Raw genomic sequence first — 288358 nt, 5'->3', positions numbered from 1 at the left:
GTCTGACTGCATGTTGTGGATTTGCCCTTAAATTGCACAGAACTCTGGTGAAGTCAAATAGCTTCTCAGATTGTGGTTTGAGGATCCGATCCCCGCATAGTGGAATGAAAACACACGGACACATTATATAAGGTTAATGGGCAAGAAAAGGCCACAAGTTTATTGATTACAGCAAGTGAAAAGGTATTGGCTTAGGCATTGGATTACGTCAGTTGACTCCACCCACTCAGAGAGGGGTGAGTCTAGAGAAGGGGGTTTATTCACTAGTAGGTGGAGCCTGTTGATGCTAATCCAACTATAAGCTCTCCCCTGATGTCACCGAGGGTCGTGCCATGGCCTCCCGCCACGCAGGCATTGGACAGAATACACGACCGCCGGATTCATTTAACGGAATACCCAAAAATTGAAAGCGTAGGCGATGGCCACACCTAGCCCTTCCACACACCACAACACATTATTCCAATGCCTAACCTACCCACCAATACCACAAAAGTTGTGATGATTGCTACGAGGTAGGCAAAAAACCCACAAAGCCTAACACCAAATGCAAAAATTCCTACCAGGCCCCCTGGACAACCAGGGCGACCAACCTAAGGTCCATAGCAAGGCCAAAAGAAACTGAGACCCTGATCTCTAAGGGAGTGGAGGGTGGGTGACTCGCGACGGGACAACGAAGGGTGAGGGCCGCCCACAACCACTCCCCTCTTTTGCAGAAGGAGAGTCTTTGTCAGAACTGTATGAGTGTTGAGTTAGGGTACCTGAGGACAGCGGTGGAGTGTATGCTTGTACTGCCCAGGGTGCGTGCATAGGACATGCCCCCCCAGGAAAAAGTGAGCACCCACAAAGGGGAAAGGGTCTGGAGGGTGCCCTCCCGGGTGCCACCGTCCAGGGAGAGAGAGGGCTGGGGAATTTGCTGCCCTCTCTCTCCCTGCTCTCCGGCCCTGGATTAGGCCTGACCCTGGGGCGGAGCTGCAGCCAGGCATGAGTGCTCCAGCCTAGGAGCAGCTCCTTCCCACATGGAACCAGGTTCCAATGAAGGAGCTTGCTGTGGGGGCACCTGTTTGTGTCCCCTCACAAAATTGCACCCGGGGCCACGGCCCCCATGCCCACCATGCTACGCCTCTGCCTGAGCACAGCCATCATCATATTTCCTGTACCATATGAGAAAGCAGCTGAGGAAGATAAAATGAAGGGGCAGGGAAAAGCAGAAATGGAGGTGTATTCATATTCATTCCCTTTTCTAAATTCTACAGAGCAATGAAACTCACAAGACCTAAAATTCTATGGTGTGCTTTCCAGAGTTAGAATCCAATATCAGACACAGGATTTTAATACTGAGATCAACAATAATAGTTCCTTATAGTAATTAATTTTCAATTCCTTCTTCAAGTTTAACACTGCTGGTTTTGATGGACACAGTGTCTGAGTAATCTTGCTATATTAATACGGTTCTGTACTCGGTGACACCATTTTCTCTTAGCCCACCCCGTTTTTAAAAACACACTTTGAAATAGCTACAAATGGATTTGTCCTGGGATTCTGTCATGCAGAATTTGGCCCCATAAATCTTTCTATTTCCCAGGTGTTAATTAATCTTTCTCTAAGAAGTGCCTCATTAATTTCACATGGCCAGGAATAGAATTGCAAAACACTAGCTGCCTTACACGTGTGTCTTCCTTCTAGGCTGGTGACTATATGTTTATCTTCCGTCCCACTATACTGTGCCTTTAAATTGTTGGCACCGGCTTCTATAACACTGGCAGCTGGAGTCAGTTTTCTTCAATAACGTTAACAAAGGGAGCAAGGAAGAAGGAGCTGGCTGAATATAAATAAGCATCTGTATGAACAACATTGTACTGACTTCATGGAGCAGCACTGACAATTCATTTGTTATTTGCACCTAGGCTGATTCTGCTTCAGAAGCATTCCACGGTGCTGTGTAATCACCAAACCTTTGCCAAAAAACCCCTTCCTCTATTAGTTCTATTGAGCCCCAGCATACAGGAGAGAAAAAAACTAATCACAAGACCCAAACAAGATTGTCAAGGTGTTCTTGGCTGAAGCACAATCGAAGCTGTGCTGCAACAGCGCAAACAGTTCTGCTGCCATTGCGAAGATTGTGTCAGCATTTCTGCTGTGAGCTCTTATTTCCAGGCATAATGGATTAACTTGGTGATAGAAATTCACTTGTGGCTGAAACTTGGCAATTGGGCTTCCAATTTTTTTTAAAAAATGCTAGTTAGTTAGTTTGTAATACATAAAACCCTGCAAAACATCAGTCTTGTGATAATACGTTGGTTTTTCTCAGTACCAGCTTATGTTGCACCTTTTTGTAGAATAATGCAAAAAAATAAAATAACTGTGTGTAAGTTGCTCATTTTACCCCTTCCCTATGGATCTCCTAGTCTTCAGGCTGATTCATGCATGTCTGTGGGATTTCCCCCAGGGAGTAGGGGAAGACACTGAAGGATAGAGTTGACTACAGTGGTACCTTGAGTTACAGACGCTTCAGGTTACATATGCTTCAGGTTACAGACTCAGCTAACCCAGAAATATTACCTCGGGTTAAGAACTTTGCTTCAGGATGAGAACAGAAATCATGCTCCGGCGGTGTGGCAGCAGCGGGAGGCCCCATTAGCTAAAGTGGTGCTTCAAGCTAAGAACAGTTTCAGTTTAAGAACGGACCTCCAGAACGAATTAAGTACGTAACCCGAGGTACCACTGTAGTTGCTCACTAACTAAAGGGAAGAATAATGCCTGCACATTTTGTATCATATTTCAGGTTCTATAAATGCTCGAAACTTATACTAGTATGGTTCACTAGAGTGGGGGGCTGCTCCCCCACCCAGTGAGCACCCACAGGGCTGATTGTTAGGTCAATCTTTCACTTCCTGCTGTCATCAAAGCTCTTCAGGTTTTGAACTTGAGAAAAGTTGTATTCACAGAAAAAGGGAGGTGAGGGTCTAACAATATGGAAATGAAGCATTCTCCAGGTCTAAATGAGCCACTGTTGTGATGAAGACACAATTTCCATAATAAATTGTTCCCAAATCTGCATTTTGCATGAGAGGTCAGGCTTCTGAACAGCCGGTAGAGTGTCAGCAATTCAGAGAAGATTACCGGTACCTCATCCTCTCAGCCAAGTTTCCTCAACTCTGCCTGGCAACAGACTTCCACTTTTACGCAGGATAGGCTAGGAAAGGATAGAACGTTTACCTGACAACTGCTGAGTAAAATCCTAATTTAACATTTCATCCATTTAATTCCAGAGAGAAAGCTGACAGATGAACATGCCACAGCTTTCCCTCTCTAAGACAGATATAATTCAGAAAAATAAATGGAGCATAGTTGCACACAAACTAGCTGGAATTATCTGTTTTGCTTGCATGTTAGCTTTGGTAATAAAGTTTGGGGATTTTCCCAAATGGGAGCAGGCCAGACCATAGCAATTGTGGCATAAAGGTCTGCTTCAAAGAGCTCCGTCTTGTGGCAGCCTCAGCACACCACGCAGCTATTGTGCAGGATTTCAGGCCAGGAGAGACAATTAAAAACGAGTTCTACATGGCAGCTGTTTTATATGAATCAGTTTAAAACACCCAAATAAGTTTTAATGAATTTAATGACAGTAATCTTTGCATATGTATTTGAGATTGTCATGGGGGGGAGTGTGTGTGTGTGTGTATTTGGAATAAGGCCCAGATAAGCCCTGGGGTATGTGTTTCTGAACTCAAGAAGAAAATTGCCAAAGAATCAATGGTTGCAACCAGTATGCATGCAGCAAGTGAAAGCATTGACTTCAGCGCAACTATTTCATATTGAGTAGTTTTTAAAAAAAAATGCTGTCTAGAATAAATATAAACAAAATTTTAAAAATGACAAAAATTGCATTTTGAATTATTATTATTTTGACAGCACAAAAAAGGTAATGCTGGAAGGACAATTTGGAAAAGTTGAAAAACACTCCTAAAGCTATTCTCCTTCCTCATAAATAAAAATGCTTCACTTTAACTTGTGTGTGTTTAGAAACATGGTGTAAAAGAAATACTAAATTAGTAGGTTGCTATACATCTTTCTAATGATTAAAGCTAATAAAGAAATAAAATGTTCTAGCATTTTTGTCTTAGAATAGTCCCATTGTTTAGATCTCAGTGAAGCACTGTGAGTATGGCATTTCCTTGGGTAAATCATCTGCAAGATTGCGCCTTGTGTTTGAAAAATATTTGACAGTCTATTCCCAGAGTAGGATGACACAATCACTTTGATGTGGTTAATTTTCTAAAACTGCACAATATATTATACTTAGTTTATAATGAGCGAAATTATTGGAAATGTTCAGTAATTTCCCCCCTGCAATATTAGGGATGTAGAAGGTTCACTATATGTTCCAGAATTATTCCCAAGGATAGAAACCCACCTTTGTTTTGCAGACATTAATTCTTCTTATTAAAATGGCCAAAAAAATCCACATATACCTTCTGTGTGTTTACATAAGGCTGTGGTGCTGTATTCCAGGTTCAGACTTATTTGAAGGCTTGACTGATGCAATGTGTTCACTATTGGACTTCCCATGAAGATGCTTCAGCCAGTACTTCATCACGAGCAGATTTTATCACAAGCCTGGCCAGAAGAATGGCTTCCTCTAACCTTCTGGACACCACCTTTGAGAGGGTCCTGAGAAAAGCAACCTGCGGGAGGCTTCTCCTCCATTGGTGGGCCCCGGTGGGCTTACCTGAAAGTGAGCAACAATACTTCAGGGGGCACTGAGCTCTTGGTCTTGCTGCCACTTTAATTTCTCACAGAGATGCAGTCATCTGGTGGGGTTTGGGGCACCAGGAAAGGTTCTGCAGGAGTCCTAGGCATTTGTAGCATCTTTTGGGGAGCTAGGTACCCAGAAGCTGACTGAGGATGCCAGGTGCTGACATCGTATTCCAGATGGTGGCTTCAAATCAAATTCAAGAAGTTAGCTTTAGCTTAAGCCCAAGCTCATCTTCTTCCTTCACACCCCTTCCACAGGGCCATTCATTCTGCTGTGAAGGTAGTGAAATACTGGCAACTTGTGGTAAAAACGAACTTCCCTTTGAAGAAAAGTCCCAGCCAACCTCCACTTTTAACTGAAAAAAGAAGAAGCTTCAATACCACGTCATCCCGACTGAACATAAATTTGCCCCATGTGTGAAAATGACACAGCCATCAATCCACCCCCAGAATGGCCCAAGAATGATGCTGTACCAGAGCACTGTGTTCAAATGCTGGCAGTTGCTAAGGGCCATCTTGAAATGCCACTTGAAATGGTGGCAAAGCTCTCCCCCTCCTGCTGTGGAAACGTTAAAAAGCAAAGCAAAAAACCCCTCCTGCCATCTTGTTTTTGGAGGTAAGATTACCTGACACCTGAAAGTTGTGGGTTTTCTAATTTAAGCATGTAAAGCAAACGCTATTGTAAAGGAAGAGTCTGGAACATTTTTTGAACACTCATCTGAGCAGCACTAGAGCTGTTGGGCACCACCAGAAATGGACACCAAGCCTAGAATAACGATGTAAACTTGGGCATATTTACTGTGAAGTAAATCCCATTAGACTCAGTGGTGCCTCCTCCCTGGTAAGTATATTTAAGAACGCAGACTTAACCTAAATGGACCCATGTCCCATACTGACACAGTCACAGACAATTCTCTACTTTTGTAATTTCTATCATGGAATCAAGACATGGGTTACAGATGTAGATTTATGGCTGGTCTTCTGCAATCCCTGCAAAGTCAGAAAGCGATGTAAGAATTAGTGGTGCCAGCAAAGATTTTGGGGCTTGTAATTCCAAACCTTAAAGACTACACAAGAGGTATATGAGACCCCTATCACGCATCGATGAAGAAGAGGAGCCCTAAGTTATGAGAGGTTCCGCACAGCTGCCATACAGGGAGGGGTCATGTCTGTGAGTCTCTGTTCCATCTGGATATTTTAGAGGGAAAGAAAAGAAAACTAAAACAGAGTCACCATTCTACTTTTGGATAATCTTTCTAGAGTAGTGTCTGAGCAATTAGTGCTCTGAGCTGAAGGACAAAACGACTTTGACAAAGTCAGGCCCATGGGCTAGTGAGTGACAAGTGCAGTGTTGGGGATTTTCAGTGTATGCCTGAAACTGACAGTGATTCAATATAGAAGGATGCATAGTTTCAGATTGGCATGTGTGATTATCTTCACTTTGTTGGCACTGTAATAGGCTGTCTTTTAAACTAATTTAAAGAGCTGTCCACACCAAGATGAAGTCCCCACCATTTTGAATATCAAGTTAGGACCAAGATTGTAGTGACAGGCGAAGGCCAGCTTATCCAAACTGGATTCTACCTGCTTTGTAATATTTATCCAGTTTTCAAGTGTAATATTTAAAGATGTAGCTGATACACGTTGCACAGAGTTGCTGAAATCTAACAGTTTCAGTTCTTCCCCTTTACTTTTGGTCTGGCAATAGGATAAAATGTTCAAAAGACAGTCTAATGCACTATGAGTGGGAATTGTGCTCCAGATTCCACTGCAGAGTTTTGAAACAGATTCAAAAGCCAATGGACTCACAGCTCACGATAAGCTTCAAATCAGCTTCCCCTCTTCATTATACAACATTGTATAATACACATTGTATAACACTGATCAGCTTTCCAAGCAGGATGAATAGGTCTCTGCCTTGCATGTCCAGTTCATTTTATTTATTTATTTTAATCTTATTTTTGATGTTGTTTTCAATATTTTCTTATTTAATTAAACTATGAGTTAGATGCAAAGGCAGCTTTAATGTAATTGTGGCCTTGTTTATGGAAAACCAGCCTTGGCAATGGATAAAGTGGAGAGGGAAGGAGATGAGAAGGAGAAGGAGTACTGGATACAGCTTAAGTGTGATGCCCTTAGGCCACACACATTCCACCCTGACTGTACCCACCCATTTGAGCCCTCCTGCCATCCTTTCTTCACCAGTGGAACAGCTCTCCTGATGAAGTGCTCCGCTGGTATTTTGGTATGTTCCATCAATATAATGGGGTTGTTCTGCTGGAGCACCTTTTATATTGGCAGTATATCTCTTCAGTTCTGCCCACACAGCATGGCTTCCTGGATGTGTACGATTTCAGACTCAACTGTGAATCCAGCCAAAATATATTTCATTATTGTTGAAGGACGCAATGGTCTTGGCCCCTACTCTTTCCAATCCCTACCCATAGTCCCTTGGTCCTTTTATCTATCCCATCAACTGACATTCAGTGTTAACTGAGCCAAAGTTTCTCAGAATAGGATTTTCTTTTCCAAAGGAGCATTAACTCCCAAAACTAATCAGCTCCCTCTTCCTTTTTTTATGCCCACAGATAGGGTCGAGAGTTTCAGGAGGCCATTTCCACTTGAACCAGATAAGTGGTGCTTTTTGTTAAATTTTGGGGCCAGAATGTATTGTCAAAATTTGGGTTTCAATCTGGCAAATCTAGGGCCTTGAAGACAAATTACCACAAGACCGCCTTTTGAAACCACCTCAACTGCTTATGTTAATGCTGACTATACCCACAAGCAGACAACTGCACTGTGGTGAATTTTCCTGAACGCTACGGATTTCTGCATACCTAACCCAGGGTTCTCATATTAACTAGACACCATGTACAAAACAGGCACGTCTGATGTTCCTTCCCTTTCCTCCATTGCACCTGCAATGATAGCTATTATTAGAGCATCTTCAATGGATTTACTTCAAATAGAAGCCAATGCTACATGTCCTGGCAGCTCTTGACTTGTGATAAGTCTTGGTTTCTGTCCCTGGCCCTTTGATATACACTGCCATCTTCTAACATTCAGTGGCTACTCTGATGCTTCTACTGGTTTCCTCATTCATTCATTCATTCATTCATTCATTCATTCATATTTCTGCATTCCTCCAAAGCTCACATTAGTTGAGTGAGAACAGAGATGTACAATGTCTCAGAAAGAAATAACTTTTAGGTAGTGATGTGCATTTGTCCAGCAGTTAACAGAAAGCATACTTCCTTTCAGGAAAGGAGATTATGCTTCCCTTTATGCTCTTGTGCTGTTCTTTGGGGAGCAAAGTTAAAACTCTTGGCCGCCAATACTCTATAACATGTGTCATACAGCATATGGTCTCTTGTCCGTTTTCAGTGCCAGCAAACAGAATTGCAGCCAGTGTAAATGAAACAATGCATCAGCCAGACCATTAACCTTTGCTCGTACATACTCAGCTCTGAAGTGGATATTATTTATCAAGCGGTGTGCAGGAAGGCATCCTTAGCAGACCTGATTAATATGTCCAATGGCACTACACTAAATAGGTGTGCAGCACCCAGAGTAACACACGAAAGGCTAAGGCACTAATGCCTGTTTGCTTGAAATCTCTTTACAAAAATGATCACTATAACAGCAAGAGCAAGTCCAGATTCACTTTGCAAAACTGCATTCCAAATAATGTCAGAGGGGGAGCCCACACTTAACCCCCCCCCCTGCAAAAGCACACATATACAGTGTAAATTGTTGTATGTGTTTGCATATACAGGCATCTTTTTGAAAAGCATCTAAATTAGCATTGTTTTTTAATCCCAACCATTATTGGCATACTGTGGAAGAAGGGCCATAAATGATTAACAGTCCATGACTCAAAAGTGCTCCACTGGCACCATCGGGGCTCTGTAATCTGCTAACATTTGTCATGTTAAACCAATGAAAGTACTTTCCCATGATGCCGAGTTATACTTGGAGCTTGTTTGACCTGTCATGACACCTAAGCAGAAGCTGCTGCAAGCAGTACGTCCCTGAGTACAATGGCTGTAATGTGTAGCACAGCTTGCTATGAAGATCCTAGTACCGTAGCTGGTAGAGAGGCTTTGCTTGCTATGCAGCAGCTCCATATGGTAAGGTTCAGCCAAGGATCTGGATTGTTCACTTGTGTGGAGGAGCTGCGGACACATCCATCTGTGCCCACAAAGGGCCAATTTATGTGGCCGCTGAATGCACATCCACCAGAAAGAGTACCCAGCCTGTATGTGGCAGCATAGAGCTACGCCACAGGCCTCTGGGATCCCCTCATGTATTCTCTGATAGGCTTCAAACAGTCCATGAATAAAATGCACACTCCATAATAATTACAACGGGAAAGGAATAATTAAAAATTGCTCTTGCAACTTATTCTCCCACTTCCCTCTCCCACTTCTTTTCATGCTCAAAGGGAATGCGTGATGAAAGGAAGTGTTGGCATCCTCTTTCTATGTGCGTTTGGAACTTCTCCATCTTGCTACAGAGAACCAAAATAAGCTCTGCAGTTACATCAAACCAGCTAGTAGTGTACAGCACATGCACCCCTGCTTTTCACCACTTTTCATAACACACCAAACAACTCTCATTCGTTCATTTTTAGGTTGTAGGTTTTTTGTTTGCAGGATCCAGATCATTACGTTTGAACAGTTATAAAAGGCAACACTGGCAAAGATTCAAACCAGTTCTTTATTTAGCCCAACTCATTTGTAGTCTTCTTGTGCCCCGTGTGGAATCTGGATATAACTACAGAAACATCTGAATCACAGTGCAGGCTGGCAGAGGTACCGTGATCTATATGAATGGCGGCACTCATTAGCCATTAGATATGAAATAATATTATTTGACCCTATACAGATGACATAGCTCTGAAGGACATCTGAGTGCTTGCATACAGTAAAAACTATAACTGAGACCAGCATTATTAAATATTTTGATGATCATGTCCATGTCCCCCCTCTAATTCCTTATGTATTTAGCTGTCATGTGCTGAGTTAGCTCCATTTATCCCCATACCAGCCTTTCCCAACCTCGTGCTCTCCATATATTTTGGAATGCAACTCCCACCAGCCTCAGTCAGCAAGACTGGTTTATACCAACAAGCAGCATTAACTTTCCAACATTTGAGGGAGAGGGCTTCTCTTTGACTTCCCTTCAGCGGTAGAAGATCTTGGGACCTTCTGTATGACTGACATGTGCTTTACCATTGAACTTCAGCTCTTTCCCTAACTACTGGAGTGCTCTGTGTGGTACTGTACAACTCATTTGGGATCTGAATATGATCATTGTTGAGGAAATGAGAGATGATGTATTTAAAGGAGCATTGATCCTTTCATTATTCTTAGCAGTCAGTACGAGCATTAGCCATTTGTTCTATACAGATAAATCAATGCAGCATAACAACAGAGGACAAGAGTGTATAGAAACAGTAAAAATAAGATAAACCCAATCTTTTTTTTAAAAAAAGAAAATATTAGCTTGATACGGTTTACCTATCCAGAAGTCTATTAATGTAAGATCCCTTCAATTTTTGAACATTTTCTTTGGGTTAGCTCTTGTTTCTTTTTCAGTTGCATGGTTGAATGTGTCATGAAACTTATGTTCAGTATTTTTCACACCTCCTTCCGACTCTTGGGTTTAATTAGTGTGGCTTTCTTTATTTTCAAACTAGCCTATTGGCTTATATCCAGATAGCACGCTTACTACTTTTAGAATATACTATGTGACTGAGAATGATAAACTGGGGGGAAATGGAAGAGACTAGATGAAGCTGAGTCTTGTTTATTATTCTGTGGAAACACTCATGTTTAACTCTCAGTCATATGAAAACTGGTTCACATACTGTCATGGGCTTGAATTTTGTCTACGTGAGCATAAATCTGTTGGTGGGAAAATTATGGTGCTCCCGATGTTGCTAGACTTCAACTCCCTTAATCCTTGATCATTAGCCATGGTAGTTGAACCTTAGTTCTGTGAAGTAGGCCACAATGTACTATGCCTTGCTATGTACTATAGCAAGGTCCTCTGGCCACATGATCGGCCAATTTGAAATCTCAGGGATGGCAGGCTATCCCACAATCCTTTGTGGCCGCTCAGGGGAATTCCCCAACTGCCATCCACACAGTGGGGAGGCCTTTTGCTCTGTGGAGTTGAGGGCCAGCCACAACCACCACCCACCTAGAGACTGGGTAAGCAGCCATTCCAAGATAGCTAACAACATGCAAATACCAATAAAAACAACACACAATGTCCAATTAAAACAATCACAAAGTTAAAAACCTAAAAACGGAAACAGCATAGCAGATCATAAAAACATCAGTTGGTTAAGGTTAATGAAAAGTCACCAGAACAATGTTGTTGTTGTTGTTGTTGTTGTTGTTGTTGTTGTTGTTGTTGTTGTTGTTGTTGTTGTTGTTGTTGTTGTTGTTATACTGCCCTTCATCCGAAGATTCCAGGGTGGTTCAAAACAAAAATACAAAATGAGAATACAAAGTTATCTTTATGCAGTGACAGAAGTTTAAAAGAAAGGAGGGGGGACACAAATAAACCTTCCACACGAGGTTGTTCCACAGTTGGGTTGTGGCTCCAAAAAATTCTCCTCTCATGCTTCCCAACTAAATTAGCACCCATTACCTCCATTATTATTACCTGTTGAGCCCAAGTGACTCCATTTGCATTATCCCCATCAAAATGATGGATTTTGTCCATCTGTATCTATTACATGCTGAACTGAGATCTCAAAGACAGATTTCTCCCACAACACTTTCCCATTTTAAAAACATAATAATCACATTATGTAAATAGCATTAAAAATGACACAAAACTGCTGGATCAAAAGTCAATGGTGATAACTGCTGAAACATCTTTGAAGGAATTCCATTTCTAGCGACAACAGCATCCCAGAGTTTCACATTTGCACCCTGGGTCCCCCATATGCTGCGATTCCTCTGCACAAGTCCATAATGCTAATGGAAACCCGTGTCAGCAGGAGCCAGAGGGAGCATAGCACGAAAGTCTGATTTGTAAATATCACTGGATCACTCTGAAGTAGTCTCATTTCTGGCTTTGCCTCAAGCTCTGTTTGAAGGGCCAATTCTGTTTCATTTCTCTCTGTTTTCAGCTATTTAGCATAATTAATTTGACCAGTCCAGTGAGAAGAAGGCTTCTTTCTTTAATGCTGCAGCAGTTTGAATTCTTTGGCCCTTATTTCCTCATATATAAAGTGTGGTGCTGTGGTAGTGATGTCAATGGTGTCATACAAAAAGCCAAACGTTTTTGTGATACAGTGTGCTGGTATCCCTGCTGTTTTTCGTCCAGTCAATATCTTCACAGTATTATGTAACAATTAATATATGAAAATATGAACCAACCAGGCAGCACCTCCCACCATCCCACATCCTGTAGCATAGCAGTAACTAATATGATGTATCCCAGCTCTTGGTTGTAATACTACTTCCATCATCCCTGCCCATTGGGGTTGGTGAAAATTGCAGTGCATCTGGAGGGAACTACATTGGCTATTCCATTTTTGTTGTTGTTTAAGGATGCAAGGTCTTTCTCCTCTGGCTTTCCCCGTTTTTTCACCTTGGCAGTCCTGTTTTGTAAAGCCAATGTACTTCCAGTGGAGTTTGGCACCTGAAAATAGGTAGAGAGGGGTTGCTCATGTGCTAGTGATCATCTCTGCGTTCCTCAACCTGGGGCTGCCAAAAACATCTGTGATCCAATATTATTTAATGGGGTTTTGAAGTGTCTTACTGACAGCTGGCTTGGTGCTCCTGCGCTAAGCAGCCATTTGCTCTCCATTATATTTCCCCATCCCTCACATCTTGTGATGCCATAAGAAATATCTGAACCTATTGGCATATACTTGTAAACCTCACCTATCAGCAGTTTTCTTGGGCTGATGACCAAATCCCATCATTCACCAAGGCATGTTGCTAAAAGTCCAAAGCAAGTCTATTGCCATAATAATGTCTGACATTCTTTGATGAATCTTGACTTTACAGAAGCCTTCAACACATGTGGCAAATTGCACATTGTTCGAGGAAACCTGTGGTTTATTCTCTGGGAGGGGCAGAGGTGTATTTTCAGCTCACGCAGTGGATTTGGCCATAAGTAGGATAGTGTTAAATGCTGCGGTAAAAGAAAAGAAATGTTGTTTATTACCCCCAAGGTTAATGAAGCACTCAGTGGGGACCATTTAAATGAGAACGAATCCATTTAAGATTATATGTAACCAATGGTAACTGTGCAAGGCCCACAGGTTTCCTGGAAAGGTGCTAAAAGCGCTTTCTCTCTCGCACATACAAAATCTAATGCTACACAGCATAGTAAAATGCACTGTAATGCATTCAAGGGATAGGTACTATTTATTATCTAATCTAAGCACTTAGTACTGGCATCTGCTTACAAATCACCGCATTCCGCATTAGGCATCCTTCAAAATATCTGCCCAGATGAATACTGTAGGCATTAATGCAAATAGGCTTGGTGAACAGACATGGAACATAACCAAGCATTTTTGTCATGCAAGTTTCATTGACATGAGTGATGGTCTGTTCCCATAGTTCCTGCTAGCATGCAGCCTGGGTAGATAAAGAAATTTAATGTTTAGCTTCCCTATTATCTTTTGACAGGGTTTAGAAATAAGATCTAATAGCTTAAGGGGAACATGTAGATCTCCTCTCCCCATGCAAGTTTGCTTTGCAGGTTTAAATTCTTATTTTTATGTAGAGATTTCTACCCTGCTTTTTCAAATACACAAAAATCACTAAATTACTAAAACAGATTAAAACCATAAACAGAACAATAAAAAACCACTATAAGATAAAAGCAGGCTAAAACAACTTTAGAGACATCACACCACTGTAAAAAATCAGTGGGACAGAAAGGTCCTAGCAGCACTCCTGAAATTTGGACGGTAACGCAACATCTAAGAAAGAGGTGTTGACATGTCCCACCACCAAATCATTAATTCTAATCTAAATTTGGAGTTTAAGGCTGCATACATCCTAACTAGGGCTAGGCGATAACTGGTTTTCAATATCTTGACATATCACAATACAGTGGTAGCTCGGGTTACATACGCTTCAGGTTACTTACGTTTCAGGTTACAGACTCCGCTAACCCAGAAATAGAGCTTCAGGTTAAGAACTTTGCTTCAGTATGAGAACAGAAATCGTGCTCCGACTGCGCAGCAGCAGCAGGAGGCACCATTAGCTAAAGTGGTGCTTCAGGCTAAGAACAGTTTCAGGTTAAGTACAGACCTCCGGAACGAATTAAGTACTTAACCTGAGGTACCACTGTATCTGAAATAAAGAAGGAGCTACGCAGAGGCAAACTGGACAATGTCCTGGCAGCTGCTACTCCTTAAGGGTCTAAAACTGATAAACGATATTATCAATCACCTCACGGTGACTTTCAGCAGCTTTCTGCTTTAATTACAATTCTTTATTATTAGGAATAATAAAAAAGGATTATCAAGAAAACAGTGATGATGAAACAATTGTGTTTATGGGGGGGGGGAAGCTGGTGAGGAAATCGGAAGCTATTTCTCAACTTAAAAAAAGTTTGTATGATAGGTCAACTATTACACATTATATAGCATTGTTTTTAATGTTATACAATCCCCATTTTGTATTTATACATGTGATTAAATATAAATTTGATTTATGCATTGATACAGTGGAAATAAACAAGGTTAATACAAGCAAGGTGAGGTTAAAGAGGGGTGATATAAGCAATCATGGCCTCATATGTGCTTTCCAAATGCTGTATTAGAAATGTGGCCACATAAATTGAGTTGTCCCTGTTGGGCATCTCATGAAACAGTCATGCTTAAAAACTCCAGCTTGCGTTAGCCATATTGGTGCTCCTGAGGCTCTCGCTCTTCAGGATATGTTGCATTCATTGAACAAAGCTGCCTGATAGATTTTATAGTTATCTATGAGGACTCCCAGAGAAGGCCTGGAACCCTCCGCACATTGTAGAAAATACGCTATTTAAGACATGAGATTGTTAAAATGCTCTGAGGCTTCTGAGGTCTGCTGGTGGTACCTGCTCCCGGAGGAATTTATGTTTATACGAAATACAAAGCAAAATCGTGTTGGGAGGAGTAGGTGCTTTTATCAGACAAAGCAGATTGTTCTTTCAAAACCCAGCCTCCAAAAATTAAAATGCAGGTTTTATTCCGCTTCTACATATATGGGGAATACATTAGGTGCTCAGAACTACTTATATCTGTGATACGTAGCTGTGAGCTGACAGAAAAGTGATAGCAGTTGAATCTGCAAAGAAAGAGGGGAAGGGAGTTTTAATGAAGCCAGAAATCAAGGACACCTTCCATGTGCTAATTACCGGAAGAAATTATAATGGTCTGCAGTGCTGCACTGCTGGCCCTGCCCGTGAAGCACCACTGACTGTGCCTCTGGTGTCCACACAGCGAGGGTGGACATCTGCGAGTGGGAAGCCACTGCACTTACAGGTCTATGGTTGAGAGCAGTTTTGGGCACCAGCATTTTTTAAAGGTAGATTTTACAACTGCCCAAATTACTCAGACATTAAAACCCCCAAAACAATAACTAACAAATGCAAAGGGTGCTTGATGCTTCAGTGTATGCTTCTCCACAGCAATCAGTAGTTCTTATCTACTGTATAGTGACAACTGTATTTACAGAATAATTTACCACAATTTGCCCTCCCAGGTTACTGCACCTCCCCGCTCTGTGGCTAGCTGACATCATAGCCATTCAGCAAGAGGCTCCAGCACTCTGGTGGAATTCTGAGGGGCTGCAGCACTAGACTCTGGTCTGACTCTGCTCACAGCAATAGAATAATAATAATAATAATAATAATAATAATAATAATAATAATAATAATAATAAAAAACTTATTACATATTTATACCCCGCCCATCTGGCTGGGTTTCCCCAGCAACTCTGGGCAGCTTCCAACTGAATATTAAAAGCACAATACAGCATTAAACATTAAAAATCTCCCTAAGTTTAGGTTCTATACTAGGGATATTTTAAGGGTACTTATAAGGCTGTGATAAAGTATTACCTGCCTGAAGATGAAGGTGAAGAAGAGGAGGTTCCAACCAAAGAAAATAAGGTGTTTTTACCATGCTTTGGGAGGTTTACGTATGGAAACTGAGCACATCCTACATTTATACAACTGGCGTACCTGCTGTTCCTTACATTGCCTGTCTTTAAGTGCTTAATAACACATATGCCTAACAAGCCTAACACCCTCCCTCCATTTTTCAAACTTCACATTATCAGCTTTCCAATGAACCACTTACTCTAGTCCTTCCATCTTGTCTGGATTCAGCTGCAGTTTACTTGCATTCATCCAGTCTATTGTTGCAGCAAGGCTCTGGTTTAGCACTTCCACTTTAATGCTTCATTTGAATTTGATGAAAAGCAGGAATAGATCTGGGTGTCATCTGCATACTGAGGGCACTTCATCACAAACCTCTGGATGATCTCAGTAGTTTTATGTAGATCTTCATTAACATGGGGGACAAAAATAGACCCCATGGGATTCATAGCATAACTGCCAAGTAGCAGTCTCCCAGAGCATGCTTCTGGAACTGGCCACCCATGTAGGAACACAACAACTTGAACACAGTCCCCCAGTTCCCACTGTAGTCAGCCCATCCAGAGGGATAACGTGGTTGGAGGTCCTGAAACTCCTTGAGATGATAGAAGCATCAACATGGTCATACTGTCTCTGCCTTTCTTCTGCCAAAGGTGACCAAAGCAATCTAGGGTGCCCAACACAGCCTGAATCCCAACTGAAATAGATATACAAACACACTCATCCAAAAAACATCCACGATTGAATAGCAGACATGAGCTCCAGCATCCAGTGAAACAAGGAATTATTAGCAACTGGCCAACAATCATTGAAATCTGCTGGGTGCAGAGTAGGTTTTTTCAGGAGCAGTTAAAAAACTACCGATACCTATTTTATAACAGATGGGACCACTGTTGGTACAGATGGGTACATTTATCATCTCCTAAACCCAACCAGTCAATCCCTTCCTGTTTGATGTAATGAGTCATGAGGGAAAAGGGCTATCATACACTAAATGGGCCACACTACTCCAAGCGGTTTCAAGTACACATGGAATGGAAAGCCGTTATCCAAGAAGTCTTCAGGCCTCAAAAACGGATATCCATCAACAATATAGGACAAAATGGTGCTCTGGACACTTCCATAGACTGATCTAATTCAGTTCCTGCGCCTGAATTACTTAATTTTATCCTCAGATGCTTTGTGAACATGTCACAGCAGAATTCTGAGAGCTGTCTGAACATCAGCAGAAGATGCAGATTGCAGAAGTCCCAAACCCCTTGGGAAAGCTCTGCTGGAGACCACAGTGAAGATGTGATGGTATCAGACAAAAACATGCTTCTTTGTCAATAATGAGAGTGCTAAATAGGTGTGAGGATAAGGAGTTTGAATGTCCCATATGGCTTTTGACTTTTACTTGTTAAAAGGTCTTCATTGGACCTGACAATGTACCCAATCTAGTATTACTGTTTTTAAAATCCCTAAAAGGGTAGACCACAGCTCATTAGTACAACATGTAAGAATGCCAGTTGTCCACATTTTTAACCTGTGGTTTCATGCACTAATTAATAAATCATGCATATGAATTGCTTAATAGTTATCCTAATTGAGGTACATGGCTGAAATTACAGAAATGTTAGAAAACGTTCTGGGTGGCCCAGCTAAGTGCAGGGTATCAGGAGGAATAGGAAAAGCACAAAAGACCATGGATTCTTGAAATTGAAATACAGATTCCACATCAAACGTACGTTTGTCATTTTCCAGGCTAAGTTGTCAGGTTATATAGTCAGCTTTGATGTGGATTCTGTATTTCAATTGCAAAAACATAAAGCCTATGGCTTCTTCACAGAGTGGTTTCACATAGCAAATCTGCCCCATTCCAGTCTCTTTTTCTTTTTAGTGCTAATTGAAATAAACAAAGCCTTCTCAACAAAATACCAGCACAGAGAATGTGGCATTAAATTTATAGAGGAAGGAAAGAAATGGTTTAGTTGCCCTAAAGGGAATGTGAGGCTGACAGTAGGAACTGAGCAGCGTGTTCAAATTATGGCAATTAAATATAATTGTAGATTTGGTTAATCTGTATCAGGATGGCATCATTCCACTATGTTCATAGGAGCTTCTTCTATAATTCTTTGAGCTATATGAATTGAGCGAAGTCTCCTGAAGAAGTTCAGTTCCAGGTCTTAATATCTACTCTAATTCTGCATGTCAATTATGCTGCAGCCAAGAGTTCAAATAAAGGTCTGGGGATCTAGAGGACGCAGCTATCTCTATTAAAGCGCCTCTACTGTAAGCATATAGATAGGTCAGTAGACGGTTGATGGTTTGGTCTTATTATTTTTTATGAGCCTGCTGCTCTTAGACAAGACCCCTGTGTATCATGATTTAGATGTGCAATGGAATCCTCTTTGGAAAGGGAATTGCAAAGTACTTTAGCAAAAACATTTGTCTCTCCCTCTTTTTGGCTGAACCCTTTTGACCTCTATAATGCATATACACACACATGCCTTTAACAATAGTGCGCTATATCTCATCTATGGCTCCTCAGTGTTAAGTTTCCATGCCCGTTTTTGGAAGCCACACAATCTGACATGGAATCCTATTTTACTTAGGGATAAACTGGACAATTGTTATGTATTTTGCCCTTGTATTGTGGATCATATTTCTTTTCTTTTAAAGAAATATCCAGCTTTGTGGAGTGGGATAATTTTGATCAGGAAAATGGTGTGGGGTGTGGGGTGGGGCAAGGGGAGAGAAGCTTTAGCTTGGCCCCACCATGGTATTGAACAGCACTGCCCCACTCCTGTAGAGTTTGCAGTGGGAGGAAAGCTCCCAGTGGTGCTAATTCTTCCCCTGTGCTTGCATTTTTTAATTAAAAAAATAGCAACTATGAAAGGGCAACCTACATGGCAATCATCAGATCTAGTTCAGCCCTAATTCCAGGAACATTCTGCACAGGCTCAGTTGCACTCTTTTTTATTGCCTCCTTTCCCCCTTGGATCACTTTCCCCTGCCTCCTGCTAATCCCGTATTCCTTGTTTTACAGAATCCTGGCCCAGAATATGGCAAGAATGCAGAATGAGATCAAAGTCCTGTCATGCCCTCCTATCAACAGGATATTTCTTTCTACAGACAGCACATGCTCTTTATTTTAGTGCTATACCTGTGACTGTCTATGTGTCCACAGAATCTGGGTCTTTGGGTGAAGAATACTTGTTACAAGCCCTAATGACATAAGAAGTAATTACTTGGACCCAAAACAGGCTGTTCCAGGAAGTGGCTTGGATCCACTGGTCATGCTGTTGAGGATGTGTCTCATTGTTTTCAACAGGAAGGGTAATTTTTAAAACAAGTTTTTTTAAAAAATCAAACCCCAGAAATGAATGGAAGAATACAGGGCTTTCCTCTGCTCACATTTCTGCCCTGCCGTTGAGCAGTTAAACTCCCTTTGTAATTATCCCCCTATCAGTGATAGGACAGCACCCCAAAATCCAGCCTAGACATTCTCCCTTAAATATGGTGATATTTGTCTTTCACAATCAAAAGTGATTTTCAGTACTCTTATTAATTTCTGTCTAACCATGTGCACAGTAACCTAATCATCTCAGTGCATCACTTTATAGGATATAGTAGAGATGACTATAGTTTTGCAATACATCTCAGAGCCATTTCCCCTCTCTAAACTTTACCAGACATTGTCTGGTTTAATTTATTTTTATGGCTGGTTCCTTAGCTTCTGGCAAAGCAAGTATTTAAAAAATGAACATATGTTGCATAAAACGACAATGCATTTAAATTAGGCAAAAGTTACTTAGTTTTGACATGTGTTGCCAGCATAACCCTGTTTGTGCAGAATAAAACTATGGGTTTTTTTGTTTTTTAAAAACCACATTATTTTATTAGGTTTGAGTTCTTCCAGCACTCTGTGTTATGTTTAAAGTTACATACTGGAGAAAAAGAAGAAGGGGGGAATCTACAAATCAATCATATATAAGTTCCAAGGCACATTTTTCCTCCTTGCATGTAGAACTCATATATGTTTAGGGATAAGTGCAATAATTTGTACAACGCATACATTTTTGCTTTGTACAAGAGAACAGTAATAAGAAACTGGCCTTTTACCTGCAGACTTAACATCTGAAAAGGGACGAGAAGGGAAAAAAGACACAGAAGAGGAAAGAAGAGGAAAAGTCTTGGCAAAAAGATAATTCTTTCAAATGTTGTTTAAACATAATAATACTTGATCTGAGCTTAAACTGAGTGAAAGTTATTGGACCATTTAGCTCAGAAGCATCTACACACACTGGCAGCAACTTGCCAGGGTTCCAGGCAGGAGTCTTTCCTTCAGAATTCTGGCGGTGCCAGAACTCAGCCTGGGACCTTCTGCATGTAAATCATGCCTTTTGTCACTGGTCAAAGGAATGGCTCTGGTGAGCTGTGGCGGCAAGTTAAGTGCTGGTAGCTGGTTAGAGTAGATAGTGGTTGTGGGTTACACAGAGACACTCTGATTTTAGGCTAGACTGTGATGTAGTTTTTAGTACTGACAATGACTTTTATTTTACTTTATTGGTTCTGCAGTGTCCCTGACTCTGCAGTTGCATACCAAGCCAAATCACTGTTTTCTTTCATGCTGAAATCATTTACAGGAGATCTTGGACTCTTTGGTGTTGTTCACATTGAGCTGTAGTACTGGGGAGCAAAGTATGACTTCATTATTTTATGCTTAACTGCATTCATTTAAGCAGAAAGGTATTTTTTTAAAAATTGGCAAAATCAAGAAACCTAGGTCCCTTCACAACTTACGGTAACATACAGTGGTACCTCTGGTTGCGTACTTAATTTGTTCTGGAGGTCCGTTCTTAACCTGAAACTGTTCTTAACCTGAAGCACCACTTTAGCCAATGGGGCCTCCCGCTGCCGCCATGCCCCCGCCACGCAATTTCTGTTCTCATCCTGAAGCAAAGTTCTCAACCCGAGGTACTATTTCTGGGTTAGCTGAGTCTGTAACCTGAAGCGTATGTAACCTGAACTGTATGTAACCCGAGGTACCCCTGTACTCACACAGAGATCTTATCTGGATATAACAGTTTACAGAGAGGTAGCTGTAGTTGTCTGTTGGAGGAAACAAAGAACAACAGAGGGTAAGATTCAGACTTCACATCTGGCAGTGGAAGCATCTCTGCAGGAGAGTCTTCTGGAGATGCTGCTTCTGATGGACGGGGGAAGTGACTTTTGTTGATTCATCTTCCTCCCTGCGGCTCTTGGTGGCATTGTCTACCCTTCAGTTGAGGGACCTTTCAGGACAATGAAGGAAAGTGGCACTGAAGGGGGAAGGCAAACAGGCAAATGTTGTCTCCTCCATCCACCATCATGATCCCTCTTGCTGGATCTTTCCATCCATGGACGACGGAGTAAGTAGCTGAAAGTGAACGAGGGAAAACAAGCTGCTTGAAAGAAGAGGAGCACGTCTTGGAGATCTGACAGATGGATGTAACAAAATGGAGTAGTGTGTGGAAGTACTGAAATGAGCCTGAGCAGCATGTTAGTCGAGAACAATCAGATTCAAATTTGTATTGTTGAAGCTTCCATGCTGGTAGTTAAACCTTACAACTCTGTGATTTGGTGGATGAGTCAGATGGCAGATGAGAGCCAGAAAGTAGAGCGTAAACCACAGATGCAGCATAAGGGAAAGTGAAACAACTCACAATGATGGTTTCACTTGTGATGTGACTGGGGAAATGATTGTGACATTAACCAATACTCCAAAATATGTAAGAGAAACCATAAATAGCACCAGAAGAATCACAGAGTATTTCATTACTCATCATTGAACATAATTAAATTCTAATGAGATCAAGAAATCTCATGTATGATAAACATTAATTATAATTGTACTTGAAGTCCTAGAGTCCAGAGTGAATCTGATGTAAAATGTAGCAGCTCTGTGAGGGGAGGAGAGAATGAATGGATGTCCACTTTTTCTCTATGCCAGTAGAATAATCTACGTCTTGCCACTGAATCACATTTCCAGCATCATGGCATTTAGGGAAAACTTGAGCTTGATAAGCATATAATGTACTAATCTTTCTTACCATTATATAGTAAGAGAGATGAGGATGGTCTTGGGTTCAGATTCCACTGAAGTTATTATTTATTAACTTCTTTTTAATGACAATGATCTTGAAAACCGTTTACAATGATAACAAATAAGTTATTATTTATTAAATTTCTATACTGCCATTTAGTTTAGGATTGCAGGGCAGTTTACAGCATAAAAAACAAAAATAGATTACACAGTAGAAAACAAAAACATTACCTACCCACCCACCCACACCCAACAGTTTTAAAGGTCATAGATTGTTTAATTAATCAAAGGCCTTGGATAAGAGCAATGTTTTTGCCTGGTGCCTAAAAATATGTAATGAAGGTGCCAGGCGAGCCTCACTAGGGAGAGCATTCCAAGCAGAAAAGGCCCATTCTTGTGTTGCCACCCTCTGGACTTCTCATGGAGAAAGTACACGAAGAAGGGCCTCAGATGAAGAAGAAGAAGAAGAAGAAGAAGAAGAAGAAGAAGAAGAAGAAGAAGAAGAAGAAGAGGAAGAGGAGGAGGAGGAGTTTGGATTTGATATCCGGCTTTATCGCTCTCCTTAAGGAGTCTCAAAGCGGCTAACATTCTCCTTTCCCTTCCTCCCCCACAACAAACACTCTGTGAGGTGAGTGAGGCTGAGAGACTTCAGAGAAGTGTGACTGGCCCAAGGTCACCCAGCAGCTGCATGTGGAGGACTGGGGAAGCAAACCCGGTTCATCAGGTTACGAGTCCACCGTTCTAAACCACTTAACCACTACACCACGCTTAACCACTACAATTTAAAGCTGCAGGCATCAGTTGTCTTGGGATGGGGCACTTATCCTGCAGAATCATTGCTGGATGAGCAATATTGTAAGCTAGAGTCTAGCTAGACCTGATGAGAATGTTTGACTAGAAGTGTTTTCTCTGGCTATGGTCTGAAGATATACTTTCATTTATTCCATAGCTATGGCCTGTATCCAGTGCTCTAGCTCTGCTCAAGCAACAGACTTCAGTGCACACACCTGAACTTCTGGCTCCTCTCTTGGCACTTCTAGCCCAATGTGTGTCCTTAAAATCAGCTCCAGAGAATTGGCGAAGTGCTTTTCCATGAGCAACCCAACATAAGAGCAGCAGGTACAACCAGATGCCTGTTACCCTCTGCTTTTCAAAGCCACCTTAAGACTGGACTTGCACTCTCTTCTGTTTTATTAAGAGACAGTGCAAAGGAAAAAGTGGTCCGTACTTAGTATTTATTTTTCTTTCAGTGGAATGTAAGAAAACACACTGCCAGTTTCATAATCAGCAACTTTGTAGAAAACTAACTGGATTGGATCCTGACAGTCATACTTAGAGTCGATCCATTGATATCAGTGGTACTTCCTCTATATTCATGGGACTAAGGCTGGATCCAACTCACCCTCCTCAATGCTTGCAAAATATTTTGAGTAACCGAGGCAGGCATGGCTCACCGGAAAATTATAATAATAGCTCCATTCAGCACAGAACACCCAGGAGAAATGCTGAGCTCTGCTGAAATGCTCCAGTTGCATTGCATAGTGTCTGGAATACACTAGGTTAAGCTGTTCCCTCTGATGTTATGTGGCCAACCATAGTCTTATGGCCTATAAAATAGCTTGTGAAACAAGCTTGCTTTAACCTAGGAATGCAGGTTGCTCAGTTAGGACTCGTTCCAGTCATTACAGGTCTCCTGCTAAGATAGCAGTGCAAGATGGCAGGGTGTATGGGAAGCATTTAAAAAGATCTTTTGGTAGTCTTACCACAGGCTGGCTACAAAAGAAACCATAAAATAATAACAGCCCATGCAGAACAGGCTGTATTATACTGATTGCTGAGCCAACAGGCTGTATTATACTGATTGCCAACATTTCTAAGCATTAAAAAAGGCAAAGAACTATGCATGTATCATTTACAATCTGTTAGTACCTCCCCCCACCCCACTACCTCACCCCGCAAAGCACATATGTATACAGTGTTCTTCCATATGAAATACGTGTTCTCCTTCATGGAGAGCACGTGTTGCGGTGGGGGCCGCCAGGACACTCCAAAGTTGGGTGGTGGGCTAATTGATCGTTGGCCAGTGATGCGATTGGGGCTTCCCTTGTTGTTGGGAAGAAGTTAATGTTGCCATTTATTGATTGACAGCCAGAAATGCTAAAACTCCTTGCACGAGGCTAGGGCTTCCTCTTTTCGCCCGTGCATCGGATTGCCCGTCCCTCCCTCCCTAGAATAGGGTTGTTCGCTTTGACCTTGCTATGCCTGTCATGGGGTCGTCTGCTTTGGTGCGGGGGCCTGGTAGGAATTTTGTTCATCTTGCTGATTGGCTGGGGCCATTTGGTTTTTGCCTACTGCGTAGCAAATCGTCACAACTTGTAAGGTACGTGGTTAGGCATTGGTTTATGGTTTGGTTGGTTGAGGGGCATGGATTGGCTGTGCCTGCCCCTCTAATGCTGCTGCTGCAAGGAATTCCGTTAAAGGAATTGGGAACTAACTATTGCTTGTCCACTCTGTCAAGGGGGCTCGGGCCATAGCAATGAGCTCCTGGTTGCATTTGGGGTGAGGGCAGGTTCCCTGCTCCGCGTAACCCCCAAGTGTATTCCCCTATTCTGACTTTCGCATCGTGCAGAATGTCAGTCTGTCCCCCATGGTGGGGGCAGATAGTCGCAACCAATGCCTACGCAACCACTCACAAATTTGTATTTCAATAAAGTTGTGGCCAAAATTATGCCAAAAATCTTAAACAAAACATTTTGTGTGATGTGTGAGTTATTGGGGTGGACCTGGGGTCCTCGACACGCAAAGCGTACACAGCCAGAGATGACGCAGTTTTTCATTCTACCTGGGGATTGCTAATTTGTGTACCAAAAAAGAGTAACATTTGAGATTTATGCAAAATTTGAGATTTGATGGGGGGGGGAATAGAAAGGGGGGAGGAACTAATACAGATGAAAGCTTTGCTTAATTAACTGATTCAATATATTTATAGCACTATTCTTAAAAAGTTTTGCACTATGGTGCTGTAATTAACGCTGTGCAGGACACAAACTTTAGCCTTCATACTCCTTAAGAGAAATCTACTGGACTACTGGCTGCAGACATTCCAGTTCCCTTTGCAAACCTGGCTAGAACCAATAGCCAGGCTATAAATCAAAAGCAGATATTGCTTATTAATATCTGGAGGCTATCCTGTGTAATTCCAAGTGATGTGTTATAATTAATGAAAAGAGTAGTCTAAATTCAAATGTGTATCTGCTACCTATTGGAGTAATATACCCATAGTTTTTTATGGCCTATTAGATTATCAGAAGGCCTCTGTAAAAGATCTAATCCACTGGTAACGATATAAATCTTGAAGGTTAGACTAAAACTTACACCATTGAAATTTATGTCTTTATTACTATTGATATTAAATATTCTTGTAATATGTGTTACTTTCCAAGGATGGCTTGTTTTATCTTACTCCCACTTTTTATTTGCAGGTGCCTTCTTGAATTTCACCTTGGGGCAAATGTATTCTATAGTGGAACACATGAGTAAGTTCCAGTGAGTTCCACTGAACTTTCTAACTAACTAACTAACTAACTAACTAACTAACTAACTAACTAACTAACTAGTAAGCATGCTTAAGGATTGCAGCCTTACAGAGCAGTCCAGGCCTCAAGTTATGACCACTGGAATAGACTTGCTACTAGAATTCTGACATTAGTCTAACACCAATCCAGCACACTTAGGACTGTATCTAACAACATCATCCCATTCCTACAAGGACGTCTGCTTGTACAGGAGAACCCTTCCCTCTTCTCTTGCTGTGCCTCCTCTCACCTGTTTGGGTGATGCACAGAGGCAGGGAAGGGAAGTTCTGTTGTGCAAGTGGAGGTCCTTTGAATAGGTGGGGCAACTCTGTTGGATACAACCCTTTTGGACGTTACCCCAGAAAGACAGAAGAAGCATAATGTACTTGCTGACTCTTCCACAGCTTTGCCCCCAAGGGTGAAGCCACTCTTTAGATCTCTGATTTTTTTAATGAAGCAGTGAAGGCAAATTGTCTCTTTTGGTTCTTCTCCAGTTTGTTGGGTCAAACCTGTCTTGTGGCCTGCCAGGTTTGTAAGATATGACTCTTGAGAATGCTACATTTAATCCAGGGAATAACTTCATTCTCTATAGATGTTTGAACACTGAATAAAATATCACTTGTTTTTCTTTTGCTGATCTAGGTATTTCTGAGCATTAAAAGGGACAACTAACTAGGTATGTATATGTCATTTACAACACATTAGTTCCGCCCCCTTACAAATAAAAGAGAATCTCGTTCAGACAGTAGTCAGAACTAATAGTAAGATTCCTTGTTCAAATGAGGCTACGTACACCCTCCTGTTTACTCTGCACCCAGTGTGCTACCACCACTGGTGTGGAACAGGGTGTATACATGATGCTGGCCATAATCTGTACCTATCCTGTTTCTTTCCTGTTCTTTCTTATGAAATTTTGTGTTTTGATGCATGTCTCCTTAAACGATCTCCAATCCAAATTGAAACTGGCTGTGTTTTCAGCCAGTGATGTGTACACAGTATGAGATGCTGCAATTTGGTATTCTACCCAGGAATTGTTAATTCTTGTACTGTATACAATTTGTTGAAGAAGAAAAAAAGACAGAGAAGGGGGGAAATTAGTCTAAATAAAAGCTTTGCTTAATTAACTCACTAGATATAATTCTAGCATTTTTTCTCTGCTACCTGCTTACACTTTCTTAAAACACACACACACAAAACCCCACTACAAAAATATCCTGACCTCTGTTTGCAATGATAGCACTCATCCTACGTTAAAACAATCCCAACACCTGTTCCTTTGTCAGGTTCTACAAAGCTATCTGACTAATAACGTGATGGGGCTGATGGTAAAATAATCCCTTTTGCTATGTGAATGTTTTTTGATTGAGTAGGATGCACCATGGGACATGCTGCAGTTTTTGTGACAGCATGAAATGAAGGGGGAAATGTTGGATAGAAAAAGAATAGAAATGTGTGTTGGGTGCCAGCAACACAACCAAAGCAAGAGTGAAAAATAAATTATATGTTTTCAGGTTGGGATTCTGTTGGAATAGGTTTATACAGTTGCACCTTCCACAAATTTAGTTTCTACTACATTATGTGCTTAGGTTGCTGTGATTGATATGCTGCCCCCCTTTATTTTAATCTTATACATAAGAGGTTGTTCATCTTTTGTAAGAACTGGTATCAACTCTCTGATCAGAAAGCTGTAAAGTGCTATGCAATCTGGAACACCTTAGATCTGGGTCAAACCATGTCACAACTTTCCCCAACCCCAGATCACTGGCAAGGGTGACCATTGGAACTGGGAGCACTTTGCTCTGAACCTCCTGCTCAACATCAATATCAGTAGAAAATCAAACAAAACTAGAACTTGGAAGTAGAACTAAGAAACCTCTTCTTTTGCATATACCAGGACATACACCTTCAGATCTTCCAGTCTGAACTCAGCCCAGCTCAGCTATGTAGTGTGTCCTGCCATTTGGACAATTCTGAAAGAGAATGGATTAAAGGACCTAGTAATAATGATATTGCTAGCAAAAACTGAGAACTCTTGTCTATCTCAGAGCCATATGTACAATAAGATCCATATCTTATGAAGACAGTGAGTCTTCCCAATCAATTTCTTTTCTTTTTGCAAATTGTGACACAAATGTGCAACCTCAGTCTATTCCTGAGTGTTCTTTTTTGATTTGGCCTTTGAAGTGCTTCCGTTTACTTTTTCTCCCTTCCAGAACAAGAAACACAAGGAATTAGATTGCTTATAGCAGCAATCCCACGATGAATCTGTTGAGCTCTTCCAATTTTGAGAGACTGGTAATAGGTGTTGAGATGATAAATGTGGTGGAAATGTTTGCCCATAAGGGGGGGGCCCCACAAGGTATTGCTTGCTGACTCATTAGTTCAATCAGTATCTAGCAATGAGTAGTTTCTTCCGCATCATAAAAGAGCTGAAATGGTGACTTGCAAGTTTCTTATGACATGGCAATCCACTTTTTAAAGTAACAGGGCCTCTTCTAATTGAGGTTAATAACATTCCATTCTGTCCTCCTCCACCTACTCAAAGGCAAAAAAGAAAATGAAAAGAAAAGAAAGCTGCAGGAGAATGTCTTCCTCTGTCCTGAAACATAGTGAAAAGTGGTAGGAAGAAAGGAATGCTTGTTGGGATAGAAAATGGCATGGTTCAGAATTTTCAATTATGGCAACAGAGGACAGATAAGAGCACTGTGTTCATAAGTAGTGTTCAAACAGCTTCTCTGAAGAATGGCAATGCCTCAGGTAGGCCCTCAAAAGCAAGACCTCACAAAATTATTACTGCTATATTCCTAGAAGAGCCCTGGCAATCACGGCAAAGAAAGAATGATTGCAGCTTGGTTGTAGCCAGAACAAAATCGTTTGTAAGTGATTCCATTAGCCTGCAGCTTCTTCAATGCAAGGTTCTTCCTTCAGAATCATGGTATGGGACAGAAAAGTGTTGAGCACCGTGTACTGTTGGAGGATATCCAGAAAGTGGCTGAAGGGATGTGCCAGTGACGCTCTGGTGAGGTCAGAGTGTATGTGTATGAAATGCTAGTTCTTTATAATGTGAGATGCTCAAGGCCAAAGCAAAAAGTAACGTGGCCTGCCTGGAAATTTGATAAACAACTACGAAGTATGTTCCATTGTATTCTTCTTGCAAACTTTTATAGCGAAGCATTTCTAATTACTGGAAGGCACTCTAGGGCTCGGATAATCAAATAATTTACACCTAGATGCTTTGACAGCACTCGGCCTTTGGCCTTGTGCCTAACACCACAATAAAGCGTAAATCATTACAGGGTGATTCACACACTGTCATGTCTTATTGCTTAATTAATTTGTCTGAAATCACTTTCTCTAAGAAGTCAAGGCAAATGGGATGTGTTGTATGCATTTCTTTAACAAAAGGATCAACACATAGCCCCCACACTGTCATGTTAAATGAAAGACTCTTATTTCAGTCCTTCATTATTAATTTTGGAATAAAGAATCTGCATAGCTGAGTTGAAACACAGTTACAAGCACCCATCATGTATATTACTCATGATACGATTACAGTTTTTTTAGCAGTATTTTATTATTTGCTGAGATGTAAGATCCACCTTCTTCAGTGGGACTGCCTTCTGTGCAGGTGCTATTAGGACCAAAGCTTTAAATTCATCCTGCAGCCACTCAGTCCTCCCCACTGGCCAACCTACTCATCTTTCCCCACTTTCCCATGTGTGGGGTGGTCATGTACGCCTTGTCAAATAATGAGAAAAGGTATCACCAAAAACATGATACAGGAGGATGCAGATTTGCACAAATTTTGTTTAGTCTGGACACTGAGGTCCAGCTTTGAGGGCCTTCTGGTAGTTCTCTCACTGCCTACCCTGTGGAAAGTCCTCCCATCAGATGTCAAGGAGATAAAAATCTATACGATATTTGAAGTCAGTCCTGTACCAGGATTTTTAATGTTTGATATTTTATTATGTGTGTTGGAAGCCATTCAGTGTAACTGGGGCAACCAAGCCAGCTGAGCAGGGTATCATCATCATCATCATCATCATCATCATCGATGTAAACTGTGGATGGACAACTTCAAGGTTCCTGATCTCCTTCCACATGGTTCTTTATCTTTCAACTTGACTGGATAGGTGTTGAAATAGAGGACTGTCCTCTATTAGACCTTCAGATAGTGACCTCAGTAAAGTAAGACACATGACCCTACTCATGCGCTTGAATGCTGCACAAGCTGCTTTGTAGGTCACTGTGACTATTGTGGATCTATAATATTGAGGTATCTGGAAATAAGACCAAGTGCAAGTACATCCACTTGAATTATTTGAGGGTTGTCCTCATGAGATGCAAACTGTACACTACACTCATCGTTCACAGTCCAGGATAAAGGCTATATAGGGTATGGTCCAGAAAAATCCATAGATAAAGGAAAGAGAGGAGAAACAAAGGAACACTGGAAGCTTCCTTATACTGAGTGACACCACTGGTCCATCTAGAATAACATTGTCTGATCAAGTGCTGGTTCTCTGGGGTTTCAGGCAGAGAACCATTCCTAGCCCTACCTGCAGATGCTGGGGGTTGAACTGAGCACCTTCTGCATGCAAAGCAGATGCTCTTAGCTATGCACACTCTCCATGCAAAAGTTCTGACAAAGGATGAAGTGGCCAGCAGTAAAAAGGAAGTAAGAAGTGACTGATCTTAAAAGCCTTTCAAAGTGAAACAGTTTATGGAGGCGCTTACAGTTCAGCTGTGCTTCAGGTCTAAGGAAGGGAAGACCCATTGAAATCAATGGGCTGAAGTCCATTTATTAGACCCCCTATTATGCTGGGAGATCTGTGCAGACTTTGTTTTACTTTTACTACATTGAACAACCAGAGGGTGAGGATCAAAAAGTGGCATAGAGATGGGGGCATTTATTCCTTTCTCCCTGTGCCAGTTTCTCTAAGCGAGCCAGATACTAAAGTGTTACCCTTGCTGAAGAAAACAAGGTGTTATTTTGGGCTAATTCTTTTTTTTTTTACTGTACCATTTGCAAATATTAGCATCTCCAATCTCCAACCACTGCATTTAGTAAAAGCAAAAAAACCAAAATGACATATTTCTCTACATAGTGTACAGTTTGGCCCTTAGGAATTAGGTTTTTAAGACAGCGTTTACATAACAGTTGTGATTATATAGTTAAGGCCATTAACAGGAAGGCGGGAGGAATGTCTCATGTGAGAGTCCACTGTCAGAATAACAAGCTGATGTCATACAGAACTCCAAATAAACATCAGATGTGAACATCCTTCAGTGATTATCTCCCTGGGATAAATCTAAACCAGAGACCTAGAATTTGGAAGCTTTTTATCGCGCAATCAGCCCTTCAATTGCCCAGGCCTCTTGATATTTTTTATTAACAGCATTATGAATGCAAACAACATTTTGGAGTCAGTAATAAAAAGACACAAATGTGCTCTAAGCTTGCAAGAGTCTCATTTCTTTTTTTTTTAACTATATAGGTCAGAGGTACTGAGCTTATATTTAAAAATAAACACCTGCAAAATGTAGATGTTGGCCTCTGTTTTCCCTCTGTTTCACATGTCAGCTAAAAATTGGACATCTGGTAATAGTAACCCAGAACATGCTAGTTGGAAGCTTGATTATTTTTATAACTGAATATAATTTTTTTCTTTAAAGACTGTTCCAAAGTATAACAAAATGTATAAAAGCTACTTTTTAGAGAAAATCTCTCTCTCTCTCTCTCTCTCTCTCTCTCTCTCTCTCTCTCTCTCACACACACACACACACACACACACACACACACACACGTCTTAAAAATTAACTCATTGTTAAGACTTGTTTTCTTTATCTGGAATAACATACCATGGTACTAACTATGGTGTGGCTATAACCAAAAGATCTAGGCCACAGGACATTCTCCTGCCAAGTTTAACAGTACAGTGGTACCTTGGTTCTCAAACGCCTTGGTACTCAAACGCCTTGGTTCCCAGTACAACAGGAAGGTCTTCACCTGCCAGCAGCAGGACGACAAGGAGGGAGCCAGTTTAGTTTCTCCAGGGAGGGAATTCCAAAGTCTGGGAGCAGCCACCAATAAGGCCTTCTCCTGCATCCCCACTAACTGTGCCTGTGAGCGTCGTGGGACCAAGAGAAGGGCCTCTCCCGGAGATCTCAAAACTTGGGCAGCTTCTTATGAGGGAATACGGCCTTTCAGATAGCGTGGAGCTTAGCTGTGTAGGGCTTTAGAGATCATAACAATCACCTTGAATTCTGCCCGGAAACAGACCGGTAGCCAGCAGAGCTGTTCTAGCAAGGGACCCTAGGGCTGGCTATGTCTGCTTGCAGTATCTTTCTGTGGACCCCACCCCCGTCCCAGTGCATTATAATGTACATTACAATATTTTCAACAAGAGGTTAAGCCTCTTTTTTGTTTTGTTTTCTGGAGCATTTTAAAGAAGTTACATTTGTGATTTGTTTTTAGCTTTTTTATTCTTTTAGGATACAATATAATGTTTTGCTTTTATTGTGTTTTATTGTTGTTGTATCCTGCACTTACATATGTCTGGATGATGGGTGGTTTAAATCTTTTTATATAAAATAAAAATACATACACATAAATAAAACTACATTTCCAGGGAAAGATGCATGGGAAAATGTAAGAACATGACCCTAGAGATATTAAAATGTAACAATTGTAAAACAGTTAATAAAGTGCTGTTGCAATTAGACAAATTACTGTTGATTATGCCTATATACTGTGCTGTTCAGTTACATTTAACCTGCAGAGATAGACTGGAGTATACAAAGAGTACAGAATTTTTTTTTAAGGAGCTAAATTTTTGCTTGGATTTATTATATCATTTTGATGTTGTTGTTGTTTTAATTATGGATTGTAGTGTTCCCCAAAGTGTGCTACTTTTGTAGTAAACATTTGCCTACTAAATATATTTACCTTCCTCATAGCTGTCCTTAACTGTCTTTATCCATCATTCCTCAATAGCTCATTTAGTGTTACAAGAATAGAGTTCAGGATCAAACCAGCCTCTAACAGAAACAGTTTATATTCTCTATTGCTATAAACTATTGAGGGCAAGGAGTGTTCAGCTGATGATAGGCACATTATATTCTGCAATAACTGTCGCTGTGGTTATGGTTCATCTGTAAAAATAAAAAACAAAGGTACTACCAAAAGAACTTTATAATACCATAAGAAGCACCAAGAAAGGGGAAAAGAATAGATTTAAACCAGTGCTATAGCAATGGCTACAAAGATCAGTTTCTCCACACAGCTAATGCTTACAAATTTCAGTGCTTGCTTATATTTGATTTCAGTCCTGAATTTCTTGAAAGACGACACCAACTGTATGTTAAGCCTCATGCTTTCTTTTCTTTTCCCCTGTAGAACTGGGAACCATATGGGTGCAGGCCTGGGTGCAGTGAGCCCTAGGGTGCCTTTAGCCAGTTCAGTTGAAATTTAGAGTCTGTCCCATCCTATCACCCAGCAGCAACAGAACATTTGTTCCCTGAAGGCCTGGCACGCTGCCAGCAGCAGGTGTTAGGCTGTCCTCTGGGAAGGAGGCAGCAGGCACAGGCATTGATGTGTGCCTGCGACAAGATGTTGCGAATCTGCTCTGGTAGCGGCGGTGACAGCATCTGGGACAGGGTGCTGTGAGTCACTATTCTGTAACCATTAAAAACCAGTTGCCGTCTCCTTTCCAAGAAAGAAATTAAAACCACACTCCAAAACAGCGCTAGCTGAACACAAACGTGTGTGTGTGTGCGCGCACATGCACTCAGATAAGAAAAAAGTTACTTTATGCTGTAAATCTGCAGTCTGAGAAAAGAAAGCCACTGGACCACGTGGTATCAGAGAGAGGTTGTTCATAGGAGCAGGAGAGTTGTTGCAGGAAATTGCTGAAAAGCTTTATGGCTGCATGTTAAGGCAGAGCATTGAATGCATGTTTTGGGTAGAAGACTCTGCATAGAAAAGAGTGGCTGAAATAAAAGAATACAGACCTTGGCTGCAATTCTAGACAGCCAAGGAAAAGAATGGAAGAGGGGTGTGCATAGCTTGGGGCATATTGAAAATCTTTTATGGCAGCCAAGCACCTAGCTGAACAGGCAAGCTTGTTCAGTCTGGTAGGTGGCTGGTTGCAGCAAAAACCTTTTCAAACACTCTGGCTCCCTTGTCCACATTTAATGGTCTAGGATCATGGTGCAGGAAGCAATCACAAAGATTTTTTAAAATACAGAATCTTTTTTATATATGACCAATACCTACTCATTCAAGCAGCTTGAGCTGATTTTTTCCCTTTATGCCATAGCAGTTCATGTTCCAGTTATGTTCCATCCAGACTGGACTACTACAATGCACTCTATGGGTGTCTGCCTTTGGAGGCAGTGTGGAAGTTGCACCTGTTTGGTTGCTTGTGAAGACCAAGCAACCTGAGCAGGTAACAGTGATTCTGAACCTGTTGCCAGTGTGCTTCTAGGCCCCATTTGAAATGCTGGTTGTTGTCACAATTGAGTTTGTTTTAGATCTCTCACATGGATGCCACCCGAACTCAGTAATTTGTCAGTTTTTATTTAGTGTATTAGGCCCAGAACTTCATCTCTCATCCTCAGACTCACTTCCTGCAAAAGTTAGTTCAGACACTGGGATCTACTCTATAAATTCTGCTGTGAAGACAGGTGCAAAAAGTAGTAATTAAGTTTCTCTGCAATCTCCTTATCCTCCTTTAGCATGCCTTTGACTCCCTTGTCATCTAAGGGTCCAGCCTCACTCCTAGGTGGTGCTCTGCTACTGATGTGTATAAAGAGCTTCTTGTGGATGCTGTGCCAGATTTACCTATAAGCTAAACAAGTTATAGCCAGTGGCGTAGCGTGGGTTGTCAGCACCCGGGGCAAGGCAAGTAATTTGCACCCCGTAACCCGTGGATTTGCGCCCCCTAACCCTAACCCCCAGATGTTGCGCCCGGTGCGGCCGGCCCCCCCCTGCACCCCCACGCTACACCACTGGCTATAGCTTAGGGTCCCACTCTCTTGGGGGGGGGGCAAAAAAATTAAAGAAAAAAAACCCTGGATGTACATTTCCAAAATGTAAGATAAAAAAAACAAAACAAAACAAAACCTACATACAGCAACAGTGTTTTGTGTTATGTAGGCTCCTATTTTGTTATGTGCAAAAGGCTTTAGATACCTATTAGGTCCATAAATTACCATTTAGCATATATTCAACACAAAAAACAATGACAATTTGTTGTTGACAATGGACAGCTGGACATATAAAGGACCCCATTACCTTCAGTAGCTTAGGGCCTCTTCAAACGTAAATCCAGCCCTGTGTGGATGGTCTGCATGGTGACTCAAGTGACCTACATTGTGTGCTGGAGGAAACTCTGCATGTGCTGCCTAGTGATTTCTCTAGCAGCCATTATAGTTCAACTCTGAAAACACATTAAGTTGTCTTTCTGTAGATATATCTCTAGCTCTCTTTTCGCATATGGGCTTTGAATACCAACTAAGCTTGGGGTGGGTGGGGGAATAGATTGGAAAGAAATTAGATTGTACCTTTTCAATTTAGTTGCACAGACAACTTGGCAATCTAGTTTGTATTTCAGCAACCCACTTTTATGTATCTTAGTTTAAATGCTTTACATCTTGTTGAAAGGCTTTGTTACTTTCCTCCAAGATGGGTGTGTAGTCTGATCTGTGCAGCAAAACCAAATGGTTTTTAATCTAATGCACATAATATCTGTTTAAAACCACCTTTGTTTTAGAAAGCAGGGCATTTTGCTGGGATAGTGGCAGGCTGGATGTATAACATATTTTGCTTGCTTTCTTTCTAACAGCAGCTCTGAAGAAGACTTCTATGTAATCCAACTGTTTGCTATGATCATTTTCTGGTTGTCCTGCTCCAGACTCTAGATTAAACACAAACCTCAAGGCATTTGGCACAGGTCATTGAGCCAGTCCACACATTCAGACATGCTCCTGAATTGCCTACATACAGACATCAAGTGGTTCTCACTTGCTCATATTCCTGTATATTATTGCTTTTATTGCTGTCATGTAACAACCCATTTTTATTCATTTCTATGTTATTCATGTAATTTCTTTAGTGTCTCTGTGTTCAAAGAATACACAAAGTGGTGTTCAACTACTTTTTGGATCTACCATAATCACAAGCAATCACAGTAATTGCCTGTAAATGTAGATCTGTGTTCTTCTGTTTCACATGTTATTTCATTCAAGGTCCAGGGCCTTTTACATGTATGAAACTGAAGACCCCCTCCCACAAAAAGTCCCATTTGCTTTAAATGGGGATGATAATTTCTTCAGGCAAGGCCATTTTCCATTTAGAAACACAGCTTTCAAAAGCTGCAAATACCCAGAGGGGATTGATAGGCTGAGGGCAGAGAGATTTACTATAGCAAGCCACTAGAATGCCTGTTTAATGTAGCAGCCATAGTACTACCCTTTAAAAACAATCTTTGCTGTAAATCTCGAAGCTCTGGAATGGGAAAGAGTAAACGAATTAAACAAAAATATTATTCAAAACGTAAGCAGGACTCTGTGGGATCCTTGTCAAAATATCCACACTACACCGTAATACTGTCATATTACAAAGTATTGCAGGGTTTTAATAAAATAAATAAATTGGGGGCAACATGCTTGAAGGAGTCTTCCCACAGATATACCAATGGTTATGTGAACTTCATATATCATGGTATGATTCATGTTAAATTGGTAGCTACTCTCTGTGTATTATAACTGTAGCTGCTACACTTGGATAGAATTCAGCAAACAGTTCTATCCCTCTCCTTAAGTGAGGACCAAGAGACACCAGTGGAGAATGACAATGTTCTTCTCACCACTCATTTTCTCCTTTCAAGGTACAGTCCTGTGCAGGTTTACTGAGAAGCAGCGGCAGAGCAAGCCGATCAGACCCCTGGGGCGCGCGTGCATGCCCTGTGCCCAGGGGCGGGGCCAGACGGGGCAGGATGTTTCGTGGGGCCTCCGTGGAGTCAGCCTGCCTCCTCCCATTCAGCTGCCCTACAGCTGAGGGGGAGGCGGTGGGTGGACCGTTTGGGGCAGCGCAAAGCCTGCGGGTGGTCAAGTCACTGCATCACTCCCAGGAATGCACTGCAGGCCCCGTGGTGTGTGCTGCCCGCCATTTTGACACCCCCTCAGTGGTGACACGTGGGGTGGACCACCCCCACCGTACCCCCTTCCTTTCAGCCCCTGCTGAAAAGTAGGTGTTCATGTGTTTAGGGTTACAGACTCAGTGGGCTCGTGGGCTTCAGCCAGGAACCAAATGATATTTATTTATTTTTAAGATTTATAAGGTTTCTTACCCATCCTTCACTGCCACATCCAAGGCCAGATTACAATCATAAAACATACAATAATAAAGACAGATAAAATCATTTCTAAAATGCAAAAGTTATTCCAAATGGAACAGAACAATAATGGTTCATCAAAACAAGTGACATGTGACATGTGATGAAATAATGGGAAATGTCTACTTGCGCAATGGGATTCCCCTCTCCCCATGCATGTCCTGCACCCTCCCTAAAATAGCTCTAGATGGTTGGGAGAACCTCTGTAACAGATGTGGGGGTGTGGAAAAGAGAGGGGAGGGGAGAATGCTGAGCATGCAGAAATCCTTGCACTGATAGGGTGTATCCAGCTTAGCTCTGAATGAACATTCCTCTGTGATATGTGTTGCAGACTGTGGAGCCCACTTCTGGTACAGAAGGAATCTTCAGCATCTGTGCCTACAATGAGCAAGAAGTATGAAGCTTATGGAATAACCATGCCTGCAATACCTTACCTTCTTGTTTTGCTTATTCAGCAGATCTGACTACTGATTCATCTGAAGACTTATGAATGGATATCACAAGAATGTGTTCCCCTGTGGTGGGAATGTTTACATCAGAAATCTAGGATGCCTTGGAATCAACTTTTATCCAGTACCACCTAACCTCAGCTGAAACCACATTCTGAAATGGGTTCTTAAGTGGTCCTGGCCCTGACAGCAACTTTCAGTGAGAGACAACATGCATACCACCATCTCTCAACAGAACATGAAAAACAGTTTGGAAAAGAGGGTGTAATATTGGCTACCTTTGGCCAATATTGAAAGCAAATTCATTAATATCCCATGAAACAGGTTCTGGAGTTGAGCTCTGAAAGGTTGTAAATTCTTCCAAAAGCCAGAGTGAAAGGCCAAAGGTAGCCTGGAATGGATTGCCCAAGAGTGCTCCCTGCTGCATGAAGGAAGCTGCCTTGACTCAAAGCCAAGGGCTGTGTTTATTTTGCTGCTCTGTGGAAAACTGCAGAGGTTGTGTTTCTGGCAATGAAAACTGGAAGACTACAGGGGTGGAAAAAGAAACCCCCAAAGAAGGTGAAGAGATGAAAATGTAAATAAACAACAGAAGCTACTATTAGCTTATTGCCCATGTTGTATGTTTTTCAAAGCTCTTTCTCCTTTAAAAAAAACCCTCTTTAAGATCAATAAAAGCTACAATTTTCCAAAAGGCACCTATACATTTGACAGGCTAAAATTGCCTCTGGCTAATCTGGCAATGATTCTAATAAGCTCTAGTGAAAGAAACCTCTTCCCACTGTTTTAAAGTAGATAAACTGCAGTGATACCTAATATGACCCCATGTTCATACCAGAGGAAAGCAACTTTAATGGTTTAAAAACCTCTATCCACAATCAAATTTGAAGTCATATGAAATCTGAGGAAGGGAATTAATTTGTCATTTGGAGTATCAGATGTAGTGATTTTGTTGTTTGTTTGTAGACTAGTTTAAACATTTAAAATATTCTGTGAAAGATCACATGAAATACTAGCTTTGTGCCTAAATGTCCAATATTTGCAAATAAAGGGGAGGCGGTTGTGACTGAAGGATTTGATATTCAATCTTTTATCAACCCCTTCTCCCTTTGCTTTATAATCTGCTAGTTAGGCCCTACTCAGGGTGACATCTTTAGTAGATGTGAGTGTAGCTTTCACAAAGTGCAGAACCTTTTCAGTGGCTGCCTTCATACTGTGGCATTTCTTCTACTAGGAGATTGCTTTGGGCCTGATGTAGTCTTCCTTTCTGGAGACAGGTCAAAAGAAGACTTGAAGCCCCTGTTTGCTGATAGATACTTGATCTTGTCCCTAGTTTTAATTCCATCAGGGTTGTTTTTTTTTAAAAAAAATGGATTTCAGTTTGTTTTTAATGATGTAAACTGTTTGGCAATTGCACATTGATGATAAAAGTTAAAGCACTGGCTTTATGTATATAGCTCCCTTTAATTTAACTACCCTTCCCTTCTACAAATGCCAAGATAAGAATGATGTGTTGAAGAAAAGGTTAAAGCTGTTTTTCTCAAGTTGTATTTTAATGCCTTCTCACTTAAGCTACAAGAACACTTATTTATCAAGCAGTGTCAACTACAGTTCCAGTTTCTCACTCAGATGTACCCCTTGTTCCTTTAACATCAGGGCAGTGAGGCACACAGGGGTCTCACTTGCAAGAACTCAAGTCCTGCTTTATATGGGGAAGGTAGGAAAACATACCATTTATAGCAGGAACAATGTGTCATGGGTTGTGTTAAAGCAACAAACTATGTCTCCAGGCCTGGATTCCAACATCAATCATATTCTTTGGTTAAGTAGCAACATAGGAAATTGCCACACGCTGAATCAGACCATTGGTCCATCTTTCTCCTCACTGACTACATTACCCGGTAGTGGTTCTAAAGACAGGAGTCTTTGTCAGCCCCGCCTGGAGTGATATTGTACTAGACATATAGTATATTCTATTTTTGTTTAGCTGCAATAGGTGGGGGAACTAAACCAAGACAGTGTGGCCTAAAATGCGCAGGAACTTAGTTCATTATTTTTGTCACCGATGGCACATGAAGTGAACCTGACAGAAATATTTAAATAGATGAAGAACATCAGCGTATATCTAAATACACACAGGTACACACAGTGACAAGCGTTATCTGTAAAACCTCACAGTAGCACACAAACCACATGCAAATACACAAACAGATGTCCCCCCATCTACAAATATGCATACAGATGGTCCACACTCTTACAAATGCAGACCACCGCAGCCTGCTTATTTCAGCGGCAGCCATTTTCCTTTGGGGAAGCAGGAAGCTATCTGCTTTTAAAATTGTATTCTGGTTTAGGCGCGTGTGAAGACGATTGAGTGAATAGACAAATGGTGGTTCAAGGAGGCTGTAACAGTAGAGGGAAATGAGGAGCAGATGGGGCTTGTCAACCTGAGAAGGTAGCCCATCTAGGAGATGGAAAACTCTGATCCTAAACCTCCGCTGCCTTGAGTCTATACTCATTTGTGAGAAAGGCTTTGGGAGTAAACCCTGAGGAAAAAATCTGTACTTGTAACCTTGTGGGAGTACAGACTTTTTCTTCAGGAGAAGACTACGAAGTAAACCCTATCCAAATCCGGCATGGAGTGCCTAAGACAACTTGTATGCCTCCTTCTGGCAACTCCAGCAACCAAGCTAGTGCCAAATGTATTCTTCAGCAAGGCTGAAGGGTTCATTTCAGTGCTGCTAACACAGCAAAAACAATGCGGGAGACAGCAGTTATGAGTTACCAGTTTCTGCACCCACAGCAGGTGCTGTGATTCTTCAGTGGCTTGTCTTCACTCCCAGAGGTGCACTTCATTGCATGGACAGGCCAAGTGCCCCAGATCCCGGGCGCCCCCCCCCCCGTCATGTGGAACTCAAGACAACGTGCTATGGGATTAAATTGGCCACATCTTTATTGTCTTTCAGATGTGGTTAGACCTGGAGCCAAGTGAGGATTCCCAAGTAAGATCCTCTATTGTGTGGGCAGGTAGTCCCTCCCCTACCTGGCCTGGTCTCCTTGGCAACGCTTCCCCCAGGCGGGATTGGACAACTGACTGAGGTAGGCGGAGACCTCCAGATATCCCACCTGGGGGAAGGCGAAGCCAAGCCTGTGTTGATGGAGCCCCTCCAGATCCAGGGGCTGCGTGCGTCCATGCAAAGGGCGGCCCCAGTTTTATGCGGGGAGTGGTCATTGTCTCCCAAGACAGATTGATGCCAACAACACTGTTCTAAACCCCTTTATGCAACTTTTTGCCTGAAAAGCAACCAACATGTTTTCAAAGAATAAATAAATGAGAACCTACTGAACAGATCTGAGTTTCACCACTTGCCCTTAGTAAAACGAGTGGTTTAAAATGGGAACTTTAAAATGTTTAAAATGTTAGGAATACATAATTGATTATTATTTTTTGGATTTTAAAATAGATGGCATCACAATAAGAAGTGCAGCAGTTGTCTTCAAGTTAATAAAGTTATTTCCTTAATGCTTTATGGTAATGACTTTCTGCAACTGATTACCATTTCACAATCCAGAATAGGTGCTCTGCTTGTTGTTTTAAAGTTTTTAGATCCCCAGACCCTTTAGTAATTCAGGACCAGTTTACTGAAAAGGCATACAGTACTTATATGCATAAATTTGCTTTACTGAGAGATATCCCTGCATTAATTGTTATTGAATAAGGACATGATTGTAGCCATAAATCATGTTTAAAAGGATAAAGTCAAGCCAAAGTAAATGGCTATGTCATTTGCTTGTGATAAAGTACATAATAATGCATATATCTACTGTAAAGAGCTTAATCTATATGTTGCTGAGGAGTTTAAACATAGATCCAATGGTTTAGTGGAACTGGAGCTCAGTTTAACATATTATAAAGCATCCTGCACACTACACCTTAAGAGCAATGCAAAGCCAGGGATGATTCCAGGTAAGCATTCTGCTCCAACATTTGGATTTATTTGTATTTTCAATGCCCATTTCTATAGCAACTCCAGCTATATGACCTTATTTCTTTAGAGTTTAAAAGCCCAAAAGTCTTCTCAGTATTCGTATGAAAGCCCTCATGAACATAGGAAAACCAGAACTCTGGGCAGACTGGTATATGGGGCCAGAGTGAACAATAGATGCAGGAAGACTTAAACTAATTTCATATTTCTGAAGCTTAGCCTGCTTGGATTCCTCAGGAAGCTTTTTATAAAACAGGACTGGGCACTGGATTTGGGTTAAGCCTGAATGCCAAACAACACTGGGAAAATTTGTGACAATCTGGGCTTTGGCCAAGTAGAGGTAAGTAGCAGGGGAAAGTTCCATTCTCACAATACAGAAGACAGAGTTAAGGCGATATACTCAGTTGTGCCTTACATATCTGAAAATTACTTTTAATATTCTGTAAGTATACACTACATAATGCATCCTTATGTTCTGCTGATAGGATAAATAGCAATTAAAAATGAGTGCTCCTTCGATGAATAGGCCAGACGCATGTCAACATAAAGTCCTTTTCAGCTGCCAAACATTTGTAATCCTTATAGACTTCATTATGAAAAATTCATAGCTTGAGTGGCTATAAAACTTGTCCAAATACAGGACAGTTAAATCCCCTTTAGTTTCTTTGAGCCCAATACAGACATTTGAGGAAATGAAGAAGTTGTAGGGTCCCTTGAGTTTGGGTTGGGCCTCATGGAGAATCAGGGCCCAAGACTGGGTTGAAGGCAGAGCAGTGCACAGTCCTACTCTATAATCAGAGGACACAACCAGGCTGCAAGAAACAATAAGTGGAACTGAAGAAACTGGAAGTCTCTGAGGTCCACAGCCATAAATATGAAGGACTCAGATCCAATGGCATATCCATTGTTCAAAACACAGGAAGTCACCTTCTTGCCTCCTTTCCTATTGTAATGACACAACTCTGTTTATAGATTTGGTAACACTCTGTTTCAGAAAATCCTGGTTGGAACAGACCTAAGTGATACTTGAGGAAGACAGCATGAAAGCAGGCAAACAGCATTATAACAGTAGGCATATGTGTGTGTTGCATGTGTGTGTTTTATGGAACATAACAAATGAATGGCAAAACAACAACAACACACTAGACTATAGTTTTGATTTCAGTAATTTTTCTCCCTGCATCTTATACACAGGTGCACAAGCTACTTTTCTTGGAAAAAAATAAATAGAAAGACCATGACATTACGGAGAATGTAGCAAAATTTCTGAGATATGCCATGAAACTACATCACTATAAGATTTGAGAGAGACTTTTTAACCTTATTGTTTCTGTTTTCTCTGAAAGCATCTTCTTTTATGAACAGATACCAACTTTATGTTTTGATTTATATACTTTTGTACCCTCTGTATACCAATAAAGGAGGCTGAATGATGATGGTCGCCCAGTTGACCATTGCATAAGAATTCAGAAAAGCCCTGCTGCATCAGACCCATCTCCTTGAGCATCCTCTTCTCACAGCTAGGTGCCCCTGGGTAGCCTGCAAGCACACTCCATCACTTATGATTACCAACCACTGGAGCACTCACTGATAGCCTTCTCCTCCATCATTCTGATGTTACTCTGTGCGAGAGATATTTTGCTACAGTCATTTGCCGTTCTCAATTGCAGACAGCATGTTTATTTGTCAGGTATCTGAAAAATAAGCAAAAGCACTTCGGATGAAGCACAAGAGACCAGTAGCTAATGAGGATGCAAGAGAAATGAAAATATTTATCTTTATTTTGCTTCATTGTTGGTGAAATGACAAATTCCCAGTGATCTATGGTTAAAATGCTACAGTCAGATTTACCTAAAATGGCAATTATACGTCCTGGTTTTTGTTTTGTCATGTAGCAGTCTGTTGTTACTTCATGCTGTCAAGGATTAACAGGCTAATAAAATCAATTATGGAGCTTACTTGTTTACTGTGTAGACAGTGTGTTTAGATAAAACTACTAATTCTTGTTCTGTGATGTGATTTTTTTTTAATGAATGCCTTTCTCAAAATAAGAAGTGGTTGACATTACTCATTAGCTTGTGATGATGAGGAAAGTTATTTTGGCAAAGATGCCCCCCCCCACTATTTTTATGCAGTCACTTACTGTAATTCATTTAAAAAAGAGATTCAAAGGAGTATAACTAATTAGAAAAAATAAGCTATTGATGTAGTTTTCCATTATTATATTATTTTGTTAAATAGGCGAAAAAATGCTGCTCCTTTGATGTAATTGTTATGGTTTTAAAACAAACAAAATCCATTTGTCTGCCTTACACATCATTGTCTAACAGGATGCAAAATTGGGAGAGAACTATATTGACCATGAATTGAAATAACAGAAGTAAATGCCTTTCATTAGTGAAAATATATTGTATATTAGGAGTGGGGGACCAATTGGTTATTTTTCTTTTTAAAAATCCTCATTAAAATTCTTCAATGCTTAAGTGCAAATTTTACTGAATAAACACAATTTGCATGCAGTTTTGACTAATGTAAACCTTTTCGCAAGAAATTTACCCTAATTGAATTTATGTTCACTTATATATTTATTTTATGTGGCATTTCCCTTTATATGCATTTTTGTAAACATTGAGTGGAGAACTGCATTGCAAAATTCTAGGGGTGTCTGTCATAAGCCACACACAAACCTTTTGGCTAGTGGGGGAGGAGGAATGTGACAAGAGTGGGCAACCTAATCTTGGGGTGAGACCCAGTGGTAGGGGAGGTCCTGATCTGGAACTGGGGAATGGACCAAGTAGGTTGTTGGGGAATATTTCCACCTCACTGACTGCAGATATCCCAAGTGCAGAGGAGGGAGTGTCTGATATGGCCCCGGTCTGAGCTCCTGATGGTGAGGGACTTCCTACCCCTGGGGAGGTGCCTGAGACTAGGTCAGACAGTGTCAACCCTTCTTTCATCACCAAGGATGCAATTTCAGCTGACCTGGCATGACCAGATCCAGCCTAACCATAGAAGTGTATGATTGCTTGCCTAGTCCCCAGTATGGAAGTGTTGTGACTGACTGTACCCACCTTGCTCTTCAAAAGGAGAGGTCAGGAAGTGGATCAAGTGTTGGGACAACATCTTAGCTTGTTCCTAGCCATGGACCTCACAGCTTTGGTTTAACCATTAACTTTTGCACCTGCTCCATGTTTGTGTCATGAGTCCCTGAGACAGGACAAAGTGCAAATTTGATAGATTTGGTTTTAAACTAAATTGAATTCCCTCCATCCCTAACTTAAAATGGCTTGGTTCACACACCACAGTAAGTCAAACTGTGGTGTACTGGGACCATGACAACAAACCTTGACTACAGATTGTGGTTTTATGAAGGACAGAGCGTAACTATGATCCTGAGTTCAGACCCACTAATCCAAGCCTTGGCATATAACTGCTATGTTACCTTGATATGGAGAGGAGCCAAGTGACTGTGATTTCCCTGGGAGTCAGCACATTTGTGCAGTATGTTGTTGCAACCCTTTCCCATCACACGTCAGTACTTTAAAGCCAATTAAAGATCCAATTAAATGGAGAACCTCTGCTTCTTAATGGCAGTGTAGGAGGATATTCGCCAGGTGAAGTGCTTTTGCACTCAGCACCTCCCTGCCTCCCATAATCCATGCTGGAGTGAGAGCCAGGTACGAAGATGAACTGCATGTGAAGCCCATTCTCCCCATCCCTGGGGGGAATTTGCAAGGGTGTTTTACCCTCTCTCATTCTTGCTTTTCATTCGCTGACAATCCTCTGCTGTTGTGGGGGCTGCCTCCATTAAGGCATGTGGAACCAGAAACCCAGATGAGCAGATCTTTAAATCCAGTGTCTGATCTTCAGATATGGCAACCACGAACTTGAAAGAAGAGATAAAATCATAGAGTTGGAAAAGACCCAAAGGGTCATCTAGTCCCAGCTCCTGCAGTTCAGGATGTGGAAGTATTCTTGAAATAAAGCAACCTGATTTATGCGTATAAACTCACTCATTCATCCTTAGTAACACATGCCTTGAATGTATGTCCATAGTACAGTATAAATTAATATCAGGGCTGCTTTTCATGTTACAAAAAAGGTGTGCTTTTGTGGCTGTTCCTTTTTTTGCCTCCGGGCCGGTGCAAGAGAAGCATGGATAAGACCTGGCACTGGTAGTTGGACCAGTTTAGGATCCAGCATATCTTTAGCTAATCCAGTCCCCCCCAGCCCCAGAAACACTTGATTTAAGGGGGTTCCAGTGGCTACCACTGGCAGGGATACTGTCAACATTATCTTCCACAAGACTGTACAACAGAGACCTTCACAGTGATGAAGCCCACCACTGGCAGAGACGGGTAGAGGCACATATCCATGAAATTCAAGCACTGCCCAGCATGGGGTTTACGGTTGTAAATCTGTGAACAAAATACTGTTGGCTATGTACTTAGTCCAGAAACTTCATTGCTGCCAACATTTTCTCTTTTAAAGTTGCTGCAACTTTTTCATAGTTAATATATATATATTTTTGCAGATTGAGTAATTAAATATACCCAGACTTCATTTTAACCCAGCAGTAGTTTTTTGCTATAAATTAAGCAGCCTTATATTCAACAGCTGGCATTCCCTTCATGCCAAATACAGGATCTCAACAGATTACAACATTAATTTTGTTGTTGTTGTTGCTTTACACAGAGCAAGGGCGGTTAATTTACAGCCTGCAAGCTGCACATGTCTCCACTCCACAGGCACTTTCGCGCAATGAGTGGGCTCTTGTTAGGATGATAACTGCTTTGCCACTTTATTGCTTTCAGGCTGATCTATACAATCATTACATTTCACATGAAAGCATTAACATTAAATGTAAGTAACATTTGGTGAATGGTCCAACAAATGTCTACATCATAATTCATTATATATCACTCTGTTCCCCCTTCTGCCCATTTTATGGTTTGATACTTTGATGACTTGTGGCTTTTCTTATGCTTACCCTCTCATGTTTTGTTTTATATTGTGATGAATTAAGGGAAGTGCAGGTGATTCAGCTATTAGTTGACTATCCAACAGTAATTTGTGTTGGTTTGTAAAGAAAGGAGGCTTTTTCAAGATGGTGCTAATTAGTGGGAATCAGTGAAAGGATGGTACTCAGGACCAGCTATCCTTAATTTGAAGAATGCTTCCATGTGTCCATGAGAAAAGGAATACAGTGTTCCTTACTAAAATCTTCATTTTTGTGAGGCAATATGGATTTCTGAATTTGAGAGCCACCCCAGGGGATGTTATAATGGCTGATTATACACACTGAAGTGCTCTTAATCTTCATGAATTCTTTTGAGATATTTTTTCACTGACGTGGATATATTTAATTCCAAGCCCATGAGTTCTAGTGTTATGAAACATGGAGCAAAACTTTTCTGTATGCATTTTCTCAATGCCATGAGTAATCTTATAAGCATCTATCATGTTACCTCTTACTTGCCCTGTCTCTAAAGTAAAATGCCCCCAATGCTGTAACTGTTCTTCACAAAGGATTCGTTCTTTTCCTTTGATCATTTTTCTGAACCTTTTCCAACTCTACAATGTCCTTTTTGAGATGAGGTGAGACAGAACACCCCTGCCTCTCACAGTTCTGGGGTACAATTTCTGTGAACACTTTTTTCAAAAACAACAACTTTATAAAAATTTGATGGTGCTTGAAGGGTCTGTGTAAAAGCCTGAAGTAAATGCTCTGAGTTCCAGTATTTGCCTTTTCTGGAGCTAGCTGAATAACTATCTGATCCGCTATAATGTCCTCAGGCATATAAGTCAGCCCTTTATTTTACCTGTTGGCTTCTGTACCAAGGAACAACTGCTGCTTTTACCCATACACAGCTGTTGGCTGCAATGCATTCAGAAGCACTTACTTCTGAGCAAAACATAGTTAGGTTGGTGTTGTCCGTAGCAGTATTTGATTAAGGTAGCAAAAGTGAAAACATGACTCTGCAAAATTTACAGGCTATCAAAAGCACCAACAATACAATTGCCCTGATCCAGTGGATCTTTGTATTCACAGGAGCTAGGATACACACACCTGAATTTTCACCATGGATACAGACCTCCATTTTCACATTGTGGAGGAAGCATGTCTGTGTTCTGATCTTGTTGTACATGTTGAAATGGAATATAAATCTTCCTCAAGTGAAAGATGCATAGACTGGGGCCCTGAGGATTACAAGAGCTGGATTTACTCCAATCCCTTCTCCTGGTTCGGTTGTACAATGTTCCTCCTCCCCCCCACTTCATTATTTCTAATCCCACTGTGATTTTAAACCTAGATGTGAATTGCACATTATCATGTTCAAATGCATTGCTTTCCACAAAGCAACCTCAGTCACAGTTGGATTGTTGTTGTTGCTGTTTAACTGCTACTGCAATACAAACATGGACTAATAACAGTCATTGGGAAATTGGTGCAAACAGAAATAGGAGGGATGTTTTCCTTCATTCCCTCGGTGTTGTCCCATTTCCTTTTTCTCAGAAAGCATACAGTCCCGATTAATGAAAAATTTTCTGGCTTCCTTTCAGTGTCTGGCTTTGGAACATTTGCTATTTGATATCTGAGATACGTACAACATGTTCACAGTGAATTCTCCGACTGAAAACAGCAGAGTTCAAACCAAGTCAATTAATTCACAGAGTGAATGGATTCGAGCCCAGAATCTCATGCCTTGTGGAGGCCTCTTTGATACTCCTGCCAAAAGATATCTGTTTATAAATGCAGTAAATGTAACTATTTGATACTTATAGCTCTTGCAGTCTTATGTGTCCCCCCCCCCCTTGTTATGGCTGATCTCCGATAATTGAGTTACATTTTGCAGACATTTCAGGCATTTTTCTCTCCCTCTGTAGTCTGCTCCCCCCCCTTTCTCTCTCCCTGCCTCCCTCTCTCTGGCACTATAACTCAGCCAGTACCTTCAATGGTCTCACATTTCCTCCCCCTGCCCCCGCCCTCGTTGCCTTGGATATTCTGCTGAAGTCAGGCATAATAAAGTCCCATCCAGTATCCATACACCCAGCCAGGCTCCTTCTTGAACCTGTTTTTGTTGCTTTGGAATCTGAGAGAGCCTGGCTTATCTGGGAAAGCAGAACCATTTAGGCACATGACCTTGATGAAAGCTACCACGATAAATGCTCTAAAGCACCCATAAACTCATTCATTTACATGGTACACATTTATTCAATTTCTAGGATGCAGAGGAGCTGCCACTGAAATTCTGCCGCCTCTTGGGCAAGACAAATCAGATGCTTGGAAATGGCAATTTATTCCTGAAACCTGACATAGGCAGATGTTCGGGTGGGGGAGAGGTAGGAATTAGTTAGGGAGTGGGTGGCGCTGCGGACTAAACCACTGAGATTTTTGGGCTTGCTGACTGGAAGGTCAGAGGTTCGAATGTGTGCAATAGGGTGAGCTCCCATTGCTCTGTCCCAGCTTCTGCCAACCTAGGAGTTTGAAAGCATACCAGTGCAAGTAGATAAATAGGTAGCGCTGCTGCGGGAAGGTACATGGTGTTTCCGTGTGCTCTGGCTTCCGTCATGGTATTCTGTTGCACCAGAAGTGGTTTAGTCATGCTGGCCACATGACCCGAAAAGTTATCTGTGGACAAATGCCAGCTCCCTTGGTCTGAAGTGAGATGAGTGCCGCACACCATGGTCACCTTTGACTGGACTTACCTTTTTTTCTACCTTTAGGGATTAATCAAAGTCCAAATTAAGAGGAAATATTACCCTGCCCAAGTGCAATGGAAAAGAAAGCAACCATGTGCCCCAATGGCAGGGGAACTAGAAGACTTGAACACTAGAAGATATGCTGTGGTGCACTTTGAGGTCCCAAGGAAGCATCTCAAAAGAAGCAGAAAACTATGGAGCGTGCTACAAGTATGGTCAATGGCATGCAAGTGGTGCTATGGTGACTGGAAAGATGATCTTTAGAGCTAATCTGCCTCCCAAGGGCAGCACGGGAGGAAGCAGCCCAAATGTTGCTCTTAAGAGTGCAGTTAAAAGCAGTGACCCCCTCAATTGTGTTTTCTTATCCTAAAATAAGACAGACTTAAGTTCCCTCGTAAGACGCCATGTTTGCTTTTGATGGAACATCTGAGTCTCTTTGACCACAAGATAGCAGATCTCACACAAATTACATGGGAAAGGGGATGGCCATGTTTCACTACTTGAAGGTGGGCATTTTGAGTTCTTGTTCCCATGCTGTGAAAGAGAAGAAGGAAAAAGTTGAAAGTAGGGATTTGAGCCTCTTCCTGCCCTTCTATTATTTAAATCCAATGTACATGGGTCTCTAAAAAGCTGGAAACAGTGGCATCAGGAGACGTTGGCTGCTAAGAAAATTGCTGTGAATCAGTGGCGTAGCGTGGGGGGTGCAGGGGGGCCCGGCCGCACCGGGCGCAACATCTGGGGGTTAGGGTGTGCAAATCCACGGGTTAGGGGGCGCAAATTACTTGCCTTGCCCCGGGTGCTGACAACCCACGCTACGCCACTGCTGTGAATGCCTAGGTCTTGTAAAATTCCACAATAAGGTGAAGTTGACTTAGTCTGTACTAAGGCTATGTATACACTAGTGGCTTAAAATGCAGTGAGGTTGTGTTCTGCTGCTACACTTCAAGTCACATTTGCACACTCTTGAAGCTACCCAAGAGGAGGCAGAGATGTTTTGACCTGATGCACATTCCCTGTTTTATTTGCCTGTCTCTGCAACCTCCTCAACTCTCATTCAAGATACTGTCATCTGTGCTTGCACTGTCAGCTGTCCTTTCAGGTGGCAACTGGTTAGAGTGAAAATGCATCGTACAGCAGCATTTCTCAAGAAACCACCGGATAGCTGTGCATTGTGGCCAGTGATGGGAGCGCACTGGAGCCAGAGTAAATGGCAATTGGTATACAGCCTAGCAGAGGTATCTTTCCCCTGCCTGCTTAAAGGTAGAGGAAAGCCTATTAGAATTCCTCTAGCATTCAGACACAGACAATGGGTGGTAGATACCCAAGGAAGATCCTTGCCTGCAGCTTAATGCCTGGGAAGTCATGGTCACAGTTCTCTTAGGACGCTCTATTGAACTGATCTCCACAACAACAAATTAGGAATCCATATTGTTTTAATTACAACAGAAAGGTTACTGTTTAAATAGATGGGGAAAATACACTGGGGAATTTGTCTTATTTAGATGAACTCAATGCATCCAAGTCAGTCCATCTACATTCCAGGCCCTTTGACTGTAAATATTTGCTGGCTTGTGGCCATTCACTTTTGCATTTGGCCCAATAACTAAGCCCATTCAGCTCCTCATCATGATTGCATGCCTGGGTGTAATGCGACTATAATGGCAATTGCAACACACTCTGATTATGATGATCCTTCATTAAACACCAAGGATTTATTTCTGGGAAAGATCTGAAAGACTATAACATTCAGCAAGTTGTCATCTCTTAGGCAGAAGGTCTAGGAATCTGACTGGCTAAAATCGCACAGCAGCTAACATGAATTTCTAATGCAAAACTGGGCATCCTGCAAAGAATCATGAGTCAGATTCATTTAGAACATGAAGTGAAGCTTCTAGTCTTTGTGATTGCCAAGTAAAGCCTGAAAACTTGTGGAAACTTTCTGCATATGCAATTGTGTTTTTTTGTAGAGAACGCCCTTCAATGTGGATGTGATAGCATTGGATGGAAAGAAGAAAAGAGCCATTCAATTTTCAAATTGAATGGACGAGTTGCCAATGCAGGCTCTTCATTTTGCTTTGAGATACAGAAAATGCAAAACCAAGGTAACTTTCATGTATAAAAAGAGCCACGCGCTCCATCTTCTTTCTTGATATAAAAGTATGATAACAGGGACTCCATAAAACATGACATAACTTTGACCTGACGGCATTTACACATAAAGCTTTTAGAAGCCAGTGGTCATCTTAGCCGATATCTAATTGCACAGCCAAGTCCCAATGTTCTATATAGCATTGTCTCTAGCCCAACAATCCAGTTGCTTTTTCTACAAATTTTCTTGAGTTGCAAACCATCCCCCACCCAGTCCCTAATAAACTGGAAGAGAGGCTGTCCAAATGAGCATAAATCTCAAATAAATGCAGTGTAAGACTTTGTCATATGACAAATGAGTCTGCAGCATTCAAGAATTGAAAATGGTAATCTGATGGAGGCACAGGTACAGTGGTACCTTGGGTTACAGACCTCTCAGGTTACAGACACTTCAGGTTACAGATTCCGCTAACCCAGAAATAGTACCTCAGGTTAAGAACTTTGCTTCAGGATGAGAACAGAAATCGTGCAGCGGCAGCGGGAGGCCCCATTAGCTAAAGTGGTACCTCAGGTTAAGAACAGTTTCAGGTTAAGAACGGACCTCCAGAAGGAATGAAGTTCTTAACCCGAGGTACCACTGTATAATGTTCCAAATTAGTTATACAATTGGGAGCAGGCCACAAAACTGCACTAGCCTTCATCCCCCGCCCCACAAGTCCATTAGGAGGTGTTGTGGTTAATGTTGTTAGCTTGGATCCCGACAAAGTTAACTGAATCTTGGCCAATGGGATTGAAGTTGAACTAATTCTGTCGGGGTCCAACCCAAAATGAATAACCACAATTAGACTCAATGACATGGGAAATGGAAGGAATTGGAGAAGTAATAGGGGGGGCAGCACCCACTCACAGTTGCTTACCCATGATTAAGCAATCAAGAATGTTTTATCTGCATCAGCCCTGTAGACACCACATTTCTTGAAATGCCTAATGGAATACAAGGCTCATAAACAGGATGCATTTCAAACAATGCCACAGATTGTATCATGGTAGCTGTGGAAGTCCCAGGATCTCAGTACCAAGTTAAAGGGTTCACTTTGAGGAAATAAAAGCTTAATTTCATTATCATAAGGATGATTATATGCAGCTTTGAACTACACTGTTTCCTGTTTATCTTACTCACGGCCTTGATCTAAGCTGCATTTACTATTTAGAGATAATTACTTATTTTTATTTTTATTTTTTTTCACAGTTAAGTGGAGCATTTTAGCACAGCTGAATTGCTGTGAGCCTTGGTGGAACAAATCTATTAGCGGTATGGCTTGAAACAATACACAAAAGAGCCCTGTGTGTGGTCTGCTCAACATGCTTTTCACTTCCTTATGTTAAACAATAAATCTCTGAGTCAGCTAGAAGTTGGGAGCCCAGCATCCAAGGAGAGCTGCATTTTATCTTTTATTCATTGGCAGGAGCATAGCTGTAGGAGGTATTCAAATCACACTTTTATTTAAACAAACACAGCTGGATCACATCCTCTTAATATGGCAATTCTCTAATGAAAAATAACAACATAGTAGTTATCTCCTTTCTTTTGTGCAGCTCTCAATTTGCTAAAATTAGGCAGGCTTCAATCCCATATAAAAATTGGCATGTTTTCATGACCAGAGCTCATAGCAACTAACTGCAAAATTATAATGGGGATGCAATTATAATGAAGCATGTGAAATGCATGTCCTTGTGCTGCTGTATGCTATGCAAGGTTATATGATTATGTTGTAATAATAACCCTTCCTATAAGACTTCTTTGTCAGACAGCTCATTCCATTTACTTAATGCTGAGTTCTCCAGTTATATGCGAAATTGATTTAATATTAACTATGAGCATGATGTAATCCAGTGCTAGAAATCTGGAGCTGCCTTAGTTGAAACACTCCTATATGCTACAAAAGCTGTACACTCTGCTGGCTAAATCTTTGAGCAGCATTTGATTAGCACAGTTATTAAGTAATTGCAGATTACTGTGTGTAGTTGGAGACTTGGACTCAGTGAGCTCATTCAGTGCATCAACTCCCTGGAAGGCTGCCTTTCCCACACCAGGGATGAGGAATGTATGGCTTCCAGATGTTGTTAGACTCCAAGTCTCATCAGCCAATGGTCAGGGATTGTGGACATTGTAGTCCAGATATATCAGCATGGCCACAGACTCCCCATCCCCGCTAAGAGGTTGACACTGGTTCTCTGCCTTCATGACAAAAATGGATTAGCTTGTGTGGTGTGCATTTTTCCCAGCAATCCAGTGTGTGGTGTATAGAAATTTAATAAATAATAATAATAACACAAAAATACATAACATAGTTAGAAACAAAAACAACACCCCCCACAGTTCAAAAGACCATAGATTGTATTATTATAGAAGACATAGATATAGATATCTATGGTAAGATAAAGGACCCCTGGGCAGTTAAGTCCAGTCAAAGGTGACTATGGGGTTGTGGTGCTCATCTCACTTTCAGGCTGAAGGAGCCGGTGTTTGTCCACAGACAGCTTTCTGGGTCATGTGGCCAGCATGACTAAACTGCTTCTGGTGCAACAGAACGCCATGACAGAAGCCAGAGCACACAGAAACACAGTTTACCTTCCTCCCACAGTGATACCTATTTATCTACTTGCACTGGTGTGTTTTTGAACTGCTAGGTTGGCAGGAGCTGGGGCAGAGCAACAGGAGTTCACTCCTCCATGGGGATTTGAACTGCTGACCTTCTGATCGGCAAGCCCAAGAGGCTCAGTGGTTTAGACCACAGAGCCACCAGCGTCCCTGTTATTATAGAAGGTATATTGTTATGCCAACCACACTTTCCTGAACTGTGAGAAGTCCTCGGGAACAGCTTTAGGGTTCGTATGATAGAAGGAGAAACCAAGAGGCTTTATGTTAGAAGCAAAACATATTGGAAGCAAGGAAACTCCTAAAAACAAGTAGCAGATCTGCCAGTCCCACTTCACATTCCGAAAAAAGGAACTACGCCCAAGAATGCTTCAGATTTTAGACAACTCCAGCTAAAAACTCTCAGTTCTGTCTCAATTTGTGTCCAAATCCAACTTGCTTTAGCTGCTTCTCTGTCTCGCCTGCTAGCTGAAGGGTGTCCTCTCCAAATAAGGGGAGAGAGTTTGCCATCCATCAATGAGCATTAATATTATTTTACTCAATCCATGACCATCAATTAGTTGTCCACTGATATGCATGTTCACAGTAATCAATACAGTCAAATTTATAGCAGCAATACCAAAACCTATCAAAGCAAGATGAATCATTGTGAGAACCATATTCAATCACTTTGTATCCTATTCAATACCTTTTGTGCCCTGTGGAGATATAATGTCTATGTAAATGCAGAATTTGAATAACAGCAATTTTGGATAGCAAACACATATAAGGGTTACTTTGATTGGTTGTTTTAAACAATGTACACACTATTTAAGAATTTATATACTACTTAACTATATTAGTCTCTTGCAAGGATAAAACACAAAAATAAAAATCAATTAAGCCTTAAAAAACCAAACATCAGTTAAAATGCCTGCTAGAAGTTAAGTGCCATATTTTTTCGCTCTGTAGGACACACCAGACCATAAGATGCACCTAGTTTTTGGAGGAGGAAAACAAGAAAAAAATATTCTGAATCTCAGAAGCCAGAACAGCAAGAGGGATCGTTGCGCAGTGAAAGCAGCAATGCCTCTTGCTGTTCTGGTTTCTGTGATAGTTGTGCAGCCTGCATTCGCTCCATAAGACGCACACACATTTCCCCTTACTTTTTAGGAGGGAAAAAGTGAGTCTTATAGAGCAACAAGTACGGTACTTCAGTAGGTATTGGAAGTTCAGTAGGAAGGAGGGCCTATCAGACCTCAAGTGGAAGAGAGTCTAGAATACTAAACACATGGCTCCTAGTGGATGCAAGCCACTGGAGAAAACTATTACTAACAGTGACTCCCCCAAAGTGATCAGGCAGGAGTATAATACATTTGGGTTCAACCTCAGTTTATTAGATCTCATTCAGTCTACCGCTGCACCCAGACAACAGTCCAGCTCATGCACAGTCTTTCCTGACTCAGGTATTATGGGTAAGTAGAGCTGTGGTCAGACATGGTCTCAACCCGCAGGAACAGATGTCCTAGAATTACCACCTCCTTTGCAATTGGGTACAATTTGGAAAGTTTGCTTTTCTTTGGAAGCTATCTGTACCCCATCCATGGATTTTAGTCTGAAGAACCACAGTGTCCAGGACTGAGACACTGATGCAAATTGGCAAGACACAGAGAGGGGCATAAGAAAAAGAGTTAGAACTTAGCAAGGTTCTTCGAAAGAATGGACAGACTCTATGTGGCTCAGAGGCCACCCATTGAAGAATAGGAATGTGCAGGATGGCACCATGCAGAAGATATTTGGCAAAGAAGACAAGTCTTCCAGCAATTGTCCACCCACGACTGATGGCGTAAAAACAAATAAGTAACCTTGGCATTGACCTTCAGGAATACAGCCCAGTCAAAATAATTTCCTTACAATGACAAGTAAAAAGTCTGGGCACAGTGACAACTTGTAGATTTTGCCTATTGATGTGCATCTTCTTTGGAGACAACACTCATGTCTGCCAGTATAGCCTGTCAGTAAGATCTGTGTCTAAAATTATCATGATTCTCGCCAATGGTATGCAAACAAAGAGGAAGCGATTTAAACAAAGATTAGCACCCAACAATTGTCATCTTTAAGCTAAAAAATCTTTTAAATTAACAATTCCACCGTTTAATTTTTTTACAGAATTTTTGTGAGCTCTATATTCTTGCTTAACTTCACAGGAATTGTGTGATGTGGGTTAGTAAGATTTTTATTTTACAGGTAAGCATAAAAGCCAAGAAATAATGACCACCCCAAGCTTACACAATGAGGCTGCTACAGAGCTGTGACATCAATTCATCTTTTCAGTAATTGAGCCACACTATTTAGTTAACCCCATAGCATTGGCCATGTTAACTTGATCCTTGGAAAATCCCCAAGATTCTCATAAACTCATGCGGTATTCCAACATAATCTAATGTTGTAGGGCTTGATGGAGGGGCACCATAATTGGACTTTGTGCGTGCTATTGGTGGCCAAAATGCTGGTGTTCTCGATATGGAAGGAATATACTCCTTAGTACATACTCACAGTAGGCTCTGCTGGAGCCTATTCTTCTCCTTTCCTCTCTCCCTCCCTCACCAAATGCCTTCCCCACTTTAGTTTTGTTCTTTCATTGAACTGTATTAAACTGCTAATTTCCCCTTTTCCCTTTATTATTCTGATTCATTGATTGTATAGCCGATGGAAAACCAAATATAAAAAGCATGTAAAAAATGCATTGCAGGAACTGATTTTTCATGTAATCTAAGTTCATGAGCAGCTTTTCACATGGTAATCTGCCGCTTTGAAATTCCCAAACAGGAACCTCGCAAGAAGGCCACTGACTTGCAAGCTGTGCAAGAGATCAGCCCTTTAAAAACCTTACATGTGAAAATGTGCAACTTTTGGCCAATAGATAGGACCAAGCAGTATATCTGGCATGGAAATGGTGTCCTTTAGATGGGGCTATGTAGCAAATACTTTGGAACCATTCCATTGGATCAGAATTATTTTTTTAAAGAGGAATGATATTATTAGGCAGGAAAGTGAAAATGTTGTAATGGACTCCCGAAGTGTGGATGACCACGGCAATTCTTGAGAAAGTCACCTAAGGTCTGTGTTTATGTGAGGGAGGCCAAACACCAGTGACACCAGCGACTTGTTAAACTCACTGGCAGGCCAATGTTGTCTTGGCTGATCTGCTTTCCGATGTCAGACAAAGAGGAAAAGCAATTGGCATCGCTTCTGCTGCAGTAAACACTCAGTGGAGCTTTGCCTGTAGATTTAGGTCATGCTTGACCAGCTTCAAAACCGCTGGAAGAATTTCTGATGTTGTTTTGCTACATGGATCTGAGAACTTAGATGTAGGCAAAAAGCCCTGCCGTGTGTGTTCCCGGTTTTCAATGTTAACCTACCTTACTGCTAAGGCACAGAGGTGGATACAGTCATTCAGAAATGGTTCACTGACGGAAGAGTTTATTTTGTATGGATTGTTGAAACTCCACAAGGAAAAGAGCATAGAAGAACCCCTAGACAGAAAAACAACAACCTTAAGAGTGTGTAAGTGAAAGTGTGCAGCTGAAACCTTCTTCCATTCCCCATTGACTCAGACAAAGCTGGCTTCACTTCATCCTCTTTGTATACAGAACTCTCTGTTCTCTTGCACCTTTGGAAAAATATGTAGCTGTGTTACATTTTAAAATTATGAAGTCATCATGCACGTCCTCCTCTATGGTTTTGGCATGTTGACCAATTTTGCACTAGCTTCAAATGTCCTAAAATCCACTGGAAAAAATGCCCGTGGATACGAAGAGCGAATATGAAGTATTCTTAAGGCAAATTCAACACACCTAATCCCACAGCCTTGTGAATTTATGGCTGCTTAACAGATACTGCACCCAGTTGCATCTATTTTTTCAGATTGCATGCCAAAAAGCAACGAGTACAAAGAATAAGAAAGAAATGCTTTTTTAATATTGGGCCTCAACAAGGCTAAGGGGGTCAGCTTTGGCCAACTCACCATTATGTTTTATATTTCAAGGGCATACTTCAAAACATGGTGCCGTACATTAAAAAAAGAGCATCAAAATTTATTGCAGAGCCCAGTGTAAAAATAAGGTTCAGTTCTGACCTGGAGGATTGTGCCCAGACTCTGGAATGGTATGGGAGGTGGTACTGGGGGCTGCAGGGGGAAGGAGAAATTGGCCAAAATCACATCCTTCCCTTTCTACTTCTGGCAGCATGCTGAGCTGAGCTGCATTCAGAGCATTCTACCACAGGCAGGAGCAAATTCTGGATCCAGTTCTATATAAGTCAATACTTTGGGTAGAAGTAGCTTAATTTTTGTCGCCTGCTCCTATCAAGACTGGGCATACATAGACCATTGAAACGAATATCCATGAAATCTGCATTATGCTCTGTAGGTGTTTCCAAAGACTTCTATAGGGCTACAACCCATGTGATATCGACTATTCATTATTGAAATTCTTTTAAATAAATCTTTATAGCAGGAGAAAGGGACTCCCAATTTGATCAGACTGGTGATATTAGGGGAGGGGTGTTCAACCATTTCAGAGCTATCTGGATATATTTTGATCAGTAAAATGGAAATGAAATGAACAGTCCCTCTGCTACCACTATTGATCCAGTTAAATTCCCCTATACTTGCTTAGCACTTAAAACACACACACACACACACACATGCCTACCGAGAGATTTAATAATAGTTCTCTTGGATCTTATGTGGTTTGGCCCTCAGTCAGGCTTCCATTCTTGATCTACATCATTCAAGCATTCCCTTCTGTTTCAGGGTTGCATGTGGCACAGTGATATATCAGGTTTTTGAGACTGCCAATCTAATATTTTGTCATAATTGAATAATACTTGCAATTTTGTTAAACACTCAGTTCATTCTGTTTCTGTTATGCTTTCAGAATTAATAGCCAATTCAGTTTGGGACATGATAAATGACCACGTCAAACACTAATCACTTCTAGTTTTTGTTCCAACATATTCTGGGGGCAGGTGGGGGAGCATTCTCACAGTCTACACATTTTTCAAAATTCAGTAATGAAAATAGCACTTACCCAGTCCATAGAATGATATTTGTTTTTTAAAAAATGTTTTTTAAATAATCACCAGTACTGTTGGTTCTTATATTACTCCACAGTTCCCATTGTTCCTCTTCATGATAAAAATGGAGACACTGGCCTCAGTTAATGAAAGTTAGTCATACTTCAGTCCCATTGAGAGGTGGTAAATAACTTGCTTTAGCTGGGTTGGTACATTAGAATGATTCCAGCCATTTCAATTTAGACATAATGGGCTGCATCCAAAGTTCTTTGCCCATCAACTCTAGAGCCTTTGGTGAGTTTTAATGTTGCACAGCAAAAGGGTTCCAATGTAACAGTTGTAATAGCAGAAACTTATAATAAGCAACAGATTGCACAGTCTAGAGTCTAGACTCTATTGTTTAACAAAGTTACCAGCAGAACAAGCATACCCTGAAGTTACTTTAACATAGTGTTACATTGAATACAGCCATATATCTCTATATATACACTTTCTTCCTAATTCAGGAACTTCATAAAATGTGGAACTGAATGCCTGTGTTATCTCTGGAGGATTAAAAGTGTACATTTCACACCATCTTACACAAGCATGAATAGATCCTTTTAATTTCCCCTTCTTGACTATGGCCTATAACTATTCAAATAATCAATTATCTACAAATTCTAGTGCAAAATAAACGGATCCACATTTTCTGGACTACTGGGTTAATGGGAACTTCATTAGCCACTAGCTCTCACATTTTCTGCATCTTCCAGTGCAGAACTTGGTAAAAAAAAAAAAGTATCAAAAGGCATCTACTTCAAATGCATCCACTTCAAAGTACGGAATCGGGGGTGTGCTCCTGGTTCTTCCCTTTCTTCCTTTGCAGTTGTAGATTGGAATGAGCTGTGTCCTCAAAGGAAGAGTACAAGACCCGCTTATGGAAGGGATCAGCTCCACTTAGCAGCTCCAGTTGGGAGCTCCCAAATGGAGTCAACCCTGTTTGGCTTGCAATCAATTCTGAATTTAAATCCCATGCTGAATGCAAGGCCCAGATGCAGCAGGGATTGGGAGTTATGGTTGAGAGCTCCCGAGTGGAGCTGAGCCAAGCTAAATTTAAAAGGTGCTTAATGCAAGCCCTGCTTGCAGAGGAACAATATTTTTGATTGCACTTTTGCAGCCATTACTTTACCTGTCCCATAGCTGAAATCAGTTGTGGAGCAGGTGAACATGGCTGAAGTAAAAGATCCCTGACCCAATTAGGACCCCTGGATGGCCTAATGGCCCATGAATCAGAGGTTCCCCATGCCTGATCTATTATGTGACTGCCAATTGATCCTAATTAATGGCTTATTATGCAACAAACTTCTACTATTCGGTGGCGGTGGGGCATCACAATGCGTGCCTGCACTTCAGAATGTACTGCTGCACTGCTGACTACATGAAGATTAGTTTATCAGTTTGTTTTCATGTATAGCCATGGATATAATTCAGTGGAAGTCAACTAAGCATAATTCTCAGATAATGCAAAGATTAATTCAGTTAAAAACAGGTTGAAGAAGTTGCTTTACAACCTACCAGGTACTAACTGTTTGGGTTGGTGATGTTATATTTTCTGTACTTTGGTTATAGAAAATAGAACCAAACTCTATACTTATTTGGTCATTGAAACACTTATATAACGACAATATAGGTGTAACTTTTACAAACAACAACAGCCAGGTACTGGTATATTCTAGCATTCTAACTCTATACATCTCCCAGCATTCTAACCCTATACTTTAGTTACTACTGACAGGTAGAGGGCAAATTTGCATAATGAACTGTTTAAATATTCAGTTTTATCAGGGCTTCAAGGCACTATTTGTCCTCAGCCTCTTCAATAGCTAGTGACCCTAATGAAATCAACATCATTGTCAAATCAAATTAGTCTTCTTGTTAATTTCAGACAGTGATGTTCATCTTTTTGATGCTTTCAAACAACTCTTTGGTAAATTCTTGCGACATCATGCTACTTAAATATGCTAAATGAGTCACTTGTTCAACGCTGCAATTGTCAGAAAAATATGAAACTTTGCTCTAAGGTAAATATTGTTGGGTCACTTGAAATATATGCAAATTTGACATTTCTTAACTGATTAGCATATCCACACATCAAAGATTCCTATATATCACATCAGATATGTTTGATTCAGGAGAGTTAAGGTCAGTGACACTTGGCATACTCTTTCTTTTCCATCAGGCAAGATAGAAGGTGAAAGGCATTTTGAAGGAAATGTGAGGAATGAAATTGTTTTGCTTAGGAGGAGAACATTTTGTTGCAAGAGGATGAAAATATGGTATGTAGCAGAGGAAGGCTCAACCATGGTTTACAGCACTTAGTCATAAAGAAGGAAAAGGAACATTGTCCACTGGGCTTTGAAAATGTTCACACACATAAAGGGAGAAATTCCCAGTGAATGCAGGCAGAGCAATCCTTTCGTCCCGTTACGCTAGAGCAAATGGTGATGGAATCGAGTCACAATCTGATGAACGTCAGCATCGCAACAATAACTATAGAAACAAAATAGAACAAGCACACCAACATCATCTTTAAAAACTGCCACACATACCAGTCTTGATAGCAAGGTGAAGTTTCCATCTTGGCCCCAAAGAGAAGGGACTAATCAGCATGCAGCACCATGAGGACCTCATTGCCCTACCCATTCTACACCTTCTCACACAATACATACAAGAGAAGACATGCAGAGCTCTTCATGCAAAGGAACATAGGAAGCTGCTTTCTACTAAGTAAGATCATTGGTCAGTTTCATCTGCTGTTGACACTGGTTGCAAACTCAGGGCTCCACTCAGGTAGGATTCAGCTAGTGTGCAAGCCAACTCTTTCCTGCTCAGCCAGTGGTTTACTTCCAGTGTTTTCCTCTCTCTTCCTGAGCCATGACCTTCACAGAAAGGAGTGAAGAAAAAGCCACCTGTGCCCCAAGGCCCTTCAGCTTCCTATCCAGAGTATCATAAAGTAAAGGTAAAGGCACCCCTGCCCGTACGGGCCAGTCTTGACAGACTCTGGGGTTGTGCGCCCATCTCACTTAAGAGGCCAGGGGCCAGCGCTGTCCGAAGACACTTCCGGGTCACGTGGCCAGCGTGACAAAGCTGCATCTGGCGAGCCAGAGCTGCACACGGAAATGCTGTTTACCTTCCCGCTGGTAAGCGGTCCCTATTTATCTACTTGCACCCGGAGGTGCTTTCGAACTGCTAGGTTGGCAGGCGCTGGGACCGAGCAGCGGGAGCGCACCCCGCCGCAGGGATTCGAACCGCCGACCTTTCGATCGGCAAGTCCTAGGCGCTGAGGCTTTAACCCACAGCGCCACCTGTGTCCCCCAGAGTATCATAGTCCCTCACTATATGTTGAAAGCTGTGTGTGGCAGTATTATTTGTACCCACATGTATAAGAAGGAAGGGGTTGTGGTCAGTGGGTTTTGGCAACTTCTCTGTCACATCTTGAATCTTTGCACCTGGAAGACAACAAACCTCCTGTTTTCTCTGCATACTACTGCGGGACAGAGTTCAAGCAGCTGTCCCTCTCCTGCTGGGATGTCCAGCACTGTTGGGGCAGGGCTGTTTTCTGTCAGATTACTCAACCCTTTCCCTAATGTCAAGTTCAACTTTCTCATCCCCTCTCCCTCCCTTTCTCTGACCAACCCTGCCAAGAGGTCTCCATGTGCTCATGGTACCCATGTGTCATACTCATGACCCCTGGCTTGTCCTATCCCCATGCATGGGATAATTCAAGAACTGCAACATGGTCAAATATAAATTTTCTAAGAAATGCTTTAGATATTTAAGAGAGTAACTAACTCCAAGGCTGTGGCTATGGAAGAAGCAAGACCTTCTTGGGGTGTTAATGCTGTGAGCCCCTCTATCGTAGGCTCAGGTTGTATTTATATGCAAATAAACCATATATCATGAAGACACCACAGTCTCTGCTGCCCCTCATTCTGAGGAAACTGAACTGGAATCCATGTAATCTTGCATTGCTCAGAGACTGAAGTGGTGGAAGAGGGGAAAGCAGGAGCAAACCATTGATTGTTTTGGAATTGATCTGATTGCTTGAAGCACAGTAGTTACACGTACCCAACACTTCTGTACCCAAAAATGCTCCATTCGGTGGGGATGAATCCAATCAAAATGAAACTCAAAACAATGGATTTTAATCAGGTGTGAATATATTAAGGAAATTAAAGAATACAATAAATGATCTATTTAATTATCAATACTTTCAAATCCGAATTTTTATTATGGTGAAATAACTGCCGCAGTAGCCATTTTAGTTTGAAAGTCAGGGTGTGCGTGGACTTTACAAGATGTTCCAAATGAAAATAACATTTTTTTTTGTTTAAATGAAAAACATACATTTTTAGAAATTATTGGAGCAGAAAGAGTGTCAGACACCACTAACATATGTTTATTTTCCCTCTTGTAACTGAAATATAGGCAAACATTTCTCTACACGCTCTGCTCTCTTCCTGCTCCCCACAATCTACATTTTGTATAGATATATTTACACACACCCTGTGACCTCGCATACTAAGTTCTAAGGTGAATTGAATGGTTGACTTACTAGACCCCAGAAAATTAAGGACAAGAATGCTGATGGATCCATTTTTACTGCAGGGCAAACAGAACCACTATAATAAATTAGTTGTTGATGTTTGACAATAAATCAATAACCACTTTTATCTTCCAAGTAAAATATATTTTATTTTTGCCTCCTCTCTCCCCAGACTTGGGGCACTGTATAAAATAAAGATACTGAATGCATATTCTTAAGGCAAGATTTCCAAATGGCATCGGTGCAAGATTCACATTTGCAAGCTGCCCATGCTTCCCCCATATTGGCAATGAGTTTGACAAATGAAAAAAGTCACTAATATTTTGACACCTTCACTGCCCAAGCATGATACCAGCTGGCTGCGAATTCGGGTGCTCATTGTTCTGCTGTATTTTAAAGACTGGTCTACAGCCAATGTACTGGACCAGCTCCATTCATTCATTTTGAAGAGTGGGGTTTCAGTAATGGCCATTTAAAAAAAAAAAGGTTTGGAAACTGCTTCAAATTTAACAGCATCCTACAGATTACTGGAACTCAAGTGTGTTTTCCGACTCAAAGCCACTTCCTCCAATGCGAAATATTATTTTTCCATCCAATATATCACTAGCTGAAGGATTTATGAATTCAGAGTTATTTAGGTTGTTTTTTTGGTTGCTTTGAAACATTCTGCTCAATAAGCACAAGAAATAAATAGTTCTTTATGTTGATTAGTTGCCTGTCATGTGAATTCAGTCCGGGGTTTTTTTGTTTTGTTTTGTTTTACTTTAAAGATGGTTGGGGTGGGTTATGCAAATAAACTAAACATATATTGCACATGTGGCTTCGGGAAAGAAACTAAGTTTGAATGGAAGAGTTGAATTACCATCAATCCATATTGCAGTTCAGTTGGAACAAATTCTTTTTCAGAACTGTGTTTTTCTGCTTACCATGTACTGGAGAAAGGTGAAAGCGCCTTACAGAAGGAACATTTTTTTCTTTTTTTTTTGAATCGCTTTCCAGAATTTAAAAGAAAATGATGCTTACCTTGCAAAGTCTTCCTTTACTGTGCCTGCAAAGAGTTTTATATAACCCCCCCCCCAAGTCAATAACCATATTTAAACCCTCTGGCTTGCAAACTCGCTGATTAAAAAACAGATTGCCAGCAGTCATCTGCTATTGTCTGTCTTCTTAAATTCTGTTTCTGGTTTAATTTACTTGATTGTCCCATACACTATTCATGAGTTCTATAATATTCCAAACTTTAATTTCAACAGATTAATTCTTGCTAATTATTCAACATATGAACCTGCACACGAGAATTCTACTGTATGTACCATCCTGAGGCACAGGCTGCAATGTCGAATCGTTTTCTGATTTCAAGTGGAAAACAAACTAATTATGTGGAAATATGATAATATATTGTGCTGCAGGGACCAGCCCTTTGTCTGTTTAGAAATGTTTGCTTATGATCTGCTCCCTGTGTTATTTCTTCCAGGAGGAGATGCCCTTTCTTAATGCATAAACATTATTGACTGGTCCATGATTCTTTACTTCATGTAAAGCTGATTTACATAATTTTATATTACTTCCATCTGATGGAAGCAAGCAAGACATCTAAGAAATCTAATAGTTGAGCTAGCCCCAAGGACTGAAGTGCACAGATAAGGGTGAAGCCAGTCCTCTTCTAAATCCGGTATATTTTCTCTCTTGTTTCATGTCTTTTCCCTCCTTTTACGTCAATTTGCTAAGTAGCAAATTCTAGCACCTCATCACAATACTCTGCTAAATCAAAATCAGCTATCAAAAATGAAGTAATTTGTCCCACAATGATAGCAATCACTCTAGTGAAATAAAATGCTGAGTTTGAGTCAGAGGGCCAAGGATTCCAATGTCAATTAGACTAGAAAGCTGATCTTTGATGGTTTATACCATCTGAAGGTCTGAGACATTATGAGTACCTACTTTGGTGCTGTAGTTTACAGATATATAATGAACTAGTTTTAGAAAGGCAGTCAATTCAGAAAAAAACAACAACAATACTACAGTGGTACCCTGGATTACATACGCTTCAGGTTACATACGCTTCAGGTTACAGACTCCGCTAACCCAGAAATAGTGCTTCAGGTTAAGAACTTTGCTTCAGGATAAGAACAGAAATCGTGCTCTGGTGGTGCGGTGGCAGTGGGAGGCCCCAGTAGCTAAAGTGGAGCTTCAGGTTAAGAATGGGCCTCCAGAACGAATTAAGTACTTAACCCCAGGTACCACTGTATATTGAAGTTCAGCAAAGCAGAAGAAAGCAGAATTCAGTATACAAATGTTTTAGACCATACGTACCACAGGAGGTGCTAAATCTTAAAATGGAAAGAGTAAAGGGCTTCCTGATACAAAAAAGTTCTTAAAAATGGGTGATTAGATGATATATTATTATTATTATTATTATTATTATTATTATTATTATTATTATTATTATTATTATTATTATCCTGCCTTTTTCTTAGACCCAGGACTCAAGTTGGCTCACAAAAATTAAAACACAAACAAAACACATATAACTAAAACCAATAGTTTATTGTTAAAAAGTAACTATCCATAAACAATGTAAAAAATGAATCTATTAAATTAGTACAGCACACTATTAAGAGCTCTTTCCTTAAAAGCAGTTTGTTCCCCCAAAACTACAGAAATTAAAAAAAGTCTTCAAATGCCAGCAAAAAGACAAGGAGGGAGACTTTAACCCACTGAAATTGCAGACATTTTTCTAATTAAAAATGAATTTCATTATGGATTAATTTCTCTCTTCTGTGTCCATGCAGTCTAAGCAGTTGGCATGATGAACTCAGACAACTCAGGGAAACTGGGGCAATGTTGCTGCTGCTACCATCTCTGACTGGGTTCTTCATGCTGATCTACTCAGTTTGTAAATAAAGCCTATCTGATAACTACATGAAGTGCAGGGATAGAAAAAGAGCATCACACCAAGCACACCACATTCCCCATATGCATTTTGGTAATTTTATCTTCAAGGAACTGGCCTTACTCATTATATTTGAATGTTACAGATGTGTGCTTGTTTTTAGTTGTAAATACACGTTTTAAGAGTTGTATCAACCAATTACTGTGCCCTTTGCTTTAGAAAACTAGTGGTTTAATTTGGTGTTTTCCCTTGCTGATTTACAACAGTGATTTATATGGCCCTAATTTAAAACCAATCAAGCTTGCTGCGAGGAAAGAAAAATATGGTTGTGCTGCATTGAGGCCCACAAACAGCAAACCACCTCATTTAATGCTAAGGAATATTACCTCCTCTCTTGAGAAGAGAAAGCTTGGTCAACCATCTTCAATCCACATTCTTCTTCTTCTTCTTCTTCTTCTTCTTCTTCTTCTTCTTCTTCTTCTTCTTCTTCTTCTTCTTCTTCAAGCTAGCAGAGGAAAATCACAGAAATAACTTGCTTTTCCTTACAGATCTTGATTCACTATTGTAGATATAAAGGCCCAGGTCAGATGTAATAAAAAATGATGGTTCCTTGCTACAAGCATGGATTGGGACACTCCCCCTCCCCTTCATGCATGAGGGAGATCTGATTGGGGTTCAATAACTTGGTTTGTTATCTTTGGCACAGACCAATGTTTCCTCAGCTTGGACAAAACTGGAAACTTTGATTTAAAACAAACAAGGTGTTTCCCTCAAGAGAGGGTGAAATGGGGTATAGCTTAATAAGGTGGCTTGGCCTGCTAAAAGTCCTGGTGACCTGATAAATGTCTTGGAGGGCTACATTCAGCCTTCACGCCTGATGTTCCTGACATGTTTTAGATGTGTGCGGTCTTTTTAAATGTAATTGTTCAGAAGCCAAACACATAATGGCTGTTCCAGTGATGCTTTTCATAGCATTTAAATAATTGAAGTTTATATATCACTTCAACTTGAAAAAAACCTGTGTTTTCCCCCTCTCTCTGCATCAATGGTTAGCATGTTTAGAAATGCACTAAAAACACAGAGAAAGGAAACCATGTTTGTGGTCCCAGGACACTCCACTGATTCTGCTATGGCCTAAAGCCATACTGTTCATGGCATACTGAGATGTCTGCTGATTTTAATCCATGTGTTGCTAAATTAGATTGCAATCTGAATATGAGATTTCCAAGGAAAATGTGGGTGTTGCTGAAAGTGGTATTGGAAAGTGTAAGCAATGCTGTCCACTCATCTCTGGAGGAGCCCCCGATAACAGCCCTGGTGACCCCCTGCAGCTGCGTAACACTAGTGTCTATGATTCTGGTTGTTCTAAGTCCCAGAAATAATCTCAAAGGCCCAGGTGTACTGGGTAAAGTTTTTATCCAAAGCCTTGTGAAGACTCCTATTAGATTGGCCAGATATCAGAACTTGACCCAGACAATTTAGACTCTTAACACATTGCGTGTCGAGGTCCCCAAGCCATCCCCTAAATAGATCACGTTGTTTTTTGTTTGAGGTTTTTGGCATAATTTTGGCCACAACTTTATTAAAATACATAATGTGAGTGGTTGCCGAGGGACAGAACTGACTACCGGATTCCAGTGAAAGCCAGTAAGAGGAAACAATATTGGGGAGAGAATGGGGCTGGGCACCATACCCCCCCTCTCCGAATGCTTGCGTGGCCCAAGCCCCTTGTCAGGGATTCTGACAAAAGCATGGCAAACCCCTGGATTCTTTTAATGGAATTCCCTTGCAGCAGCAGCAGCATTGGAGGGGCAGGCACAGCCAACCCTTAACCCTCCACCAACCAAATTTTAACCAATGCTTAACTGCAACCTTACAAGTTGTGACGATTTGCTATGCAGTAGGCAAAAACCAAATGGCACCAGCCAATCTGCCAAATGGACAAAATTCCTACCAGGCCCCTGCCCCAAAATCAGATGACCCCATGACAGGCATAGCAATGTCCAACACAACAGCCCTAAAATTAGGGAGGGTGGGCGGGCGATGTGATGCACACAGCAAAAGAGACTGCACCAAGCTGCGTGCCAAGAATATATAGCCTTCGGGCCAACCCTCTAAATTGTAACATCAAAATCTCCCCAGCAACCCAAATTAGCCCAGTCACAGTCATGGCCATCCAAATGGTCCCACCCAGCAACCATGAGGGGGTGTCCTGCTGGACCCCACCGCAACACATGCGCTCCATGAAGGAGAACACGTTTTCCCAGATCATGTGAACTAAAAACTACTGTCCTGATTTGTGTCTAGTGGCACCTAGTGAGTCTATTCTCCATTGTGATTTGCAACAAGCCATTTAGTTGTTGTTTGCACAGAACACAGCAAGGCAACGTCCAGTGTTGGGGTTTGGAAAGGGAGGGGGCATAGAGCACAAATACATTATCCACATGCTGAAAGAATCTGAAATGAAAATACATTAAAAATTTAACAGGCTGCTGAAAATGGTCTCGTGGCAGGGGAAAGAGGTAAGGGGGGAAAGTGTATTATTTTAATATGCACCAGACAAAGGCAGCCCAATGTCACATCAGCAAAGTATGCTGCGATCTTGGCTCAGAACCATGTTTGGTTGTTGTTTTTCTCCCTCTGAACAAATATCATGGCTTTAAGTAGGCCAAGGAAGCCAAAGGAGATCTGCTTAGAGTCAGTGGGCATGTGTAATGCCAGCATGCAGCGACTGTTCGTGACCTGAGTTTATGCAGCTGCTTGAAATAAGCAAGAATAACAAGTGAGAGACCACAAACATTGATGGAAAGGTTCATTCAAAATGCGGGCCTCTTCTCATTTCTTCCCACCTACAGATGCATGTGCTCCTGTAAGACTCTTCTACAGAATTAGAAGGCGCATGGGGGCTACCAGGGTGTGAAACGAAATTCGCTACAGTGACTACTGGGTGCAATTCAGGTATAACAACTAGTGTCCCCCAAGCATCTGGAATGCTATTGGAGATGATGCTGGGATGTGTATAAGGCAGGGGAACACCAAAAGTTGGAGCATCCCCTGATATAACCTGTATATTTGTGTGGTTCAAAAAGCTTTGAACTGTGCATTCATTTTGTATTTTCTTTAAAGGTTTTTCTTGTATTGCGTTGCCTTGCTTTTTCAATTCCCAGACCTCATACTCATCATATTCTCAGGAGCAATTTACAGAAGTCTCATCATCACAGTCTCTTAGCTCCTTCTACAACTGAGAATGGGTTCAGCCAGCTGACATTCTTAATATGGCTTTCCCTGTTAACACCTGTTATGCAATCAAGTGATGTGTAATGCTAATAGATAAAAGTTGCAAGTTGATATAAATATGAAATGCGTATTCAATGCTGGGATGAAAAAGCCTCTCTCACACGCACAACAAAGCCCAAGCTCATTTTCCTAATGGAAGGTATGCGAGGAAGAGAATCCCCAGTCCTTCAAAGACATCGATTTGCACAGGGTTTCATGCACCTGTTTTTAAGGCAACAGCAAATGCTTCCCACAGTGGAAGCTGCATCACACAGTACATATGCTACTCCTGACATTCATAACACCTCTTTAAGGAAACACATGGCCCCATATGTCCCAGGAACTTGTTTGCATTTTGTAATGCTGGAAAAGGAAATATGTTCCATGATAAATGTTTTCCTCCTTTTTGTATGTGCAGAGAAATTGAGCTGCTTTATCCATACAGTGGCACCTCAGTTTAAGAATGATTTGTGTGTGCGTGTCAATTCTTGTACAAATGTTTGCTTATTCATTCATTTTCATTTGCTCCAGTGACATCATTAAAATGTGATGAACTATACCAAACACTGATGTCATCCTTTTCTCCAAAAGGAGAAAGAAACAACCAGCACAGGAGAATGGGATTGTTACTAAAGTAGTAGCAACCACCAGGGAACCAATGATGCCAAACAAGGCAAATATTACTGTTGTTATTATTCTATTCTGGCCTTCCTCCCAAAGGAACCCAGTGCGTGTTATGGGTGTGTTGGTTCTCTAACTGAGTTCTGGTGTGAGAAGTTGGCTGTTGGCTTGTGAGATGTCAAAGGCAGAAAGGGAGGTGGGTTCAGGTACCCTAGCTGGATCCTGCCCAAAGATGGTGCAAAGAAAGAGGGAGGGAGCAGAGAGAAGGAAGGAGATGGGAGAGAAGCCAACCCTGTGGGGAATGTTTCCCATTCAGAGAAAATATGTCAAGTGGCAGAGGGAACTTGGTAGAGGGAAAAGGCATGTAGAAGACCCAGAGTCTGTTTTTTCAATAAATCATAGATGGAAGAGCCTAGAATCAGGAGAAGGACTGAACTAGGGAGCAAGAAAGAGAGAACATCTGGAGACTGAAGAACTGAGAAGCAGCTGTCAGGCACCTTCCTCCTTGGACTAATACTAGCCTGCCCTGCCATAAGTTGGTCTCTGATCTCCAGAATTGTCATATACCCACCCACCCACTTATTTCTAGTTACAGGTAGGTAGCAGTGTTGGTCTGCCATAGTTGAAACAAAATTTTAAAAATCCTTCTAGTAGCACCTTAGAGACCAACTAAGTTTGTTATTGCTATGAGCTTTTGTGTGCATGGTATCTGAAGAAGTGTGCATGCACATGAAAGCTCATACCAGTAACAAACTTAGGTGGTCTCTAAGGTGCTACTGGAATGATTTTTTTTTTATTTTGTTTCGACAGATTTATTTGTTACATTACAGTAGTACCTCGGGTTACAGATGCTTCAGGTTACATACACTTCAGGTTACAGACTCCGCTAACCCAGAAATAGTGCCTCAAGTTAAGAACTTTGCTTCATGATGAGAACAGAAATCATGCTCTGGTGGCGCGGTGGCAGCAGGTGGCCCCATTAGCTAAAGTGGTGCTTCTTTATGGTCCAGCTCTCGCTTCCATACATCACTACTGGGAAAACCATGGCTTTTACAATAGGGACCTTTGCTGGCAAGGTGATGTCTCTGTTTTTTAAGATGTTGTCTAGGTTTGCCATCGCCTTTCTCCCAAGGAGCAGGGGTCTTTTAATTTCGTGGCTGCTGTCACCATCTGCACTGCCTCTCACTGCCTCCATTTCTTCCCCTTCTATTTGCCAGGAGGTGATGGGCCCAGTGGCCATGATCTTCGTTTTTTTGATGTTGAGCTTCAGACCATATTTTGCGCTCTCCTCTTTCACCCTCATTAAAAGGTTCTTTAATTCCTCCTCACTTTCTGCCATCAAAGTTGTGTCATCTGCATATCTGAGGTTGTTGATATTTCTTCCAGCGATCTTAATTCCGGCTTGGGATTCATCCAGCCCAGCCTTTCGCATGATGAATTCTGCATACACGTTAAATAAGCAGGGAGACAATATACAGCCTTGCCGTACACCTTTCCCAATTTTGAACCAATCAGTTGTTCCATATCCAGTTCTAACTGTAGCTTCTTGTCCCACATAGAGATTTCTCAGGAGACTTCTCACAAGAGTAATATGTACATTTTCTAATAAATATTGGTTTGCAGAATTCTGGGATCCTCTCACCTTGGCAGTGTTGACATCATCCTCCCATGTTATCTAAACAATATCATTTTTAACATCATGAGATCATTTTCTTTGAGCAGAGAAAAACCATGAACATATTTCTTTTAATTAAATATCCTCTATGTTCATAAACTATCCTGATATAGGTTCTCCTTATCCCTGCCCCACCCCTATAATAGGTTTGCTTGTGTTGAAAAGACCTGGCCCTAGGGTACCATTTATTTTTAATTTTTTAAAAAGTATGAGAAAAACACAGTTCCCACATTTCATTTGGGATTGTGATTCATGAGCAGACATCTTTCAGTTTAACCGCACACTTGACATGATTGTATTATTCATTAAGGGTCCATGAATAGAGGCCTTTATGTCTTATTTTATTGTCAGTGGGACAAATATTTTATTACATAATAGGCTAGTGTATCTCATTTCCTTTGAAAACTGGGTGAAGTTTTCAGTGCCTTCAACTACAAAAGGAAAAGAAGGTGTGGGGGGTATTCCACCAGGTGCCATTTAAAATAGTATTTATCGTTACTACATCATGACTATTAAATGTGCTACTGAAAGTAAAATGAAGTCACATATTAATTTCTTCTGTGAACCATATAAACAGAACTAATGGCAAATTACTTAGTCTTTGCTTTGAACAGTGGGGTTTATGAGTGGGAGAATGGCATAATTTGAAAAGAAAAGAGCCCACCAAAACCAAGGTTTACTCTCTAAGGAAGAGGAACATTGCAACTTGGCCAGATGAGCATACATTGTTCCTTCATTCTGAAGCCAACTTTGCTTGATTTATGCTTTTCCTAAAGGGAAAAATCAAGAACAATATGGTAAACACTTATGGAGACCTGGCACGGTATGAAGATAATCGTTTGTCCAGCAACATCTGAACAGGTCATATAACACAAATCAAATGAAAGGATTAAAAATAAGAAGAAGAAAGACAGGAGTATTTTTGTCTTCATTTTCAGGTGCTGGAAGGGATTTCTGGGAAATATTGTTTCTTCGCTGCCTTGAAGTTCTTAATACCAAAGCCAAGTAAAAATTTCAAAAATTGTTTTTGTAATGTTTACTCAGTGAGATCATTTTTTTTTGTCCTGATGAAATACAGGTGCAAAGACTAAACACAATGGTCCCAGTAGTCCTATTTCTCAACCATTTCCCTTCCCAGCAGATTTAGCAGCAATAGCAAACTCAGCCAGACAAGCATTTAAAAAAGAAAAAAGAAAAAAAAGGAGGAGGGGAGAGCTGCAAAAATAGAGAAATCTTCCTGTTCTATATAATTTAAAACAAAACAAAAACAAAACTGGTCATATTTTATTTTCAAAGTCCACTTTCAGCCACCATGCAGGCATCGTCTGGGTCCTAAGTGAGGCAGCAGACTCAAAAAGCGATTGTCAGTGTATGTGCCTGTCAGCTTGCAGACCAGATGGTAAAAATGCCTGATTTTCATAGGGCTAGGAGGAGGTTCTCTTGTGCTCAAAAGAAAGGAGGCAGCACCCTCTAGCACTGAGACTTTGCTACCACTCTGGTGTCAGCAACTGCCAAGCACAAATCAAGAGCGGCAAAAGCCCTTGCTGAGGATTTTCAGACCCTACTTCTTCCCCCACCCCTCCAGCCCTGAAAAGGAAATCTTTCCCGGTTTCTTAATTCAATCACACATCCAACTGGCAACCTGACGTATCAAAATAGGAATCCAGGGAAGCTGCTCAAGGATGCAGATCAACAGAAGCTAATTAGCATTTAGTCACAGCCATCCTTAACTGATTGGCAGAACAGCTGTGGGGACCAAACAAAACATGCTGAGTTGCATATTTCTGAGGCCACCTGCCACTTGGCAGAAGCCAAAATAGGGTAAACTACCATTTCATAGTAGCTCAGCGCCGACCTTAGTTTTGAAGCAATTCTGAACAGACGTATTTGGCTAAGTGTATAATTAGTACTTGTTTCACCTGACACACAGTTCAACAATAGACCGTACAGCCTGCCGTACCTGTTAGTTTGACATGCTGATGTCTTAATTGAGATTGACAACTTGCTAAAGTGAGCATTTTTTTCTAGCCGTACAGGCAGGATCAGCCCCTTTTGAAATAAGGCACATTTATGCTGCATTCAAAATTAAGCAAGTATATGTTAACGGGTTCCTTTTGATGCAGAGTAAAAAAACTCGTTCTCAGAAAATACTGTTGGGGGCTCATGTGGATAAATTGGGTAGAAATCAAAAAATTTAAAAGTGTGAAGAAGCAAGGACTGAAAATAAAGAACAGAGATATGGGAGGATGTATTTGGGAAAGCAGCTATAGGGGAAAAAATGCCACCATTTTGGATACCGTAGGGATATGGTGGCATAGCAAAATTTAATAATCATGATTTACAGTTCAAGAGAGAGAAAATATGTCTGCGTTCCAAATTTCTAAACCAGGGATCTGGTTCACACATGTGCATAAATTATCAGGGTGCACACCAGCCACAAGATTTGATTAATATTTGCATCTGTAGCTTTGGGATTCAATTCAGTCTGTTTTGGAACCACTCTGTATTGTTCCAATTCAGCTCATTATGTCAGACCAAATCAGCTCTGTTAAAAACTTAGCACTGTTTTCTCCCCATTAACTATGAAGAGGGAACTAAAATTGATGTATTTACCCCCCTTTTTTACAGAAGTGAATGGAATTTGCAGACATAAGAGCTTCTTCAGAATGGATTAATCCTAGAAAATTGTAGGCAGATGCATTAAGGGGTTTTCATAAAGGGCATATTTAAAATCTGATGTCTTGGTCACTCCATCTGAGGGTTTGAAGCCTGTACAATTTCATAATGATAACTGTTGTGGCTCACCCACAAGGGCAGATGTTACTGTTTAGGTGTGGGTAGGAATCATAAGGGGGCAGGAAGTGGAGGTTGATGGGAGAGACACATGGAAAGACTGGGGTAGGGAGAAATGTCAACACCTAGCAACAATGCTGTTACACCAAGGGTCACTAATGGAGGGTGGGCTTCTTCTTCCCCCTTATATTTGGGGGGATATAATCTATACTCCCCAAGGAAGAAAGACTTGCATAGAGAAATGGTTGGTAGAGGAAAAATGGTTTAGATTCCAGGAAAGACTAGTGGTAGGAAATGGACTTCCACAGATCCATGTGAGAAACAATCATATTTCAACATTCCTCCCCCAGATCAGTGTGTTTGGAGTTCATTGTAATGCCTGAGTCAATTTGGAGTTACAGCTGATTGTCCATTAAACCTCTTTATTTATTCCAACATCTGTTTTGTTCCTATACCATGAAATCTGAAATGGTGCGCCTTGGACTGAGCTTTTGCATAAGTTTTATTTACTTTCTCACATTTATACCCCCCTTTAATCCAATCTGGAACCCAAGGCAGTATGCATGTGGCTCCCATATAGGCGCTGATGAAATCCAGACCTGCTTAGCTTCAGCAAGGCAATGGCTTCATATGCCATCAGATCATATCCCATGAGAAAGTTTCGTTTTTCGTTCAGAATGAATATAATGCATCATTTGGTTTTAAATATCATTGCATCGACACTCATGTTCGCTTCTGTCCATGTTACAAAGTATATGCAATTGTGAGATCACAAGATACTGAAATTTACAAAGGTATGGACTTTCAGGGTGGCATGCAATGTGCTTGTTCTGTTAGCGCAAGGATTTATGTTTGCTCAATGGAAGTTTTCCCTCCTCTCCTGCCCACTGGTGGAAGAAGAGGGGGGCGGGGGGAGCGCACCGCCCCTGGCAGCATGATCCCGATGGGGTTCCATCGGTGCTGCCCCCCGCCTGAGCTGGGCACCCCGCCCCCGCAGGTGGCATGCCCCACCCCCAGGACGTGACCACGCCCCTGTGGGCAGTGCACCCTGCACCCGGGATGCGCGCCAGCCCCGTCCTCACCTGCTCTCTGCCCCCAGTGCCAGAGCACGAAGCTCCGCCACTGCTCCTCCCCGAGTGTGTGCCCCTTGCCTGCTCCCAATCTGCTCTGGAGGTTGTGGGAGCCCCCAGATCAAATGTGAGGGAAGGGGAGGGGAAAGTCCCATTGCATAAGCAGAAATCCTTGCGCGGACGGAATGAGTCACTTAGCGCTACATTGGATGCAACCCATTTGGTTAACAATAGCTGTGGGCTTCTCTGGCCTTAAAGATGCTTAGTTCACAAAACCAAAACAGCTCACACAGGCAGTGGGTTTTCTGTTACTGGCACATATTTTCCTATTGTATAATACAGTTCAAATATGAATCCTATTATCAGCAGCTTCTTCATTATGATTCAGTCTGAGCTTTGTTGAGGCTGCGACTTGGCAGTGCAAGGGCTCCCTTGGAATGGATGGCACTCTAGCAATTAACCTAAGTGGGTCCACCATATAGAATTTTATTTAACCACTTAAAAAGCGTTGGTCTTATTATTGTAGCCTGCAAAATGAAAAGGCTAATCTTTGGAATGATCTTAATGAATGTAAACCTAGTTATTAGCAGCGGTAAACAAGAATCCATTTACTCATAACTTGTCATATCAGTGTAATAAATTAGCCAGGAACACATTACCAGTTGACAGTTTAAACAATGCAGGAGAACAGAAAGATCCAACCCTCTCAGGGCCCATGTGAAGCTTGCTGGCAGTTTAACAGACATTTGGAGATGGAAAGACATAGATCAACCTTCCTCAGTACAGTCTTGATAACTCTTTTTCCAGCATGCACCAAAACACGGCTTCCCGAAGGCTAATGAGTTCCAGATTTGTTTATCTTTGGTGGCTCAGGCAGATTCACAAGCCCCCCTGACCCCACTTTGCAGAGGTCATGTGATACCATTGTAAAACAGCAGAGGCAGGAATTTATCTCTTAAGTTGATGAATAAATATATGAGGTTATTTTAGAAAGTAACTAAAGGGTCTTCAACCAATATTTGCTCCTGCAAATTCCCTTTCCCCAACTACTGAATAAGTGTACTACAGGAAAGAATTTCTCTCCTTCCATGTTTGAAGTAGACGTCACCCATCTCTTCTTCTCCATTCCAGTTGCCATGGCTGTCACTGAGGATGCTGTGGTCCTGCCTTCATTCTGCTTCTACTTTGGTTTTGGCGTGTTTGCTTTCATATTTTTCCTAAGTAAGTATTGGATTACAGTGGTACCTCAGGTTAAGTACTTAATTCGTTCCGGAGGTCCGTACTTAACCTGAAACTGTTCTTAACCTGAAGCACCACTTTAGCTAATGGGGCCTCCTGCTGCTGCCGCACCGCCGGAGCACAATTTCTGTTCTCATCTGAAGCAAAGTTCTTAACCTGAAGCACTATTTCTGGGTTAGCGGAGTCTGTAACCTGAAGCGTATGTAACCCGAGGTACCACTGTACTCCCCTCTGCCTCAGTCATAAGACCTGGCATAGCGGCGGCCATTTTCCCTCAACCATAGAGTCAGTCAATAGATTAGAATGTCCTTCTTTCCCACTTCAGTTTTGCCGGAAAAGAATAGACACGGGGCTGTGTTTCGAAGCTGTTTAATTTTGGTTATATCTCTTCCGTATTCCTGTCCCACACAGCACTTTTGCACAGCAGTAAAAACAACTGCCACCACCATCTCCAATTACCACTACCCATAAACATTTAATTCCTAAACAGGGCCTTGTGTTTCTTTAACAGCCCTCACTGCATCCTATGCATTTGAATGTCTTTCCTTTGCTGCCCTGACTCAATGGAGATTGATGATTTATATTCAGCGTTGCCCCAGTTCCACTACAGTGTGCCTTTCCCTCCTCATTGCTTCAACAAAGCCCCCTTTATAAAAGTTAATCACTTTCTGTATAAGCAATTCCATACTAGTTTATATTCTGTTGTTAATGGGGAGTGATGCTCTGAAAGTTGGTATCCATTGCAACAGCAGGTGTTAAGACAGAGGAGCAGGAAACAAAAGCATTTACTGCATGAAAAAGCCTAATAATAGACAATTTATTCACCTGGCTCAGGCTGCATTTGCATTTGAGATGAGTTCATTGTTATTTGGCAATCAGCTTATTGTGGGTCCCAGAGGAAGTACATGGAAAAATCCAAGTTGAGGCAATAAGGTTTTGCTGATATTAGAGTTACATTATACGGAATAGAAACGAAAAGCTCTGTTCTGGATTAAATACTTGATTTGCTGGTAAAACTTTCAATGGTTTTGAAAGAGGCTTTAGGACTCACCCATTGCCTTTTGAAAAAAGTAGAAATATTCCAAGGTGGTAGTTAGGGGAGTAATCAGGGAAGACTGAATCATATCATCATTTCTTGCAAGAGTGCGCACAAAGTACATCTGAGATCTCACTTTAGAGTTTGGGAAGCTCTCCGGTGCAGTTCTGCAGTGTGCAGCAAAATATGAGTTGGTTAAGTGTGTGGTGATTAGACAAGTAAACTCCACACAAAAAAGCAAAAGAAATCAATGAATTCTAAATGGAATCATTAAGCATGGTGGTCCACACTCTTCTAAGCATCAGAACTACCAGATGAATGCAGGCATCATATTTATTTCATTTCATATTTTTATCCTTTCTTTCCAAAAGGAGAGCCAGTCTAGCTGATAAAAGCCATGAAATCAGCATACAGTTATCACAGATAACCAACATAAAGAGAGTCTGGATCAGGCCAATGACCCTCCCAAATCAGCATCCTGTTCTCATGGAGACCAACCAGATACCAGTGAGACACCCACAAGTGGGAGCCAAGCACAAGAGCACTTGTCAACCTCTCCTGCAGTTTACAGCAGCTGATATTCAGGAGCACTGTAGCCTCTGATTATGGAGACAGTGCAAAGCTAGGACCATGGATAGCCTTATCCTCCATGAATTTGTCCAATCCTCTTCCAAAGTTGGTGGCCATCACTGTCTCCAGTGGGAGGGAGTTCCATAGCTTAACTGTGCTAAGTGATACTCACCAGTATCAGAGCAACAAGTCATAGTCCTAGAACCATAAGTATCTGGGAATTTATTTATTTAATGTTTTTAATCAAGTAGGAGAGCCAACATTTATTGTTCATCATGTCTTCCATTCTGCTTTGACACCCGCACTTTGCTAACACCAACAGTGCTGCTGCCTGAATCATTGTGGTATTGAATTCAATTCAATATTTTAATACTGGAAGCTAGCTTTCTAGTCCTCTCCTGGCTATTTAATAGAGTCTCTAGCTGCATTATTCCTGCATGGCAGGGGGCTGGACTAGATGACCCTTGGGGTCATTTCCAGCTTCTACAATTCTATGTTTCTACCTCTAAACAAGTTCTAATATCAAAGAGTGCATTTTCTTTTTGCTTTTTTGCATATTTGTACTTTTGTTATGTTTATTGTTCTGATTTGTTTGATTTACTTTAATAAAAAAAACCCCACCCCTAGTGGATTAAATGTCTACCCTTCTCTTCATAGTTGCACAAAATGTGTTACATCTATGCAATTTGACCTGCTTTGGAAACATTAGTTTTATTAAACGATGCCTACCTACTTGAACATTGTCCTTATTCCATGGTTATTGCTATGATTTATGAGAGAAATTCAGCATTGCACTGTTATGATCCTTCTGTCAGTGCAAGCATTTCTGCCAGACAGAATAATCTCCCCTCCCCGCTGTGTTGTTCTGTTTCCCCCCCAAGCTGACTTGGGGGGGCATGGGGGGAGGAGAAAAGGGAAGGCTCTGTTGCACTAGCAGGACTTGTTGTTCTGGCTTCTGCTAGCACAACTGTTGGAGTTTAACCCAGCCCAGGAAGTATTGATCTGCCTTTAATTGCCAAGAAGTTCCATTTGCACCACTTAAAGAAACTTTTACAAAAGTATTTTCCAGCATATATATATATATATATATATATATATATATATATATATATATATATATATATATATATATATATATATATATATTCCTTCAATTCATTAAGGATCAGCCTCCAAACAATACATTCTTTAAGCCCTTTGGGTTCTTACCTTTGAAACTTGATATTGGAATTCGCACAATCCCTAACGCTTACGGCTTTCTCGCCATGTACAGAAATGCATTCCCATTAATCAAAAGAAAAGCTGAGTAAAGCGGTACAAGCGGTAGTCTCATTCAAGCAAATTAAAAGGCAGAATCATTATTAAATGGCAGTTCTGCTAAACATCTTCTGATGGAAGGAGTAATGGGGCACACTACACAGCACTGGGTGACTTTGCCAAAAATGTGACACCGAGCGACACAATAAATGAATGCATAAATAGTTATTGTTCAGAAGGGATAGTCATAAATCACCAAGCGAGCCACAGGACGTTTCCCCCCCACCCTTTTTTCGGTCAGGCTTCAAATGTGATCAACCTTCAGCTATAATATTAGTAAGAGCAACACCCGCCTTTCTTGTTGCATTAAAAATGAGGCAGCCATGGAGAACATGCCATCTCCCTACAGTAGTATATGGTATGTGAAACCTGAAGCTCAGCAGTAAACTTTAGACCAGCCAACAGAATCTGCAGACAGGAGAGAATTTTTGAGGAATACAAGCAAGTATTTGGTTGTTCTAAGAGGCTATTAATCATAAAATATTTAACAACCCGTGAGATGGCAGTGTCACCATTGTGAAATTAGCTGAGCGTTATGATAAATAGGTATGTATGGACAAGATAAGTTGATCAATATAACTTTTCTGCAAACCCTTCATATCTTCAGTACATGAGCTCCTCGCAGTTGATCCTACTGATTTATATTGAAATCCTGTTCATGTATACTCAGAAATAAGCCCCATTGAGTACGACTCCACCCCCCCCAGCCCAGTAATCATGTATAGGATTGTAGAATTAAAGAACATTCAGCCTGCATCCATTGTACCATACTTAGGAAAAGTGTTTGAGCATATTTTGGCAGCCCAACTCTAGGTATCTCTGGACAAACCTGATTGCTTGCATGCTTTCTACTTGGGTTTCTGTCCTGTTTTGGGGGCCAAGTGCCTCAGGTGTTGTGTTCATAGGTGCCAACTCTGAGGGGCCCTGGGTTCTTTGCCACCCACAAAATTTGCACTGTGGGTGCCCAAGCGTGTCCACAGCTGCAGTGGGGCCCAACAGAGGCCTCACACGGGGAGGGGGAGGCCCTGGTCCAGTTGCTGCTACCGGAGAGCCACTGGAGACAAGTTAGTGGGTGGGAGGCAGAACATGCATGCACATGATGGCGTGAATGACGTCATACATCGTGTGCGCACGCCATTGGGCACCCATAGTCTGGGGCCCAGGTCGGCGCCACTGGTCCTGTTGATGGCTACAAGGCTCCCACAGTGTTCATGTAACCCCCTATCATGGTCTGTTTAGGTCATGTTGGCTGGAGCAGATAGGAGTCCAATAAGTCTTGAAGGCCACAGGTTCCCCACTTTTGCATAAGCAGTATAGTGGGAGACGAACATGATACATTCGAGGACTGTTTGGAGCTAAAGCCGAGAAGTATGGAGAGATCACTCAGCAAAGCACATTTCACAATGCACCCTAAGCTCCCACCAATACAAAAAGAAATACTTGTTTTGTAATGGTCTTGCGTGTATATGATAGTGGCTGTGGGTCGTCCAGCTTGGCTTGCCTCAGTCTGACTCCTGAATTGTTCTTAACTAATAGGATTCACACCAATTATTTTGGCAGCTGTTGCTTACTCAGAAAGCAGAGTCCCTCCTTTGTGTAGTTCTTTCGGAGAGAGGCTGTTTTTAATCCTCCAGACATGGATCCACTCCACTGCATCAACAGATGAAAGTAGCGATTCAGCTTTCACAAGAATGCCACTGCCTTGGAGTTCAAGGGACCAAAGGTGACTGGCGGTCTTTGTTTGAGAGCAATGACAGGAAGCCACCTGAAAAAATAATGGCATAGTGCTCTTTGTTCTAAGAGAGATTTTAAGGAAATGACTTTTTTCTCTCAGGATAGCGTTTATATTTTCCCCAAGTGTATATTTATTCCTCAGTTGCTCTAAACTAAAATTTAGTTATGTAGAAATTATATATGCGCTCTGCTTCATAATTTAGAATAAAAATGGGTGGGGGAGGATGACCTATGGATTATGTGCATGATTCATTCAAAGTTGAGTACTTTATGTCCCCTTTGTTTTCAGTGGAAAGGTTAAGAGCATGCTTAACTTTGAGTTCAAAAAAGTTTCACTTTAACAGTGATGTGCATTCTGTCTGTTTTAGGATTTGCTTTCTTGCTGCTGAAAATTTGGTATGATGATGGAAGATTCTCCTGCTTTCACTGCTGTTATAAAGATCGGATAGCATGTTAAGGTACTCCCTGATGGAGGTTTTTCTTGTGGCACCCACTGCCTCAAATCTGCCTTTGAGATGCCCACCGCTCCTAGTTCAAATGGTAAACTTGGGACAAGCAGGTCAGTGAAGATAAGCTGGCTCAGGCCCTTAAAGCAAGTGGTACAAAACCCCCGGCTCCTTTATATCTTGCATGCAATTCTTTTTCTGGGAGGGCACTTGCGTTTTTAATAGCAGAACGACAAAAGACATTCTGCAAGTGACATTTCTATGCAATGTGGGTGCATTGATAGAAAAGCTGCCACCTGCCTGTACACATTAGAAATTGCCCAGGCTTGTGAAAGAGTTTTGTTTTTTTTAAGCATGCCCTGATAATTTCAAATGCATAAATTCATATTTAAATATGTATAGGCAAAAATTCAGAACTGGAAGGCTAGGGCAAAATGTCTTACTCATCTACTACATGGAACATTTGAAGCATGGAGTTTTAAAAAATTTGACTAAGAGTGCTTTGTTGTTTATTTCCATGTTTAATGGTTTTAAAAATGCACGTTAAGCTCAGTTACTAAGTTGCCGCTGCACTTCTTCAGGTAGTTAGCCTGAAACTAGGTAGTTTAGCTTGGATCATTCTCCGTGATACAGCTGGTCCCCCACCTCAGCTGCCTTGCGTGCTCCCTCAGGCAAAGTTAATTCTTTATCTGCCATGGGAATTGTCTGTGGCAGGGGGAGTGTCAGCCTTACTGAAGTTTTTTATGATGAGTCATGACATGCTGACACTCCAGTTCAGTACACAACAGTCAGAGAAGTGTATAAATTAGCTGTTGCCTTCTGGAGAGTAGCTTCTGGTACACTCTTCTTTGAAGACTGTTCACTTCATCCTTTAATATTAACTCTCTCTATGTAAGTATCATGATTAGCTCGCTGATGTATTATGTGTATCATGCCACCTATTTACACATTGGTTGGTAACTATTGTACATGTTTTTGGAGCGTCATTCAGTCACATGGGTTGTTCTGTTTTATCAAGTTCCACCACTTTGCTTCTGATAAGGTTTCTGATAAGGACTCATCCCATTGGTCCCTCTATGTCTATGACCTAGAGGTAGCTCTTTTTGACAAACTGGTTTTTTTAAAAAATGGACCAAGAAATTAACAGAATTGCACCTCGTGCAAGCTGGGTGCATTTTTAAAAACAGGTATAAAGTTCTAAAAATAAACAATCCTAGCGAAAATCCACATTTGTGTTTGGAGAGACACTGCATTGTACTACTGCCTGTGAAAATACTGGTTGTGTGCAAAGCCGCTATGTGTGAACAGGCACTTCATAAGTCAGCAGACAAGAATATTATTGGATGCTTTGTATAACTTGTTCTGAGCTCTTTATTGCACTGCAGTGTAACTTTCCGCACTCTTTCTGAACTAATTATTAAACACATATCCAGTGTGTTCCTAGTGAACGTTTTTCTCCAAATGTGAAATCCTATGTGACAAAAATGGCTACATCTACAAACAAGAGGGAGGGATCAACAGGCTTGGGGAAATCTCAAGTTTGATAAAGTAGGAAAAGTTTTTAGGGAGAGAAAACAACAACCACCACCACCACCAGAAGGGGGGAAAGTCATCTCTCCAAACATCCCAAGGAAGAGCGATCATACTCAAGAGTGTACAGAATGTCAACTGACCATGGTGGAGGGGAGAACATAAAACGTGGGGGGGGGGCAGTAGAATGGAATATTCTAAGAAAAGCTTTGGGTGGGTGGTTGGAGACCTGAACCAGAGCTCCTCACATTTTGTTGCAGATCTCCCTCCCTCCCCCTCATCTATAATAGCCTGGTGCTATTTGGACTGATAGTGACTAGTCCTCCTTGCAACAGTGCGGGATCAATTACAACGTTCAGCCCTTGAGGAAGTATGGAACCTGAATGAATTCTTACAGCTGTGATGGGGCAATCAGCTTGCTCAATTGTTTGGGCCACCAGAAGCACAATGGCTAAGTTGTGCTAGGCAGGGAACAAAGAGAGGCAGGAGTGCAGCGATAGAAACCACCTACCAAAATGTCAGCATGCAAGCAAACAAGCACTTATGACTTGTAGTGATGGTTAGGTGTTTTTGAATGGCTTTTCCAGAGTGAGGTGATTAAATGCTTTTAAAAGTACAGGATGGAATTCTGAAAACATCCTTGTCGAGTAGATGCTGTGAAAAACCTGTGCGTGAGAGCAGCACTGATTCTACAACAAGCTCCCACATGGAAGCAACCTTGCAGAATTAGGCTCTGATCCAGAGTGACTTCAGTGGACCCAGCAGTGCTTTCAGAAGTAGGCGCTCCTCTCATGACTTGACATTCTGCTTCCAAAAGGAACTTCAGAATTGGCTTCTAATACAGCTAAACCTGCTGCCAAAAGGGTAAAAATAAAAATAAAAATGCCATTAGTATTCTCAAACAGGGAGTGGACTTTGGATACATCAAGGTTCCTTAAATTGGGTCTCAATAAACTATCCTGGTAAGTTTAAGATCTGCTACAAAATTACAATGGAGGCAGGGGAAAGAGAACATGAAGGCAATTAAATAATATCACACTGTTTCCCTTCATGTTGGCCTTGTTTTCTTAATGGTTCAAGCCCCATTAAGCCCTCAAAAACATTCTGAAATACTTCTAACAAATACTAGGACTGAAGTTAGAATTTGTGCTGTGTGGCTCTTAAGCATATTTATCCAGAAGTTGCCCCCCCCCCCCCTGAGGTTAAGGTGGCTTCATGACTAGTAGGCAGGTTTTGGATTTCAGCCTTCACTTCTTGTATCTTTTCTGCAAAAGAGGTCAGCTAAATCCCTATTTGTCACAATTCCTTAATTATCATGGAGCCTCTAATCCAGGCCACAAATTCCTCACTGCCCATTCTCCCTGAGTCTGTCTCTCTCTCTTTTCCCCCCTTCAGAATGCGTATCTAATAGCAACCAATGACTTTTCCTATTTTCTCACTTGGAATCTGTTTTGGAGCTTGGAATTGCTATCTCACTTGAATCAGTAACATCTGTGAGTAGTGGGCCAGCTTGACTTAGACAGATTTCCTGCATTTTAAGGTTTTGTTTTTTTTCTTCCCCCTCTGAGGAGATTGCTCTGGGACAATTACATTTAATGCTTCTTATTTCTTTCCCTTGCTCTGGGTTAGCTTGACTTGAAGGATTTGAAAGTGACTTTGAGGAACATTACCACCATTTTGAAAAAAAGTTCCACTTTCAAAGCACTTGAAAAGAAAAAGTTTGAGGGGGATTCCTAAAGCTGTATTGCAGCTTGCAGGTATGGCTTTGATTTTTCCTTTTCTTGGCAGGCTTGCTAGCTTTCCATTCCCTTTCAGAAACATTATTGGGTGACTAGAGGACAGGCATTTAAAAAAGGAAGAAAGAAAAACTGTTATATTAGACAAGAGCAGACAGAAAAGGTGCTGCAATTTCACGCTCAGAATTAAGTAGGCACTTTGACTTAAAATGCCCGTTAGAAAATATGCTTTTCAGTACAAATAGCATGACTGTGTATTTTTAAAATATATACTGTATCTGGTGTTTACAAAAGACAGAAGAGCATTATTTTATTAAATTCAAAATATGTTGAGATGTCTCCTCTCTCTGCCATAGGAATATCCTCTAGCAAGGTACTGTTTTTTTCACCAAATTAAATGATTGTGCCTTGGCAGGCTAAAGAAGGATGTGTTTGCTGCTATCCAAACTGCAGCTTTTCTGTTTTGAAGACTTCTTTGTCGTGGCAAGTGATCTTCTTGTTGCTGGTTCAGCAGACAACAAAGGTGTCACTCTCCCTTTCTAGATGGCTGTTAATAAATTATTCATGCAACTAGCTAGGAATCTGGGTTTTCATGTGAATTGCAGTGGCATTTTTTTCTTCTCCTCCTGCAGACTCCCACCATTTAAATAGACTTTTTTTTTTTACACACCTGCATGCTTCAGGCAATCAGGTGTTTAAAATCACAGATGGGCTGTTCTGCTCTGTCTCTCTCCCCCTCCCCTCCAGTGAGTTGCTTATCAAAGGAGTCCTGTGGATACTTTTGTCTTTTTATCCATTCTTGTGTGGGAATTCTACCCACCCCCCTAAACTAATTAGCATGAGGGGAAAGGGGACTCTAACGGGACTCTGCTAATTAGCATTGGGGATCCCGTAACTTGGCTTATTAATTTTAAACTTAAAAGATGCAGGTGCATTTTCAGCCTTGCTCTGTAGGAGAGGGAAGCTTTAGAACTCCTGTATTGCCCCCTTGCAATTGAGAATAACTGGTGTGTGTGTGTATAAAGTCTGTCAGCAAATTGTCTAACTGCTACTGGAACTGAGAACTGTGTACAATGAAAGGACTGATTATGTTCATACTACTCTGTTTTCCCATGGCAAAAAAAAGAGTGAGCCCTGCAGCTAACAACAAAAGGTGGGTTACTAGCAGCCTCGGTGTCTCGAGGAAACAGATATTTTGCATAAGAGGATTTTTTAAAATCCAGATTTGTGAAAGACACGTAACTGCTGTTTGAGTTGTTGTTGTTTTAAGTTGGAAGGTGAAAAGTGAACATTGTTTTAAGTTGGAAGGTGAAAAGTGAAAGCATAACCAGTTTCCTAGATGTGGTAATGAAGTAAAATAACTGTATGATAAAGGTGGATAAGATGTTATGTTGTTTTACAGCAGCAACAATATACAGCAATTAGAGATGTCCATATCAGCAGGGAGCCGCAGTGCACCTCACAAACGAGCAAGGCTTCTCTGACCTCTTTTGTACTGTGACAGGAATCAGCAGTGTGTTGTACTTCCTGTTTTGGTGCTTCATCTGTAACATTCAAAAATGGAAAGTTGCCATCTTGTTCCCCCATATGAAGATACATGTAATGTCTTAATGGAGGAGACTCACTGACTCTGTTTTAGAACTTTACAGAAGCAGTGGTATGCTTCCTGTTTTTAGCACTTAATGGAATGTGTGCAATCACCAGCCACACTCAGTTGATTTCCTGAAGGCACAAAGGCTTAAAGAGGTGGTGGGAATACACATGCAACTATTACGCACAACCTTCACTTGTCTGGTGGACTGCTTTTCACACCTTCACGTGTTCAGCATTAAGATCTGCAGCAGGTTTAAAAATATGTTCAGTTCAGAAGCATCCTTACAGTTGAGAACTTTGCCTTATCAGAGTTTCCAAATGTGGGGAGGTTTCTGCACGTGTTCTGCTGAACACATGTGGAAACTCCCTTTGGATGTGTGGAGGTCTGAACAGTCGGCTGTATGTGGGGATGTTGGAATGCCTACAGTTTTACTTCAACTCAAACACAGCATGGACCTTCCCATTCTTGAAATCAGGCCTGGGAAAAGGTAGACTTGGTTTGCCAGAAATGGCCTGGGCAGGCAAATCTCCAAGCCCTCTTGGGCCTAATTTGGCTCCTCACCACCGACTTAGACAATCTATGATTGTCATAGATGACAACCTGTGTGTTCTTGGCCTTTAAATGAACTTATGTGTTTTATACTTGGTCACTTAAAAAAATTGTGACACTTGGAGTTTACACACTTGTATGTACATAATTGTATTTTGGAGTCAAGATGCATTCATGCCAAACTCGGAGACTTATCTTCTGAAAACTAGGGGGATGGGCTAAAAGCCTCAAGGAAAGAGATACATATATGCACCAAAATTGTTTTCTCAAAATGCATTCTCAAACTCTCCCTGAAAGCCGAACAATGGGGGAAATAATTGACAAGGGATAAGTGCAAGATAGTAGGAACTCCCCACACTTATTTCTTTTAATAAAAGATTGGGATTGGGGAGGATTTCAATTTGCTCCATAATTTGGAGTGAACTCCGCTGATATACATCTGACAGGCCATTCTTGGATCATAATATAGACATGTGTAGTGCTTTTTTCTTTAAAAAAATGTTTAGGGGTATTCTCATTTTGACTCAAGAAAGTCACCCTTTTATAGTTCAAATTGGGAAAAATAAATACAGTAAATGGACAAAAGTACAAAGATTCACAAAATGTTTAGGGGTATGCATACCTCTGCGTTTCCCCAGAAAAAGAGCACTGGACATGTCTATTGGATCACACCTAGCATGGTCAGCTCCTACACAGAATTAATTTTCTCAACACTCCTAGTCCATAAAGAATAGGAGAGCAATTAAATGGTTTTCATTTTTTGGGGTCTTGGTAGCATGTAAATTAGTTCTCAGAGTGGGAGGAAATGGGAGGATTCTACAAATTAATTATACTATAAAGTAGTTACAATTTAATACTCTCTTTTACCATTAAATCTTATGGAATTGTAACAACCTGTCTGCATATTATTTATTGTGGCAGTAAAATAAATGTTGGACAAAATAATCTCTTATATTGTCTCATAAATGGTAAAAGGAGGAAGTATTTTAAAATATTACACCAATGTGTCTTGTCATTTATTTATGATAGTCGGGGAAGAATGGCTTGAGGAGCACACTACAGTGAAAACACCTCAGAAGGAGAAGGGCCTGCTGGGCTTGTCTTCATTCCTGCTCTTGTTATCAAATGGCGTGATAATGGAAAGAGGAAGAAATAAAGTCACCACCTATACAGGCACATCCTGGGCTTCCAGAAATAGTTGACAGTATTTAAGCACAATCAAATAAAAATAGTCAATTGATGGGTCAGTTTAGTTCGGCCTCTCATTTTTCTCACCCTTTGTTAGGACCAGATAAGCACAAGCTATATCCTGGGTGGAATATAGCGAGGAACTGTGTCAGAGACAAACTGTGGTTCTAGTTGACTCCCAACCAATGGACACCAGCAGATTGGGATGGTTGCCAGCCTTGCTGAATGTGGAATAATATTTGAAAGGCATTTAGCTGTTTGTTTTTTACCAATAAGCAAGTATTAAAACTGATGCAATAATAAAGCTGAAGGCATAATGTTGTCAAATAGCTTTAAACATGTTTTGAATTGCAGACACTGGGCTAGCTCTAAATTAATTCGGTTGACCTTGGTCCCATTGAATTCAAGTTGATCATGACTTAAGTCCCATTAATTTTAATGGGAACTGAAAGTAGTTAGTTTAGTCTGGATTATACGAGTTATTCCATCTTCCATTGTATTCTGATAAAGCTTTCCTATGCAGATTGGCCACTTTGAAAGGGGAAGAGTTTCCTCTGCTATTTGTCTTTGTTTTTGCTTGTGCCTTCTTTGTTGGAGGGCCTTTTACAGTGGCCTAGGAATATGCATGCTGCATCTGCCTTCCAAACCTATTTCCCTCAGTATGTTCTTTCATGAAAAGAGGCAATGACATTTCCCACTAGGTGGAGTGAGGGAAAACATTGCAAGTACAGTGGTACCTCAGGTTAAGAACTTAATTCGTTCCGCAGGTCCGTTCTTAACCTGAAACTGTTCTTAATCTGAGGTAACACTTTAGCTAATGGGGCCTCCCACTGCTGCCGCTGCACCGCTACCATGCGATTTTTGTTCTCATCCTGAAACCTGAGGTACTATTTCTGGGTTAGCAGAGTCTGTAACCTGAAGCTTCTGTAACCCGAGGTACCACTGTATAATGGAAACCAACTTTCTCTGCCTTCTTGAGTGTGATTGCATCCTCATTGTAACTGAGTATTCGTTTAATATTATTTTAACATCCTTCATAAGATTACCTTGCTGTTCACCCCACTGCAAATGACATTGTGTGTCTGCTGCATTCTGTGAGTTTTAGGGCACAATCTCCACCCACAATCCAGCAGCGGCAGGTGGGCAGAGCGGCTGTGCCCCAGAGACTTGAAGCTTTCTTCTGTGCCTCCTCTGTCCAAAGTCTATGAGAAATAAAATCCTCATTCCCCAAGTCGATAGGGAACAACAACACGGACAGAAGTCTTAGAAAAGGAATGATGTTGGCAGAGTGGAAGCAGCGAAACGTTGCATGGAAATTGGACCCTACTCATACTAAACTTTCTCATCGTGTATTTTATTATGCATCTGAAAAGCATGTTTGTCTTCTAAGCTACTGTTCTGCATTTGCAGTACCTCTTCTTGTTCAAGTAGAGTAACTCTGATTTCTTTGAATAACAGGGGAGCGTTTGCTGTCCACTGAACACTGTCAATTGGCACATGTGAATCACTCCATTGTAACATCCTAGCTCCTGAACTGCCTTAGAGAAAAGCATTACTGCTAAGTAACTTCGTTTTATTTCTTGAAGATAAAATGAGCCAAAGCACATTTAATCCAAGGGATAGCGGAAGTTCTATTTCTTGAGCAAAAAGAGAACAGTAGTCCCAAAATACTATTGTAGCAATTGTTGCTTTGAATGACTTAAAGGAAGGAGCAACACCGAGAAGATGGAAATTATGAATACTTTTGTAGCATTGACTATTTTTATTGTCCTTGAGAATCTTGAACCTCTAAGAGGAGCCAAGCTGGTCCTGGTGAATAAAGAAATCCACGTTGAAAGAGGACGCACTGCGTACATAACTGAAAATGAACTACAGTTCAATATTTCTAACGAGAGAGATTCTTGCAAGGTAGAGGTGGTTTTAAATGAGCCTGTGACACAAAGAGTTGGGAAACTTACACCTCAGGTAAGTATCATCAGTCCAGTTTCTTATTGGCTTAATTTCTAATTAGATATGAAATGCATGTCAGTTTGAATGGAACAGCCATGTTAGCTTAGCCGTTCTCATGTTTATGGCTCCATTGTCTCAGTTCGAATCAATGCCATGTCATGAATCTCAGTTTGAATCAAGTCACGTCCTTGCTCAACATTTACACACCATAAAATTACCTCCTGAATATGAGCAAATTGTGAATGCCAATGTGAGGGCATGGAAAAACAGCTTGCACATGAGTGGTCTCACCCTGTTCTCCTTGGGTTGGCTCATAAACGAGCAGAACTCCCCCCCCCCAACATCATAAATAACCCATCTCCAGTTCACAAGCCAATTCAACATTTGCAAATAACCTACACATTCACCCAATCTCCTTCTCTCACAACCCGCCTATTCCTTTCAACACAACTTTTCCATCTTGGACAGCAGAAGTGGTGCTCCAGGAACAGCAGAAGGTAACTCTATACCCTCCCTTCCTTCCCCTCTTCTGCTCAGCATCTTTTTTATGACCTCGGAGGGGGGGAAACCCCAATTGCACTTGGGAAACCTATTACTCAAGAGTAATAGGGTTTTGTAGGGTTTGAGGAATTCAGAAGCTAGAGCCTAGGGGCACTAAGAGTAAGGGGTTTAAGGGCTGCTGGAGGGTAAGTGAATAACTCTCTGCCTTGGCTTTTCATTTGTGGTCCTATACAGCTTGCCTCGCTTTTGAATCAGGCTTTTACAAGCTTCATTCACTAGGCCTGAGCACTGAATTTTTGTGGAACAAGTCCATTTTGCTCATTATTTGTTTCTGTTTCTCCTGTTAGGTATTTGATTGCCATTTCTTACCCAATGAAGTGAAATACATCCACAATGGTTGTCCACTGCTAAATGAAGACCGTGTGATGTTGAGAGTATACAGGTTTTGCCTCGTTTTCCTTGAATGCAGTTCTGCATATATAATTATTTTAGGAGGATACATATATTTGTTAGCATTCCAGACTCTTAAACAAGGGGGTGCATATTGGCTTCCTATGGATAGCCCCCCAGAGGGCAAAAAGCAGCTTCAGGGGGCCATTCTAGTGGAATAATTGCATTAAAGCAAAGGGTTAAGGGCAATCTCTTGTACCAGTTTTCTGCTTTAGATTGCAACCTCCAAAGCTGCGTTCTGTCAAACAAACAAAAACAAAAAGCACACCACTATTACAAAGGAATGAACCTTTGACTATTTTTGTTGTTGTAATTTTTTGCCTGCAGTTCTATGTCATTTATCCATCCATAGTATTTTCTTCTGCCATTTCAGGAGTGGCTGCTGAGTCTATAAATAATTCTGTCAAAGGGTGGGGGGTTATTCCCCATAACAGTAATGGAGCTTTGCTTTTCCAGATTGGAATTTTGACCCAAACCAAATAAGGCAACCTCCAAAGCCAGGCACACCGAAACTCGGCCCAGGGATGACCATTGGGTCCTGTTAGCTAGGGATGATGGGAGTTGTAGTCCCAAAACAGCTGGAGGGCTGAGTTTGGGGATGCCTGTCCAAAGCACTTCAAGATCAAATCAGACTTGTTTCCAAAGTGCTGAACTGGGATCCGGAATACAGCTTGTGTCCAATGCACACCCCTACTATCAATGGCTACTAGTTATGTTGGCTATGTGCTATCTCTAATATCAGAGGCTGTTATGCCTCTGGTCTGATCCAGCAGAGCTCTTTCTCCCTCATTATGTTTGTAATTCATTAACTGGTATTCTGTTGGAAAAATCAAAGTCTATATTCTCTGTGCAGAACAATAAAAACAGTTAAAAAGCTGATTCCTAGAATCAAGCAACCCTTAAAACTTTGTATATGGTGCCCCTAAAATGTTAGGAGGGAATGTTTTGTCTTCTAAATTTCATGCAAAGATTATCACTGCTCACCAGGAAGTATTTGCCGTCTCCCTTTTACAGGTTTACAGAACTGGAGACTGCCGTAGAGATGTTTACTCTTCATATAGTGATAAGAAGCCCCAAACTGAGTCTTGTTCAGTTTGGACAAACGTCTCTAGAAGTTCCAGAATTCTTTGGGGTTTCTCAGCCAATTGACAGAAACATTTTGACTTTCAAGTACAACAGTTTAGGTAAAGCCTGCACAGTGAGGATCTTGTCGTCTGAATTACTGTTTCCTGCTGTTGGGCAAGTAGTTGTTGAGGACTCTAAAATACAGAAAAGTGAAGATGTATCAACATACACCAAACAAAAGAAAGGTGATTTTTAATATTATTTAACTTTCCCCTCCCCAGCTGTAAGCTCTTTCCCCAGAATTGCCTTCCTCTTTCTCACATTCAAAAATGTATTTCATTTTGAAACAGCTCAGCGTTGGCTTAGATGAAAGGCTTATTTCAAGCATCTGAGGGGACAGGGTGGTAGGATGGGGTTCTAGAGTCACCCTGTTGGCATATGTGAGCTTGTAGTCACTGAACTGGCATTACATGGCCTGCGTTATATTCAGCAGATCTAGGGGGATCCCTGATCCCTCACCATTGTCCAGCATGCACGATTCAATCCTTTAGACCAACTGTCTAGTTAAAAGGGTACAGTAAGATGCTGGGAGACGATATTAATTGGGTTCTCTTTCAACTGGAAAGAGAATGAAGAAGAATGCATTCCCACTGTCCTGGTGGGAATATATACCCATGAATTCTGAAATGTGTTTCCAGTTTTGATCCAGATTAAAGCAAGGGTGTATTAAATAGATAGTGTTTTATTTTATCTAGAGATCTTCTGTTAACCCAGTCATTTAGATAAGAGGTTCTGCTGAATATGCAAATACTGTAGGGCATCACTACTGAGCTAGAAGTTAAGTCTTGTGGCACTTCAGGGCGTCAGAATTGCCACTGGATTGGCCATGGTTCTCTGGCATGCAGATCTGTGTCTTTAGTGTGCACAACCCCCTGTTTCAAAGATTGTGTAGCTTAAATTAGAAGATTGTGTAGTTTAAATTACAAGGTCATCCAAAGTCTTCATTCAATATTCAGAATGTGTAAATCCCTTAAAGGTTGCTTGTGTTATTAAATAAAAGAAAGATCATTTAGAAGGTCAGAAATAGTTTGTTCTAAAGTTGTGTTTCCTCCTTAGCTGGACAATCCAAACCACCTTGTCCCAGCAATGGTGCCTGCCATTCAGGATTGAAAGAAATACACCTTCTAAAGATGAGCTGTGAAGACTTTCTGGAGATGAGACTTAGGTACCAACACCTCAGTCCCCCATCACCTGATAAGGATTATATATCCATACAAGTAGAAATCAGAGACAAAAAGAGCAGATTTCAGCTACAGGTGAGGATAATGCAGTGAATCATATTTTCCACACAACTTTCTGTTGTTGTTCCATACTCCCAACCTCCCTCCAAAAAAACTCTAAGAAAAAATTACTTGCATGTTAATTTCCCTGGCTATGTTTCAGATTCAGTACATGCTGATTGTGTGGCAAGATGGACACTTTATTGAACCCAGGAGGAGGAGGAACTAAATATAGCATCTCTCTCTCAGCGGAGCTGATGGAGTGGCCCTGCTTCCCATTCTGCCCCCTACCTCACCCACTGCTGCACCTTAATGGGATGTAATATTACTATTACAATAGTATTTGAAAATTCAGTATAGTTCGCGGATTCATTGCATTAGTCATGTATCTGTCATGAAATTTGTGCTGAGAAGTGCAAATTTCAAAGGATGTCTGTTTTTTCAGTTTGCATATTGTGAATTGGGTGTTTTTGCCTTTTAATGCCAAGCTGAATTCAATTTCTCCCCAGTCCTACTTGGAGCACATTATTCCACACAAATGACTACCAGATACCACAAAATATATGTCTTAGCACTTGCTCCAAATGTTCTAAAACAGACCCTATTGATCATTTCCTCCTCCTCTGAAAACCAGACTTTTGAATCTGATAACTAATAGTTGTTTTCAGTAGTTATCTTTTTTTTGTAATAATACCCAGTTGAACCCAAATAAAGTTCCTTGAACTACATTTAAAAGCAATATATTAATGCCCCTCTTCTGCACTGACTGTGAAGAGACATTTGGTTTCCTTGTTTATAGGCAGAAAATGTGTGGATTCCTGTAAGGATAAAAGGGGCCATTCCAAACAGACAACCTCAAGCTGCATTCATGTCCATGTTCATCTTGGAGATAGATGAGTTCATTCTTACTCCTCTCACGACAGTGACTTTGGATGCCGAAGATGAAGAAACCCCGAGGGAAAGATTGCTATTCAACATTACTAAACCTCCTCCTCAGGGATATGTTACCCACCTGGATGACCACTCCAAGGCCATTACGTCTTTCACTTGGCAGGATTTGTATGATACAAAAGTTGCTTTTCAGCCATCTAATATCTCTCATTCTGAGAGACAGAACTATGAGGTGAGAGATGGGATGTGGCTGCTTCCCTCCTCTGGTGCTCACAAGCTAGTCTATGCCTACAGCTCAACAGTCACAAAGGGACTGAATTAATCTTTTCTCTCTCGCTCGCTAGGTTGAGTTTCAAGCAATTGATAGCCTCTTCATGAACAGCTTCCCTATCATGGTCCATTTTTCAATTCGAAGTGCAGTAACAAATGCTCCTAGAGTTGCATGGAACACAGGTAAGGAAAATCCCCTTTCAGATTTTCTTCACAGATGTGGTTTTGCCACGGATTCACCTTCCGTGTGCTGTGATAACGCAGACATGGGATGGTACAAATAAATTTGATTTCAAAGAGAAAAGCATTCTACAGTGGTAACTGGACATATTTATTATCCATATGAAAGATGTGCTTTATATTTACAGTATAGTGGCCCCATCTGAACTATACATCTGAACTATACCACAACTTTAGTTCATTTGGGTTGCTGAGAGTTGTTTGGCCGTCCCCTATTCCCTTCTAACAGCTACAGTTCCGACAGTGAACAATCAATTCCCCTACCCAGGGAACTCTGGGAATGTTAGCTCTCGGGAGGGGAAAAAATGTGAGTTCCCAGGAATATTTGGGTGAAGCAATGACTGTTTAAAGTGGTATGATACTGCTTGAATTGTGATGGGGCCAGTGACAGGATTACAGCAACAACCCTATTATCCAAATATGACAAACCCATGTTACTATCAGTACTTCCAAATGGGTCTTAAGTGTGGAATTGGTGTTACTCATGCATGGAAGTTTTTCCAGTGCGGACACAAAATGCCAGCCCATATTTCCCTCCCAATTTAAGCTGGATTTACCTTTTCCAGGGAATGTCTGATATGTAAAAAAAGAGAACCTACAAACCTACTGGCAGTGACCCATTTGCAATATCTTAACGACCTGCTTGCTAATTAAACATCCCTGAATAGAATCCTGCCTCTTGCTTTTGTCTCGCCATGTTTTTTAAACTGTACTCCTAAGTATCAAACCAGTTAACTTTTCTGAATTTCCCCCACAATTGCATCACTTTCCCACCTAGTGCAATTGCTTACGCTGAAAGCAAAGCTCATGGTGCCTTTAAGGGTGAATTGCTCTATGAGCTCATTCAGAGCCACATGACTTCATTGTGTTTGAAATACCTGCTTATATAGGGCTTGACTTGTTGGAAGGACAGTCTCGTCCAATTACCTGGGAGTCTCTTCAGATTGTAGATAATGATAACCTTGATGCTGTTCAGCTGCTTGTGGTGGAAGGCTTATATCATGGCTGGCTCACAATCAGAGGTATGTAGCTTCTTGGTCTCAAATTTGTGGAATTTAAAATTGAAAGTTCCCATGTGTGTCTCCCCCCCCCCCCCCCGTAATTAGAGTACAAAATAAAAATTAGAACTTTTCAACCAGACCTTTGCTTGAAGCAAAATAGATGGTTTCATTGTGGTGGAAAGTGCATCCTTTTTTTGGATGTGGAGGAAAACATTATGAAGATACTGCTAGAAACCAAGTTGAGCTTTAACTTGCCTAAGTGGCAAGACAGATGGCAATATTTTCATCTGTAATAATGTTCACTTATTGATCTATTTCCTTCATTTGTAAAGGCACTCAACGGTGTCAGTATTTTGCAGAAGGCATTTAAGAACATACCGGGAAATTTAGGTTTGTGCAATTAAAGTGCTTTGTTATTCTAGCACAAAAAAACCCACTTTAAAAAGGGAACAGACTTTTTGAGTTTAGGAAAGTGACAGAGAAATGCATTGAAAAGTGTGGAGTGAGTTAATGATTCATGCAAAGATGTATAGACATCCTGCAAACAAACCAGAACAAATGCTCAATAAAGACAAGATACAAACTAACCTCTGTGTAACCTTTGCGCAAGTAAGTCAGGGCTCCTACATGTAAGTAAATGTGACCTGGATTCAATGGGTTGTCAAATCAAATTATCCCACTACCTTTTCAACATGGATATTACTATTATGTCAGCTAATATATCCATGCTACAAGCATGTTATCCTAGGGTTATCAGATGTCCCCGTCCCCGGATTTGCAAATCTGTCCCCGGACAAACTTCATCCCTGGAATGTCCCCAGATTTGAAAATCTGTTCTTGGAAAATGCGGCAGCCTCAGCAGCCCGGTGCCAGCCTGGTAGCGCAGTTGGCTCTGGCTGGCTTCAGGAGTTGCTCACTGCCTGCTGCTGTGGCGCCCGCCATTTTTTCTTGCTGGAACTTCCGGCGAGGAAAAATGGCCGGTGTCATGGCAGCGAGCAGCTCCTGAAGCCAGCCAGAACCAACTGTGCTACCAGGTTGACTCCGGGCTGCTGACTGCCGCTGCTGCTGCCACTGCTGAAGGGGAACCGGGGACGTCTGGTGGTACAGATATCCTGTCCCCTTCCCCCTTTGTTTTGACTGATCAGGGGAGGCTTGGGAGTTGCAGGTGGGTGGCTGTTGCCCAGTTTTTAAAAAACTCTGTGCATTTATGTTTCACAGGGTGCAAAAGAAGGGCTTTGCACCTTTATACAACATGCATGTGTGCTTGGGCCCAGGGTCTTTGGCCTCACCATCCCCACTACTGACTCCCTCTTGCTACTCAGCTTCAAAAAAAAAAAAAAAAAAAAAAAAAAACACAATTAAAAAATGTGTCCCCAGATTCATTGAAAAAAATCTGGTAACCATATACTATCCAATCCATCCAGTTTTGCTGCATAAAGACAGCATAGTACCAGGCTCCCATTCACTGAAGAATATGTGCCTAGGCATCAAATTATATGTATCCAATCTATTAAATTGACTAGTCTTTAGGGAAAGAAACTATATCTAAACATAGGTAACTACAGCCATGCTGCTCCACTGTATTAAATAGATGCATGTTAACCAGTAGCGAGAAGAACTGCTGTTTTTCTTCTTTCGTCTTGTGTAGGTAACAAAGGCTTCAGGTTTGCAGTGAAAGATCTCAGGGATGGAGTTGTCCGTTACCATCATGATGACAGTGATACAAACAAGGATGACATTGTCTTCAGAATTTTTGATGAAAAGCACAGTGCTAGACACAGATTTCCTATTAACATTCTTCCAAAAGATGACACCCCACCATTCCTAGTGAACAATCTTGTCTTTGAGTTGGAAGAAGGCAGCACAGTTCTTATTGAAAACCATATGCTTATGGCTACTGATTTTGATTCGAGTGATGATTATATCCTCTACAAAATATCCAAGCCACCCAGTGCTGGAGAACTTATTAAGCAACACTTCCCAGATGGACCAGGTAGTGCTGGGGTTGGGAACCTCAGACCTGGGATCAAATCTTTCTCTTTTCAGCCCTTGAGCCCCTGACCAGGCCATATCCTCTCCCAAGACCACACCCCTCACTAGTCTTGCTCTATGCTCTCCTTGATTGCTTTTGTCTGGCTGAAAATGCACTTGGACTGTAATAAGACCTTTTCCTTATATGGATGGAGGGTGGGAATCTGTAGAAATCTGTTTTTTGATTGGCTGGAATACACCCTAATATATATTGGTAAGAGTCTCATCCATTGCTCTGCCTTGAAAGTTACTGGGAATGTGACCCTCATTCTGAAAAAAGGTAGAGTAACTATGTCTATTAAAATGAAGATGCCATTATTAATCAGAACAATAGCTGTTAATATATTAATCCAGACAGCTGGTTGTTGAACCAGTCATGCAATATTTCTAGGGTGAGATTAGAAGGCATGGAAGGAGGAGACCCAGCTGTTTATAGTCAAAAGATGATTTTAAAAGGACAGAACATGCCTCAAACATAGAAGAGCTGCTGATAATCAGTGTAGATGGCATTAGGGATACAAGAGCCAATGGTCTGGTTCCAATATGAAACCTTAATGTGAAGGAGAAAAATGAAATGCAGTATTTTCTGAAATTGGTTTTTGTGCTTTGTTGGATTCTCAAGGTATCCCTGTGTTTAGCTTTTACCAAAGAGATCTCTTCCACGGGCTTATTTACTACCGTCATTTTGGAGGGGAAATTTTTCAAGACTCGTTTGAGTTTAACTTAGCTGACAGCCAGGAACCACCGAATCTCTCAGATCCTCAGGTAATTTGTTTTACAATTTCTCGTGAAAAACCAAGTAGCAGCAGAGAAGAATCCTAGAGGAAAGATCTAAATAACTTGATTTGAGCTCCATGGGAACATCTCCATGGATGTTTCTTCTAATTCTCATCTTGTTCCTTAACTTAGATGAGAAGTCAGCTCCCCACCCTGGGTCCAGTTAAAAATATGGATGATGCTCTTATATTATAGTGCATACATGACTATGCATAAAGTATCAATATGCATACTATTTATTTTATTTTAAAAATAAATTTATATACTGTCCTTTGTCAAGCAAGATAATGTAAATACATATACAAAAATTAAGAAGCAGTGCTATATAAGGTCAGAACCCAAAAAATCTCCATCCTTAGCATTGGACAAAAGTTTAGGGTTCTATGATAAATGTGTGCATCCTTTCACTACAAGAAGAGGTCCAGCCTGAAACATACACGAACTTGTGATCTTTACACCTCTAGCAGGAATAATGAGTGCCTACCTTTTTAGATATTTAACATTTCTTCCATTCAGCTATTTACCTGCTGGAAAACAGAAGGAATTGTATCTTTCTCTCCTTGCCCTCTCCAAAATCTCCAGAGCTCTGCAGGCAATGTGGCCAACAGCAAAAGCTCTGGTTCTGTTGCCTCTGCTTAATTCAGATACCATCTATGTCAGGGGTCAGCAATCTTTTTCAGCCGTAGGCCGATATACCGTCCCTCAGACCATGTGGGCGGCCAGACTATATTTTTTGGGGGAAATGAACGAATTCCTATGCCCCACAAATAACTCAGAGATGCATTTTAAATAAAAGCACACATTCTACTCATGTAAAAACACGCTGATTCCCAGACCATCTCCGGGCTGGATTGAGAAGGCGATTGGGCCGCATCTGGCCCCCGGGCCTTAGGTTGCCTACCCCTGATCTATGTTATGCACAGTCTTCCTGGTACTCCTCAGCTTGTATATCTGACACTACCCTAGAAGAAGGTTTGAACAAAGATGTCGCCTCTTTACAGGGCCGTGTGTGTGTGTGTGTGTGTGTGTTAGGGTGCAAACACTGTGAAGCTTATGACACCCAAAGTGAAGCTTGCAGAGAAGATGATTTCTATGAGAACCATCTTTGCTCAAATAAATGTTATAATTCATACCCTTTCTTCTCTTTTTATATTACTAACTGCAGTAGCACTGTTGGCTTCCTGAATTATTAATCAAAACAATTTGGAACTGACACTAAAGACTAAAGGTTATTTGGTTATTCTTCACGTTGGATAGACCACAAAAACAAACTATATGAGTACCTGATGCTACACTTAGGCAATCTTTGTGATTTATATGGTGGTGCAAGATGTTCTCAAACAGTAAATGCTGTTTTTAAGGCATATATCCATGTTCTCCCAAGCCATTTAATTACAATCTAAGTGCTTCAGGTTTTTGCACTAAGCTCCCCTTGCTGGGTTTCATGCTGCTTTTGTTTTAATTATGTTTTGTGCTTTTTTTCCTGTTTGAGCTTTCTGCTTTGAGACATTTGTTTGTTTTACGGGTTTTTATTGCAAATTATATTTTCCATTACATTGTCTACGCAAACATCCCATTATTGAATGGGTGGTATACAAGTGAAACAGATCAATAAACAGGGTTTTGCGATTGTCTTATAGATTGTGATGATTCACATCATGCCAGTGAAAGACCATTTGCCAGAAGAAGTCCCTGGGACAATAAGGCACCTTGTGGTCAAAGAAACAGAGATAGTACACATCACAAAGGACCACCTCCATTTTACAGATGCTGAATCCCCAGACAGCCAACTTATGTATACAGTTACAAAGCCATGTTTCTCTCCCGCTTCCCCTGGGTATGTAAGTCTCTATGCATCAACGAAGGAAGAAACTCTCAAAGGATGTATCTAAGCGAAAAGGCATTTGTGTGTACATTAACACTATACAGGTGTTGCTATCCTCAGGTGAATGCTAATTGTAAAACAAGTAGTCTCAGTCTCCATCAGGGCGGATACCTACGCTGGGTAAATTTCACCTCTCCTTTCGCTTAACTAACCCATTTTGTAGCAAAAGCTCACCCACTCCCAGGGAGTGGAAATAATTCTTCTGTGGTACAGCTCCTGCCTGCAGCCACTGTTGAGGGAACTCTTGAGTACTCTGCTCTGTAAAGGAAGAATGACAAATATAGTCAATTTCGCTTCCTTTCTTCTCTCCCCCCCTGCCCCCCAGGCCTCACCCCTAAATAATAGCAGAACTGATTTCAGAAGTGAATTGGGGGTGGGGGCAATATCAACTTTTCCCATCGAAAGCAGTGTCTCTCTGTGTGACATGGTGCATACTAAATGTTTTTTCTTTAGGAGATTTATGAACTTCCCACTTCTTAATCTCTGGAGGCTAGTTCAAGGCAAGTGACACTGACAAAACGTGTTGTCAATGTCACTTCAGTTTGGCCTGAAGCTGTAGCAAGACTCGCTATCCTTTGTACTTAGTGCAGGGCTAGCTTTTTAGGTAAGGTAATAGGAGAGGGTCCCCAGGAAAGGGAAACTGTATTCCACCAGGCTACACCTCCAAACCAACTGGGACAGGGGGACTACATCACACACCTGGAAAGGCTGGCTGAACTAAAATGAGGATAGAAGTTTCAAAAATCACTACACACATATTCTTCTTTTTAAAAAAGAAAAAAAGAGGAGACCTGGAAGATAAAAAATGCAATGGTTTAGGAGGAACAAGATTTGGATTCTGAGAAGTAAGTGGGTGTCATAGGGGTTCCCATACTAGAGAAAAAGTCTAGTGTGCAAATGCCCAAGAAGTCTTGCAACATGAACTTCCATGAGATGTGAAGCCCACTTTATTAGTTACATGGTAGAATTTTAACACTTTCTGGCCCATATATTATATCTCTAGCAATTCATTTCAATTTGCTCTGAAAAACTGCTTTTCCTCTATTGTAATTAATATACTTGCCCCAACTGTTGAGACTAATTCATACAGATGCGTCAATTGTCTTAGCCTAAAAGCTCATGTGCCAATAAGTGTGTGTTGCAGTCCGTGTCAATTTTAGACATGTCTACTCTTTTAAATATATATTAAAGATTGTAATTCTCCCCCTTTCCTCCTATTCTATAGGGTGCATGATGCAGGAAAGCTTATTTTCACAGACAGCATGAAAAATTTTGTGAAAAATTCTTCCATTCCTTTCCTGTCATCTTTCACACAGGTAAGTGGACCTAACAATAACTGTTGTCTTTCTTCAAGTCCCTTGCGATCTGTCATTCTCAGAGACCCCAATAGCCACAGTTATACAGAGCGTGCTTGACGAAGTGTCCTGGGTGCAATGATTCTTCAGAATTGTAATGAGGATCCAGACTTTCTTGGGAACTATGATGCAGCTGTAGGTTACAGAAGCCCCCTCCCCTTTTACGAAGCAGGACAGGATAGCTATGAAAGGGCTGAGCCCAAGGCCAAACCAATGAGCTAAGTCCAAACTTCAGAGAGGTTTAGCCTAGAAGTTTCAGGTTGGACTTTGAACTCATCACGTCCCAACTTTGCTTAGATCATTGATCATCACCACTACAGGGAAAATTAAAGAATTCTACTTCCCAAACCTAGAACATGGTAAGACTACTCACCTCACAGTGGGTCTGTGTAATTAAGTAGAAGGGGAGTATCTGGAGGTGTTGCTGGACTCCAAATCCTATCAGCCCCGGAAAACAACTGAAAATCACCAGGGCAATCTGGTTTTGATACGCTATGGAACCTAATTTACTGCTGCATTGTTTAACATGCTGTTGATGACATCTCTCAGCTTATGCACTAAGGGAGTGATATATGATTAAAAGACAAAATGAATTGGGTGGTTGCAGTAGCTGCAAAGTGGAGAATTAAATTTATGAGACTCACGCAATGCAATCACTTCCATTTCCTACAACCAGCATGCCATAACGCATATGAAAGTGGCATACATGCCCCCATTGATGGAGATGGGCCCTGACCCATTGTTTGTACAGTTTGAATTCTCTGTCAGTGACCAGCAGGAAGGAGTGGTGACTGGTCTCCTCTTTAACATCACAGTGATGCCTGTGGATGATGAAGCACCTGAGGTATTTATCAAGAATCTTAATTAACTGCTTGCCTGTGATGCCGTCTTAATGATCGTTAAGCTTGTAAAGCAGAGGTGGGGAACCTGTGACTCTCCTCAGTTTGTTATACTCCAACTGCCATCAGCATCAGCCAGCAGGACTAATGGTCAGGGATAATGGGAGTTGTAATCCCGGGAATATCTTGAGGAACACAGATTCCCCATCCATGCTGTAGAGCAGGGATGTCCAACAGGTCGATCACGATCTACTGGTCGATCCCTGTGAGGTTTTGGTCAATTGCAGTTGATCGCTGGCCCCCTTGCGGCCGCGGCCCCTCGCCCTGCCCTCCATTGTTGGAGAATGGAAGACAGAGTTTACAAACCGAGGCTGTCCTGCCCGCCCCCCAGCGATCCTTCGATGAGTTGCTGTTTCTCTTTGACCCCAAAATAATGCAAAAATGGGGTTTTCCCCCTCCCTAAAAAAAGCTGAACAACTTTGACCTGAACCCTAATAAAATGGGGCCTTTCCTCTCCCTTTAAAAAACTCCTTTCATAGAACTACTAAAATGGTTTAAAAGAATAAACACTTGAATAAACAAGAGGCTTCTCTGTTCTTGATCCTTCAGATTATTTTGAGCTAAAACCCTGTTTGAATGGCAGATTTCAAATTTCCTAATGATTGTGGTATTAGAAACTTTGCAGATCTGCTACAAGGGTACACTTAAACTATTTTAAAAAAGCAACAACAATCTATTATTTCTGATAACTGGGAGACCAAAGATTGCCATCCATGCAGAAGCCAATGTAATTCCAAGTTCAAATTGTTAAAAACAACAACAAAACAACAACAACAAACAATCATACACAGATTGTGCAGAGTACTTGCCCCACGCTCATTCCTTGGTCACCCTTCTCTCCTGGTACTATCACTGCATTATTTGCTTTCCCTATTCACAAATATTTCATTGGGAAATACATAAACAGAGCAAGAGGCTGAGTTCATTGGGTTATGTGTTGTGATTTCTTCAGGCAGCTGTAGGAAGTGGAAAGATTTATAGTGTTAAATTATTTACTCTATTCCCCGAATAATACTTAAGGGTTCGTTCAAATGGAAAACGGTGTGTTCAGCTTTCCTCCTTTTCTCCTTCCCCTTCCCCCTGCTCCTTTTTTTATATATAAAAAAACCCACCACCACAACAAACCCTATAAAATGCTTTAAGTACCTCTGAAGCCATTTTGTGAGCTGGTTTTCTCAAAGTCATCCTTCTAACTGTGCCCTTTTCAGCTTCAGTCACAATAATTGCTCGTTATGTAGGTTAGCTTATTTCCACAAATCCATAAGCTTCTAGACTTTAAAAACCACCACACGGGAAGAGAGCATTTCATATGAAATAGAAAAGCTTCTTTGCTGGAGTTTTAGGGCAGAACTTAAAGCAGCTTCAGTTCTGAATTCAAGATAACTGGACCTACGTATCTGGTGTCTCTGCTTATTTTCTTTCCCCCCCTTAATTCCTGGGAGGTAGCAATCTTTCCGTGTTTTAAAGAGAAAGCACCTTTCCACACAGTCTCCCTTGAGCATCACTGTGTAGCCCATGGCCTCTAGTTGCCTTGGTACCTGTTAGGAGACAATAATATAAAGACTAAAAGATACCAAATCTTCTGTAATGAGTAAAACAAACTAGGAAACTGTTCTATCCTTCTGAGTTGGAGGCCAAGAGGAAGACAGGCAGCTCTGTATTTTAAATTATCAGTATATGAGATTGCTCTGTAAGAACAGCATTCCATGAGCAGCACGACAAAAACAAGTGCATCTTAAATGGTTTTCTCCTACCTGCTGTTTGATTAATGACTCAAGGTCAGACATATTATGGCTCACCTGCCAGTGTTAAATGCCTTTCCTAAAAGGATTGTCCTCCTGAGAGAGCTAGCATCCTTTTTAGCACAGGTTTTCCAGCTACATGCTGAAGGTAATGGTTAGGCTTGCCAGCTGGCTTTTGGGAAATGCTGTAAAGTTCCAAGAAATGGACTCATAGCTTTTTGGACACAAACTATAAGCCAGCTCGAAGAATACTCCAGTTACTCAATCCTTCCTAAGTTTTCTAGAATCCTGAGAAGTGGGTTTCGCGTAAGGTAAGGCTTATGGAGGGGAGAGAAATTCACTTTGGTTCACATTTTAATGTCAACCTAGCTAATTTCCACTTCCTAAGGCAATACATGAACCCAAACACAGCTATCTTTTGAAATGTACACATTTCTGAATTTTGCAATCCAGTTCTTCAACTGAAAAATGTGTAGAAAAGTGTAGAAAGTGCCCTTAAAAATACATATCAGTTGATATAACATGCAAAAATATAGTATATTAGGAAAATTGCCTGCAATGTGTATATTAGACAAAAGAGCACACAAGGCTTGCTATTCACTCACAATGTGTTCTTAAGAAATCATCTGTCAGGCAAGTGTTTACATAACGAATCAACACTTTCTATTGATTCCTATGGGAGAATTTATAATGCATTCCCAAACATGGAATTTTGATCCCAAACGATGATAAAACAAGGGGAAACCCAGTAAAACTCTGAAACCTCGCAAAAGGCAAACAAAGGAGGAGATAATGCTATATTTGTCCAATCTTTGTGCCCCCCTCCATGGCTTCTGGAAAAATGGCTGCTATGGACCAGTAACACTGAAACAGGTAAGGCTTGTTTAAGACTGCTTATTTACAGTACTACATGCAGGTCTGGCTGAATCTGAATCTGTGGTGTGTATAGCAAGGTTTGGGTACTACTTCCTCTTGTTTGGATAAAAGGATTTATAATATAACGGCTAGAAATAACTCAGAAGTCCTTGCAGTCTCTGGAGAGACTGCCAGCTGTAGTAGGCTGTAGCAGCACCAGGTTAGATGGTCCAATAGTCTGACTTAATATTACAACTCCAGATTCTCATTGTTCTATAGTAGTATTGTGATTTTATCCCATGTATATTGGCATGCTGTGTCTTGAAGTACTTGAGTGCATTTTGTGAGCTTATGACTGTTTTAGATTTTCACCAATCATCTGAAAATAGAGGAAGGTACCAGCACATTCATCACTGAAGAACATCTAATGGTAACGGATGTGGACACTAAGAACAGTGATATCCAAATTGAATTGAAGAAATTGCCTTTACATGGACACATTGAACTACATGGACTTGTTATGTCAGAAGGGGATAAATTTACCCTTTGGGATTTACACTCTTCCAAAGTTCGGTAATTTTAATCTTTTTATGTATTGTATATAATGGCTCGGGCCAGTAACATGATCCACTCTTCTTTTAGCTGTTGTTTTTTTAAGGATTACAACAAAGATGGGGAAATTATGGTCCATGGGCCAAATTAGGCCCACCAGGCCTTCCCATTTGATCTACAAGGCCATTTGGGGCAAGCCACACACACCAACCTACACGTGATGTCATACATGATGTCATCTGTGAGGCAGGTAAGGGTGTAGCTTCAGAGGAACAATTGGGAGATTAAAGTGAGCTCACGATGGCTCCTTTGCTCCTGGAGGGAAGAGTATTTTCAATAGAAATCGTTTTTAAATGAAGGAAAATCTCCATTTTAGCAGCAATTTCAATGGAAACCTCTCCTCCCTCCCAATGCTGCTCCTTGAAGCTCTGAAGTTTATAGTGCAGGGGAGCTTTCAAACTGCCCTACATTGCTTACAAAAAAGTATTTCGAACAGTGCAGTGCTGCTCTTTGACGTTCTATCAGTCGGGGCTTCAAAGCACAGCATCACCTAGCATTGTGGTGATGTCAGGTGATTGGCAGCTGGGCGGTGCTGCTCACCTGTGAAATTTGCCCCAGCATGGGTGAAGCCCATGAGTCTGCATCTCCTTGGGCACCCCACCCACCACATCACCAGCAGCATTGGTACCAATTTCCAGTGAGATCTCAATGGAATATGCTGCCGTCCTTGCCACGTCATGCCACCACAGTGCAAACTAGGTAAGGGATGCTTCAGCAGGGGCAGGGCAGGATGGCATTTCCTGTTTTGCCTCAAGTGACAAAATGGGACGTGCCGCCACGATCTAACACATTGGTCAGAAAAGGAATGCAGCATTTTGGGTTTAGAACTTAGCTTAAATGTAGAGGGTTTTTAAAGGGAAGCTTACCTGCCACGACTGATCTTCCCACTGAGGAAGGAATCTCAGGGCTGCCCAGAATATAGTTTGAACGCTGCCACTCTGGTCCTCAGTAATTAAATCAAAGGAGCAAAGGTCCTGTAACTCGGTGGCAGAACATCTGCTTGGCATGCCGGTAGTCCAAAATTCAATCCCCAGAATCTCCAGGTAAGGCTAGAAATGTCTGAAATCCTGGAAAGCCCCTGTCAGCCAGAGCATACCAGGCATAAGAAACCTTTTCAAGAAAAGCTTTTCTTTTCTAGCCCCATTCCCTTCTGGGCAACCTCTGGGGTGGTGTGGTGATGGTCACATGCTGGGGGGGGGCAGATGCAAAACTTAATAGAGTAATGCATGTCAGCTCTGTGCAGTAGGTTGGCTTCTGCACACTCTTGTGATCTGAGTTGAAGGGCAAATGCCAGCCAGGTAAAAACATTGAAGGAGGGTGCAAAACCAGAGCTGGTGTGGGATGTGGCCTGGGGGTGGGATATCTGTGGGGGTGGTCTGGGGAGAAATTCACACCCCTGTTGTAGACAATGGACCAATGGTCTGGCTCAGCATAGAGCAGATTCCTACGTCCCAAATCTTTCCTGTTACCTGGGTTTGTTTATATAGCTCCCATGTAGATGCATGTCAGAGTAAGCCAACAGCTGTTCCTTATCTCTGATTTCTCTCCAAGAAAAAAAAAATGCACTGTGGTCATTGCCATATTCCCATATCGCCAGCTGATGTAACTCATTTAGCATCACTGAATCCTGCTAGAGCCGAGCAGATTCTCTCAAGTGGAGATGTGGCCAAGGCCCAAGTGTGTCAAGGCTATGAGCTGTAAATATGGAAGTTGATGGCCCTTGTTCTTTCCCAGCTTGCTTGTTCCAGCCTCTAATGAATGAATGCCCAACTCCTCTGTAATTGTGTTTAAAAGGTATCAGCATGACAGTTCGGAAACCCTTGAAGACAGAATAATATTTTCAGCAACAGATGGATTTAACATTGCAGATGGAACACTGAGAGTACAGGTAATAACCAACTCAGCAATTAACTTTACCATCGTATAATTGAAAGGTATTAATCACGTATTCAGCTTCACCAAGTAGGTTTTTAACTTTCATTAATCTTCCCTTTAGATTCACACCAAGTTCTCCATTTAGATTAGATTTAGGGTCAATTGTTTGTGGAATTCTGGTCCCTAAAAATCACACACATGTTTACATGGTAGATAGACAGTTCCAGGGCCAGCATGAGCTATGCTATACATTAACCATGTTGATTTATTTATTTATTTAACCAATTTGTATACTGTTCAATTGTAGAAGAAGAAGAAGAAGAACCGCCTTTACATCCTTATAAATAAAACATGTTGTCAGGGACTGGACTGAACAGGATGAATGGGAAATGTGTCCTCAGTCTGATTGGCTCCTCTCAGAAGAAGGGGGGGTGGGAAGTTTCTCCCCGCTTGCCTTCAGCAGTTTCAGGAGGAGAGGGAGACAGGGATGATGCACAGCTGAATGAGGAAATGCCTAGTTACGAGATAGTTGAGGAAGGGAGAGAAGTGAGAGAGCAGCCAGCAGAGACCTCCCTGGAGAGTATGGGAGACCCTCCTAGTCCAAGGGTTTGCGGGTCCCTCCGCATTCAAGAACGGAGAATGCGGAGGGATGTGCCTCCTGTCACTTTCCGTAGGGTTTCAGGATGTTGTTGGGGATGGAAGAAGAGGGACTCAGAGTAGCCAACGTCTCCTATGCGTGGAGACATGGATCTTTTGTCTTGCAACCAGATGACTGAATAAAGAACCACGAAATACAAACTGTTTGTTCTTCTTGCCTCTGAGGCTACAGGGGAGGAGAGGATACTCAACGCCTGACACATGTACACTGACAGTTGAAAACAGTTAAAAAGATGGATAAACAGTAGCACTGAAGCGTACGCTGAAGGTGTCAGTAGGCAGGGAGTTCCAAAGTGTAGGTGCTGCCACAGTAAAAGATGGATTTCTTAAATGTGTGGAATGAGTATTAGGTGGTGCACCTGTAGCAGTGCCAGTTCCGCAGATCAAAGAGTCCAGGTCTCTGAGGAGGGCTGTTATATGCTAACAGGGTCTCACTCCTGTCAGTGGCCATGCTGCAGCATTTTGCACCAATTCCGTCTTCTGGATCAAGTGCAAGGGAAGCTCTGTATTGAGTGCATTGCAGTAATCCCTCCTTGAAGTCAACCATGCCTGAACTATGATGGTCAAACTCTCCTGATTGCAGCTTGTCAAAGGTGTTTCTAGCCATTGAGGTGACCTGGACCTCCAGTGACAGGGCTGGATCCAGAAGCACTTCTAAGCTACATACCTGCAACCTCATCCAGCCGGCAAGAGGCCAGTTTCTTAGGCACAAGAACCACTCGCCTAGAGTGCCTGCATCTAGTCAGGATTCAAGCTCAGTTTATTTTCCTTCTCCCTCAACTTTTGGTTTAAGACAAACTTCAGTTCCCTGCTAGGTACAAATATGGGGAATTGTGCCCCCTGCCTGTGACTACTGTGACAAACAGTGACCAATAAAATGCTTGTTGGGGATCCATGCTACTACTGACCTGGAAGAGACTTGACTCTTCAGAATAAAATATTGATGTTGATCAAAGAACTAGTGCAGTTGTAGATCAGCTGGCCAACATGAATGATGTACCAATCTAGCAAAAGCAGGCACCTGACAGACTGCAGTTTTTTCAAGACACAAGTATGGAATTTTTGGATATGGCATCCTAATTGAGGGCACTAGTTTAAGACATTCAGACAGTCTCTTGGCCTTCCTTCCATCCATGTGTTATGTCTCCTCTTTCTCCCTCATTCAAGATCATACCTGTAAATGATGAGCCACCAGAGCTGCAACCTGGTTTAAGATCAAGTCTGGAGTGCCTGGAAGGAGAGCGAGTCTTCATCACGGCTGAATACCTCTATGCAACAGATGCTGACAGTGAAGACTCCAGACTCATCTATATGATTGCCAGGGCTCCAAAGCATGGGGTTATTCAAAAGGATGGCTTTGTGGTGGAGAAGTTCTCTCAACATGACATCACTCAAGGATCCATCTCCTATGTGCACACAGGTAATTAGCAGCAGCAGCTGTGTTTACTTTCAACAGTCTCTTCCAGGTGTCCATGTACTTTACTAGGTATACCCTCTTATATTCCTTAATGAGTGCCTTTTGCAGACTAATCTTTGCTTTAAGCTTTATTATTTTGTACAGAGAGGTTTTCCATGTTGTGTTTTCATTCATGATCAATAATTTTGTTTCCCACGAGAACATGCCATACTAGAAAACTCGGGCTGCTGCTTCTGCTCCCAAGTCTCTCATGCGGCTCAGCCTTCCACTTAATCACAGTGGTATACAGAAGACAAAGACTAGAAATGAGCTAAAACTATAAAATCAGAATTCATTGAGAAAGTCTGCTGGAATAATAATAAAAATGTATTCAGTAGGCTCTGGAAGTTCAACAGGGTGGAGGCTTGTCTGACTTCAACTCGAAGGCAGTTTCATAAAATTGGGCCCACAATACTGAATGAAGGGGTCCTTGTGATATCATTCCATAAAACCAGTCACTGTGGATAGAAGCTGGGCATCTGAGTCACTAACAGTTATTCCCCTGAAGGTATCAGTGTTTGTTCAGGAATATAAGGGATCCCTGAGGTAGCCTTGACCCAAGCTGTTAAGTGACCTGCAAATTAATGCCAGAACCTTGAACCTGGCCTACTACGCAACTTCCCAAACACTAGCCTTATGTTTAGTGTGATGAATTTACTTATCTCTCAACTCTTTTAGTCACTCTTCTATTTTGAGATTTTACATATTTGAGCATTTCCCCCCTAGTGGCGACACGGTCTTTTTTTAAAAAATAGGTGCAAACCGCAAGCAACTTTAAAGGAACCTGCCTATGAAAATGCCACCTTGGTTTTTTAAATTATCTTTTTCTTGAAAATCATCTGGTCAGCATATTTAGTTACTGATTAACGTTTTATTAAAATATTATGTGAGCAATTTAGCCAGAGGTAAGCATTTTAAATCTCATTAATTTTAGTTTCAGGAATTAAGTATGCCTTTAAATCTTTCTTAGGAAAATTAGTGGGCCATTGGAGCTCCTTCAGAATGGTTGGGATTCCTTCTTAAGTCTGCCAGCACTCTGTAATGTATGGAGTGTATTGTGACTATAAAGATGGGTTGTAGCTGAGTGTCTCAGTTTCCTTTCTTTGTTGTCTTTACCCCACCTTTCTGCCTCCTCCTCTCTTTACCTCCTTCCCCTCTTCTGCCTAGTCCTGTTGAATTTGTAGCTTGTCCCTCTGGCAAGTAGCAAGATAATTGCCACATGGTGGTTTCATATATGGAAATGCATGCTTGAGGTGGGATATCCATGCATAATGTGCACAATTTGTTTTTGTTTTTCATTTGTCTCTCTGCAGTCAGCACAGATGTTGTGTGTGTGCTTCCCCGAGTCTTGCACTACCCTGCATTTCTATTTACAGATGCTGCATTTGTATATCATGCTGAGCCAGACCATGGCTTACAGTTGCCACACAAATGGGCTGACTCCCAGGGTGGAGCTTTCACCTTCTTAGCTCCTCCCTGATCCTTGTAGCTCAATGTGGTGCAGGTATTGCTAAACCAGGTATTGACTTAACCAAGATCCCAGGTTCAGCTGATATGCTGATTTCTGCCGCCACGCTGTGCTGAGCTAAAAGGGCCAGGGAAGAGGAATGTGAGTGCAAGCTCCTCTCTAGAAGCCAGCCAGTCATGGTAAACCATAGTTTGGCTTAATGTGATGTGCAAAACAGGTCAGAGAATAGTTGTGCTGAAAATACATGGATTTGTCCCGCTCCCCTCAAGCCGTAATAGCCAGCAGGACTGGGATTTCTCTGCCCCCTTGCTTACTCATCTATACTTTTGATTTTTACATAAATAACTTTTGCTTTTTACATAAATATTCAGCCTGGTGATTTCTTTCTTTTCTTTTCAAGCTGTTGTAAAATAACGTATGTCTATCCTGAAAGCCACAGCCTACTGCTACAGACAACTATGAGGTCCTTAGTCTGCTCTTGTGCTTTCTGAAACTGTACTGTACAAGATGCCTAGTGGTGGTGTCATTTCCTAGACTTGTTTTGTTTTTCTTAAGCAGCAACCTGTGTGAGAAGGTCTGACCACTGGTGGTTTGTTTTTTTTAGAAATGAGAGAAAAAAGAAAACTCCTTAAATTATAAAATCTAGCACTCTGTGGAACATAATTTATAGTGAATTAGATTTTGGTTTTCTGCTTGTATTGTAATGTATGCGCTATGCATGTTAAACAAAGTGATAATTCTCATTGTTCGTCTCCTGATGCGCTGTCTGCCATAAATATGATTTATTTAAAATTTTGCATTACAAGAGAAAGCTTGCTAAGTGCAACTAGGCTTTATTTACTTTGTGCTGTGTGCTGTTCAGACTGTCCACCTATTTTTATAGGGTAACCTTCTGACAAGATGGGCATCTGTGTGATGTTAACCAGTGGCTGTTTTAACATAAATGGTGGCAACACATTTTATTGCATATGTGAACCACTAGTTGAGGCTGCTTAAGACAATGACTCCATTTCCTGTGTGCAAATGTCTTAAACCCAAACCCATCCCCTTACTGCCCTCTTTCTGTCTGCCATGGGGTGGGGTGGGGGAAAGTTATTACCTCATGTTTATTTTAAAGCCTGGTAGCTTATTTAAAGTGCCTTAATTTGTGTCTATGTGTTTTCCAGGAGGAGAAATAGGTCATAGTTATCTGACGGACAGCGTAACTTTGATAATCTCAGATGGAGAAGCTGGAACAGTGGATGGTTGTGCTGACGCAAATCTCCCGCCACCTGTACCACTTCATCCCAGTTTACCAGTGTATGATCTAAACATCTCTGTGGTGCCCATTAACAACCAGAGGCCAACCATTCAAACTGGTATGTATTTACTAAACCGCTTCTTCTCTTCAGAGCACTGAGGTTAAAATCTTGACTTTATCCTTTAGGGGTTCAGATGGCACAGTTTGCTCTTCACTGAGTAATCTAGCGCTGTTGAAATCAGCGGGAAGGTTGCTTTACGAGTTCTGTGGAATGTGGATTGCAAGCTGAGCCTTTCCTGCGCACAGCTGCGTAAGTTAAACAGAACTAGTAGCTATCTGCTATGTGTGACCTGAACCTAGGTTCAAGCATGGGATTTTACAAACCTCCTCAACTTGTAGAATCAGTTTCCAATTGGTTTATTTTTTAATAGAAAAGCAGACACAGAGACAGACAGAAATGTCAGGTATTGCTTGCCATCACCTCAAACAGAGCCTGAAGGGAACAGCATTCCTTCATTCCATGCCCCTAAAATCTGGTATTTAGGGAGACACTGGCTCCAAGCAGTGGTTCCTTATTCTATCATCGTTACAGCTATTGACAGATTAATCTTTGGATCTGACTTCATCTTATGGCATTAAATTGAATAAACTAATTTTAATGTCCATGTGTTGCTCACTTGTAGAGTATTACTCATGTAAGGTGTTAATCTGGTGGTGCAGCTATAGCCCCTATGTGTGAGTAGGAGCTCGTGTGTTGGAATTCTACTTCAGACAAATGCGGGAGATGCATGGCTCTTTGAGGAAGTAGATGTGGCATTGAGGATGGGGCTAAGGGCATGTGACCATGTTGATATAAATTTTTGGAGGGCCTCCCCAAATACACAATATTCCCCATACACAATATTCCAACTTCATCTTCATCACAGATGAATGTCATTCCTGCTACACACTAGGCCAGTGATTCGCCCCCCCAAGTAGTTTCAATAAATTCTGAGTCATTGTAAGTATTTACAAAGTTAGAATTTTTGCCTTACTTTGCATTTAACACTTGATCTGATTTGCTTCTTTTTATTCTCTCTCTGCTCATTCACTCAATTTGCAGTTTGTTTATTTGTTTTAGATATTTCTAGGCTGCCTTTCAAGTCGATGGCCTTCCCAATGCGGCTTACATTAATAACAAATACACAGTTCCAATAAAAACAGACAGTAAAACATGCAATTTAATTTGCAATAAAACAGTCAGTTAATAAAATTAAAGGCCCACAGAAACCTCACAGCAGTTTACACAATCAAACCTTTCAATTAAAAGCCAAGGAAAACAGTTTGAGGTGTGTGTGTAACTCACTCTCAAAACCTAAACTGAAGAAATCAGCTGTACCTCTCTTAAAGGTAAATGTATAGGGAAGAAGCCACTGAGGACGCTGTTTGGAGTTTAACCAGCCAAAAGAAAGAACACAAAAGAGGTCTTGGGCACACCTATCTAAAAGTAAAATAAAAATCGAAACCCTTCAGGATTTCCCACCCACTCCTGGTGATGTGGACCAATCAATAATGTACAAGAACAAGAGACAGGTCTTGTGTAAAAGCCAGTCAGGAAGTATAAGAGGTTCCATTCCTCATGCTATGCTAATGAAGGGTTATTGGTTTCTATACAGTAAAAAACGTTTAAGCAGCCCCCCACAGCATTCCCCATGAAGGGCCTGGGCACCCACAGTTTTTTGCTCTGGGGCCGTGCCTACCCCCGCAGGGGCATGTTCGACTGATGTCAGCACACCCGCCAGCATGCATGGCCCTGGGCACTCACGGTCCCAGGAACAAGCTGACGGACCTAATGAGCACTTTCCAAAACAATACTCAAACTGAAACACACACAAATTTCAAAATTCAGGCTTCTCCAAATTTTGCAATGCAGCTCTGCAGTTAAGTAATGTGTACAACATATACATTTATTGGACAAAATGCATATATTAGTGAAAATAACATACAAAAATACATATATATATTTACTTTGCAAGACTTGTATATTGAGCAAAACCGCATACAAAATTGCACATTGGGAGAAACTCACTATACAATGCTGGTGAATTTCCTGGATGACATCTTTTCCCCCAATGCAAATGGATATGGAATTGTGGATAACGGAAGATTAGGAAAAAGGGACATTAAGAGTAACTGAAAATGACAGATTTGCTTATCTCTGTTCCCTGGTGTGTTGAACACATCCTTGGGGGCTGACTAGTTTTTCTGGTTTTTGTTTCGGTGGCAATGGAATCCACAAAACTCTTGGGACTGGATTCAATGCTGCCTGCCAAAGTGAGGTTTTGCCACGTTGGGTTAACCTTAGAAAATCAGGGTAAATACAGCCCAAGATCATCATAGTGAGAATGACTCTGAGATGGTCTCAATGCAGTCTGACTATAATACTAAGCGAAATTAATTTTCACAATTAATTTATGCCCCGTGTAATATGAATGCACATTTCCCCCCCAATGCAGGCTGGTGTGGGATTTTTGTACTTTGAATCCTAATCCATAACTAGATCTCCATCTGGATCCATTGCGAAACACAGATGTACAAAAACAAATGTTTGGCATGGGGTTTGCCTCTGAAAATCCAAGTACAAAATATTAGGGTCAGCATTTTACTGCCAAAGATGGATTTGGAGCACCCGAGTCTCTTTTGGACTACCAAAATGAAGTGTCACTGAAATTTCAGTATTTTAACCATCCATTTGAAGCTTCAGAAATCGAAACATGAAGCTGGCTAATAAATTAGCAGAAAAAGATTCTTGTTTGCAGAGAGTGCTGTTTTGCTATGACTTCATTTGTTGCTCAACATCTTGGATGGTTTAGTTCCTAGTATTTGAAAACAGACAGCATCTAAACCAAGTTTTTCCAGTTAGTAGTGGATGTATTATTCACGGATAAAAAACAATATTTCATTCAACTAAGTATTTTGGCTTGCATTAAATTTAGCTTGATGTCTAGAATATCTAACTTCTTTGGGGTTGGGGAGGGAAGGGAAGGAAGGAGCAGTCTATTTCTGCTCCATTTCCCTTCTACATGTGCTCTCACATCACATTTCTGCATTATTCTGTGAATTTTTAGAAATCTGGGAAAATGCAGTTAAATGCATTTAGCTGTGCTATGATTGTGGCAGGTCTCTGAGAAAAGTCAGTGTCTTCAGCTCTGAACTAACTCATGATTTTATGTTGCTTTGCCCACTTATATCAAATGGACAATGATTGTTAGCACATTATCCTGGGAAACGGGTCTCAAACTCAGCTCACAGGAATCTTGGTCAGAAGCTTTCCCACCTGAGATCTCTAACTAGATCAAGCTAGGATCTTGCAAGTTTGTACACTCGTACCTACACAGTATGATATCTAGGAGTAAAAAGAAAAGAAAAGAGGCATTTCTAGGTTAAAATATAGCAATGTTGTTTTTTCCTGAGCTTCACACTGGTAAGGCACAATACAACTGAGATTGGAAATTCCATAGTTCCAATAGAAGGCTAGAACTTGGAAAAATTCAACTGGTGCGGAAGAGTGAGCAAGGTCACTGGTGACACAGCTCCATTCCATCTGTGCAGGCTCCCTCTTAGCAGAAGGAATTCAGAAACATGATATTTGTAGCTTTATTCATTGGCTCATTGCTTCTCAATTTTGTAGTTCTGGGTTGTTACTAGCATTATTTTAAAAAGCAGGTTATTTACACATGCTTAGCAATGAAATAAAGCTGTTCTTTCTTAACTAATTAAGTGCAACAGTCATTTAATAGAGAAATTAAATGCGATCCTGCCTCTATGACAGCAAGGCACGTAGCTATAATGCCTGTCTCCAGGGCAAGGTATTGTTTATTTTCTATAGCAGAAGCTACTAGTGCTTGGCATGTGTCAAAAAATTAGGTATCCCAAAAGTGGGCATGCAACTATAACTATTTATTTATTTATTGGTAAATGAGCAAACTGAGGTGAGGTTGGTGTTAGTTGACAGCACTGAGGTCACATTGGTTCGTTGAATGAAATCTAGAAATGAAACCTTGCTACAATATATATAGGCAAATCCAGAGTTATGGTGTATATGGTTCACTGCGTATATGTTGGTGCTAGGGCAGGAGTCTGGTGCAGATCATCAATAACTCAAAAGGCATCAATGAACTTAACTCCTTATTCAAAGGAATAAAAGCAGATCATGCGCAATAAGCACAGCAACTCTGTTCCCAGGAGGTCTTGCCCCAATGAGGAAGTTGCAAGAACTGAAGGTTCTTGCCTTCCCACAGTTCCCAAAGTCTCCTCCTCTCCTGGGTCCTTCCCAAGCAACCTGAGGCTTCTTTGCATGGTCTGTCTTTGCTCTAGCCTCTTCATACCTCTGCAAGTTGTGGGAAACCAGGGAGGAGGGGAGCTGGTCAAAGCAGGAGGGGAAGACTCCTTGGCTTCTTCAGCAGTGTGCCTCATCTCTGCCCCTTGGCCCCACTCCAGCCTCTGCTTCCTCCTCTGCCACAGCCTCTTCCTGCTCACTAAACCATGTTATCTCTTCAGCTTCCCACACCTCTTCCTCCCAGTCTGCTCCCTCTTCTCTCTGACCATGCACCATCATCCCACCACCAATCCCCGGGATTTGAGCCTTCTTCCCCTGGGGGTTCCCTTGTTTTCCGCAAGCAACTAACTTGCCTATAGACAGTGTTGGACTCAAGAGAATTGGTTCACTAGACCTAGAATGTACATACAAGCTGCCGTCTTTAAATGTCAGTTCAATGTCTGTTAAATAGGTTTGATGCTTCCCTTTCTGACAGGGTGGGTGAATGATCTAAGAAAGTGTTATTCATCCCGAGTTTATCAGGGATTGGACAGAGGAGGAATGGTGGAGGCTGCCTCTCCAGCCTGACCCTTCCAGAGAAGAGGAAGACAGTATAGATTTACAACAGTGTTTTGTGGAAGGTCACAGTTCAGAGGCAGAAGAGGGGGAAAGCTGGGAAATGATGGGAGAGGAGCAAGAAGAAGAAGCACCAGGGGAGAGACAGCTGACAGACTGTGTCTTTGGAAAGCCTTCTCCCAGAACCTGGCGGGCATTGAAAGTAGGAGAGCAGAGAGCTCAGAGGCAGAAGGCACAGATCAGTCACTGTAGGAATGACGTATAATGGGAGAGACGGAGGGGGTGGGGTTTCACTTGGAGCAACATCATTACTCTAGGAGGCTGCATTTCCAAGCCCCTCTCTGTGAATATTGTATAAACAATATTGGTAAGAACTTCCTTGTCTTATCCATTCCTGGCAACCTGCTGTGGGTGGGTGGGGTGGATCCTTTGAAGCCTGACAGAGTCTTACAAATACTTTGCACATTACTATACACTTAATTATTAAAGCAATATGAATTTGTAAGAAATATTCTGCTTCAAAAGGATTTATTTTGCATATCATGAATGCTTAAATTACAAAATGTTGCTAACCTCCAACTTGACATTCCCCATTCCTGGCTCTTCACAACATCTTGACCCCTTACTGCATTCCAATATTCTATTTGTGATTGTTCATTTTGTGCAAATTGTTTCTGTGACTTGTCCAAGACTTTTACCACTGTCTTCTCTGCACTCTGATGCATTCCTTATGAGAAGCATTGTATCTTCCTTGTGCAGAAACCCTGGACAGATGACTTGTCAGATTCTGTTCTGCCTGTGGAGCTGTGTGTGGGGTGAGGTCATGGAAATTATAACATTGCCCCATACCTCCAACCCTGTGGGATAGCCAAATTTTACAAAGGGGAGTTTAAAGCAATTTAGCTACATCATTGATTGCATCTATTTTGAACACCAAGCTATATAAACACCATAGAAATTGATTAGAGGAGAATAGTTTGGATTATGCAAATATCAATTGAACCCATGCTTTATAGCTTTCCACACCTGTCAGACACTGTGAGAAGAATGACTGCTTAATGTTTGCTACCATCTAGAGATACACAGCAGCCCAATACTGCTGAGTAAGTTATCTTGAGCTGAAACTAGTGCTTTTCTCAGCAGCTACTGACCGGATCAATAGCCGATTATGTTGAGGTGCTAGACAGGCAGGCTGTGATGACTTAGCAGCCTCTTAGTTATGAACAAAGTAGAGTTGGGAATAGTGTGGATAACATTCTTCTTCTGCCCTTTTTTCAAGGGGAGATGTTTGTGGTGGAAGAAGGGTCTTCAGCATGTGTCAGTTTAAAATATCTGGATGCCTCAGATGAAGACACAACTCCAGAGGAGCTAACTTTCTTCTTGGAAACCAGTCCTCAGTATGGATACTTGGAGAACATTCTTCCTACACCTGGACATGAGAAGAGCAATGCTGGAGTTAATATAAGTGAGTTACAGACTTCTTGCTCTACTTCAGGAGAAACTGATAAGTAAAAGGTTAGACTCTCCCCCAGGCCCAAACACTAATATTGGGCCAAAATATGGTTTGGGTATTATTCATCACCCCTGTAGATACATTCCAAAGTACTAAGGTTGCTTTGAAATGATTTCTAGGCTGTCATCGCCTTTCTCTACATTTTCTTAAGCTTTTTTTTTTTTTTGCAGGGGGGGGTATATATTTTAAGTGACTCTGGATCTAAGGAAGGAAAAAGCTTACGTGACTCTGGATCTGAAGGAGCCTTTCAAGATGCACACCCCACTCCCTGCCACAAAAGATTTATATTCAAATGTTTCCCACCCCCATCTGTGCTACACTGATTCAGAAAGTAGACCCATGCTTAACCTCTTTGCACAAATTGCTCATATACAGGGTTAGGTAATGTATCAGAGAAGAACTTGGCACTTCCTTAGAATCTCCTATGTTTCCACAGAAAGTCGGACAAGGGATTTCCCCTGCAGTTCCCCACTTCCATGTATATGTTCCAAGTGTAAGCAGAGCAAGACTGTGTAGTTGGTTCCACCTTCCCCTCTCCTCTCCCTATACTTTAGGGAAGAGGGAGAGGGTAGTAGGTGGCAGAAGACTGCTACAGTGGCAGACTTGGGTGCTATACCGCCCTGTGCAAAGCCAAAATTTGGTGCCTTTCCAAAGGATGGGTAAGGAGGGAGCCTGCTTTCGGAAGGAGGTGTGAGGGCTCTGGCAGGGTCCTAGAGCCCCACTCACCTCCTTCCCAAAGCTGGTAAAGCTCTAACTAGGCTAACCTGGACTTTGAGAAAACACCCCCTCAGCTCAGTGCCCAATGCACAGCCCTAAATCTGCCCCTCACTGCTATCACACAGTGGAACCTTTCTGCAGGGACATTTCCTGCCCAAGATTTTGGGTTTTGATTAGCAGAAGGAAATCATGCTCTGTCCACCGTTTTCAGTTTTCACAAAACCCTTTGCTGCCTGTTTCTCATTTCTGCAAAGTAAGGCATTTTTTTTAGTTACTTATTTATAAATGCATTTATAAATCACAACACATTTCAAAGCAGTTTGCAACATTAAGAAGATAAAAATCATACAATAAAAGCACAAGAAGTTAGAAACAATTTTAAAAACTAATTTTAAAAATAAGCATCAATATTCTATTGTGGAAGGTGGACTCTTAATTACCTGCATAGGCCTGGCAAAATAAAAAAACCTTTCGGCAGGCTTTTAAAAACTGGAATGGAAGGAGCCTGCTGGGAAAGGCAAGGAACTGGCAAGAACAGCTGATGTGTGAGCCCCAATTTGAGTTGGGCTTTGCCTGAAGGAGATTTGTATGCAAATCAAATTTGGCATATTGTATTATTTGTTTGTTGCATTATTTGTTTGCTTGCCTCCAAGGACCTGAAGTTGATGTGCATAGTTTTCTGCCTCCTCTCCATATTTTCCTCATAACAACCCTGTGTGGTAGGTTAGGCTAAGAGGGAAGTGAGTGGCCCAAGGCCAAGCTTCATGAGCTAGTGGGTATTTGAACACTGGTCTCCCAGGTCCTAGAGGGACGTGGGTGGCGCTGTGGGTTAAACCACAGAGCTTAGGACTCGTCGATCAGAAGGTCGGCGGTTCGAATCTAAGCGACAGGGTGAGGTCCCGTTGCTTGGTCCCAGCTCCTGCCAACCAAGCAGTTTGAAAGCATGTCAAAGTTCAAGTAGATAAATAGGTACCGCTCTGGCGGGAAGGTAAACGGCGTTTCCGTGCGCTGTTCTGGTTTGCCAGAAGCGGCTTAGTCATGCTGGCCACATGACCTGGAAGCTGTACACCGGCTCCCTCGGCCAATAAAGCGAGATGAGTGCCGCAACCCCAGAGTCAGCCACGAGTGGACCTAAAAGTCAGGGGTCCCTTTACCTTTATCTCCCAGGTCCTGGTCTGACACTCCACCACACTGCAGAATAAACTTGAGAAGCCCGTTTCAAAATCCACTCCATCTGCGCATGTCTCTTCAGATGCTCCTGGGCTGTTCATATTTTGTTGGAGCAATTTAGTTGCATACCAAAATGTTAGGTTTGTGTGTGTTTGAAGTAGATTGAAGTGCTCTTTTACCCAACAAATCCACTTAGAAAACAAAAACAAAACTGGACTGAATAAACAGGTTGTCCAACGGAGCCCTCCCTTCCTCCCAGGCTTAATGGACAGAAAGATTAGATATGGCAATAGCTGTTTTCTTATGGACACTGGCTATATGCAGTAGAGTTCTTTGCTGTATATGCAAGATGATTTACGTGTATACTTAAAATATGAAATACGAGTTTGACAAGGAGTCAAGACTGGCCTTCACTTCTATTGCATACACTCTCAGCATTAAATGTGAAAAACAATAGAATGGATTTAATTCTCTGCTTTTAACACTTTGACTCTCTCCAAAGGTGTGTTCACTTTTCACAGTCTCCAGGCTGGTTATATCAATTACGTTCAGTCAAAGCACGAGCATTTAGAACCCTCCTCTGATCACTTCATGGTGTCTGTTAGTGATGGCTTTCATAAATCTTTGGCAATGCCTTTCTACATCATCATTGATCCGGTAAATGATGAAATCCCAAGCCTGCAACTTAGGAACTTAACAGTAAGTCTGAGAACTTCTGCCACGGCAATTCTTTGCTTTCTGTAATCTATTTGCACAAAATAAAAGCCAGGTATAAAAACATGAGAGATATCGGACAATGTTATAATAGGTGGACCATGGTAGACAGCAATTCATTGGATGTGCCAGGTATATCACCTCTGTGCAGATGTACTCTGCCATCTGTCTTAAATGTATGTTTCATGAAAGCTATTGGAAGAAATGTAGAAAATACCACAGAATATGCCAAAAGGTTTCCAATGTATTTGTCATTTACTGGGAAACGGGCTCTGCTCTCCAACCCCTCCACAATACACTTTATTTGCTGAATTGTCTGTCTAGTCAAGAAAACTCCCAGTTTCTCCCATTTGTTTTGTAGCCTCATTTTGCACCTGGTTTCACATTCACTCCTATGTCTGTGCCTTCTTCCTCCCTCCTTTTCTGCAACCCTCCTTTTGCACAGACCATCTCCTATATCCTCCTCTTCTGATACATTGTAACTGCTAAGCACTCTTTTTACCTTCCACCCAATTATGTGTGGAATGTAATCCACTGAGAGCAGTCAAGTACAACATTCCTTGTGTTCCTAGAGTGGACATGCAAGGGAATGTTTGGTCCACCAGTCGAAACTTCCTGTTCCTCCTGGCCTGGAGCATCCTTCCTTGCATGTTACTAGTGGGTGGGTGTGACCTTTCCAGACCTGGTAAAAGGACAAGGCATGTTGCTATTCTCTCCTTTTCCACCACCTTTTCGTCCTGCAAACTTCCTGGAATGAACTGGCTGCCAGCTAAGCAGTCCCTCAGGTCATCTCCCTTATGGGGTAAACCTGTTTTGTAACTTTAAGCCTAAAGCCTGCCTTCTTGGGATCACACTGTGCTCTGCCTGATCGTGTGTAAACTTTCTTTTTATTGCTTATGAATAAGACTCTGGTGTCCTTATTCTTTTAGGAGGGATTCAAGGGCTCTTACCAGGAAAATATTAGAACACATTTCAATCTGGACAAGCCAGATTGAATTGCGTATTGTCTTAAGAAACTCACACGAGTTTGCAACTAGTTTTCTGCTGTGCAAAGGGGAATGTAAACTCTGCTAAGTAAATGAACTAGTGCAAGATAGGAAGGATATTAATAAACAATATATCCTCTCCTGCCACCCTGAAGATTCCCAGATTATTAAGCCTCCATCCCCTCCTATTCTGCAACCCCTTCCATACCCTTGCTTTCATCTTCACCCCACTCCTTCCTGGTTTACAACCCCCCTTTGCATTCCCCCATTTTCACCTTCACTCCCTTTTCCCTTCTTTCTTTCCCCAACTACTCCTTGCATACAGGCCACACTCTCCACTCCGTTTCCTTCACTCTCCTATTCTCAGCCCGCTTTGCACACTCCCTACCTTTTCCTTTCGTTCATCCATACACCCATCCTTCTTTTTTCAGATCCCCTTCGCACAGAGACTGTCTCAACCTCCTTGCCTCCCCTTCCTCTGTGTCTTCCTTCTGCAGATATATGTTACTGCATCTTTAAGAAGAATAGGATCCTGTACATATATTTGGTGTTTGCTTTTTAATAAAATAACTTCTTGAAATTACTAAATTGGGAAGAATTCTGCACCATGCAATGGTGAAGGTGGGTGAATCTACACGGGGGGGGGGAGAATACTATAAATAAATCGGAAATTGCATTGTTACAACAAAAGAAAGAAAAAACGCTATGTAAGAATTGCAAAGAAATTTCTTTTGCTCTCTGCCCCCATCTGGTGTTGCATATTTACAATGCATTCAAACATGTTTTTTGACTAATGTAGCTGAGTCCAGTCTCATGAGCTTGCCAGACAGAGTGACCCACTGCTCTTGCCCCTGGAGCATGCTGTTTCTCACCTGGTCATCATGGTTTTTTAAATGAGGAGGCGGCCATGGGAGGGGTGGGAGGGAGGGAATTATTGCACTCGAACTGGTAACTTGTTTAACTACCAGTGTCCAATAGGGGTACATGCAACTCAGACTTGAATAGGAAACGGAAAGGAAAGGAAGAATTAAATGATTAATGACAAATTAGACAGGAAACATGCGGGGTGAGGGGAAGAATTAGGATAATGAAATCCTTGAAACGAAACAGATTTATTTTTGATAGTGCAGTTGCAGATGCGATTTCTTAATCCTCTGTCTCCAGTAAGCATGGACACCACCATAAACACTCCATATTTGCAGTGTGTGTGTTTCTTGTCGACTTCCATGGCACAAAATAAAAGCTCAGTAAATATGGGCCTCCATATGTGGTTCTCAGCTGGTGTAAGTCCCTGAATGAGAAACATGTGAAGGGAGAAATTAATGCTGCACACATGGTGGCTGAACTTGAAAGCAATAGAAATTGCACCTGAGAATATTTTACACTGGGTTATGGAACGTTTGAAGATGAATGGGAGCTTGAACCCTCCTTAATGTATTGCATCATTGGTGTTTCCAGGGGGGCAAGGGATTATAAATGTGTGAGCTTGACACATGAGAGAGATAGCACTTCCTTCAAGTGAACAGCAAACTGCATCAGGCTTAAATAAAACCACTCACAGGAAGATGAAAAGAATTTGAAGAGAACGTATCTGGACAAACTTCTCCTGTCTCAGTGGCTGGACTGTTGTTTGGCTTTGACCTGGATCCAAAAAGAGCTTAGTACCTGCTACCTTGCAGCCTTTGTAAAAGTCAAAAGAGACCTACCTCACAGTTTATTGTAAGGATGAGTGGGGACAGAATTATTAAAAAAAACAAGTTAATTTATTGCAATTGAAAATTGATTTTTGTATAGCATAAACATTACAGTATATCATATTGTAATAATGGGGGGAAATGACCCTAAGTATCATTCTAAAATTGTTTGAAATATCTAATTTCTCCACAAACCTTTGTTGGTTTTTTGGGGGGTAAAGTTTAGTATTAGTATTTCATTTTATGAAAAGCAAAACTATGAAAAGCAAAACTATGAAACAGGCATGTAGAATGAGTAGTTGCACATGAGTTAAAATAAAACACAAATGCTATCAGCTTGAGGGTCTGATAAAAGATAGTTCCAGATTCTTCAGGCTTTTTATGAGGGTTGTCTTGGAACAGAGGGTTCTACAGTGGTACCTCAGGTTAAGAATTTAATTCATTCTGGAGGTCTGTTCTTAACCTAAACTGTTCTTAACCTGAAGCACCACTTTAGCTAATGGGGCCTCCTGCTGCCGCCACACCGCTGGAGCATGATTTCTGTTCTCATCCTGAAGCAAAGTTCTTAACCTGAGGTACTATTTCTGGGTTAGCAGAGTCTGTAACCTGAAGCGTATGTAACCTGAACCGTCTGTAACCCGGGGTACCATTGTACTATATATGTCATAATGGAATGCCAAATCATATAAAAAGTATATGGAGGCTCTAGTCATTATTAGGTGCGGTTTTCTTCATTATACTCCACAAACCTTAGTTGCATTCGTAATTCATGGTTGGCTCAAACAACCCACATCATTTTTTTTTCTTTTCAGAAAAGCAAGTGTGTCCCAGAGCTTTAGCATCCCTCATATTTTGGATTTGTTTAAACTTCCAGTATTTATTGTATACAATTGTAGGTTCAATCTTCAAGTGGAAAAGTAACACTCTTTAGCCTTCTTCATGTTCTAAACCAATTTTCTTTCCTGGAATATTTATTTATTGCTTTCAGGATCTGTTTTCGACATTTCTTTATTTCAAGAAAGGGGAATTTGTAGGCATCCATATTTTGACGGGCTCCAACTCCCATCACCCTCAGCCAGCTTGGCCAATGGTCAGGGGTGATTGAAACCCTATCCCTTCAGGAGGCCCACAGATTTCCCAGCCTGTTTTTCTTCTTCACAATCCTAGAAACAAAGGGAAAAGACTCCCCCTTCCTTTAGAACATTTCCAAATCTGGGATCAATCTGGTTGGCTCATTATAGACAACTTCACTGGGGTCCTATACCAATGAGCTGTCATTTTAACATAATTTAACATCATTTTAACAGAGTGATAGCAGTATGAATCTGTTGCAACAAAACCAGTAGCATCTTAAAGATTAAGGCAGCAGCATCCAGTCATGTTCTCTCTGCCAATGGAAGACACCTGCCAATGCAGCAGTGAGATAGGAAAAAATTGTGATTCATCCTCCTTTCTGCAGTTGTCTATACACCCCAAATTTATTCCAGAGGGACCTAAAACCCTCCCGATCAGTTTTAGTGGTGAGAGGACTGTGGGGAGGGTTGATAAAAATGGCCTCCCTACCCACTTTCCTAAGGTTAATAATAATAATAATTAATAATAATAATAATAATAATAATAAAATTTTATTCTTTGTACCCCGTCCATCTGGCTGGGTTTCCCCAGCCACTCTGGGCGGCTTCCAAGAAAGATTAAAAATACTTTAAAATGTCACACATTAAAAACTTCCCTGAACAGGGCTTTCAGATGTTTTCTAAATAGTTGTCTTCCAGGGAACAGAACTGAACACAGCCTGATGGACATATTGTGGCATAAACCTTTGATCCAGTTATTATTATTTAAATCAACGCAGACATGAATTTGTCTAAATGGCTTCCAGTACGTTTCCGAGCACAATTCAAAGTGTTGGTGCTGACCTTTAAAGCCCTAAACGGCCTCAGTCCAGTATACCTGAAGGAGCATCTCCACCTCCATTGTTCTGCCCGGACACTGAGGTCCAGCGCCGAGGGCCTTCTGGCGGTTCCCTTGCTGCGAAGCCAAGTTACAGGGAACCATGCAGAGGGCCTTCTCGGTACTGGCACCCACCCTCTGGAACGCCCTCCCACCAGATGTCAAAGAGAAAAAACTTTTCTCTCCCCTCCCCCCCCAAAGACTTTTAGAAGACGTCTGAAGGCAGCCCTGTTTATGGAAGCTTTTAATGTTTAATAGATTATTGTATTTTAATATTCTGTTGAAAGCCACCCAGAGTGCCTGGGGAAACCCAGCCAGATGGGCAGGGTATAAATAATAAATTATTATTGTTATTATTATTATTATAAATTGTTCCACATATAATGCCATGCATGTACATTGAACTATAAACCTGAGCTCCATGTTCAGGCATACTTCAGAAAAACCCTCAGCTGTGTGTGCACATGTAGATTTCTAGGATTGTAACCCCAATGAGCACTGGGCCAGTGCTTGCAATATATAGTGTAAATTAAAGTCCTAGTAAAAGACTTCGTTTCCTTTGGCTAGGATTTTAGAAAAGCAAACTAGTTTGGGTTCACCCGTACGTGCTGCTCTTTCCAATTAGAGTTGCTGAAAGAAAGAAGGAAAAGCTCTACTTTCTAATGGAATTGAACCAACATACCAGATGAGCCATGTAACTAGGTATCTGAATTGTTTAGACACATTGGTTTGCTTCTTCATGACATGAAAGTAAACAATCTACAAATAGAGAAAAGAGACAGCTCCACACTCTGTATTATATGTTAGTTGAAGTGCAAAAAAACTGTGGTGGGACATATGCAGTATGGCTTCTTTTTAAACAAATATGTGTGCATATGTTGGGGAGCAGGCAAGGTAATGCTTTGCCAGAAGTTTTCTTGTTTATCCTACAACTCTTAGGCGAAAGCAGAACTGGTGCAAACTAATAGGGGTATTCCTATGGAGCCATCCATTTGCAGAGTGAAAACATTAGAACTGAAATGAATGTGGGGTGGCGATGATGAGATTCTAAGTAATTTTCCCTAACTTGAATTTCCTTGGGTATATTCAAAACTGATAACTGTTATGCATGCACTGTAGTGTTGTTTTTGAGGCAGGTGGAACTACAGTGCCCTAGTGTTGCACTTTGATAGCTGATACCTTAGCATCCATCAAGAGAACTTCATTTAAGCAAATTCAAGATAAATCTCAAATGTGGACATTCAGTTGACAATTCATTTTCACATGGAACTGGAATGTTGATTGTCCGTTCACTTTTAGGTGTTGTATGATACTTTCCTTTCATCTTTAAAACAGAGCCTGCCAATGGGCAGGACTGCCAGTTAGCAAGTCTGGATGAAACAGTTCCTCTTCGAGTCCTCCTGTCTGCATGCAGACATTCACTAAAGCCACTATATTAACAGGGTTATTGCAGGGCAATAAGCCTAAAAGATATATGTCCAGATAAAAGAAATAACCAGTCTAGAAGCTAACTTCTTTTGGGGCACATTGACTGTTCTACATCTGAATACTAGTTGCTGCTTGCTCCCCATGATATATTTGGTGTTGTATTAGAACTGAAATGCTTTAAAAAGTAGGTTCGCTTAGCAAAGATTCTCTTGTTTCTTAATTCTGTAATTTTCAATTCTTTTTTCTTTTTTGAAATTCATGTTTTCCCCTAGGTAATGGAAGGTGACATTAAGGCAATGGGTCCTGGCACCATCAATGTTGAAGATTTTGATGTCCCTCAAGATGTGCTGAGATTCTACATTGCTACTCCACCTCGCCATGGTGTGATACTAAATGGAATTTACGGCAGAGATACTGGACGTTACAAACAACTAAGCCCAGCGGTACTCCATAAAGATTTAGAAATCCACAGCTTTACACTGGAAGAACTTAAACAAGGTTGGGGTATCATTTTATTGCCTGTCTTTGGAGAATATGAAATGCACTTTCATAGTTTATACAGGGAGAGGTGTGTGTGTGTGTGTGTGTTACAGCTTGAAACTGACCTTGAGAGGGACAATGTATCTTTGTGAACTGTGAACAAGAGAACAAATGATATTTGCATATGGAAACAGCCTGTAGAAATATGTTATAGGTCTGCAGTTATAGGACAGTATCTGAGCAAGGTAATATCTAAACATAGTTTGCTCCATCATAAGGCAAAGTCCGTGATTGCCTGCCCCTGCCCCTCTCCACTCCCAGTTTAAAAAGCACTTACAGTCCTCCTCAAACAGAACCCAAATGTAGCCTTTTTATTGGGTAATAAAAATAGCACATGATATTGTGTGTCAAATGGTCACTTTTTTCTTGTTTGCAGTCCACGCCACAGGGCTCACCCCTAACTGACACTGGTCAACTCCAACTGTCCATCAACCAGCAGGCAGGCTGATTGGATTCTGGGTACATGCCCAATGCTTATGCCAAACCTGCTTCATTTGTAATCATTATAGTTGTGGCCTAGCTTGATCCCAATACTTGTCTCCTATATTGTATGTACTATTTTGCACACACATCCCACAACCTTCGCTGTGCCTATGGTTCGCAACTGTGAGATGAAGATGATGGGTGCTCCAAACGTAGCAATGGGGTGCTCTGAGCACAGCAGCAGACAGAACAGTTCTTCCAGGATAAAGAACTGTTTCAGTGATAAATTTTCACCAGCAAATTAATAGTCCTAAAGGTACATCAAATGGCCATGGATCAGCTATCACTCTAAAGTGTAGTAAGAGAAAGGGCTTTACAACGCAGCATCTTTGTCTCCTGGCTTATTGTTGCTTCCTAATCTTTTCCTTGGGGCATAGGGTCATAGCTTGGCAGCAGAGGATCTGCTTTGCTTGCAGAAGACCCCATGTTCAGTCCCCAGCATGTCTAGGCAGGGCTGGAGAGTCCCCTGCCTGAAATCCTTCATAAGCAATTCCAGTCAGAGCAAATCATGCTAAACTAGAATAAACCAATGGTCTGACTCAGTATAAGACAGCTTCCCATGTATTGCAGGGATAACTGGAACTTTCTCAGTGGGCAAGTCCAGCTAAAATTGGAAGAACTCTAATAGAACTGTGGTTGCAGATAATACAAGTAGATGCAAAATTAAAAGTAAATTTCTTGTAAGTGAATATGGAACAGATGCAGTTGCGAAAACATCAGTATGACATATTCCGGTATGCTACTTCTCACATGATGAATGGGGGCTCACATGGCTATTTGCCGAGAACAGCAAAAAAATAATATCTTGGGTGGGAACAAGGACAAATAATTTATCAGGTGTTATGTAAACATGGATGAGACTTGTAAATCTTTGAAGGAGAAAGAAATGAAATTATTTGTTTTGAATGTTTCACAATGATCAATTATAAGCTTCTCAGTTTGCTTTAGCAAGAAACTAGATTTATGTTGTATGAGCAACGGATGGCCTCTACTGGAAACCACAGTTCATTGCAGCACGTTGCTCTGAAAGAAAGAGATATAAAAATACTTGCACCCTCTAGTCCTCTGTGATACTTAAAAAACAAAAACAAAATGCAGAAGGCTCCTCCAGATGACCTGTTCAATGAGCATACATCCTCATTTGCTTATGGGTTTAGACTATGCCCAGTCTGCATTGATCATTTTTTCTGATTTATTTACAATGAGCATACATCCTAATTTGCTCGTGGGGTCTTTATAAATATGCAGGTTAATCATTTGTTCATTCCACACTTTTCAATGCATTTGCCTGTCACTTCCCTAACTGCAAAAGGCTTTAAGAAAGAAGAAGTGGATTTGTTTTAGGGCAACAGAATGCTTCAATCCCCTTTAATTATGCAAACCTAAATTTCTGGTACATGCTTGAAACACTCCAGCAAAACCCCGACAGTTTAGAGGTGACCACAGAGAGATGTTTGTCCTTTACCAAGAGTAACACTGACCTAAATTCTTGCCATGGCAAAAATTATATAAGACTTGAACCTTGATTTCCTCAGCACTAATATTCTGCTTTCCTCCTTGCTTACTTTAAGTTCTACAAACATTTCTGTGCAGATTGCACAGTATAATAATAACAATAACAATAACAATAACAATACCCTGCCTTTTTCCCTAGCAGGGACTCAGTTTACAGATAAAAATAATGATGGCTAAAAACATAGGGGGGGGGGAATAATTAAACATAAAAACTTAATCAAAGATAAATAGAATAACTTACCGCAACTCTTAAAATGTAATGTTTTATGCAAGATATTGTTTAATATGAAAACAAATGTGAAATCCCAACACGTTGTGTGTTCCCATCATTTCATCTTGAGCTGCGTCACACTGGCCAGTGACCAAAGCAAGTTGTGGCTCAAGTTTTCCCTGGCCAAGAGAGCTTTCTGAATAAAAGAAAGTTCATAGTATATTTGCTTGTCCTTTTGTGGTTAAAGATATCATCCTTTCTCTTGAAAAACAACAACAGAAAAGCACCTGTGAGCAAGAGACCCTAGCAGAGAGCTGGCAGTTGAATGTTGCACTCAGTGGCACCTCTGCTGCTAACACAACTGCTCACAGAATCAGCTTAGGAACTAGAAACAGCAGATCACATATCTCCTCGAGGTTGGCATCTGTGCCATGAGCTTACCAAGTATAGCAACGGAGCAGTGCAGAGTGGATGGGCAGAACAGAGCTAGAGGCAATCTGGCATTCCAGAAAATCTGGCATTATTGTGGTTTTACATTGATATCATGTAGAAGGCCTAGGCTAGGCTTTAAAGAAGTTCATCTAAGCATTAGCATTTGAACCAATGGTTATATAGAGATGGCACCTGAAATGGTATGCAGCATGGTAAAAACAATATTGAAAACATCTCTTTTAGCAATATAAAAAATTAAAGCCTCAGCTTTAACAGGTGCTCTGTCTGAGAACATCATTAAAAATAAATCCAGGTCCAGTTGTCTTCAGCCAGCCTCAAAGATCTTCTGATAAAGCCAAGTTCTAGGCAGCTAACAGAATCCCTATCAATACTGTGATAGCTAAGAATGTGCCTGCAGTTAGAGTGCATTCAACAGTTATGGGGTCACCAAACCCTGCCCTGAACTGTGTTTTCATGAGCCCAGAAAATCCATCTCATCCCAGAATCCTGAGTGTCTCACTGCTACCTGCTCTATGTGCTTGTCAAAAGAAGAGGGGAAAGTTTAAAACTGATCTATGGTGGATAAAAGCTACCATGTCAAGTGAGTGTCTCTTCAAAAGCTAAGAAAACATCACTCTTTCAGAATCTTGAAAAAACAGGCTGTCCCCCAATGATCTATATACCACAGCTTCTATTTCTTAGTGTACAAAAACATACAAACTTACAAGTGGAGATCCAGAGTGCATGGGGAGTACAGTCTAGAAATAAAAACCATTAAAACAAAAATACAACATGGAAGTCTTCACAAGTGCAGGAAACAATCGTGCAAGCTCTCCCCACCTCATGGGCATACTTTAGCCCTATTCAGAATACTTGTATAGGGCTTACACACCCTCCCTCTCCCCCACTATATCACACTGGCTCTAATATTGAGCCATAGGAATAAGCAGGATATGAATCATCCCAGGCACTCATAGTATGGCTTCATGGTATCTGTATTTCAAATGCCCATGCATTTGACAAATGACAGCATTTAAACCAACATTTTCCCTTTCTTTCTTGGCAGTGCTTTGACAATCTTCTGTGATGGAAGGAATGAAAGCACTTAAAACATTTTAGTTCTGCATCAAGGGAAAACATTAGTTATTCAGCTGACCTGATTGCTCCTAAAATATCTATATTTTAATACTCTTCCTTCAAATTCCACCTTATTTGCATTTTCTGAACATCTGTTCATACATTCAAGCTGCTTTGAAGTAATCCAGGATGCTCTGCAATTCTGTGACTCTCTTAATCGAAATGATGTCCTTTTCCATAAAAAGTCTGGTTTTGTTTTCTGTATGAGCCCAAGTGGGAAAGTTGAGTTGAATAGACCTTTTCAAAGAAACAAATGAGCCTCAAATGTTCATTTCACTTCCCACTGGTTGAGAACCTTGACCAACTCTGAGTGATCCACGGCTTTGCAGTACATAATTCATCAATTCATAACTTGGCAATTCATTATATTGATGTTTACACAACTAACTAGCTATGTAAACAGTGCCCAGTACCTTAGACACTTAAATATTCAATTAAAATAAAATAAAAATTGCAAACTGCAAATTTTGAATTAAGTGGCCATATGTAAGCAGACTGATAGCTGAATGCTGGAAATTTGGCAGACAGGACAGGCTCATAAATGCATGCTAGCAGCATTCTAAATAATTTAATACAAGAAATATTTTGACATATTCATAACTGTATGGCATTTATTAAAAATAGGCCAACTTCTCTTTTGCATGATGCACTAATATTGCTAAGAGGATATAGTGAGTGTCCTGAAATAATAATTAGAACTGTGTGTGGCTAAGCCTGGTCTAGACGTGCATCAGAATGAGATGGAAGAATACTGAAAGTAGTAGAACGGGCTATTGCCTGCAGGTGGGGAGTGCTGTTTTCCCCTCTAATATAGTAAGTTCTTTTTGTTTTGGACTAGCATCTAGAGTTAAGCAAGAGGGAGACTTTTTTTATTTATTTTTAAAAATACAACTGTGTTTTATACTCTGCATTTTCATCCCCCCCCCCAAAAAATGCAGTTGTATCTCCTGATGTTGGAATAGAGTAACATATTGTTTTAACTCTATTAAACACAAATAACTTTTCACATTTAGGACTGTAGCCCAAGCACATTTTCCAGATATGTTCTGTTATTGTTTTTGGACTCAGTAGGCTTTCATTGTTCATCTGTAAAATCATTCATGCTACATACTCTGTACAAGGGGCCAAATTTAACCAAGTTGTTGCACTAGCAGAAGCCAGCACAACTCATCCCACTAGTGCAATGGGGCATCCCCTCCTCCTAACCCCCATGAGCCCTCCATGCCCTCCCCGGTCTTCTTTGGGAGGGTCCGGAGAACCCCTAGAATAGGTGGAGGAGGTAGATGATGGTTCCACCTGGCAAGCAGAAATCCTTGGGCTGATGGAATGATCTCCTTACTGCAACATTGAATTCCACCCAAGAACTGTACAAGAAAACGTTAAAACTTGGTTAAAGGAGGGAGCTGGGAAGCTGTCACAGCTTGCTGCAAGTATTTAGCTGAAAGACCTTTGTATCCAAACTTGTACTAAAATGTAGACACTTGCATCCATCAGAGTTTTCCTAAACCAGCCCCTAACTAAAAATTTTAAAGCCATGTGAGTTAGTTTTTGCATTTTCAAGAACTCTTCGCTCAATGACCTCAGTGTTTAAAAGGACAGGAGGGAGCAGGATTTGTTATCAATGGAGGGCATGAGGTAACATAAACCCATGAAATCCCATCTTCAAGTGGTGATTAAGGGTCACTTTACAGACTTATGGGGGGCAGAAATGCACCCCATAGTTTACATACATCAAAATGTATTGGTCAACTGCCTGATTAATTCTGGGTTCTGTCCACTTCAAATTCTGATAATCCCAGCTGGCTAGCAGTTCAGGGATTAAATGGGAAATAAATGATCTTAATGCCTCAAAAAGGCCATTTGGTGATATCAAGTTGTTCTTGGCAGTTCTGAAGTACCTTAATGGCATCCTGCTATGATTGTTTTATTTGAAAGGAAAGAACACGTGCAAGCTGCAGGATAACTTAATCAGTTCCTTCGAGTTTATGTAGCTTTGATACCCTAAATTCCATTTGGATGTTGCTTGTCTTTAGAATGTGGCACTTGACTGCTGTGTTCAAAATACTCCGTTGTCTCTGGTACTTTCTCCGATAGGACTGATGCTTATGTACATGCATGATGACACAGAAAGCCTAGAGGATAGTTTCACCATTCAGCTGACAGATGGCAAGCACACAGTCCAAGGGACACTTTACATCTTCATCCTGCCAGTCAACGATGAAATCCCTCATCTTTCCAGGTTAGCTGTTGAAGTGACATTCTATGCAAAGTGACTTTAGGAGAGACAGGGGGAAAACATTTTATTTCTCTTTAATTGTTAACATGTTTGATGAATTGTTTATTGGCAAGAAGATGGATGCGTTGCTTGTCTCTTGGCAATTGTTAATTCTTTTCATTCTCGTTTCTTATGAAATTATGATCTTTTAATATAAATATTAAGGTCAGGATGCTGACATTAATTAATCCTCAACAAGTAGAACAAATAGGAAATATCAAAGCTGTGTTTCATGGATAGTAGGCTGGCTAGACACAACTACAGAGTGCAATTATGATGTCAGAATGGTTTGGAAGGAAGAGGCCCGTTACGATTTCTAAAAATCACTTTATGCTATGGCAGGTGAATCTCTGTGATGTAATGTGTAAGGGCAATGCGTGTACAAAACAGATATGGACCCATAGGGAGGACATTGAGTGTTGTGGCTAGAGTGTCACACTAGGACCTGGGAGACCAGGGTTCAAATCGCACTTGGCCATGAAGCTCACTAGGTAACTCTCAGTCTAAGCTACCTCACAGGGTTGTTGTAGGGATTAAATGAGAAAAGAAAGAACCATGTATGCCACCTTGAGCTGCTCGGGGAAAAAGGTGGGATATAAATGCAATAAAATATATTTAAGTAAATTAATAAATCAAACATTTCAAAGAAAGCTGCCTTTACATCAGATCCAGCATATTATTTATAGTGAATTAATACTGGCACATTTTGTTCATTTAAAAATGGCTAGGTATTTCAATGTCAGTTCCGTAACAAAAGTGTGTTGTTGTAAAAGTAAGTCTGGGGTGTTTTTTTGTTACCCAGAGTGAATTAACCACACCTGCCAACCCTATGGAGTAGGTGAAAAGGACCAAAGGCTGACTAATTAAACCCCAAACTGACAGTAGGAACAGGTGGGGTGGGGATGGGGTTGCAGTGCCAAAGAGAGGAAGCAGTGGGTGCCGCTGCCACCACCTTTCTCACTTGAAGAGAGTATGTTGTCACCTAACCAATGAGACACTCACCCAGTGGAGGAGGCAGCAGCTCTGCTATATTAGGTGGGGCCTTATTTTTGGCTTTACAAATGCCTCTACCCTGCTGAATGAGGTGGAGAGGACTTCCTGTTTTTAATAGTAGGGGACATCTGAAATGGAGTGTACCAGGGATCTGCCAGACTTCCATTTGTCTCAAGTAAGGGCAGTGTTATACGTGAGGCAGAAATTACATTTGTTCTGCGTTTGAAAGATGATGTTGGATTCTGAATCTGTGTGTCTCCTCCCCCGCCCCATGCAATATTTATTTCTTGCCCCTCAGGAACACAGGCTTGGAAGTTGAAGTTCATGAGAACAAAGTTATTTCCAGTGTGTCATTAGAAGCTGAAGACAAAGATTCTTTGAGGAATCAGCTGCATTATGTCATAAACAACAAGCCAAGATATGGACACCTGAAATTAAAGGTAATAATGATTCTCAGCGTTTTCTTCACACACAGCCCTGTCAACATGTGGTTGCGAAGCATAGGCACAGTGAAGGTTGTGGGATGTGTGTGCAAAATAGTACATACAATATAGGAGACAAGTATTGGGATCAAGCTAGGCCACAACTATAATGATTACAAATGAAGCAGGTTTGGCATAGGCATTGGGCATGTACCCAAAATTCAATCAGCTGTTGGTTGATGGACAGTTGGAGTTGACCAGTGTCAGTTAGGAGTGAGCCCTGTAGCATGGACTACAAAAAGGAAAAAAGTGACCATTTGACACACAATATCATGTGCTATTTTTATGAATTTTATTTCCACGCAAAACATCTTATATGTACTCATATGTGACACATGTGCATTTCTCTGTGCTGAGGATCCAAACTTGTCAGTGCTTCTGTGTCAAATATACATTACGGTGAAAAATATTCTTGCTGCTATGTTGAAGATGCTTAAACTAAAAATAGACATGGCAGAACAGGATGGAAGTGTAGAAGTGTGAGACTTCCTCTCCTCTCCCCTTCTTAGTATGAAAGGCAAAAAGAAACTGTACGCACATGGCATCTTTTAAGTTAACATATAATAATAGTGTCTGATAGCATAAAAGCAGTTAGCCTTGTCTCTTTCTCTCCTTTGCATTTGTTTTCTGTCCTCAAAAAGGTCCTATATATTAATGTCCTGTTCCGTTGCTCTTTGAGCCAACGCTCTGCAGCTATAGCAAAACGTTTTAACTGGCTTGTATATTGGCGTGCTAAACCACTAGGCTATAGTCTTCCTTTTATAATTAAGTAACTTGAGAAATCTGTTGGGATCAATAAATTTTGAGAACGCTTACATAAAACAGAATATAAAGTGGATAGTCTTGCCATCAGAAGCCCATAAAAGTCAGTCCCTTTATGTGACACCTCTACAAATGGCATTATGTCATTGCATAATATTAGTAGGAAACTAAGATTTTTGTGCAAAACCATAAAATGTAATGAGTTTCACATAATCTACTCATATAAACGGAAAAAAGAGTGAGAGCGGGGCTTTTTTGAAAGTGGACTTCCAGCTTTTTGGCATCCTGAAAACATAAGGAAATTTGGAAACTAGCTCAAAATAGAGATATGTTTCAGTAGTGGGCGGTTGATGTGATCTTTTTGCTTGGTGGGAACATGCACCTTGGCTGTTTTAACTGTTCAACTAGTGGTCTTAACTGGGGAAAGGGAATACCAAAAAGATCTGAAAATGGAAAATGGAAATAGTGCCAAAAGGGTTTTATTCCTAACTGAGCTGAAGTACTGTGTGTTGGTTTTTTGTGATCTCTAATAATGGAAGCTAGAGAATCCTTGCAGATTCCTGCCCCCACCCCTACTTTGGCATGAAGACTTGCAACCAGGAATGGGAGATAAATTCAATTTGGCTCCTTTCGTAATGCAAACCTGCGTAATTTGCAGTCCCCGAATCACACATACATCATTTTATTTGTAAGCTGCCTTTCCACAGCCAAAACCATGCTCAAGGTAGCTTACAACATAAAGAATTACATTATTACAAACAGAGAAAGTTGTATAAACCACAAATAAAACAAAAAAGTGCATGGCTGAATTGAACTATTTCCACATAAATCATAAGATACAAAACAAAGATACAATAAATTAACATCTTAACAGCAAAAACCCACCACCACCAAAAACCCCTAAACAATACCCCAACCTAAGATTCTGTTCAGCAGCCTCAGCTTTTGTAGCTGGAGTCGGTCAGAGCCCCACTCTCCCAGGTCAGGTGGGAAAAGGCCTGCAAGGCATGGAGCACGTCTTCCGGGACTCAAAGCAATACATAAACCGAAAGGTAGCTAACTTTTGAAATATACATTTCTCCAAATTTAGCGATGCAGTTCTCCAGCCAACTATTGTGTACAAAAATTGCACATATTAGGAGAAAACATGCTTAAAACGCATGCATTAGTGAAAATAACATTTTTTAAATGAAAACTTTCTTTTTTAAAAATTGCAAACTGATGCAGGAATGTGGAGAACTAGACTTAAAACTAGAAAAATGAAAGAAATGTAAATTGGCATTTTTGTCTATCCCAACTCAGGTTATGTCACATGCATTTAGTGTAAAGGTAAGAACTTTGCTAAAGATGCTTAAAGATTTGTAGGAAGCCATAGCCATTAACTGTGGGCTTGGAATGTGCTTAGAGCATAAAGTTCATGCAAATGCACTTATGTCTGGTCTTGGACAACAGCACTCAGCTTGAACTCTACACTTGTAGAGGGCCCCCTGTTGTTTCTTCTTCTTCTTCTTCTTCTTCTTCTTCTTCTTCTTCTTCTTCTTCTTCTTCTTCTTCTTCTTCTTCTTCTTCATTTTTACCCTACCCATCTGGCGGGGTTTTCCCAGCCACTCTGGGCGGCTCCCAACAGATTAAAAACAGAATAAAGTATCAAATATTAAAACTTCCCTAAACAAGGCTGCTTTCCGATGTTTTCTAAAAGTCAGGTAGTTGTTGATTTCCTTGACATCTGATGGGAAGGCCCTCTGCCTGGTTCCCTGAAACCTCACATTTTTCAGTGAGGGAACTGGCAGAAGGCCCTCAGAGCTGGACCTCATGCCCGGGCAGAACGATGGGGGTGGAGACGTTCCTTCACCCACTGGCCAGTGTTTAGAAGGGTGGTTCCTTCAGGTCCCAAGAACATCTGACTAGGCAGCTCCTCAATCTGGACAGCAATGTTAGGTAGTCAGATACCATTCACTCAAGGGTGACTCAGGGAGCATAAAAAAGGTGCCCAGTACAATGAGCTTGGCTAGGTGGCCTCCTATCATCTCCCAATCACAAGGTCAAATAAATCTTACTGCCGATCCTACAACAAAATGTCTGACCTCTCAGTAGACCAGCTGGACACCACCATCCCTAAACAGATACAGGAAAGAAATACAGATAAGACAAAGAAGCCACACCAAAAGCCATCTCTTGACCTCATGGCCAATGCACCATCTGGTCCTGTCAATCCAGCATCTCCGATCACATCAAGACATCCAGTCCACCATATTCTCCAGGTCCTGCCCAATGGGCATGAATCAAAGATGATGAATAAATAGGATGCAGGGGATGGGGGATAGAGGACACAAGGTGACATAGGGTGCACAGCAATTTGCCCCCATACCATTCCCCCTTTCTCCACCCAGCAGACAGAAGCCCATCTGTTCAATTGAAGCTGGGTTTCAGACCTGCCGAAGAAGAAGAAAATAATTAAACACTAAACTTAGCAACAGCTAACCTCAAAGAAGTGAAAAATTATCAATGCCCACCGGGGCTGCAGCTGTTGCTGTTCCAGTGTAGAATGAATCTATGCCATTCCCAGAAGGATCGTGCTCAGAGTCCAAGGCACTGTGAACAATAACCCCAAATTGGAATTCTGTAAAAGGAGCACCATTAGCATAACAAAATAAACGTCTCAGATTTTTTGAGCACATTGCACAGTCATTTTTAGACCTCCTGTTGCCCCTATCAAAGAACACTACATCCTCAGTGGCGAGGGCCTAACCTGATGTATTATTTGTTGGATGTGCCAGGAACTCAGTAGTGTTCAGGGCTCTGGAAAATGCCACCCAGGCAACTGCTGCAAATAAAGAAACCTCAAAAGGTGAGAAATGCCACCAAAAGGACCTGAAAATGGAAAAGAGTAATAGTGCCAAAGGAGGTTTATGCTTGACTGAGCTAAAGTACTGCATGCTGCTTGTTATATTTTTGTTGATCCCAAATAAAGGAAGCTAGAATATCCTTGTAAATTCTTTAGCAATGATGAACGTGTTTTGCAGTACTTTTTTTTTGCTTCTTTTAAACATATAAACTTTTAATGTGTCCGATCGGAAGAAATCCTGTTGGGTTTAGTGTTGAAATGTCACTAATTTAGCAAGAGGAAGGAAATGGTCATCACAGTGAGGTGTGTTTACACTTCTGAATACCTTGGATAGGTGTCAGAATTAAATATGGTCTGTGAAGTGGAGGGAAATGAGTTCACAGCTTCTCCATCATTTCAGTTCACCTACATAAACTTGTTTAATTCATGCAGTCAGTGAAAGGGTAATCCAAGTAAACATTTCCATGAGCTGGGACTGCATCACAAGAGCACTTGGTGAATGGCTGCATGTGTCTGTTCTCAGTAGCACAGTTCTGCAGTAATAGAAAGCTGTGTGTTGCCCCTCTGACAAGTAGCCTGGAGAAGTTGAAGGTTCCCGAGGTTCCTTCCCCTGCTTAAGTAATTGGGCTCTTCTGCAGCTCTCCCCACACCTCATTCCTCCACTGGCAGTGATACTCAGCTTTGAGACTGTAAACGAGCACAAATGACAGTCCCCACCAATCATTGCTAGACTGGCAGCTTATATAAGAGCTAGAGGTTCCATCCTCTGCTCTCAACCAGGTCCTGATCCTGGCAGGTTCTTAGTTTCTTCCCTTCCCAGCTAATCTCACACACAGCTAGCTAGAGGGTAGCTCTTGAGCTTGTTTCTGGCTCACCAGCTCCTCTCCTGTGGCCTTTGGGGACAGGTGAGGGTGGGGCAGTCTGAGAGCCAGCCAGGATCCCTGGCATCTGGTGTGATGACCTGCAGACCTGGGGCAGGAATGTCTAGACAATACTCCTTTCATGTTGGGGAAATACCATTTTGTGGTTCACCTCAGGTGCCAAAATGTGCTGGCCTGGCCCTAGCACAGACTGAAGAAGATCTCTTTGTTTTTGTATGAAAAAGGCCTTCAGTTCTCCACAGGGATTATATTTAGTCATAAACCTTAAATCTGTCTGATATTGCAAGACTGATTCATCTTTCTGGGTCTATAATGAATCCCACTTGGAAGAGATGGAGACACTATATGAATATAGGGCCACTGCATTAGAATGAAGAAAATGAATGTTTATGCTTTCTGAAAGTCTTTCAAAAATTGCTTGCTTTTGGATAGAGAAACTAGCAGCCATTAAAAAACAACAACTGAGCTAGTGACATAGCTTCAAGGGATAGACTTCCTGTGGGACAAACATGTTGGGTTGCTTTGTTGCATGTATTATTTCCATGTTTTCATAGAATAGAATCATAGAATCATAGAGTTGGAAGAGACCACAAGGGTCATCGAGTCCAACCCACTGCCAAGCAGGAAACACCATCAGAGCACTCCTGACATATGGTTGTCAAGCCTCTGCTTAAAGACCTCCAAAGAAGGAGACTCCACCACACTCCTTGGCAGCAAATTCCACTGTCAAACAGCTCTTACTGTCAGGAAGTTCTTCCTAATGTTTAGCTGGAATCTTCTTTCTTGTAGTTTGTTTTGTTGCTTTCAGTTTTGGAATACAGTAATTGCAATGATGCACAACTCTAGTCCTGATTCATATGATTAGATATACTTAACCACTTGGAAATCAACCTTGCCCAGCTTGTTATATATGAAGATGTGTTTTCTTTTTTTACATAAATGTATTATTAAGTAACAAACTCTGTATAAAAATGAACCTAAACGAACAGGGAGGTAGAAGTCCTGAGTGTTCTATTTTCAAGTGGCAACCACACTACTACTAAATGTGTGAATTGGGAAGGAAATAAAAAGTTTCCACCATTAAGTTCCAAAATTTAAAAGTTAAAAGGAAAACCAAAAACCAAGGGGTAGGACCTTCAAGAGTTCACTTTAACTAGCAGAGGATAGGTGTTCTTTACAGTGGTGCATGCAACAGTTCCTTATTTGTAACCTCAAAAGTAGCCCCAATGTAACATCAAAGTTTTATATACAGTTACTGCAATCTGATGATTTTTGTATCCAGACAGTCCGGGAGCTGGGTTTTGAAACTTTGTAATCCACAATAAAAAAAAAGGAAGAGGTCGCTGTCTATATCCACTTATAAAGAAAAAGTTCTTTACTTTTATGCACTTTAATCCGAATTTGCAAGGAATACTCCAACTTCTTTTAAAACCCCTCTCAGCGCTTCAGCTTTATAGCTCTTTGCTTGGTATTTTAAACAGAGCCGGAAGACGGACTTCCTTTTTAACGTCTCCCGCTTTCAGCCGAATTTCAGAAATTTAGGTTCCCAAATCTCAAAGATCTTACTCACGAGTAAGTTGTTTGAAATCGAATGTTCAAGGAAGAAAGGTCAGCGCTCATCAGCAGCAGCCGCGCGGCTTCACTTCCGCGGAAAGAGCGATGAACTCACAGCACCGCTACCCCCTCCACGTTCCGGAGCCCCTTACGGGGTCCCTTCTTCGTTTCCGAGGTCGCTCTTGGTGCCCGCCGAGTCCCACGACCACAGGCTCACTCTACCTGTGGGTTTTCTTAACGGGTCTCCGCTTTGCCGTAGCGGACGACCCTTTTCCGCGGAGCCCCTCTTCACAGCGCGAAGAGGACCGCCATTGCTGTTTCGCGCCGCCTCCCAGTCAAACTTGCAAAGATTTATCATTTGTCTGATAAAAGGTGTTGGAAATGTAAGGAAGCTGAAGGAACATTCTTTCACCTCTGGTGGACATGCCCGAGGGTGAAGGCATTCTGGGAAATGGTTTATAATGAGCTGAAAAAGGTATTTAAGTATACCTTTCACAAGAAACCAGAGGCCTTCCTCCTGGGCATTGTGGGCCAGAGAGTGACAAAGAAGGATAGAACTTTCTTTTTATATGCAACTACAGCAGCAAGAATTCTCTTAGCTAAATATTGGAAGGCACAGGAGCTACCCACGCTGGAAGAGTGGCATATGCAACTGATGGACTATATGGAACTGGCCGAAATGACTGGCAGAATCCGAGACCTGGGAGAAGAGGCAGTGGAAGAGGACTGGAAAAAATTTAAGGACTATTTACAAAGACATTATAAGTTATATGAATGTTGAGAATTTGTTAAGTCTTTAGATAACAAGCTTCAGATATCAAACTTTGATTTTGCTGGAATTTAAGTTATGATTGTGAAATGACTAAAGTCTAGGGTAAGGTTTTTATCCTTAGGACTGTTGGAAATGTGAACCAATAATATTTACCCTAAATCCAAAACACAATTGATGAAAGTATAAAAACACAGGAAACAAGGTATTAATTTGCTGTTAACTTTCTTTATTGAAAAAGATGCAGGGGATGGAGGATGTGGGGAAGTCCAGTGGATTATGAAAAATCGTTTGTAAAGTATGATTTTTTTCTTGTCTAATAATCTTTCTTTTTTTCTTCTGTAAAACCGCTTTTGTTGGATCATTGACGATGTATTTGACCTTGGAAAAAAGCAATAAAAAATATTATTTAAAAAAAAAACTAAATGTGTGAATTGGGCCTTTGTTTTGTATTCATTCAATGGGCAGCAGATTAGGTGGCCTTGATACAAAGTGAGCAGGTTTTTACATCACACCTACTCTGCTCAGAAATGACTGAGGCATAAAGCTTTTTAGCCTTATGGTACCTGGCTCATGCTTCACATAGGTGGTTGATTGCAATGTGAGACAGCATCAAACCCTGGCCTGGACAACATGCAATGTGTATGCAGATTGCATGTAGAACCCCTACATCAATGCCTGTTGTTGGAGAGAGTCTTTTATCTTCTTTCTAAGTGCTGCATTAATAGAAACCCTCTGGCTTATATTATGATGGCATCTAATTGTCTTGAACCTTCTCTTGGAATAAAACCAGCTTCTGGCTAGGTAAGCAAGTACAAGTTGAAACACCTGGGCATCAGCTATGGACATCAGGGTGTGCTACAATGGATCCATCTGCATCTCTTGGCATGCACCAGGGCTCCCCCCCCCCCGTGACAGGTTGGAAAGCAGGATCCAAGAAGAGACAGGTTGATGATGCTTGTCTAAAAGGCACATAGAAAAACACTGTTTTTTGGCGCACATGCTAATGGGTTAGGCAGGTCTCTGTGTATTTTCAGATTTGTTAATGGTCAATAAATAAATAACTAATGGCTAATTACCCGAATAATTTTGAGCAAAAGGGGTATAATGAAGTGTCCATTTTATAGTAGTGTGGCAAGTCTTCAAAAGACTCAATGAGCCAATACACTGCAATGACCTTGGAAAGGGAAGTCCTGGGTTCAAATCCCTACTCAAGCATGACACTTCTTAGGCTACCATGGCTTTATGAGGATAAAAACTGGAAACAAACCCACACAAACCACCAAATGTTAAGTACTGGATACAAATGTGGTGGAGAAACTAATGTTATTTCTCTCAAATAAAGTCAATCTGAAACGACTTGCAACACTTGTAGATGGTTTAAGGATATGCAACAGGGTCAGTCACAAGTAACTAAATGCCATGCTAAAGGGTGGCTTCCTTTAGAAGGGTCAAAAAGTAGCTCAACACCCTTTTCTACCAGTGAAAGGCCATAGCTCAGTGGTAGAGCATTGGCTTTGTACACAGAATGTTCTGGGTTCAATCTCTGGTATATTCACATAGGACTGGGAATGTCTCCTGTCTGAAGTCCAGGAGAGCTCCTGCCAGCCAGAACTAGATTGACCAATGGTCCAATTCTGTGTAAAGCAGCTTCTACACTGTATTCCTCACATTGACTTGTGCCACAGCCTTCAGACTTCTGTCTAGGCCCATATTGTGGTAGCTAATGATGGACCTGCAGCTCCATCCCACTGGCTTCGGGCCTTGCTGTCGGTGAGTGAGACCTTAGACGGTACCACCTGCTGCTGCTTTTTCTGTCTTTTACCATTCTAGGTTCCAAGTGTATGTAGGGGCATTAAACCTTGGTCAGCCCCAGCTGTTCAGTAGCTCTTAAAAATTAGCCATCTTCACAGCTGTTCAATATGTATATCTCTATAGCATGTGCAGCTTATGTGTGTGTGCATGCATTTGTTTCACCCACCCATTCCATGATGTTTTTCAGACCACATCAGCTTGGAGCACTCTGCATCCTGGAATGAATTTCACTCAAGACGATGTGGACATGAACCGCCTCTGGTATTTCCATACGAACGTACTGAGTCCAGAAAGTCACGACAGCTTCCGATTTTTTGTGACAGATGGGAAGAACAGATCTCCACCAGAAAGCTTCTATATTTTCATTAAAAGTGTGGCTAAAGGTAGGAAATGAGGGTTGGAGAGTTTGGGGTTTTTACTTTCAGTGTATTATTAGTTCTTTTGGGGGACCAAGCTGTGTTGCATAACTACAGGGGAGCGGTAGAAGGCCCTGTGTCTCCTTATGTGACACTGATGTGCTTTTAAATGCATGGGTGAGGTTTGTACGCCAGCAATCTCTAAAGGATGCCATCTCTTTCCAGGATTCTGATGAACCAGCTAATTAGAATCCAATCCATTATGCGCATAACTAATGGCACAAGTTTACAGATCTGTCGACTATTATGACTGCATTCCCCGGTGTCTGTTCGTGACTAGTGACCAAAAGGAAGAGTTCAGTTCTGAAACCTCTGAATGTGCAGAGAGCCAGGATTATATCCCAGTTGGATTTCAAAGCTATCAGGAGTCTAGGCAGTTCAAGGCTCAACGTTCTGAGGAGGTGTCCTTAGGAGATCTTGGCATCTTTTGCAGATGGGAGGAGGGGTATGTTACAAGCCAAGCTGACTCCTCTCACTATTCTGTCTTGAGGTGGGAGGGTGAAAGCGCACAGAATCGCATGAGGCCTGTTCCAACTATTGTTGCCGAGGCTTTTGGAAGTGAATAGAAATCACGTGGAGACACACAGGAGTCCTCTGAGTGTTAAATATTTGTAAATTTGTGCCAGGTGGCTTTAATTTATTGAACATAGGTTTTTGTGAAGTAGTGCTCCTGTCAGGAAGAAGATTGGCATAAGAGAAATGGAAGCAGCAAAATCTCAGGGGGTCTTCTTTGGCGAAAAACCTCTATTGAGTCCTCCTGTGACTTGTGCTCATAACTGCTGAGGAAAACAGGGATGCCATCTGTAAACTGTGATTCATAAACACTCTGTCAATCTGCCACGTTACCCTGACATCATAAAATAACAAGGAGCAGTATTGTAATAAAGAGGGGAGGTTTGCAATCAACCAATTAAATACATCTAATTTATTTTGGTTACAGCTGAGGCTTTATTTATTAGTAAACAGCTGCATTTATTATAGAGATTTTTATTTTTATTTAATCCGGACAAGTCAGTGCCAACTGGCACTTTTGATAATCTATTAATCCTAAATAATCTTCTGGGCTTTTCATGTATTTTTTAGGGGGTAGGCGGAAATAAAAATAATTCAAAATTAGACTACAGTATTTTAGCATTTCTTTTCAAGTGTTTCTATCAAAGCTGCTAGAATCAGTCAATGAGTTGTTGACATTTTATTAATTCATATTTACAAGAAAAGTGGGGTTTGAATCTATAAATGCTGTTCCTCCTTCCAACCCATGCCAATAGGAGCCTTAATCGAGCTCCACTTTGGTTTTTGTTGATGTGAGATCTATATGTGGGCTTAACAGAGCAATCCTGTAGTCACATTATACCTGGCCAGCAGATCCAGTCCTTCTGCACTAGTGGAATGGCCACCATATCCAGTTCAAGGAACAAAGAAAATGCACAACCCAAAGAAAATACAAAAATGGCATAAAAAAACAACAAGACATCCAAGCTTCCCTGGAAGCACCGTGAAAGCTTACCATCCAGGGATTGTGCCACAAACATTAAGCTGCAACACTGCAAGAGATGGTGTCTGTGTTTTCTTTCAAGGATGTGAATCTCTGATGACTTCTCACTCCTATGAAAGCTTCCCCAAGGGGCATTTTGAACAGTACTTTGAAGCTATACAGTAATACCTCGGGTTGAATACACTTCGAGTTGAGCGCGTTCGAGTTGCGCTCTGCGGCAACCCGGAAGTAACGGAACACGTTGCTTCTGGGTTTCACTGCTTGCGCATACGCAGACGCTCAAAATGACGCCGTGCGCAGGCGCAGAAGCGGTGAAAAGTGACGTGTGCATGCGCAGATGTGCCGTCGCTGGTTATGTTTACCTCTAGATGCGAATGGGGCTCCGGAACAGATCCTGTTCGTATCTAGAGGTACCACTGTAGTTTATAAGCACTGCACAGCAGCCCAGGTGCTCTCTGGGCAAACTCACACACAAAACGGTGCGTCACTCCCAAGAAGACCTCCTTTCCCAGAGTGAAGCTGGAAGCACCTGCCCCACAGCCACTGAAAGTGGGTGGGTGGGTGGGCGGGCAGGCAGGCAGGCAAGGAAGGAGGTATGGCAGCCTTGGGAGGGACAGGAAGGAGCAGAATGGCAGGCAGTGGGATCACTGTAAAATTAAATCTGGATCTCACATGCCAATCAAGTTTGAAATATAAAGTTATAAATATGACAAGCCCAGCTCTACCTAGCACAGAGTCAAATAAAGGAAATGCAAACTTAAATCTAGGAATCTTCCTGCAAACAGAGGATTTAAGATTGCAAACATTTGCATTTCATTATTAATCTAATTTTTCTTGCCGTTAGGTCTTTTTTTATGGTGCTTTGTGTCAAATGTAATAGGAATCAAGGAGTGCAATTCATTCTGAAGTTGTCCCACTGAATTCTCATTAAGCATTGTAAACCAGAGCTAACCGTACCCTATTGATAGCACAGGGAGTCAAGACAACTGGAGTGATGCAGTTGCAGAGATGGCTGCTAGTATGTTTCTTTCTCATTATCTTTGGCACACTATGTAATATAAAGCTTCAGAGATGTATATCTCTCTCCCCTCACCCCACAAGAGCCTTTCACATTGGCCCTAGCTAGAACCATGGGACAAGTCTGTTAGGAAACTGACCTGATACTGAGGTTATAGATGGAGCACTCTATCATCAGGCTTACACTGTTTACCAAGATGGTGCAGAAGGTTTGATCTTTTCACTACCACAGTTTTGGGGAACTGTTGGAGACTGCAACAAAAGGTTGCGGAAGAACAAAAGTGAAAAAGAAAAAAAGTTGTTTTGTTTTGTTTTTGTTTTGCCAGGGCCAGAGTATTTTAAAGCCAGTTGCTTTATGCTGAAAAAAGTAATGCAAACTAATTAAATGGTGAAAAATACAAAGATGACTGACTGACTTTAGGCTCATCAGCTCCAAATCAGCCTCAAAGATACCAATATAGTTTTTTAAAAATGAAAATTTCAGAACGTTTTTCTTCGTATACTTTTGTAAGTTGATGTACAAATGGTTTTTTCCCGATCTGTAAGCTGTTGGCCATCATCCATTTTTGCTACTCTGCTTTCTCACCCAGCCTTTTGTGTTCCCATTTTTTTTAAAAAAACCATTTTCATTTTAAAAAAAATACTCTTGTTTGCCATCTTAGGTATACTTATTCGTAGTTGGAAATGGTGTTTCAATGCAAACCATTTCAACTCCTGATCCTAGTGGGCCAGCGATCCAAACGTGGACTGCTTAGACTTGTTTGGCTGCCCTTTGGCATATAACATAAGCACAGAGGGAGATTATAAGTAAGAAACGGGGACTGGGCTCTGCACTCATGCACAGGTGCCTCCTCTCCCCTCCTCTCTGGTAGTAATTCTCCCTTCTCTTAAGTTATCATGGCATAGTGTTGCTTATGCAGCAGTGCTAATCGAGCCTAGATTACCTATTAGGGCCAAACTAGGGAAGACAGTATTCGTGAAATCCATAAAGAACTGTCCAGATTGAGATGCTGGTGGGCATGGAAGAGTGTTTTAACCCCTTTCCCCCTTCAGTCTGGGTCTCCGCAAGCACAAATAGCAGGTGCAATGGGGTCTGATCCTGATTGGGAACACAGCAAGGGGCAAAGGGGTTAAAGGCTTCCTACTTCCCTATCAGGAGCCTATACAGCTTGGGGTCAGGATACCGAAAAGATTGTCTCAACCATTATATAGCCAACCAATCACTGAAGGAAGAGGGTCTTCTGTAGATACCATCTCATTTGGATCAGTTCCATAGGATGTAGGAGTTGGACTTTTACTGTGGTTGCACCTACCCTCTGAAACTCCTTCCTGTTAAATCTTACTTTTTTTTTGATTCATTAAATTAATATTCTGCCTTTCCTTCCAAAAGAATCTATTGTCTTTTGGTCAACCAATGAAGAACTTCCTTTTTCAGCAAGCCTTTAACCTGGGTATCTTATCTCTGTCTATATCTATATTAGGTTTTAAATTGCTTTATATTGATGGGGTTTCTTTGCTAATTGCCTTGGAGTGTTTCATGCGATGCAATTTATAAATCACATAAATACATACATACATTAAATCTGGATTTGGCCCTCCACATCTGCTATTTACTTTAAAGTCTAGTTTGGATCTTAGCCAGGATTTGCAAACCACTTTAAAACTAATTTCTTTCAGATCCAAACTTGACAGGGGCATATTTCATGTGTCCTTGTCTTTCACCTATAAAGTGGGAGGCTGGACAAGTCTTTCTTTTAGAATAAAATGAGCGTGTGAGAAAGGGATGCTGAAGTTTTCCCTTCCAGTCCCCTCCCAACCTCCTGAGCCTTTCCTCTTCAGGCCACTGCCTTGAGCACTTGTCTCTTCTTTACCTGGCTCTGATACTGAGACTGGAGACAAGTGGCTGCTGCAACCACCTGAGAGGACCGAAGGTGTGAGAGAAGGAGGTTCAATGCTATTTGGGTGATCTCAAGACATTTTGCTGCCTGAGGCAAAAGGACAAGATGGCATCTTCCCCCCATGCCACATACAGAATCTGAAAGTACTGGCAGTTGAATTTTATTTTAACATTGGCAACAGAGCAACATTTCCCACTGTACCCACTGCAGCAAGCTAGTTTAAGAGGTGCAGAGCAAGTAAGCTTAAAGAACTCAGGGGATATGGCAAGGGGACTGCTGCTGCCCCTTGGCTTCCCTCTCCCAAGGCAGCTCCCTCATTCTGCCTAATGGTAGGGACAGCCCTGAGTGCCATTCTCCATATTTATTGTAAAAGTATGACACCCACCCACACCAATCTCCACTTTATCTGCGAATGCAGTAGACATGTAAAACAAAAATCCTGCCTACCACTGTCCAGCCAAGTTGATAAGATGAGAGCCCTTCTGAGGATTTGCTAGGCCCAATTGCCACCTCTGGTGCATCAATAATGTTAAACCCTGGTTGAGAGGAGGCAGAAATTGGTGCCAGAGAAAAGGGTGGTGGAGGAGAAGGAAGTACATGTGTCTATGGTCCCCTTTGAATCTCTTAACCAGTGTTATGTCTGCCAATTTTTCATGCACTTTGGGGACTTTAAGGACTGCAACAAATCCAGTAGCAGGAGAATCACCCTTGGCAAGGTTACAGCATCACATAACCCCATCAGCTTAAAGTGTCATGCTGTGCTTAGCACATTAGGGCATTTTGTCCATCAGCCCATGTGGGCCTATTAACTTAATTGTTCTTTGTTGAAAGTGACCCATTTGTGTGTGAAGAGACAGTTTGTAATAATAATTCTTCATGAAGGGCAGAATGTGTGGCCAAATTGTGCCTGTACCTGCATGTTAACCTCCCCCCCCCCACACTTTTATTTACTCGTGTGCATTGCTGAGCGTGCCCCCATGAGTGCTTATGTACCTTCTTCCCTAAACACAGAATTCCTAAGGAGGAAGGTACGTTCTGATATCCCTTCCTTTACTCATGCAAGTCTCATGCCGCACAAATGAAGATAAAGGTTTTCTTCAATAGCTTTTCGTTCTTATTTGGCACAGAGATCTTTACAGGCACCAAAGGAATCCTTTCCCAGCCTGGTTTGGCCAAAGTCTCTTTTGTTAATCCCGGCAAAAAGCTTCATCGCTGTGTTGCTCTTAAACACTTCTCTTAATGTCTGTTTCTCTGTGAGCTGATTTCACTGCCTCACCCCCCCCCCTCCATTCAACCCAGTTCCCCCTATGGAATACTGAAAGGCTGAGCCACCCCCTCCCTCCGCAAACACCCACCCACATCCTTTAATTTCTCTCTCCCCCCCCATGCCTGATGCTTTTCTCTTTCTCTCCCTGCTCCCTCTCCCCCCTCCCTTTTATTTTAGGTGACATTGTTCTATTCACCAAACCTGTAACTTTAACAGAGGGTGACAGGGTGACCTTGACGACAGATGTTCTTATGGCAACAGATGGCACTGGCAAACCCGGGAAGCTGCTGTATGCCATTTCTGTGCCACCTGTGCATGGTCAGATTGAGTACATCAATTATCCCGGCGTGCCCATTTCCCGCTACAGCCAGTTGGATGTCGTGGCCCAGAAGGTTTGCTACGTTCACGACAATAGCCACGAGGCTAGTAAGGACTCATTCAGGTGAGAAGGCCTCCCCAATTATCTTCTCTTCTCCCTGCGCTCTCCGCTCGCAAAACCTGGTTTTAAAACATGGGGAAAACATATTTCAGGGGGCTTAATGTTAACATAACTTCTGCACGGCTCTCGGTGACCATATTACAATGCTGAAATGCCTGGCATGAAAATGCAGAAAGTGTGATATGTCCTCTCCTAAGTTCAGCAGCACATACAAGCCATTTATTAACTGCAATGTTTTAAGGCCCCCAGTCAAGGGTAGTGGAAGATGCGCACACATGGCATTGCAAGATTTTCGTATTGACTTTTTAATGAATTAGCATATGAATTCAGATCCATACGTTGCAGTGCCCCTCCCAGCCACTCAGCCGCCACAGGTATCCGGGGGGGGGGGCAGCAAAGAGAGACTGCTAATTCTGTTACTGTTATGCTCCATCTGAAACTGTAGTTGCTATCTGGGGTAGGGTTTTTCTTTTTTTCCAGTCGGCGGGTGGGGTGGGGGGAATCCACAATATTGTCTGAAATCATTGGTAGAAGTTAATCCAGATGGTGGTGTCGTTACTAAAGAAAAGCATATGTTGGCTATTATGGTACTTAAATGTAATGGTTTTATATACCTCGAGTGGGCAGAAGATTGGGGGGGGGGGAATACAGCAGAATCTCTCTCTCTCTCTCTCTCTCTCTCTCTCTCTCTCTCTCTTTATACCAAGTACGGCAGAAAATAGATTTCATCTTCCCTTTCTGCTGAATTTCCCAACAGATGTGGCAAGTTTAATGGATTAGAAGCTCATTAATAGCATCCTCCTGTAGGAAAGAAGCACCCATATTGCTTAAATCAGGAACAGGATAAGGACTTAATTTATAGCTCACTTGGGTATCGTCCTCTTCTAGGTACTTTGCTCTTTTTCAAATACATAGTCGCTAAGCATAAATTATATACAAACATGAATATTAGGGTCCCAACACCATTTTTTTTGTTAGAAAAGCAGTTTTGGAAGATGATGACAGAGAGCAGGGAGGCGGGGGTGGGGTGCTTAACTCTTTCCCTGCCTTGCTGAAAGCTTGCAGCTGAAACCCTGTGGATGTGGAAAGCTGCCTGGGACCATTTAGGAAACAAGAGGCAGGAAAGGTGTTTTACTCTCTCCCCATCGCTTCCTCCCCCTCCTTTTCAATCACTGTCTCCTGTTGCTGCTTTTCTAAAAATAAAAATGGTGCTGGTCCCCTTAACTTGTTTCTTCTTCCCAGTTTAAAATTGAAAATTATTTATACTCCCTTTGCTACTAAATGGGCACTCTAACTAATTTTATTCTTGCAGTGATTAAGTGTGTATAATTTCCTAAGAAATGAGTTAAATTAACAAGGGGAAGAAGCAATCCGTAAATCATGTAAACGGTCTTTTTCTAAGTGAGGTTAAGACCATCATTAAATAAATCACAGGCCCTAAAGCATGGCCATTTTTTTCTTTTGCATTTTTGGTATGTGGAAAATATTTTCTTCTTTTCTCCCTTCCTCATTAAACCTTCTCTCTCTCTGCTATGGGTGTGTGGGGTGGGGTGGGTCAGCTTCATTAGTGTGCTGGCTAATCCTGGTTTGTGGATTAAAAGGGTCAGGTACTCTTCCTAAACTCTTAGGGAAGTTCTCCTCTGATATCTCTCTCTCTCTCTCTCTCTCTCTCTCTCTCTCTCTCTCTCTCTCTCCCTCCCTCCCTCCCTCCCTCCCTCCCTCCCTCCCTCAGCTCTTCACCCCATTTCTTTCCTGCTTACCAACTTAACTTTCCACTCTTTCCCTGTCCCTAAACTTGCCACTATCATCAAGGTTGCCTTGTGGGGCAGGTGTGAGCATTGTGCAATCATAATGATTTTGTGCTCATGATGGTATCAGGGTGATTACAGTGGTACCTCGGGTTACATACGCTTCAGGTTACATACGCTTCAGGTTACAGACTCCGCTAACCCAGAAATAGTGCTTCAGGTTAAGAACTTTGCTTCAGGTTGAGAACAGAAATCATGCTCCGGCGGCGCGGCGGCAGTGGGAGGCCCCATTAGTTAAAGTGGTGCTTCAGGTTAAGAACAATTTCAGATTAAGAACAGACCTCCAGAACGAATTAAGTACTTAACCCGAGGTACCACTGTATATGCAATCCTGTTTTCAGTGCTCCCCCCCCCAATCTGCAAAAGCTGTGCTTGTTTTCCAGTCAGTGCATGCCCTGTAACTTTCTACTGAGATCCTGTAACTTTTTAGACCACAAATGTTCTGGGCTGGGTTGTCCCTCTTTGGTGTGTGAAGGTGGCAGTAATGTGGTATCCTTGAGAAACCATCACAAAACAGCTGTTGTTGCTGTTTAGTCATTTAGTCGTGTCTGACTCTTCGTGACCCCATGGACCAGAGCACGGCAGGCACTCCTGTCTTCCACTGTCTCCCACAGTTTGGTGAAACTCATGCTGGTAACTTCGAGAACACTCTCCAACCATCTTGTCTTCTGTCATCCCCTTCTCCTTGTGCCCTCAATCTTTCCCAACATCAGGGTCTTTTCCAGGGAGCCTTCTCTTCTCACGAGGTGGCCAAAGTATTGGAGACTCAGCTTCACGATCTGTCCTTCCAGTGAGCACTCAGGGCTGATTTCCTTAAGAATGGATACGTTTGATCTTCTTGCAGTCCATGGGACTCTCAAGAGTCTCCTCCAGCACCATAATTCAAAAGCATCAATTCTTCGGCGATCAGCCTTCTTTATGGTCCAGCTCTCACTTCCATACATCACTACTGGGAAAACCATAGCTTTAACTATATGGACCTTTGTTGGCAAGGTGATGTCTCTGCTTTTTAAGATGCTGTCTAAACAGCTAATAAAGCAGAATTTTTTGTACACTGTCCACCTGAGCAGCTAGTTATGCTGCTGCACTAATGCACAAATATTGTGTCACTGGCATATTGCAGAATACACTAGCAACCCACTCACCACAACCAATCTGGAGGGGCCTATGGTTACTTATTGCCCTGTTCCATACAGGACCATGTCTCCCCACTCACTGAAATTAGACTTCAAAGAAAATTTAGATTGTAGTCAACGTCTGAATTCATGTTGGCACTGAGTTAATCTCAACTCCTGCTTTAACTTTTGCTCTCTAACATGTGTTTGAGAAACTTGTAGGCAAAGAGGCCCGGGTGAGTGACTGTTGAGGTGGAAAACAATTCAAGTCTAATTTCATTGAGTGGGGAGAGATGGGAGGAGACCTTTGTGGACAACAGGTGTGCCTACAGGTGCTTTCTTGGCATTTTCGGCCTTATAGGTGATCAGTAATGTGACTTGATTGAGACTGAGCTCGACCACCATCATGTCTAGATATGGCCCGCTGAGGTCAACTCTGGATCCAATGGAGAAATAGCGGCTGATATTTATTTTATTCAATAGAATTCATTTTTAATCTTCCGGGAGCTTCCAAAGCAATTGGGCAAGGAAACCCCTGTATTTTAGGATACAGTGCAATTTCATTTACTTGGATATAATACTGATGGCCTACACAGATATGAAGTGTGAGTTTCTGAATGGAGCTGTGACACTGAGGATGAGGGTGTTGAACTAGGGTTCATTCATGGGACTTTTGCCTTTGCACAAATTTGGAACGTATTAGAATTGCCCGTCTCCAGAGACAGACAGATCCAAATGCTCCTCTGATGACTCTTGGGGATTTCCCTCTCATATCTACAATGAAAGCCTTGGTTGACCTTTGGAATGCAGAAATGGTGTGAGTGATGGACACTAACCCTGTTGTGCTTAGTAGACCCAATCTACTCTCCACATCACATCTGATTTTGGCTCTTGGTATTTCAAAAGAGAGGTGTCCATACTCGCACCACCCCACTTGCACTGTGAATTTTACAGCTTAATGTTAACTGGATGGGGGGAGGGATGCAGTGGGAAAAGAAAAGGATTCTGAAGACAATCTCAGCCAGTCTTCTTATTGTATATTCCAAGACTTATTCCTTCTGCTGAAAACCATTCCTGAGGCTGAGCTCCACCTCTGACACAAAACAAGCCCTATCCTGATGGCCTCTTTTATTCAGATGTCCTTCTGCCTGTTCAGAAAGTGCGGGTTTCATTGACATTGGATGATGTGGAAGGACACCCATGGAATTCAGACAGTTGTGAGATTTGGATAATTGAGGTTCAGATAATGGGAGATTTCATTTTGTCTACACATCTGTTCAGCGTAAAACTTAGGCTCTCTCCCATTTTAAGATTAAAAAATAAATGAATTCCCAATTGCTCTCTCTTGGTAGCTTGGAAGCAAGCTGCTGCCATAATGTTGTCAGCTCTCAGCCATGTAACTGGATCCAATATCCTCTCCTGAAATGGAGGTTGAGCACACGAAAGAGATTACGTGCTAAGTATTTGTAGGAGAGGACACCATCTGTATGGTCCTTCCAGTGCTCTGCATTGGATGATTTAACCAGGTACACAGGGAGGTCACTGTGGGGGTGGATATAGAAACCCTACAAAGGGTTAAAAGGAGAGGGATTAAAATATCCTTTTATTTTTAATTTTTATATATATAAAAAAATGTGCACTCTAAATTAATTTCTGCTGGTAATCCTGATCAGGTTAAATAACTCCTCATTATTCTGCTACGCAGCTGAGGCTTCTCAAAATGTTTATCTTGTTTTGTAACTGGTACCTTCTGGCATATTCCAGTGCCAACTCTCGTAGCTCCTGCTATATTTCATTCTCACTATTTTTGGAATGGAGCTGCTGGTTCCAGGTGATTTAATAAATTGCTTTTTTTTTTTTTGGTGTGTTCCTTTTAACTTACCCATCTGCGCAACACATGCGTAACTTGCAATCTGTTGGCAGTTTGCAGAAAGACAAACTGTCAGAGCTGCGTGCATTTGACAACTTTGTTCCCAATTAGATTAGTGGTAATTTTAACAGATTTCAGGCCAGTCGGGAGAGTAGAGAGGGGGAGGGGAAAAAGAGAGAGAGAGAGAGGGAATGACATGTTATTAAAGCATCAATTTTGACAGACCTTGAGCACATAGAGCATCAGTGTAAATTATATTAAATGCTTTAATTAAAGCTATGAAAGATTTACCCTTTTAAGCAGTAAGTGATTGCACGGCAAATATAAAGGGAAAGTGGATAACAGTTTCCTAAATGGCTTATGCTGTTCGAGACGGTGCACCAGTCGCTTCCTCCACCGTAATCTATGAGTGTAATGTTGGAGGCATCGTTAATTATTCATAGCCACATCTATGTAGCAGATGTGATTAAAAACATGAAGAGTAGCAGTTGGAGACTGGAGCACTGCCTATTTCTTTATTTTTTTAAAAAAAAAAAGGAAAAGAAAACGCCGTGGTTCACGCTCCCTTTCAATACAAAGCTGCTTAAAAATTTCCAGAGAATATTTAGTGCTGCGGTTAGATATCTGTGGTTTCGTGTGCACGCACATGCGCGCCCCATAATAAAAAAACTCTTATTGCCGCAGTACTGTGAATTCTTACTGATGCTGTATGAGCTCCAGGGCTCACTTGAAGTTGCCCTATTCATTTCAGCATAGGTAGCAGATCTTACTTACATGTCTGTCCCTGTCCCTGTGATAAATGGATTGGCTCCTCTGTTGAAAGGAAGATATCATTCCCACACCCAAGAGCATAGACCAGGGCATATTGGGCTTACAGAACTGAACCCTGGACTGCTCTGAATGTTTGTTTGTTTAAGGTATTCATATACAGTGGTACCTTGGGTTAAGTACTTAATTTGTTTCGGGGGTCTGTTCTTAACCTGAAACTGTGCTTAACCTGAAGCACCACTTTAGCTAATGAGGGCTCCTGCTGCCGCCGCGCCGCCGGAGCACGATTTCTGTTCTCATCCTGAAGCAAAGTGTATGTAACCTGAAGCGTATGTAACCCGAGGTATCACTGTACTGCGGAATTGTCAGAATTTGTTGCTTAGACTGAAGAGCAGAAGAGAAACTGGGTATCTAGATGTGTGCATCTTTGGGCACAGGGGTGAGCCGGGACACTCCGCGGGGCCTCCAAGGAGTCTGCCTGCCTCCTCCCACTCAGCCACCCTACAGCTGAGGAGGAGGCGGTAGGCAGACTGTTTGGGGCAGAACGGAGCCTGCAGGTGCCCAAGCCACCACATCACTCCTAGGAGAGACATGTGGCTCAGTGCACTGCAGGCCCTGCGGTGAGTACCACCCGGCATTTTGTCACCCCCTCAGTGGTGACACCCGGGGTGGCCCACCTCCACCACACACACCCTTCCTCCGCTCCTTTTTGGGCACTAGCTTTTAATCTATATCAGTATTCCATTACCTTCTGTTTCGTTCAGTATAATAGTCACAAACATTCTGTGACTCAGCCTATTGGCAGGAGTAGGATTGGGACTTGACAGACAGACAACAAATGACCGAAAGATTATGGGATATGTACATGATGTATACAGCGTACCATAATGATGTATGGGAGCAAAGAAGGGGCAAGTAGAATTAGTTGGATATAATATGGGGGTACTGGGATGAGTGATTTATTTTGAGAGCATAATTTGGATTTCTACAGTTATAGACTAGGGGTGGGGTGCAGCTCTCAAATCAGTTGCCTGAGAACCAATGCACATAAAAGTGCATCAAAGCATAATGACAATGTGCCAACTCCACTCAAGGATGTTCCTTGATTTTACAAACATGGACATTTGTGCACAACAACTTTTGGTTTAGAAAAAGTTCTATTTTTATTTGTTTGTTTAAATATACCGCTTATTTATTGAAGTTGCTAAGCTGTCTTATTGCGAGAAGGTACAGTAGCCAGAAGTCTAAGCCTTCTGGTCTGTTTTAAAATAGTGAGCCCCTCGTATCTCGAAGCAGGTCATGGATATAGTCAGCCCTGCATCCTGGGCGGGGTGAATGGGTGCACTGCCATGCTTCACACACACCCTGGAATTTTTTTTTCTGGGGGGGGTTGTCTTTTTAATTGGTGGCATGACAGACAGTGACAGCCTGCATTTTAAAAATGACAGCTTGTTTGAAAAAGAGGAACAATATAAGAATAGGACCCAGTTATTATGAAGAGTAGAGCAGGATTGGGAGTCTATTTGGCTAAAGGGTGAAAGAAAGAGATAATTGAAAGTGAACTGAAAAATATGTACCCTAGATTACTAGAGATTTTTTTTCTTCAGGTAAAAGAGGACTGTAGCTACAGGCAGTCAAGCTTTTGAGTCTGGTATTCCTGTGAACCTCTACTTACTTGGGAGAAAGCCCCATTGAATTCAATAGGTATACCTTCTGAGTAGGCATGGTTAGGATTGTGCTGTTTGTTAGCCTTTTTTTTTTTTTTGCTAACAATAATAAAACCGGAGGAAACTCCAGGTTCTTCACTGGCTCAGGTGAATATTTATTTGCACCACACAGCAGTCAGAAGCTGTAATTGTAGAACACTACACTACACTATCAGCTCACTTTATTTTCTTACAGTAGCCCCTGGAAATGATGGGGTGTGTGTGTGTGTGTGTGTGTGTGTGTACGTACTAAAGTAGCACTGATAGCAGACAACATTTCTCTTAATTAGCGCTAATGTGTGAGAAGTATCCAGAGAAGCAGCAGATAGTGACATACAGAGAAACCTGAAAGCAGCTATAAGGAAATTAACCAGTGTGCCTGAAGATATGACATCTCCCAAGCTTTGTGTCTGAATAAATTCTTGGTTATTTGTTGAAAAGAACATAGTGAGAAAACTTAAATGGTGTTTCTGAAGACTAGGCAAGTGAAACGTATACTGAGGGCAACAGAACAAAATGAGAATATCTACTGACTAAATGCCAAGAACCTATATTAAATCATCGTCCTGTGGGGCACAGTTCTGTGTTTGGGTGCTGTATATAAATAATGGATAACAAGTAGCATTTAGAGTTTGACAGTAACATCCTGTCTACTCAGGGAAAAAGCTCTATTGAGGTCAATGGGATTTACTCCCAAATAGGCAGGTATAGGATTACAGCCTTAGAAGATTCAAATCATTCCTTGCTTATTGCCAGAACAATAATTACAACAACCCTGTTAGGTAGATCACAATTCCCTTCTTGCTGATGGTGAGTTGTGGCTGAGAGACTGTGGTTCCCAGCAATGGCTGCCTAATGAGTTTATGGTAGAAGGAAGACTTGAACTGGGAACATCCTGAACTACAGTTCAGTGGAAAGGGGTGTGACTTGGAACCAGAACACATGATCTGTATGCAGAAGAACTGAGGTTGGATCCTGGTCATCTCCAGGTAGAGGATCCTGAGAGGATCCTGTCTGAAACCTTGTAGAGCCTGTGCCAGTCAGAAAGGACTGCACTGAGGTAGACAGAATAGTGAACCTGACCCTTGGGATAATGTTGCTTCCTACATTGTGTTTCACAAACTTATTGATCAGTTTCCAAAGCTGTTTGAAGGATGCAAAAATAGAAACTATTAACTGCAAATTCTGTAGCTTTCTGTAGTTATATAAAGAGCAGTATTGAAACTTATAGGCACTAAGGGATTTTTTGGTGGTGAATCCATTGGCACTGAACATTTACTGTGCTGTTGTGGAACGTTCATAAACATTCAATCTATTGCAAGAATGGAGCTCTACACCGCAGGTTGCTTGAAACAGTCCCATGACACACAACAGTCTTTACTTTTGTTGTCTTCCTCCTCCCATCCATAATAGCAGCATTGCTCTGCCTTTTAGACACTGCTGCCAACACCAAGAGAGGCAAGAAAACTGAAGAGCTCCAAGCCACTTTGGTTAGGCCTAACCCCCCTCAAGCCTACAGGCCATGGATGAGAGACAATGGTTTTCTTAGGCCTTTGGTTTCAGTTGAAAGAAGTAAACATGCAACTTCATTCATTCATAGCTTTGCTGCCTCCCCTCCCCTGGCTTCTGACTCAATCTATTTATTTATCTAACAGATTTATATGCTGACCTTCTGTCAAGGGAGCACAGGCAGTTTACAATTTTAAAATATTAAACACAAATTTCAAAATATAGAACAGCAGAGATCTCACAGGCTGACTGATTGTCCCTTCAGGAGCCGACAACATGAGCAATTTGGCTGGGCTGTTTTTACTTCCTCTTCTTTTCATTCAGTTCTAGACTGCAAGCTTCTCAAAGTCCATTCACAGGACTGACATTGGAAGTTGGCATAACTGGGCACCTGCCAAGGTCCATTCACCAAGAATCCTCAGAGCCACCTGACCTTCCTCTTCCCTACCACCAGTCCCCAAGACCCCTTGACCTTGATTCTTTGTTGTTACTGCCCGTTCCCCTACCTGCTCCAAGGAGTAACTATTGGGAGGAGAAAAGGAAAGGACAAGTAACGTTTTGTCCTCCCCTTCTATGAAGTGGTACAAGTTGGCCCAGAGAGCAAAGCAAATGAATGAGCACACAGATAGCTGAGTCAACTGAGAGCATCATGCCCAAGGGTGTCCTGAAACCAGGAACAGGGCACTGCCATTCAACTTTGTCTAATGCCATGTGTAACAACGGAACCATCTTTTAATAAATAAATAATCTTCCTCTCTTCTCTTTTTTTCTGAAATAGTTTTACCATCAGTAATGGTCATATGGAGAAAAAAGGCCTCCTAGAATTGAATATTGAGCACAACGACCAGATTCCGCCTACACTGCTCACAAACAAAGGACTCCATATTGTGGAAGGGAGTATAGGTTTTTTAACTTCCGATATTCTTCAGCTTACAGATGTAGACAGTCCAGTGAAAAACCTCACCTATATCATCACACAGTATCCACAATACGGACATTTATACATGGGAGAAACTGTCATCTACCCTGGCCAGTTTACACAGCTGGATGTGGATAACGCAAAGGTGTACTACAAGCATAATAGAGGAGGTGGGCACATTGATAAATTCTCATTTATAGCTACGGACAAAGTCAACCATGGATTTTTGGTTAATGGACAGCTGACAGACGCCTCCACAGAATTTACAATACAGGTGTGTATGGAAATTAAATATATTTCTTCTTTTTTCTAAACATGGTAAATACACTCACATGAGGCAAGACAGTATTTTACCACCTGAGAGGGGAAAGTTCATGAATTTATCATATCAAACATTATGGTGGGAATTGTGCCCAAACCGTTGACTTGGGTCCAGAATGTATCTTCTATCCATAAACATAATAAGAGTCTTCGGAATCAGGCCAACAACCCTTCTTGTTCAGCATCTGTTCTCACAGTGGCCAACAAAATAAATGCCAATAGTAAGTCCAAAAGAAGGACCTGAGTACCTGGGAGGCGTTCAAAGGCATACAGCCTCCAACAGTGGAGATATTTTTTTTTTTTACTGTAGCAAACACAAGCATTGCCTCCCACACTGTTATGTAGGGTCCCCCAACCCTCCAGAACAAATTTTCAGGGGTGCAGGGAAGGAGAAATCAGCTATCGTAACCTCCCTTTTCTTCCTCCAGTTGGAGTGTCCTGTGATTTGAGTTCATCTCATGGGAAGTCTCAATCTGAGCCATTCTATTCTAACTGTGCCTATAGCTAGGAGGGCATGACCTTGGATGGAAATGGCCATGCATGTAAGCTCAACAATGTGAGCCAAAGTAGAAAGGAGAAAGGGTTCATAATAATTGCACAGAATGGGGGAAGAGGGAGCAGGTTTGGTTTCCTCTTCCTCATAAGATATGTGCCAAAATTCCATCTCCCGTGCAGTTGTTAAAGGTATAGGAGCTGTCTTTTGTGTCTGGTTAATCAAACCACAAATAACCTTTTGGGAGTATTACTGTTATAATCATCAAAATCCAGATCCATGGGGTGGTCAGAGATGGACAGGAACATTCAAAACAAGCCTCTAAACTGGTTGCATGATTTGGTCCCAAATCCCACTGATTTCCATAGATTAAACATCAAAGTGTTGCTGTTTACCTGTGAAATTTAGCTCTGTGCCTTTAAACCTGCTGCTTGACATTGGGTACATATTTAACTGCTTATTCAAGACTGAGAAGCTTAACATGTCTGGTAAATCAGCCTCAGTGGCCACCAGAGAGAGACACCTGGCAAAAGTTCAGAAATCAGTGTTTCGGAAAGATTGGTTTGACCAGCTCTCATGTGAGAACATGTTCCTGACCAAATGCAGTGAAATTCTAAATGACATTTAACTGATCCCTTGCTGCTCTTAACTATGGTCAAACCCTCCAAAACCTCACAGGGTGATCAGGTTCAGTCTATTTAGGTCTTTGCTTTTTGTGGCTTGCTGTTCCTGTTTTAAGGGTGCATTTTTGAGTAACCCAGTTTTGTCATGGTTTATTGAACAGTCTTGGGAGACACTTGCATTTTAAAATATGCTTTTATATGTTAAAACATGGAGTGGGGGGGTTTTCTCTTTACTGTGAACAGCTGCAATGTGTACACCCCGATCCTGTGCTTTTTCTTTTATTACTTTGTAGTAAACCCCACTGAGTTCAATGGAACTTACTCCAAAGTAAGTGTGTAGCCTTCAAGTTATAGGTTACCTTATAAATTCAAAACCTACCTTAATCTCTTATTGTTATAACTCATGGTGCAGTTTTAGGGAGAATTGCAGGTTTCGGAACACAAGGAGTTAATGGGAAGTAGCTCCTAAATAGCATGTTTCTTAAATCTCATGGCCTAGTTTACTAATCAGTTGTCATAAGATGTCAGATAGGGAATCATCACTTAAGGACTGCAGAATGCAGTCAGTCAAGCAACTAATTGGTTGGACAGTGGCATGAAGGTGTATCTCCCAGAGGATGGTGAATTATCAGAACAGGTGAAAAAAGTTTGGATAGATGAGCATCTCAGTGGTATAAAACTCAACACTTGGCCGAATTACAATGATGTCAACAGGGAAAGTAGGGTTGTTCCTTCTTTGGGGACCACACATCACCACAGTGGACTGAAATGCCGTCATTCCCCTTCTCTGGTCTAATTTCAGGTTGAAACTGCCAGTCAGCTGAATGCTTGAAGGAGCATGACCCAAGCTGTAGGGGGATGGCATACTTGGATGGGTTTTTTTTAAGCTGAAAAAGCTTGTGCTTTCTATTCCATGTCCCTTTTGCAACTTATCCCAGCCCTTGCATCCTTTCCCCCAGTCAACAAATCTAGCGATCCATCTTAATTGTAACCCACTGGCTGTAACCCACTTCCCTTTTTCTTGTTTCCCCCAAAACATCACCACCAGGAGTTACAGTACTGTGCCCTGTGAAATCTTTCTGTAATTTCTCCTGCTTTCTAGTCATTCCCAAACATTAATCCCTCCTTTTCTCTTTTAGCACCTGTCCACCATTTTTAAGATGCTGTTCCTTCTTTTCAGAATAACCACATCAAATCTATACAATCCGTACTTAATTTTTGCATTTTATCACTAGATGATTTATTTTGCCAATGCATCAGAATCCAGATGCCCTTTGAAGCCATTCCCCAGTGTCCTGGTACATAAATAATAGCTCATTTGAAATCCCAGAATTCTTACAGCTATTAAAAATAAAAGTGGGAAATGGAGGGAGTATTGGGAACCTACTGATGTGTGGTATGTCATGCTGGTTTTTGTGTTTTTTCAACTGTAGTAATACTAATAATAATATATTTATTTATACCCTGCCCATCTGGCTGGGTTTCCCCAGCCACTCTGGGCGGCTTCCAACAAAATATTAAAATACAGTAGTCTGTCGAACATTAAAAACTTCCCTAAACAGGGCCTTCAGATGTCTTCTAAAAGTCTGGTAGTTGTTGTTCTCTTTGACATCTGGTGGGAGGGTGTTCCACAGGGCAGGTGCCACTACCAAGAAGGCTCTCTGCCTGGTTCCCTGTAACTTGGCTTCTCACAGTGAGGGAACCACCAGAAGGCCCTCGGCGCTGGACCTCAGGGTCCGGGCAGAACAATAGGGGTGGAGACGCTCCTTCAGGTATACAGGACCGAGGCTGTTTAGGGCTTTAGAGTTCAGCACCAACACTTTGAATTGTGCTCGGAAATGTAGCAGACAATGTATTGTAGCAGACAACGGCAAGGGTGTCTGTATTTTCATGCAACTAACTTAATTATTAAGTGGAGCAAAATGCAATTTCACGTTTCATGTATAATATTCAAGTTGAATATATTGTATAGATCAGGAGGTGAGAATCCTCTGGCTCTCCAGATTCTCCCTAGGCCATTGGCCACAGCTTTAGAATTAACAAACAATACAAATTCTCCTTTTCACTTTAATTTTATTCCAAATATGTTCTCTTAACAGGTAGAATGTCAAGATAAAATGGTTCCAAAACTCATTGTAAAGGCAAGCCCAACCACTATACAAAACCTGAAAGACGGGAGGTTTGCAGTACCGATCACTGTTCACAACTTGAAAGTCACAGATGCCAATAGCAGAGATGAGGAACTCGTCTTCAGTGTTCGGAGACATCCTTTCTTTGGACATCTTGAAAATTCTGGAACAGGTATTTTATTTCCTTAAACTCTGATTTAGGGGTTGGACCTATGAAGGTGAACAAAAAGGACAGGACAGCGTTCTGGGATTAGGCCACAACTTTGTTTCCAGATGTAGGTTGGTTTTGTCTTAGGCCAGGCATAGGCAAACTTGGTCCTCCAGGTGTTTTGGGACTACAACTCCCATCATCCCTGACCACTGGTCTGAGTTTGCCTATGCCTGGCTTAGGCATTGGGTATATATCCCTCTCAGCCTTGTGGTGGAAAGCTGACATGTGACAGGGTCAAGCCTAGGTTCAGAGGGACCTCAGCAAGACTCAGGTCTACATGGATGGCCCTCCCAAGGTGCTGAAGGAAGCTCTATGGCCCATCTGCAACACGCCATGGCTTTGGGATAGAGACCTCCAACTAGATCCCTCTAATAGGGTGCCATATTATCACACACTTCTGTGGGGGAGGTGATGTACCACATCACACCCACCCACCTGATGTTAGACTTAAAGGATTCCACCCAATGCCTTATCTGCTACCCAAGAGAGCCACTTGCTCCTCACACTGTTATATAGATCAATTTTAGTAGGAGAATGAAATAGTAAACTATGCCAATTCTTTCATGACCCGGGGCTATTTCTTGACTACTGGTTTTGTGTGCTTCTCTTTACATTTGTGCACATGGAGAACGGATTCTATGACTCTTTCATTACGAGCACAGATCACCAGTATTAATGCCATAGTTGTGGAAAGGACCACATGATGTATGGATCATGATGTATGGATTGCATGCTTGCCCTTCATGTGTTTTAATCATGTGCATAATCAGCCTTTGCAGAGGCGGAAAGGTTGCACGTATTAAAATAAGCAAAATTGTTACCATGACAAGGATATGGGGGGACTTGTAGCCCTCCACATATTGTTGGACTCCAAATCCAACCAGCATAGTTAGTGATGGTAAGAGCTGTAATCCCAACACCTTTTGAAGGGTCATAGATTGTCTATCTCCCTCTTCAGTGGCATCTGTTTCCTGCCAGTTCTGGTGAGGCAGGTTCAGGCACAATGAGAGTTTAAAGAAAGAAAGAAATTATCTCACTCTATTTCTCTTCTGTACTGGATTAGTAAAGATTTGTGTGCACTCTTTACATGTGTTCAGGCTTTATTATGTGAGGAAAAATGGTTTGAATTGGCAATTTTGCGGACCTCACCTGTGGAATTCAACCTATTATTGTTGTATAAAAACATAATTCACATATGAATTAGAGGGCCATTTACATTTAAGTTAAATGCATAAGAGTCTATTTTGTTTCCAACAAGCATGGCAATTATGTGACTCACTGGTTATCTAATAAAGTAATTAACATTTGCCAGCCTCTGAAGCCTCTGAAACACTGTCTTAAAACATTTGTTTGAAAAGTTGCCTTGTCTCAGCTGTCATTTTTAACATGATGGAAATAATTATCTGGAATAAGGTTAGACAGCTTTAAAATAATTTGAGCTTCAAAGGGTTTGGAGCTATAACTGAATATCGAAAAATATATATTTACTTTATGCTGTTGCACACACTCTCTCTTTTACTCTACAACAGGCCGTCTTCTGCAAAACTCTTTTACACAACATGACTTAAACCAGCATAATATTCGGTACATCTTAAATCCTACTACTGAGGTAACTTCAGATACCTTTGAATTTGAAGCTTCAGACAGAGCAGGGAACACAATAGTTCCAGAAATGTAAGTATGAATGTGCTTAATAAGAAAATGTTTACTTACTTACTTACTTACTCCTTTTATATCCCATCTTTTCTACAAGCAGCTCATGTGGTGTACTCTGTTCTTCCCCCTTCCCCACAAGTTATGAAAAGATGGACACTTCATAGCTTGCATGGAAAAATGGTTCAAGGTACATACAACTCTGAATATTAGCATTGTACTAAAAGGAACTGGTTGATTCTGTGGTCTGCTCCATTGAGAAGGTTTAGTGCCTTTGGTTTGTGGTCCCCCCCATAGGATTCAGATCATATTTCAATATAAATCTAGGGAAGTGACATGAAAAGTGTTATAAAGTTTGTTCCTTATTCCAGCAAGAGGCCAGACTGTAGTAAAGTACTGCTCATATTTATTTCACCTGGGCTGGTGTGTGTGACATGGAGTAGTGTGAGAAACTACAGATATGAAGCGACAACAAAGTTCACCAATCCTATACGTAGTAGAACTGGTGAAGGAAATAACTTAGAAAGAAAGAAAGAAAGAAAGAAAGAAAGAAAGAAAGAAAGAAAGAAAGAAAGAAAGAAAGACCACCCAGCCTGTTTCCCATTCCACCATCATTTTGGGTACTTCCAGGCAGGGGCTTAATATTGTAAATGCATCATTTGAATACTGCAAACAGGGCATTGGCAAAGTCCCTCCCTCTTACCCAAATATTGGAATTTCCTTGGAAAAGCTAAATCTGGATTAAGTGGTTGGAGAGGAAATATAGCCTGGCATATCAGGTCTCAACAATGGAATGGGAGGCACCTATCTGAAGTACTCAGAACTGGAGGAAGGGGTCTGAGAATCCTAACTATAGTAAGGAATAGCAGAGTGGGAAAGTGGAACAAGTCTGAGCTTCCTCCACCTGCTCATATGATACTATTTGCTTACAATGCTCTGCTGGGCTGTGCTAGGTGGGAGCATATGCAAGTCTCCTTGACAATCATACCTCTTATTAGGGGGAGCATAATGTGTGAGCTGTCTCTATCAGAATGTCTAGATGAATTAATTTTAATTAATTGCAACTTTCGGATGTATTTTTTTGCTGCAGTGCAGATGTAGCACAATAAGTGCTACAGTTCAGGACAGGCCTTTTTTTTTTGTCTACAGTGGTACCTCTGGTTACGTACTTAATTCGTTCCGGAGGTCCGTTCTTAACCTGAAACTGTTCTTACCCTGAAGCATCACTTTAGCTAATGGGGCCTTCTGCTACTGCTGCGCCATCAGAGCACAATTTCTATTCTCATCCTGAAGCAAAGTTCTTAACCTGAGGTATTATTTCTGGGTTAGCGGAGTCTGTAACCTGAAGCGTATGTAACCTGAAGCGTCTGTAACCCGAGGTACCACTGTAATCAGTTGGTAAGGAGTGGCCAGCAGAGGATATGTAGTCTGTGTCACAGCGGTTCTCCCTGCAGTGAGGGCAAAACAATCTTTACCAGGGACATTTCAAAAACTCACAATTCTGTAGTACAATATGCAACCAAGAGCCTTAGAAAATACTGTCTGGGCACACTCTTTATCCCAGTCTCCTCCCATTTGCAACCCAATACATTTTAACTTCTCTGTTGCTCAAAAAATCATTGCTGCAGAACAATGATTTTAAATCCTTGCAAGGTACAGTTTTACTGCTTCTAAAGCAACTCAGAAATGACTATGAAGCTGTATATCATGTGGACAGAACACACTTTGCATTATGAAATGAAGCCTGGAAGCCAAACTTTTCAGGCTGTTTGTTGCTTGCCTCTGTTGTTATTTATTAAAGTCTCAAAGAATAAGTAAACCATTACCATGGCGTCTTAAATCTGCACTTATTCATATATCAGTGGGTGAATATATGATGGGAAGAAATTCAGAAAGAGGAATGCATAAATACTGAAAATAAATAAAGAGCTCCACAGTCCTAGGAAGAAGGAAATAGCTCATGCACCTAAAAAGATGTTTTAGGTCCTTAAAATACAATCCCACTTCTTATATCCCCAATGGATCACTCTGCTCTGCAGGAGAAGGCATTCTTCATATACCAAAATGTCAAGAACTCTGTCTTTAATGTGGCCATCTCTGTTGTCTTTTCGGCAGCTATTGAAGACCTTCCTATTCCCACCAGGCTTTTGAGCAGAGATTTTTTTTTTTTTAAAAAAAACCTCAGTCTATATCTGAAATTGATTTGATGGTTTTTTTATAGGCGAAATTGTTTTATTATTTAAATATTTACAGGTCACACTTTTCCTAAAATATATAGCAGGGCAGCATACAACATGCAAAATTACAGTAACTTTGAGAAAATGTCAATAAAAGTTTGTTGAGGGGGCAGGGAGGAAGGAATACATATTTCAAAGGCCTATCTGGATCACACTACAGTATGTTTTTGTTGGTGGTGATGATGTTTTTATGATAGCCTATGATATTTCATAGGAAGCCATTCATGAATTGGAGTGAAATGAAATGAATGAAATGCACCATTTTGGAAGAATCACACTGGAAACAGAGCAGCACCGGCTTTTTCTCCTGAGGCATTAGAACTGATCTGCAGTCTCGGGGGGGGGGGCAGGGACTTTCAAGCTGCTGCCAAGGGGTGACATCATGTGGGACTTTGTTTTCAAACAAAGCCCAAAAGTAAAGGTGTTTGCCTTATTTTAATTATTGTTTGTTATAAGACGAATACCGTATTTTCCCATGTATAAGACTAGGTTTCCCCCCGAAGAAAGAATGTCAAAAATTTGGGGGTGTCTTATACACAAATACATCTCCCCCCATTTTCTTAATTTGGAGTCCCCCAAAATAGGGGCGTCTTATACATGGGGCATCTTATACATGGATAAATACGGTATGTTGTATTTTAACAGGGTGGAATGAGCTGCTGAGAATCATGCTCCACAGCAAAGGCTAAGGAATCAGGGGGAAGGTGTAAGATGAAGCAAAATTTATAAACAGCTTTGAGGAGCCAATGAGTAGGATATAATCTCATTTAAAAATTAGCAATTGTTTAAAAAGCAACCATTAAAAAGTAAACATTATTAAAATTATAATATATATATATATATGCATATAAAAGATCACACACTGATTGTTGCAAGGAGAACACCGCAGCACCAGCCATTTTTGTAAAACCAGCCAGTTCCTGTTGGAACAAGAAAGTCTTCTGCTGAAAGGAGGACAACCAGGAGGGAGCCAGTCTAGGCAGGGAGTTCCAAATTCTGAGAGAAGCCACCAATAAGACCCTTTCCCATGTTGTGAGGGCTGCAGAACCAAAAGAAGGGCCTCCCTGGAAGATCTCAGAGCCTGGGCAAATTCATATGAGGGAATATGGTCTTTGAAGTTTGTAGTTATCTGAATTTTGCAATATAAGTTAAAACGCATACATTAGTTAAAATAGCATGCAAAATTCATTATATAAGGGCAAAATTGCTTTGCAAAAATATGTATACTAGATGGCATTATATACAAAGATGTATATATTAAAAGAAATGCAAACTGAAACGCTGCTGAATTTTCACAAGGACTTTTTTTTTTTGAGGTTGTATATGCTTCCTATCTTTGCAGGAAGGTCTTGAGTTTGGAAAGAAGTGTCCATCTTTTCATAGCTTCTGGGGCTGTGAGTACCCCACACTGAGCTGCTTGGAGGAAAGATGGGAACTATTGACAATCCTTAGCAATTCTCAGCACAAACTAGAATACATTTTAAGAAATATGATTGCTATAGAGAAAATGACCATGGCTTTTCCCTTGAGAATGCACTATGTTCTAGCAATTTAGAGCCACAGGTATATTCTTCAAATCACTTTAAGTCAGTAAGTTATCCCATAACACACTTTTGACTATCCATTTAAACGCATGTTTAATGCAGTAAAGGAGTAGTAAGAGTATGAATGTTTGTTTTTCTAATTGCTTACTCTATGGGTGACAGAGAGATTCAAATCTATTTTATGTTGAATCTATAAGTTCAAGCTCTGGAGTCTAGACTAATTTTGAAGTAATACATTTTGAGGGCCATGCTTCCCCAAAATGTTTAAGGAAACAGTATAATGCAGGTAAGTGTTATGGGCACGACTACATGCATGCTGGCTTCAGTAATTCCATGTCTCTGGGAAGATAGCTTTATGAGGCGGCAAAGCTTTTTTACCCTTCCAACATTCAGTGCTAACGTCAGTTCCTACACACATTTCTACAAGTAGTAAATGGGATTATTCTTTACCGTGCCTTTAATTACAGCAACAGAGATCATTGTGGCTCCAATATAATGTTTTCCTTTTAATACTGTTTCACCATCAGTCTTGAAATAAAATGGTCCCGTATAGAACTGGCAGAAACATGCTATCGAGTCTGTGAAAACATTGGGTCTCTTCCTATTAAGCTTCGACGAACAGGAGAGAGTGCAGAGCCCTCATTTGTTGGAATAAAGGTAAGAAAAGAGTCCCTAAAACTTTTTTTAAAAAAATGTTCTATTAAGAGCATTTCATCTGTTCGGTGAGAAGGCTGCTTAATTGTGTGTTGTTATTTTTAAGGTCCAAGAAGTATCAGCAAGAGTTGGCTTGGACTTCAAACACAGTACAGCGAGATTAGTGCAGTTTGATCCTGGTAAGGCAATAATTTTAAATTTGTCTATTATGGCTTTTTACATTGAGAATTGCATCCAACATTGTGAGTGGTAGGTAGTTTGTACAACAGATCTTTCCCATTACCTCTTCTTTTCTGCATTCCCTTCAGAGGGTCTGGGAAGAAAAGCCAGGTGGTCTTGGGAACCTACTAAGCTTTGTGGCTGTGTTATAAAATCCTGAAGTGTGTTAGGGAACCATTCCCAAACAGGTGGAGAAATATTGTGCCAGTGCAGACGAACCCTGCCAGGTAACAGCAAGAAAAATCATGATGTCTAGTTGGCTGTCAACCATGTTCAATTAAGGATTGGCTGCTGAAATCAAAGTTTGCTCATATTCTTCAGCAACCCACCCTCCCCAAAGTCTCACAACTACTGGTGTATCTGAGCAAAAGATGTGTGAAATGAATGATGGTCTGGTGGGCATGAGTGGAACCATCTTGGTTACCTTCTATGATCAATGGAATGTTATATTCATTTAGCCTTCTAGCTTCCATTTGTTTGAAACCCCAGGTTAGAAGAAAGTCACCAATGCTATTCTTTTTGTTCTTCTGAGGTGGGTCATTTTTGCTGTCTTTTGTGATTTGCTCAAAGTGCAATCTAATGCATGTCTACCGAGAATTAATTCTGCAACCTTAGTTGATATGATCAACTCCAGATCATGCAGAATTAGGTGATGAGGCTGATGGCTTGCTAAGGCTCTTGAAAGGCATTGATAGTTGGATAGTAGAATTAGCACTGGAAATTTCACTTTCAATTGTGGTCCACCTGATTTATTGTGAATAAAGGCATGAAATCAGCCAAGAGATTTAGGGTAATTCTGTAGTGACCAATGAGGCATTTGTAAGCTTCTATCAGGAGAACAGGCAATCCTTCTTAGCACTGGACTCAGGAAAACAATTGGGTGAGCCAACAAGCTCTCTGTAGGGAGCTCTCATGTGTGCTCAAACTCAGCACTGAAAAAGGAAGTGGGGGAGTCTCTTCTGTTACTTTTTAAAACTAGCTTAAATGTTGTACATGACAACATATTCTAAATTAGTTGCATCGTTGTGCTGTTACATTGATCCCAATAAATGTTGCATGTAAAACACATTTTAGTTAATATCTCACCACATTTTCTTAATTCTAAGAACCTCAAAGAAGAGAATATTGTTAAAACATAAAGACTTTTCATTTCATTTTGTTAAGGGGAGGAGTCTTGTGACTAATGTAGCATGCTCTACTAATGTAAGTTTTTTTGTCCTAAGCTCACCTGATTTTGTTCCTAACATAAAATTTCTTGTCATTTCACCAAATGAGAAATGTTATTGTATCACTACAATAAAGAGTTATTGACCTCTTCTCTATTTTCTTAGAGAGGTCTGAACTTTAGGAAAAATGGGAAATTCTGAGTCACCTTTCATGTCATGCTTCTGGCTGTTTTACTCATGTGTAAAATGCCCTTTTGAAAACCTGCTGCCAGATAATGAAACTTTGGGAAATTATCTTCAACATGATATAGAACATGGTAACTATATATGAAGATGAAAAATGAGTCTGTAGGTTGACATTTTCATAGTGCTGCTGGAAGCCACACTTCTAAGTGTTCTACAGCTGATACGCAAATCATCCCATGTGCCAGAATCCAATTTTATTGGCTTCGTATAATAGTTACCACACTAGTTTAACTTTATTGCTTATTTACAGAAAAAAACCATTGTTTTTCCATGGAATCTGTTGGCTAATTGCTATGTTACTTCACAGGAAAGGGTGTAATTAGACACTTACTAGTGTTACTGTTACCAAGTTAGCACTTGACAACTGTGTAATTTCTTGACACCACCATTTTATAGATTGTTAGGTGGGCCTCACTGCCTCCACCATTAGCTGATTTTTAACTTTTCACCTTCCTGGCACAGGCTGCTCAGAAGACAGGTGTGTGTTTCTGTCTATTTCATCAGTGATACTTTTGGCCTAGAGCAGGCTTTAGCACTATTAATTAAATTGGCATTTGAATGAGGAGGATTTTTCCTCTAGTGTCATTAACACCTCAATCTAAAATTCTTTGGCCATGATCCACAAATACTCAAGCACAAGAACTTGTGTGAACATCCAGGTTTGTCTTTCCTTTTATTACCTTATAATTTCTTTTAAGGGGGGCTGCATGTGGAAGTGCTATGGGGGAGCTATGGGGAGAAGCCTGGATTTTTTCACATGCCTTATTAATCTATGTGGGTCAGACCCACTAGATGGACATAAAATGGCGGCAGTGAAATATATTTATCTATTCCAGTCATAGGAGCGAACTCCTAGGGGTTGAGGTCCCTTTGGCCCTCCAATAAAATATTTGAGGGGGCTGCACCCCCCCCCCAAAGTTGATGGACATTGCCATTCAAATGGTGTGCGTGTGAATGATTATGTGGGGAACCTTACTTGCCCCCCATATTTTATTCAAGTTGGCACCCCCTGATTCTACTTATTTATAAGACTGTGGAGATGCCTCTCTGACACGAGTATCGCTGCAGCTTACCTGTATGCTGATGAGGAGAGCAGGGGAGCAGCCGAAGCAGGGCTGTGTGAATGTGCAAAGGGAGCCAATCTGGTGCTCCTGCTTGTGTATGCATTCAGCCTCACACTCACATAAGCCAGTGTCACTGGTATAGGGAGCCTGGTTTTGCAGATCTGCACCTGCACACTGGTCACTACTGTTGTACTCTGAAAGTGAGAACATAGCACAGGAATAGCTAATATCATGCCTTCCATAATTTATTGAACTACAGACCCCATCATTCTTGACCATTGGCCATGCCGATGGGATTTGTAGTCTAGCAACATTTGAAGGGCTATCCCTGGTTTAGCAATACACCCCTTTTTCTTGCCAGATATGGGTGTGCAGGAGAGAGACTTCCTCCTTAGAGTTCTCTTTCTTTCAGATGTTTGTCTCTGCCCATAACAATGCCGAAAACCTTTCTTAATGAGTTTGCTTTCAAATATAATTTCATAATTGTTAGAGGATTCAGGTTACTCTTCTCTATTTACTGTAAGGAAAGGAATATATATTCTGCAGTGCTTGGTGCTACAAAATCCTGATAGGTCTTAAGCATGTGGTTAAGTACTTTGTTGAACGGGAGCCCAGGGTAGGAATAAAACTTCATCTGGATCTTGAAATCCTAAAATTGCTCCCGCTGTACTTGCCTGATTCTATTCAGTGGGACTGGTGCCAGCATTGTGCTTTGAAAATTAGGCTATAAGGCTCCTTTGTGGCACTAGCATATTAGAACTTGGGTTTAAGGATATATCACAAAATCATCTGCTGGGTTTGCATGCTGTTTCCCATAACGTGGTTGGCTCCTGCTCTGAAAATCCTGGAGCTCCAGGTGTAGAAATGTGTTTGTGGGACAGGATAAAGGAACAAGGATGGGCTGGCAGGGGTGGAATGTAAAAATCTGGGCACCCTTGATGTTCAGAATTCTTCTTGCTCTCTTCTGCCAAGTTACTGCCAATAAGAATTGAGTTAGATGCTCCTTTGTGGCTTCTTCATTCATAAGTCCATGCTCAACACTTTTACCCAAAATACAGGATTATATGAAAATGATCTGATTGGGAAAATGTCTGCTTAACCTTAGTAAATGTAAGAAAAATAAACAAATCACTGTCAGCACTGTAGATTTTGAAGGTTGCTGAAACCGTTAATATTCATTGAGAATAATAGTCCATAATTGCTTCATGAGAAAGTAAGCTGTGACTTTTGGCTCCTAATTGTGTAAAGCTGGGGTTGATGTGGCAGGAAGCAGGTGCCTTGTGGATGTGAAAGGAGGAAGAACTAGGCCTTGTACTGTTAATGAGCCAGCATATGCTACTCCTTGTTTGAAGACCTGCAAAAGAAGACACCAGAGAGATAGCTCTTTGGTAGAAACTTCCTAGACTTGATGCCTTCTTCTGTTGAGGATTTACAGTGGTAACCCTGCAATTTTTGGTGGTGGAAACAGTTCATGTACAGAGCAAGTGTCTACAGCCACAACCTATAGTTGGCTGGGAAGTGTTGCTGCAGACTCTGACAGTTCTTATGTGCCTATGGTAAAACAATACAAAAGCTACTTTCAAATGTAACATAGGACTTGTAGATTTAGATCTTATGCTTTTGACAGGTGTTTCCTTCAAGATCTGGAATATCCTCCTTCAGGATGATGGCCTTGAAGAGAACAATGAAGTGTTTAAAATAACACTGAACAAGCCTAAAAATGCAATACTGGGACGCAAGAGGGAACTGACTGTTGAAATTCTCGATCCAAAGGATGGTAAGACAGGTTGTTGAATACATCTTCAGGAAGAACCAACCAAGTCCTTGCCTTTCTGGCCCATCAAATTTCCAAGCGCCACTATAGTGTGCTGAGGGTTTCTTCTCATTTCAGTCCTCTGACCAGCATCTTTCAGGACAGCCAGTGAGATTATTATCAATTGAGGTGGGAAACATTCACCCTGAGGGCCACATTTCCTTCTAAGGCAGAGACTCTCAACCTGCTTGGGTCCACAGCTCCCTTGACCAACTCCATTCTTTCTGCAGCACCCCATGTGGGGCTCAGGAGCCCAGTTATGTCACCCCTTGCCTGCAGAGCTGGCAGGCCCTCAGCCCTTTTCGAACAGTCTCCCTTGTGGAATGTTCCCTCAGCCTCCTCTCCTCTCCCCTCTCCTTGGGAGTCCTCTGGGCAGCCATTGCTGTTGCCCCTGGTCTCTGAGCTGCCCCCCCAAATAAGTGCCTCCTCACACTGTCCCACAGGGGCTGGGAAGCACCCCCAGCCTCAGATGCACCATTCACCTGCTGAACGTGTAGCCAGGGGTGCTGCAACAAACAGCTGTACTAGCTTTCGCATGAGTTTTCACTGCCAGTTTTTCTTCTTCACTCGGGCTTTGGACTGAATGTTCCTACTTGTATCTTGCATTTTGTACTTGTTTGGTTTGAAACCATTTCACTGCTGTGAATTTTAATTTGTGTAGTGTGTTTTTTTTTAACCTGTTTTGCTTTGGTAGGCATATTGCCTCAGAAGTGGCATATAAACCAAAGAAACAGATAAAATAAACAAATAGGGGAGAGAGAAAAGAAAGTTTGTAACTGAATTTTTTAAAAAGCTTTCCATCCAAAGTTTGCACATTCCTGTCTCAACTCACTTCTTTTATACAGCTGTGATAGAATTTTGAAACCTTAAACTTCACTTAGAGTTTCCCCTTCTTCATGCAGCTGCTCTTCTGCTGAATCAACTTTTACTTAAACAATCCTTGACATTTTCCAATTTCTTTTAAAAAAATAAAAAAGTCTTCCTGCTAGAGGCACTCTGCACCTTCAATTACAGCCCGGGTAACAATTATTCTCCTTTGGCTTCAAACCACCTGAGTTCCCTCCTTAAAGTCACTTCCCTTCCTCTTCTCTCTCCTCCTCCTTCTGGCCCCATATGTTTGTTTTCAGCTGAAATTTCTTGAAGGCTGCTGATCCAGGTGTTTCTGTTAATACAGATCACTTATAATTGAATCAAGAAGAAAGAGCAACACAGCACCAGGCCTCCGACTCTCAAGACGCCTGAGGTCAAAACATGTTCTGGGACAGCGCTACCTTTCTTTAAAATGTCTGTCTTCCTTTTTATACTTTCAGCTGCTGGTCACCATTATCTTTAGCTGAATTGTAATGCCTTAAGAGTTTGCCACGCAGGCTAACAAGAAGCGGGCAGTATATTTCATGTTTGGATATATAAATTCTCATGCTGAGATGAACTACCCACTGTTTTACTCTAGGAGACCCAGAGCGCCTGGTAATTCTGATGCTAAACCAAATTTCCAGCTGCCAGAAACAAAGGCATGGATGGACCCAATTTTGGGTCAAGAGTGACACCTTGTGGCCAACAGATTCCCTTCCCTATTTCCTTTCTTGCGTGCACACTGGAACCACTTTCTTCAGTTGTCTTCCAGATTTTATATTTATGCATTTCTTTCACATTGCTTGATTTAAAAAAGAGAAAAGAAAAGAAAGAAACTCTTGACAATGTAGATTTTTTGCATGACCCCTTCAATCCTAATCTTCGGCAACCTTCTCGGTCTGTCCTTGAAGGTTCCTAAAGTGACAATTGTAACCCGAGCTGACGTTGCAGTGGTGAATTTGAAAGCAAGACACTGTCCTGGCACAAAAAGCAGCACTGTTGTTTTGGGCTTTTGTCTGCAGCATCTGGCTTTGGGCCCTCTCAGAAATGAGTTCTCTGAAGATTAAGCTGAGATTGCAAAATTAATCTCATTTGTGGTTTATTTTAGATTTTGACCTTGAATTGCAAAGATTCAAAGACCACCATGTAGCAGCCTCTCAAGGGGTGCTGTTGTGGGGTCTCACCTCCTAAGTTTTCCACTCTTAAAATTTATTATCCAAAGAAAAGAAATCACTTGCAGAGGCTTCATGGCCTTTCATTTTCTTCACAGTTCAGCTCTCCTGTAACACAAAACCCAAAACCCTTCAGTCATTAATTTTGCTCGCTTGTGCTTCTAAACTCTGCTTTCCTCCTTGTTCATAATTAATTATTAGGCGACTGTGATTCTTCCACAACATTCCAAGATGGAGGCACTCAAAAGATGTTGGAAAGGACTAGTAGCAATTCAGGAAGTCTGCTGTCTGCTGGCCGTTCCCATAAAGCAAGCGAAAGAGCAGATGTCCTTCGTGAAGAACATCTGAACAATAGGAATCTTCCCCATAATCATCATGGTTCTTTGGCCAGAGGATATATTCCACAGGCAGGACACCTGCCTGATCATGTAAAGATGAATTTCCAAGTTCTTGCTGATTCTAAGCATCAAGCAGTTCAACACAATCCTCCAATGGTATGTACAGCTAATATATAAATATATATGTAAGCTGGAAGGAAGTAAGCTGTAGGATAGTTATAGGTGTCTTGAATTTTAATAGCTGAAGGGCAGGAGTTATTTACAGTCCAGTCCTATACCTGCTGACTCAAATGGAAGCTCCATTCAGTTCAGTGGGACTTACTTCTAGGCTCTTGCTAGATCCAAAGTGATATAGCCCCATTGATTTAAGTGGGACTCTTTTAATTTACACCAGCGAACAATGAAGCCAAATACATTTCCTCTACATTTTTCTTTTTCAGAAGCAAAACGGCCAGGATAATGATCCTTCAGTAGGAACAAATGTTATTACATAGCCTTCTCTACTACACGAGGGCAAAGAACAAAAAGATATCCTATTAATAACACTCCGTTTTCTTGCTGATGTTGCAAAATAGGCCGCCATAAAATTATGAATATCATTGCCTTTCTGGGCGAATTAACTACTTAGAAAAGTTGTAATGGGGGAACATGGAAGGATCTGCTAATGAAAGAGCGGAATGAAAAGGACGTACTCGGTGTTGTCCATTGCACGTACCTGCCAAAGTGGAGCCATTCCCTCCAGTATATATGATTAGTAATTACATTTTATGACTAAAAATTTACCAATGCTCTTAATGCTGTTCTAAAAAATGTCATTAAGAGCCATGCCAACCCAAGAAAATATTTGTAGCCCAAGAGGCTGCTTCACATTTATCTGAGATGTCACTAAACCAAAGATCAGAATAGGCAGGGCTGCAGGTTCGTAAATCATCCATTTATCTCTTTGAACAGGGAAAGTGAGGCGGCAGGGAGGAGAGGAGGTACCATAAAGCACCATTTTGTTCTCCTTTTTCTACTGCTTTTCACTGCTTGTTTCCCTGCTCTATTACGTCACTGATGCCTTCTTCCATGTGACACAATCCTAGCCAATCAGAGCCCAGACATTACAGTGGTACCTCGGGTTAAGTACTTAATTTGTTCCGGAAGTCCGTACTTAACCTGAAACTGTTCTTAACCTGAAGCATCACTTTAGCTAATGGGGCCTCCTGCTGCCGCCACGCTGCCAGAGCCCGATTTCTGTTCTTATCCTGAAGCAAAGTTCTTAACCTGAAGCACTATTTCTGGGTTAGCAGAGTCTGTAACCTGAAGCGTATGTAATCCGAGGTACCACTGTATGTAGTTAGCATGATGACACCATGAATCAAATTATCTAGCCACAGCAGCTATGTGACCAGTAAGCTAATTCAGTTTTACCAGAATGCTTTCCTCCCTGTGAACAGAGTTTGTAATAATGTCATGACCAGAGCAGGGCTGCAGCTGCCTTGTTATGAATACAGCCTATGGCCTGGAAGATTGCCAAAATGGGGCAGCACTTTTCAGAGGTGCTGAAAATGTTTGAGCTCCTCCCTCTAGCTCAGCCTAAAGTACAATGTTTGTATGTTTTTCACCTGCAAGGTCTTCTCAAAGCTAGCAACAAGCTGAAATGTTGAAGCAATGCGAGTCTCCAGGGCCCATGTGTCACAGTCATTACGTTCCCTCCAAACCTACTCATTAGGTAACAGTTTTGCACTTGACACTTGCAAGCTCTGGCAGTCCTATATTGAACTGAACAAGGATTAAGAGCAACCCTCAATCATGTGTAAGGGGGGGAATGTAAATTGAGTGCTCAATATGCACCATAATTGGCCATTGTGCATATTCACCATTCACCTCATGGAGAATATACATGCAGTTTATCCATGTGCACATTTCTTCATCAGTATATATGTACAGTGGCACCTCGGGTTAAGTACTTAATTCGTTCCGGAGGTCCGTTCTTAACCTGAAACTGTTCTTAACCTGAAGCACCACTTTAGCTAATGGGGCCTCCTGCTGCCGCTGCGCCGCCGGAGCACAATTTCTGTTCTCATCCTGAAGCAAAGTTCTTAACCTGAAGCACTATTTCTGGGTTAGCGGAGTCTGTAACCTGAAGCATATGTAACCTGAAGCGTATGTAACCTGAGGTACCACTGTAATCTCAACAGGCCTTGGAGAATGTGCCCATATGGACTGAATTTTTTACATTCTCTGGCTATTATGCATAATCTCCAACAGGCCTTTGGGGCATGTGCTTAACTTAAATTTCCCATAGCAGATATACTGAAGCGCAGTTTTATGAAATATCCCTGCAAAAATAAGTAGCACGATGCCACAGAAAAGTGAAGCTACTTAGCCAAAACATATTAACTTGTTGGGTCAAAAACTGAATCCAGGTCCAGAATTCCAGGTCATGCCAAAACTTTTACAATAATTGTTCAGCAGCAGTTCTTAGTGTTGGTGAAGTGGAATCCAGAGTTCCCAGCTGCCATATACATAGAGTTGTCCTTGGGGGCAGCGGGGGGGGGGGGATCGGGAGGGAGATGCACTTGCTCTTTATTTTTTCTTGATCATTTTCAGTACCAAGGAATTACACCAACAGGAGCTGGTGGACAATTCATCTTGCCATCTGCCGTCAGGGCAGCTGCTAGAGAGCCTGTGCCTGTTTTACCTTTTCACCTACAACACCAAAGTGACCTTCCTCAGAGAGATTTGGGCATGAAGAATGAACCTGTCCCATTACAGTCGAGTACAAAGCAGGTAGAATTAGCTTCCCAGGTTGTACGGCAGCAGGCGGGGATGTAATCCTGGGTGACAAGGGAAGGAGAGAGATATGTTCTCTAGAGTGCAGTGCATATTATAAATCATTATATTCCTTGCTGTATTTGAAATTATATAAAGGCTATAAATCCACAGCAGAATGTTTTCAGGGCAATCTGATGGTAGTGCCTCGGAGTCTCCCAACTAATTTTATTGCCTCTGCTAGAGACAAAGGATGGATTATCAATTAATCAGAACCCACTTTTTAATCCGCAATCAAGGTTTTCTTTTAACTACGGTGCAGTATCGATTTAATGCTTCAAGAACTGATTTCATGTCCTGTTCCTCCTGCCCTGAACTTTAATAACACTCATAGAAATACTTGTGTGAGTATGCAACAGGAATAAGGAATTTCCCTTCTGCTTCAGATGTTTGTATTATTGCAAACTTGAAACAATTCCTTATTGCCATTTAGTTGGATAGTGTATAGGCTTGAATTAAAATAGGTCCTTGCAAAAGTAGATTTAAGATCCTGTGACATGCCCGAGGCTACATTTGAGCTTTGTGGCTGGTCAGAAACTTAGCCTTGCAGGTCTCCACATTTGAACATGACTGCATCATGTTGACTTTCAATTGTAGCCTACTTAACTGCTAGATTTTGCTAGAGTTGCTTGCGACTTGTTAGCAACTTCGTTGTTCTGCTTCAAAGACCAACTAAGAGCACATTTGTATGAGTCTTTTGTAGGTCACGTTAGGGATGAGTGGTACACAGTTGGACTTGACATTTCTGTGGACATCTGTGGTATCTGCAAATCCAGGTCTGGTGTCTTGGGGTCAGGGTAGCCAACAAGTTCTATTAGACTCCAAATCCCATCATCTCTAATCATAATCTATTCTGGCTGGGGTTCATGAAAATTGTAGCCCATCAACATCTGAGGGGCACCACAATAGCTTCCCCCTGCTATAGGTCATTGAGCAATATTTTTACTCTTTTGCTGGGGAGGCAGCTTCTGGGCAGACCTCTTTTCCACCCTCAATTCCCTAAATGAAAACTTGTCCTCTCAAATGCTATTATGGGACAATTGCATACTCAGCTCCCTACCAATCAGATCAAAATGTAGCTTGATTATTATAACAGAGATGGGATATTAATTAGGATTTCTAGTCCTGGTATCCTGACTATAAAAATTTAACAAGCTGTCAGAACTGAGTGCAGCTTTTATCCACACCATTTCACAACTTTAAAAGCTTGTTTAAGGTTTAAAAGAATCTTAACCCTCCAGTTCACTCATTCCTACTTATAAATGGCTCTATTAAATCAAAATCTCATGAGGAAGAGAGCAGAACTGAATCAAATTAAAGCCAAAAGTTCCCATATCTTTATCGCCAAATGCTTATGAACAATTGCAATCCAAAAGCTAAGAAATATCACATCACTACATCTGCATTTCTGCTCAGTGTTAGGCTCCTTATTCAATAAGATTTAGGCAATCTTTAAGCCCAAATAAGAATTTCAACTGTGCCGCCCAATCCTACACATGTTCACTTGGAAGCAAGTACAACTGAGTTTAATGGGTCTGCTTTCAAATAAATCCACAAAGGATGCTGCAACTATGGACCAAACTAGACAATGCATGGGAGACCTGCGACTCAGCCATACTGTTTTTAATTTAAATATAGCCCGAAAATGTGATCACAGCAATGTTAGGGCAGGAGGTGCTTGAGCCTTTCCCTGTTAACGCCCCCCCCCCAAATCACCCCCTTGTTTGCTTTTCTCCCTTTAGGGAAAAAATGCAGGGGCTCACAGGAAAAGTAGCTTGGGAGATGTTGCTGAACTGATCAAGTCTGTCCCCTATACAGCTGAGGTCAATGAAACTGACTGGGTAAAGAGTGGGGTAGATCTCACTCTGGAGCTGACTGAGCATGTGTTCAGGCTCATAATCAGGCCTAACACACAGCTGTGAGGGAAATAAAGAGAGCCTACTTCACTGCCTCAGTTGCATCCTTGAGGAACTGCCCAGCAAAGTTGTTCCCTACAGTCCAGAGATTGGTTATTCCTGACCTCTGGAGTACATGGTAACCAAATGGCTAAATGCTTTGAGGATGAGGTAAGTTGGCTCCACAGTGACTTAGACACTGCTACTGCAGCAGTGCCAGTTGAGGTATCCAATGCAATGTTAAGCCCAGTGTTGTGGGATCAGCTCCAGTTAATGTGACCTGATGATAAGGACAGGTTACTTGCAGTGATGCACCCAGCCAACAACTCAGTAGATGTTTGCCTATCCTGTCGTATCTATCTACTCAGCTACCCGCCGATATGTTTTTTTATTGTTATTATTCTTTGTATGATTCTTGTAAACCACTCTGCTATTTTTCTTTTATGAAAAGTGGTTTATAAATATGTTTATAAATGAATGAAAATAAAACATTTCAATGTGCTGTCTCTCCTTATGCACATGCACATCTAAATGTTGCATCTTTATTTTTCACGTAGACATGCCAGCCAACTTGTGCTTTTCACACGTCTGTAAACTGCTTCCATACCTATCTTAAGAGGCATGAAATGGGAAGCATAATCTGAGAAGCCATATGCGCCCATTTATGCTCCAAGGGTATTTTTTTGTGGGAGAGAGCTCAGGCATGAAGTTCATCAGCGATGTATAATCATACAGTTTTGGGTCTATTTTTTCCCTTCTTAGAGAACTAAATCCAGGAAGTGCCCTTCCAGTTGGACGCTCAGAGACAAGCACTGCTACATTTTGAGTTCCATTAGAAATGCATCCTGGGACAGTGCTGAAAAAGCCTGCAGGAAATGGTATGGGAATCTTCGAAAGAAAAGGATTGTCACTGATCACTCATTTGTTGAGGTTTGGCCATCTGTGAATGGACTGGAGCACCAATGGTGACAGATCTTTTTTGGACTCAGGGCTGTAATGAGGGCCGCAATAGTTGGCATCCCTCACAAAAAAAAAATCTATTTAAAGAACACGTTTGGGAGTCTTAAGTAGGAGTGGTTACAAAAACATTTGGCCTCACAGAATTATATACAGTGGTACCTCCGTTTTCAAACTTTATCCGTTCCGGAAGACCGTTCGAGTTCTGAAACGTTCGAAAACCGAAAACTCGATATGGAAGGCTCAAAACGGAAAACTCAATACAGAGGCCGTGTGGCATGTTCGACTTGTTGGAAAACCAAGCATTTACTTTCGGGTTTATGGCGTTCGAGTTCTGAAACATTTGTCAGCGGAGAAGTTTGAAAACTGAGGTACCACTGTATGGGAAGATGGGGTAGAGCTTTTGCATCATAATATTGTAGCAGTGAACCTATGGGGAAAGTCAATAATAAGTCATCGTTGGTATTTTTAACAAATATGAATACTTGAAGAAAACTTAGGAGGAACAAAAGAATCTTTTGGCATCATAACATGGGACCCATGTGAGTACTAAAAAAGGGGGCCTCAAAACCCTATTGAAGTGGTAGATACTATTTTAGAGTATGTTTGCTGATACCTAACAGAGGGACAGAATGGGTCAGAATGTTGGGATTTCCAAAGGAATCAATCCAAAAAACCCTGCTTTCTTTCACCACTGAACATAAGTCTATGGTGGAATACATGCTTTGAAAGCAGGAAGATTCTGGCTTCAGTCGTATTCCTGAGAACCTGGAGAGAATAGGCAAAAGTGGTCTAGTTGGACGACTAGTATGGCCTACTGTTAAGCATTGTTTCTGTGTTGCTGCAGAAAGGAAACAAAGAACTGTGACTGAAAAACGTATTGGTATATCTCCCTAGGAACAGTAACACCATTTGATTAAAATCCAGGTTTAACACATTCTTATTTTATTTATTGAATTTATTTGTCGCCCTGTACCAGGCACCCCCAAACTTGGCCCTCCAGCTGTTTTGGGACTACAGTTCCCATCATCCCTGACCACTGGTCCTATTAGCTAGGGATGATGGAGTTGTAGTCCCAAAACAGCTGGAGGGCCAAGTTTGGCCATGCCTGCCCTATACCCTATAAGGGCCCCTCCAGATGTCATTTTGTGTGTGTGCATGATTATTTGTGCTTATGATGGTATTGGGGCAGTTATATGTGATTCCCTTTTCATAACTGTTTGTGCCCATTCACGACAGACACACAACTTCATTTCTAATCAGTGTGTGTCCTGTAATTTCTTGCTGAAATCCTGTAAAATTTTATACTGCAAACGTTCTGGTAGGGTTTTTATGTTCCACTTTCTTGTGCCACTCCAGACCACAATAATGCAGTAACATCACACAGGAACCACAAAACAGGTTTAAAAAGCAGAGTGATGTGCAGTTTAAAAACATACCCAGCAAACCATTTCCAATGCAATGAAAATAACACAAAGTAATTTTGTTTTCCCATATGTGATGAGTTCCTCCCCCCCCCCGAAAGGCAGCCCACTATTTAATTGACTTTGTTTTAATCCACTTTCCTGAAGGTGTTGAGCTTTTTGCCCTATAGCAGGCATCATAATATTCCGTGTAACTGGTTAAAAACCCCATGAGCATTTATGGTCTGTAGTTTTCATGCTTGCTGACAAACTGGAAATTGAAGTGGACAACAAGGGAATGGTTTAGTCACACTTGTTAATAAACTCCCCACTCCAGCATGAGGCTGGTCTGACCTTGCATTGAAAGCCTTTGAGGATAGTTATGAAAATAGTTCCACTAAACTGAAACAAAATATGTTGGCAAATCTGTTGCCCGGAAAGAACTGGAAGCAAATGAAGGCCTGAAACTGTATATTTCCGTAGTTAGAATGTTGTGCTGTTTACAGTACCTCACAAGAACTGAAGAACATTTTTCTCGTTTTGTTTCCTTCAAATGTTTTCCATAAAGACAAATATCTGCGAAGCTTTAACTTTTTTATTAGATTCAAGCAGGAAAGGGAGAGGATGTGAGGTTTAAAACAACAACAACTGGACACTGCTTTATTCCATCTCTTAAGAAAAAAATGCCTTAAGAAAAAGAGTAATAAGTGAAGTAAATTGAGGACTTCTAAAGAGGAGAGAAGGACTAATCATAATTGCTTGATGGATAAATTACAGCAATGTGGTCTACATTAAATTGAAAAGTAAACAGCAAGAGCAAGCTGTTTGGGTTTCTTTTTTTGCTGGGAAATGCATTCGCAGGAACAGTGCAACCCTAAGCAGGTCTATTCAGAAGTAAGTCTTGTTGAAATTCAATGGTTCTTAATCCCAGGTAAGTGGGGTAATGATTGCTGTCATGATATACCGGTATATAAACAATGCAAAATACCTTTTTCCAATGACTATTTAAAACGGGGGGGGGGGAACCTGTTTGGAAGGTTCAGGGTCCCTTTTTAAATTTCTCTTACACTTTCTCCACTAGAATAGCAACAGTACAGTGTAGTAATTTAAAGTTGAACAATGTTATAGTTTGTAATTCTATGTGCATCAGGAATTATCATGCTACATTAACGGGTTGGGAAAGTTAATTTTTTTGTACTATGAAGCATTGCCCATAAAGTCGAGATGATTCAGCAATGCCAGATATATTTCTTATGAGTTGGAATAATGTGGTCAGATCTGTCTGTCTGTCTACTGGAGATGACTAGAAAATCAACAGCAATTCTAAATTATGAAAGTGTATCACATTATCTTCCTTAGAAATCCAGTGAGAAAAATGCATTTTCAAATTAAAGTTAAAAGACTGGTCAAAAAACTTACACAGTGTGTAGTATACCTTTTATGGAATAAGTTTTACAATCTGTGACCTTCAGAATTACAGAATATGTTGTCCTTCTGATGATTCCTACAGAAGTAAGGCCTATTTGAATGATATGTTATGCAAATAAGATTCATTATTAAAAAGCAATACTAACAAATGTTCTGCTCTCCAAAGGTCAAACAGGCAAGGCACAAGATGAATGTATTTCCTTTCCTGTGACATGAGTGAAGATGGGATTGGAAATGTTATTCTCTACAATCAGCCACTTAAAACACATTACAGTACCTTTTGATTGCATAAATAATCACACTGAAAGTTAGTATCCCACACCTATCTCTCTCTGGCGATTTTGCTCTAAAGTACCTAAGGTTATTTAATCTTATACAGTTTCAGAACATTGAATGACTGCTATAAAAGACAATACACATTCCTTGAATGAACTGAAGTGCCAGCCCGAGCCTATATTTTCTATTGTTTTCTCTTTTGTTTAAAGCTATGACATGATAGCTCCCATTTGTCAGCGCCCATGTAACATTGTTATCAGATTTCCCCACCCTCCCTCAAACAAACCCAGTAGTGACTGGGTATCATTGTTATGCTTTGTTGTCTCATATACAGGTCCCAGGGCCATTTAGCCAGTGTTCATTCCTCAAGGGAGATGGCATGGCTTTGGAAATTTGCCAATAAGCAGCCATTTTGGATTGGTAAGTAAAAAAAAACACCTAATCAGGATACTGTGGCATATGCCTTTGCTGTACTTCATTCAATAAATCTAAAAACTTGAGACATGGGAAACTTGTGCTTTCATTCTGTAAAGACGGTAGTGCTACAGATCTAGCAGACCATCATATTCAGTCACAAAATAACTTTATACATCTTTATTGAATCTTTGTACAGAAGCAGGGTGTTTTGATTTCACAACTAATCAAAAGGGGGAAAAAATCTCCCCGGCTAAACCTGCCACTTCATTCCCTTTCAGATCTGGCAGCTGTTCAACTTCTCTTAAGGCTTATCCTATCCATGTTTACTTAGAATTAAATCCCATGGTATCAGCAGGACTTGTTCCCAAATGTATATGCCCAAGATTTCCCCAAAGATTCCAGCTGTAATCCTATATGCACTTACCCATTGATTTTAATTGGACTTCCATCTGGGTGGATATGTATACCATTGATCTGTCGGTATTGCAGCAAACTGAGGTAATTTGGAATGCCATGCAAATACACTTTACTATATTGAATCTGACCAGTGCTCAATTCCATATAGCCCAGAGACCTGCATTTTCTGACTGGCAATAGTTCCATCATTTCAGGCAGAGAATCTTTGACAGTCCTGTTATCTGAGATCGTTTTGACTGGAAGGGCCAGGTATTGACCGTTGACCTTATACATGTAAGGCTTGAGCTCTGTTTCTGAGCTAGATTTCATTTCTTTTCCTAACTAAAGTTGACCTATTTTTTGGAAGCATGAATCTGCCACCAGGAGGTCATTTGTATCTGCTGTTGGGTAAAATAATGCTGAAATCAAAGAGTCTGTCCTATTAATAATTGTATTGATGGGGCTTAATACAATTCCTGTAGCATTGCTTTATAGGCAGTGAATTTCACAATTGCTGGGTCTCCATTTTCAGGATTAAACGAAGGTAAAACGGGCAGCTGGATGTGGAGTAATGGCCGACCAGTGACTTTCCATAACGTCAAAAGCGGGCCGGAGCTAAGCAAGACTGCTGAACAGAAATGTGCTTTTGTGAAAAAGCAGAAGAAATGGGTTGCAAGGCTATGCAGACAAAGGCTGAAAGGAAGATATATTTGTTCCCTTCCTTCAATAACTGACACTTCTCTCGAAAATACAAAAACAGTTTAGCTCTTATGTAAAGTTGGCAAGAAAATTGCACAAGATTATTACCAGGAGATGAGGAGAAACAAGGCTACAACAAATTCTAGCCATGAAGTCATGCAAGACACTCATTGTAAAACTGCTTTGGAAAACATCTCAAAGGAGAAACGTAAAGATTCTCAGTACATCAGTACTCATTTCTCGCCAGATTCTGCATATTCAAAGATTTACAAGTTGCTGAAGACAGGCAAACATCTTTGCAATGAGCAGTATTGGAAAGGGTTGTTTTGTGTTTCTTTGTTTTTGAGAACATCCGTTTACCTCTGTGTAGATCCAAATAGCAGTGGACCAGAAATTAGTCTTGCTGGTGGCTGTATCTCATAAAAAAATGAAAGTTATGCTGATATTCATGCTTCAGTGAAACAGAAGGGCATGAAGCCACAGGACAGAAAAAATAATGCTATTCAAATATAAAAGAAAAAAAAATGTTCATAAGTTAAGAATGGGAAATACTGAAACTAATATTTAGTTAATTATTAGCCTCGATTATTAGCCTGTTTTGGATAACTGTTAGCTTGGTGGTTTATATTTCCATGAAACATGCATAGAAGGGGGAATAAGATCTTGCCCACCCATGTCTTTTGACCACGCCTCCAATCCCTTGCTTTTATCATAACCTGTGAAACAGTCTACAGCCACAAACACTGTGAATGTGTTCTGGGACCATAGCTATTCAAGAGTCTCATAGTATGTATACCCGCCCCCCCCATTTTTTACAAACCTAATATGTGCATAGGCAGTCTTTTTATATACTTATTTGAAATAGAAATGCCAACGAAAGTAAAAGGGATATCTAGAATGGAACATTGCAGAACAAATTTCCATACCAAATAAAGCATAACAGATCAACATCACAAGGTCCCAAGCACCACAAATGGGTTTATATTATCCTGCACCTTGTTGCTCCAGAAATGGCTTGGTTCCTCTCTAAAAACATTACCTTCCTGTCTACCTTCTCTGGTTCTAACCATAGATTATTGCAGGAAGGCAAGATCTCCCTTTACATAATTTATTTTTCTTTCTTGTTGGAAGTCAGCATTGTACACAAGCAGTTTGGCTTCTGGTTAATCATAAGAGTGGTGGGGCTCTGCATTTTAATCCTAAACCAATTATCAGGATTTGCTACTGCACCATCAGATCCCAAGGAATAAAACTCAAGGGCAACACAAAGGTCTCAGACAGGAGCTCAAAGCTCAGTCTGTGTCTTGCTGAAGGTGAAATCCCAGACTTTGCAATTTGGTAATTTAAAAAAATAAACACAAGACTGCCTGCCGCATCCCAAACACACAAGTATCAGAGGCAAGGATCTCAGTTTAATTTCAATTGGCCGTATGGCATTCTTTCCTTTTAATAAATAGGCGTATTTAGTGAGATTTTAGGGCTTCAAAATACCATAAGAACGTAAGAGCCGTGCTGGATCAGACCAAAGACCAAAGTCCAGCATCCTGTTCTCACAGTGACCGATCAGATGCCTATGGGAAGCCTATAGGCAGGACCTGAGTGCAATTTGATCATAGTGTCAGCTTTCATATTATTGGCTCCTGATACACGGAAATGCAAACTGCTAAAATTTAAGACACCTGAAATTTAAGTACAAATCAACTTTGAAATAGGCTGAGGATCAAAATTGAAACAGCACCCAATAATGCTTTATAAAGGTAAAGGGACCCCTGACCATTAGGTCCAGTCATGGCCGACTCTGGGGTTGCAGCACTCATCTCGCTTTATTGGCCGAGGGAGCTGGCATACAGCTTCCGGGTCATGTGGCCAGCATGATTAAGTCACTTCTGGCAAACCAGAGCAGCACACGGAAATGCCAGAGCGGTACCTCTTTATCTACTTGCACTTTGACGTGGTTTCGAACTGCTAGGTTGGCAAGAGCAGGGACCGAGCAACGGGAGCTCACCCCGTTGCGGGGATTCGAACCGCCGACCTTCTGATCGGCAAGTCCTAGGCTCTGTGGTTTAACCCACAGTGCCACCCACGTCCCTGGAATAATGCTTTATAGCTGACTGTTATATACATAACTGCAGTGCTTTTTTCCTGAGGTACTCAATGGTACCCAGTACTAGCACCCTTTCCCTGCATATCTGCATATACTGAGGTAGTGGATTGTTCTGCCCTTTATCATCGATAAGAAATGAAACTCAGGGCAGGTCATGAGATAAAAGGAATTAGGCTATGAGGTTTTGAAAACAGGTTTTTCTCTTAGTGGGCTTCCAATCAGTTCAGTGGGACAAAGTAAATAACCTTTAATCTATCACACATTGTATGGCATTGGTGGGGGGAACCTGCCTTTGGCACTGGGGTCACAAGGGGGAGTTTGCAAGTTCAGCTCCAACCCCCATGGTGTCCCCAAATTAATCTCTCTGGGGTTTTTCCTATTTAAAGGAGGAGCTACAATTTATCCTATGCGGGCTGTAGTGAACAGAGGGCCCTGGATTTGCCTTCAAGGGCAGCCATGTCTGTAGTAGGGTTCAGTCCCTCTGGCCTACCTGCAAAAATTAGAGCAACATTCAAACTGAATGAAGGATTTATGGCAGTCCTTTTAATGGGTTCTGTGATACCAATTATATGGCTGAAAGGGACTTGCAACATATGAAACAGGCAAAGCTACTTGATTTCAGATTCAGTTATTAGTGAGGTAGGTGATAGTGACTTTAGCAAACTACAATGATAAAATAATGGAAATTTGAAAATCAGTAATGAATTCACCACATATATTTGGCCAATGCACCATACATTTAAATTCAATTTCATAGCTATGGACTGTGAAGACAGTTTAATTCTATTCAATATGTTATACAATTCTATTCAACATGTTATACACTTACCAGTAGACAGATGTGGTGTCAATTTTAGACTTACCAGCAGATGTGCTGTTAACTGCCTATTCTGGTAATACAATATGCAATGTAAAGCCCCTCAGATGGAAATTTATATAAGAGGTGAAAATTGCCCCCCCTAAAGCTGCAAATCACCAGAAGATACAGTAAAATTAACATATCATCTCTATTATTACTCTGTGGCACTTTTCATCTTGTTGAATTGCGGTTTTGAAGCTGAAAAAAAGTCTGATCCTGCAACTATTAAATAACTGCATCAAATTACTTGTGTCTACTCATGCTAGGAAGACGACTCCACTTTCTATAACATAATTTGGAGGGGAGGAACTGCCAAGGTGGTCTTTGAAACAAAACATATTCAGATTCAGTTTCTTCACATGTTCTAGGTTCATGAGGCTTAGCCTGAAAATGGCTACTCTAAAATGTAAATCAGAGGTATGCATATGATGTGGGTTAGAACTCATGAATTTCACCACTCTTACCACTATGTACAAGAACCAGGGAAGAAAATGTGGGTAACACTTTTGTATACCCCACATCTCTGTAAAGTTAACTTGAAAGTTATATGGTAAAGAAAACAAGAAACAACCATTGATTTGAGCACTGGATGCTGAAATGCACCTCTAAACCTAAAAAATGCTAAATACAGTAAGGATGGGATCGCATTCAATATGCATACATATGCATATATACATATGTATTTTTTCAGATCTGTGGCACTGAAGCAATAATTGGAGTTCAGATTTGTGCTCACGTCCATTAGCAACATGGGTTGCAAATCCCTATTTGTTCTTTACTGCATGTTGAAAATTTACAGGACCACAATCAGCTCAGGAGGAGTTGAGTGTAATGCTTATTTTGAATTTATGCTGGCCAGCGTGAACCAGATCATGTGAATTGGATGCTATATTATCTTTGGCGATGCAATATGATTCTTCTTTACACATGAATGACTATTTAATTTGCAGTAAGTACTTCTACAGGGTCTGATAGGAAAGAATATAGTATTTTAACATATTTATCATCTCCAATGAATGAGAATTCTTACTAAACTGTTTATCAGTTAAGTGGGTCCTGTAAAGCTGAATCTGCTTCCAGATTTCTGAGTCCCCAAGGTATATCAGATAATTTATCTGGTAGGATTATGTTGATGTATTTATCAATCTTTAAAAATGAACACAGACTTATGAAATGACACCTGTTGACAACTAAGTTGCAATGTGAACCCTGGGTTAAATATTCTCCATTTAGGTTATTCGCATGAGAATGTACGGGGCTGCTAGGTCAGACCAATAGTTCATCTAGCTCTGCATACTGCAAGCATAGGCAAACTCAGCCCTCCTGATGTTTAGAGGCTCCAATTCTCATCACCCCTGACCACTGGCCCTGTTAGTTAGGGATGATGGGACTTGTAGTCCCAAAACATCTGGAGGGCCGAGTTTGCCTATGTCTGGCATACTGTTTCCAACAGTGGTCAGCCAAATACGTCTGGGAATCGTACAGGTACAGTGTGGTGGAAATGACATTCCACTTTTGCTTCCTGTCTAACAGCTTTTGACAGATTCACCTTCCATGAATTCACCTAATACCAGGAATTGGGGAACCTGTAGATATAGGGTTGAGAAAACAACACCTGTCAAGCCCCAGCAAATATGCCCAGTCGTCAGGGATGATAGACCTTTCAGTCCAGCAACATCTGGACAGCCATATCTGGCCTAATCTTTTTTTTTTTTAAGAAGTCATTTAAGATATTAAGAATTCAGGTGCGCCCTGTCCTGTGCATCTTGCAAAATGCATCACGGCTCCAGGGATGTAGTTGTAATTTTGGAAGCTCATCATTTGCTCCCGGTGGCAAGAGTACCACAAAGCCTGTGTACCTCAGGCTGCTAATCCCATCAGCATTATAAAAGAATGATTAATACCCCATATTCATAATCACACTAATGGATGGCATGCATGAGGAGCATGCATTATTAAAGGGAGAGTTCTGAATGTGTTGTAGGAGGGGAATTCATTTTTGACTGACAGTCATGTAAACCAAACATCCATATCCTTCACGGTTTCAATTTGGCAGAATGATCTTGGTGTTATAGCCCAGAGCGAAAACTCTACCGAACAGGTTTAGACTATTACATTTTAATCTCCCTTGCTACATTTCATTCACTTTCATAATTTTCTTTTCTGCCACCCTCTGAAAGGAAATCTCATGGTTCTTTCCTTTCATTAGTGAAATCATAAAATAATAATAATACATTGCACTTAACATCTATCAACAGTGCCCATCACTCTGATATATGTACAGTCCCCCCCAACCTCACACAGAAATGACCAGTCAGTAAAGTTTCCGAATATTTAAAAGGTACTACAAGGCTCTATTGTTTTCACTTAGAAATATATGAGACATAAAAATGGTAGTGGTGGGAAGGATGTAAAATGGAACATATTCCCTTGATGGCCCCAGCACTGTCACCATGCATTTTTTTTACCCCTCAATCTATTTTTATTTTTTAAACACCCTATTTTAAGAGAATTATAATTAAATAGGCATATAGGCCCTCAGCAAAATGCACATTGGTAGTAACATAAAAATGAGAATATTCTTAGAGGTGTCCAATATAATAAATACATCAACCATGAGAATATCAAATACAAAAGTTAACATTAAAAAGGGCTCTAGAAAGCCTAGGCTGTATTTCACTAATAATGGATGTTACACGACACTTCTATTACACTAGTTGCACTTGCTGTATTAACTGTATACTTGTAGTCTAACTCAGGGTTCTTCAACCTTGGGTGTCCAGATGTTGTTTGACTATACGTCCCATCATTCCTGACCATTGGCTAAACTAGTCATGGGTGTTGTAGTCCAACAGTCCCGAACTCAGGCACAGCCAGGCCCTCTGGCTACCTGATTGGCTGATTCAAAACTATGGGCTGTCTGGCTGTTGTGCCCTCCTTTGCGGCCAGTTGGGGGAATTTTCCAGCAGCTGATCACACAATGGAGAGGCATTTTGTTCTGTGGAGCCAAGGGCCTGCCATGAGGGGCCGCAACTGCCACCTACCCAAAGACTGGGTAAGCAGCCATTATCGTCTAACAGCATCTGGGAGACCCAAGGTCAAGGAACAATGGTCTACACAACCTTTCTTCCTTTCTATTAATGGTAGCCATGCTTGTACAACACATATTTTCCCACCTGATGCTTTGTGTTACTTTCCTGTGAGAAGCTATTTGCCACACTTTTGCACTTCACCGCATCAGACTCAATGATATGCTTTCCTGCTGCCTTATATAATAAATGTTCTTCACATCAAGATAATGCAGTGTTGCTTTGGTCTCTGCTTTTATACAGTGTCAAGTTATGGTGTGAATAAGCTTGCTGTACAGAAGTCCGAAACCCTGTTAATTAAGTCACAATATCTACTGTTGCCTTGAGACAGACCCAATTTATTTTTTCATAAAAGAATGTTTTGTGTTTGTATTTTTTCCTTTGTACATCCATTAGTGCTGGAAGCATTTGCAATATTAATTGGTGACCTGTGTCTTGAACATTATTTTTTTTTTATGCTGTGAAAAGAAATATAAAGGAATTAAGGCATTCTCTGGACTTAAAGAACAACTCTGTGCGTCCTTAAGTGGCTCTCTTTATTAATATGATATGGCAAATGTTTGTTCCTGTTTATTAAATCACATGAAAGGTTAATTATGCTAAGCGACTCTGGGTAGAAAACAATTCTTGGAAGCGGCTTTTTAAACAACAGGTTGGCAGCTTGCAGGAGCCATCTGTTTCCCACAAATGTTAAGGTACAATCTTAAACTTGTGAGGTTAAAAATTACAGTAGTTTGGGAGAAGGAAAATCCATGCTGCGATGATGATATGAAAATTCTGATTCTCCTTGACATGCAGCCTGGCAGGAATGCCAAGTTTCCTAAACATGGTGTTTGGTTGCTAATAGCCATGAAAACTACAGGGGAACAAAGCAGCAAGGGGGCTCCTGTTATCCGTTTCCTTTCTAATATAAGGGCATTGGTGTCCTGGAATGATGTTGCCTGAAGCTTTTGCAAAACAGATCCATGCCTGATACTGTCATTTGCCTCTAATGGGTTCATATCATGATTTGAAGATGCACTCCTAAATTCTGCCTTATGAGTCAACTGAGTTGGGCCAATGGCTTAAAAGTTCTCAACATATCTCTGTGTGGCAAAATTGTCCATGCAATGAGATGGGTCTACACTTTAAACTAATTATCCAGCACTGCCATTCCAATTGAGTATTTAAAAGCAAATTATAAAATTTGTAATTGAAGTGAAATACACCCATGCCTAGAAATAGGGTGGTAGTGACATGTTTCTTGGAGACTATGCATTCTGACTGGAGAATGTGCATACGGCCCAGAGAATGTACAAAATTCAGTTGAGATATGAACATTCCAGGCCTGTTGAGGATTATGTATATTGACCAGGAATGTGCACAATTCCCTTTTCATGGAAGGCGTTTGTGTACATTCTCCTTAAGGCTTGGTGAATGTGCCCAATGTGTGGTTATTATGTACATTAACTCCCCTTAACACACACACATGTGTTTTGAAGGACAGGTAAGAAATATAAAATAATAATTATGATAATGTTATAAGGTGTTAATTTATAATACAGCCTTTTCACATTCTTCTCATATGTCATTCTTTTTTTATTTATATTGGCCTGGTTTGCATATCATACTAAGTCATAGTTTGGTTTACAATGAATGTGCAAGCATTCTCAGACAGGAGTTCCCAGCTGCTGCACTCCTCCCCAATTGTCTTGCTGTTTCACCACAACAAACCATAGCCTAAACCAAACCATAACCTGGCTCAGGGGTGTAGCAAGGGGGTGCAGTCTGCCCCGGGTGTCCCCACTGAGGGGGGTGTCAAAATGGTAGGCAGCACTCACCATGGGGCCTGCAGCACGTCCAAACCACGTGTCTCTCCTGGGAGTGACGCGGTGGCTTGGGCGCCCGCAGGCTCTGCGCCACCCCAGACAGTCTGCCCATTGCCTCCCCCTCAGCTGTAGGGCGGCTGCGTGGGAGGAGGCAGACAGACTCCTCGGAGGCACCGTGGTGCCCATGTAGGTGACTGGCCCCGGCCCCAGGCGCCCGATCAGCTTGCTCTGCCGCTGACCTGACTTAGAGTGTCATCTGAACCTAGACTAATACTTTAGATCTCCTGGACAAACCATGGAACAAATCTTGGTTACAGCTTGTGGTTAGTCTGTAGTGACTTTAAACAATGATCCTGGGTTCTGACAACACACTGAACCAAACCATGGCAGAACAGCAGCAGAACATCTGAGGAGGAGCAAAGTGGATGTGGTCTCCTATTCAGGAGCCTCCCCACGTCTGCATTTTTTCTGAGGTATAGAATGGCCTGATTTGCGCATTACGCTATCTGCTGCTTCCCCAGGCCAGTCCCTCTATTTAACATTGCATGTGGTTCCCAGAGGGTTGCCCACAAGGGAATGAAATCCTTGGGCTGAAAAAGAATCCCACAACTCTGTTCAAATCCATTATCACAAATGTATCCTCTAGTATGAGGATGTGCATACAGCCCTGGCTAAATTCAGCATCATCAACCCATTGTGAAATAGTGCCAATGTACTAAATAATTTGTACTGTATAAAAGAGGCATTAGCAATAATACTACATTCAGTGGCAAATAGTTTTCCTTCTTGCTCTTTGTTCCTGTTCTCAAAATTGTGGTTTTAGGTAATGAACCGAGACCCTAAAGTCAACTTTTGCTGAAGCTCTGATAGCCAAATTTCTTTTCTTTTTCATTTTTCTTTTTCTGATAGGCTCACTTGAATGGCTAATTCCTGTTCTTGTACACTTGGACAAACTCAGCTGTCTTCTAAATGCTCTAAATGCTCAGTCTGCTAGTTTTGCAGGAAAGGCTTTGTTGCCACCACTTGGGTAGCCAAACCCACAGGACTTCGGAGAATTTGGCATTTCAGAAACCAGGCAAACAATCTGCCAGCCCAATCAGTTGCAAGCTAACACATGCCTCCTGTGGCGCCGATTGTGAAGTGACAAGCTTAGCCCAGCCCAGCCCAGCAACAGCACTGCGTCCTTAGAAACAGCAGATTTGTCATCAGACGGAATGTGAAAAGCAGCTCACTCTTCTGGGTGGTGGCTGCTGCTGCTACAGCTGGAAATCTTTTGCCTTCATCTTTATAAAAGGGCAAAGCTACACAGAGAATACACCAGAGGTGGGTGATATCGGACCGTGATGCAGGGATGTAGGAAAAGAAAAGTTGAAGAGCCTAATGCGATTGTTTTTCCTGAGAGTGATCTTGAGTATATGAGTGAAGTTGAAGCTGCTCTGGCAGTGAGGACAAAAAGTTGTTAGATCAGAGATGAGAAATCTGTGGCTCTCATGATGTTGTTGAACTCCCATCATCCCTGACGATTGGCTATGCTGGCTGGAGCCGATGGAAGTTGGAGACTGATAACATCTGGAGGTCCACAGGTTCCCCACCTCTGTGTTAGATAGCGTGCCAATGGCACAATCCAGTGGTTCAGAATAAGACAATCTGATTCCTGCAGTAGATACCAGCTGCCTGTCTCATTCAGCAATGGCCCTTGATAGAAAACAATTTATATATGATTGTTGAATTGAGCACAAGAGGGTCATGGGGGGAATTGTATTTTCCTCTTCCCTAGACACTTCTTGCAGGACTACAGAATCAAACTAGGAGTTCTAAATATGCTGGCTTGTCTTTTCAGGGATTTCCCAGTAAACAGTTGGGGAGAGATGCTGCCATGCCATTTTGATTGGGGCAGTTTGGGGCTCTGATGATTTTCCCACCGCAAAGGTCTACAGCTCTCTTCATTTTGCCATGACTGGTTCAAGCTGTTACATTACTAAGTGCAGACTGTGCTGTTCTGAGGAAGAAAGAGTCATCTTGTTCTCAACTTGTTAACTACTTTGTGCAACAGCAACAACAAGAAGAATGGGGCGGGAGGGGTGTTAGAATTAACTGTCCATGCCAAATATACACAACATCAAGAGGTGAATGATCCTCCTGAAGGTGTTTTAACTGTTCAAAATATATAATTTAGCCTTCTAAAAGTGCAGGGTTTGAGGCAGAAACTGAACAACTGTTTGAATAGTATCCATAATTGAATCAGAATGTGCTGGCTTTGGGTCAATTATTGTAGTGGAAGACAGCTCCTACAGAAAGATATAGTTATTTGAGGACAAATAGCATTGTTGTGCCTTGTCTGTTCGTGTTTCATCCAGTCTCTCACATGAAATTTAAATTGTAATTTCCTTGGGGAGTCGGCTCTCCCTCTCATACCATATTGTTAACCCAATAGGTTACATGGAAAGATAGCCATGTGAAAATTAAGACCAACAACATGAATAGATCCTTGCCCAAAAATATATATGGGAATCCTAACTATGAATTTTCAGTTCTCTTTTTAAAGAAGTGAGCCTCTAAATTCTTGCTTTTTGAAGTTACAGGGAAGTAGCCTTCCATAGCAAACAGGTGCTGGCAATGGCTTCAGTCAGAAACATTCCATATGGGTTCAATGCAAATTATGAGACTGTCATAAAAATCATTGGGAGCAAATATGTCCGGTGCCTTGTAGAAAAGACTGATGGGTAAGTATGCTATCTGGAAGAAACATTTCTGATATATATTAGTGGGGTTATATAATTTTATGTTGGATTCCCTCCTCACCACATTAGTTGTGGATAGGGAAAATCCAAATGAAATGGGGTGAGTATGTTGCTACCTGTATGAGGACAATGTCATGTGAACGACCCAAAACATATGCTCCCATGGGATGTATCAAATAGACTTTAAACTGTCAAGCATACACAGCCCTAGTCTACATCTTAAACAGCATATTACAAGAAAACCCTGTTCCTTTGGCTGTACCATTTCACTGAGTGGTTAAGACCCATTGGCTACCCTCACCTGGTTTAGCCAGCCAGTTGAAACCACTTCTTGGGGTGTGGCTGCTGTCACATGCTGACAGCTTCTAGGTGAGAGCTGAGTGCAGGGTAGGGACCAAAGGTGAACAAATTACCTCAGAAAGAGCACAACGTGTCCCCCACTAGTGGCACTACCCCTCTCTTAACACTACATACACCCTGATGCAGTCTCAGAATAGTTTTTCAGCACAGGGTCTGCTGCTTGCCAGGGGAAAGATATATATTGCACTATAGCCAGTATAACAGAAGGCAATATTCAACAACATAGTTGTGTTGGTGCAAGGATTAGCACTACCGCAACAGGATTCCCCCACTCTCCTTGTGGAGATACACACTCCTCACCACCCCTCAATCTGCTCATGAGAGTTGTGGGGGGACCCATGAGAGGAGAGAAGATAGAAATAGCTTTCCACTGCACAAAGAAAAAACCCTTGTGCTGACAAGAGAGCTTTGCTTAGTGCTACCTCGAACACAACCCAAACACTCTCAAGTTAATAGAAAGGAGAAAATAGTTCTGGAATTGTTATTCTCACACATCCCTGATACTGATTTATAAAAAACAAAGGTCTTTGGGCAAGTGTTTTTCAGACTGAGAAAGGCCAAATGGGAACACGGTGATATTTGTTAATATAAATGGCTTACCACCCCTGAACTTTCTTTTCTGGTTGATAAAGTATCAAAAGGTTTAATTGCACAGCTTGGTTTTATGCTTTAAAGAGAATGGCATTAATAAGGGCCAGGATCCAAAGAGTTACTTAAGGTATGCCCAAGAGGTCCTGTTAGAATATGTCTCTTCCTCTGAGTGATAGGCCATAATGTAACCTGCTTTTGGAATTCCTCTCCATTTCAAAAGAGCTGGGTCATACAATGCGAGGAAGTATTTTTTAACAGTGCAGCACTATGCATATCTACTCAAAATAAGTCCTTCTGAATAAGTGCTGAATCTGGGGGTGGTGCTGAAATAATAAAGACTGTTGTGGGACCTCTACCTGAAGGAGCGTCTCCACCCCCATCATTCAGCCTGGACACTGAGGTCCAAGCTCCAAGGGCCTTCTGGCTGTTTCCTCCCTGCGAGAAGTGAAGCTGCAGGGAACCAGGCAGAGGGCCTTCTCGGTAGTGGCGCTCGCCCTGTGGAACGCCCTCCCATCAGATGTCGAGGAAATAAACAGCTATCTGACTTTTAGAAGACATCTGAAGGCAGCCCTGTTTAGGGAAGTTTTTAATGACTGATGTTTTAATGTATTTTTAATCTTTTGTTGGAAGCCGCCCAGAGTGGCTGGGAAACACCACCAGATGGGTGGGGTATGTATATATAAATAGATAGATAATAGATAGATAGATGATAGATAGATAGATATAGATATAGATGATATAGATATAGATATAGATGGCTGTAAGAGCCACGACTATCAACCAAGCACCTGATTACATGGAGGCCAGCCTCACACGATTGTTTGCCACTTTCTTGTACAGAGGAGTAATTTCTAACAGGGGAAAAAATGTGGACATCTGTGGTTTGCAGGCAATTTGGAGCTCCCCAGGCCTTACTTCCACCTTGCCCTCACCCATCCCTTTTTTGGTGACTAGTTGGTGGTTGCTGCTGGAAATTACAGTAACTGGCCTCTGCACAATTTTCGCTGGAGGCTGTGTGACAATGGGATGGGACTTTCCTACTTCTTCACCATGTTATTTTGATCCTCCGCTGGCTGAACAAATGTGCTGAGACTCGATTTCTATCATATTTGTTGTCTTGACTTGATTTTAGCAAGTCTTCTGCAAATCCTTCTTATGTCACACTGGGAAATTGTTTGTCTGCCATTTTGCACACAGCTCTGAGAAAAGTGAAATTCATAAACTGGTACCATTTTGTTGAAATTTGCATATAAACAAGGTTTAGTGGAACTGCATTAAGTTTCTTCCTTGAGATTATAGTATTCAGAACTGAACATAAAGTGATTATAACTATTATAGCACATACCTCCTTTATACTACATTTCTTTCTGATCAGCAAATGTTCCAGGAAACAAATATTTTTGGTGCTGCTCCACAACGCGAGTACGTATTTGCCTCTGTATACTGTAAATATACTGTATGCTTGTTTCCTGTCAGCAAAGCAAAGGAGGGTGTAAAAACTGAGACACAGTCCATGCTCAGGACACTAGCTCCACACAACGCAAGACAGGCACATGGAAACCCTCCAGGGCTCAATAGGCCTCCTTGTCAACAGATCCATTATGGTCTCAGGGATGAACAACAGAACAAAGGTGAAAAGGAAGAACAAAAGTCTAAACAAGGAGAGACAAGTGATAGCAGATCTGTGGACAACAAAGTGAGTCGCTGCAACTGTACTGGTTGCTTATTATAGGTTTCCTACTCAGCATCAGACTTTACTCTTTAACTAACAACAACATAAATGGTTAATAGGTATCTTTTCTACTACTGTGGCTATTGTTATGACAGCTACTACTAATGATGATGATAAATAATGATAGTGGTGTCCAGTTAAAAGAACATTCTGCTGCTACCAAATTCTGATGAGAGAACTCCTGTATCAAAAAACAATTGTCACCACAAAACTTTCAACTCCTCCAAACAGAATTGCCTTATATTAAAATTTTGACTGCTTATGCTTCCAGTTCATACCTGTTGCTTTTTTTTTTACTTGGATCTTTTGCTTACTTTCCCATTCTGTAAACATCTCTTCTCATTCTTTGGTGTTTTGGCTCATAGACATCTGGATTTTACATTGGTTATAATATAAGGTCTGTATTATATTATAACTAACAGACTATTATAACATGGATGGGGAACCTGTGGTTAGCCCAGATGTTGCTGGTCTACAACTCCCATCAACCCCAGTTGGCATGGCCAATGGTCAGTGATGATGGGAGTTGGAGTCCAGCAATGTCTGGAGTCTCTAATCTAATATTGGCAGCCATGATCATATGGAATCACCATTTGTTTAGAAAAGGGGACTGTATATTATCCAGTAGATCCAAACAGTGGACCTCCTCATATTAAGTTATAGTCTGATCTGACTGGGATCCTGTATCTCCCCACCATCTTAATATATACATGCTCACAAATTAAAGCAAAAACTATCAGTCAATACAAATCAGAGCTGCAGCAAAAAAAACCCAGATCGCTCCAGTCCATGCATAACTCCTGTTCGTTTATAAAGAATATAATATTTGATATGTGAGAGGTTTTCTGAACTTTAGGGCTCTTTTTCCTCATGCAAAGTGTTTTCAATACCTACAGTTACTTTACAGAAAGAATGTGTTTCTTGGATTGCTTCTTTTCTAACTGCTTGTTTGTTATCCAAGGGTTTAAAACCACTGAATACACATTGTGTCACTGCTCCCTCTGGTGACAAGTCTTTGTCCTACATTCATACTCTTCAAAAACCATCTATGGAAACTCAGATCTTAAAGCAACTTGAAAGACAACAGGTAACTGAGTTTAAGTATAATCAAAGCAATTTGCAGTTTCAGGTGTTTGGCTTGTGACTATTGGGCATTTTTCATATTAGAGTGTTTTAAAATACTTAAGGCCAAATCAAGGGTTTGATCCAAAACAGACATTATCTGGAAAAAAGTTACACTAAATTTTTTTGACTTACTTGCAAGTAAATGCTATTAGGATCAGGGTGGTTGGCTGTTTTCAGATGCTTACAGCATAATCTGATGCATGTCACTCAGAAATGGGCCCTAGGGAGACTGCATACCTCACACATCTTAACTGTCCTTCCATACTTTCAATCAGGGAGGCTGAAGAGAATTAAAAGCGGGGGAGGGAAATTCCCAAAATTTCAGTGAAGAAAGGGAGGACTCAACTCTACAGGAGTTGACTACAGGAACTGTGGGTAACAGCTAGCTGCCTTGCAGGAAACTGGTATGGTGTTACTGTGTATGTGTAATGTCCCCCTCATCACTCTACCACACATGTAGGAATGCAAAACTTCATGGCTTTGCTATTTTGTCCCCAATTTCTGCCCAGAGAGTTTATAAAGCAGTTCACGTAAATGTAAATGCATTAAAAGTATGGAACCTTGGGGTAAATGAGATATATGAAATTAAATAATAAATTTATTGCTAGACCTTGCACATACTTTAAAGCATTCCTTTTCTCAGGATATTGCTCAAAAACCAATGGATGAAGAGAATGATTCTCTTCTGGGTATCCTCAGAAAAGAACTTGAGCAGTGCCCTTTGAACCTGACTACATTAGGAAAACTTCAGGAAGAGTGTAAGGTTTTGGATCCCAGAGTTTCAAGATTTCTGTCTCAGGCACAGCTGAGCCACCTGCTTTTAAAGTACGAAGTCCCTCTGCAATTACCCACTGTCAAACTCCTTTTCAAGAGATTTTCAAAAGCAAATGACCAAGAACTGGTACGTTAATACAACATTTTAAACCAAAATAATGTTGAGCTCAATAGATTGGATTTCTTAAGACCTGCCTGTACTTTTGGAATATTGATGTTATAGGTCAGGGGAGATTCTAACTCTGAAATAAAGGTGGGCTATTTATTTTTTGGGTCAAAAACTATTTTCTCAGCCATTGTAAACCATTATATCCATGCAACCTTTTTAATTATGTACAGCAGAACTGAGCAACACTGTTTAAACTTAGAATGCTAATAGTGTTGTTATTAAAGATTTTCTTGGGTTACAGAAGTACATACATCATTTCTATTTTCAGATCATAAAGTCATTCTCACAGATCAGTTACATTTGATGTGAGACTTTGATGTTGTATACAGTATAGGGTTGGGGGAGAAGATAGGTGAGGAAAGAATGTTCTGCATAGTTGAACAGGAACAGACCTTGGTAATATGGCACCCTATGTGAGGCCAAAATTTGACACTCCTCCTACAGCCCTTTTGCTACCTCCCCAAAGCTGGGTAAGGGAGGCAGTAGGCTTTGGCAAGAAGGTGCAATGCTCTGGCAGGGTCCTAGAGTCCTCCCTCCTCCTTTCCAAAACTGGGAAAGGGCTAACTGGGCTTTGGGAAAGAGGTAGGAGGCCTCTAGGACCCTGTCAGATCCCTCACATCTCCTTCCCAAAGCCCAGCACTTACTAGGGCTTGGGAAGGGGACAGAAGGGTGCTTTTATTGGTTATAGTCACAAATATCTCAAAAATGTGATCAGTGAAATTAATTCAATGAATGTTACCAGTCTTTTCCTACACCACTAGTTTTGTCTTTTCTTGACAGTTTCTTTTAAAACCCTGTTTTCAAGCTGTGTTTTGAAAATAAACCTTTTTGTCTTTCATGCAGGTAAATTATGAAAAATTGCTTCAGTTTTTAATGCCAGTGGCAGCAAGCAAGACACAGCAAACACAAGCCCTCCCAAGGAAGAGTCAAAATATGGAGAATCATTGCAAAAGGTTCTATTTTAAATTTCACTATACTCCTTACAGTTAATAAATGAGCAATGTATCCGAACTCCTTCACCCTTCCGACAATCTTCCTGTCTTACTTTCCATCTGGTCAGGATCTAATAGGTGCAGTAATTATAAGCCACTCAAAAGGATTCCAAATGAAAAATTGGCTCACTTGTGACATTTACAAAAAACAACAACATGTAGTACTCAAGAGGACAGATTTTATCTTGCAGCCATCCAAAATCTCTGCTAACGAAACATATTTGGAGTCTGTGAACACCTACGTTGCAGCCTGCTGGGATGCATCAGTGGAGATTATACAGACTTCCCTTAATTAACCTTGGCAAAGAAGACTGGCAAGGAGTTGTGTGCATTTATGTGAGATATATATATATATTGCTGCTTTGGCAGCTGAGCTCTGGAGCGTCTCTTAAAACATAAGTATAGCCAGGATGCTGGTCAGAGTCTGCGTATAAGTATTCATCCGTCATAAACTGGCGTACCTCATCTGGATGGGAATGACCTTAGGGACATATTTGCTATATCACATACTTTCCTGGTCTCTGCTCTCATCATTAAGCATTGGCTGTAACATTCGCAGTAATGTCAACTGTTGTTATAAACCCACCATTTCACTAAATCAGTGATGGGGTTCCTGCATCCCCCTAGGTTCTACTCAGAGTAAACAATGTCTCTTGCTTGTTTGCAAAGAGATGGCTGTATAGAATCTTCTGGTTTGTGTTCAGCTGAGGGAATGCAGCCTGCTGCACAAAAGTACCGTAAGTGTTACACCTATTGTTCTGCCCACACCTTTGCCTCTGGCCCTGCAGCCCCCAGAAGGTGGATTGTGAGGCTGAAAAAAGCTTCTCCAACTCTGGATTAAAGATTGTAGCTTCCAGGGAGCTTTGACCAGGCTTAGCCCTTCTCCTGTTCACAAGGAACTTCCTGCAGCTCCATGAGTGAATTGTAAGCCATCATGTCATAGCTGTCTGGAAGCCTAGATTTCTCGGCTGTTTTGTTTCACGTCTAATCCTTCTTCACCTTGTGGTAATACTCTCTGGCTTTATTACCAGGTGCTCTACATTACTGAGTAAGTTGCCCCATTGGCCTCTCAGATGGAGGTCTTTCGGAAAGCACTCATACAACTTCTGAAAATGTCAAAAGTGAGCTATAGGGCTGTAACAGCAATTACCATTTTAATTGCCCCTTCGTTACATGCGTTATCATTCCACAGCTCTTGGACTCCGGAAGATGCCTTCCAGGCCTTGAAGCAGACCCTGAAGGAACATAAAGGAGAGCTGAGCCTACAAGATAAGACTTGCTCAGGTCTTCTTTCACCCTCTGAGGTAAAAAGGGGATTCTGTGGCTTACAAGCCTAGTTGTATATTCAGGAAGTGCTTTCCCACTAGAAAGGAATGGAATGGATTATCAGTAACAAAATGGTTTTTTTCTGCCATACACCTTGTAGGGTTGCCATATTTCATATTTTTAGGGGTGTGTGCTATGTTAACTCCGCTTTTATGCAAAATCTCAAAAAAATTGAAGTTTTAAAACTTTTTTTAAAGGAAATTCGACAAAAACTACACTTCCAACATGGGTTGCCATATGTCCAGATTTTCCTGGACACTTAAGCAATTTCCACCTGAATGCTGTTACAGATGGCAGAATCTTGGCTATGTCAAGGATATTCCAGACATATGCCAACCCTACCTTCTTGCCGGTAGATAATGTTGATCGAAGAAATAACTGAGGAACAGACCAATTCTCTCTTACCAGGTGAGGGAGAATTGAAGGTAGGTGATCTGTCAAGTATACACGTCTGCCTGGCTCACATAGGAGGGCAGAACGTTTTTCTTCCTTTCTTTGCCTCCATCACCTGGGGGTTCTATCCTCCTTCAGGTTCTTATGGAGGGAAATTCAGTGTCCTTTTCACACTGCTTTGGGGGCATGTGCTGGAGGGATGAGGTAACTTAGGATCTTGTGGAACAAAGGTCTCCCTTCCATATCCACAGCAAGCCCTTCTCTTTCCCCATCAGAGCACCTCCGATGAAGGGGGAGGTCCATTCTTATCCCATGAGAACACACCTGGCTGATACCAAATATCACGAGAGCAGGATATAGACAAGACAACATGTACATAATCTACATAAAACAAAATGTCCAACCTGAAGGAGAGAACTCAAAAGCTGGTCTGAACAAACAATTAAGTCCCTGTTCCATGCAATACTGCGTTAAATAGACCACTGTTCTGATTTGGTATTAAGTAGTTCCATGTGTTGCTGGTCCCAGTGTGAAAGGTGGGTTTAGCCTACCTAAAAAATGTTACCGACTGTAGTCCCTTTATTGTATTTATTTTACTTTGCACATAAAATCTTAAACTTTTATGGAAAAACACACAGTATATAATCCTTTTACCAGGAGGCATTTTGCTAGTCTAACAAATATATATTTACAGGGGCAATTCATAGTTATACACAGCATATGTAGAAGGTCTTAGTTTGGAGGTGGATGAAGTCAACAAGAGGTTCTTCAGATTCTCTTGATTTCTGTCAGTCTCCATAGCTCAAAAGCACCAGCTTGGATTGGGACTATTCTTTTCACATGACAGTTGCTTGAAAAAAAATACAATTTCCCCCAAACAATATTTTGTTATGCATTGCCATAGTTTGCTCTTCTTCATTGTGTATGCCCATTGACTATAGTACTTCATAGGAGCCTTATTTCTTAAAACTTGTTTTTATCTTGTGATGTGCTAGCAGTGTTCAGTAACAAAACTTATCTTACTTGCAGACAGAGATCATTTGCAAAAAGCACGGACTGACTCTGCCCGCTGGGATCTTGGAAGCTTTGGTTAGCACCTGTGAGTTTGGCAAAAGAGGCAAAATAGAGTGAGTTTTTCTTGAGATGCTTCCTTCCTTTCAGTACGTAATGCGTGCATCTTGATCCTACAGACCCGGAATGTGGCAATACAATTAGAGAGTTGGGCTTCTGGAGAGAAAGCATAAGCCCATGTATTGCTGGACTGAGAGCAGCTGGGTGGTTCTGTCCAAATGCCCCCAATTTTCCAGATAGCATGCATTCCTTTCCTTGTTATTTCAGTCAGAGTAAGCAAAATTTATTTCAGTCAGAGTCCACTAAACTTGTAGTCTGGTCCTTGTTGAGTGCAGCTGTGCCACACAGTGATGGAGAAAGAAGGAATGGCAAAAATGCAATGAGGAAGGGCCATAGCTCAGTGGTAGAGCATCTGCTTTCCATGCAGAAGATCCCAGTTTCAATCCCAGGTAGGGTTAGGAATGTCCCCAATCACTGAGGACAATATTGAGCTAGAACAGATGAACAAGTGGTTCTTTTTAATAGAGGGTTCCACTGATACCCACCACTTAAACATTTTCAAAGATTTAGATCTGAAGGTTATCACACTTGTCATTGCCATGCATATCTGCAAAAGACTCCATCACATTTTTTGCCCTTTTTCGAGGAGACTGAAGGTGCAGCATAAGAACTTAGTCCTGTGAGGTTCAAGGTTTTAGTTCTCTCTGTACCACTTAGTTGGCACCCATATAGAGTGGCTATGAATCCTTAGTACAATATCAACCATTAATACTCCCTGCTAGTACTGGGTTGTAGTCAATGCTAGTTCTATTCAGAGCAGACCCAATGAAATTAATTGTCATGACTAACTCATGTCCATTCATTTCAATGGGTCTACTCTGAGTAGAACCTACTTGGATGTGATCCACTGCCTATAACTTGGCTCATGCTAAATTAGAGGAATAAATCGTGTTTTCACCATATAGTATGACTGTGCCCTTCTGCTTAGTTTATATTGCTGATTTTTTCAAGGGAAACTGTGGCTTCTTGAATGCTGCTGTCCATAATGCACAGATCTTACTATAGCTCTGTGTTAATGCCTATGTCTTCCTTTGCTAAATTAAACATATAATAGATAAGTTGCAACTGCACACTAGCTTGCCAAAGCTCCCCCCCCATCGCACCCCCCCCCCAATATATTTAGCTTTGTGTGTCAAGAACCCCCAGGACCCGCTCAAATAAAGACACAGTTCACACAAAAGTTTTGTTTTGGTTTTTTGGCATAATTTTGGCCACAGCTTTATTGATTACAGTATGTGAGTGGTTGCCTAGGCATTGGTTAGCAACTATCTGTTCCCACTTAGAGGTAGGAACGGAACTGACAACTGCAGGCCTGCGAAAGTCAGTAAGGGTAAACATTTTTGGGGAGAGAATAGAGCTGGGCACCAGGCTCTTGTTGTTGTTGTTGTTTAGTCATTTAGTCGTGTCCAACTCTTTGTGACCCCATGGACCAGAGCACGCCAGGCACTTTTGTCTTCCACTGCCTCCCGCAGCTTGGTCAAACTCATGCTGGCCAGGCTCTCACCTCTCCCCAAATGCTCCCAGGGGCTTGTGTGGCCCTAGCCCCTTGCCAGGGGTTCGGACGAAAGCATGGCGAGCCTCTGGACTCCTTTACCCTTGCAGCAGCATCATTGGAGGCGCTGGCACAGCCAACCATGCCCCCTCCACCAACCAAAATTAACCAATGCCTAACCGCAACCTTACAAGTTGTGACAATTTGCTACACAGTAGGCAAAAACCAAATGGCACCAGCCAATCAGCCAAATGGACAAAATTCCTACCAGGCCCCTGCCCCAAAGCAGACGACCCCATGACAGGCATAGCAAGGCCACCACAAACAACCCTAACTATAGGGAGGGTGGGCGGCAGCGAAAAGAGGAAGCTCAACGCTGCACGCAGGGAATAAATAGCACCCCAATAGTTGATCAACTTTGCAACATTAAATTCTCCCCAGCAACAATTGGAGGTGCCCTATCAGATTCTTGGACATCCATACTAACCCGCCCAGCAACAGGGGATGTCATGGTTGCCCCCACCACAACATGTGCTCTCCATGAAGGAGAACCCACTTTGCTAAATGATTTTCTTATAAGAAAAATCATTTAGCAAAGCCAAATATAAGAAAAATCATTTAGCAAAGCAATACCCAGAATTACATTTTTAAAGATTTTAAATCCAATATAAACAAAATAAACCTATGGGGTGTGCCAGAGTCATTGGTTTAGTTATGCATTACCCATTTTAATCTCTGCTTCCACTGTGAATGAAACTCTTCAGTAATTAGCAAGAATCTAGCTCTGAGCCATTTTGTGATTAAATGTGCTTAAGATCAATACACCACCATGACTGATAGCAGTCATGCGAGATTAATCTCATTGCACAAAGTAATGCTCTCTCTTTAACCTGTCATGGAAAGTGAATACGATGTGAAAAAATAAGCTGAGAAACAACTCCAGGAGGAAGTCCATAGATTTCTTGACTGCATTAAATAGAATAACCAAAGGATTAACTTCTTAAGCACCATTGCTTCCTTTGTTATGGAGTCTGCCCTTGACTCCCTAGAAGGTTCTCCCATAAGGATCCTAGCTCAGTAACAGATTACCTGCCTTGTGCAAAAGAGATTCTAGGTATGAATCATTTCTCTGTGTTCCTTGGGTCAGTTTCCAGGTAGCATAACTGGGAAAGACAATTGCTTGAACCTAGACAACACACCATCTGCTAAGAACAATGGGCAACACACTTCCTGATAATCATTACTGACAGACTAAATGAGCTACTGGTTTGACTAAAAGAGATATTTCAGCTTCTGGCAAAAATCAGGGGAACATCATATGTGTGCATGTTAGAGTAAATGCCAGACATGTAATCAAAGTTGACAAAGTAATTCCTTGTATTTTAGTAGGCTTGTTCATTAACCTATGACCCCAAAATTCAGGAACAGCCCCCCTCCAAAACTGATGCCAAAGTCTTGTGCTGCAAATCCCACTTTTCCTGCCCTCCCAAACTGAGTAATCAACACTCACCCAGGGAGGCCATAAGGACACACCAAAACCCAACCTCATCCAATTGACTCCAAACTGGTTCCAAAGTGGAGTGCTGGCTTTATGCCTTCAGGGTCAAAGGTTAATGAAGCTGTAGGAGACCAGTGGCAAACACCAGAATTTTCCAACAATTACCAATATAGTACCAACTATGTGGTACCAACAAGAACAAGTATAGTAAAATGAAGCACAGGGAAGAGATTAGAAAAACATTACTAAATAGATAAATAAATAAAGAATTAATAAGAAAATCTGCATAAAAAAGGACTTGCAGAAGAAGGAAAATTCAAAGTGTTGGTTTGGGACCAGAGGGCCTGTTTAGGTGTCCACCAGTGAATATAATCAGATTTACAGGTACTTGTAACAGAGCCTTCGTAATGGTTGCCCCACAACATCTATGGAATCTGATCTATTTCAATGTAGGCAGCCTCATCTTTCCCATCCTTTCACTAGGGTTTATAGGCTTACATTTTTTGTCTGTGATCTTTACTAGCTAACTCAGGCTGTAAATTGGGACTGGTATGCCAATGTCTGGCTGAATTTATTGTTATTGTTTTATCTCTGCTGGTTTTTAATATTGCTATAACATGTATATTAAAAATATTTATTTTGTATTTCAATAAGTTGTGAGCCACTTTGTAGAATATGTTCTCAAAAAATTCCCTTAAATAAATACCTGTACATAAATAGGAGAATGAGAAAAAGGTGAACATTTGAGAATGATAGAAGATTCACATAATGCAAAAACAAGAGAGCTAATCACAGAGCAAAGCAGGGCAATTTATATTACTGTATATCATATTATGTATATTATAATGGACATTACATTAATGTCTGGATTTTGCTTACATATGATGTCCCTCTATAACTATAATATGGAAAGATGTGAAGGAAAACCTAATGAACAGGAAATACGCTTTCAAATATTGCATTTATCTTGAGATGTTTTCTCATGTAGATGGAAAACGTTTGTGGAGTTTCTGAAGAAAGTCCAGGCTGGGATCAACCCTGCTCTGCTCGTCTGCAGAAGTAAGCTATGCAGTTGCTGTTATTCTGGTCATACCTAAATATTACAAGGTGGCAACAACATTTTACATTTCTGGAGAAGGCTGTTGAAATATATCATTTGTAGCAAGTGGAAAAACCCATCAGGCCCCTTTCAGAGGGGTTGGAGAAACTTTGGATCCAGTTGATCCAGAGCTCTGTTCTGCCCTGCCATCACAGCACCCTCATTTCAGGCACCTGTGCTTGATACTACCAGTAGGAAGACAGCTGGTGACAGGTTCTCAATCACCATGGTTTCATCAGAGCAGCAAGGTCCTCTGCAATGGTGGATGATCACTTCCACTATCTCCTAATACCCTCCTGCAGCAAAAATTAAAGTGTTAGGAAGATGAGTAGTACAATCCTAACAGCCAACAGTTTTCCTTGACTTGAGTTCAGATTCAATATATTAACAAAAATTAGCAATAGCTCTGCTAATCAGCTCTGAAGATGGAACATCTTCACTGAGAAGATAGTATGAATCATGACAGTTTGCTGCTCCTTCAAACCACAGAAGCTCACTTTGGAATTTAACATCACAGTCCAGAACTTGCCTCAGACAGAATTAACAAATTATTGGGGATTTCCTACACCTACATCACTTTCTGCAAGAATTACATGGTATAATGACTAAGGAAATTTCATTGGGCTTTCTTAGAGGAGTTCCAGTTAGGGTACCACTCCCTGAAATTATCAGTAATTAAATGGGCAAGTTATTTTCACTAAACTGAAGCACTTCAACATGCACTGAGGAGTGTACTTGGAATCCATGTACTTGGAATGTACTTGGAATCCACTTGGAATGTACCTGGGAAGTCTCACCCAAGGAGGTGAAAGGTTTGCTTGAGGTGAAAGAATCCAGATGAGTTGTTAGTAATATAATACATTCATGCTACTAACATAATTAACAAATGAAAAATACTAACTTAGAGTGAGTCATCCTTGATAAATACTTCAGAAAGAGAGGCTATCATATGAGAACTATGAACATCTTGTAAACATAATAATTGCCTTGTTCCTATGCATTACTTTGGGAGCAATCCAGAGAACATTTTGCCTATAAATAACATTTTAAATATTAACCTGGAACGGGACAAAGATCTATCTGGGCCAGATTCATTTCCCAATATATTCAGCAAAGCTGTTCAGCAGGGAATGATGGTGACAACAATTCTCTCTCTACACCATCTGGCCATTCAAAGTGCTTCTCAACATGAAGAATCCATACAGGTCTATCTTCCATTAGCTTTCACATCTTAATCTAAACTTAGGTATTAAAAAGTAGAAGACAATTTTCAGACTTTGTTCTGGAATTGCTGGGTACTTCATGTTGCACTCTTAGAAAGATGACAGAGGTGGTATTATAAAATACTTCCACAAGATCTATGAAATAGGTAGTATAATACTGCTCCTCAAGGCACTACAATGCACCTGTTAAAACAATTATAATGTTGGGCATGTGATTTACAGAGTGCTAGCTAATTGTGGGTTTTTGGTTCTTTTTTAAGAAAATGGTGAAAGGAGTGATGGATGTGAGACATTGACTTAGGCAGTGAATTAATCTAATCATCTTTAGAAAGCTCTCTGGGATACTTAATATTCAGGAGGTGACTAAGCACGGAGTTGAGCCAATAGCCATCATTGCTACAGAGACTGATCAGCATGCAACAGTTGGGCTTGAACTTTAACCATCTGGCTGCAGGCAAACCAGCTGTCTTCTCAACTAGAAATGCTATTCATTCCTGGGAATTGATTCATCTTTCCCACGATTTAATTTTATGCCTCACAATCTGGCCTACCATCCATAACTTACTACATTGTCCAATCAGTGCAGATGAGAAATTACAGTTCTTTGCTCAAGGATCAAGCACCACAGGGCTTTAAATATAAACTGAAGGTTATGGAACTGAGTGCTACTAAACATTATAAGTGAAAGAGACAGATGTAGGTGAGGGTGACAGTTTAATAGGGAAAAAATGAACTATTCTCCTTAAGAAGTCACAACAAGCTGCACTTGCAGAAGGCTACTAGTTGAGGAACTGTGGCTGCATCTTATAGGGTAGGGATGGGAAATCTGTGGCCTTCCACATGTTATTGACTCGGCTACTATCATCCCTGACCATTGGCCATATTAGATGGGGCTTGTGAGAGTTGGAGCACAACGTTATATGGAAGTCTACAGGTTTTCCACTTTTATAATTATCTGTTTTCTTGTCTGCCATCCTAGTTTGCTACCATCACCATCCCTCCACCCTGTTTTGAAAACATGCCAGAATTGTCTCTCCTTTAGTGGTTCAGCTAAAGGACATTCCTGATTCAGATTTAGCTCCTTGACCTTGTCCAGGATATGATATCTCCCATTGCCCAAGGCAAATTCACATCTTGGCTAGAAGGCCTGTATGCATTCCCTAAGCCCAGACATGTGTTACTATTTCAACATCCACCCCCACACACCTCCCCTCTTAACTGCAATACACACCCTGCTGCTGTGCCATATAGTCCAAAGAGGTATAAGCAACGGAAATGTAGGTTTTCAGATATGACAGTGTTATTGGATCTACAACAGTAATGGCCAGTGATGTGGGATGGAAAACCATCAATGGCTGCAACTGAGAGGAAAGATGACAAATAGAATTGTGTTCTACATGTAAGCATTTGCTGGTTTCAGTTTGAGGCACGAGTCGGTTCACAAAGCACTGTGCAGGCACACACAAAACTCCATTGGTGAATAGTAAATGGAACCCCATATTGGCATAGGCCAATTTGCTATGGAGGAGAGCAGAGGATCTAAATCTTGACCCCTTCCAAATACCTGATAGTCTCAATTGGAAAATGTGCATGGAGGGTTGGACCAGGAACCTCCCACCCCCACAACATCCATTTGCTTACACTCATGGCTTTTTGGCCACCTAGTGCTATGCACACAAAATCTAGCTTCTTTTTTGCATGCATTTCCACGTTTGATTGCAACTGGAGTTTTGTCTGTGACTGGCACCTATAAGTCCTATGCCAATTGTGCTACTTGCTGCTAATCTGAGGGCCAGAGGTTGTTGCAGGTCAGATTTTGTAGGTACAAATGACACATGACAGGTCAATGTAGTGCATTCTAGATGTCTTAGAATACAGCTCCCATCTCTGACAATCAGCCAGGCTGGCTGAGGCTGGTAGGAATTGTAGTCCAAAATATCTGGAGGTTGCATCTCATAGAACAGGGGTCCCCAAGCTAAGGTCCACGGGCTGGATAAGGCCCAAGGGACTCGTTTATCTGGCCTGCGGTGACTGCCGCCGGCTGCTGCTACCACCAGCTCTTACCAGAGCTGTGCGGCTGCCCACTTCCGAGTCGGAGGAGCACCGGAAATAGCTTGTGCGCATGCATGAGTGTTATTTCTGGTGCACATCTGGGTCGGAGGAGGCCCATGCACATGCACAGAAGCTATTTCCGGTTCTCCTCTGACCCGGAAGTGCACTGGAAATAGTGTGTGCACACACATATGGTCACGCGCTCCCCCGCCCTCCAGCCGACTGAAAAATTGGCGCCAGAGACACCAGCCCGAGATGCGGTAAGTTTGCTGACCCCTTTCATAGAACAAGAAGCAACTTAGTGTGCTTCAGCCACTAGAGAGCACAGTTTGCTCATTGAAGTCTGGTGATGATTAATACACTTCCCCAACATTTTTCTAGGAAGGTAACTCTAGGTCAAGGTGGCTGAAAATCAAATCAAAGTTGAGCTTATCCAATCACATTAGTGTTAAGAGTTCACAGGACTAGTTTTCATGTCATATCTGAGTGTGGCCTGTTCCAAATAAATGGAAATCATACAACTTCAACTACTAATAAACAATAAAATACCTCACAATTGTTTTCATCTTAGGAGGAAACAAAGAGAAAAATGAAGATGACTCTCAGGTATTTTCAAAACTATATTGTTTCATCCACAAATTGTTAAGAAAGTCTGGTTTGTAAAATGGAACTGTGAAATTGTACTTGAAAGCTTTAATACTGCTTAGAACCTTCTCTAGCAAAAGAAGTCAGAAATTATTAATAGTAGTAGTAGTAATTAAATTTGTATCACTCTTCTTTCCAAAGGAGTTTATCACATTCAGCTGCTCCCATCCTGAATGCAACTATGTAAAGAGACCATTGTTGTCTGCCTTGTTTCTCTGAAGAGGGAAATGAGGTTGATAGCAATTTGCCCAGTACTGTCTAGGGCTACATTCATATGACAATTTCCCAGAGGTTTCTGCATTACAGTGTAAAAGCCACTTCTTGAAAACTAATGGAATGTAGTGCACATTTAGTATTTATTCCCAAGTTATTTGATTCCAGGAGAAAAGAAATATGTTTGCTGCCCTTTTAACCCAGAAAATTGCAGGAGTAAAGCAATGAAATTTGGGGCAGCACACCGCCATAATAGGGACACGGGTGGCACTGTGGTTTAAACCACTGTGCTGCTTGGACTTGCCGATTGGAAGGTCGGAAGTTCGAAGCCCCTTGACAGGGTGAGCTCCCATTGTTCGGTCCCTGCTCCTGCCAATCTAGTAGTTCAAAAGCACACAGTGCAAGTAGATAAATAGGTACTGCTCCGGTGGGAAGGTAAACAGCATTTCTATGCACTGCTCTGGTTTCGCCAGGTGCAGCTTAGTCATGCACGCTGCATGACTTGGAAAAACTGTCTGCAGACAAACGCCGGCTCCCTTGGCCTGTAAAGCAAGATGAACGCCACAACCCCAGAGTAGTTAGTAACTGAACTTAACTGTCAGGGGTCCCTTTATCTTTACCAGCATAATGTTCATCTCTGCTGTTTTCATGTGGGAACAGAAGCATGCAGGTGTGGAAAGGCTGAGAAGAATATCAATTATGTTCAATGGCATTCATTGTTGTGTCACACCACACCTACTAGTGTGAATGAAATTTGGTGCAACAAGCCAGTATTTAGGTCAAAAAGTCATGATTCCACAGCACAACAGGTAGTACTGTGTGAAAGGAACATTGTAAAATCTGACAGAACCACAGCATTATAATCAGGAAAACTAACAATATTCCCCACATCTGAATGCACTTCTAGAGAAAGATGGGAAATCTCACGGCCCTCCAGATATTTTTATTGGATTCTAACTCCCATAATCTGTGACTGGACCCTAATTTCAAATCACACAAATGACTGTGTCATAGAAGCAAAACATAATGTAATCTCCCAATTTTTAACCAATAAATTGACCCAAATACTCTAGTGAGGATCTGAAGGAGCCAATACTTTAAACCTAATGTTATCCCCTCCTCCATCTTCATAGAAAGTTGACAAATACTAAACTTTTGAAAATTTGATGTAATTTGGACAAAGGACAAAGAGTGGTCCAACCGTTGTGCTGGCAAGACTTGGGAGCAAATGAAGGAGGTCACATACGACTCCATTGATGCTGAGGAACAAGATGCCTGGATAGACCGGTTCAGAAAACTGGAGAGGGCTCTTTATTTGTGTGATGTGAAAAACACAGGTAAGAATAGTTGTGGTTGGAGAAGGGGCTACTGCACTAAGGAGATGGCTTTTGTATTTGGCTTGTATTTCATGTCAACCTCATATTTATCCATGAATGTCGGAAGGGAAGAAAATAGGCAATACTGTAGCACATTATTGGCCTATAATTATGAGCACAGATGATAAACTCACTCCTTGGTAGTATTTAGGATGACACAATAAATATTTTTGTTCCAAGTTGCTTTTAATGAGGGGTCCAACAGCAGCCTGTTTTTAATCTTCAACTGGCTGTGATGTAAATAATTGAAATGTAGCACAAGGGTAGCCATGTGATGCCCTCCAGATGTTATTGGGACTAAAACTCCCATCACCCCTGTCCATTGGCCATGTTGGCTGGGGCTGAGGGGAGCTTTAGTCCAACATCAGGAGCGCACCACATTGGCTACCCCTGTGCTTTGATATTATGTGTGAACAGAGCACTAGGGTTGCATTTGCTCAATAGTCAAGTCTGATTTTGTCCAAAGGGCAAGATAATATTTTCTCTCTCTCTTTCTCTTTTCCTCTTTCTCTCTTTTCCTCTCTAATACATACAGGCAAGTTGGAAAAAGAAAAAGCCAAGCGTCTAATCCATAACTACAATCAAATTTATGATCTGTGCCTTAGTCCACTGAAAATTGATAAAGCTTTTCGACCTTTCCGTCCTGGACAAGACATACCTCTGGAACCTTTGCTGGATTACTTAAAGGAGCTGTAACTGTTGCTAGTAATACAGTGTTCATGAGTGTACATGCCTAATAATGTTCATTCACCCACTGGTGTTCTTACTGAGTCAGTATCTGAAAGTTTATACTTCTAATTAATTCTTCATTTCCAAATGAGCTGAAAGTGCATACTCCATCTTCCACCTGTGCTCTTTTAATAAAGCTTTCTGTCTGAAATATTAGTGAATATGATGATTGTTCTCCAGATCTTGTACATCAAATATGCAATAACTTGTAGGAGGCAATTCAGTTCTCTGTTTCTCATAATGGTGTTATTTTGAGAAGTCGATTATTATTGAAATTTTGTACCCAAGAAGTCGCAGGGTGAGCAAAGAGTTACTGGAACTTGTAAAAATGCATCTTCAAAATTACACATTCTTCTGGTGGAGTTTTTCATATTCAGATTTAAAATCTTACTAAGAGTCACTGTGCTTGCAAACAGTGCAATACATTCATTAGAATGTACACACACAAACATTGTGATCAAGTACTAATTTTGGTACATCAAAAAACTAGAGAATGTCATTCCCTGGAAATGACCCAATTGTAGTTTAAATGTGCAAAACAAACTTAACAGTCCCAGGATTCTTTGGGGAAAGTAATGCACTTTAAATGGGTATTGGGTGCACTTTAAATTTATCATGTGGATCTGCACATGGATCACTGAACTTGTGGAGTCCCAATTACAGAAAGAAGATTCTGTTAACATGGGCTAACAGCCCTGCAGGGGCTTTGGTAGTGTGGCACCCTCAACAAGGACAAAATTTGGCACCACTCGCTTAATATTTCATATTTTCACAATAATTTCTTTTGGAACAGTTGCTTTGGTATGGATATTCTCAGTAGGTATCTGTATAAATACAAATTTATTGTTTATTATCATTATTATTACTACTGCTACTACGACTAATACTAATTTGTACCCCCTCAGCTTGGCACCTGTGGTGTGGAATCACCTGCACCACCCTAAATTTGGTGCTGGTCCCAGTGTGCTGTAAATGTACTGTTTGGAGTGGCAGGGGGCAGATGCACACAAGAAAAACTACTAAGTGGTTGTAGTTCTGGTGATATAAAAAAATTCAGCAGAAACAAATATAACTTCCCTATCTCATATGCTTCACACTTTACAATTCTTTAAAATTGTATTTTGCACAGTATATATAGCACTGTTAGGGATTTAGGATTTTATAGCTACTGATGCAGTATCTATTCAAAGTACCTTAAATTTTACATACCACCCCCGCTTTTTTGGAAGCGAATTTTTTCCCCCATCTGTTTGTCCCACTTTCCCATCTGTTCTTTAGGTCTCACAGTTTTGTTCAATATGTTTACAAGTGCTGATTTTTAAAAGGAAATCTAATTGTGTAGTGCTTTTCTACTTGAATTAGAAAAAGATTTTGAAATGAATGGACCCAAATTGTGAACCAAATCAGAATTCATAGAAAACGACAGGTATAGCTATAGGGACAATATCAGAGGAGCAAAGGAAGGGAAGTTGCCTTCACATTAAAAAACTAAATCAGAGCAATTCCATAAACAATAATTATGTACAGTACTGAGTCCACTCTCTTGTTACCATATAACGGATCACAGATTTTTCTACACTAGTTACTCTGGGTGTAAAGGCCTGGGATGGGGGACAGGAATGGAAAGCTTCAGAGGGGAGGGAGAATTTCCACAAAATTTCCAGAAAAAAACATTCCGGGGTTGGGGAAAGATCCCCCCATACCTGGAGGTAAGTCCCTCTGGTATGCACAATCCCAAGGGCAACACTAGAGAGCAGTCATTCTAAAAAGTCAACAAACAGTCCAAAGTCAAACAGGGCAGCTCCTGGATCAGAAAACCTGAGGTCAGTCTCAAAGTCACAGTCCAGTGGAGCTCCCAAAGCAGCCAAGCCATGGGTCCATCAATGGAGGAAGTTGAGCAGACCCAGAGCTTCTACCTTGCTTCCCTTTCAGCCTTCCAATTTGGATTGGCATGTCTGGGTTTGCTCCAGCTGAGCAGCTGTGTCTCTCCACTTGATGGGCATGTAACCTTCACCTGCCCTAAACCTCATCCAGTTGCACAATCACAAACTCCCCCCAGACCTAACGAGCCCCATGATCTCCACCTGGTCAACTAGTGAGCTGGGCTGTGTTCCCTTGCCTGCCTCAGTTTCCTGGAGTGCACTTCCTGCCTTAGAGTTTGCTGTGTCTGCAGATATGTGTCACCTCCCCAGGCTCCTGTGAACTGTCAGCTGCCCCTCTGATGTTCTGTCTGTGAGTACCTAAGTCCCCAACCTCCCTTTCCCCATCTTCAGCTTGCCCTGGTGTTTACCAGTCATGGCTACACCCCTTGCCGGGATCCTCTTCCCCCTCCTTGGTGTTCTGCTGGTTCATGACATTGAGCAATAATTCAGATTTGTTTGTGGTGAACTTATATGACAATAAGCATTCAGCCTGATTTCATCTGGATTTGTTTGACCATCAACTGATCATTATCCTATACCAGGCATCCCCAACCTGCAGCCCTCCAGAAGTTTTGGCCTACAATTCCCATGATCCCTAGCTAACAGGACCAGTGGTCAGGGATGATGGGAACTGTAGTCCAAAACATCTGGAGAGCCGAAGGTTGGGGATGCCTGTCCTATACTTTTTAATGCATTTCATCACTTTTCTAACCATAAAATGTCTGGGAGGGGTTCAAGTGGATTTGTTGCACCACTTCACTAAATTTTCAGTTGAATGTTTCAGTCTTGAGGTGACCTGATGGCTTCGCTAATCTATGGAACTGTGGGGACTGTTTGTGAATGGACTCAGACATTCCATCAAGTACTTTTTTTACACATACACAATTCTCAAAAGGCCCTCATGGAGGAGCCATGATAATCTTTAGAAGGGTCAACAAAGGTATGGATACACATGTTATTTGGATGACAACTGGACTCAGGGCACACTAGGCTCCGTAGTTCTCTATAGTTCTCAGCCCTGCCATCTGCTTAAATATGAGGGTAGTTCATCCCTGGCCATGTGCTATAATAATAAGTGTGCATATTTTCACACATTAGTAATAATCAGCCTTCACACATTTGAGATTAGCGGGGAAAGGTTGCAGATCACATGCCAGCCTAGAATCAGACCTTTTAGATATACGTATCACTTTTGACCATTAATCCCACTCAGTAGCACAACAAATTGGGGTTTAAACTCTTTATGTTGCCTGTATGCAAAGCCTGAAATAATTGTTTTAGGATTCTGTATGCTAGAATGGGCTGGTGGCCCTAGGCCTCATGGCCAACCCTCAACCTGCATTGTTGTTGCTGTTCTTTAATTTAATTTAAAGTATTTATAATCCTACATTTCTATCCCCTCGTGGTCCTTTGCAACTCTATGGTTCCATGATTCTGTCTCAGGCAGAGGCAGCTGAAGCAGCTACTCCTCACCATCCTCACTGACTTGCCCTTTGGGGCAGGCAGAGGAGAAAGCAGGAAAGTAGGGATAATGGCAGGAAGCCACCATCTACCCTGTTCACCTGCCATTTCCCTCTGGGCAGGGATGAAGGTTGGGTCTCCATCATGCTGCCACCAGTTTGCTTGCCTCCCCCTTGCCTGGTTGAGTGAGTGCATGGAAGGAAAAGCAGCTGCCACCACCAAAAGCAGCAACACTGAGGGATGGGGGCAATGAAGACATTGCCAAAGCTCCCCAAAACGTCATTTTGTCATTGCCCAGCAAGCAACAACTGCTCTGCCAAGGTTTCCAGGCAACCGTGAGAAACAACAGCACAGTGCTAGGGCAGATTTAACTGATTCGGGCCTAAGTCAACCCACACTAAAGCCATGTTTTTATTCAGTCAGCCATCTTGATTCAAAATGGCATCTAACTATAACCAAACATAGACAAAAACCTGCTCCAGGGGCCACCATGTAAAATTTGGTTATGATATTTATGATTTGGCTATGATTCTAGGTGTCCAAATGCACAGAGAACAGACAAGCTACTTTCCAAAACATATACAATATTAAAATTGTGGTGGTGGTTGAGCTCACCCTGACTCACATCAAATTGGCTTAAATAAGATAGGAAGCTTTCTCTGAAATGGGGGGGGGGGGACAGACCTTCCATGTGTCATATTTTCCAGGGACAGTCTCGGATTTATAGAAGTCTTCCCAGTTTCTAATATGATCCTGGAATGTCCCATTTTCCCATAGGACATCCCTATTTTCATCTGAGAAATGTTGGAGGGCATGGAATTATCCAATCCCCGAGCCATCTGAAGGCAGCTCTGTACAGGACAGGTTTTTAATGCTTTATTATGTTTTTTATGTGTTGGAAACTGCCCAGAGTGGCTGAGGCAACCCAGTCAGATGGGCGGGGTATAAATAGTGAAATTATTATGATGGAATAGGACGTCTGTATTTTCATGGGATAAATCTTGGAGCTTATGGGGATCAGAGTGCTTGCCTTGTATTTCAGGTGGTCCCTAGGTACAATTATTTATTTTCAAGCCCAGAAATAGAAGTTGTGCTGCTATCAATAGCCATAAGTCTGTATCTTAAGGCCTTTGTCCTTTAAAAAAATATGTCGAATGTAGCACTTTAAATGGTTCTCAAGATTTGGATCGCAAGCTGCTGTGGATGGGGGGGGTAGTGTAAGGGTAATACATGCCGCGTCTCTGTGCCAAATCAATTGAATATTCCACTCCACATTGCGAATATTCAGAATTCATGCTGTTTAAATAGGCCAAACATCTGCTCCGGCTCTTTAGAGTTCCTCAGCAGCAGTCACACTCTTGTACGTCACCATCACCAGGGTTTGGAATAATCATGGTGCCAAAAACACCCCTTCCAAAATCTGTGAAAAATCCAGTTGCATTTCAGACTCTCATTCAGGCGTCCACAGATGCTGGAGTTATCATAACATCCTCTCCCTCCCTTTTTTGCAATTCAGAGGTAGCTTTAAAACATGCTGTTCCCAAAAGCCGCACTTTCTGCTCCCCCTTTTTCCCCAGTGCATATTATTCATTAGGAGCCTAATGTGAGTTTCAGACTGCACCATGCGTCTTTGACAGAAGGGCATATGTGCCTGGCCATGTGCTTGAGACAGATAAGTACATAAACAGCATATTGGCACCAGACAGACATCTGTGCCTGGGGGGCGGGGGGCGGGAAATGCTTGTGATATGTACATGAATGACATTTTAGCTTTAATTAAATCCACGTAACACTGAAATGAAGGTTTGATTCCCCCCCAAATTACATGTAAATATCAGGAAGAAGGGGTTGGTTTTCGTTTTGGGGTTTTGCAATATTTTCATGCCTCTGTCACAATATAACCTTAGGCCTTGCAATAAAGTACTAATTAAGTGCCTGCCATGACATGTCATGTAGGGACTGTACTGTCAAGTATATTGCAAGGACAGTTGGGTGCTAACAGGTGGGATCCATGTTAGAAGGCACAGGCTAGAATGCAGTTTTAAGGGATGTAATGGGATCCAGCACCCTCCTGGAGCTAGTCCTGTCACAATTAAAATGTGCTTTGTACTTTTAAACAGTTTTAGTAAGTTGGCAACCCTGAAAAGCAGAAGCACTATGACCAGCTTGTACATTTGGCAACCTAGCAAAAAATAATAATTCTTAGACATTTATGCATATGATATATTTATATACAAGGCTTTTAAAGCATGTATCAAATCCCTTTATTCTGTTCTATCCTTTAATTATTAGTAAAGCCGTGTTTGTAAACTGGTTAGAAGTTTAACTTTAAGCAGTTTTGCAATCTTAGTTACTTCCCGAGAAAAAGGATGAAGCTTTAGTAGTTGCTTGGTAACCACATTCCAGATGTATGAGTGAAGTTGGTGTATGTAAGGGAGAAAGTCCTTGGAGTTGGGTGGGTATGTACTCTATTCTCTTAGTGTATTAATTAAGGATTAGTCTGTTTAGGATAATTCCTTTACTCCAACTTCTATTCCCCATTTCCAGGGCTATTCTTCATCCTTGCTGTGACACTTGGTTAGCAAATAGACATTTCAACCTTCATTTTTGGTTTGGTTGTTTGTCCTGGTGTCCCCGCATTCACCTTTTGCAAAGAAAAGATCTATATCTTATATTTGATCAAGTTGGCATACATTACACAATTGTTGTTTGAAGTTCACAGTCAAGTTCTATCCCATACTGGGTTTGCATGCTCTTCAAGTGTCCTGATTTTCCCAGGACATTCCCAGAGTTACAGAAGCCATCCCAGCTTCTGATTTGATCACGGAATGTCCTGTTTCCCCCCTCCAAGCAGTGCCACTGCTCAGCTCGGAGGAGAATTTCCCCAAACTACCAGCATGTCTGGTAACTTAACACAATCCTTTAACCTAGGGCTCAGCTACCCTCATCATTATAACTGCATTGTAAACATGAGACACCAGATAGCGCTGTAGAGCAGTGATCCGTCACCAATGGGATTTTCCATTACGAGCATTTATAACGTGTTTTTCTGTAGCTTTTTCTATGTGTGTCGATCCAGCCCTAGTCTACCACACATATCCTATTCACAACTGATATTGTAACTGCTCAGGGTGAAGTATAGTGTCTCAAGATGCTTGTGTGCTGCTAGGAATTGCTACTGTGGCTTCTGTCCATTGGTTTCCTTGACTATCTCAGTGTAGCCATACACAACGGAGTCAGCTTTAAAGGCTTGGGGGCTATGAGATCCCATATACCTGTTCCACCAGTGCTCACACAGACAGACACATGCATTTTCTTTCATATGGGGTCACAGCTCCCATTATTCACAGTAATCAGAATTACTGATTTTACCTTTAATCTTGGGGGAAATTAACACAGTTGGGGTCAGGTGCTACTGTTTCCCTTTCATGAGAAGAGAAACTCGGGCTTTCCTCCCAGACAGAACTCAGTTCTAGCACTTCCCTGTTGGGCACTATTGCCATTATAAGAGAGCAAGGGAGGCATTTATGCTGAGTTCCTGCACCCTTGTCTCTAGAAAAACAGCACTGAATATAACTTTATAATTATTTTGACATGTATATTGATACATGTATTGCACAGAGATGGATTTAGGGAAGTGTGACCGGTTTGGTTGCATTGGGCATAGAGCTTTGGAGGTGCCACTGGGGACGCCACAATTATGATTTACATTGGAACAAGAGGGGGGAGGGGTGCTGAATGTTGGAGTCGCACAGGGTGCTGCTGAAATTTGAGACCCTAATACCTGCCATGTGGGCATTGAGCTAGTGGGGTTCATTTTGCTGGCTTGAATCAGGCCCAATGTGTCTGAATTCCTCATAGCCACAAACCTGACATGTTTTAGCCAACTTTTCCGTAGAGTTAGGGTTCCCATCTGCACTATGCATGCATTATCATACCACTTTAAACAATAATGACTTCCTCCAAAGAAGCCTGGGAAGCATAGTTTGTTAAGGGCATTGAGAATGGTTAGGAAACCCCTCTTTCCCTCGCCAGGGCTTGCCCAAGACATTTTGACACCTGAGGCAAGTCACAAAATGCCTCCCCACTAGGGAAGAACGGGTGAGTGAAGATCTGCATCAGGAACAAGGGGAGGGAGAGAAATCAGGATCTACTGCCACCATGGATTCTGCTACCTGAGGTAGTTGCCTCACTGGTTGGTCACAGAGCTACAATTCTCAGATTTCCCTGGAAAGAGGAAGTGCCTGATTTCCCCATGCTGCTTTCTTGTATTGTATTCTTAGCAGGTGCTGCCAGTCCACCAGTTATTAACTTGGTTCCAATGTACACTGAGGTTAATTAAGATGTAAAGTGCTTACTGCAGGTCACAGCAAATTTGCTGGAGGACACCTTCAGGTTATCCTCATGACCTTTCAAGAAGCACAGATTTTCCCATGTACGCTATCTTTGCAAGGGCGTTCTTCTGTTCCAACAGATGCAAAGAAGGATGAAGGTGAGTGTGAACAATTAGGTGCTGATTTCAAACCTGAACAGACAAGTCGTGGCTGCACCTCGTGGGGGGGGAAAGGCACTGGTTTGCTGGTAGGAAGGGGTACAATTCAATATAGATGTCTATTGGAATGTTTTGTGTATATTTATAAAATCAGAATATTTCTCATATGTTAACTGCATCGACGCATCTGAATCAATGTACATGCACTTTCCCTTGCACATAACTAGTTCTAACCTAACACAGAGTTTAAATGTGCTTTGTAAATATAATGAAATCAATGGGCTTTAAAAATACAACTCCAAATTGGATTGCGACCAATGAATTGTACATAGGTTTTATTATTTTTTTGAAAGTATCATTGTCATAATTTAATAAACATAGGGGATAACAGCATGAAAACTGAGTCAGCAATTCTGATTTCCATTGAAAAGTTAAAAGTATCCTTTCCATATTATACCACAACAACATCTTATGTTAAAAGCATAGCAATTGCTAACGGCTTAAACTGTTCACTTGTAGCTCTGTTTCATTCCAGTTAATAAATAGTGTTTTAAAGTAAAATTGCCAGAGTTGGCTGCTATTGGTTCTGTCAAGTTAAAAGGAATACAGACAACATAAGATGAACTACTGGCTTGTTATTCAGGAAGGAGGAGAATTTTCAGGGAGCTTTAGGTAGAAATAGGATGCAAGCAAGGAATCACAAGATTTTTGAGCTCCCAAAACCTTCAGCCTTTTTCCTGTCACCCACAGTCTTTATTAATTCACTTCTACCGACAGAGAGGTTGCCTAGACACTTCTGCCTATTTCAGTGGCTTAGCCAATCAAAACAACTACTGCCTGCATGTCCCTCCCGTCTCCAGTTTCTCTTTCCCACAGAAATGACTTGTTGGTGTGTGAGCATCTACTCTTGGATTTTCTTTTCTTTCTGCAGCAGAGTTCTTTTTACAAAGAACTCCATCTTTTACTTCTTTACTGCAGCAGCAGCATTCCAGCTATCTCTTAGTGAAATGCCCATTATGAGAATAAACACCATTTGGTTCTGTTTCTGAGTCTTTATTATTTACAAAACTTTACACTGGTCATTAATAAAGAAAAAAACAAATAAAGAAACAAACAAACACAGTCTTTCTCTCTTTTTAGCCATCTGGCTAGAGACCTAATGCTGACTTATTCACATACTCATTTACACTGATCCAGACTTAGTTGATTGCATGCCCTGAGGAGGACACCTGTTGCTGGGGAAATTCCCCGTTGCCTAGCAACTTGTTCAGGGCCATTTACAAGTTTCAAGTTTCAACAGCCCTCCTAACTTGAAATGCTGCCTTGAACACCTGGTAATTTTATTTTATTTTAATTTTACTCAGTAAGACACAATTCCATTGTCAGCATTTTAAATTTTACAGCAGTCAAAGGCTTTGTAAAAATGTCTGCAATCATAAACTCTGTGGATCAATACCTGAGCTTAACCCACCCTTTAAAAATGCAGTCTTTCATATGTGCATAGCGTATATTTAAGTGTTTTGTTTTAGGTCTACATTTTTCTGATTCAGTCATACTTATACATGATTGATTATCCTCAAATACCATTGCAGCGTCTGGAAAATTTAAATATAGATAATTGAAAAGTTGCCTGTTAAGGAACCTGTTGCAGGGGAAATTTTCTGTTGCCTAGCAACTTGTTCAAGCCAATTAACAAGTTTTTTTCTAGAATATTCCAGCAGGGCAGCGGGTTATTTTATCCAGTCCCTCACCTTGTTTTTCAGTAAGACATCACAAAGCAGGGGCAAGCAAGCTAAAGATTGTAGCAAGCTAGGGTGGGCAGGACAATGGTAGCCCTCCATGTCAATCAGCCTACCTAAGCCAATCAAAACCATGTATTCTTCCTGGGATGTGGTGAGAAGCCTTTTTGGAGAGAAAAGTGTGACTCCACACAAGGTGAGGGTCCTGCCAGATGAGATGCTACAGGGGGTTGAAAGTGATCAAAGAGCCCAGCTGCAAGGCACCCAGATGGAAGGGGTGGCCAAAGTGATCCAGTGTGGATGAGGGGCTGGGGCTGCAAAGAGATGCAGACAGTGGCTGAAGGCAAGGGGGAAAACAACGCCTTGGATAAGGGTGAGCTGGCTGGAGCCGAGGAGCTGCTTCTGATTGATTTCTCCATCCCCTGGGAACCTGCTGTGGAAGAGCAGGTGCATGAGGAAAGTGCCTCAGAGGAGTGTGAGCTGCAAGATGGACGTGAAGAGCTGCTCTCCATGTGTGCTAGCAGTGCAGGGGGAGATGCAAGAGGTGTGTCTGCATTGGCAAGAGGAATCCGTGTCTCCAGAGATTCCAGAAGATGAGGTGCAGCAGGAGGAATGGAAGGTGCATGTGAACATGCAGGAGGAGAAGCTGGCACCTGAGGAAATGGTGGTGGAGGAACACATGCAAGAAGAGCTTGCGGCCCATCAGCAAGCTCTGTTGGGTGACATAAAACCTTCCAATCAGTTTGCCCCATGGGTGCCCCAAGATGGCTTTGCAGGATGGGGACCAGCCCCTATACTGGGTGCAGCCCAGGGCCCCACGGGCTCACCTTCTGGTTCCATGAGTTTGGGAGGCAAGAGCTGGGCTTTGGGAAGGAGGCATGAAGCTCTGACAGAGTCCTCAAGCCCTCCTGCCTCCTTCCCAAAGCCTAGTTAGTGCTTTCCCAGCTTTGAGAAGAAGCGCGGGGGGCGGGCTGGAGGGGGTGCCAAATTTTGGACTTGCACAGGGTGCCATAGTACCCAAGTGCACCCCCAAGTGCTGTAGCACACGTCTTCCTGTGCAGCTCCAATCCATCCTGTTCATCCTGCCCCTTCTTGAGGGACCTGGCTGTAAGCTAGCACAAGCCATGGCTGTGTTGTGGTTTGCTTGCAGGAATGAGTGTGGTCACAACTCGTGATAAAATTCTAATGGAATGTACTGCATATGCTTATAAAATTAGAATATTTTGCAAGGAATGTTCTGCAATGAAGTAGTAAACAGTTAACTTGAATCAACAGCTGCACGAATGAACGTGTACCTCCCTTGGCAAGTAACCAGTTTCTGTTGTTCTGAACTGTTGGCCTTGATCCCACCACAGAGTTTCAATGTGCTTCTAAATATAGAAGAGGGCAGGCAGTAGGTGGTGGTGCTGTTGCTGCAGGTTGGGTCCAACACAATGGGGTCCTGAGAGCTCTTGGGGGCCCTGGCTGCAAGCTAGCACCAGCCATGGCTGTGGTGAGGGTGTGGTTTGCTTTCAGGAATGAGTGTGGTCACAACTCACGATAAAATTCTAATGGAATGCCCTGCTAATAATAATAATAATGATAAATTATTTTATTTTATTTAATCCCCACCCTTCCTGGTTTAAAAACCGGGCTCAAGGTGGCTAACAGCAAATATAAAACACTGATTAAAATGTGGCTTAAAAACAGCATAAAATACAACATAAAATGCAGCATCGGTATCAATAAAGTTCAATAATTCAGGGGTCATTTTTTTTGGGGGGGGGAGGGAACCCAGTAAGTAGACATCTATGATCACCAGGGCTAACTGGCCAAGTTGGTCCTACTAGGGCCAGCAAGGAGAGAGGGAAGAATTTAAATGTGGGGTCCCAGAAAGGGTTTATTCATAGAAGAGGAAAGGGGAAAAGGGAATAGATGATCAGGCTAATTCAAATTGAAGGCCAGGCAGAATAGCTCTGTCTTACAGGCCCTGCGGAAGGAGATCGAGTCCTGCAGGGCCCTAGTGTCATGGGACAGAGCATTCCACCAGGTTGGAGCCATCACTGAAAAAGCCCTGGCCCTGGTGGAGGATAGTCTGGCTTCCGTAGGGCCCAGGACCTTTAAGCCATTATTATTCAGGGACCTTAGGGACATACCAGGAGAGGCAGTCCCATACATAAGAGGGTCCTAGGCCGCATAGGGCTTAGAATATTTTGCAAGGCATGTTCTGCAATGAAGTGGTAGAGAGTTAACATGGATCAACAGCTGCATGAATGGACATGCACCTCCCTTGGCATGTAACCAGTTTCTGTTGTTCTGAACTGTTGGTCTCAATCCCAACACAGAGTTTAAATGTGCTTATAAATATAGTGAGATCAATGGGCTTTAAGATGAATTGTGGTTCCTGAATTTCCTATAGGTTATATTCCTATAGGTTGTTGCCATGATTTTAAAAAGTCGTGCATCTTGGGTAATGGCCAAGGATGATGGGAGTTGCAATTGAAGGCTGCTTCAGCCTGTATTGCTGACATTCCCCACACTTGATCTTAGCCAAAAGGTATTGCTGACATTCCCAGAGGCCTGAGCTGACATACAATGACCTCCCACAGCAGCAGTCCAGGCTGCTTCAGCTTGCAGACAATGGTTCTTCACCTTTCACCTGCACTGCATTCAAAAGTATGGGCAGGTCCCCCAGAGGCAGTAGCAATTAAGCACAGCAGTTAAGCGATTATTGTAGTTCAGTACAGTTGTACCTTGACTCCCTAATGCCTTGAGAGTCAAACGTTCCAGGTTTCGAACGATCAAAAACTGAGTGTTCCAGTTTTCAAACTTTTTTTGGAAGCTGAGCATCTGGTGCAGCTTCCGCTATAGTTTCTGGTGCACCTGCGGCTTGTTTTCCAAACATTTTGGAAGTTGAACGGACTTCTGGAATGGATTCTGTTGGACTTCCGAGGTACAGCTGTAGTTGGAATTCCACCTCCTCTCCAGCTGATGGTGATGAGTATTAAGATTCTTCTATTTGACATGGGGAACGAAGGCTGAAAGCTAATGGCTTGGCATGATGGGGTGGCACTACCCTGACCTCCCAAGAGCAGAGTTGCTGCTGCTTACTGCAAGGGACAGTAAACTCTCCCCATCCCTGATTATGGGATGTGCTGGTTGGCACTACTTAGAGCTGGAGTCCAAAAACATCTGGAGAGTCACTGGTTCCCCACCCCTGATTTCATCTCTTTGTGGCCAAGGCAAAATCTGTACCAGATATCGCTGTCGCCTACCTGATCAAGACCCAATATGCTTCTTTCCCCTATATAATGGACTATTACCACTCTAGAAAATGGAGTAGGCTACTAGGCAGTCCTCATATGGTTCTGCTAGTTACAATCTTCCTCAAATGATCCAGCCTAAGACTGTTTCTAATCTATGCAGTATTGAACAGAAGGCAAGCAAGATGATTCCTCTGACTCTTTACCAAGAGGACAGAGTTGCTGAACCTGTTCTGATCTGAAATATCAAAGCGCTAGTATCGATTTGCACTTGCAGATAATTCTTCTACAAATGTCAGCTAAGATACTAATCTTTACTCTTCAAAACAAGTGAAATTTAACCTGTTGGGTCTGAGCAGCCAGAGGCAAGATGAGTCCTTCATCTTTTTTTTTTGTAACATCTATCCTATATGAGATGAGATGATCAATCAAGACACACTCCCCAGACCCTCAGAATCTTCTTTTTGTAACATCTGGGATCCACTCTTCTCCTATATGAGACGAGACGATTGATTGGGGGTTTCACTAGATGACCCTTGATTCCCTTCCAACTCTAAGATTCTATGATTCTCTAAGATTCTATGAACCAACCCAGACCCACAGAAACGCCTACAGTAACTGTATTGGTTAGAGACTTTAATATGCATCATAAACGTGTTTTAAATAGTGGTTCCAACTTTAAGGCGCTATTATGCTTTTTTCCAAGAAATGACAGACTAACTGCTATTGTTGTTGCTTATGGAATTTTAAGTAAAGTTTATTTCCTGTGGAAAACTTAATAGAATATATTCTTTTTTAATAAAAGTGAAAACAAGAAGGAAATGTTCTGATTCAGAAGGCTACCTTCCCTCTCCTGTCTAAGAAGAGTTACTCATTAGGCCATCTCGCTTCTATCTCTTTGTGGGTGTGATGTACAACAATGTACGGATTGCATACTCCTGTTTCTCAGAGGAGCCCTAGCCTAGAGGAGAGGTGTGACTGCTTTCCTGGGATCAGATTTCTGTTCTCCCAACAGAAAACAGTCTGCTCTGACAAAGGAAGGCTTGAAAGGTTCCAAGATGCTGCTCCAGTTGCTCTCTGTCCTCTGGGAGGCCTTGTCCCTGCAAATCGTTCTGGTGTTTCTGGCAACATTGCTACTTCTTGCTGATTACAAGAAAAGGATTCGCCCAAGGGATTTCCCCCCAGGGCCCAGGCCTCTTCCCTTGCTGGGTAATATACCACATTTTGGGGCAAAGGACCCACATTTGGCAGCACGGAAGGTAAGAATGAAGGAATGAACCAGATGATGAGAAAACAGGTAACGTTGCAGTGGAAAGGAGCGTAGAAACCTCACTGGAAAATGAGGGTTAGATGCCCCAGTCTAGCATCCTGATTCCAAGAGTAGCCAGCCAGAGGTCTCTGAGCAGCCCACAGCTGGGGCATGAAGGCAAATGCATCTCCTGTGGTTTGTTCCATCCAGATGTGTATGGCCTCTGAACCTGGGGGATCTATTTTGCCTAACAGTCATTGGTAACAAGCCTGTGTCCACACCTGCCATAAAAGGTAGGATGGCTGTTTGCATGATTCTATTTTGTTAGCAGGTTATTTCCACCACTTCGACCTTTTACCTCTAGCTCTGGGCAGGGGGGGGGGGGAGTCCAGAGCTATGAGCCACATATTTGCATGAGTAAGGTAATGAGCTCTGTCCAGCTCCTTGGTCCAGAGGTCAGTTTGCTTTCCTTGTATTTGACCCGTATGCTCAAGTAGATCATACAATGCCAAGCAGCTTCGCAGGTGCAATGTGCGAGTTCAGGTGGGCTATGGGTCAGGGTGTCTCTTACCTTGCTCACGAACTCAGTCCCAAACCTCAGGTCTAAATTAAGGAACAACGTGTTTTTAAAGAAAATAGCAAGAAGATAAAATGGGCAGATACTTCTAAGGAAAGCAAATATTAAGAAGCTTGCTATGGTTAATGTTAGCAGTGAATTCACAGAGGTGTGTTTGTCCTGTATTAGAAAGTGGGATTTTAGTGTTGCAACTCCAGCTCTCGAGAATCAGTTACCAACGGAAATCCAACAGCAACCCAACATGTATTTATATTCCTACAAGATAATTTTGTTTAGATTGTAAGCCAGTAATTATGTGATGAAATTGTTTTTTTTATTTTTGAATTTGCTTTAATGTTACGGGAGCTTGTGTTTGTGTGTCCTGTTCTGTTTTTGTCTCGTGCACCGTTTTGATGGATTAGCAAAAACCACGAGTGATGCCATGAAATCGGAATAATTAGCATCCTTAAGCTTTCTTGTCCTGTTGCTTTATCTTCAGACCATGTATTTCCAGGGCTGCTAATGCACTTGCCAGAAGTTGTGGATTGCAACTCCCATCATCCCCCACCGCTGCCCATCTTCACTGGGTTTCATGAGAGTTGTGGTCTAAAACACATTGGCTATCCCTTGGAGTTGCTGACAGACGGGTATAGGGTTGCTACCTATCCTGTGTAATGCAAGATCACCCTGTATTTCAATGTAAAATGTGACGTCCTCAATACCCTGCCATGTTAGGGATCCTCTCCAAATGCTCACCCACACTTCTACGGGAAAGGCATTGCCAGCTGGGCTGGAGAAAAATGTCTTTCGCTTCTTTCCTTTCCTTTTTTCTCCTTGCTCCCTGTCTTCATTCCACCCCTGAGGAGGAGCAAGGCTTTCATGTAGCTGCTTCCAGTTCCCAGCCTAGGATCACTGAGCCCTATCTCTCAGAGATCAACAGGTTCCAAGGCTCTAGGAACAAGTAGTTTTCTGTCAGTGTAGCCCAGAAATACCAGTTCTGAACATAGTTATCGGCATGATATTTGAAAGAGGAGGGTGGGGGAGAGGTAGCTCCCCACAAGTCTTCTCCTTTGCCCCACCACTTAATATTCCCTCTCTTTCAGAAATTTAACATGTGGAACAAAGTCATCACCTCTTCAGAATATGACTCTTTGTTTGTTTATTGCCCAGGCCTGCATCTGTTGCTGTGCAGTACTGCATATATGTGAAAAGTCATGTATTTAAGCTCCGGGTAGGAAAGCACAGACAGATTTACAAATTTGTGTGAATGTGTGTGTGCTCATGTGACAAATTCCAGAGGGGCCATAGTGTTTGGCTGCAATAGATTGAAATGAATTGCTTTGAAGTCATTTCAGCACTAGGTGAAAAAACAACAACCCTCAATTCCTCCCTCATCCTCTCCTGTATTTTGCCAGAACCAAGGTAGTAACTCTAGAGGGCTACAGGACTCCAAGCCAGCAGGGACCCCAAGCTGTCTTTTTGAAATAAATCAGACATTTCTAAAGGAAGTTATAAACAAAACAGTTGAAGCTTCTTGTTGTTGCTGCTGCTGGATGGATGGATGGAGGACACTTGAGTACATAAAGCATTTTTCTTGTGTTTACATTATTTCCTCCACTCCCTTAGTGTGGAGCCTTTATAGAATAAAACATAATTGACTGGCTTGAAAAGGTTTTGCTCAGAATTAACTCCCTTACAAAAGAAGGGAGGAATATTGTGGTGCCCCACTCAGTTCTCTATGTCCCATGCACTTTAGGATAAGGATTGTAGTTCTGTTCGCATGTTATGTTGTACATTATTCTACCCTCCCCCCTTTATCTTTGCAACATTAGAGCATGATCCTGAGAAAGCCAAGGTTGCAGATTTGATCCCCATATGGAACAGCTGCATATACCTGCATTGCAGAGGGTTGGAATAGATGATCCTCAGGGTCCCCTCCAACTCTACATTTCTTTGGTTCTATGATCTCTGTGTGGTAGCTAGGCTAAATTAATATATGTGCAGAAGCAGCAGCTCTTGTCAATAGATTGCAGGCGGAGAATGAAGGGGGTCTGTCCATGCACAGTGAACTGGGCCCAGGAAACACTTTTGACATCTCTGCTGCCCCGCTGTACGTATTTGATTGCACCCAAGTCTGCTTGTTCCATACAGTATTGGCATTCTATAAACATCAAAAAGGTAAATTAATATAGAATATCAATGTAGACTATATAGAGATATTTTGTTCTCTCTTGCATTCTTCCTCTCCTTTCAGCTGGCTGAAAAATATGGCAATGTCTTCAGCATTCAGGTTGGGAAAATATGGATTGTGATTGTGAATGGATTGCATCTGGTGAAAGAAGCTCTTGTCCATCAGGGTGAAAACTTCATAGATCGTCCAGTTGACCCTCTTACCAAGGAAATCAGTAGGTCATTGGGTGAGTTACTTTAAATTACGGCCAATTGTTTAAATTTATTTATTTATTTCTAGCTCAGAAATGCGCTTCCGTATCATCATTTGGTATAACAGCATAATCCCATCATTTCCTGGTGAAGGTTCCCATCTAATCAAAAAGCCAAAAATAAATGGAGAGAAAAACAGAATTATCATTAAATAATCAAGGCCATATAAACAGGTACTGTTAATCCAGAAAATGAATGCCAGAGTGGCCTAAAGGGCTTCAATGCAGAAGGGTCATTTGTAAAAAAATATATATATAGACTGCTTTACGTGTTCCTATATATTTACTTCATTTTGTGTATTTCTAAACATATGCTGCCTTTCTATCAGAGTTCCCAAAAACTTTCAAAGGACAGCATGAAGTTAGTACAGGGAGCCAGCAACATTATGCGGGGTGGGGTGGGGTAGAATAAATAAATAAAATTGCCATTTCCACTTACCATTTATTCTTTTTTTTTCCACCTACACACCCAGTGGGCTTTCCTTGCTTACCAGGCTTGGGGGAGGTATGGGGGGGGGCAAGGAAGCCCTTGGGGCTCCTTCCTACAGCCCAGTAGGTAGCCCCCCCACTTTGTGGGGTGGTGTTGGCTCTTGGGATTCCTAGAATTTGCCTTTGCACACAGACCCCCCAGAACCAAACTACCACATAATTGGTGGGTCAACTGTATTCCAAAACGCAACCCAAACAGTAAAAAAAACAAAAACAAACCAACCCACAGACAATAACCAAACAGCAGCAGCAGCAGAACCAAAGGCAATCAAATAAAAACAACCAGCCTGCTTCAGTCTTTCCAAAGCAACACAAACAGGCAAGCAGAATAACCTAAAGCAAATAGCCCATGTTATCATTAAATGTTAAATGTTCTTCCTTGCGATATGCACTTGTTCTTTCTTCCCCTCTAGGAGTGGTCTCCTCTAATGGTCTCACCTGGAAACAACAGAGAAAATTTGCCATATCAATGCTCAGAAACTTTGGTTTGGGTAAAAGGACTTTAGAAGAACGAATACAGGAGGAAAACCGATACCTAAAGGAAGCTATTGAAGTTGAGAAAGGTGCGAACCAGAGTCAAAAAAGCCTATTTCATATGAAAGGTTAAAAAATACATTGGTCATGGTATGAAGCTTTCAAGTGCTGCTTTGTGCAAATGCAGCTCTGCTTTAGATGGGCATCAATGTAAAACTCAGCCCAGGGGTATATCCATTGTGGGTCTTATTTCTCCCATAGCCACAAGCCTTGGATTCAAACAGAAATCAAACACTGTGCTCTGAAACTCTCCAGCTTGCTCTTTTACTTCTAGGTCACATCCCTGCAAAGTCTACCCTAGACTCTCTCACTGCAGTCTGATGGAGGGGCCTTTCCCCCAAGTGATCACCTCATGAGACAGCTAGCCTACCTTATGTTTTAATGCTTGCTGCCTCCAGGGATTCAAAAGTGCTATCACCCATAACCTCAAAACAACATAGATATAAAATCTTACAGAGCAATGTGCTAGAAAGCTTATACCTATAGCTGTGCAGTTTTCCTTAGCATGTCACCCTAAGTATAAAATTCATCCACTGTGCCGTCTAGACATCCCGTATCTGAAGAACATCTGCTGTGCCCCCCCATACTCTGTCCAGACCCACCCACCCACTTCCTGTGCGAATATATCAATCTGGCCCTTGATCGATAGAGCCGCGACTTCAGACAGCTTTACGATCCCAATCAATCACTTACAGCGGTCCGGTCACCGCTTAAGAGCTGAAAAGCAGCTAACAGCTGGAAGCTGAGAAGCAGCTGGAGCTAAAAGCAGCTGGAATCGTTACTCCAAGCAAGGAAGAGCCGTAGGAGCTGGTACTGAGCACTGAGTACGGAGTAAGTACAGCTTGGGGCACCTTGGGAGAACGGGAGAAGATGGCCAAAAGCCAGAATATACCTCTGGAAAAGCTCACTCTAAAGAGTTGGGCAATATGGAGCAGACAAATAAGGGGATGGTTCTTGGTTGAAGGGCTCTGGGAAGCAAACCAGTGGGAGCCAGAAGAAATACCCCTTAGCCGGCCAGCAGCTGGAGCAGCTGAAACAAGCTGTGGGGCTGTGTTGGCTGAAGATAGCCAGAGACTGCAACAAGAGCTGAATATGCTCAAAGCATGCGTTGATGCATCATTGAGGCCTCATTTGGAGGGCATAACGACAGCGTGGGCTGCCTGGAATTTGCTGAAGGGCTTGTGTGACGCGTCAGCGAAAGGCCAGAGCCCTGGAGAGAGCCCTGGAGAGGCAGAAGGATGCCCAGAAAGCCCAATGGGGGCTGAGACAGTGTTGGGGAGCTGTTGTAATGCTTCTACACATCTGTGTGATGGACTGAGTCCTGGAGAAGCTGGACTGGCAGGCCCTGTTCCCGATGTCTTGGCCTCTAGGAGTGCTAGTGAGCAGATCGGGGGGGGCGAAGAGTTCCAAAGGCAAGTCTAAAGAACTTTCCCTTTGTGCTGAAGCGGAGAGCAGCTTCAGGGGGGGCCAGGCTGGTGGGAGGCGCCGTTCCAGAAGGAGGAAGGCCAGGCCAGCTGGGAGGAGCCCCGGGCAGTGTTTTTCCACTGGAGTTCAACGTCGGCGTGGCAATTGCCCCCACCGGAGCAGAGAGCCGAGGCAGGATGTTGGCAAGGACACTTCTCATGGGAACCAGGCGGGTTTCCATGGCAACAGGCCTGGGAAGACAGGCAGGCGTGGAACTGAGCCAGGTGGCCGTGGTAAACAGCAGGGAGAAGAGTCTTATCAGGTTTCTGCGAGTATGGCAGTGTTTGAAGACGGCCGAGTGGAAAATTCCGAGATGGCCTTTGTAATAGACTCTGCAGCTAACCGCAACATGGTTCCAGAGACCCCTGCAGTCGAGATGTGGAATTGCACGGCAGTTCCGAAAGGACAGACTATTAAGTTCGCGAATGGACAGAGAACTAAAATTACTAAGTTCGCTAATGCCTATCTTTCTGTTTTGCAGGAGGCGGTGGATTTTTGTGTTGTTCCGGAGGTTCATCATTGTTTGTTATCTGTGCCTTATTTGTTAAGTAAGGGGTTCAAAGTTTGTTTTGAAAATGATGTCTGCACAATCTCCAGAGGGGGGAGGTTACTGGCCAAAGTGCGGAAGGGACAGAATGATCTTTTCATTCTTAAAACGTCTCTTGGAGGTGAGGGGAAGGTTGAGAAAGCACAAGCGTTGCGTGCTACAGTTCCCAACCAGCGTGCTACAATTCCCGCTCATCATGTCATGTGTGCATGCGTATGGCATCAGAGAACGATTCACAATCCTTTAGAGGATTTGCAGGCGTTACCTGAGGTTGTTACAGGTTGTAAGATTAGAAATTGTCAAAGTGCCATTAATTGTGACACTTGCAAGCAGGCAAAGGTGAGAGGGTGCAGTTACCCAAAGGTGGAACGGGTAGCCACTAAACCTTTTGAGCTGGTTCACATAGATTTATCCAGTCCTGTCAAGGCACAGAGTCTAGGGGGGGCCAGATTTCTGCTAACTTTTCTTGATGATTATTCGCAGAATTCCTGGGCTCACGGTCTCAAATCCAGGGAGGATGCAGCACAGCTGATCAAGAGCTGGATTGAGGGGGTGGAACAGAGGTTCTCCACCAGGGTTCAAGCGATCATCAGTGACAGAAATGCTAAGTACACTGGTTCTGCTTTGCAGAAGTTCTTTCAACAGAAAGGGATACGTCACACAGTTATTTCACCCCAGCAAGGGGGGGTGGCAGAGCTGAGAAGTGGAGCTCTGGTTAAGGCTGCACAGGTGATGCTGAAAGAAGCCAGGTTGCCTCCTGAGTTTTGGCTGGAGGCCACGAGGGCTGTGTCATTCACCTGGAATCGTGTCTACAACTCACTGGTAGGTGACACACCGTTCTCTTTGTTAAATGGCCAAAAACCCCAGGTTCACTTTCTGCGCACGTTTGGGACTCCTGCGCTTGTCTCTGTGCCTAAGGCTTTGCAAGGGCCAGATGGAGCCAAAGTCCAGAAAATGATCTTCTGTGGGTATGAGCCAGAAGCCCGTGCATGGCGGTTTGCTTACCCGTCAGGTGATCAGAGTAAGGTGCTGATCAGTAAACACGCTGAGTTCTTAGAGGAGGATGTAAAGTCAAAGACTCCTGTCAGGCGTGATGTTCTCTCAGAATGTCTCTCTGATCCAGAAGACAGTTCTGATGAGGCAGAGGAAGAAGAGGCTGAGGCTGCTGATGACGACCAGGTCACTGACCAGGGTCAGGAGCAGGATAGGGCATCTCCACAAGTTGTTAAGAGACAGCCCAAGAGTGAGCCTAGTTCTCCTGTGAGTGTGATGGAGAGGATTCGAAGACGCTTTAAGTCAGAAGGAGAATCCCATGATGCAGAGGACACACCTGCTGATCAAAGTGAGTCAGAGGGAACACCTGAGTTTGTGCCTAGGAGGTCCAGTCGCACAACTAAAGGTATCCCACCAGAGAGGTATCAGGCCACAGGTGCGTGGGTAAGTTTCGCACAGTGCGATTCTGAGAGTTGTGAGGTGGTTCCACAAATGCCAAACAGGTTTGCCAAGAGAAGGCGCAAGGCATTGGGGAAGGGATTGATCTCACAAGGTGTTACTGAAGATGTTGCACAGGTAGCATGCAGGGACACAAGGGGGGGTGTTATAGTTCAGAACTTAACTGGTTAAATTCCCTGGTGTGTGTCACCTGCTGACGTCAGCTTACAGAAGCTGGGCGGAGACAGAAGCTTTAGAAGCTGGGCGGGACTATTCCCTGTATTGTTCAGTCCCCCCTGTGACTCTGAGGGGAGAAAGATGTTCCCTCTGTGTATCTGAGAGGGAGACATGTTTTGCAGCAATGGCTGCCAGCAGTGACGGACTTTGATGCTGAAATGTTGTAATAAAGAGCTGTAAATAGACAAACCTGTCTATGTGTGCTTACAAGGAGTAAGACTGCTTTACACGCTGTGTTTCTACTCTGCTAAAAGCCGTGACTGAGAAGAGACAGCAGGAGTTATTGCGCAGCTTGGGAGGAAGCGTGCCGGACCGCTGTAAGTGATTGATTGGGATCGTAAAGCTGTCTGAAGTCGCGGCTCTATCGATCAAGGGCCAGATCGATATATTCGCACACTTCCTTCTGTTTTTTGTTACATGGAAGCTATAAGCAGTCCTACTCCTTCTCCATTTCTCTCTCTCTCTCTCTCTCCAGGGCAGCCATTTGACCCTAAACTTCAGATTAATAATGCTGTTTCAAATATCATTTGTTCTGTCACTTTTGGGGACCGCTTTGATTACCATGACAGTAATTTCCAGAAGTTATTGCTCTTCCTTGATGAGATAATGTATCTTCAGGGATGTATGTGGACTCAGGTAGGTCTTCTGGTCCCAGGCACACTCCCACATTTTTGTTGACTGTTCATTGATTTGCTTTTGGCCCTCATGTTTCTTTATGTTCTGATTTCTTTTCCCCATTTGTCTTGTCATTCAAGCATCACACACCATCTCATATCCCCTTGACATCTTGTCTTGTCTTCACATTATCTATTAAAATACCAAAGGTAGGGCATGTTCATAAACTGGATTTAAGATCCAGAGCATGTCTTGCAATGAACACAGTGATGCAATCCCAAAGGACATACATGGCTTAATTCCACACTCCCCTCTTACCAATTAGAATCTGTGAAAGGCCCCCCATGCAGATAGGCATCACCAAATGAGAAAACTACTTTGGCACCATTTTCCTGATATCCGGCAAGGTGCGTGCATTTTTCAAACAGGTAGCCATCTTCATGGGAAGCCATCGCATGGATTGCTACCTCCTTTGGTCGTAGCATGATCTGCAACTGTTATGAGAGGGCTTTCCCTGAACAAATCTGATGTTAGTATTTGTTTCCTCAGCTGTACAATGCATTTCCCGCTCTCATGAAGCACTTGCCAGGGCCCCATCAGACTGTTATTAAAAACTGGGGACAACTGAAATCCTTTGTGAGAGAAATCATTGAAAAACATGAAGAAGACCGGAACCCATCTGAACCCAAAGATTTCATAGATGCCTATCTAAATCAAATGGCCACGGTAAGAAACAAAAAGTATAGTTTGTGTAGTAGCAGTAATATTAAGCAGAGACAAATTCTAAAGGACCAGAACTTACCCTGTTTTTCCATTGGCTGTGTATGAAAGCAGCCAAAGAGGTGTGGGTGCATGTGTCTACAAGTGCATATACATGAATATGAAATAATGTGTATCTAGGGGTGACCCACCACCACCTGTCCTGAAATCCACCAGATTCACAGGGCTGTTGACTTGGCTGTGCCAGATCCAGGACACTTGTTAGGAATAGAACTCATGAATCTCATTGTCATCACTTGATATATAGGACTGAAACTGGGATGGTGTTTTTAATGACAGATGAACCCTTTGGTGCATTTTCTTTGTTTTAAGGAGGATGCTGCTTCCAGTTTTCATAAAGACAATCTCCTACAATCAACACTGGATCTCTTTCTTACTGGAACAGAAACATCTTCTACAACCCTGCGCTGGGCCTTGCTTTACATGGCCATTTTCCCAGAAATTCAAGGTAGAGCCATCATTTGCTTACTTGTCTTTGATTACTTTGGAATAAATCTACTGCAATTAATGGATGTAACCTATAGGCTATTAAGTTCAATTTGTTTTCCATGAGTATGATTAACATTGAATAGCACCAGTACTTTGTTTCTAGAAAAACAGGTGCCAGTACGCACCATGGAGTTGTTACAATAAGTGCCACACTTTTAACATATCCGTTAAAAAGTTGCTGGTGGTTCGTACCTTTGAGTACCCCCAGGTAACAAAAGCTGAATTCCACCGTTCCCTTTTTTGGATGAGCTCCCAATGCCATGTTGGTATGTTACTATGCCAGATGCACAGATAGAGGATGGGAGATATCTGGCTTGACAGCAGAACTTGTGAAAAGGATCTGGGAGTCTTAACATGAATCAACAGTGTGATGCAGTAGCAGCAAAAGAAAAAGAAAAAGAAACCCTAATGCAATTCTAGGTTGCACCAACAGCAGTATAAGATCAAGTGAAGTAATAGAACCACTGTGTTCTGCCTTGGTCAGACTCCAACTGGACTACTGATTTCAGTTCTGGGCACCACAGTTTGAGAAGGCTATTGATATGCTGGAATGTGTGTAGAGGAGGGTGACACAGATGATCAAGGGTCTGGAACCAAGCCATCTGAGGAACGGTTGAGGGAGTTGGGTATGAGAGGACATATGATAGCTATCTTCTAATCTCTGAAGGGCTCTTATGCGGAAGATGGAGCAAGTTTGTTTTCTGTTACTGCAGAGGGTAAGACCTGAACTAATGGATTCAAATATTAGACGGAGCTTTCAGACATTAGAATGGGCTACCTCAGAAGGTGGTGGACTCTCTTGGATGACTATCTACCAAGGATTCTTTAGCTGTGATTCCTGTATTGCAGGGGTTGGAATACATGACCCTTGGAGTCCCTTCCAATTCTACAGTTCTATGATTCCATGAATCCTTGCCTCTAGTGTAAGCTATAGGTTCAATAGTAACTACAATAAGGTAATTTCATAGCAAAATGTGGAAATGTTTTTGTTCTCTTAGGGATTCAAAATTAGAATGGGAGCTAGGTTGTATGAATGATGTTCTGTGGTCTGCCTCCGGAAATTTTATGGAGTGATTAAAAAATGCAGTAGGTCTACTCGTATTAATATGTTATTATGTAAACTGATTAATTTATTTTGTTGAATCAACTCAAGCAAATACAGAAAGGAGATTCATAGGATGGAATTCAACTTCAAATTATGATTCCATTTCCTCATCGCCAGTATTGAATAGTGGGTAGACATAGCAGACGACGCAGCGATTTCTCCAAAGCAGCTCTTTCCTTGTAAGCTGGAACAGAACTGAACAGCAAACAGCTCAGCCGGCCTGCTTTTACAGGCAGCCGGCTGTCAACATTGTAGCAACAACCACCCAGGGTTTCCCGCCTAAAGTAACTGACGTGGACCTGAGTGAAAACTATATACAGTGGTACCTCGGGTTACATACGCTTCAGGTTACAGACTCTGCTAACCAAGAAATAGTACCTCAGGTTAAGAACTTTGCTTCAGGATGAGAACAGAAATTGTGCTCCAGTGGCACGGCAGCAGAGAGAGGCCCCATTAGCTAAAGTAGTGCTTCAGGTTAAGAACAGTTTCAGGTTAAGTATGGACCTCAAATGCAAGAAATTCAAATGCAAACCATAGCATCCCTTACAAAAATGTCCTCGAGCTTTGCTTCCTGAATCATAATGTGATTTATGCCACACTGAAGCCAGTTAATATCATAGGTGTCTTTCACAACACTTTGTTTAGCAAGTAGTTGACCATAAAATGTACCTCTTTAAACATGACTTCTAAATGGAGATTGTTAACTCAGTTGCTAGCTGTTTTGCATTTGATCTGAATTGATTATATGTATGAGCTGATGTTCTTTTAAGTGTTATATCATATGCATATATAATTATTAATAAGTAACTGTTTTTGTATATGGAACTGCTTTATATACTTTAACTGTTTTTAATGTGTGATGTTTTGCTGTGGTTTTATAATTTGCTGGAAGCTGCCCAGAGTGGCTAGAGCAACCCAGTCACATGGGCAGGATTTAAATAAATCTTCTATTATTTTTATTTTATTTTATTTTATTTTTGTTATTATTTGGACAGGATTCGCTGAGGAAGTCCTGTCAGCAGAACCTGTGAGCATGGACTTCCACTTGTGCAAAAAGGCTTCCCTCCACTCCTCTCCCTGTACTACTCTCTCACACACCCTGAAATTGCTTCAAGGAGGTTGTGAGAGGCCACAGAACAGTGCGGAAGGGGAAGGGGGGGGACTTTCCATCTGGCAAGCTACAATAAACGGTGCAGTCAAAACAATTCTATTTAGGCAGTAGATGGACCATTCCAACTAGAGATCTTCAGCTCTCAGTTTTTGTCTGTTCTTCTTGTATTGAAGCTAATCTTCTTCATTTGCAGCCAGAGTCCAAGCGGAAATAGATTCTGTGATTGGCCAGTCTCGCCAGCCAGCAATGGATGACAGGGTCAGCATGCCCTATACCAATGCGGTTGTTCATGAAGTTCAAAGGATGAGCAGCATTGTGCCACTGAATGTGCCCCGGATAACAACTAAGGACACAACACTGGCTGGGTTTCATGTGCCCAAAGTAAATGTTAAGAACATAAAGCTCTTCTTGTTTGTTTTTGCTCTTCCAGTAAAGAGACAAGCTTTTAATGTTTGATGTTTTATCGTGTTTTTAATATTCTGTTGGGAGATGCCCAAATTGGCTAGGGAGACCCAGCCAGATGGGCAGGTTATAAGTATGTATGTATGTATGTATGTATGTATGTATGTATGTATTTATTTGGCCAACATGGTGCCATCCAGATGTTGTTGGGCTCCAACTGCCATCCGTTCCTGCCAGCATGACGAACAGGCAGGGATGATGAGGCTGTATCCCCAAACATCTGGAGGCCACCATGTTGGTAACCTCTGGTCTAAATACAGAGTTGTACCAGTCTCAGTTTGAATGGGTAGCTAGTCTGTCAGAAATTAGCCAGTATCTGGTGTTGCTAACCTTGAATTTTAGTAGTTCAGCAGGCTTTGAATGTCTTTTAAAATCTATATTGGAACTGTGCTTTTGTGGGAAATCTTTGAATGAATTACTTAATAATGAGAAGTAAATATTGCATTCAGAACATTTCCTTTCTCTGTCAGGAGATATAGGTTTAGTACTGCTGTAATTTCAAAGAGAATACTTGAAAGTGCCTTGTCATTTTTATCTACTTTCTTCTCTGCTTCTCCTTTGGCAGGGAACCATATTGATCACCAATTTGACCTCTGTGCTGTTTGACAAGGATGAGTGGGAAACACCCAATGAGTTTAATCCTGGCCATTTCCTAGAGAATGGTCAGTTCCGGAAAAGGGAAGCATTCCTGCCTTTCTCTGCAGGTAACAAAAGTTGAGGAGCTGCTCACTAGAATTGCAACAGGGCCTATATGATGGTGACTTACTTACTGAGTGCTGGGTATATTACTAATTATATTGTGCATTTCAGGGGTCAGCAACCTTTTTAGACAGTGAGTACACTTGGCATTTAAGAAAGTGCTATGGGCACCAATCACAAAATGGCTGCACTTGGGGCTGTGGTGCAACACAAAAATAGTTTGGACATGACTCCCAACTCCCACCCCAGCAAAGTGTGGATTTTTAAGGGGGTGTTTACTGAGATCTTTAATGAGTGCCATAGGTGGCTCAGACAGTCCTTGAGGGCTAGGGTGTATTGTTTACAGCAGTGGTCAGCAAGGTTTATCTTGCTTGGGCCAGAACGGTCCTGCAGAGATATCTCCGTGGGCCGGGGCATGGAGCACCTGCGATTTTCGGTGTCTGCATCTGTGCAGGTGCAATTTTCGGCATCTGTTCATGGCAGTGGCGTAGCGTGGCGGGTGCAGTGGGGCGGCTGCACCGGGCGCAACATCGGGGGGGGCGCTCGCACTTGCAGCTCTCTGCCCCTACTAAAATCCACGGGTTAGGGGGGGCGCAAATTACTTGCCTTGCCCCGGGTGCTGACAACCCACGCTACGCCACTGGTTCATGGTGCCGCAGAAGCGAGTCCCTGTGCAGTTCTGCGCTGGTTTAGCGCAGTGCGCAAGCGGGCTGCTCGGTTCTGGGGCAGCTCATGTGCCGGTCAAACAACCTCTGCGAGCCATTTCAGACCCATGGGCCTTAGGTTGCTGACCCCTGGTTTACAGGATTTCCCCTCAGGGAATATGAGAAACATTGTGTATGCAAGCTTCCCTCTCCATGTTCACAGTTGTTTTCTTCTCTGCGCCATGAGAAAAGTACCGTATTTTTCGTTCCATAAGATGTACCTGACCATAAGACGCACCTAGTTTTTAGAGGAGGAAAACAAGAAAAAAAATATATTCTGAACGAAACAATGGATGTATGATTTTTGTGGTTCATGCCGTGGCCACAGACATGTGATCTGATGGTGAATTTGGGGTTACCCAATGCATGTGGATCCGTGCTTTGTAGCAACATTTTTGTACAATTGCAGCCCCAGGAAACAGTGGGTGCATGATTTTTTGGGTGCAGGCTGTAGCCATGGACATGCTATGTGATCTGATGGTGAATTTGGGGTGACCAATGTAAAAATCTTGAGGATACATGGGCTTTTACCTCCCCTCTCCCAGGCAGCCTCCGCTAGCATCCCTTATCTTTCTTCCAGTCCCACCAATCAGCTGTTTCCTTTCAACATTCCCTTTCCTCTTGTTTGCCCTAGTGTCTTTTCCTTAGGTGGAGCTATTTTTTGCTCCTCCTTTTCTTCTATTTTCTCTCCTTATTGCTTTAGTCTTCCTGTTTCCCCCCCTTTGGAAGTTTGCTGTCTTTACCTCTCCCCTCCCAGGCAGCCTACTTTATCTCTAGCATCCCTTATCTCTCTCCCCCGATCGGCAAATGATCAGCGGCTTTGTTTCAACACCCACTTCCCTCTTTCAAAAAACAAAGCACAATCTGCTTTTCGCCCCTGGGCAATTCAGCTCCAGAGACCACACATTCACTCCATAAGATGCACAAACATTTCCCCTTACTTTTTAGTAAGAAAAAAGTGCGCCTTATAGAGCGAAAAATACGGTGCCTACTTCTCACTATGCAGCTCAGAAAATAAGCCACTTATAGGGAAAAGGGATCTGTTTCGCTGTGGGTGGATTGCTTTTGCCCTACCCTCCTCATCCTTTCAGCTTGCTGTCCTTCCCTCCTTTCAACTCTTAGCGTTGCTCTTTTTCTCCCACACGCCTTAACCTTACTCTCTGTCTCCTCTCCCAGACCTCATCTTACCCTCACTGTGGTGTGTGTGTGTGTGTGTGTGTGTGTGTGTGTGTGTGTGTGTGTGTGACATTATGTCTACATTGTGGTCTGGTCCTTCCCACTGCTCGGTCCCTCCAACAGTTTGATTGATTGATTGATTGATTGATTGACTGACTTATTTTTTATTGCCTGTTCTATGCCAAATGTTTTCAGTTAGTCTAATGTGGCCCTTTCTCCAAAAAACAAAAACACAAATTTCCATCCTGAGTTCCTAAAGATTGATGCAATTTCCTGAAACATTTGTAAGATCTTTGTGGGCGGGTCAAAGTGAATGCAGAGTTTTGAGTTAAGCTGGTTAACTGGATATTAACTGAATGATAGTTGTTTTTATGATGATTTCTATAATCAAGAAGTATATAAATTTTATGAAATAAAAAATAAAATAAACAAATCTCCACATCTTTGAAATGTGAGAAGGAAACTGTAAGGTTAGGGATGGACAGATCTGCCAACTTTGGTTTCCTTCATTTTTTCTAATCTTAAATTCAATTCTCCACATTTCAGCAGCAATCTGCAATAGAAAAGAAAACCCATTTAAGTGCATGTTTTTCTTATTGACACATTTTTAAAGCTCGCTGTGACTAATTTACACTATTTTGTAAACAATTCCTCTAATATAATGAATCTTTGTATGTTCTTTTCTCTAATATATGATTTTTTTTGACACTTTCCCTTTATAAGTCTTTTTGTACACATGGGTTGGTTGGAGACTTTACTGTAAATATCAAAGAATGGTTGGTTTTGTGTGCGTGTATATGCATGTCTGTATTCATATTTAGGGAGATTGCTATGAAGATGTGAACTCTACTAACATAGTCTCTCTCTCTCTCTCTCTCTCTCCCCCCCCCCATCTCTCCCTCTCTTCTAGGAAAGCGAGCTTGTCTTGGAGAGCAGTTGGCGAGGATTGAGCTTTTTCTTTTCTTCACTGCCCTACTTCAGAAGTTCACTTTCCAGGCTCCAAAAGGCGTGACATTAAGCCTTGACCATCGGTCAGGTCTTACGTTATCCCCCCAGCCCTACCGGATATGCGCAATCTCTCGCTGAGGGGACTCATTTTATGGCACTGCTCATTAAAAGAAGATGGTGAAGAATATGGCCAGCACTGCCTCCTTAGTTTCTGTCCTTAGGGGGACAGCTCAATAGTTAAAGCTCAATAGTAATGCATGTCCATTGTATTTAGAAGGCCTCGGGTTCAATCTACATGACTGGTGTGTGGTTCTTCTCATAAATGATCTCAAGTATGTGACTTTTAAAATTGTCCCGGGGGCACAGCTAGGGCAATGTCTTATAAACCAGCAAAGCCTTGTACCTGAACCACTTCAACATTCAAATGCCAGATCAATAATTTACTATTGAGAAAGGTTGCAGATGTCTGGTAAATTGTAGACTTTGATACTCAAGCTGTAGCTGGTCTACAGGTCATGGCAAATTTTAATTTGGTTCAAACAGTTAATTTAATGAAAAAGGCTTACTAAAAAAGTTTTTGTACGTTGGCAGTGCAGAAGCACTGTGTACATGGGCCAATCTTTGTACTTGGCAATCTAGCAAGTTAATGTTTATTACAGACATCAGTGCTTATGACATAGGTGCATAGAGTGATTTTAAAAGGATTGCTAGCCTGGATCCTTGGGGTGTGTTTATTCATAACCCATCTTTTAAACGGTAGTCTGACTTTGTAGGATAATTTCTTCATTCCAATTTCTATTCCCTTTTCTCAGGACTTCTCTTCACTAGTGATAAAAAGTTCTAAATTGTGTAATATTTGATTTGGTAATAAAGCCTTGAACTTTCATTTTTGGGCTCGTTGATTACCCTGGTTGTTCTCCTTACATTCCCCTTTGGCAAAGAAAAGATCCCATGTGGTGTGTCTCAGGCTTGATCAACACAGCAAGACTGTTGTTTAAAGTTTCCATTCCAGTTCCACCCCAAACTGAGTCTGTGACAATAGGCAGTATCTGCACTATATACATATACAGCAGTATCATACAGTTTTATACAGTCATAGAATCCTGTTAAGGGCATGGAGAGTTGTGAGGAAACCCTTGTAGGAGTACATCTAAGATATATGGGGTGGGATTCTGCTTGCACAATCTGAAATACTTGCCCTGCTGGAGCTTTTGCACATTCCTCCCCTCATGTAGAAGTAGCCCTAGAGGGAAGCAGCGAGAAGACAATCTGAAAGGTCAGTGACTAATTTGTAGAACTAGAGACCTTCCTTTTCAAGGGTGACTTAAAGCCTTCTTTTCCTAAAAAGGACCTGAGTTGTGTCCATGTTGTGGTCAAGACAGTGGTGGACCTTGGGGTCTCAAATTTCAAGAGCAGCCTGTGCAACGCCAAAAATTCTCTCCCCCCTCCTTTATTGCACTCCATCCTAAATCACAGTCACAACATCCCTGTCACTCTCCCCTAAATCTACATCTGCTCAGGGCCAGCTTGAGAGTCAAGAGCTTCTCTCTCTCGTTACCGTCAGCTTGTTCACTTCTGCATCTTCTTTTCCGGAAGGTGGAGTAAGATGGAAGGATATGAAGTGGACTAGGACCTGGGCAACAAGGATACAACTCCTCACTCAGCCATGAAGCGCACTGGGTGACCTTGGGCTGGTCACTATCACTTGGCTTAACCGACCTCACGGGCTGCTTGTGATGATAAAATGAGGAAGAGGAGAACCATTAATGCCACCATAGGTGGAATATAATGGTTATAATTTAAAAGTAAATATAAAATAAAGAAATAAAATATCTCCAGCCATCCCACCCCACCCCACATCAGATTTTGGATGGGGGGGTTGTGTTTGTAGGAAACTGGCTTTAGAATTGGGAGTTGCTGAACCTGTTCTGGTCTGAAGATATCAAAGAGCCAGCATTGATTTGCACTTGCAGATAATTCTTCTACAAATGTCAGCTAAGATACTAATCTTTACTCTTCAAAACAAGTGAAATTTAACCTGTTGGGTCTGAGCAGCCAGAGGCAAGATGAGTCCTATCCTATATGAGATAAGATGATCAATTGAGACAACCTCCTCAGACCCTTAGAAAGAACTGCAGAAACTTATTGGTTTAGAGTCTTTAATATGTGTCACAAACCTGTTTTAAGTAGTGGTCCCAACTTAAAGATGCTGTTACTGAAGAGATTTCACCCCTCCCATATCCAAGAATCTCCTGGTGTCTCTGCTGATTCTCCAGAGAGGAGGGGGCGTGTTCTGCTCTCTTCTTATTCAGCTTCAGCACCACATCAGTCAGTCAGTCAGTGTGTCAGAGAGACAGAGACTGAGTGTTAGAGAGAGATCGTGTGTTTAGATAAGGTTGCTGCTAAGAGCAGCTGCAGACACTCAGTGCAGTTCAGCATTTATTTATGCTTAGACCTCATTTAGCTCTGTATATAGTTGTAGATAGAATAAAGAAGATAGTCTACAGAGCTGCTCTCCGAGTCGTTTATACTCTGCTAGACTTTGACCTGTTCCTGTGCAGAAGGTGGTCCCTGGAAGTGCTACCCAGCTCGCCTAGCCCAGTCGGGCTGAAGTGTGAGTCCAGTTAGCGGCACCTTTTTCCAAGAAATGACAGACTATTGCTGCTTATGGTATTTTAAGATACATTTAGTACATGTGAAAAGGGTGTGTGTGTGTGTGTGTGTGTGTGTGTGTGTGTGTGTTGAAAGTGAGAACAAGAAGGAAATATTCTGATTCAGAAAACTACTCTCCCCCTTCCCCCTAAGAAGAGTTACTCAATAAGCCATCTCCTTCAGCCTCCTGGTTGGTATGATGTAAAGCAATAAATGGGTTGCAAACTTTGCCCTGGTTTTTTGACGGAAACATTAACCAAGAGGAGAGGTATAACTGCTCTCCTGGGATCAGATTTCTGTTCTCCCAACATAAAACAGTGTGCTCTGACAAAGGAAGGCTAGAAGGCTTTGAAGATGCTGCTCCAGTTGCTCTCTGTCCTCTGGGAGGCCTTGTCCCTGCAAGTTGTTCTGGTGTTTCTGGCAACATTTCTACTTCTTGCTGATTACAAGAAAAGGATTCGCCCAAGGGATTTCCCCCCAGGGCCCAGGCCTCTTCCCTTGCTGGGTAATATACCACATTTTGGGGCAAAGGACCCACATTTGGCAGCACGGAAGGTAAGAATGAAGGAATGAACCAGATGGTGAGAAAACAGGTGACGTTGCAGTGGAAAGGAGCGTAGAAACCTCACTGGAAAATGAGGGTTAGATGCCCCAGTCTAGCATCCTGATTCCAAGAGTAGCCAGCCAGAGGTCTCTGAGCAGCCCACAGCTGGGGCATGAAGGCAAATGCATCTCCTGCGGTTTGTTCCATCCAGATGTGTATGGCCTCTGAATCTGGGGGATCTATTTTGCTTAACAGTCATTGGTAACAAGCCTGTGTCCACACCTGCCATAAAAGGTAGGATGGTTGTTTGCATGATTCTATTTTGTTAGCAGGTTATTTCCACCACTTCTTCCTTTTCACTCTAACTCTGGTCAGAAAAATGTCACATATTTGCTATGAGCCACGTATTGCTTGGGTATGTTAATGACCAGCTCTGTCCAGCTCCCGTCCAGAGGTAAGTTTGCTTTTCTCGTGATCCCCTCTTAAACAGGATGCCAAACAGCTTCGCAGGTTTGCTTAGACTATATACCTGTGGAAGACAGGAGTGCCTGGCATGCTCTGGTCCATGGAGTCATGAAGAGTTGGAGACGACTAAACAACATATACCTGATAGACGTGACACATCAAATGCAACTTTCTGCTTGCTTGCTTGGGGTCAGTTAGTGCAATAGGACGTTTCTTTTAAAAAAGACACTTTCTGAATCTAAGGAGGCAGGAAGAAGACAGCAGGAAGCTGGGAAGTCCCATCATTTTTTCTTACTTTTTTCTGTCCCCCTCACACTATGGCACTGAGCACACAATATTGGCTATCCCTTACAACTGCTGACAGAGGGGTACATAGGGTACATATGTACAAGGCTGCAAGCCAATAGGGACCCAAAGTGCACTCTCTCTCTCTCTTAAGGTAAATTAGACATTTCTAAAGAAACTTATAATAAAAAAAGTAGAAGCTTCTTGTTGCTTCAAGCCTCATGCTGTATGAGTGGAGAACACTTGTGTACACAAAGCATTTTTTTGTGTCTATGTTATTTCCTTCTTTCCCCTAGTGTGTTGCTTTTATAGAATAAAATGTTTCAAATTATTTAACTCCCTTGAAAAAAATAACTTCATGCTGAGAAGAACATGATGATATGCAGTGCTCCCTGATCTTCCACGTCCCACAAAGCCACAATTGGCAAGCAAATTAAAATTCCTATAGACGATGCTTTACTATAAGGATCCCCTCACCCTTATCAAGACTGGAAAAATGTGTGTGTGTGCTCTTGTTTGTGTGTTTTGTTGTACGTTAGCCTACCCTCCTGCTCTTTGCAACATTGTGGTGGTAGGCTAGCCTAAGTTAATATATGTGCAGAAGCAGCAGCTCTTGCCAATAGATTGCAGGAGGAGAATGGAGGGGGCCTGTCCATGTACTGGGCCCAGGAAACCCTTTTGGCATCTCTGATGTCCCTGATGTATTTGAGCGAAACCAAGATTACATCTTCCATACAGGCATTCTATAAACATCAAGCAGGCAAATTAATATAGAATATATTAATAAAGACCACATAGGGATATTTGATCCTGTCTTGTATTCTTCCTCTCCTTCCAGCTGGCAGAAAAATATGGCAATGTCTTCAGCATTCAGGTTGGGAAAACATGGATTGTGATTGTGAATGGATTGCGTCTGGTGAAAGAAGCTCTTGTCCATCAGGGTGAAAACTTCATAGATCGTCCAAATCTTCCTTTTACCAAGGAAATCACTAGGGGTTTGGGTGAGTTACTTTTAATTATGGTCAATTGTTTAAATAACATTGTCTCATCATTTCCTATTGCCTATCTAATCAAAAAGCCAAAAATATATGAAAGAAAACCAGAAATATCATTAAATAATCAAGACCATATAAACATTAAACAGGTACCATTAATCCAGAAAAGCAATTCCAGAGTGTCCTAAAGGGCTTCAGTGCAGAAGGGACATTTGTAAAATACATAATGACTGCTTTATGTGTTCCTATACGTTTACTTCATTTTGTGTATTTCAAACATATGCTGTCTTTCCATCACAGTTCCCAATGTTTTTCACAGGACAAAGTTAGTACAGTGGGCTAACAATCTCCACTTATTTTACATATGGGAGTGCAACCTTATGTAAGGGGAGGGTAAATAAATAAATGGTGGGGGACACTTTCCACACTCCCTCTTCATTTCCTCCCACCTGCACACCCAGTGGATTTTTGTTGCTTACTGGGAAGTCCATTCCACTGTCAAACAGTTCTTACTGTCATAAAGTTCTTCCTGGTGTCTAGTCAGAATCTCCTTTTTTGTAACTTGAAGCCATTGGTTTGGGTTCTCCAGAGAGGGAGAGAACAAACTTCCTCAATCTTCCGTGTGACAGTCCTAAGATGGTTATCACATCTCCTCTCAAGTTTCCTCTTTACCAGGCTAAACTTGCCCAGATACCTCAGGCATTGCTCATAAGACTTCTGTTCTAGACCCTTAATCATCTTGGTTGCCCTGCTCTGCTTGCTATTTCTTCTCATCTAGGAGTGTTGACTTCTAATGGTCTTACCTGGAAACAACAGAGACGATTTGCCATATCAACGCTCAGAAACTTTGGTTTGGGTAAAAGGACTTTAGAAGAACGAATACAGGAGGAGAGCCGATACCTAAAGGAAGCTATTGAAGTTGAGAAAGGTGCGAACCAGAATCAAAAAAGCCTATTTCGTATGAAAGGTTAAAAAATACATTTGTTGTGGTATGAAGCTTTCAAGTGCTGCTTTGTGCAAATGCAGCTCTGCATAAGCTGGGACATCCCCATGGTTAGATGGGTGTCAATGCAAAACTCAGTCCATTGTGGCATGTAGGAGTTCAGCTGCCATTAAAATGCAGAAGCCTCTGCTAATGTCAGGCTCCATGTATGCAGTGAGACCTGCAGTTGAAACCCAAAGTCACTCAATTAGTACAGGAGAGCAACAGAATTGGTACGCTGTGTGTTTTGAGGGAAGTGTGCCGATTTTGATAGCTTTGACAAAGTCACAAATGGAATTTGTGCAATAGTTCCTGTGTATATTTTCTGTCTCTGTCATTTTTGCAGGCCTTTGTTGCCAAACCTACTGCCTTGGCAAAACATTGTTGCACACACACCCAACCTCCAAGCAGTGTGAGATTTCCCAGCCTTTGTGTTTCCTTTTTTGAAGAGACTAAGGTCCATTTATGATACATGGTTTATTTACACACATATACAACATGAGCCTAGGATGGGGCAAGGGAATCACAATATTAACACTCCCAATGGGAATGCTTGCAGCCTCCCGCAGAGGTCCTTTCCTTTGTTTCCCATAATAGCCCATCCCCCAGGTGATCACCTCATGAGGAAGGTAGCCTGCCTTATGTTTTAACACTTGCTGCATCCAGGGATTGAGGGGGTCTGGCCCCCACAACCTCAAAACAACATCTCACAGAACAATGTGCTAGATAGCTTATACCTATAGCATGTGCCACTAAAGGTATAAAACTCCATAACTGCGTCATCTAAACACCCTCTATCTGAAGAACTTCTGCTGTCCCCCCCATACTCTGTCCAGACCCACCCACTTCCCCCACCTTCTGTTTTTGTTACATGGAAGCCATAAGCAGTCTTATTCCTTCTCCATTTTCTTCTTCTCTCCCTCTCCAGGGCAGCCATTTGACCCTCACTTTCAGATTAATAATGCTGTTTCAAATATCATTTGTTCTGTCACTTTTGGGGACCGCTTTGATTACCATGACAGCAATTTCCACAAGTTTCTGCGCTTCTTTGATGAGATAATGTATCTTCAGGGAAGTATTTGGATTCAGGTACATCTTCTGTGAGATCGTATGAGAAACCACAACAGTCGCTCTGGTTCCAGGCACACTCCTACATTCTTGTTGACTGTTCATTCATTCACTTTGGGCCATCATTGTTCTTTATGTTCTGGTTTCTTTATGTTCTTGAACTTGTAATTCAAGCATCTCACCCCATATCAAGTCCCTTTGACATCTTGTTTTTATTTAACATTGTCTATCATAATACTGAGGATGTATGAGTTGGGTGTCTTCAGTATTATAAAGCAGGCATCACAACTAAAAATCATGTGCTACGATACATTTTAGGCGTTTAAGTGGGGAATCACATGAGTGATGGAATAAAATCAAAAAAATTGGACAAGTAGCACATATCATGAGAAGGCTAGTTAGTTTTATTTTCCATATTGGGAACATTCTCACACTGTGCTGGACTATTTATGTAGCTAAATAACACTGGGTATTGAGTGTGTTCATAAGCAGGACTTAAGATCCAGAGCATGTCTTGCAATGAACACAGTGATGCAATCCCAAATGACATACACGGCTTAATTCCATACTCTCCACCTACCAATTAGAATCTGTGAAAGACCACCCCATGCAGATAAGCATCATCAAATGGGAAAGCTACATTGGCATCATTTTCCTGATATCATCAGGCAAGGTGCATGCATTTTTCAAACAGGTAGCCATCTTTATGGGAAGCCATCGCATGGATTGCTACCTCCTTTGATAGCAGAGTTATCTGCAACTGTTATGAGAGGGCTTTCCCTGAACAAATCTGATGCTAATATTTGTTTCTTCAGCTGTACAATGCATTTCCCGCTATCATGAAGCACTTGCCAGGGCCCCATCAGACTGTTATTAAAAACTGGGGACAACTGAAATCCTTTGTAAGAGAAATCATTGAAAAACATGAAGAGGACTGGAACCCATCTGAACCCAGAGACTTAATAGATGCGTACCTGAATCAAATGGCCACGGTAAGAAACAAAAAGTATAGTTTGTGGTAGTATTAATAATAGTAATGGTTAATAATAGAAAGCAGAGACACAGTCTAAAGGATCAGAACTTACCATATAGTTTCCATTGGCTCTGTATGAAAGCAGACAAACTGGTGAGGTGTTTGTTTGTGTGTTTGCACACACACACACACACACACACACACACACACGTGAATAGGAAATAATGTATATCACCACTTGTCCAGTGCCTGAATTTCACCAGATTCACAGGGCTGTTGACTTGGCTGTGCAGGACACTTGTCAGGAATAGAGCTCATGAATCTCATTGCTATCACTTGATATATAGGACTGAAACTGGGGTGGTGTTTTTAATGACAGATGAACCCTTTGGTGCATTTTCTTTGTTTTAAGGAGGATGCTGCTTTCAGTTTCCATAAAGACAACCTCCTACATTCAACACTGGATCTCTTTTTTGCTGGAACGGAATCAACTTCCACAACCCTGCGCTGGGCCTTGCTGTACATGGCCATTTTCCCGGAAGTTCAAGGTAGAACCATCATTTGCCTACTTATCTTTCATTACTTTGGATTGCACTCAACAAATCCTCTATTGAAATCAAAGTATCTGACTTATTGGCTATATAACTTCAATGTGCCTGCCATAAATTTGACTAACATTGAGTATCAACCACCCTTCTCTTTTTTCGAACGATTCCCAATGCCATATTGCTATGTTACTTTGCAATATATGTGCTGTTGTTCTTTTAAGCTGTTGTGTATTAAAAATGTGAGATGAAAGCATCCAAAACGCTAAGTAAAGGGTTATTGCTCAGAAGGGCTGTAGAAGTCGGTGATGTCATATGTCTGAGGTTGCTATTTTCTGTTGGTTCACTTTTGGCAGTTATTAACAGTCTTAACAGCTAGGGCAGCAGTTATGTTCTGTGGTGTTGCTGTCTGTCTCAAAGCTAGTCAGTGTGTAGCACCGTTAGTCATTCTTCGATACAAATCTATGTAATATGTATTAGTTAACATAAGTAACACCTACCTGAATTGTATGTTTAATCTAACAAGGGCAAGTACACTGAGTAAAAGCTATTCTAACTTTTAAAAAGAGTGTATTGTGTAGTTTTTATAGGAGGGAAAAGGCAAAGGGTCAACGACTTGGGCTCTCTTCCACATAACTCTGTAAAGTTTAATTCCCACAAAAAATTATATATGCATATGCTATAAATGCTTTTATATATAAAAGCAGAAGCTCTGTGCAAGGACTTCACTTGCGCAACAGAACATCCCGCCACTGTACGTCTCTCTCACACACCTTCAAATTGGTCCAAGGAGGTTGGGAGAGGCCACAGAACAGTGCAGAAAGAGAAGGGGAAAGGGAGCTTTCTATCTGGCAAACTGCTATTCTTCCGTTTAATGAGCAATCAGAAGAGCAAGAATTTCCCCCATATGTTTTTATTATATTGCAAAATACTTTGGGGTGCCCGCCGGGAAGTGATCCTTAACTGAACTGGAATGATAAGAAAATAATTAATAAATGGTACAGCCAAAACAATTCTATTTTGGCAGAAAATGAACCATTCCAACTAAAGATCTTGGGTGGGGAAAAAGGAGTCTTGAATCAATGCTGGCACTCTGGTGGCAAAGGGCACCCAGAGGTGGAACGACAAGATGGGCCTCCTCTGCAGATATTAGTTTATGTCTGTTCCTCTTCTATTTATAGCAGATGTTTTTTCTCTCTTTGCAGCAAGGGTCCAAGAGGAAATAGATTCTGTGATTGGCCAGTCTCGCCAGCCAGCGATTGATGACAGGGACAGCATGCCCTATACCAATGCGGTTGTTCATGAAATTCAAAGAAAAAGCAGCATTGTGCCTTTGAATGGGACCCGGATAACAACTAAGGACACGACACTGGCTGGGTTTCATGTGCCCAAAGTAAATGTTAAGAACATATTGCTCTTCTTGTCTGTCTTTGCTCTTCCATTTAACTGCACACACTTTAATCCGAAGTTTAAACTAGGGGTAGCCAACATTGTGCTGTTGAAGGGGAACAGTTAGGATTACCCCAAGAAACCCCAAAAAACTGTTTGTGAATCCCCCCCCCCCCAGCCAAGCCTCAAAGCCTCGCCTCAAGCATTTTTAAAACTGCATTTCCTCTAAGACAAAAAGCATTAGCTAAGCATATTCCTTTTGCTGTAACTAAAAGACTGCAACAAAAGGTAGGGAACAGAGTCCATTGTTTTCTTAGAGTTTTTGGCCTTGCTAAAACCAGATTGCAACTTACTTTCTGTCCGGGAACCATGCCAAAGCATGAGAATGAAACATAACTGGAACACTCTGAAACCCCCTTGGTTTCTCACCCCCTTTCCTGGGAAGAGTCCAAAAATGGTCCCAAGACAGGAGACACATGGGAGGAGAAAGGGGAGGGAACTGGAAGGGGATATATACTCTGTGCAATGGCTGTGAACTTAGTGCTTGTTTTGTGACTTTATCACACTTGCTCCTCTGCCCCCCCCCCCCCGGGATGGCAGAATAAAAGCTCTTTCTCTGGATTTAACCCCTTGGTGTCGTTTGGCTCCTTTCCTCCCTGCTCGGGTGCAACATTTTCCTATCCTTGGTTAAAAGGGACTAGAAAGGCTACATTTCTTGGTGCGTTGGCCGGGAATCGAACCCGGGCCTCCCGCGTGGCAGGTGAGAATTCAGGGATGATGAGGCTGTATCCCCAAACATCTGGAGGGCACCATGTGGAAACCTGTGGTCTAAATACAGAGTTGTACCAGTCTCAGTTTGAATGGGTAGCTAGTCTGTCAGAAATTAGCCAGTATCTGGTGTTGCTAACCCTGAATTTTCGTAGTCCAGCAGACCTTGAATGTCTTTTAAAATCTATATTGGAACTGTGCTTTTGTGGGAAATCTTTGAATGAATTACTTAATAATGAGAAGTAAATATTGCATTCAGAACATATTCTTTTTCTGTCAGGGGATAGAGGCTTAGAACTGCTATAAATTCATATATATGTGAAAGCACCTTGCCATTTCTAATCTACTTCTCTGCTTTTTATTTGCCAGGGAACCTTATTGATCACCAACCTGACCTCAGTGCTCTTTGATGAGGATGAGTGGGAAACACCCAATATGTTTAATCCTGGCCATTTTCTAGAGAACAGTCAGTTCCGGAGAAGGGAAGCATTCCTGCCGTTCTCTGCAGGTAACAAAAGTTGAAGGGCTATATGATGGCAGCTTAGTTACTGAGACCTTGGAATATTGCTAACTATATTGTGTATTTAAGAAAGTGCTGTGGGCACCAGTCACAAAATGGCTGCCCTTTGGGGTGTATGGTGTAACACAAAATGGTGCTGACACTAGCGCAGTGTAGATTTTTGAGGGGGTGTTTCCTGATATCTTCATGAGCAGCCCACAGGGAGTTAGGCTGTATTGTTAAAGTGTTTCCCCTCTCCATGCTCACGAAGTTGTTTTCTTCACTGCACCCTGAGAATAGGAGCCTGCTTCTCACTATGCAGCTCAGAAAGTAAGCAACTTCTCGGGGAATTATTAACTGAATCATAATTACGATGTTTTCTACAATCAAACGGTATATAAATTTTATAAAATAAATAAAACCTGTTTGCCTTCTTCACATTTTTGGAATGTGAGAGGGAAGCTGTAAGGCTAGGGATGGATGGATCTGTCAACTTTGGTTTCCTTCATTTTCCCAATCTTACATTCAGTTCCCCACATTTCAGGTGCCATCCGCAATTGAAAAGAAAACCCATTTTGGTGCATGTTTTTCTTATTGACACATTTTTAAATCTCACTGTGACTAATATACACAATTTTGTAAACAAGTCCCCTAATATAATGGATTTTTGTATGTTCTTTTCTCTGATATAGGCATATATATTTTTTACACTTTCCCTTAATATGCATTTTTGTACACATTGGTTGGTTGGAGAACAACACTGTAAATTTCAAAGAATGGCTGTATTTTGTGTGTGTTCGTGTATTGGTTTGAGAAGTATGATTTACAGAGATTGCTATGAAGATGTAAACCAGGCGTAGGCAACCTAAGGCCCGTGGGCCAGTTGCGGCCCAATTGCCTTTTCCATCCGGCCTATGGACGGTCCGGGAATCAGTGTGTTTTTACATGAGTAGAATGTGTGCTTTTATTTAAAATGCATCTCTGGGTTATTTGTGAGGCATAGGAATTTGTTCATTCCCCCCCCCCAAAAAATATAGTCCAGCCCACTACATGGTCTGAGGGACAATGGACCGGCCCACTTCTGAAAAAGGTTGCTGAACCCTGATGTAAACTCTCTACTAACATAGTCTCTCTCTCTCTCTCTCTCTCTCTCTCTCTCTCTCTCTCTCTCTCTCTCTTTCTCTCTTTCTCTCTTTCTCTCTCTCTCTCTCTCTCCCCCCTCCCCTTTTAGGAAAGCGAGTTTGTCTTGGAGAACAATTGGCCAGGACTGAGCTTTTTCTTTTCTTCACTACCCTACTTCAGAAGTTCACTTTCCAGGCTCCAAAAGGTGTGACATTAAGCCTTGACCATCGGTCAGGTCTTACGTTATCCCCCCAGCCCTACCGGATATGCGCAATCTCTCGCTGAGGGAACTCATTTTATGGCACTGCTCATTAAAAGAAGATGGTGAAGAATTTGGCCAGCACTGCCTCCTTAGTTTCTGTCCTTAGGGGGGCAGCTCAATAGTCATAGCTCAATAGTAATGCATGTCCATTGTATTTAGAAGGCCTCAAGTTCAATCTGCATGACTGCTGTGTGGTTCTTCTCATAAATGATCTCAAGTATGTGACTTTTAAAATTGTCCCTGTGGCACAGCTAGAGCAATGTCTTATAAGTATTGCAATAAAAGAGCTCAGTTGGAACTCCAAGTTGTAGACTTTGATGCTCAAGCTTGCACAAGACGGTTACCCCCCACTTCTCCAGGGGCACCCCCCCAAAAAATGGCTTAAGTGCGAGTATACTGGGGTGCAGGGAGACAGCAGGTGGTCTGTCTGCCTGGCAAGCTGAAATGCTTGCCCTGTTGGGGTTATTGCACATTATTGAATTCCTCCCCTAATGTGGAAGTAGCCCTAGCAGAAGACACTACAAAAGGTCAGTGACTTATTGATAAAACAAGAGACCTTCCAAGAATGACTGAAAGCCTTCTTGTCCTAAAAGAAGTATCTGCTTATCTCAGAGCTGAGCAGACAAGTTGTGTCCATATTGTGGTCAGGGCAGTGGCAGACCTTGGTGCCCTGCATGATGCCAGTGTTCAGCACCCCCTGCCTCTCACGCTCCATTCTAAATCATAGTTTCAACATCCCCTGCAGTGCTCTTGAGGCTGCATGCCCAGTGCCACCAAACAGTTCATGCTCTCCTAAATCTGTATCTGCATCTCCTGGTTTCTGTTGTCCCTTGACACAGGATATCTGTGGTCCCTTTGTTTCCTCTAGCCACACCACTCCCTCTTGGCCTCATCCCTTTGAACTAATTGTTTGTATCAATTCTGGCAATCTCCTATTATTCAAAAAACCTCACAAACCTCTGTATTTCAGTAGTTACATTTATATTTTGTCAAGAGGCAACTTAATCTGCTATCTGTCCTCTACACACTTGTAGCCATAGAACCGTAGAGTTGCAAAAGACCCCCAAGGGCATATAGTTCAACCCCCTGAAATGCAGGAATCTCAACTAAAGCATCAATGACTGATGGCCAGCCAACCTCTATCTGAGAGGAAGGAGAGCCCACAACCTCCTAAGGAAGTCCATTGCACTGATGAACAGCTCTTACTGTCAGAAAGTTCTTTCTGAAGTTTTGTCAGAATCTCCTTTCTTGTAATTAGATACCCACCAGAGCAGGAGAGAAAAAATGCTTATTCCATCATTCATGTGACAGCCCTTGAGATATTTGAAGATGGCTATCTTATCTCCTCTTGGTCTCCTCTTTTCGAGGCTAAACATACCCAACTGCTGTTGACCTCATTGGAGCTTTCAGAATTGTCATCTCCCACTCAGTGCTATGTAAATATAGACCTGATGGCTATATAAATTCTAACAAGAAAAATAAATAATGATAAAAAACCCGGAATGTAACCAAATACAACAGCAGCTGCACATAGCTAAAACCCATAATGCCCTATGCGCCTTAGGTCCAAGCTATCTGAAAAACTATATTCTATTGTAAGAGCCTGCCCAGGCTTTGTGGTCTTCAGGGAAGGCCCCTTTCTTGGTCCTGCCACCCTCATAGGCACAGCTGGTGGGGACACAGAAGAGGGCCTTCTCAGTAGCTGCTCCCAGAGTTTGGAACTCTCTTCCTGAAGAAGCTAAGCTGGCTCCCTCCTTGTGGTCCTTCCACTGCAGGTGAAGATCTTCCTGTTCCAACAGGCTTCTGGGAGCTGACTACTTTTAATGAAAGGGCTGGTACCCTGCTGTTTCTTACTGTAATTTTTAGTAGATTTTATACAGATTTTATATATCATTTTAATTCTATTAATGTTTAATTGATTTTAATGTCAATTTTCCTATGTTTTTAGTGATTCTTGTTTTTATTGGTCAACTTCCTTGAGTCCCATTGGGAGAAAAGGTGGGGTACAAATATAACAACAACAACAACAACAACATACCTCTTGCATTAAGATTGAGACTGCAACCCTATATACCATATTTTTCTGTGGATAAACCACACACACCCGTATATTAGATGCCCCCTATTTTTGAAGACTCCTAATTAAGAAAATGGGGGGAGATTGCCCAGAGTTGTTGCGCTTTTGGGGGGGGGATTGCAAAAAATCGCTCACCCAACTGACCTACACTGACTCACTCATGCATCACTGAAGCCACCTATCATCTGCCCCCTCAATGCCAGCTGCCACCAATCGGCCAACCACTTACCACAGAGACAGCTAATCAACACCAGCCCTTGCCACAGCCACCAATCACCCACCCAATCACCACTGACAATCTCCTGCTTGCGGCAGGTCCCCCCCTATGCACTATTCATGTATAAGCAACCCTCATTTTTTTTAGATGATTCTATAATTAAAAAAGCCTCATCTTATACAAGGAAAACTACAGTATGTTGTCCATATGCAAGCTTCATTGAACACATTGGAATTTACTTCTGAGTAAACAGGCACTGTGAGGGACGCGGGTGGCGCTGTGGGTAAAAGCCTCAGCGCCTAGGACTTGCCGATCGAAAGGTCGGTGGTTCGAATCCCCGCGGCGGGGTGTGCTCCCGTTGCTCGGTCCCAGCGCCTGCCAACCTAGCAGTTCGAAAGCACCCCGGGTGCAAGTAGATAAATAGGGACCGCTTACTAGCGGGAAGGTAAACGGCGTTTCCGTGTGCAGCTCTGGCTCGCCAGAGCAGCGATGTCACGCTGGCCACGTGACCCGGAAGTGTCTCCGGACAGCGCTGGCCCCTGGCCTCTTGAGTGAGATGGGCGCACAACCCCAGAGTCTGTCAAGACTGGCCCGTACGGGCAGGGGTACCTTTACCTTTTACCTAAACAGGCACAGAAGTGGGATGTTTCACTTGAATGTCTTGATGGGGTTGGGGGATGAAAGACAGCAAACAGAAAGGTAAGCAAGACTGAAGAGACATCTTTTTCTGTCCCCTGCCCCCAACAATTTAGCAGAGCTTAAATTCTTCAACTCTAATTTGATTACTGCAATCCCATACCCAATTTGATTTATTGGGGAGTATGTCCATTGAACATGAAAGGCTTAACCTCTGAGCTTAACCTCTGTAAGTTCACTGTGCACTGAATTCTAAATAAATTCCTGGACCTTAGCCTATCCTATCCTCCAGCACAATATTTGCACAAAATAGCTTCCAGCAGTGCTTTTTCCCCTGTAAAAAAAATGTTTAGGGGTACTCTCATTTTTACTCAAGAAAATCACCATTTTATAGTTCAAATCAGGGAAAATAAATATAGTAAATGGAGAAAAGTAGAAAGATTCACAAAGAGTTTAGGAGTTTGCGTACCCTTGCATCCCCCCAGGAAAAAAGCACTGGCTTCTAGGGAGGAGTACCTGTCTCAGACTCATCCTAGCTGCTATGCAAAATGAACAGCAAGACAAAGGCAGGATAGAAAACTTGAATCAGCATCTGTTTAGGACCCTGGGGTGTTCGCATCAGCTGTTGCTAGCTGGTGTCCAAACATTGCAGCTTTGCTCATTGGCTGAAAGCAGGGAGGGCTTTGCTTGTTTTTTCTCTCTTCTCTCAGGAGAAAGGAACCCAGCGACTTGCTTTTTCTTTCTTAAAAGGACGCTCCAAGTTGGCGGTCCTGTCTCCAAGACACTGTGGGCTCTCTTCAGAAGAGCCTGCATCCCATGTCTTTACTCTAACCTGTCTTCTCCAGGAGGAGGGCAGCTGGTAGGTGCTATTGCTGTAGGCTTGGGTCCAAAGTGCTGGGCTCCTGGGAGCCTGACCTGGTTGTCCTCTGGTATTGTCCTTGGCTGTGATGATGAGAAGGCATTGGTTTGCTTGTAGGAATGTGGGTGATCCCAACTCAAGATGAGAGTCTAATGGAACGTCCTGCCTGTGTTTCTATAATTAGAATGTTTTGCAATAAACATTTTGTTGTGAAATGAACTGGCAAAGAGTTTCACACATTAACTGCATCAACACATCGGAATGAACCATTCATGCACTTTGTTCTCTGTTGTTGGCCCCAATCCCAGCAAAAAGTTTAAATGTGCTTATAAATATAGTAAAATCAAAATTTCACATACAAATCTTGAACGTGGCCAAGGAATTTTCCATATGTTTTATTCTTTTCCAAAAGCATTGTTGTTATTAACATAGTGAGTAACAGTGTGAAAACCGAATCAGCCGTTAGAAAATAGACGCATCAATTTGGTGGTTGGTGCGCAATTACAAGTTAAAACCACAAGAGGGTATCCTTTTGACAGTTTACCGCAACATCTTGTATTAGAGGGCGGCAACTAGTAGCAACCAACTGATCATTTGTAGCTATCTTTCATTCCTAACCATGAATAGTGAATTTGTCAGAGTCAGGCTCTAGTCCAGTATTTTAAATAGAACAAAAACAATGTAATATGAACCATTTACTGGAACTACTGGCTTGTCATTCAGGAAGAATGAAAATTTTCCGGGAGATTTAGGTAGAAATAGTTTGTAATTGTAAATATGAAATACCTTAGCAAGTAAGGTTTTTTCTTTCTTGGCCTGCCATTGTCATTTTAGTGCAGAGTTCTCCAGTTTCTGCAGGACTACAACTCCCATGGTCCACAACCAGCTTGGTCAGCGACCAAGGATGATTCGAGCAGGGATCTAAAAATATTTGAGGCTGAATTAGCAGGAGCAGAAACGGATCCAGCTCAGAAGAGATGTGTCTCCTTTCCATCAGTTCTGTTGTGTGCAGCTTTAAAAAGCCCAACTAAATTTTTTTTAATGCAGATGTTTCTTGGGGACATTGTGCCTGAAGTTCTTAGAGAGTCTTGAACCAGATAAATGTTTGGCCTGAACTAATCTCATGTCTAGTGTTGTTTTAAAAATAATACTTTTGAGACTTCATTATGGAATTAAAAAAATGAACCAGTAAGAGGTATGAAATATAATAAAGAAAAAAAGAGTAACTGTAAAAAAGCAGGGTTCCTGCCCATTACCTCATAAAATAAAGTCCATTCTCAGGAGACTACACATTTAATTAGATGTTACAACAAAATCCTACCTGATATAGAAACTACAAAAACAAATGTTATGAATACAAATTAATGCCATATTTCATTGGCACTTGCTATCCTTGAGATTGGCCTATTATATAAGTAAGGAATGCCTGCCAACGGAGGCAAAATTCACAGGTCTATTTGCACCCTGACATACCCTTGGTTTAAGTCAGTTTCTCAGGCATGAGTATAAACATTGTATTATGCAGCCAAATATTTAAAGAAAAACCTGAGGATTCCTTCCAGCCCTGTGAGACTGTCAAATAAGCAGCTACTAATAGAAAAGTTATATATTGTTTACATATCAAGTCTGTACTCTCATAGGACTTAGTAAGGTCTCATAGAAACATCCTCCAGAGAAGAAGTTGAGCGAGAGAGAGAGAGAGAGAGAGAGAGAGAGAGAGAGAGAGAGAGTATTGATTTGCACTTGAAGAGAATTCTTATAAATGTTGATATGGAAACTTTTCAAATAAGTGAAAATACAAATGATAGATTCTATATAAGAAAACTAATCTCTCCCCCACTCTTCATTGTAGGTAGAATTACTCAACCAATGAGTAATCTCGGTTCTTCCTCTTTATGTGCGTGATTTAAAACAATATGTGCAGACTTTGCCCTTGTTTCTCACATGAACATTGACCGGGAGGGCAGGTGTGGTCGCTCTAGCTGGATCAGAATCAAGTTTCCCTCAACACAGAGCAGTCTGTTCTGACATAGGAAGGGTTTGAAAATGCTGCTCCAGTTTCTCCTTGTCCTCTGGGAGGCCTTGTCCCTGCAGGTCGTTCTGGTGTTTCTGGCTACATTTCTACTTCTTTCTGGTTACAAGAGTCGCCCAAAGGATTTCCCCCCAGGGCCCATCGCTCTTCCCTTGCTGGGCAATGCACTCAGTTTGGATTTGAAGAAGACTCATCTTTCAGTACAAAAGGTAAGGATGAAGGAAATGGTCAGTTTGATGAAGGACTCAGCTGGCATGAGATAAATACAAAATTGCAGCAGAAGGGAGCAGGCTGAGATGCCCCCTGGTCTGGAAACCTGATTCCGAGAGTCCGTATCCAGATGTCTTGGAGAAGACCACAAATGGGGCATGAAGACAAATGCATTTTCTGTTGTTTGTTAAAAGCATCTGGTATCCAGAGGTATATTTTCTAAAGCTTAAGTAAGTCAGTTGATGTATGTTTCTATTTTGTTAGCAGGCTCCTTTCACTCCCCCTGCCTTTTTCCTCTCTGCCCAAGAAGGAAGTCCTGATCTCTGCTTGCGCAGCATAGTGACCAGCTAGATCTCTCTCGGCTCCTCAATCCAGCGGAAAGTTTGCTTTTCTCAAATTTTGCCTTAGGCCCAAATATACAGCACGATCTGGTGCAGCTTTGCAGCTGCATTGTGTATTTGCAGGGAGCTTTGTGTGTGTGAGAGGGGGGATGTCCCCTGCCCTTGCCACAAACTCATTTTCAAATTTCAGCTCAAAATTAAGAAAAATAATACTTTATTTTTGTTTTTAAAAAGAAGATAGAATCAGAGATAAGAAACCTGTGCTTTAATAAAAATAAATAAATGGTAAGACGCGGGTGGCGCTGTGGGTTAAAGCCTCAGCGCCTAGGGCTTGCCGATCGAAAGGTCGGTGGTTCGAATCCCCGCGGCGGGGTGCGCTCCTGTTGCTCGGTCCCAGCGCCTGCCAACCTAGCAGTTCGAAAGCATCCCCAGGTGCAAGTAGATAAATAGGGACTGCTTTCTAGCGGGAAGGTAAACGGCGTTTCCGTGTGCTGCGCTGGCTCACCAGATGCAGCTTTGTCACGCTGGCCACGTGACCCGGAAGTGTCTCCGGACAGCGCTGGCCCCTGGCCTCTTAAGTGAGAAGGGCGCACAACCCCAGAGTTTGTCAAGACTGCCCCGTACGGGCAGGGGTACCTTTACCTTTACCTTTTAAGAAGCTAGCTTTCCAGTGCAATGGTTCTTAAAACAGAATGTCAGAGGTGTGCTTAGTTCATAGCTGTCAACTTTTCCCTTTTTTAAAGGGAAATTCCCTTATTCCGAATAGGATTCCTCACAAGAAAAGGGAAAAGTTGACAGCTATGGCTTAGTTTCCATTAGAAACTGGGCCTTTAATGTTGCAGCTTCAGCTGCCTCAGATCAGCTCTGTGATCTGGGGTGAGAGTTGGGTTGGCAAACTGTTTTGGTTTAGTTCCGTATTTTGCTATAAATAGCAGGATCATAAAATATTGCAGTTAAAGCAAGGCGGCTGCTTTTCCAGCTTTTTTTTTTTTTTACATAATCTGTAATTGACATATATTTGTATCTTGTATACACACACAAACACACACACACACACACACAAACGTTACATATTTGTTTCTTGATTTTTCACATGGGAGCTCAAGGTTGTACACATTAACCTTCTGTTCTGTCTTTTATCTTTGCAACAACTCTCAATGGTAGGCTAAAGGTAAAGGTAACCCTGCTGTTAGGTCCAGTTGCGGATGACTCTGGGGTTGTGGCACTCATCTCGCTTTATTGGCCGAGGGAGCCGGCATACAGCTTCTGGGTCATGTGGCCAGCATGACTAAGCTGCTTCTGGCGAACCAGAGCAGCGCACAGAAATGCCGTTTACCTTCCCGCCGGAGCGGTACCTATTTATCTACTTGCACACTGATGTGCTTTCGAACTGCTAGGTTGGCAGGAGCAGGGACTGAACAATGGGAGCTCACCCCGTTGCGGGGATTCGAACCACCGAACTTCCGATCAGCAAGCCCTAGGCTCAGTGGTTTAGACCACAGTGCCACCTGCGTCCCTATAAGGTAGGCTAGACTACCATAAATGGCGCATCTTGTTAATAGATTTCAGGAGGGGACTCATTCAGACACAGCATCCCAGCCCAGGAAATCCTGTAGGCATTCCTGCTATTTCTGATGAATTTGATGGCGGTCAAAGTTTCCTCCTTCCATACCGGCATTCAATAAGCATCAAGCAGATAGATTAACACAGTCATACCTTGATTGTCGAACACGTTGTGACTCGAACATTTTGGCTCCCGAACGCCACAAACCTGGAAGTGAGTGATCTGGTTTGCGAACGTTCTTTGGAACCTGAACATCCGATGCGGCTTCCGCAGCTTCCGACTGAGTGCAGGAAGCTCCTGCAGCCAATCAGAAGCCTCACCTTGGTTTCGGAACGTTTGGAAGTAGAACGAACTTCCAGAAAGTATTCTGTTCAAGAACCAAGGTATGACTGTATAAAGGATTACATACTCTTTCTAACTTTCTTCCCCCCTCTCCATTCAGCTTTCAGAAAAATATGGCAATGTCATCAGCATTCAGTTTGGAAATCTGTGGTTTGTAATTGTGAATGGATTGCACCTGGTAAAGGAGGTTCTTGTCCATCAGGGTGAAAACTTTGTTGATCGTCCAAGCGTTCCTCTTGATGATGAAGTATTTAAGAAGCTTGGTGAGTTTCTTACAATATGGTCAACTGTTTAAACTTATAGAACTTTTTAAAGCCTGCCCTAATTGTACAAGCCCTTAGAATGTTTAATAACATTATATTTTCACAACTGAGGATTAGATTTTTTTTATTTGCATTTCTTGTTTCATTGCACCGAATGAAAGCAGTAGCATTAATGTGCGTCAGAGAAGCATACACTCTCAACTGTTCAGATTGACTGAGCTTACTATACATTGGGTGGCAAGTCCAGATTTTTGCAGTTTTCTCGGCCATAATGCTTTTTTGAATATTGTATATTGTTTTTAATAACATTTGCATTTTCATGCCTTTTTGTGTCTTTTTGTTTTTTAAGTGGATAGCTTCATTTCACTTGATTTGTTCTTTAAAAAAGTGAGAAAAGTGTTGCATTACAAAGCAATCTAATAAAGAACAATATCCTTGAAATTCGTGTTGGGAGCCTTGGAAATGGATCCACATAATCTCTCCCCCCCCCCCGCTATTCTACATTCTCTCTAAGTTTGTGGCATGCTGGTGGCCTGAAAGAAGCTGGAAACCAGTTTCTTTACTAAGTTACTTCCTTAGCAGAATGGCTGATCAGGCGATTTGTGCCTACAGTTCAGTGAATTTCAGATGACCATGGTACATGCCTGCTTATTTAGCCTAACTGCTGTGAATTTGTGACAAAGGCACCAGAATGTCAGATACAGCAGTTCACCCTCATACCTGCTCTGGGGTTTTACTTAGGCCCTCATCAGGCATCATGCCACTCCTGAGAGAAAGTGCATTTGGGGAATATGCACACTATCTCCATCTCCTGTGTTCCACCAGCCTGCCCAAACCCACTGGCCCTCCATGGAGAACAAACCTCTGTGGCAGAAAGTCAGTTGTAGTCATGTACATTCCTTCTGCATTTTAGAGCACGGCATGATCAGGGCTCCAAATGGCGCAGGCAGCCTACGACTATCTCCATTCGCCCTCCAGCACAGTTAGTCTTCAGTTACACTTGAAAGGCTTAGTTCCTCCAAAAGCAGGTCTCAGCAGGTCCTGTGGTCACTCTCTGCCACTACCCCCTCCCTCCTAGACATTGCCTTTTTGACAATGCCAGGAACTCTCCAACCACAAAGTCTGACCTTTTGACTTCCATGAAAAGCATCAACACTACCAGGAAACCTCCAACCACAAGATCTGCTCAGTTCAACATTTCCTAAGAAGAGCAGGTATCAGCTAATGGGGTCATGCTGCTTGCAAGCTGAGTCTGACTGAGAGAGAAGCAATCATGGCTGAACTGACCCCTACAACTGCACTTACTACTTGCATAAGTGGTCATGAGTGGGGTCACTGGCATGGACTGGGGTATGGAAAGAGTGCTGGAACACCTAATGCCTCATTAAAGCTGCTGAGTTAAGCCTTCCCTGTAACTCTGACTATCTGTATAAAGGATGGAGAGGGCAGTGGGAATGGAAGCAGTGTCCTTTGAGATGTCCAGGTCCATGGATGCTCCATGTATTCAAATGGCAGAAGAGCCCTACAGATAAAATATTTTGGTTTTTTACATGTTCTCATTCTCCCCAAATTTTTTTTTTAAATGCTGCACTTTTGCTCTATCAGTGTTCCCAAAACCTTTCCCACAGTGAAATAAAGTTAGTATTAAAATACTATACAAACAGTAAAGCAAATGAAAAGCAACAATGAAACAGCTGCAGCAGATGAAACAGCGAAGTCAACTTTGCAGTCTCTTCAGTATGATATAAGCAGGCAAGCCAGATAGCTTAGGGGAGAGAGGAGTCCTCTTTTATAATTAGAAGGTCTGTTAACTCTCCTAACTTACTGTTTGCTCATTTTAAAAGTCCTTATTTGCTAAATGATGAGAATTCTTCCTATTTAGGATTGCTCTTCTCTAATGGCCCTGGTTGGAAACAACAAAGACGATTTGCCTTATCAACTCTCAGAAACTTTGGTTTGGGCAAAAGGTCTTTAGAAGAACGAATACAGGAGGAGAGCCGATACCTAACAGATGCAATTGAAGCTGAGAATGGTGAGCACCAGAGCCCATAAACCAGTGGCACTATCTGTGATAGTAAAGAATTTGGGTACGGGACACTGCTTTGCAGTGGTTTTGTCCCTACCTGTATGGTCATTTCCAGAGGATGATTCTTAGGGAGTGCAGTTCAGCCCCATGTGGGGTTCCCCAGCGTTCAGTTTTATCCCCCATGACGATTAACATCTACATGAAATTACTGAGGGGGGTCATCCTGAGCTTTGGAGTACATTGTCAGCGATATGCTGAAGACACACAGCTCTGCTTCTCCTTTAGATCTGCAGGTGTGGCAGTAGATGTGCTGTTTTGTTCTATTGTGCATCTCTTTTCTGCCTCCGATTAAGATGGTCCAGGCCATACTAGTTAGCCACTTCTACAGAAATGCCCTTTACTAACCTCCTGCCTTGGCCAGATCTTGACTGATGATCTCACAGATGAGTATGCTAGAAAGTCGTATAAAACTCCAACACTGCAAAGAACAGTTCAAAGATCCAACCCTATCCACACCCACCTACATTCCCCACATTTTGCTCTTGTTATATGGAAGCCATAAGCACTCTTATTTCTCTTCTACCATCTTTCCCTCCCTCCAGGGCAGCCATTTAACCCTCACTTTCAGATTAATAATGCTGTTTCAAATATCATTTGTTCTATCACTTTTGGGAACCGCTTTGAATACCATGACAGTCGTTTCCAGAAGTTATTGAAATTGCTTGATGAGGCAACGTACCTTCAAGGAAGTCGGGGTCAGGTAGGTCTTCTGTCAGATCTTGTGGGTAATGAAAACAGAAACGCTCTGGCCCAGACAGACTCCCACATGCTGGTTGAATGTTAATTTACGTGCTGTGGGTTTTTCATGTTATGATTTCTTTCTCCCACATTCTAGTCACCCAAGCATCTCTTCCTATTCATATCCCTTTGCCATCTTGCTTTGATTAGCATTGTCTGTTGGTTGGGATGCCTTCAGTATTATAAAGCATTCATAAAAAAAAGAACCATGTGCTAAAACACAGTTTAGGTTATTGAATTGGTAATCACATGTGTAACTGAATAAAAATCTCTGCATATGAAAAAGTAGCACACACCATGAGAAGGCTAAAACCTTCTCTGCTAGCTTTCCACAGGGAAGGAATTGGTTTTTTATTACTTGTAGGGGACATTCAAGGGTTGTTCCTGAATATTTACATACTAGATGGTGCACAAAACTAATGTTTATTAATCATTTATTGTTGTTATTTAATATACATACATATATTCCATACATATATGTGATGTTAGTGTTTGTTTCCTCAGCTGTACGATCTATTTCCCACTCTCATGAAGCACCTGCCAGGATCCCATCAGACTATTTTAAAAAACTGGGAGCAACTGAGATCCTTTGTGAAAGAAATCATTAAAGAACACAAAAAAGACTGGAACCCATCTGAACCCAGAGACTTCATAGATGCCTACCTAAATGAAATGGCCAAGGTAAGAGACGTAAAGGACAACAAGTATATAGTTGTTGTTCTTTTTAAAAAGAATAATGATACTAGAAGAAGGCAGAGGTACAATCTAAAAGGCCAGACCTAGCTAAGTGGTTTGTCTAAGCAGCCTTTAGTGCTGGCCATATTGTTTTTGCTTACTCTGTATTTAATTTGACAAACAGGTGAAGTGTGTGTGCACTTGCATGCACAAGTGCATATATAAATATGATTTCATGCCTTTCATGGGGTGGCATTTCCCCATTTGCCCACTAAATTTCACCACTTGTTTGTGATTTGTCAGAGCAGGCCATCAACATCACCCAAAGCATTGTTGTAGAGGCATATCATGAGATGCCATTTCCTCAGTTGTCTGTCTGAATATACTCTGTAGTCCAGACCAAACTTTGACAAGACCAAACCCATACTTTATCCCAACTTCAATAATGTACAGGATTGTTGATGTGACCCTGCTGGGTTCTGGATACTCTTCAGGAATAGAGCTGAGGAATTCCATGGTGATCACTTGACAGATGGGACTGGAACTGGGATGATGGTGTTCGATGGCCTCTTAACACGCTGGTGCATTATCTTTGCTTCAAGGGGGATGCTGCTCCCAGTTTCCATGAAGAAAACCTCCTACATTCTACACAGGATCTGTTTTTTGCTGGAACGGAAACAACTTCTACAACCCTGCGCTGGGCTTTGCTGTACATGGCCATATATCCAGAAATTCAAGGTAAAATTGTAATTGGCTTCTTTCCTTTTCATTACTTTGGGTTGGATCCAGTTAAGTCCTACCCACAGTTAACCCAATGAATTTAACAAACTCAGACATGCCTATACCCAATGCTTTTTTCTGGGGGCACGCAGGGGTACGCATACCCCTAAAACTTTTGTGAATCTAATGGGAGAAGCAACATTTTTTAAAAAAAATTAAGTTCCTCCCCCACGATAGTGAATCGTCAGTTCCATTGAATAGCATGGTGAATCATCAGTTCCGTTGCTACCACAAATGGCAGCCTATAAAATGGTGATTTTCTTGAGACAAAATGAGAGTACCCCTCAACATTTTTAAAGAAAAAAGCACTGTCTATACCCATCAAATGTGTAAAAAAAGATAGATAAGTGAAGGGAAGAATGTGAAATTCTGGCAGGTTACATGCTAAATAAAGCATAAACAGAAATTGCTGGAATACATATAGGGAAAAAACTAACAAAGAAAATAAGAGACGTTTATGATTATCAATGGAGGAACAGAGCAGTACAGTAACAGAGAAACTACAAGATTTATTTAAAGAAATAATGTATTTATATTTAAAGAAAGTCAATCACTTGTTACAGAGTGGCAGGAATTATATTTGTCCTCTTGGGGAGAATAACAGTTATTAAAATGATAAAAATATTGAAAAGCCAGTTTTAATTTCAACATTTACCAATTCAATTAACCACACATGGCTGAAAGCTGAAATTATGTATGATGAGAAAGCAAGAAAAAGAGTTCAAGTTCCAGTTTTAAAATTATTGTATGTCACAAACTGCAAAAAAACAGTTGTAGAACCATGTTTGAATCATCGTACTATATCTATATATTTCTATGTCTGATATGCGGAAGATTCCACTACATGAAGCACTTGGAAAATAAAAATTAGGTCTGGGTGAAAAAATGAGTCCCAAGGCAATGCTGAAACTCTACCAGTGCAGCTGCTGTCTGCAACCCAAATAAAGGTGATTCCACAAATGGGCCACAATTGCACAGAAGCAACTTCCCTTCCCACCACACAATGGGCACCCAGTGATGGAACAACATGACAAGTCTCCCCTGCAATTCTGCTGCTCTTGTATTAACAACAAATCTTCTTTTCTTTGTAGCAAAAGTCCAAGCAGAAATAGATTCTGTGATTGGCCAGTCTCGCCAGCCAGCGATGGATGACAGGGACAGCATGCCCTATACCAATGCAGTTATTCATGAAATTCAAAGAATAAGCAACATTGTACCTTTGAATGTGCCCCGGATGACAACTAAGGACACTATAGTGGCTGGGTTTCGTGTGCCCAAGGTAAATGTTAAGAAGATACAGCTTTCTTATCTGCCTTTACTCTTCCATTAAGATGTGAAAACTTGAAGTCCAAGTTCTAAATGAGGGGTAGTTGATATTGTGCTGTCCAGATGTTGGACTCCCAACTGTCATCAGTTCTAACTAGCTAATGGGCAGAAATGATGAGAGTTGTGTCCCAGGTTGCATCACCCCCATGTCTACCTGCAGAGTTGCACCATACCATTAGGCTGGCATTGGTTGGAGAGAAACTGGTTTGTCAGTTGTAAATCTGGACCCTTCCCACTATGGTGTTCTGCTTTGCCCATCATTTCACTCCTCTACTGCTTATGGAATTCTAGGCTTGTTTGGCATAACAGCGATGCTAGCCCTGGGGCAGATGCTAGAGGATTCTTGGGATACACCATGATCTGGAGAGGATAGAGGGATCTGAGCTAGATAAGCTTTTGTTTTCTTCAAATTCCTCTGTAAAACCGGACCCAAACCACAGTCTCTGTTTGAATGGATAGCTAGTCAGTCTGAAATTTGCTAAAATCTGGTGTTTCTAACCATAAATTTTAGTAGTCCAGCAGACATTGAATATATTTTTAGATCTATATTGGAACCTGTGTTTTTGTAGAATGTAGTTGGATGAATTACTTAATAATGAAAAGCTAATCTCTCATTCGGAGCATATCTTTTCTGCACCAGAGAACAGAGTTTGACTGCTGTGATTACAAAAATATAACACAAAGAGTTCATGGACATTTTTAATCTAGCTTCTTCTTTGACAGGGAACCATAATGCTTGCCAACTTGACCTCTTTGCACTTTGACAAGGATGAATGGGAAACACCCAATGTGTTTAATCCTGGCCATTTCCTGGAGAATGGGCAGTTCAAGAAAAAGGAAGCATTTTTGCCATTCTCTGCAGGTAAAAAACACCATGGACTCGTCATCAAAATTTCAAGAGTTACTAAATGGTGGAGGCCCAGTAGCTGAGAGCCTGGTGTAGTACTAACTATATTGTATATTGCAGAAGTTACCAAACCTTTTGGGCCAGTGGCCACATTTGACATATAAGAAAGTGATGTAGGCACCAGTCACAAAATGGCTCTCTTTGTGAGTGTGGTACAACACAAATGTTGTTGACATAGTCCCCTCCTCCAATTAGGCAGTGTGGGGTTTTGAGGGGATGTTCACAGGTGTCATAGGTGGCACTGACAGCCCACAGGGACTAGACTGGCCATCCCACATGTATTGTTAGTTTGCTATACCCTTAGCTTAGTTAGATGCAAATTAGGTAGTGTGAATGAGGTAGATTCCAATTAAAATATTTCTCTCCAACACTTCATATGATAGAAATTTATGTTCCTCAAATGTATGTATTCCAGATTCTGGAAAGCTGTGATCATATTTGTTCAGTTTTCCCATTTACTTGAGTAAGAAATGGATAGGACCGGTGTCTTCATTTATTTTGCAACAACAGAATCCCTTTTACAGGTACAGTAGTACCTTGGTTGTCGAAAGGCTTGGCTCCCAATCAAATCGGCTCCCAAACACCCCAAACTCGGAAGTAAGTGTTCCGGTTTGCGAACTTTTTTTGGAAACTGAACATTCGATGCAGCTTCAGCTGCTTCCTGCAGCCAATCAGAAGCCATGCCTTGATTTTCGAATGGTTCCAGGAGTCGAAGAGACCCCTGGAACGGATGAAGTTCAACAACCAAGGTACCACTGTATTTGGTTCCTAGTCTGCAAGGGTTATTTTAAAGAAGCCACTGCCACTACTGCTTTAGCTACAACTAGTTACAAAAGGAGAAGTTACTGCAGCAAAAGCTCTCCACTAAAGCATTCTTTGTATCCTTGTCTTCTAGGAAAGCGAGTTTGTCTTGGAGAGCAGTTGGCGAGGACTGAGCTCTTCATTTTCTTCACTGCCCTAATTCAGAAGTTCACTTTCCAGGCTCCAAAGAATGAGATATTAAGCCGTGAATTTAGGATGGGTCTGACATTGTCTCCCCTGCCGTACTGCATATGTGCATTCGCTCGCTAAGGGGACTTACTTTATGTCATTGCCGTTTCTTTAAAAAATAGGATCAGTTTATGGTACAGGAACAGATCTATGCCACTTGGAAGCCCTCAAGAAGTAGCAAAGTGACTCCCCCAGGTAGCCTCAGGTACCACAACCCCGCAGTCGGATCAGTCCATGCACGAGCTTCTCAGAAGCTGCCCAATACTACCTGATTTATAGATAGCTAACTTGTTAGCCTGTGTGGCTTGCTCGACTGGCTATGTGCCGATTATTCATTAGCCACCTCTCCCAATGCCTCATGTTCTCCAAACAATGTCTAACATCAAAGAAGGTGAAGGTACCCAGCACTGTCACATCCTTCGACAGATTAGGATACTAAAAGTTGTTCTCAGCCATCAAAGAGCTGAACAAGAGATAGAGGGGGGGAAGCAAACAGAGGCAGGAAGGATAACCATGTCAGATCACAATCTCCTAGAAATACAAATACCTTCCAGATAAATTACCCATACATCCACCCCCAATCGATTTGCACAAAATAGCTTCTAGGGAGCCCTATGCAGCCTAGGACCCACGTAGCTACGGGACCACCTCTCCTGGTATGCCCCGCGGAGGACCTTAAGGTCCACAAATGACAATATTTTGGAGGTCCCAAGTCACAAAGTGGTTAGGTTGGTCTCAACTAGGGCCAGAGCCTTTTCAGTACTGGCCCCAACTTGGTGGAACGCTCTGTCACAAGAGACTAGGGCCCTGCGGGACTTGACATCTTTCTGCAGGGCCTGCAAGACAGAGCTGTTCTGCCTGGCCTTTGGTTTGGACTCAGTCTGATCCCTATGTTTCCCTCCCCTTATGGTTGACTTTTAAAATGAGGCTGCATTTTAAATTGCATTTTAACCTGTATTTTAAATTGCCCCCCCCTTTTCTTTCTTTCTTTCCTATTATGTTTTTACTGAAATTTTATTTGCGTTAGCCGCCCTGAGCCCGGCTCTAGCCAGGGAGGGCGGGGTGTAAATAAAATTTATTATTATTACCTGTCTCAGATGCCTCCAGGCTGCAGTGGAAAATGAACAGTAAGACAAGAAGCAGGATAGAAAACTGGAATTGCCAGCTCTTTAGGACCCTGGGGTCTTTCTATCAGCTAAAACATTGCCGTTTGCTCATTGGCTCAAAATAAGGAAGGAAGTTTTGCAAGTTTCTCTCTTATCTCTTGAGAGGGAGCAAACACTTGCTTCTTTCTTTAAAGGAAGATCAGAATCAATGCTAAGGTCACCAAGAATTTGTGGGCTCTGGTGAGGTCCTGGGCCACAGCTGCTGATAGGCTTCTTCAGCTCCAACCCATTCTGTCCCGGAGAAGAGCTGCTGGTAGGTCTTTGTACTGCAGGTTTTCAATCTGTTGAATTTGTTTCCTGACAATGGAGAAGTCCTCCCTCAGATCTTCCACATCTGTCATAGAATGGTATTCTACCTTAACACGTTTGACCTTTAGCATATTTTTTTAAAAATAGATTAGCTCCTTTACTCTTCCAGATTGTGTTTCTACATTTTGCCCATCTTTCTATCCTCTGGTTGCATCTGTGTGTTGTTGTTTTTTGGCAGGGAGGTGGGGAGGCATCAACAAGTAGTACCAGGATTAAGTTCACAGTCAAATTTTGTTATGTATGTTCTGCTTGCTATTATGTATTTCTTACTTGCCTGAGAAGATTTCATTAAAAGCCAATGAAAAAACAACTGTGGATCCCTAGGAGCTTCTGCACCTGGGCCTGACCTGGTCATGAGCTTGTTCTGGTCCTGTTGTAGTGAAGAAAAGGCATTGTTTTGTTCATAGGAATTTGTGTACTTTCAACTCAACATAAAACTCTAATGGAATTCCCGCCTATCTTTGTAAAATTAGAAAATGTTGTTAGGCATGTTTTGTTCATAATGAACTTGCAAAGTGTTTGATATGCTAGCTGCATCAATGCATCTTAATGAACATACATGCACTTTCTCTTGTTAAATGACCAGTTATTGCCATTCTGTATTGGTGGCCCTGATTCGAATGCAGAGTTTAAATGTGCTTGTAAATACTGTAAAATCAGTGAAGCATGCAACTCTGAGTTGGTTTGTGGATGATGAATATTATTAGGTTTTATTATTTTCCAAAAACATTATTGTTGTGATTGAATAAACATAGTCAATGACAAGGTGAAAACTGAGTCTGCAAAGTGATTTCCATGAAAATAGTTAAGAGTGGCAATTTGGCTGTCTGGGAGTGCATAGTGTTGACATTCACAGGGGCAGGGGCAGAGGAGAATGCCACGCAGAAGAGACATGCCCCCTTTCCACCAGTACTATTGTATCCATTTGAAAAAGTTCAAGAAGACATTCCTGGGGATATTGTGCGTGCACCTCTTAGAGGCTTGGGTTAGCTGCATGTTTGGCCTGAACCAATCTCTACTGTAGTGTCCCCCCCCCCCCAAAGAAGCAACACAGAGTCTTATGGCCTTTGAACAACTCTTAACAAGTACTGAAGGAGTAGATGAAGGCTTAATCCCAGTTCTTTATAAAGTTTAGAGTGTTAAAGGTGTTTTTGGGAAGTTCTAAAATAATGCAGCAGGATATATTCCTTACCCCAGGATGGTACTATTGAATCTGTTTGACAGTTCAAATAGGATTTTAAAGAACAATGAACTTACTATTCATCTTCTTCTTGAGAGTAGGTGAATAGTAATGAATGTTTGGAACAATTTCACCTGAATTGATCTGAAATATTAATATGATACATAAAGCCATCCTGTAAAAACTCTTTCATAAGCTACTAAGAGGGAGAATAGCAACACGGCAGTGAGGTTGATGTGCTGCATAAACATGGACAGAGCCATTCCAGAGCTCCTGGCAATGTGTTTACATTGCACCAACTTTTCTTCTGCCATGTGGCCTCCTATTAGCTAAAACTATGTAGTATTAGAGGGCTCTGGCCCTCTGAATGATCCTTCTCCCATCTTCCCTGACTATTGCCCATACTGGCTGGGGCCAGTGGTGTAGCGTGGGTTGTCAGCACCCGGGGCAAGGCAAGTAATTTGCGCCCCCAACCCGTGGATTTGCGCCCCCTAACCCTAACCCCCAGATGTTGCGCCCGGTGTGGCCGGCCCCCCTGCACCCCCCACGCTATGCCACTGGCTGGGGCTGCTGGGACTTGGAGACCAAAAACATCATGATAGATGCTGGTACCTAGTCCCTGATCTAGTCAGTCTGTTGCCAAAAGAAAATCTATGTAGTATTGAATGGAGGTAAGCAGTTTCTCTCCTTTGGCCTCCTTAGCCAAAGGCAGTGGCATCACAACAGGGGGTGCAGGGGTGTGTGGTACGCCCCAGGTTCCATGTCTGCGGGGGTGACCAGATGTCATCCTGTGGGGGCTCGTGGGGGCACAAGCTGCCATCGCATCACCGCAGCTGCCTTTGGAGGACCCTCCGTTCACGGCTGTAGCCGCGAACAGAGGATCCCACGCCGGCAGCAATCTGCTAAGTACAGCGCATGTGCGGCGTTGCACGCATGCACTGTACATAGCAATGCCGCACATGCGCCGTACGGCACTGGAGCGGCACTGGCGGCAAACCGCTAAATAGTGCACGTGCTGCACATGCACTGTCCTTAGCAGGTTGCCGCCAGCGCCACTCCAGCGCTGTATGGACAGTGCCAGATCCTCCGTTCATGGCTGTAGCAGCACCGGAGGGATCCCGGCACCATCCGTACAGCCCTGGAGCAGTGCCGGCGGCAAACCACTATACAGCGCATGTGCAGTGTCACATGCATGCGCCGTACGTAGCGATGCTGCACATGCGCCCTACATCATGACGCCCACCCCAGGTGTCATGACACCTTCCCTTGACCCTGGCCAAAGGTCAGAGCTGCTGAAACTATAGCTGGTCCAAATGCCTCAGAAATGGAAGGCATCTCCCTTGGTAGAAGTTTTTAACTTCTTTATGCATTTGCAAAAAACCCGTCTTAGAAATGTCTTAAAGGAAATAAACGTTTACTGTTCCAAAGAAGTAAAAACAGGAAGGAAATATTCTAGTTCAGAAACTGCTCTCCCCCACTCTCTTTTTTCCCTCTGGGTAGGGTGACTCATTAGGTTATCTCCCTTCTGCAGATCTGTGGCCATGATATATAACAATGTGCACAAACTTTCATTTCATTTCTTACAGGAACATTAGCCAAGAGGGCAGGTGTGGCTGCTCTACCTGCATAAGGTTTTAGATTCCCATGACAGATAGCAATCCATTCTGACAAAGGAAGGCTAGAAGGCTTTGAAGATGCTGCTCCAGTTGCTCTCTGTCCTCTGGGAGGCCTTGTCCCTGCAGGTCGTTCTGGTGTTTCTGGCTGCATTTCTGCTTCTTGCTGATTACAAGAAAAAGATTCGCCCAAGGGATTTCCCCCCAGGGCCCATGCCTCTTCCCTTGCTGGGTAACATGCTAAACATGGATTTCAAGAAACCCCATTTTTCCATGCAAAAGGTAAAGATGACTGAAAGGTCCCTGACATGAGTTAAGCACAACATTACACTGGAAAGTAGCTTGTGACACTTGCTGGTAGAGCTGCCAGGTGCGTATTGCGTCTGAACACAGAGGATCTATTTTACCTAACAATTATTTGTAACAGATTCGTCAACAGATTCTTTCTACCACCTCTGCCTTTTTGCTCCAACTCTGGCCCAGAGAAAGGTCCTGAGCTCTGAGGTAGATATCTGCTTGGACAAATAATTAAGCACCTTACAAATGCAACCAGTTAAGATTCCCATTCAGAAACCGTAGCCCAGGCCACCATGCAGACAGATTTATACACAATATTAATGTTTTACATATATATCCCCTCTTACATAGTTCCTCCTTCTCCATTCAGTTTGCAAAAAAATATGGCAACATCTTCAGCCTTCAGGTTGGAAACAGGCGGGTTGTGGTTGTGAATGGATTGCAGCTGGTGAAAGAGACTCTTGTCCATCAGGGTGAAAACTTCGTAGATCGTCCAGTCCTTCCTCTTGATAAAGAAATATTTACATCATTTGGTGAGTTACTTTTAATGTGCTCAATTATTTAAATTTACTAAGTGTGATATTTTCCCAAGTCTGCCTTAATTGTACAAACCCTTAGGTTGTTTGATAATATTATGTTTTCATGCCTGACGATTAGATTTTTTCATTTTCATTTCCTGTATCATTACACCAATCTCAAAATATTTCAGGAATAATTAAAGTTCCTACTAAAACCACAATCAAAAGAGTAAAAAATGCAAAAAGCAACAGTGAAGCAGCATCTTAGCTCAATTCAAATGCTTTGCAGTCTCCTCAGTGTGGTATAAGTAGTCAAGCCGAATAGTTTAATGGAAAGAGGAGTCCTTTTATAATTAGCTCTTTTAAATCTCCTTGCAATTTGCAGTTACTCCTTTTAAAAGTACATATCTGCTACATGATATTAATTCTTCCTATTTAGGATTGATCTTCTCTAATGGCCTTAGTTGGAAACAACAAAGACGATTTGCCTTATCAACTCTCAGAAACTTTGGTTTGGGCAAAAGGTCTTTAGAAGAACGAATACAGGAGGAGAGCCGATACCTAACGGATGCAATTGAAGCTGAGAATGGTGAGCACCAGAGCCCATAAACCAGTGGCATCATCTATTTAAGCTGCTATTTCGTATACACACTCATGGTACAAAGCTGCATGGCATTCCTTTCCACAAATGTAGCTCTGCTGGAGCTGGGAGAACCTCATAATTGGAAGGATGTTTTTTTAAAAAACAACAACACAGGTGCTTATCCATTGTGGGTCTTGGAGCTTATTCTGAGTTTTGTTGCAACCCCAAACCACTAAGTAGGATAAAATAACAAGAACAAATAGGTACATGGAGTGTTTGGGCTGATGATGTGTTCCCCTTCTTGAGAGCTACAACAACCAAAGTCATAAATAAAGTCATATGTTTGGTATACAGTGGTACCTCGGGTTAAGTACTTAATTTGTTCCGGAGGTCCGTTCTTAACCTGAAACTGTTCTTAACCTGAAGCACCACTTTAGCTAATGGAGCCTCCTGCTGCTGCCGCGCCGCCGGAGCGCGATTTCTGTTCTCATCCTGAAGCAAAGTACTTAACCTGAGGTACTATTTCTGGGTTAGCGGAGTCTGTAACCTGAAGCGTATGTAACCTGAAGTGTATGTAACCCGAGGTACCACTGCATTCTTTTGGTATATTGTGCCTTTTTTCCTGTCTCTGATGGGGACTGCCCTTGCCATTCTTGTTAGCCAAAATGTCCTTTCCCAACCTCCTGCCTTGGCCAAACCATACCCACAGCTGTTCAGCATATGCTACCAAAGCTATAGGACTCCACCACGGTGCTTTCATATTTCCATCCTCCACCTGTAGAATATTACCTGTGCCCTCCTCCAGCTGAATAATCCTACCCTATGAAGAGGACAAAGGGTTATTTTAAAATATAAGTGTGCTTAACGTATTATATGATGTGTCCTAACTTAAATCACAGGATTTAACATTCATACTAAATGGTTTCTTCTGTTCATAGATCCTACCCTATCCACACCCCACCTATATTCCCCACATTTTGCTCTTGTTATATGGAAGTCATAAGCACTCTTATTTCTCTTCTACCCCTTTCCCCTCCCTTCTTCCAGGGCAGCCATTTAACCCTCACTTTCAGATTAATAATGCTGTTTCAAATATCATTTGTTCCATCACATTTGGAGACCGCTTTGATTACTATGACAGCCGTTTCCAGATGTTATTGCACTTGCTTGATGAGACGATGTACCTTCAAGCAACTATTTGGAGTCGGGTAGGTCTTGTGAGTAATGAAAACGAAACTGCTTTGGCCCAAAGAGACTTCCACACTTTGGTTGAACATTTATCCATCTACTTGGGTTTTCATGTTCTGATTTCATTATTTTCTCATATTAGTAATTAGAGTATCTCTTCCCATGCATGTCTGTTTGCTATCTTGTCTTAACACTGTCCATTATAATATTGAAGGCATATTTGCTGGGATGCCTTTAATATTACAGAACCTCCTCTCTGCTTGCTTTTCCCAGAGAAGGTGTTGGTTTTATATTCCATGTAGGGGACATTCAAACATTGTTCCTGGATATTTACAAAACTAAATAATACTGGGTGGTGCACAAAACTAGCGCACACAATCTTTTATTATTTTTCCTCGGAAATAGCCCTAGTAGGCTTCCTCCTTGTATGGCATGATGTGAATGTATTTTGAGAGGGGTTTCTCTGCACATATATGATATTAGTGTTTGTTTCCACAGCTGTACAATATCTTTCCCACTCTCATGAAGCACTTGCCAGGGCCTCATAATACTGTTTTTAAAAACTGGGGAAAGCTGAAATCCTTTGTGAGAGGAATCATTGAAAAACACAAAGAAGACTGGAACCCATCTGAACCCAGAGACTTCATTGATGCCTACCTAAATGAAATGGCCAAGGTAGGAGATGAAAACGACAAACAGTATATATTTTTAATAATAAAAGAGTAGTAGAAGGCAGAGAAGCAATATTAAAAACTAGAACTAGTCATGTGGCTTGTCTGAATGGTCCTTAGTGGCTGACCATATTCCTTCTGTTGAGTTTATGACTTCAGCCAAAATACATTTCTGCATTCATGAATATAAAGTCATGTATTTTATGGGGAGACACCTCCCCAATAGTTCACTGTGATTTGTGAGAGCAAATAGTTGGCATGACTAAAAGCATCACTGCAATGAAGGCTTCTCATGACCATTGCCTCTGTTGCTTGAATAACCTCTCTCTATGCCTACCTAAATGAAATGACCAAGCTGAGATATAAAAAGAACAAAAAGTATATAATTTTTATTATAATAATAATAATAATAATAATAATAATAATAATAATAATAATTTTATTATATTTTATTTATATCCTGCCCATCTGGCTTGGTTTTCCCAGCTACTCTAGGCAGCTTACAGCATATATAAAACCACAACAAAACATGAAACGTTAAGAAACAGAATATCCTATACAAAACCAATAAATCAACAGAAACTGATAATAACAACAATAATAAACTGTTTACAGTCATACCCAAATTAAAAGAACTGCCAACTCCTAGTAAACATTTAACCAAACACAACCTGACAAAAACATACCAGAGGAACCAAAATTGGAACTGCTTAAAACATTGTAAAACAATTTAGCCAGCCGGATCTGGGCCCCGCCCCCTAGGCCAGCTGGAAATGAGCCTCGCAGCAGGGATATGATATGACCGAAAGCATCACTGTAGAGGCATCTCATGACCTACCATTGCCTCAGTTGTCTGTCTGAATCCACCCTGTCTAGGAGTCTGTAGTTCAGACTAGGACCTTGACATGGCTAAACCAATATTTATTCTAGATTCAGTGATCCAGGGGACTGTTGACCTGACCCCACTGTATTCTGGACACTCAGAAAACAGAGCTGAAGAATCCCATGGTGATCATTTGACAGATAGGACTGATACTAGGATGGTGGTTTTTAATGACATGGCATTTTCTTTGGTTTAAGGAGGATTCAGCTTCCAGTTTCCATGAAGAAAACCTTCTGCATTCAACACTGGATCTGTTTTTTGCTGGAACAGAAACAACTTCTACAACATTGCGCTGGGCTTTACTTTACACGGCCATTTATCCAGAAATTCAAGGTAGAACTGTAGTTGGCTTATTTCCCTTTCATTACTTTTGGTTATATTCAACTAAGTCCTATCCAGAGTAAACCTACCGAGATTAATGAACATTACAGTGGTATACATACACTTCAGGTTACAGACGCTTCAGATTACAGACTCCGTTAACCCAGAAATAGTATCTCAGGTTAAGAACTTTGCTTCAGAATGAGAACAGAAATTGTGCTCTAGCAGCGCGGTGGCAGCAGGAGGTGCTTCAGGTTAAGAACAGTTTCATGTTAAGAATGGACCTCCGGAATGAATTAAGTACTTAACCTGAGGTATCGCTGTACTTAGACAAGTTTATACCCATTAGTTGTGTAAAGGAGATAAGGAAATGGAAGATTCTGGCAAGTTATACACTAAATAAAGCAAAACCAGAAATTGTTGAAATAAACATAGAAAAAGATCAATGAAAACAAGAAGAGTAGTTTATGATTCCAAATTGAGATACAAATCAGTGCAGTAACAGAGAAAATAAAAGATTTGTATAAAAACAACTATGAAATGTTATTTAAAGAAAGCCAATTAATTCTTAGCAGGAATTATCTTTATCCTTTTCAGGATGAATAGCACTTATTAAAAAGATAAAGACACCAAAAAGCAAGTTATTTCAACATTCACCATTACAATCAAACATAAGCAGTGATTCACAAATGAAACATAATAATAAAGCAGCAATTTATTAGGGTTGCCATGCGTCTGTAATTTCTTGGAGATGGTCCTCTTAAACAAATGTCTGGGAAAACCTGGAGTTGTGGCAGCCTATGTTGGAAGTGTAGATTTTGCCAAATTTAATAAAAAAATGAAAGTCAGAAATTCATTTTTTAGAAGAGATGGGGGATGGCAAAACTAAAAAGAGCTCAACAACTTTTGTCTTCAGGTTGCGCTATTAGACAACATGAGTAGATCTACAGAGTAGTATATAATTCATTTGAATACAAGTTGGTTTTATTTGCAGATGATATTCTTTTATTTATTTCTAAATCCTCATTTGCTGATGCAGATCATAGGTGCCTTTCCTAAAATATCAGGATACTCTGCTGACTGGTCCAAATGAAAATTGATTCCAATAAGTGAAAATTTGGTTACCCATGCATTTAAAGAGTATCAATTCTGTGTTTGTTCAAATCCATTAAACATTAAGGATGGGCCATCCCTACAGATCTTAGAAAAAGTCTATCCTTGTGTTGATAGCAGATTTTCTTTTATTTGCAGCAAAAGTCCAAGCGGAAATAGATTCTGTGATTGGCCAGTCTCGCCAGCCATCGATGGATGACCGGGACAGAATGCCCTATACCAATGCAGTTGTTCATGAAGTTCAAAGAATAAGCAGCATTGTGCCTTTGAATGTGCCCCGGATGACAACTAAGGACACTACACTCGCTGGGTTTCATATTCCCAAGGTAAATGTTAATAGCTTTCTTACCTCCTTTTCCTCTTCCCTTAAGATGTGGAAACTTGAAGCCAAGGTTCTTGATGAGGGTTAGCCATGATGAGGTTCTCCAGATGTTGTTCAACTCCAACTCTTACCAACTTGAGCCAGTATGACCAACAGGCAGGACTGGGGAGGCAGTCTTGGGTATTCTTGGAGGGATGCATTTGGGATAGATAGACTTGGGTCTCTCCCCCCCCCCCCACACCCTGCAAAAATGGATTCCAACTGCAGTCTGAACCATTTGTATGGATAACTAGTATCTTTCTTTACTTTCTTTTTTAGTGGTCATTACTAACCACACAAAACAGAAACAGCCAGCCTCTGGTGTTTCTAATTGTAAATCCCCTAAACACTCAGGTAAAGTCTGGTATTTTAAAATATATAGAGGTACCTGTGTTTTCATGAGCTGTGGTTCAATTAATTACCCGGAAGTCTCTCATTCAAAACATATCCTTTCTTATTTAATGGACAGCATTGGTATTGGATCCGTAGATAGTTGCTCAGATAAAAATACAGAGAGTTCTCTGCCAGTTTAATCTGCTGTCTTCTCTGCTTCTTCTTTGACAGGGAACCATAATGGTCCCCAACTTGACCTCTGTGCTGTTTGACAAGGATGAGTGGGAAACACCCAATGTGTTTAATCCTGGCCATTTCCTGGAGAATGGTCAGTTCAGGAAAAGGGAAGCGTTTCTGCCATTCTCTGCAGGTAACAAAAGTTGATGGGTGGCTCATTAGAATTGCAACTGTGATAATGGCTTGGTTGGGGGAAGTCTGGTGTATTGCTAAAATAGTTGTGCACTGTAGTGGTCCCCACCCTATTGAAGCCAGTGGTTATATCTGGCATTCTGAGGAAGTTATCTGTGTGTAAGACACAAATGGCTGCCATAGGAGGTGTGATGTTACACAATATGGTGTTGACATGCTCTCTTCCCACTCCTCACTGTGGTTTTTTGAGGGGATGAGGAAATAGATAGGACTGGTTTCTTCATTTTGAAACAACAGAATGTTTATAGGTATTTGGCTTCCTGGTCCACCAGTGTCGTTTTAAATAGGCTTCTGTCACTACGGCTTTAGCAACAACTAGTTACAAAAGGAGAAGTTTACTGTAGCAAAAGCTTCCCACTGAAACAGTCTCTTTCTCCCTCTCTTCTAGGAAAGCGAGTTTGTCTTGGAGAGCAGCTGGCGAGGACCGAGCTCTTTATTTTCTTCACTGCCCTAATTCAGAAGTTTACTTTCCAGGCTCCAAAGAATGTGACATTAAGCCGTGAATTTAGGATGGGTGTGACATTGTCTCCTCTGCCATACCGGATATGCGCATTCTCTCGCTAACGGGACCCATCTTATAGCATTCTTTAAAAAGTATTATTAGTTTGTGGGATAGAAGCACACCTGAGGCTTAATCCTAATTAAGTTGTTTTTTAACTGATTTTTATTGGTTTTACATACAATCACATTACATAACATTGTACCCTCTTATTTTATCTTTTTGGCTCAACTGAGCCTAATGACTTCCCTCTCTCTGATTTGATGGTTTATAAAATTAAACTTTACATCATTGCATTTCACTTCGTTTCCTATCGTTGTTATATCATTACCTAAAATATTGTATTACTCAACCTGAATAGGTAGCAGTTTCATCTTACAAATCTCCAAATAACCCTGCTAATGATGTTAATTGCTTACAGTTGTCTTTCAGATATAATATAAATTTGTTCCTTTGGAATGCTTTGGTCTCGCTGGTTCCAGATTCTTCCCGTCAGTTTTGCCAGTTATGCAAAGCCCATCAACTTCATCTGCCACTCTTCTTTTGTTGGTAGCTCCTGTTGTTTCCATCTTTGGGCTAACAAAATTCTTGCCACAGTTGTTGCATATACGAACAATTTTTTATCTTGTCTTGGTATCTCTCTACCTACTATACCTAATAAAAAAAGCTTCTGGGGG

The 288358-nt window shown here is 41.7% G+C and overlaps 5 protein-coding genes across 11 annotated transcripts; all 5 read left to right on the top strand.

Moving 5' to 3' along the window:
* The first annotated feature begins 85115 nt into the window (after positions 1-85115).
* Positions 85116-189737, top strand: LOC309372269 (FRAS1-related extracellular matrix protein 1-like). Of its 4 annotated transcripts, none has more exons than XM_081915670.1 (35): positions 85116-85148; positions 90181-90687; positions 91521-91615; positions 92638-92933; positions 93805-94004; positions 94768-95091; positions 95204-95312; positions 96260-96391; positions 98019-98363; positions 99024-99166; positions 100819-101015; positions 102289-102379; positions 103095-103262; positions 106279-106487; positions 108321-108414; positions 110226-110478; positions 113149-113340; positions 119375-119560; positions 121998-122194; positions 128540-128765; positions 134680-134824; positions 136152-136293; positions 145149-145344; positions 151232-151496; positions 161048-161462; positions 164725-164926; positions 166495-166639; positions 170927-171056; positions 171160-171232; positions 175376-175525; positions 177787-178079; positions 180519-180698; positions 183398-183513; positions 187034-187119; positions 188045-189737. In XM_081915670.1, exons 2-35 carry the CDS (start codon positions 90448-90450, stop codon positions 188275-188277), a joined length of 6468 nt encoding a protein of 2155 aa, XP_081771796.1. In that variant the 5' UTR covers positions 85116-85148; positions 90181-90447; the 3' UTR covers positions 188278-189737. The 4 variants fall into 4 exon arrangements, with proteins under 4 accessions (XP_081771796.1, XP_081771795.1, XP_081771797.1 ...); XM_081915669.1 differs by having other exon boundaries at positions 85121-85412; XM_081915671.1 differs by lacking the exons at positions 187034-187119; positions 188045-189737 and having other exon boundaries at positions 85121-85412; positions 183398-184258.
* A 5832-nt stretch (positions 189738-195569) lies between these two features.
* Positions 195570-217883, top strand: LOC309372322 (uncharacterized protein C1orf87). Of its 3 annotated transcripts, none has more exons than XM_081915849.1 (13): positions 195570-195749; positions 196981-197394; positions 198654-198794; positions 201240-201459; positions 202457-202582; positions 203264-203521; positions 204407-204516; positions 205748-205859; positions 207304-207401; positions 211384-211454; positions 215341-215375; positions 216811-216964; positions 217539-217883. In XM_081915849.1, the coding sequence occupies exons 3-13, from the start codon at positions 198688-198690 to the stop codon at positions 217697-217699; spliced, it is 1452 nt and encodes a 483-aa protein (XP_081771975.1). In that variant the 5' UTR covers positions 195570-195749; positions 196981-197394; positions 198654-198687; the 3' UTR covers positions 217700-217883. The 3 variants fall into 3 exon arrangements, with proteins under 3 accessions (XP_081771975.1, XP_081771974.1, XP_081771976.1); XM_081915848.1 differs by having other exon boundaries at positions 195571-195749; positions 198648-198794; XM_081915850.1 differs by lacking the exon at positions 203264-203521 and having other exon boundaries at positions 195571-195749; positions 198648-198794.
* A 13658-nt stretch (positions 217884-231541) lies between these two features.
* LOC309372318 (cytochrome P450 2J4-like) lies at positions 231542-248511 on the top strand. Of its 2 annotated transcripts, XM_081915843.1 has the most exons (9): positions 231543-231847; positions 234648-234810; positions 235737-235886; positions 240012-240172; positions 240701-240877; positions 241244-241379; positions 243830-244017; positions 244664-244802; positions 247588-248511. In XM_081915843.1, the coding sequence occupies exons 1-9, from the start codon at positions 231647-231649 to the stop codon at positions 247761-247763; spliced, it is 1491 nt and encodes a 496-aa protein (XP_081771969.1). In that variant the 5' UTR covers positions 231543-231646; the 3' UTR covers positions 247764-248511. The 2 variants fall into 2 exon arrangements, with proteins under 2 accessions (XP_081771970.1, XP_081771969.1); XM_081915844.1 differs by lacking the exon at positions 235737-235886 and having other exon boundaries at positions 231542-231847.
* A 2033-nt stretch (positions 248512-250544) lies between these two features.
* Positions 250545-260478, top strand: LOC309372321 (cytochrome P450 2J4-like). The gene is made up of 9 exons (XM_081915847.1): positions 250545-250832; positions 252410-252572; positions 253345-253494; positions 254477-254637; positions 255432-255608; positions 256002-256137; positions 257340-257527; positions 258661-258799; positions 260022-260478. Exons 1-9 carry the CDS (start codon positions 250632-250634, stop codon positions 260195-260197), a joined length of 1491 nt encoding a protein of 496 aa, XP_081771973.1. The 5' UTR covers positions 250545-250631; the 3' UTR covers positions 260198-260478.
* Positions 260479-263576: 3098 nt separating this feature from the next.
* Positions 263577-287746, top strand: LOC309372190 (uncharacterized protein; the record flags this gene model as incomplete). Its single annotated transcript, XM_081915488.1, has 19 exons — positions 263577-263967; positions 265820-266204; positions 268553-268715; positions 270598-270747; positions 271344-271501; positions 272044-272220; positions 272817-272952; positions 274086-274273; positions 275044-275182; positions 276123-276295; positions 280555-280767; positions 281153-281315; positions 281740-281889; positions 282931-283091; positions 283570-283746; positions 284823-284958; positions 286198-286385; positions 286985-287123; positions 287571-287746. Exons 2-19 carry the CDS (start codon positions 266010-266012, stop codon positions 287744-287746), a joined length of 2982 nt encoding a protein of 993 aa, XP_081771614.1. The 5' UTR covers positions 263577-263967; positions 265820-266009.
* Between the last annotated feature and the right edge of the window lie 612 nt (positions 287747-288358).

This window comes from Podarcis melisellensis, assembly GCF_964234715.1.
Source record: "Podarcis melisellensis genome assembly, chromosome: 6".
NCBI lineage: Eukaryota > Metazoa > Chordata > Lepidosauria > Squamata > Lacertidae > Podarcis > Podarcis melisellensis.
This window is presented reverse-complemented; position numbering and strand designations above follow the sequence as displayed.

What these genes read in the sequence shown, in the direction of transcription:
- LOC309372321 (XM_081915847.1), top strand. Translation starts at nt 250,632, where the DNA reads ATGCTGCTCCAGTTGCTCTCTGTCCTCTGGGAGGCCTTGTCCCTGCAA. An exon ending in GGAAATCACTAGGGGTTTGG is followed by an intron (nt 252,573 to 253,344) that starts GTGAGTTACTTT and finishes CTTCTCATCTAG; the next exon opens with GAGTGTTGACTTCTAATGGT. An exon ending in ATTCCTGCCGTTCTCTGCAG is followed by an intron (nt 258,800 to 260,021) that starts GTAACAAAAGTT and finishes CTCCCCTTTTAG; the next exon opens with GAAAGCGAGTTTGTCTTGGA.
- LOC309372269 (XM_081915670.1), top strand. Translation starts at nt 90,448, where the DNA reads ATGGAAATTATGAATACTTTTGTAGCATTGACTATTTTTATTGTCCTT. An exon ending in CAATGCTGGAGTTAATATAA is followed by an intron (nt 119,561 to 121,997) that starts GTGAGTTACAGA and finishes CTCTCTCCAAAG; the next exon opens with GTGTGTTCACTTTTCACAGT. An exon ending in AATTCTCGATCCAAAGGATG is followed by an intron (nt 175,526 to 177,786) that starts GTAAGACAGGTT and finishes ATTAATTATTAG; the next exon opens with GCGACTGTGATTCTTCCACA.
- LOC309372322 (XM_081915849.1), top strand. Translation starts at nt 198,688, where the DNA reads ATGGCTTCAGTCAGAAACATTCCATATGGGTTCAATGCAAATTATGAG. An exon ending in GCAGATCTGTGGACAACAAA is followed by an intron (nt 201,460 to 202,456) that starts GTGAGTCGCTGC and finishes TTGTTATCCAAG; the next exon opens with GGTTTAAAACCACTGAATAC. An exon ending in ATGGAGAATCATTGCAAAAG is followed by an intron (nt 204,517 to 205,747) that starts GTTCTATTTTAA and finishes ATCATTCCACAG; the next exon opens with CTCTTGGACTCCGGAAGATG.
- LOC309372318 (XM_081915843.1), top strand. Translation starts at nt 231,647, where the DNA reads ATGCTGCTCCAGTTGCTCTCTGTCCTCTGGGAGGCCTTGTCCCTGCAA. An exon ending in GGAAATCAGTAGGTCATTGG is followed by an intron (nt 234,811 to 235,736) that starts GTGAGTTACTTT and finishes CTTCCCCTCTAG; the next exon opens with GAGTGGTCTCCTCTAATGGT. An exon ending in AGCTATTGAAGTTGAGAAAG is followed by an intron (nt 235,887 to 240,011) that starts GTGCGAACCAGA and finishes CTCTCTCTCCAG; the next exon opens with GGCAGCCATTTGACCCTAAA.